The 288,358-nt window shown below is 40.4% G+C and overlaps 2 protein-coding genes, 1 long non-coding RNA gene and 1 pseudogene across 4 annotated transcripts; 3 read left to right on the top strand and 1 right to left on the bottom strand.

Moving 5' to 3' along the window:
* Positions 1-73,274: 73,274 nt before the first annotated feature.
* Positions 73,275-168,353, bottom strand: EIF3H (eukaryotic translation initiation factor 3 subunit H). The gene is made up of 8 exons (XM_043879323.1): positions 168,199-168,353; positions 136,553-136,709; positions 88,504-88,671; positions 86,850-86,949; positions 85,456-85,605; positions 77,270-77,390; positions 75,142-75,274; positions 73,275-73,505 (listed from the first exon to the last, which is right to left on the bottom strand). Exons 1-8 carry the CDS (start codon positions 168,328-168,330, stop codon positions 73,408-73,410), a joined length of 1,059 nt encoding a protein of 352 aa, XP_043735258.1. The 5' UTR covers positions 168,331-168,353; the 3' UTR covers positions 73,275-73,407.
* LOC122679064 lies at positions 147,960-154,767 on the top strand. Its single transcript, XR_006336327.1, has 3 exons — positions 147,960-148,088; positions 148,912-148,915; positions 154,727-154,767. It is a non-coding gene; the product is annotated as an uncharacterized LOC122679064 (long non-coding RNA).
* Positions 155,347-156,289, top strand: LOC122679063 (annotated as a pseudogene). Its single transcript, XR_006336326.1, has one exon. The product of XR_006336326.1 is annotated as a ferritin heavy chain-like (transcript).
* Positions 168,354-184,438: 16,085 nt separating the features above from the next.
* On the top strand, positions 184,439-189,683 carry UTP23 (UTP23 small subunit processome component). Its single transcript, XM_043880295.1, has 3 exons — positions 184,439-184,727; positions 188,165-188,339; positions 189,247-189,683. Exons 1-3 carry the CDS (start codon positions 184,540-184,542, stop codon positions 189,628-189,630), a joined length of 747 nt encoding a protein of 248 aa, XP_043736230.1. The 5' UTR covers positions 184,439-184,539; the 3' UTR covers positions 189,631-189,683.
* The last annotated feature ends 98,675 nt before the right edge of the window (positions 189,684-288,358 follow it).

The raw sequence follows: 288,358 nt of genomic DNA, 5'->3' as shown, positions 1-288,358 counted from the left end.
CACAGTTCCTACCAGGTGCCTGGGGAGAAGACAATTGGAGTCAAACCCTCTTCTCTTCCCTTGGTGTTGAAAGTTACTGACTCAATCCTTCTTCTCCACCCTCCCTGGGGGTGGACGAACATGGCTCCCCAGAAACCCTATTTCCCCATTTCCAAGCACAGCAACTCCAAGCCAGGTTCTTTCAGATGCAAGTAGCAAAACTCAGATTCAAACCAGCTTTTGCAGAAGAAGGGATTTTGTAGGAAGGATGCTGAGGAGCCTCTAGAATGCCAAGGAGCCCTCAGACCAGAAGCTTGGGAAGGCGGGGACAGGAGCAGTTCTGGGGGCTTCCAGGCCTCAATCTGAAATGGATTTTCTTTTTTTCTGTTTTGTTTTGGGGTTTGGGTTTTTGGGGGGGATTTTTTTTCTGGCCACATGATATGTAAAATCTTATTAATTCTCCTTTGAGCAGGGGTAGAACCAGCGCCCTCTGCATTGAACCTCAGAGTTTTGACCACTGGACCACCAGGCAAGTCTCTAAAATGGATTTTCTTCATTCACTTTCTGTTTCTGCTTCTCCCTGCCACGGCTTTGTCCCTTCAGTCTGGTTTCCTCAGGAGGGAGAAACCAGGGTCACCAGCAAGCAGCTCCTGGCTCACTTCTCCCTGTTTTGTCATGAGAGAGAAAAGCCTTCTTAATCTCTTAGTTTCAAGCTGCAAAAGTCCCAGAGGATGACTCTGGGCTTGGATCACGTGGCCAGCCTTCTGCTACTCCCCGTGGCAGGAAGTGAGGCCAAGACACTGTGTTTGGGCCAGCTGTCTTGCCTAGGACAATTTCTGTGGTCAAGTACGTGGAGTCCAGTAAGAACATGCCAGCTGTCATCACAGGCAGATGTGCTAGCATTGGGAGAGGTGGAAACTGTTCCCCAAAACAGTGAAGTGCTGTTATGCAGGGACAAAGTGGTGCCAAGAGCACAGACATCGTCAACATTATAGAACGGTGCTGGGGAGATAGTATTTTTATAGATAAGATTCACAGGACTGAGTAAACTATGTCATTTTCTGCTTTCATGGAATCTTCATCGCTCATCCTTCATGATATACATCAGTCCCGTCTTATACACACTGCTGTATTTAAAATGGGGCTTCCCTGGTGCCTCAGACAGTAAAGATCTGCCTGCAATGCAGGAGACCCGGGTTCAATCCCTGGGTTAGGAAGATACCCTGGAGAAGGGAATGGCAAACCACTCCAGTATTCTTGCCTGGAGAATTCCACGGACAGAGGAGCCTGGTTAAAATAGATAACCAAAGAACTTCCCTGGCCATCCAGTGGTTAAGACTCTGAGCTTCCACTGCAGGGTGTGTGGTTTGATCTCTGGTTGGGGAACTAAGATCTTGCAAGCTGCCTGGATCTTTATTTTGGTGCAGCCAAAATAAACAAATAAATATACACATACATACATAAAATAGATAAGCAACAAGGACCTACTGTATAGCACAAGGAACCCTACTCAGTATTCTGTAATAACCTAAATGGGAAAAGAATTGGAAAAACAATGGATATATGTATAAGTGTAACTGAATCACTTTGCCGTACACCTGAAACTAATACAACATTGTAAGTCAACTATGCTCCAATGTAAAACAAAAATTTTTATTAAAGTCAATCAATCCCTTCTTTCTATTTGATAAAGGCAAAATGCCTCTGTGCAAGGACACCACATCACGCAGTTCTAAAGACCTCCAATCACCTCACATTCTGGAAGGCAGAACACAGAGGCAGCACACCCCTTGTCCGTGTCTCCGTCTCCGTGCCTTGCACACCGTGCCTTCTCAATAAAGGCTTGCTGCTTGAACTCACGAGTGAATGATCACAAGGTAATTTTCTTTTTCAAATGCAACAGTGACATTACAAAACACATCAGTTGTATGCCTAGGTTAAAATACAAGTTCTTTATTTAAATTTATTTATTTTTAATTGAAGGATAATTGCTTTGCAATATTGTGTTGGTTTCTGCCATATATCAACACGAATCAGCCATAGATTTATGTATGTCCCCTCGCTCCTCAGTCTCCCTCTTTTTTTTTTTTTTATTTATATTTTTTTCTTTTTCAGTCTCCCTCTTTAAAATACAAGTTCTTTAGCTTTCACTGACGACAAGCTATGTTATCAATGTAAACCCCAAATTATGCCATTTTTAAGATACAAAAATAATAATACCTCTCTCAGAGACTGTCATAAGTGTTAAACAAGATAACAAACATGACAGTGAATACATGTTTCTCAGAACACTCATTTCCTACTTTCCTTATAACTTTGTTCTTTTTGTTTTTTCTTTCACTACTACCTCAGCCCCTTGAGGGAAAAAGGGAGCATCTTATTACTTAAAGAGGAATTTAAAATAATTTAGTTCAGTGTTCTCATATGCAAAACATTGACTGTTCATAAGCTGAAGAATGTATTTCTAGGGGCCTTTGAGAACTATGAAAAAAATCAATTTTATTTGCTTTCCTTTCAAGAATTATGTTAAAATTAATATAAGCATATTCTGGGTAAATTCAATGACCATCTTAAAAGCAAGCACTGCCACCAAACTCATGCTAACACTTAGGATTTTATTGATGATAAATAACTGTCTGAAGAGGCTAAACAAATTTTTATTCAAATCTCATTTATAGATGGATACATAGAGAGACATAGATTTGGACAAACATATATACCAAAGTAGACACTACATTTGTATTCTGCCCTCTGCCAGGGACTTCACCCACACACACTAACCCAGTTCACCCTCTCCACAGCATTCAGATAGCTTTACTACCCAGATTTAGATTTAGGAGACTGAGATTGCTGAGGATCAGCAATTTAAGCAATTTGCCCAGGGTTTCAAAGCCAGAGAGAGGTGGGAATCAGGAAAAGTCTCATCATAGCTATTGTCAGAAAGCCCTCCTTCATTGAACAGAATCAACTCTGTGTCCCTTCCAAAGCCTCTCCAGCTATTTCTCTTATCTAAAATTCTTTTCTCAGCCTTTCAAAATCGTATCTAACACAAGGAAATAACTTCCAGTAAAGAAAATAGAGAAAAAGAGCTCTGTGTGTGTGTGTGTGTGTGTCCCTACTAGATGGATGGATAGATGAACAGAATGGTCAACAAAGTGTTCTCTGGCAGCCTCTAATTCTTTTTTTTCCTGAATTTTTTTTATGAAGTATAGTTGATTTACAGTGTTGTTAATTCCTGTTATACAGAAAAGTAATTTGGTTACACCTATATATACATTCTTTTTTTAATATTCTTTTCCATAATAGTTTATCATAGGGTTTTTTTAATTGGAGGATAATTGCTTTACAATGCTGTCTTAGTTTCTGATGTACAATGATGTGAATCAGCTATATCATTTAGGTGATTTTCTACTTTTCTCTCCAGGACACGTAATCCAACAACAAATTGGATTACTAGAGTTAACTATTTGACTTAGAATTACTTACAAAAAGGAAGAGACTTCTAAGAATTAGTAACTTCTTAGCAGCCAAGCACTTTTTTAAAATGCTTTAGAAGGTTGGCAATTACTACCACCCTTAAACAGAACAACAAATTTCCAAAAAGACTAGCACTTCCTAACCCATCTCACAGTTTAGGGTGAGGGCACTAAATCTGTTCATACGTGAGGGCACTAAATCTGTTCATTCTGTGTTTCATCCTCACATCAAAGCATGAAAAACAGATATTAGTAGTCCCAGGTATTCTTACTCCTTATTTTCAAACAAGGAAACCCAGACTCAGAATAAATCACCTGCTCTAGGTTGTATATCTGCTTGACGTGCATGCTCAGTCGCTTCAGTTTGTCCAATGCTTTGCAACCCTATGCCCACCAGGCTCTTCTATCCATGGAATTCTCCAGGCAAGAATAGTGGAGTGGGTAGCTATTCCCTTCTCCAGAGGATCTTCCCAACCCACGGAGTGAACCCAGGTCTTCTGCATTGCAGGCAGATTCTTCACCGTCTGAGCCATCAGAGAAACCCTTATCTTAGCAATTATGAATAATGCTGCAACCAACACGAGAGTACAGACATCTCTTTGAGATCCTGATTTTAATTCTTTTGGACATATACCCAAGAGTGGGATTGCTCAAATCATATGTTGTTTCTATTTTTAATTTTTTGAGGAACTTTCATATTGCTTTCCATAATGGCTGTATCACTTTAAAATCCCACCGACAGCACACATTCTATTTTAACACCAAATTTGCCTTTTGTCTGCGTCGCCACTGTTTGTCTATGGAATTTATATACAGTTCAGTTCTCTCACAAAGAAAGTTAAAGATTATCCTGCATCCACAAGACCAGTAAATTGGATGATAAATCACAAGACAGCACACACTATAGGCGAAGTTCCAACTCTCAGGGGAAGTTTTATCCTGGAAAAAGATGAACAAATTGATTTTTAAATAAATTTTTATAGCACAATATAGGAAAAAGAGAGGGAGTCATATCAGCTTACAGAGGTTAAATTCCTGCTTTAGAGGAAGAACAATTTGAAAACTACTGGCTAAACTACTTATTGAAGCAAAAGGGCTTTCATGTTTCAACTTCTCCCTTCCTCCCAAGCTCCATCTTTTGATATTCTTCAACCTGTACTCAATGTTCCAACCACTATTTTTATTCCCCCAAACACTACATGCTGATCTATGATTCTGTGCCTTTCTTTATTCTGTTAACTCTGCCTGGAACAAGTTTACCACACATCATACAACCTATATTTCTTGCCTACCTGGAAAACTTCCAGAGAACCCACAGAGATGAGTCTGTGGAAATTTCCAGACCCTCCACCTCCCCTATCACAGGGTCATGCCTTTCTCTGTATTACCTCTAAGCCTTGAACCTCTTATGTAGAGCTAATTATGATGTCCTGTAATAATGTGGACATACTTACCCGCTCTGCTGGACTGTGGGTACTTTGAGGACATATACAGGGTTTTATATTTACTGATATTCCCCCATAGTATAGTGGTCTGACTTTAAGCTTTATGATTGCTGAGGCATCCAGTTCAAAGATACCCATCTCAAAGAAGCACCCTGCCAGCCATAGGACCCATCTACTAGCAAACCAACTAGATAAAGAACCACGCCACCCCCACCATGAAGCTCCCTTTTTAAAGGCCCTTAGTAACCCAGATAATTGACCACCTGAATGATCCCACTTCTCCCTTCTCACTCCCTAATTTCCACTCATATTTTGGACATACACACATGCTAAGTCGCTTCAGTTGTGTCCAACTCTTTGTGACCCTATGGACTACAGCCTGCCAGGCTCCTCTGTCCATGGAATTTTCCAGGCAGGAATACTGAACAGGATGCCATGCCCTCCTCCAGGGGATCTTTCCGATCCAGGGATCAAACCCACGTCTCTTATGTCTCCTGCACTGCAGTCAAGTTCTTAACCATGACCCAAACTGGGAAGCCCCTCTTATATTTGAAATTCCCAATAAAGAGGGAACCTGCTAAACCCTAGACACCCCACACTCAGACACTAATAAAAACACAGCTCCAAATCAGCACACTGTCTCTGGACCCATGACTTCATGTGTGACCCCTGGGTGTGCCATGTACCCTCCAGGACCTGCGAGTAATAAATTCTGTTCTTCGGAATCCCCTGATGGTTGTTGCTGAGGTGCGTGCCACTGTTGTAATAAGAACCACAGGGTTGGTCCAGCCACAACACTGGCTCTGGTCGGGGGATGTCCACCGGGGGGCTCAAAGTAGTACAGACTCTGGTGAGTGCTTTGGGCATTCCTAGCTGACAGCATCACTATTAACAGGCTGACTCCACACAGTGAAGACCACTCAGTTCAGTTCAGTTCGTGTCTGACTCTGTGACCCCATGGACTGCAGCACGCCAGGCCTCCCTGTCCATCACCAACTCCCAGAGTTTACTCAAACTCATGTCCATTGAGTCAGTGATGCCATCCAAACATCTCATCCTTGGCCCCTTCTCCTCCTGCCTTCAATCAATCCCACTAATGATGTTTAACACGTGACAGATTAAATCAAACTGAGTTGATTGAAAAACAACTGAAAAGGTGTAAAATTGATGTTTTCACAACTTCACCTCCTTCTCATTTCTTTTGTTCTATGTTTGTCTCCTACACACACCTATTTATATCCTGGAGAGCTTGCCTCTGGGTAAGTTGTGTGTGCTAGTAGTCCTTCCTTCTCCCTTCTATTCCTTCATTCAGCAAGCATTAATTCATACTGTGTCCAGACACTGTTATGAGCTAGGGATAGAAAGATGAGTGAGCCAAGATGCATGCTTCAAAGAATCTTAAAACAAAACTGAGGGACTATTACCATGTAAGAAGTACAACAAAGTGTTGAGGGGTCAGAGAAGAGAGAAAACATCCAAAGTGAAGAGTCAGGAAACACCATCCTTGGTTTTTTTTTCCTTTTCCATTACCTTTTACTAATAAAAGAATCACAATATATGTCATAAATGAACAGGCAAATTATGAATTACATGATTTGAGGTTCAGGATGAAAACTTATAAAAATGAGTTTGACATACAGCAAAGTGGGCTTTCCAGGTGGTGCAGTGGTAAAGAATCTGCCTACAAGTGGAGAAGATGAGGGTTCAGTCCCCAGGTGGGGAAGATCCCCTGGAGGAGGAAATGGCAACCCACTCCAGTGTTCTTGCCTGGAAATTCCATGGACAGAGGAGCCTGGTGGGCTACAGTCTATGAGATTGCAAACAGCTGGACAGAGCACACATACAGCAAAGTCTCCTGGATACATGGTCTCCCGGATATCAGTATGCCTTTATTAGGATCTGTATTAGCCCTTCATTTCATTAAAATTGTTTTTCCTCCTCCTCTTGAAAAATAAGTTCCAAAATATAGTTTGTTGTGTTCGCTTGTTCCTTTTTCACTATGGGCAGTTCACACAAGGCCTTGGGTTTTGAAATCACACGCTGCTGTGCTGTGCTTCGTCGCTCAGTCGTGTCCGATTCTTCGCAAACCCATGGACTGTATTCTGCAAGGCTCCTCTGTCCTTGGGGATTCTCTAGATAAGAATACTGGAGTGGGTTGCCATACCTTCCTCCAGGGGATCTTCCTAACCCAGGGATTGAACCCAGGTTTCCCACATTGGAGGCGGATTTTTTACCATCTAAGCCACCAGATGGTAAGTCTGGTGGCTTTTAAGTCACATATATGTTCTCTAAATTCCCCTCAAAACAAGATTTTTCCAGCCATTTTTTACAACTAAAGTGCCCTGACCTTGGGAGATTTTTAACCAAAGCATTGCCAAGTTCACTTCCCATGTTTTCAAAGTTTATCTTGAAATCCCAGAGACATTTTCTGCCAACTCTGGCAGATCCAGAACTTCTCCATGTTAATAAACTGTTAGGACACTGGGAGCATTGAAATGCCACTATTATGCTGCTATTGTTGTTGTGATTAATAATCCTATAATAATACTACCATAGAACATAGTCTGAGTGAACTACACCTAGAAGTATTTAAGAAAACAAAAAGGGTTTTTTCATCTCATTCAAGTAAGACAGAGAAACCACAGAGGTTCAGCCATGCTGAATGAGAAAGTGTCAGCAGATGATATTCTCATAGCACCTAAAACATATCACATAAAACTCTGTGGTTACTGTTTCTGCTGTATGTTTGCTATTTAAAAAATGGAAGAGACTGTTAACAAAGCAGGTCACTAATATAAGTGATTCAAGTCTCCATTCCCCCAATGAGTTTTCTGAGGAAATAAGAGAACCCCTAAGGCAATGCTGTTGGGGATTTCTGGGGGGAAATGGGAATGGAGTCAAAAACATTTGGTTAACATCAGATTCCTCAGCTTAGGCAAAATTGTGTCCACCAAGCATGATTCAGATCTACTTTGGTGTATCTGGTGAGGTCGACCCATCAGAAAAGTGTACTGGCATGAGAGTCTTCTAGAAGAGAACTCATTGTAAGGGAAAAAGGAGTCAGGATGACAAGTGTGGCCCCATCAAAATGCTTTGATTTCCAGAGGGAATGAACAATTGCCAGGTGTGAACCCATCACTTGACTTGTCGAGAAATGGGCAACCTCACATATTCATTGGAGTGTGTCACGTGCTACTACCAACTTGGGATCTCTCCTCCCTTTGAAAGAAGGAGCAGAATCCAGGAAAAAGTAGGACTGAAAGATGGTTCTGTGTTTTTGCTTTTGTAAATTCATTTTCTGAGCTCAAACTGCATGCCAACCAAAAAACACAGATTAGAACTCTGAATGCTGAAGGGAATTAAGAATTGCTGGTTGTCCCAGCTTCTAAAAATTGCAAAGGATGGCAGAAAAATTCTAGTGGAATTAATCTATTTCTTATATTTGTTCCAGATGTGTTTAATTTATTTTTCATTATTTTCCCCTCCTGATAGAAGAATGCTCTAGCTCTCCATTTGTAATTTCTCTCAAAACCCCAGCCCTGAGCAGAGATTCTGCTAATGATTTTAGCCTGCTGAGTTGAGAGACTGGAGCAACTGGGCTACAGAAGTTGTTTTGCTCTTCTTGGGAAACGAGGGCCATTTGGAAGTCTGTTCTCCCTCCTTCCCTTGCCCTAGACAGAGCAAAAACTCAGTCACGCTCAACAGCTCTAAGTGAGGCTGATGTTTGTCAGATACACCTCAATGTTATGTCTGTTGTGTTTCTTAAACCCAATACTTCACGGTGAATGCAATGAGAAGGTGCGAGCATTTGAGCTTTGCCTATGGGGTTAGACTTAATGACCTTTGGGATTTTTTCCAGCCCTGCACTTTGTTGATCTTGAGAGTTGTATAACCTCCGATGAGATATAGAGTCATCACAGAATGATTCAGAACCATTTACAAATCTGTGTTGAATGTGGTAGGTCAAAGAATTGTAGGCATTCTTATCGGCAAGTCATGTGTGAACAAATGATCAAATTTTGAGTTTTTTTAGAATGAATCAAAAGTTTTAAAAGCATAACTACCCTTTGACACAGCACCACCACTTCTAGACCGGAAGGCTATCCCCTACTTCAGATGCCAGTCAAAAATCCAGGTTATTACCAGTGCTTCTGACTCACTGCCTATAAATCAAACGGTCCCACAACCTCCTCCTCAGATTCAATTAATTTGCTAGAAAGGCTCATACAATTCCAAAAAAAAAAAAAAACAACTGTTTGCTTACTAGATTACCAGCTTTTAATCTAGTAACAATATTATTATCCTTAAAAATATTACAAAGGATATTATTAAGCCTATTAATAAACAGCCAGATGAAAAGAATGTACCTAGGGTGAGATCCAGAAGGGTCCAGAACACAAGAGCATCTATCCCTGTGGAACTAGGGTATGTCACCCTCCTGACATGGGAATGCTGTTCACTAATCCAGGTGTTCATCAAATCTCACTGTTCAAGAGTTTTCATAGAGCTAATCACAGTCCTTCCTGCCCTTTCCCTTTTCAGGGGTCAGTGGGTGGGGCTGAAAGTTCCAACCTCCTAATCACTTGGTCTTTCTGGTAACCAGCTCCATTCTGAAACTAGGCAGGGTCCCCATCCTAACTCACCTTATCAGCATAAAGTCTGGTGTGCTTTAAAGAGCCACCTTATGAATAAAGATGCTCCTGTCACTCAGTAAATGCCAAGGGTTTTAGGAGTCCTGGGCCAGGAGCCAGAGGCAAAGACCAAATACACTTCTTTTATACCACAAAGAATTTCAAAGAATTTAACACTAAAATGTTCATCTGGTATTTTTAAAAATTATGTATAAAAGCCAGAAAATATTTAAATGCCCAGCAAGAGGAGATAGATTCAGTAAAACACGGTGCATGTGTGCACTAGAATACTGTGCAGTCATCAAAAATGAGGCAGTAAATATGGATTTATCAAAGTGAAAGATGAGGTTATAAAAACAGCATCACAGTGTGATTCCAGGTTTGCAGCAAAAGCATCCACATATACACTGAAAAAAACAAATCCTAAAGGAACTACAACCAAAAATGAACAATTATACATAATTACCACTGGTGATGGAATAAAAAGTGATTTCTATTGCCATCTCTTTATATTCTTTTTCTAAATTTCTACAATAAGTAATATTTTTGTTATGCAAAAAGTGTTTAAAAGACCTGTGTGTTAATACATGTTATCAGTTTTGTGTGCAATAGTTATTTATTGAATGTCCATTATCCAACGGGCCTGTGGATATGCAAATTACCCCGTAAAATCTTCATTAACTATTCAACATTGCTTTCCGAGGGATGTAGAAGCAAAAGAAGTGGTTAAAATCAACAAAAAGATGGGAAAACATTTAAAATCACATTAACGAATGCAAAACACTAGCCAGGACTTGCAACCTCAAATTCTTAAAACCGAACTCAAAAAAAATAGATGCTGTTCACCTATTAGTTCTAATTCCTATTCATTGTCTTGATGTGGTAGCTTGGAGAAAATTTTGGCCACACTACTCTGCAGCTGTGCCCATAGAGAAGTTTCATCTATTTCCCTGCCCTCCAATATGGGAGGCAATATGGCATGCCTCCATCATACCAGTTCTGAGCCTAGGTCTCCAGAGACCTTGCAGTTTCCACTTTTTTTTATAGAAATTTTGACCACCACGTGAATCAGCTTGGGCTAGGCTGCTGGAGGATGAGCAAGCTCAAGAAGAAAGGCTCCAGTCATTCCATGGTCCAGACGTGGCCATCATAAGCCAGCTGGCCCCAGCTGCCCCCCCAGCTGACCGCAGACACATGAGCAAGCCCAGCTGAGGTCAGCAAAGCCCAGACCCAACCCGCAAAATCACCCAGAGGAGGCCAATCCTAAATGCCAACCCACAGAACTGCGAGTTAAATAAATGTTAGCTGTTTGAAGCCACCACGTTTCAGGGTGGTTTGTCACGCAGCAAAAGCTAACCGATACACCCCCCATCTCATCCACTCCTCCTCATTTCTCAAAGGAGGAAACCAGTGAGGAGAAGAGAGGACCACTGAGTCACATGGTAACTCAGAAACCAGGAGAAGGCTTTATCCTCCTGGCCACAGAATCCTCCAGCAAGGACAAGGTCAGCAGATTTCACATGCAAGGACAGAGTGAATACCTTGGCCAAACAAGCGTAGGGAATGGGCTTCAGGTCACTGTGAGCTCCACGTCTTCCTGCCAACTCAGTAGTTTGGCTGCAGGAGAAAGGCAAAAAGACCACATTCTCTTCCACCCTGGCCTCATCCCAGTCAATTCCAGTATTTCCCAAGCTCAGAGACCACCTGGGAACTGGGCCCTCAGAGACCTAAGAAGTGTTTGCTCTCTTCTCTTTACTTCTCTTCTCTCCCTCCTCCTCCTCCTTTCCCTCTTTTTTCTTCTTTAATCCCTTTCTCTCTCTCAAAAAAAAAAAAAAAAAAACAGAGACCCAGGTCTCTTGACCATCCCGCCCCACATCTTTCCCTGACCTCTCCCACCTCCTACACACCCAGAAGAGGTCACACGGACAGAAAAACGAGTCACAAATCACACCCTAAACCAGCCTCAGGTTTGCCCTACAACCACTCATAAGATACTCCACTTCGAAGTGCTTGGCCCCAAACGCTAGCCAATTAATCCTCACAGCCACCCTGTGTGTTAATTAGACCTCATTATTCACAAGTTATAGGTGAGGAAAACAAAACCCAGAAAACCAGGGAGCATGGCTGCCATCCCCAAGGCCCACGAGGCAGGATGAGACACCCCCCACCCCAGCCCTCCTGGCACGGGGGCTGAAGCCACAGCGGCTCCCCCCACACCCCCCACCCCCCGGGGAGGCTCAGGCTCCGAGGCCGCTGCCAAGGGCGGCTCAAACTTTTCCTTTTCCATTAGCCACAGGTGTGTTTTACCACAGCCTAACTAGCAGCTACTATTTATTCTCTGGGATTTTCTAAAAATGTGCTTTTGCAGACCTTCAAGCCAAAGCCATTCCCAGCATCACTCTTTATTAAATCGAACCGCAGAAATGTATTGAAAAATCACGAGCATTTTGAAACATACTGAGTCCTTTATGGCTGAAATAATCTAATAGACAAGCTGTTGTTAATTTACAACCTTAATTTTCAGACACACTTCTTGAGTCAAAAGTACTTCCTGCTCTGTAATTCCTGTAGGGATACAGGTGGTCTCGGACTAAGTACACATCTACTGTACATTAAAATGTATTTCTTACTTAACTTAAACATTTCTGAAATCTCAAGTTTATGTCTAGACTATTTTAATCAGCTAAATGTCATAATAAGCCATATGTTGGTCTTGATCGGTTACATACACCAGCCCTACTCATAAAGTATCAAAAGGTGTTTTTAAAGAGAAGTCTGTGTTTGTTTTACCAAGAAAATGGTGCTTTCAGACTATCATATCAGACGTGCTGGCAGGCAGAAAACGACCTTACGTAACTAGTGGGGAAAAAATGGGGGTTTCTCCCTCTTTCCCCACCCCAGGTACCATTCCATCAATGCCACTTTTAAATTTCAGAGTTTTGAAGCCATAAGCTTATATTGGTCCTAACTGTCCCTTGACCACTATTCACAAACATCACACCGGGAACAAGGCAGCGCTGAGCAGGTACTTCTGCTGCTGCTGCTCTCCTTTCACTGGGGTTCTCTGCTGTCTCTTCATGCCCATCTGAGTTCGCCTGCAGGTCTCAACTCCCCTCCAAAAACAGCCATCGGGTCACCCAAACCTAAGGATGGTGGCAAAGAAAGCACGCTTCTGACTACATGGGTATCCAAACCATACCTGAGCACCTGCCACATTTTAGGTGTGGTGCTCGGATCTCTAGCCACAGAAACAAACATGCGATCCTGGGGCCTGCGTTCCCGGAGCTGACAGTTTTATTGGGAGAAAGCCGTTGAACAAATAACTCCGCAAATAATCACAGAAATACATTTTCATTACAGCTCTGAAGAGAAAGTACTTGACACTGTAGAAGTTTATTCCAGGGACGCGAACTGGCGTGAAGAGACAAGAAAATGATGTGAGGCGCTGACCTTAGGAAGAAACAAGAGCTGGTCTGTGCAACGTGGATTTGGAGCTGGTAAATGGTGACTGTGTAAGAGATAGGGAGGGATGGAGGGGTGGAGGGAGAGAGTGAGGAGGGGAGGTGCATGAAGCCAGGAGAGGGAAGGAGATGAGGGGAGAAAAAAAGAGGAAGGGAAGCATACCTGGTGGTCCAGCAGCTAAGACTCCTCACTCCCCATGCATGGGACCAGGAATCGATCCCTGGTCAGGGAGCTAGATCCCATGTGCTGCAACCAAGTGTTCACATTTTAAAAAAAAAAAGGTGTTTTGTTTTTTTTTTAATTTAAAAAGTCCTACAGGCCACAATGAAGATCAGAGATCCCCAGTAACACTAAGGCCCAGCACTGCCAGATAAGTAAATATTAAAGAGAGAGAGAGAGAGGAGGAGGAGGAAGAAAAGGGAAGAGGATGGATTCAAATCCATTTTCTTCTTACTTTTGGGGCTTCCCTGATAGCTCAGACAGTGCAGAACCTGCCTACAATACAGGAGACCTGGGTTTGATCTCTGGGTCGGAAAGATCCCTTGGAGAAGGGGTGGCAACCCACTCCAAAATTCTTGCCTAGAGAATTCCATGGACAGAAGAGACTGGTGTATAATTAAAAACAAACAAACAAAAATCAAAAAAAGAGGAGGAAGAAAAGGGAAAAGAATGGATTCAAGTCCATTTACTTTTTACTTTTATGACAAGCCAGGAAGCATCAGAAACTGTCTAAAATAACATAGTTTCCAATTCTAAAGAAACAAGACTGAAAAAGCACTTGTTAATCAAATTGGGGGAGGCGTGGCCAAACCCTCGGGGCACTCTCTGTGGCCCCGGCACCTGGCTGCCTAATCGGATGGAATCATCTGACTCAATGACATGAGTTTGAACAAGCTCTGGGAGACGATGAAGGACAGGGAAGCCTGGTGTGCTACAGTCCATGGGGTCGCAAAGAGTCAGACACGACTGAGGGACTGAACTACAGCAATCAAATTGAAAATGAAAGCTTTCTTATCAAACTAAAGAGGGTTCTTCGTTCAAACCTTGTAAAGAGAAAAAAAAAGCCGCAAATGATACTTAAAGGGAAGCAGGTAAATTGGTTTTAATGGTGGCTTTGATAAAGTTTTATGAACTGTGGATTGTGAATAAAAGATCTTGCCTATGGACATTTTCAGAAATGAAAATGGGCTGAAATCTTGTGTGTCCCAAGCCTGGACAGAAACACGAGGGGAGTTTGCTTCCCATGATAACACACAACCACATAATTGCTCTTGGTTTGCATAATCAGTTGACTGGGAGATCCTTTTTATGATAGTATTTTTAAATGATGGTGTTTTTTCTGGACATCTTCTCAGTGAATTTGCTGCATTTCCCCACTGGAATGAGTGATCCCTGAGGGGAAGAGAATGTGGTAGCTCCACTTGTGTCTGCAACAGAAACAATGTCTTTTGTGTTTGTCACCATCCCAGTGCTGAATCAGAATCCATGCTCCAATGAATCCTGTCCAGGCAGTGGGGGAGTTTGGGTCCTATGTATCAACTATTTCTGGTTCTTCTCCCTCCAAAAAAGATGGCTTCATTACACTTTCCACCCCCTTGATAGGAGGCTGGCCATATGGCTTGCTTTGTCCAGTGAAATGTCAACCAGAGTGGTGTAAGTCACTTCCAAGTGAACAAGTGCTGGTCCAAAATTCACCTCTTCGTTTCTTCCTATTGCCCATTATCTGGCAAGTGCTTATCAAGGTGGAGCTCTGTCATTAGAAGCCCTGAGTGGTTACAGTGCCCCCTGCTGGCTGCACTGCACATGTCTCATGAGAAATAGAACACTGTTCCATTAAGCTACGGAGACCAAGAAGGTGTTTGTAATTGTGCTGTAACCTAATCCATTCTAGGTCCACAGGGATCAATGTTAGGATCCTTTTTTTTTTTTTTTTCCTCATTTCTGCCTTGGCTCTCTCCCCTTGTGCCACCCTCTCACACCAAATTATCACTTGGAAATGAGTTGACATCCTGGCTGTCATTTCCTTGCTATGTGATCTTGAGAAAATTAATTTGCCATTCAAAACCTGTTTCTCTACCTGGAAAATGGGGCTAATAACATTACCTACCTCAGAGGGTTGTTATGATAATGGCTTTAAAGCACTTAGTGCAGTGACTGGCCTGGAGAAATCACTCAATAACCATTCATTAAAAAGGAAGCGTGGGTGGGTGAAGAATTTCCAAAAGGGCTCCAGTGAGGAATGAGAATATTCCTCAGAGGATGGAAGGATTTTATCTGAATGTCACCTCCTGGGACTAGGGAAGGAATTCAGTAAGCTGTGAGAAGTAGGGAAAATAGGCTGGGAAGCTCATGAGTTTGGGGACACATAAACAGACCTGTCTGGGTAGATTGGAGGATATGATTAGGGAGACATGGAAAGAGCGATTATAACAGTAAATTGAACTTGGACACTCGATCCAGACCCAGAAGCCAGACCAAGAAGTTTGGGTTTTGTCTCACATTCTACTTATTCAGTAAAATTGGGCACCTTGTCTTTAGTTCTTATGAAAAATGTTTTAACTCAAAGTACATTTTCCTAATAAACCCAGATACAATCATGAAAAAAACATCTGTTTTTCCCTTCATATTGTTCAGGAGCAAATCCCAGTTTGATTTTCTATTCAGAAGCTTGTTCAGTCCTAATGTAAAAAATACATAATGGGGCTCAAGTGGTACATAAAACTATTTCAAAGGAATTTTAATTTAAAAAATGGTTAAGGAAGCCCCTTATGAACCCCAAAGACACCAAAGGTAAGTGAATTCTTAGGCTTTTCTTCCATTTTCCTTCCAAGATAACAGCTTTTCTAAAAGAGTAAGTTGGAATGTGAGGCTTATTTTAATCTAATGGGCAGAGATAGTGAAGGACAGGGAAGCCTGGTGTGCTGCAGTCTATGGGGTCGCAAAGAGTCGGACACGACTGAGCAACTAGGCAACAGAAGTCATTTAGAGTTAGTGAAACTTCTGAGCTTTCCAGTATTTTTAAAGTTATCTTAATAATTTCTAGAATAATATATTAAATCATAGATTGACAAGGTGTTTTCCAGGTAGACATCTTAATGAACTGGTAATGCATCTTAGCGATTCGATGTAAATGTATTCTGTTACAATGACTTAAAGAATGATTGGAAAAGTTCTTTCTCCCTTTAAATGCAATCATACATACAATTAGTCAGTAACAGTAACAGTAACTGGTAATGCATCTTAGCGATTCGATGTAAATGTATTCTGTTACAATGACTTAAAGAATGATTGGAAAAGTTCTTTCTCCCTTTAAATGCAATCATACATACAATTAGTCAGTAACAGGCACAAAACTGAATGAGATGGACTCCCCGTTCTCCAGGAGATCATAGTCTAGTGTAAGAAAATGACAATATGCGCCAAGACACTACAATAGAAGTAAAACCAGAGTCTTATCAGCAGAATACCTAAGAAACTATCTCCTTGGTTCTCACATATGGTTACTTTGTGTAACACGTTTCACTTGAGAACAGGAGAAGCTCCTAAGACTTAATTTCACTCTCATTGATTCCAAATTAGCAGATTCCAAACACATTAAAATCTCAATGCGTGCAATATATTACACCCATCTTCTTCCAAAATCTTCCCAAAAGAAAGTACCTTTTGCTCCAAACCTACCTCTCTGCCCTTTGCTTACTTGAAACCCTGATGCTGAAACCTTTGGAGGAAAGTAAGCATCTGCTTACGTGTCACTAGGCTGAGAGCATCTTGGTGATAAGGATTGGAGATTTAGTTGGTTTTTTTTTTTTGCTTAACTCCCTAGGCCTTAAGACATACTAATAAAAAGTGAGAAAGAAAATGACTGAGTGAATGAGTGAATGAGTACATGAGTGAAAGGATATTTTAAGAAAAAAGAGCTTTGTCCAGAGAACAGTCATTCTGTTGAGGAAATTTCATCTAAGAACATACTGTAATCATAATAGATAACAATTACTGAATGCTCACCATGTGCTACATTTTGTTCTGAGCACTTTGTATTTGTTCATTTAATCTTCATTGTACAAGGGATTGTCTTTATTTATTAAATAAGATAAATGGACTCAGGTTACATAATGTAGGGAGCTGGAACATGTTTAAATGTTCTTCACTTGGGTACATGGTCTCATAGGGGCTTTCAGGAATCTGCACCTAAATTCACATGCTAATTTATATATATGTGTGTGTGTGTGTGTGTGTGTGTATTTTAGGCAAGATGGGTCATATTTGATTCAGATACCCAAAGTGGACATACCCTCTCCTCCAAAGTTAAAATATTTTATATTTTTAAGTCTCAACTTAGATATTAATCTTTAAGGAATGAAGGAGTCACACTAAATTGACTATAAATCTAGCAGTAATATTTTAAAATAAGGGTTTTCCACGCTCCAACTCAATTTCCTCCAGGTTCTCTCTTAAAAATAAATGAACACGCAAAAAGACCTTTAGAGCAACTAATTCCACCAAACTTCCTAAATGTCCATCAGACATTTCCATAAAAAAGAAAGAATTAATAATAAAACCAGGAAAGCTCGACAGTGACCACATGTTTGCCATCTCACAGCATTTTCTGGAGTCTCCTTTATCTTGGGGTTGGTACTAGATACACTCCTGGAAATCGAACCCCTCCTTCTCCTTCTGACTCTACTCCTGTCTCCCATTCTTTCTGTCTCCTTTGTTGACTTCTCCTCGACTGGTGGGTAACCCCCAAATCTCGTTCCTCAAGGCTCTGCTGTTCCTTCTTCTCACACTTTGTCAAAGTTCTCATTCTGTCTCATCACTTCAACATGAACCTCTAACCAAGTAACTCCCCAGTCTTTGTAATTCATGACCTTCCTCCAAAGGACGAGTTGCACTTTCAATTGCACCTTGGACATTTCCAATGGATGTCTTGTTGTCCTCCCAAATTCAATGCATCTGAAAGTTAACTTGGCATCTTCTCCATCAGCTCCATCAGACTGACTCTATCAACTGTCCTCTAGTTCCATCAGTGATACCACCGTGACTAAGAGGGTCTGTGTTTAAAATCAATACACCACTTGGTGTGACTTTTTCTCTCACTACCCTGTAGCCAAGATCTACGTTTCACAATATTTGTTTCCTCTGTCCCTTCCTTTTAATTCCTTCTGCACACATCTTAACCTAGAACTTCCTCATAACTTCCTCCTCCCAAACACGACTAGTCTCTTGGATGTGTAGGTATCTTTCTCTCTGCACTTATTTCCTATGCATCGTTTGGGAGTTAACTCAAGTCCCATCTCTTCCACAAAGCCTTCTCTAGGAACTCTGCAATGACATCTTTGTTCACCAAGTGAACAAACTACTTATTTGACGCTCACCATAAAGACTCAACAGAGTTTAGGAAAGGATGGGATAACCTTGTATGACCCCCTATTTGAGAGAAACTGAAGTCAGAAAATGTTCTGTGACCTGCCCAAGGTCACACCACTAATCTGTGACAGAGAAATTCTGGAAACAAGGACTCCTTTTTCCTAGATAGGGCAGGTTACAGTCTCAGGTACAAGGCTCTCACTCTTTGGAAGATGAAAGCATGCCTTTTATTTCTTTGCAGGCTCCTTAATGTCCAGCACAGTATTGAAAGTAAAGTGTTAGTTGTTCAGTCACGTCTGACTCTTTGCAACCCCATGGACTGTAGCCTGCCAGGCTCCTCTATCCATGGAATTCTCCAGGCGAGAATACTAGAGTGGGTTACCATTCCCTTCTCCAGGGGATCTTCCTGATCTAGAGATCGAACCCAGGTCTCCCGCATTGTAGGCAGATTCTTCATCATCAGGGCCACAAGGGAAGACCCAGCACAGTATTAGGTGCATAGCAAACGCTCAACAAATGGAAGTAAGATGGAAGGAGAAAGAGATAAAAAGTGGGAAAGAGGAAGGGAGAGAACAAAGACTGTCCGGCTAAACTGGGAAAGCTAAGACATCCACATGATCTTGGGCTGGCTGGGCAGCCAGGACCCACCACCACGCCAGCCCTCTCCTGAGAAGAGGAGAGAGAGCCAGCGCCTGGATCCTACCTGGAGAACCACAGGGACGCCCCGTCCCGGCCTCCGAGTGGCCGCCCGCCTCCACCCGCGCTGAGGGACTTTCCCCAGCCTCCAGCTCCCTGTGTGGCTGGTGAGTCAAAACGACTCCTGTTGTCCAAGGTATCGTGTGTGAAGTGCTTTCTTGGAAGAGAAAATGTTTGGGGCAGCAGGGAGGGGAGCGCCTTGTGCTGGAGCCACAAGGAGGCCTGTTGTGTGTGGTGTGAGAACACAGGCTGCTTACTGGCCTCTCTTCCCCTCGCCTGTGTTTATTTAAAGCTCCCACCGCCACTGGAGGGGGTGTGGGGTGTGTGTGTGTGCACGCGGGCCCAGGACGTCAGGCAGGAGGGTCAGGGCGCAGGCCGGTCACTGCCTGCGGGGCCGCCGTCGTCACGAGCACAGGCCTCGGGGCCCGGGAACCAGGGAGTCCGGCCAGGACAGTGGGAGGCATTGGGAAAGAGCTGTCATTGTGTCTTTGGCAACCCTGTAATTACTGTGCTTGCTGCTGTGATTTCTGTCTCTATTGCCATTGCTCACGGTAAATCTGTTCCCACTTGTGTCTTCTACAGAGAGACCTTTTTTCAAAACATGTATTAGATAGCCAGGCTGCCTGGTTGACTCTGCAAAGAAACTTGGGGGTCCGGAGGGGCTGGTCTCCCTGGGGTAGCTCAGGAGATGGTTGAAGAGAAGACAAACACCCCCAGGGGAGACTTGCATTCCTCAGCAAGGCCAGGACTTCCCTGCTGCCCTCCCCACCCACTGTCCTTTTGCTCAACCAGCACCTCCCAGTGGATTTATTGTCACAGACATCCTGTAGGCAGAGAGTGTCCCAGTGCACTCAGAACCCTCCCCATTGCCCTCTGCATGTTACCTTCTGCTCCATCAAGAGGTGAGAAGGAGGAGGGAAGGGGGACCAGAGTCTCTATGCTCCCAGCAGAGGGGCGCAAGCATCCCACCTCACACATCTTAGGGCAAAGGGTAAATCCACAGAGATGTCTGTGACTTACAGGAAGCAGCCAGACTGTTCTCTCGCTGTTGGAGTCTTCTGCACACACACAAATCATGGCCCAGATTGATCTAATCCTCACCTGGGTTCCTTCCCAGGGCATCTCTGTTTGCCAGGGGCAAACATGAGTGAGGCTGGGCTTCACTTCCATCTCATTTTTCTTTTCTGTTCCCCCAGGAGAATCTCCAAAGGCAAGCAGGATTGAGGCTTTTTAGAGTTAGGAAAATTGTCTTAATAATGACCATAGTGTGTTTTCCAGACCAGGGAGAGAAAAAGAATCTTATGCTTAGATCTACAAAGGCGATATGATTTCACAGTGGTGAGCAGATATTCCATTACAGCCATGCTCCGCCTCAGCTTTTTCTCATCAATTGAAAGCCAAATTCTGTTTTTCAGCTCTTATTCTACCAGGGGCTTGTGAGACACTGGTATTTATAAAAAGAGGAGCACTCTCATTAAAATAACTATTAGGTATTTGTAAACTTAGCACCAACTTTTTCCCCATTAAGAATAACAATACAATGAATATATTCTTATATATAGCTTTTTTTTTTTTTTGAGCTGAATTATTTCTTGGAATAAAGTCCTAGTGTCAGCGTTACTGGGTCAAAGAGTAGGAACATTTTTATGGCTCCTGATAAATATATATAATAAACATATATCTCCTCACACTGCTTTTTGAAAGACTTGTATGAGATAACAATGCTACCAGCAGAGAATGAACTTATTCACTTTTCTAGAAGGTCACCAGCACCGGTCATTACTAGCTGGTATCTCAGCTGCAATGTGTTATTTTCTATCCTTTCTACTATCTAGTGGAAACAGATTTCTACTTTAACTGTTCTTCCTGCCCCAAGTTGTCTTTGGTTATATGCTCCATTATTTTCCCAAATGAATTCTGGGGAAAATTCCCAGGGCAAGAATCCTAGGTTATTTTGATTGGAATTGTGTTATCTGTCCATTAAAATTGTTGTTATTGTTGTTTAGTCACTAAGTCATGTCTGATTCTTGTGATCTGTAACCTGCCAGGCTCCTCTGACCATGGGATTTCCCAAGCAAGAATACTGGAGTGGGTTGCCATTTCCTTTTCCAGGGGATCTTCCCAACCCAGGGATCAAACCCCCATCTCCTGCATTGCAGGCGGATTCTTTACCACTGAGCCACCTGGGAAGCCCTTATGTTAAAATTATAAATCCACAAAGTAACTTTAAAAATAATAGACATATAGAAACATTGTGTTCCCTTTCAAAAACAGTGTCCATTCATTCTGTTGATTTTTTTCCTACCCTTATTGTGTCTACAGCCACATTGGCAGTTGTCAAGTATGATGAGAAAGCCCAGTGCTCTCCAAGACACACTCTCTTTTCTGGACTCTCCCAGGAAGACTACATGTCCCAGTGTCCCTGCAGCCATGAGTGGTCATGTGGCAGAACTCTGGGACACTAGAATATGGAGACAGTGTGTATCTTGCCTCGAACATCACTGGTGAGGACCTCCACGCCCACTGCCTCCCCTCCCAGCCAGATGCAAGGGATCCAGGCAGTACCCAGGACCCCTGAAAGATGGTAGGGCCACTGGGGAGAAGCCTGGTTCCCTAATCACCACAGAGACGGCCAACCCGCCAACACTCTGTTGGATCATGCTATGTGGGAAATAAAGTTTTAACTGAGTCCAGCCCACTGAGATTTGGGAATTGTTTGTTTACAACAGTGAAACTTCCTACCTTCCAAGCTGAAGCTCAATTTAATTTAAAGACTTGTATTAGTCAAGGTTCTCCATATAAACAAAACCAATAGAACAGTGAGAGAGAGATTTTTTTAAATTGCCTCACACGATTGTGGGAGCTGGCAAATGCCAAATCCATAGGGCAGGCTGACAAGCTGGAAATTCAGGTAAGAGTTGACATTGCAGAGTTGGGTCTGAAACCCACAAAGCAAGAAACTGGAAACTCAAGCCGCTTACCATGGTGCAGTCGTCTTTAAAAAAATAATTTCATTTATTTATTTATTTTGGCTGTGCTGGATTTCACTGCTATGAAGGCTTTTCTCTAGCTGCAGTGAGAAGGGGTTTTCTCTACTTGCAAGGAGAGGGAGATTATCTCGAGTTGCAGTGCGCGGGCTTCTCATTGCAGTGGCTTCTCTTGTTGCAGAGCACGGGCTCTAGGGAGCACGGGCTTCAGTAGTTGTGGTGCATGAGTTTAGTTGTTCTGATTCCTGGGCTCTAGAGCAGAGGCCCAATAGTTGTGGCTCACAGGCTTAGTTGATCCACAGCATGTGGGATCGTCCCAGGCCAGGGATAGGACCCATGTGTCCTGCATTGGCAGGCAGATTCTTTACCACTGAGCCCCCAGGGAAGCCCCATGCTGCAGACTTGAGGCAGGATTTCTCTTTCTTAGAGAAACCTCAATCTTTGCTCTAAAGCCTTCATCTGATTGAACGAGGCTCACCCAATAAAGAGAGGGTAATCTGTTTCACTCAAAATCCCCTGATTGCAATGTTAATCACATCTAACAGATACCTTCACAGCAACTCTGAGACTCGTGTTTGACTACATAACTGGGCACTGTACCCTAGCCAAGTTGACACATAAAATCAGCATCATAGGGTCCAAAGCAATAACATTTAAAAAAAAGAAGAAGAAGAAATTGGAGGCATCATGGTGTAATAAAAAAGCAATTGGAGTTTGCATACAGGCAGAACTATTTAAGTCCCAAGTTCTTATCACCGCCATGCCCTCGACTTTCTCGTTTGTAAAATAAAGGTAGTATGACATGTCAGGCAAGTCTGTAGTGAAAACGAAAGAAGACCATGTACGTCAAGCTGAACCCACAAGGCTTGTCCCATGAGAGCCATGATCCTCCTCCCCTCCCGCTCAGACAGGAGGGGTGCCCTCTTTTGCAGCGGCAGCCTTAGAAGGAGAGCCCTGGCGTCAGCCCTCCACAGCCCATTCCTCAGAGCTGATTCACTGGACTTTCCAACCACTTAGTACACGTAGTCCACTTAGGCTACAAAAGCTACTTCATTATAACATGGGGAATCACAACAATTCAAGGACAGGAAATCTATTTACAGGTGGGTAAATTATAGGGACAGTAAAATTCATGAGCTCTTTCACTTGACCAGCTTACCAAAAATGTATGTAACTCATTTCCAAAGTCCACCCTGTTTTGCCCACTTTCCACCTGAATTAGATTCCTAGGGTTGCCATAACAAAGCACCACAGACTGGGTGACTTAAACAGCAGAGACTTATTTTCCCATCATTCTGGAGGCTAGAAATCTGAGGTCAAGCTGTTGACAGGGCTTGTTTCTTCTGAGGCCCTTCCTCTTCACTTGTAGATGAACTGTCTTCTCACTGTGTCTTCCCTGGTCTTCCTTCTGGGTGTGTCTGTGTCCTGATCGCTATTTTTAAGGACATCAGTCATAGTCTCCTAATTTTAATTTAATTGCCTCTTTTTAAATTTATTTTTAATTGGAGGGTAATTCTTTACAATGTTGTTTGGGTCTCTGCCGTGCAACACCATGAATCAGCTCTAAGTATACATATATCCCCTTCTTTGGAGCCTCCTTCCCACCATCTCACCCAAGACCACTATCTCCAAATACAGTCACGTTCTGAGTTACTGGGCGTAGGACTTCAACATGTGAATTTGGTGAGGGGGTGGGCATAATTTAGCCCATAACTTACCCACTACCTCCATCCCAAGCACCCTCCCATGGTAATATACCCAAACCTGTCAGTCTTTGTCCTTACCCCCTGGCTTAAAGGGACAGAATATGACCTGGCTTGCTACCTAGTGAGACCATAAGAAGTGATGAAAGATTAGAAGGGACACACACACATACTTTGTGATCAGTGTTCCACACTGCAAAGTCAGAGCACAACTTTGATCATGGAACTGAGTCCTCTAGGAATTGAATTTGTGACCTTGTCCACAGGATTAGCTAACTACCCACAAATGAAAAGGGAGCCTATTGCAAAATAGTCACAACAGGTCAGGGTATTCCTCTTAACCTCTTTATCTAGAGACACCAACCATATTGACTTTTACTAGAAATAACTAATATCTAAATTAAATGATTCTGAAGTGCATGAACTATATCAGTAAAGAACATGTATATTTCAGATGAAAGAAGCATAAGCACTTAATTATCATCAATTTAAAAAAGCAAAGGAAAAAGCATCTCAAGGCTCTGCTAACAAAGAGGCAGGCACCGCTCCACATTTTGAACAGGTTTCTAAATCAAAAAGGGCAGTAAATCATGTTACTTATCATTTAAAAATAACTAGGTTTTAAGAAATGAAATTAGACAAGTGATTAATGTGTCAACTTCAGCCAGAGTTCCTTTGATAGTTGGAAGAAAATAAAAGCCAGCCAAGAAATAAACATTTCAGATTCAGGTGCTTCACAATCTGTGCTCCAAATGTTTCCCCTGGGCTCGTGAAGAGGTGGCTTGCTCCGCATACACAGCAGCCAGACTGCCGGCACCAGGAAACCATCTTCAGAATAAGAGCATCGGCACAAAAGAGGAGAAGCCACAGAGCACGTGGTCAGAAGTCCATTTGAGATCCTCCATTGATAGTCAAGGGGCTGGAGGGGTGGGATGCCACTGCCTAAAGGGGAGGGGCGGCCAAGGAGCTGTTGAGAGAGGTTTCGGGTTTTTTCCTTGCTATTTCCATTTATATTGGGAATTCAATATGGGGTAGTGGCTTTTCCATATTGAAACTGAAATATGCTTATGATAGAGTAAGAAATAAACGTAGGTGACAGGACAGTGTGTGCAGAGACAGAGAGAGAGAGGTGCATGGTAGGTTAGAGCAAGCCCCCTAGGAGTCCCACCGAGAGTGAAAGTGTTACTCACTCAGTTGTGTCCAACTCTGCGCGACCGCATGGACTGTAGACTGCCAGGCCCCTCTGTCCATGGGATTCTCCTGGAGCGGGTTGCCATTCTGTTCTCCAGGGGAATCTTCCTGACCCAGGGATTGAACCAGGGTCTCTGGCGTTGCAGGCAGATTCTTTACTGTCTGAGCCACCAGAGAAGCCTCAGGAGCCCCACCAGTTGAGTCCAAATCCACACGCAGGCACTTATGGGCTATGTGGCTTTGAGCACTTTAACTCTGGATGCCTCAGTTTTTCCATCTGCAAAATGGACATGATATAAACAAAACCTGCACCACTGGACTATTATGAGGATTAACACACGTTAAGCACAAAGATTCTACAGAATTATATAGTAGGTGCTATATAGATGTGTAAACTCATTATAGTTTGGTTGTTTTATTTTGTAAAACAAGCCCCCCCAAAACACTTTTTAATAATAATGTGTGTATTCAAGGGCCAGGGCTGGGCAGGAGAACAGTAGAATTCACTTCAGATACAAAATTTAAGGGGTGCCAAAAAGTCCAGTGATCAAGATAAATAATATTTCAATGTAATGTTTTAGAAACCAAAGTAATGCCAAAAAAATCCAAGAACAGAATATCAAAATGTTAAACAAAGTCAAGATGAATATCATTGATTTTTTTTTTTTTTTTGCCTCAGGCTTCAGTATGGAGTCTATTCATATCATAGTAAGCTATCTGGAAGGTTACACACCAAACTTTTATTTCTAGAGTGTGAAATTATATCGAATTTCACTTTGCTTTTCATTTCTGTATATTTTAAACTTTTTACCATGATAAAATATATAATAAAATAAATGAGCCTTTTAAGTTTCATTTCTTAATGAAAACTGGAGAGAAAAACATGGGATGATGCAAAAGTAGATCTAGGCAATCGACAGATTAAAAGCCAATGAGGCCACGTACCCCACAGAGAACCCACTGGCAAACCATTCCCCTGCACTGCAGAGCTCATTTGGTAAAACTACAAAAAGAGAAAAGAAAGAAGAAATTGGGGATATAAGAAATAAGAGTAAAATTCACTTAAGCCTGCTGGGCTTCAAGCTTAAGCTTGGGCCCAGGCTGGGGCTCAGGCTTCCTTTTGTAAAAGGAAGCGGTTGGGGAAAGACCCCTAGCAGCAACAGCGGAGGGTCTCACCAGCATCTCCCTTGGGTTGAGTGAGGATTCTCCCTTGTCTTGTGTCCAAGGAAAGGGCAGGCCTGGCCTTGTTGCCCTGCTCCATCTCACCATGCCCCAAAGCCTGGTAGCTCAAAGGCCCTGCAGAACTGGGTTGTGAACACTGGCAGCAGCTGGGATGAACACATGCCTCTGAATCCACAGGCCTAGTAATGCAACCCGGATGCACCCATACCATGCCTGTTAGACTTTGACATTGTCCCTTAACCTCTCTGATTCTGTTTTCTCATCTGTAAATGGGAAATAGTAACACTCACTTCATTGAGTGGCTGTGTAGGTGATGTGAAAAATCTGTCAAGCAATGGTGCATGGTCATCCCTCAATACATGTCACTTCCTCCTCTTCTCCTTTCCTTCTGGGGCAAAACTGAAACTATTCCCATTCAAAGTCCTCTTCACTCCTCAAGGGAAGTAGTAGCATGTCAATACCCAGCAGTACACGGTGGAAAAATGGTGGAGATTTTACTTTAGAGGAAGGTGTGGCTTCTCCTTGGGGGTAGGTGTCCCTCCTCATTACATGACTTTTGAACAAATGTCTAAACTCTTTGATGTTTAATGAACAGGCTGATGATCTAAGGTGACTGAAGAAAGTGCTGGTAACAGAAAGGGGGCTGTGATTAATAATAGGCTATGTCTAAATCCCTAAAGCAGATAAATAGAATGTAGATACGAGTTGATAGTAACCTCTTTTTTTTTTTCTTTTCAGTCTATTTGTAGTAAAGAGAAGGTACAACATTTCCCTAAAATAGGTAACCTTTAAGAAAACTTTACAAAGCAAAACAATACCAGAAAAGTGGGGAAGGGACCATGTGTTACAAAACTTTATAGAAGTTTCTTTTTTTTCCCTAAGATCATTAATAGATAACAACACACTGAAAACAATGAAAGTTCAACATAAACCACTAAATCTTTCCACACACATGCTGCCCATTATCCTTTGTTTTTTTGTTGTTATTTTTTTAGAATATTTTTTAAATTTCAATAATATTTATGAAGATTTTCATTGAAAAAAATGTAAAGCCCAAAGTTACAGTGATGTGTAATCCTACTATCTGGGTAGCCTTGCTGGCATTTGAATAAGAAAATAAGAAGCAATGCTCAAAAAGGAGGGGATATATGTGTAACTGATTAACTTTACTGTACAGCAGAAACTAATACAACATGCTAAAGCAACTATCCTCCAATGAAATATTTTTAATAAACAAATAAAATAAACATAACCCATTGAAGCTTCACCAAGGTAGTAAGAAATGTAAGTTTTACCAAAGTATTTCTTATAATTTTATTTTTGTCAATTCCATTAGTTTTCTTATAGAGCAACTTTTTCCCCTTCAAATTAAAACAAATTTAAAACTTTTTAAAAAAGCAATGCTTCTGCATGATTAGAATATTAAATACAGAAAAGTATAAAAGTAAATTAGGAGTTTACCCTCAACCACACTTCAAGTTCATCCAATTTTTCACCAGAAAAGAAAGTATAAAATTCTTTGGAGAGCTTTACAGATAGATTTTTAATGCATATATCTTAAATTACACATTAAAGATTACACTAATCACAAAGTAACACATCTTTCTTTCTCACCCAGGTTATGGTATGAATTGTGCTCCCTCCAAATTCCTATGTTGAAGCCCCAATTCCAAATACCTCAGAATGTGACTATATTTGGAGACGAGGCCTTTAAAGAAGTAATTAAAACAACATTGTAAAGTAATTTTCCACCAATTAAAAAATAATAAAAAAAAGAAGTAACTAAGGTAAAATGAGGACCCTAGAATGGACCCTGATCCAATCTGACTGGTGTCCAAAGAGGAAACTAAGACCCACAAAGAGGCCCCAGGGTTCACATGCACAGAGGAACAATGTGTGAAGAGGCAGCGAGAAGGTGACCGTCTGCAAGCGAGGAGAGAGGCCTCAGAGGAGACCAACCCTGCCAGCACCTTGACCTTGGACTTGCAGTTCCCACAACTATGAGGAAACACATTTCTGTTGTTTAAGCCACCTGGTCTGGGGTATTTTGTTATGGTGGGCCTAACAAACTAGGGTAAGTGAAGTGAAGTGAAAAGGGAAGTCGCTCAGTCGTGTCCGACTCTTTGAGACCCCATGGACTGTAGCCTACCAGGATCCTCAGTCCATGGGATTTTCCAGGCAAGAATACTGGAGCGGGTTGCCATTTCCTTCTCCAACAAACTCGGGTAACATATCGGTAAATGTTTGTGATATTTCTGTATCAGTGCTCACAGATTCACATTTCATAAAATCATCACAGTTTCTTTAAACTCTGCCCTATTGATTGGCACTGACATTGACTTTGGGTTTTTGACTCATTCAAATAGTGTTGCAGTGAATATTCCTGCACTGGTATCTTGGCAGAATTTTGTAAGGAAGTGAATTTCCAGAAGTGGAATTGTTGGCTCAAAGTATAAACGCACACATACTTAATTTCAATAGATATTGTCCAACTGCCCTTCAAAAGTTTCCACTTCCACCAGAGGTGTGTAAAAATGACATTTTCCCCACATTCTCAATATCCCTAGTTTTTTCATTGTTATCAATCCAATAGCTAAAAATTGGTGTACTGTTCCACTTTCTACCTGTGGACAAGTCTGAACATCTTAGAGGGCTGTCGAGAGTACAGGCTTAGGGGGTTGAATTCTGGAGCTGCCTTTTCCCAGCTGTGGGACGCTGACTAAGTTGCCTAACTTCTCTGTGTATCAGGCTCCTCTTCTGTCAAATGAAGCAGTGGAAACTCCCTGGTCACAGACTTCCTATAAGAACTTCATGAGTGAAGAGGTATCAGGTGCTTAGAACAATGCTTGGAATATAGCCATCTCCAAATTAATGTTAGCTATTATTATTTCTACTTAAAAAATAATACATGTTTACTATTTGTATTACTCTTAATGTGCTCTGTGTTATGGACTGAATATTTACATCCCTCCAAATCTCATATGTTGAAGCACTAACCTCCAGTGTGGCTGAATTTGAGATGAGGCCTCGAGAACACCACTTACACATGCCTCCTTAAATCTAAACTGTTTAGCCCCCAAATTTTACCTCAAATGCTGCCTGATTCACGTTTTCAGTCTTTTCCTGGTGGGAAGACCCTAGTAGATATCAACCAATCATGGTCCTTTGGTCAGCACGTCTGTCCTTACAAATCAAATTAAGGTAGTATGGATGAGAGAAACTCGTACAAACCAATAAGCAAAAAACTAACTGGACAGAAATATGAGTAAAAGATGTGAACAGGGAGTATCGGTCTGCTTGGGCCGCCATAACAAAATATCAGGTTTGGTGTTTTAAAAAATGGAAATTTATTTCTCGTATTTCAGGAGACTGCCAAGTCCAGGATCAAGGTTCTGGCAAGGTAAGGTTTAATTCTGAGGCCTCTTCCCTTGGCTTGTAGGTGGCCACCATCTCATAGTGCGCTCAGATGATCTCTTAATTTGATTTGTAAGGACAGATGTGCTGACCAAAGGACCGTGATTGGGTGATATCTACTAGGGTCTTCCCACCAGGAAAAGACTGAAAACATGAATCAGGCAGCATTTGAGGTAAAATTTGGGGGCTAAACAGTGTAGATTTAAGGGGGCATGTGTAAATGGTGTTCTCGACACCAGCACAAGTGTGGCATTCCATAATCTCCTCCAAAGACCTAAGTACCAGGGCACCTTCACTTGACTTTGATTTTTTTAAAACACATCTCCCTCCCTTAAAGAAAAATACAGAGGGTATCAGTTACTTCTTACTGTTGTTCATTTCCACATTAAAGTCTTGGGACTGAAATGCACTTTTTAAAATTTAAATCCAAAATTGTAATTTAATGCAGAGCAATTACAAGTAACAGATGCTGGAAGGTTAGCACTTTTTGCTTCCACAAGAAAGATACACATTGGATCCAAATTTGGGGATATGATATCCAAACTAACTTAGGAGCTGGCAGTGAGAGATCACTAAATGTAAGCTCAAGCATATAAGCATTAGAGCTGGAAAGTATGGGGCAATTGGGAAACCAGACCCATAAAAACGGCACTGTGTTTGACAGACAGCCCCCTCCACTTGATTGGCACATCAGACTCCAAAGGTAAGGTGATAGAATGTCACAGTAGAAGCATAAACCTCAGAATGGAAGTGTGGTGGATTCAAAACCCAGACCTACCATTTAACTAGCTATGTGATCTTGACCAGGGTAATTTAACCTCTAGGATTCAGTTTCCCCTGCTATAAAAGAAGAATGATGTTGCCTACCTTACTGAGTTGTAAAGATTCTATAAGTTAATGACTAGAAAGTACTCGGTCCCTCGCCTGATAAATGCTAAAAGTCCTGCAAATGACTAAATGTCTCTACAACTCTCTCAGTACCTGAACCCTTTTATTTTCTGAGTTTTTGTGATCCGTCCAACCCAATTCTGTATTCACCAATTGACTGTTAAGTGATTATGGAGTTCTAAGTGCCCGATACCACCCGTACAAGGAATAAAAGAGTAAGACCCTCGAGAAACTTGCAGCCTCATTAAGGAAGCCAAATGGGTACCTATGAAACAATTCGTGAACCAAACAAGGCTGGAAAAATCAAGTACATCAGACCATAAATGGCCCTGGAACTTGAGCCTGGAGGTGTTTGGGTGGAGCAGGAGGAAAAGTGGTTTCAAGCTGTCAGGGTGGAAATCGGTGCCCAGGTCGGCACTGCTAACGAGCCGTGGCCAGCCGCTCCATTGACTACAATGCTCCATCCCCACCGACCACTAAGCAGCACTTGTTCCTCACAAAGAGCATCCCAGGCACAGAGTGGCCGTGTGGACTCAGGCCAGTTAGGTTCCCCTGAGTTTTCTTTTCCCTGTGGCCTGGGAGAAGAAAGTGGATGTTTCCTTTCCTCTGAAATACTTCCTAGATGACTATCATGAGGCATCCCCATGCGCTTCATTCCCTCTCCTTATTGCACAGGTTCCCTGGCCAGTGGCAAGGCTCACAGAGCCAGGGGAGGTGCCTTCCCTTCTTCGACTCCCCACAGCCAGGAGTCCTGGGCTCCCAGTGACTATCACATCCAGGTAAACACCTAAACAAACACACGAATGAATGCAGTTCATACATTCCCACGTGTCTTGTATCAGAGTGTGGGACAGGTAGAAACAGGACAAAATGGGAAATAAGGAAATACAGCCCCCAAACTTGCTTCTGAGAGACTTGGACACCACTTCCCAGTAGTCTATCCCAACAAGATTTGGTCATAGCCATTCTTTGTTACTTCCATGGCTTGGATTCCTGGTAATAAAGCTGCAGAAGCAAAAGAACATTCCATTTGAAACAGAGTTTTGTTTTCAGAGGAAGTGGCAGGAGATGGGGAGGGTATTTTAATTGTCATGGCAGCAAAATAAGCCCACCTAAAACTTGGTGGTTTAAAATGACAGCATCAGCTATGGTACATATACACAATGGAATATTACTCAGCCATTAAAAAGAATTCATTTGAATCAGTTCTAATGAGATGGATGAAACTAGAGCCCATTATACAGAGTGAAGTAAGCCAGAAAGATAAAGACCAATACAGTATACTAATGCATATATATGGAATTTAAAAAGATGGTAACAATAACCCAATATGCAAAACAGAAAAAGAGACACAAATGTACGGAACAGACTTTTAGACTCTGTGGGAGAAGGCGAGAGTGGGATGTTCTGAGAGAATAGCATTGAAACTATACTATCAAGGGTGAAACAGATCACCAGCCCAGGTTGGATGCATGAGACAAGTGCTCAGGGCTGCTGCGCTGGGAAGACCCAGAGGGATGGGATGGGGAGGGAGCCCGGGAGGAAGGATCGGGATGGGGAACACATGTAAATCCATGGCTGATTCATGTCAATGTATGGCAAAAACCACTACAATACTGTAAAGTAATTAGCCTCCAACTAATAAAAATAAATGAAAAAATAAAAAAAATAAAATGACACAGCGTCTTCTGTCTCACGATCCTGTGGGCTGACCAGCTGCAGCTGGGCGGATCCGCCACGGGGACCCTTGTGCGGGTGCAGCCTGAGGACCACTGGGGCTGCAGCCATCCGAAGACTTGACTAGGCTGTGTTTGAAGACGGCGTCTCCACGCAGGTGCCTGCCTCTCCCTCCTGTATCCCATGGCCTCTCTCCTAGCCCTGCTTTCACGTGGCATCTCCTCCTCCAGGGCATCCGCACGTGGCCTGGGTGTGTCTCACATCTTGGTGGTCACACAGGAGTCTCATTCTCCATGGCAGCCGTCCTCCAAGAGGCTGAAAGTGGAGGCTGCCAAGCCAGGCAAGGAAGGGCCATCCTAGGAGTGTCCACATTACGCCCACCATATTCTACTGGTCGGAGCACTAGGAGGACTGCAGGGAGGGGGAAATGGACTCCATTTTCCGATAAGGGAGTGAAAAATCCACATTTAGAGGTGCAGGCAGGACAAAAATGCTGCCGCAGCCAGACTTAAAAACCACAGTCTGCCACTGTTTGCTGTTTTCACTGTCACCGTGGATGCTGGAAGAATCCCTGCTTAGCCCAGAAAAGGCAGAGAACACCTCAAGCCCAAGTCCCACTGCTGTCCTGTTTGATAGCTGAAAGGCAGTAACACAAAGATGCTGCTTGCAACCAAGATTCTTCTCTGGGCCCCCAGGGCTCCTAACCAGTACCCCCCACCAGCCAATGAAGCCTCTCTGTACACAGATGAGACAAAGGCACCCCTTCCTCCAGGTAGGTCACGGCGTGGGAGGGAGGCGCCTCCCCAGGGCACAGCTGCACAGGCCACAGCCCTCCTGCTGGCGTGAGGCTCCCAGTGAAGCAGAAAGGCCTACAGCGAACAGGGGATAATGACCGAAAGAAGGAGCAGGATATAGCCATGCCTTCCTCCCAACAAAGGGCCCACAGAGTAGGGAGGGGAGGGGGGCTGGGTAGCCGGATCAGAAAAGAGACTTCCCCTCCCGTGCCCAGCCCCTCAGCTCCCATGCAGGCACCTGAGAGCCACACCCCACAGCATCCCTCAAGGTGACGAGAATCACGGTACATTTATAACAGGACAGAATACAGTTACATTACAGCCAGGAACCGAAGCTAATGGCAGCTGGCTAATCTAGGAAAATAAAAGTAAGAAGGACTGTGTTATTTATAACCTTAGTGAGGTGACAGGGCCAAAACAATAGTGTCTAAAGTATTACCAAGGAACATAATTTTTCAGATGCGTAGTTCCTCTTTCAGAAACATATAATTCACTAGGGTGATTTAAAAACACTGCCCTTTGCAGCTGTAAATTACCATTTGTGGGTGTTTGACTTCTCTGTCGGCTTATTAAGTCAGACCTTCGTTTTCCCCTTTCCAAGCTACAGCTATCAGTGTATGACTAAACTTTGGCAGGGTGTTTGCTCTGTCTTCGAGACGGCTCAGAAAACTATACCAGCTGCAAGGAGAAATTTCTAGAAGTTGCATTCCTTCAAAATTCCTTAACATATAAACAGGAAAAGTAACCATTTATATGTATACAAAGAGAGACTGAGACTTCCCTGGTGGCTCAGACGATAAAGAATCTGTCTGCAGTGCAGGGGACCTGGGTTTGATCCCTGGGTCGGGAAGATCCCCTGGAGATGGGAATGGCAACCCAAGTACTCTTGCCTGGAAAATCCCACGGACAGAGGAGCCTGGCAGAGGCTATTATGTGTATCTACATATCAATTCTCCCTCTGCTTCTATGATCAAAAGCTTGAGGGACTGTTCACTCAAAATGCCACAGGAGCCTCTATTCAAGCTCCCCCAGAGCCAGTGATATCTCCTGCACCACCAGCCCCCAGCTAAAAATAGGCAGTAAAATGCGCTTTCCATGGAATCTATGTAGTATCAGTTTGCATTAGGTAAAGCAAAACCAGAATCCCCAAAGCCTCGTGGGTTTGGAAACCTACCAAATCACTTTGCTCTACCCACCCAGTACTGCTAGGTATGTAAAAATGTAAATATTTTATTTTATAGTTTATATGGGGTGTTTTATAGAGCAGAGAAATCAGAACATGCTTAAGGTGACACCATAAACCCACCAGGCTCTCATATCACCCAGCTCTGTTCCTCTCTTTCCTGCCCTTATCAGGGATGGGGGCAGCTCTTGCACCCATTGAAGGAGTCTGACATTCCTCACAGAAGTTCCTGAACAAAACTGGGTCATTAGAGAGAGTGTGTGGAAGGGAGAAGCAAGTCCTGCCTCTCCTGGACTTGTAAACGTCACCGCAAGAAGCTCTCTTGGAGCTGAACGCGGCGTCTCACGTGTTAAGCTGAGCCAGGGCTGTAAGAACAGCAGCTGAGACTCAGCACGTGCCCGGCAAGCACGCTCTCTGCTTCATTCTCACGTGGTCTATGGGGAGGGCACTGACGGCAATCGGGGCTTCCCTGGTGGCTCAGACGGTAAAGAATCAGCCTGCAATGCAGGAGACCTGGGTTTGATCCCCGGGCTGGGAAGATTCCGCTAGAGGAGGGCATGGCAACCCACTCTGATATTCTTGCCTGGAGAATCCCCATGGACAAAGGAGCCTGGCGGGCTACAGTCCATGTGGTCTCAAAGGGTCAGACACGACTGAGTGACTAAGCACAACAGCAATAAAATCCACAGTAACAGCAAATACCCCTGAGGTGCTCACGCTGCATCAGGCACCATGCTTCTTGTGTATCAACCTGTGTCATCTTTACAACAGCCTGGTGATGTCAGCAGGCTTTATTCTGGTCATCACTGGATGAGGAAACAGGTGCAGGAACCCGCTCAAACTTACAGAGATAGTAAGTGACAGAGTCTGATGCTGAAGTCAGTGCTCTTAACTATGATTCTACCCATTTCACAGATGAGGATATTGAGGCACAGAGAGGCAATGAGACCTATGCTCACAAACCTAGTGAGGGATCAGATGGGGTTCCACACCAAGTATGCCTGGCTCCAGAACAAACGGACACAGAGGGCAACCCCACTTCCTCTTCGTTGAAGAGTGATTCCTTGGACTGTGCTTCCCGGCACGGTTGCTGCTGTTGGCCTTGGCTCTGCCAGCCCCAACAGTGCCAAGCATAGTTTGAAGAAACAGCTTTAAGCGTGGGTGAGAGGGAGCACTGCCTAAGTTATGTGATTCAAACAGTAAAGCATCTGCCTGCAATGCAGGAGACATGGGTTCAATCCCTTGGTCGGGAAGATCTCCTGGAGAAGGAAATGGCAACCCACTCCAGTATTCTTGCCTGAGAAATCCCAAGGACAAAGGAGCCTAGTGGGCTACAGTCCATGGGGTTGCAAAGAGTCGGACACAACAGCACACACATACACATGCCTATGTAACATGAGTTCAAGAGCATCTAAAAATATGCTCCTTCCTATACATAACACATCATTCCCTTGACTTTCGGGTCTGTCTCTTGCAGATGTAAAACATTATGCTACATCAATAATCTGTGTCTGAAGTGCTTTCCCCGGACTTTTCCTCAGAGAGGGAAGAAAAAAAAAAGACTTTGGGGGGTTGAGGTAGGAAACAAAAGCAGACTCGGACCTACTAGGCATCCCAGACGGAGCCTATTCAGCCTTCACCGCTGGGATTCAAATACATCTAAACAGACTTAATGAGCTAGTAGGGCCAGGCTGCCAGCAGGGCATTTGCATAAAGGAGTAAGAGGCCTTCTGGGAAAGCTTTCACCCCAGTTGTGAAGAGGGTTAGCAGACAGGCTTGGCCCAGTGACAAGGCCCTAGCCACAGGGAAGCAGATTCAGTTCTGGGCAGAGCACCGGGTTCTATCACTCAGCAGTCAGTATCTGAGCGTAAGGTGGCTGTGGGAGAGATGAGGAAGTACCCCGCTTGAGTGGAAGCCTGACAATCTGAGGTGAGAGAGTGCTGACTCGCTACCCACTGGAACGGAGCATGGCCTAAAGTGGGGAGGGGAGTGCTCCCCCAGGTGACAGTTTGGATCCTTGAAGACCCCAGTCCACCAGTCCTGTGATTGGGCGAAAGAGACAGGCACACAGTATTCTCTGAGGTGGCAGCCCTGTCCCGGGGAAGCCAGCACCCAGCCCAGGGTCCTGGGATGAAGATGAGTAACGAGAACCCCAAAACTCATTCAAAGAAAAGCACTGCAGGAAACACTCTCATACCCTGTCACAGCCCAGCTTTTCTCTGAGGACCAGGACTGAAGTCAACCTTCCAATTACACATTCATTCACTCAACAAGTATTTCCAGAGGATACAGCTGTTTCTCCAGACACACCCTTTGCTCCCCACCCTTCAGCCATATTAGCTTTCCTTCAGCTCCTTTCACTCAGGCTCCACACCCCCCAACTCCCTCGACTTGCGACACTTTACCCCACCTCCCCATGGCTGACTTCTCTTTGTCTTTGGTCTCAAAGTAGAAGTCACCTCCTTGCAAAGGCCTTCGTGGCCCACCTATCACATGGGTCTTCTGTTATTCCCTCTCACACCATATATCACCAATTGTAGGGGGAACAGATGTGTGTGTTTCCCTGTCTGTTCCTTTTCTAGATCAAAAGCTCTGCTCCATCCTCAGCACCGGTTCAGTGCCTGGCACACAGCAGGAACTCCATAAATATTTCTTGAATAAGTGTTATTGCCTGAACCCCACTTAATAAATGATTCAAATGCAGACCCAATGGCATCGGATTCAAGCTTATCACGCCGCCTCAAGGACCTCACAGTTCAGTTGTGAAAGAGACACATAAGCACTAAGCAGAGTCATGTGACTCATGTCATCCTAAAGCTCTGTCCAAAGGGCTGTGAAAACACGGAAGACAGCCTGATGAATCTGGCTAGAGAATAATGAAAAGCTTCTAGAGAGATGATACCTGGGCAAGCCTTAAAGGAAGAGGAAGCCTGGGGGTGCAGAGGTGCAGTGAGAGCCTGTCCTTTTCGATGCAGGTGGACATGGCATGATGGTGTTCTCCCCCCTCTTCCTCATCAGTAAGGGTTGCTTATTCTGGGCAGCTGCACAAAGATTCTTCCCTCATCCATGCAGTAAGAGTGAGTGGAACTTAGCAAAACACACACAGTCCCTGCCCTCTGAAGGCCAAGGGGCAAAGAGACACGGTTGGCCCACGGCGTTCATGGACAAAGTATTGGGAAGGTTATCAGAGGTCATATCACAGAGGATCATGCTGTGGAAAATCCAGGTGATCCTGCTGACAGCCTGTCAAGCCCTAGACACGTGAGTGATGTTGTTGCAGATCACCCAGCCTCCAGGCTGCCTGCCTGAGGTCCACAGGGAAAAAGTGGGGGGTTAAAGAGGCTTGATGTAAAGGTTAGCCATTATTCCAGAAGCAGAAACCTCAGGAAGGCTAAATGACTTATCCAGGGTCATCAGTTAGCAAGAGAGAAAAGGCTAGAGCATGGGTCTTCTACTCATGAGTCCAGAATTTATTGGGAAAAAGGAAAATGGAAACTATACATAATTCAGCTAATCCATGACGTAAACTATAGACCACATATATCTTCCTGTTAAAATGGTTAAATGTACACAAATATAAATATATAAGAAAAGAACGGGTAGGAGAGGGGAACTCCAGTATTTACTACCACCAGCTCTCCACCTACAGGTAGCATGTCCGTGTGTGCTAAGTCCCTTCAGTCTGTCCAACTCTTCACGACTCTATGGACTGTACCCCACCAGGTTCCTCTGTTCATGGGGATTTTCCAGGCAAGAATACTGGAGTGGGTTACCATGCCCTCCTCCAGGGGATCATCCCAACCCAAGGATCAAACCTGAGTCTCTTGTGTTCCCTGCCTTGGCAAGCAGGTTCTTTACCAAGGTAAAGGGGTCCGGTAGCGGGTTTAGCAATACCTGGGAAGTCCCACCCACATGTAGGTACATTCTTAACAGAGACAGAATCTGAGTGTCAATGTCCATTCTCTAACCTCTCACTGATGTCAGCACTTGACAGGTCTGGCTGTTTTCAAGGGATTTCACCTGTATTTCACTTGCTGGGGTCATCACTATGCAGGTCTCCTTCCAGGACACATTGTCAACTTCACTTCTAATCTGTATCCCCTTAGGTCTCAAGATGATCTGCTTCATGATTTCTGATCTATGCAATTAGCTTGAGGGCAATGTTATATATTTATATCCATAGGCATCATCTTGATTTGGAAGTAGAAAGTGGAGGTAAGATAAGGAAAGAAAGACCAAAAAAAAACCTTCTTTTTGATCTGTCACACTCTACTGTAGTGACCCATTCTCTCTATACTGCTGTAAGGTCAATGACTAAATTAGACAAAAATTTAGAACGAGGCAGCCTGCTCCTAATATTTCCAGCAGCAGTAATGCTCTTGGCTTTCCTTTCTTCATGGGTTTGTTGCCAAGCATTTCTATCAGATGAGGTGAGGAGGCTTCCTCTTAGTCAAATGCTTCCCTCTCTCCCCCAGCTGCCAGTCTTGTTTCTTTCTTCTCACAGTAAGTTCCAGGAAGCAGCCCTCTTGTGTGAAAACTCAGTCATAAAAGGGCCATCCTTTATTTGATACAGCCAACAGTTTAGAAATGCTTGGGCAGCGCAGACTAGATTATCCAATTATGGTCAGATTTGAGAAGCAAAGCAGAGAGGTGACTGTTGGTCTTACTGTAGGACAAATGGAGACTTAAGTGGTTGAATAAAATGATGCCTGCCAAGCATTATCACGTTGCCTGGCATGTTCTCAGTATGCCTGTCTGAACTTCAAACGTTAGCACACCCAGCTCTCTCACAGCCTTGACTCTTGGTCTACACTACCTCTTCAAGGGTGATCTCCTGCAGGCCTGAGGCTCTCAATGTCCCAATGTCTTCACAACTCCCAAATTTACCATCTAGTCCTGACCTCTCCTATTGGCTAGTCATATATGCAGTTGCCTGACACTTCAAATTGTATCCCCTGCAGACAACCCCAAATTCAGCATTTCCCAACAAAAGCTCATGATTTTTGGCTCTGCTTTCACAATCTGCCCCTCCCCCATCTCAGTAAAAGGAACCATCATGTATTCAAAAACGTAAGAGTCACCCTCAGTCACCCCCTTTTTTCATCACCCCGCCCTTTCCACACACCCATCCAATTTGTCACCTGGATCCAGAGGCACATTCTCCAAAAGATGTCATGAGTTGGATAACTTATGTTCACCTCTCCAGTTACCCTCCTAATCCAGACCACCATTCTCTTTTCCCTGGACAACTATAAACCTGCATAATGGGTCTCTCTGCTCCCATCCTTGCCTTCCCATGATCCACTCTCCACAGAACATCCAGGGCAAACCTCTATAATAAAACTCAGATCATCTCACTCCCCTGTGTGACAAATGCCCACAGCTTCCCCCTGAACTTCAAATAAAACCTAAACTCCTTGTTCTGCCCCTGGTGATGGAAGGCCCTACACTGACTGGCCACCTGTTTCTCTCTCTCAATCACTCTCCTGCTTGCTAACTACCTCCAGCCACGTTCCCAGCCCATTCTTAACTGGTGAACTTCTGCTTTTCCTTTAAGACTCAGACACTGCTTCTTCCAGAAAGACTCTCCTGAGACCCGTAGCCTGAGTTGGATGCTCTTCCTCTGATGTCTGGTGACTTATTCTCTCTCTTGCTTTCTCTCACATACATATTCTGCTCATGCTGCTCACATCACACTGGATTTTCTTCTCTGTTTAGGAATGATCAACCCACCACGTCGTGAGCTACCTGAGGATGAAAATCATGTTTTGTTCATCTCTGTGTCCCCGCAGAAGTGCTGTGCTATCAATGCTTATTGAATGGAAATTCACTCCTCCGCCTGGCAATGTGAGCACCAGCACATAACAGAAAAGAGGGAGTTAGGTGGGTAGCACCGGTTGTTGCAAACGTTACTTCTTTCCGTCTGGGCCAGTCCCCATCAGAGACCCTTTCTTCCTATGACATGCAGGCTGAGCCCAAAGGATTTCTGGGTCTGGAGAATCCTGGGTAGCCACTGAGCAGGTGACACGCGTGTGGCCCCTACAAGACTTGAGTCTCCATGAGTCCTGCCAGGTGGTCTGAAGATCACATGTGAGCGTCAGACTTCACAGTACACAACACGTTCCCGTTCCCATCCGCCCTGACTCAAAGGAGCAAGCAGAGAAACATATGGAAATCCAACGATAAAGAATGAGCCACCTGCCTCTAGTTGCAATTTGCATAAGGTCTCACTTACTGCAACTTTCTCGAAAATGTCAGTGAGCTTAGCCAGTCATCCTGTTGACTTGCCCCCAAACAAATGGGAAAAAGACAGGTGATACGATTGCTTTGATCCCATGGTTTACCTTTAGGGCTACATCTATCAGGTTCAAAGACTGTACAGCTCTCCATCAAAGGGCACCTCTATTGCTTCAACTCAAAACCCACTTTGAAGTCATCAGAAATGGAAGACTCAGAGTCATCTCAGTTCCCAAACAAAAATATATCTATCTGCCTGTTGTTATTGTTGTTTAGGTGCTAAGTCATGTCTGACTCTTTGTGACCCCATGGACTATGGCCCTCTAGGCTCCTCTGTCAATGGGAGTTCCCAGGCAAGAATAAATAGAGTGGGTTGCCATTTCCTTCTCCAGGGGATCTTCCCAACCCAGAGATGGAACCTGTGTCTCCTGCTTGGCAGGCAGATTTTTTACCACTGAGCCACCTAGCTGGATGCACACAAGTATAAACGGTATTTAGGATAAAATGGGTTGATGGAGGATGAGTGCCAGGTGTGGCAGCTGTGAGACCCTATCTTGTAGATCTCTAACTACAGGAAGCATCATTCACTAAGGGAAGCAGCTCTGAAATCCACTGCTGCTGACACCATAGTTGTGCTGAGATCACAGTTCCCATGAGCTGCTCAAGCATTGGGGATATCAAGGTGAACAGAATTCTGGGAAACACAGGAAACTCCTATGCTGGCTAACTGTGGTTCAGAGACGTCCTAGCAGCCTTGTCAAGGGCTCCTTAGGCTAGACAGTGGGCTCGGACATTTCCATCCAAACTTCCTCCCTCTTTTCTTCACTTGGAGTCAGATGAAACAAATAAGAGCATGCCTTATGTTGCACCATATATGGAGCTAATTCAAGTCCCATATTATTTGATGTTGTTATGATTCAGACATATTTTTATAGTGCTTTCTCTCAGAGTTAAGATGTAAAGTCACAACACGAGTGGAACAGATCTGTGATATCAGAAGCGGGCAAGCTGTTCTCTGCACACCCCCTACCATCCCCACCCCTCCCACCAAGACTGAGATGCTCTTATGACTTAGATTCCCTGGTCCTCATGTTCTCCACCTGCAAGATAAAGAGAGTAATGCCAGGATGGGCTAGCACGAGGATTAACAGTAATGTTTGAAGAGCATCTATTGCAGGTCTGGCCCATGGCTTTGTGCTTGATAAAGGCTTTTCTATTTCTATATTGTTATTTCTGGTCTCCACTTCTAGGTAGAGGTTTCCAGAGAGGAAGAAGCTGACTTTTTTGTATCTCCTCCTTTTTTGCTTTATTGAATTATAACATTGCAAAAAAAAAGTATTTTTTCTATTTAAAAAACCTAGTAGTGTCCCATTTGACATTTTTAAGGCTACATGCACTAAGAAACTATTTTTAACAAAACGCAAACAGGCTTGGAAGGGAACTGTTGGGATAGCTACTTGCTTGTTCATTTATTCAATGTTTATTTGAGAACCAAGCATTGCAGACACAAAAATGAAAATGACACAGCTCTCCTTTCACGATGATTAATGTAAGAGGAGGCACAGACAGAAGAAATCATGAGATGCAATAATCACTACAAAGAAATGTAAATAGTGCTATGGAGCACGGTGCGGGGGGCAGTGATGCATGCCCAGGAGAGTCAGAGCTTCCCCAAAAAAGGTACAATTTGAACTGGTGTTTTGAAGGAGAAATAGGAGTTTACCAGATGGAAGAAGAGGGATTAATAACTAATCTTAAGTATTTGACCTAGAAATCATGAATAATCAGGAGGGAAAGTTTAGTTAATACATTGAATCACCAGATAAGCAGAAAGATATCTAGTTAAAATAGTATGGAAATGGGGATTGTGGCTGTTGTTATTACCATCATCATCATCATTTTCTCTCTCTCTCTCTCTCTCTCTCTCTCTCTCTCTCACTTCATGGTTCACAAGCCAAGTTGGTGGCACCCAAGGAAAACAGCCCCTCACTAAGAAACAACTTCCCTGGTGGCTCAGCTGGTAAAGAATCTGCCTGCATGTGGGAGACCTGGGTTCAATCCCTGGATTGTGAAGATTCCTTGAAGAAGGGAATGGCTCCTCACTCCAGTATTCTGGCCTGAAGAATCCCATGGACTACACAGTCCATGCGGTCACAAAGAATCGGACGTGACTGAGTGATTTTCACTTTTCAGGAAACAGCACAAGAGCTGAGTTATTATTTGCATGGTCTTAGTGCTTACTGGCAGAATGAGAAGACAAGACTCTTGAAAAGGACTTTCAAGACCATGCCATGAAAAGACTCACAGTTAAAACATCTTCCCAGTATAGGAGTTCGTATAAAAGCCCCATCCTACCAACCACCTGGCAGCAAGAAAAAAAGAGTCCTCAGCGGTGAGAGCTGGCCTCCGCCACCATGTGCGGAGTTCATTTCACTGGGTTCAGAAATGCGCTCACACTTCCATAATCCCCACAGTTCAGAACACTGCGAACCTTTGGAGGACACCAGTGTGGAAACTATGATATACTCTTTGAGAAGAAAGGCAAGCCAACTAGTTAACACACATTCAGTAATTTCCCCTATCAAACTATTCTAACAACTTGTGAAAGTAGAGGAGGTTTTCTGGAACAAGGAGCCAAGACTGTGTCATTTACAGAATCTAGGGCTCTGCGATGTAGAAAAACCTGTCCCGGAAAGCCCCTATGCAGTGAACACATCACACTGGGGCCAGAAACCACTCTTACCATAGTAGAGAGTTTATCAACTCGAGACTACAATCATTTAGGAAATCTAAAAGTCAGTTAACCCAACCAGCTTTTCTACAATGATGAAATAGAATGGAATGGAGCAGAATGAAACATGATGGATGGAATGAAATAGAATAGCACATAATTGAATAGAGTTGCATCAGGTTGAGTAGAGTTGAGTAGAACAGAATAATAGACTCTATAATAAAGTACATAACATGTAAAGCTAATATTGCTTTGTAAAATGTTGTGAACCCAAGGGTACATGTGTGCACACAGGCATGCATGTACACACACACACACACACACATACACACAATCTGAGTATTAAAATGTATTTTTAACTTTGGTTTCCAGGCAAAAGAAATTCTATACCCACTCTCTTAGTGTGCCTTCTCAAACTGCAGAGACTGAAAAACTAAAAATGGTATTTCCCATAATCTCTTGTAGCTAAAGACTTTCCTGGTGGCTCAGCTGGTAAACAATCCACCTGCAATGTGGGAGACCTGAGTTAGATCCCTGGGTTGGGAAGATTCCCTGGAGAAGGGAAAGGCTACCCACTCCAGTATTCTGGCCTGGAGAATTCCATGGACTATACAGTCCATGGGGTCACAGAGAGTCAGACATGACTGAGTGACTTTCACTTCACTTGCAGCTAAAATTTGAACATGATTTAGGTTGGCCAACCATATAAACTGCCTGACATTTGTTAAGTGTTGTTGTTCAATCATCAAGTTGTGTCCAATTCTTTGTGATCCCAGGCTTCTCTGTCCTTCACTGTCTTCCAGAGTTTGCTCAGACTCATGTCCATTTAGTCAGTGGTGCCATCCAATCATCTCATCTTCTGTTGTTCCTTTCTCCTCTTGCCCTCAATCTTTCCCAGCATCAGGGTTTTACTCCAATGAGTCAGCTCTTCGCATCAGGTAGCCAAAGTACTGGAGCTTCAGTTTCAGCATCAGTCCTTCCTGAATATTTAGGGTTGATTTCCTTTAGTGATGAAGGTCAAAGTCTTACTTCAGGTCCTTCTGATGTTGCTGCTGATCAGCTTCATGGGGACACTGGGTTGCCTGCAGTAGCAATGCAAGAAGGTCCAGTGTCCAGCTGCTGACCTCACAGAGGTAAGAAAGAGAGTTCTGGGGTTCTTGTTTTGCAGAGGTGGATCTGGAAGCTATAGCGTCATTCTGAAGGCAGTGATTGCCTTGATTACAAGCCAGACAGTGGGTCCCTGGACCCATCATTGCTGTGTCTGACTCCTCGTCCTCTAGCTTCATGACTGTGGCTGAGGTGGCAGCCTCCCCAACAGGATCATTCTGGAGTCACTCCTGAAGTCTCAGGCCACTCTTTCAGACATTCACAGATTTTATGAGCACCTAATTCCCTTTCTGATTAAAAATAGCTAGGTTGGCTCGTGTTAGCTGCCACAAAATGCTGTCTGATCATAGAAAACATTCATAGGCATTAAATAATTCACCCGAAGTCTCATCTCTGAGTTGAATTCATGGCAAGGCTGGTACTAGAACCAAGTTCTTTCAACACTAAGTTCCCTCTCAGTATTCACTCAACTACACATTGTAGGAATGGAAAGAAGGAATGAAATTAGCCTAAGGGAAGGGCTTAGGTTTGGGGTGAGGTTTGGTACCCAAATCTTACTCCCCTCTGGAGCTGTTGGCTAAGAAAGCATTCACACAGCAACAAATAACAAAACACTATTGTTTTAAAAACATTAAAAAAGATCAAGCCTCTGAGATTTCCATTAAGTGGCTTCTTAGGTAAATTGAGGCTTTATAGTACACAATCTGCCTGCAGTGCGGGAGACCTGGGCTCGATCCCTGGGTTGGGAAGATCTCCTGGAGAAGGGAATGGCAACCCACTCCAGTTTTATTGCTTGGAGAACTCCATGGACAGGGGAGCCTGGCAGGAAGAGTCAGACACAACTGAAGGACTAAGACTTGGGTAAACTGGAGAGGCACAGGAAGTTTAGGCTTCTTCCCATTCCAACAGAGATGGTAAGATCTGTGACCAGACTCCAAGTGTCTGACCTCAGCAACCAAATAGATGAGGATGAACCTATCACAGGGGTGCTTGGGTGTGGTTACCACCTGGGAGCAGGACCCACAGGGGAGTTTACCATACACATGGGCATCAGGCAGAGAGAGAATGAACCATGAGCCCCATCAATTCCTCAGGCTCTGACCATTCAGTTGCAATTCTTTCTGCAGTGAGAAAAAGGAAGCTAGAAAATGGGTGGAATGACGAATGGAAGAGCAGGCAGTTCTGTGCCGCTATTGGGAAGAGGTGAGAAGATCTTGAGCATCATCTCCTCTCCCTACAGAAAGGAGGACTGATGGGGAACTCCAGGTCCTAGGTTCTAGGGTACCCAGACAACCAGGGGAAACCTGAGGGTACCATGTTCTGGAAGAACTGGGAAAATATGTTTGAGGAGAGAAAGGTTAACAAAGAAATGCAGGGCATTGCAGAGATCACTTGCCCTGTTTCACCATCACACTCAAGAATCTTTCAGAATTTATAGCTGTCACATCCCATGGCTGTAACAACACCTAAATGTGGAAACGAGCATCTTCTCTGGATTGGTGTTGAGGAATGCAAACCTCTTACACCTCTTGCTGGCCCAGTTTAGCTCCATTCCCTTCTAAGTGACGTTTGCTAATGGGCTGGCATTCATCTTACTCTGGTGAGTTTATTTTATCACAGACGCACTGAGGAGGGAAAAAATTGCAACTTACCACAATAAAGTAAATATCACAAGATAAATGACATTGTTGGAATGGAAACCACTTAGGGACTCAGAATGGTCAGATGCAAACAGTTTTTAGACTATTAGCTGTTAAAGGTTATGCCTTACGTCACCCAAAAGGGTTTTTCCCTAGATTTATAGCGTGATCTCCAGGAAGATTTATTGCCTTCTTAATTTTTTCCCCCCATTTTAACTTTATGAACCGTCAGCCTGGAATTCCTTCTAAGTCATTTAGGAATGAGGAGTTGCTGGTTTTTAAAAAATGTTGGTGGTACATGTTCTGCAAAGTTAATATTCTTATCATGAACCTGATTATGATGCCCCAGAGTAAGAACTGAATCATCTTCCACTTGCTACTCTAGATTTACTTTCTAATGTTTTCCATCCCACTGTCCTCCCCAGGAAACTGGCCAGCAAAGATACAGAATAAGTGTCACTGCCTTTGGTTTCCAGTTGGGTACAGACACAGGAAGGGCCGGCCAGAGATGGCAGGGAGGAAGGCGTTTATCCGCCCCACCTCCCTCCTCTCTGCTCTCTGGCTGACTGCTCCCTGGCTGCAAAGTCACAGGTCCTGTCAGGCAGCTGTCTCCTCATAGTTCTCTCTCTCCCTCCCTCTCCAGGTTCCAGTAATCATTCCCTCCCTGAGATCAATTGTACCATTTGTTCACAAATTTTTGTTTTCACTCTCAAAAGTGTAAACTTCTGCTGACGCTTTTGGACTTAGCCACTTGCTTTAGTCGATGGGAGGTGTGCAGTTATGACATTCATCTCATCGGAACAGAAGCATTCTAGGTACTCCTGCATGGATTGGCTCTGCCCCTCTTACTCCGCCCTCGACCCTGAGAACCGTCTCACTGAAAGACTACTCTCAGCCTGGGTTCTCAAGTGAGAAGACATATGGAGGTCACCTGAGCCTAGCTAAGCCCTATTGAGCCCAACTGAACCCAGCTGAGGCCAGCAGAGTCAAGCAGAAGCACCACCAGCCTACACCCTTCAGGGAACATGCATAACACGTGGACGCTGGTTGTCATAAGCTACCGAAATACTGAGGCTGTCTGTTATCACAGCACAAATCAACTCATACTCTACCCTCATTGTTCCTTCAGATCTAGGGGTTTAACCCAGTACCTACTGTTACTAGGCTCAGAGATTTGCCATTCACCTTGCGGTTGCCCTACACCCTGCCCAAGACTTTGTAGCTTATTTGTTTAAAAATGCCTCAATCTGCCTGATATGATTTACATGATGTTTCTTGCTGAGACCCTGACTAGTACATGTCACATCTAGAGCTGAGAATATTAAAAAAAAAAAAATCACAAAGAAGCCTGGTATGGAGTAATATTTACCATACTCTAAGAATAAACAATAAGGAGAAAAAGAAAGGTGAGAGGGAAGAAGAGGAGGGGAAGAACACAAAAAGTAGGAGGAAAAAGTGAGGAAGGAGGAGGAAGGAGAGGAGGGGAAGGAGAAGGAGGAGGAAAACAGGAGAAAGACAGTGGCAGGGGAGGAGGAAAGCAAAGGGGAAAAAATAGAGGAGAAAGGAGAGGTGGAGAGAGGGAGGGGAAGAGAAAGGGCAAGAGAAGAAAGCAATTACTGAGGTTTTACTACGTGCCAGACACTGCACTGAAAACTTGAAGATAATCTCATTCTGCAGGGAAGCCCACAACAATTCTAGGTACTATCAATTATGCCCTTTTACAATTAAAAAAAATAGATGAGAAGAGAGAAAGCAGCTTTTTCAAGGTCACCCTCAGAAAAGGCCAGATAAATTCATCCACAGCTTCAACACAAAAAGCAGAACACATATACTAATGGGTGATGGGAAGGCCTCCTGATGAGAGCATCTTGAAGGATGCTGGAGTGATGCAGGTTATCCAAAACTCTTGACCAAGGGAAATACATTGACAAGTATAGTTTGCAAAATACCAACAATAAGCAAGCCAGTTCCTGTCTTTATAAAATGTAAGTCTCAGAGTAGAGAGACTCATGTGGATTCTGAGGATTTTGTGAAAGAAGTTCCATGAAACTGCCAAATACATACACAGGTGAACCCTTTGTGGTACTGGGGTCATCTACAGGATCATCCACTGCAAAGCTAAAGAAAGTGAATCACAGGGCTCTCCTCTGAGTGAGGGATTAACATACAAGCTCCAATTGTCTCTTAGGGCTTTATTTCTGCCTCCAGTGTGTTCTCACAGAGGTGACAGCTTGAAAGAGGCTTCCAAGGAATATTACTCAGCCATTCAAAAGAATTCATTTGAATCAGTTCTAATGAGATGGACGAAACTGGAGCCCATTATACAGAATGAAGTAAGCCAGAAAGATAAAGACCAATACAGTATACTAACACATATATATGGAATTTAGAAAGATGGTAACGATAACCCAATATGCAAAACAGAAAAAGAGACACAGATGTACAGAACAGACTTGGACTCTGTGGGAGAAGGAGAGGGTGGGATGTTTCGAGAGAACAGCATCAAAACATGTATATTATCTAGGGTGAAACAGATCACCAGCCCAGGTTGGATGCATGAGACAATGCTCAGGCCTGGTGCACTGGGAAGACCCAGAGGAATCGGGTGGAGAGGGAGGTGGGAGGGGGGATCGGGATGGGGAATACATGTAAATCCATGGCTGATTCATGTCAATGTACGACAAAAACCACTACAATATTGTAAAGTAATTAACCTCCAACTAATAAAAATAAATGGAAAAGAAAAAAAAGAAAGAAAGAGGCTTCCATTCTGCATGGAAGTCTGGTGGTTCAGACGGTAAAGAATTTCTACCTGCAATGCGGGAGATCTGGGTTCAATCCCTGGTTGGCAAGATCCCCTGGAGAAGGGCATGGCAACCCACTCCAGTATTCTTGCCTGGAGAATCTCCATGGACAGAGGAGCCTGGCGGGCTATGGTCCATGGGGTTGCAAAGAACCGGATGTGACTGAGCACAGTACAGCACAGCCGCCTCTAGAAATGCAGGCAGATCATTCAATTCTAATTCATCATTCAATTCTGATAAGCCTTTTGGAGGAAGCCAGGCACAACTAGCTCGGCAGCAACACCAATAACCACTTATGAACCATCAACATGTTATCTACCTGTGGATTCCACTGTTCGACCCTTTAATCTTCCATTCCTATCAGTTTTGTCTCCTTGCCTGTACAAGGGCTTTCAGCTATCTGTACCTCTGCCAAACTCCTTCACCTTCAAAAATGAAAACTCCTCCCTTGTTTAGTCTTTGCTAAGTTGGGATGAATGGCTGGTTGAGAAACACAACATTTCTTAACTGATACATGCAGCCCTGTATCTACAGTCTCCCTTAATCCTCAGCAACACTGAGAACAAGATATTATTACTCCCACTTTACTAGTGAAGAAGCAGGATCAAGGGGTTAAGTAACCCCTTGGTAATACAGTTCTTCATCTTAAGAGAGTCTGGCTCTCTTCCCATCTAATGTTTCTGTCCTGGTATAGACCACCTGGAACCAGGTATGTGCCAGCCATGCCAAGGCTAGAAGTGCCTCAGGGAATGATGAAGCCTCACGGATACCTGCTGCCTGTGTTCAAATATAATGATATATTCAAAAGCATCCAATCCCCTCCCTGAGGGAAGATTTACTTCCCTGCTCTGTTGGCAGCAGCCTTGGCAGGACCACTTGATCTTGCCGGAGCAAAATGATGAGCAAAGGAGATGTGTTCCCATCTCCAAGCAGAGACTTGAAGAGCCAGCTGAGAGTTTGCCATATTCTGTTTTTCTTTCACTACAAGTAACACAACTTTCAAGGTAGAGGTTGCTCCCACAGTCTGAGTCACAGACCGAAGCCCCTCACGATAGACACACAGCGTGAGTGCAAGATAAACCGCTGGTTCATAGGTCACAGAGATGGCGTCACATGTCACTGCAGCATGACCAACACGCCTACTCAGAGCTCTGAAACTCCAAGGGGCAGATCCACTGCCCAATGGTTGTTAGCTTTTTAAATGTAGGACAAATACTCGAGTGGCCAGGGGTCTACAGTCAGAAGGAGTCAGGATTGAATTCTGACTTTGTCATTTACAACCTTGCCATGTAACTTGGCGATTTGCTTAACTTTTCTGAGCACTCATTTCCTTCCCAGGTGGCGCTAATGGTAAAGAACCCGACTGCCAAAGCAGGAGATGTAAGAGACATGGGTTTGATCCCTGGGTCAGGAAAATTCCCTGGAGGATATGGCAACCCACTCCAGTACTCTTACCTGGAGAATCCCCTGGACAGAGGAGCCCAGCAGGCTATAGTCCATGGAGTCACAAAGAGTTGGACATGACTGAAGCGACTTGGCGTGCAAAACTGAGAATAATGAGGACTTCCCTGGAGGTCCAGTGGTTAAGACTCTGAGCTTCTTCTCAATTCAGCCCACCTTCTCCTTCCCCCACTTTATCCACAAGTCTATTCTCTACATCTGCATCTCCATTCTTGCTCTACAAGTAGGTTCATCAGTATCATTTTTCTAGATTCCATATATATGCATTAATATACAATATTTTTCTCTTTCTGACTTACTTAGCTCTGTATGGCAGACCCTAGGTTCATCCACATTATTACAAATGACCCAATTCCATTCCTTTTTATGGCTGAGTAATATTTCATTGTAATAGATAGCTAGTGGGAAGCTTCTATATAGAACAGGGAGCTCAGCTCAGTACTCTGTGATGACCTAGAGGAGTGGGATAGGGGGTGGGAGGAAAACTCAAGAGGGAGGGGATATGTTCGGTTTGGTTTAGCCACTCAGTCCTGTCCAACTCTCGTGACCCCATGGGCTATAACCCACCAGGCTCTTCTGCCTATGGCATTTCCCAGGCAAGAATACTGGAGTGAGTTGCCATTTCCTTCTCCAGGGGATCTTTCTTACCCAGGGATTGAACCCAGGTCTCCTGTATTACAGGAAGATTCTTTAACAACTGAGCCACCAGGGAAGAGGGAGGAGATATATGTATACATATAGTTGATCCCCACTGTTGTACAGTAGAAACTAACGCAATATCATATAGCAATTATACTCTAATTGAAAAAAAAAAAAAAAGATTTCATGTTTCCACTGCTGGGAGCATGCATTCCGCCCCAGATTGGGGAACTAAGATCCCACATGCTGCGAGGCATGGACAAAAAAAATTGAGAAGAATGCCTACCACATACACATTTGGAGTGAAATCTAAAAGAGATAACAAATGTCGAGACCCTCACTCTCTTTCTGGTAAAATCCATAAACATCCCTCCAGCCAATCGCCATCCTGAAGCTCAACCTGGACACACAAACAGGTGTGTACACATGCACCCAGCACACCTTCTCCAAGTCCTCATCGCATTTCCCCACCCCCTGCGAGCCTTTTCTCCCTTTCCTGTCCTCATCCTGTTATGACCAGTGTTTAGACCATCCTGTCTTCCCCTAAACATCTAGACTTTCTCTCCTTTTCCCCCTTCCCTCTCTCCAGCACCCCACCATCTCCTGTACCCACATCTAGACACTCATCTTCCTTCTGAAACATTCCCCGCCTCCTCCAGTAACAACAGCCTTATTCAAGAGCCTCAACCTCCTTCCCTGCATCTGTAATCATCACTGAAATGCTGAGCACAGCTGGATTTTCAAAGCCAACGGTTAATTGCAGGGAGCTGAGGGTAACCCAATGGCGGTTTCAAGTATTTGGAGTGTAAAATAATGAGGGTACTAGTGAGCAGACAGCTGAAAATCATCGTACAAACCCCTGAACAGCTTCCAAGGGTTCTGATGAAAGTGCCTCTCCCCAGCTAGTGAGGTTTGTGCTTGAGCTCGGAGGCAGACAAGAGCCAAAGACCACCCCAGGGAGATGCACAGTGGGGAGAGTGTATCCTCAGACCTACAGGAGGATGTTGGTAACTTCCCCAGTTACCATGGCAGCTGGGCTCAGAAAGGATTACACAGGAAGTAAGCAGCAAAGTCTTTAATGAGGGGATGACCTTGAGGGGCTAAGTCTCTTCTCACCAGACACAGCAGTCCCCTCCACCCCATCCCCGTTAATGAATGACCCCCACTAACACCCCTCACACAAAGCATAGGCCTAGCCTCCCATGGATGAAGAGGGAAGCTGATCAAATATGCCATAGCCCAGCTGAGCGGTCTGAGAAGAGTCATTCTGTGCCCCCATCATGCCATTTATTTAGTTACCGATTTGGGGCTGTGCTGGGCCTTTGTTGGTGTGCACAGGCTTTCTCTAGTTGTGACAAGCAGGGGCTACCCTGCAGTTGTTGTGCACAAGCTTCTTGTTGTGGTGGCTTCTCTTGTTGTGGCGCATGGGCTCCATCCAGCACGACCTTAGCTGCCTCGCATCATATGAAATCTTTCAGACCGGGGATCGGACCTGTGTCCTCTGCATTGGCAGGTGGATTCTTAACCACTGGACCACCAGGGAAATCCCCTATTATACCATTCGTTGCCTAATCTGCAAATTTTCAGACCACGATGGACAGATAATATCCAAGCATTAATATATTACTCTACCAGCCCTCATGTAGTATATAGATTTATCTACATGGAGGGAAGTTTCCTGAGGAGTCTTCAACTTGTAAAATGCAGTTTTTAAAGTATTTACTCTTTGTCAGCCCTGGGGACAAAGCAATGAAAAATTCAAAGCCCCTGCACTCAAGGAGTTTATGGTCCAAGGAGGAGAAACTGAAACAAGCAATTTTAACAGTGAGGAAGGACCAGCAAGAGTAGGGAGTGGGGAAGTGAGGAGAAGTGCTTGTCTTGTGACAAGTGCTCAAAAAAAGATTTAATGTAAATGCATTTTTTAACTGTGGAAATAATCAACACCTGGAACAAAGCACCAGGTACCTCCCTAGGACAGAGCATTTGTACCTTCTGTTCCTCTGCTGGGAATACTCTCCCCCCAGCGACTAGTGTATGAGCGTCCTGTTGCTGCAGTAACAAATTTCTATAGACTTAGCAGCTTAACACAACATAAACACATTCTATTGCCGTTCTGGAGGCTGGAAATCCAACATCAAGGGATCAGGGACTTCTTAACCACTGGTCCAGTGGTTAAGAATCTGCCTGTCAATGCAGGGAACACAGATTCTATCCCTGGTCTGGGAAGATCCCACATGCTGTGGGGCAACTAAACTTGCATGCCACAACTACTGACCCCACGCTCTAGAGTCTGTGCTCCACAATGAGAGAACCCACTGCAACGAGAAGCCCACGAACCACAACAAAGACACAACACAGCCTAAAAAAATAAAAAAATTTGTTTAAAAGCAAATATTTTTTTAAAAAAATACATAAAATCAAGGAACCCTCAAGGTTGCGTTCCTTCTGGAAGCTTCACAAGAGAACTTGCCTCTTTACCTTTATCTGCATTCCTGGCCCCTCTGCACATCTTTCCAGCATCTTACTTTGGTCATCATATCTCCTACAGCTGACTCTGACCTTTTTGCTTCCCTTTATAAAAATCCTTGTGATGATCTTGAATCCACTGAAAAAAAAAACTCAAAAATAACAGCCTCAAGATAATCTCCCCACCCCAAATCTTTAACCAAGTTTGCAGAGTCTGTTCCACCAGCTAAGGCAGCATAGTCCCAGGTTCTGGGGAACTGGGTGTGGACATAATTGTGAGGCCAGTATTCAGTCTTTTGCGACCCTCATGACTCCTGTCCTTAAATTCTCTGTTTAGACACTACTTACTTCTGAGGGTTTCCTGGCCAATCTAGCATTAAATAGACATACTACCTGTACTTATGGCACTCCCTATCTTCTTTACCCTAATTGATTTCCCCCCTTTATTTATCCCCATCTGAAATACTATGTCTTTACTCATTTATTATTTATTGCCCCCCATCCCCACCATCACCACTAAAATATAAGCTGCTTGAAGGCAGGAACCTTGTTGACTCCAATGTTACCAGAGCCTAGAACAGTGCCTGGTACTCAATATGTCAAATAAATGAAAGACAGTAACCTGTAGAAGAGATAACATTGATAATGAGAAGTCAGCCAGACAAAGGGGCAGTAAAGAGAAATCGGGAGTAAGAGGAAACATGAACAAGCAAGACACTCAGTTAAGTCCAGAAACATCATTCTGAAGTGGACACTGCTGGGCTCACTCAGTCAGTCTGACTCCGCCACCCCATGGACAGTAGCCCATCAGATGCCTCTGTCCGTGGAATTTTCCAGGCAAGAATACTGGAGTGGGTTGCCATTTCATACTCCAGGGGATCTTCCTGACCCAGGGATAGAACCTGTGTCTCTTGCATGTCCTGCATCGGCAGGCAGATTCTTTACAACTAGCACCATCTGGGAAGCTGGACACTGATGGTTGCCCATCTAATAATCCATTCTTCCATTTCCCTTCAAATGGAACCCCAGTTTTGAGCATAACCCACTACTCAGGTACACACACCCCATACACACTGACCTGATGCTTTGTTCTTTGTCACACAGCCCCTGGCCCCAGGAAGCTGTATTTCCCAGGTTCCACATCAGCCATTGACTGCCCCATGGAGGTGCTGGTAGGAGATAGGAAGTGTAACGGATTAAATTATGTTCCCTCAAAGTTCGTATGTTAAAGCCCTTACTCCCAGAGTGGCTGTATTTAGAGGTGGGGCCTTTCAGGAGGTAATTACAGTGAACTGAGATCAAAAGGGTAGGGGCCCTAATTTGATAGGACTGGGGTCCTTATAAGAAAGAAAGAGACATTGGCAAGCCAGAAAGAGAGGCCTCACTAGAAACTAATCTTGACAGCACCTTGATCTTGGACTTTTAGCCTCCAGGACCATGAAAAGAAATGTCTGTGGTGTAAGCCACCCAGGCTGTGGCATTTCCATTATGGCAGCCTGAGCTGACTAAGACAGGAGGGAAAGAGGAAGAGAAAGCCAGGGCATTTCTCTCCCTTCTTCCCTGACCCAGGCAGCTTTGTCTCATCAGTGGTTCCAGCTGGCCAGGCCCACGTGGCCCCTGCTTCTGCCAGGTGACCGAGGTCCCATCTGTGGCCTTTGTCCCCACACCTATGACTCTCTGCTAACCTCTGGGTGGCCACATCATCGGTGTTGACTCCTCAGCTCTTCTTTACCTGTCTGATCAGTTCCCTGCGTGAGTCCCCTCTGTTTAAGAATGTACAGGGTTTCCTATCTCCCTGGTGGGACCCTCCTTGACATCTCTTATGCCATGGAAGGAAGCAGCTCAGAGGATGTTAGAGGAATGTGGGGGCTGGTTCACCCCTTGACCATCAAATTGCAGGGGGCAGTGTCAGAGCTCAAGGTAGGGCGTATCCAGGGAGCAGCGGGAGCCAAAACAGAATCATTTGCAGGAAGGGGAGGGCCATTTTCAGGGCTCCATTTTAGAAAGATCATGTTACAAAAGGCATCTACTCCAGCACCTGGAGAATTATTCTCTGGGGCTTACATGTTCCACATGGTTTCTCTAACACTGCATAGACACTACCTAAGATTTCTCTTCCAAAAGGAATGACAGTGAGAGAGAAAAGAGACAACATATTGTTCAGAAGGCGAGAGCTGGCCCTCCCACCGGCTCTGGACTAGGCATCTGACTCGTAAATTGTGTCTATCTCCTAAATCTTGCCTGAACCACAGCTGACACAGTAGGGCATGCTGTGGAAACTCTAGTGTCCCCATATACACACTTCTTTGCTTTGCAAACCCCAAATTCTTGTGCTTAAAAGCCAAGAACAGTAGGGGCTGAGACATGCAAGTCAGAAACTCCCCAGTCAGCACTTTGAATACAGGATTTATCGATTCCAAGTAAGGGTGTCATATGGGTGATACAGCAGATACCAGCTGGTAGCTGTAACTCTCTTGATCTGTACAATCAATCATAGGAAGCAAGCAGAGGCCTACTTATTCTCTATCATCCTTCAGCAAAAGTTCTCCAGCTTTTCTCCCTCTCTTCCCTCAACTCTTCCTTACACTTTTTGTTTGTTTGTTTGCTTTTGAATATTCTTGGAAACACTTCTCTGCCAATCACTGTCAGCGGCTACTCAGGCCTGGGGAAAGCAACAGCAGATGCACAATGAGATGTACTGACTTGGAGATGAGCCACGGAGAATGCGTGGGAGGGAGTCCTCCTTGGAAGAAAGAGCAGATAAAACACTAGATGCTAATCCAGCCCAAAACACATTCTAATCTAGTAAGACTCATTCTTTAGGTGCGCAGAAGGGCAGACAACGGAACTGAACGCTTCATCAGGCAGAACTGATTTCTTGTAATATTAGAAACATTATTTTCCTCCAAGAGGAAGCTGCTGAGATTGCTATGCATTGCTAATATATTTGAGGCAGAAGAGGACAAGACAACAGCCTCCAACAGGGGCATGGGAACTAAATGGGGACAGACAGTGTCGGAGCTCAAGGTGGGGCCTTCTGTCCCCAGAGGCCAGGAATCATCCGAGAAGCTCTAATGACAGATGTCCTTGATTATCAAGGTCAGAGGGTCCAGCTGGGGTGAATAGGTGAAGGGAAACAGGTTTTAAAGACAGGTTCTAAAGGCCTATTTTAGAAATCAGCTAAGCTTTGTAGAGTTTAAGAAAAGCCATGGATTTCAGAAACAGGTTCAAAGGAAATTTGGAAAATCTCCTGGTCCCTCTCACTCCACACTGATCTGCACAAATCTGTTTGTCAGAGCACAAGAGGCATCCTACACTGTCTACACAGGGTCACTCGCATACCAAGGCTCAGCAGGGCCCGTGGCTGGGAGGCAGCAGGCTTGGATGGATAAGACATCATTGGTCTAATACTGGGACTCCTGCTGTCAGTTTCCAAATATTAGAGTGTCATAGAGTATCCATGAGACACACTCACAGGACTAACTTCATAACCTGTTTTGGTATTTCATCATTTTTAATACAGGAGAGGTAACTGGGACCTCTCCCAATACTGAGAGGCCCTTGATATCAAGGACTTGATAAAATTTCATCAATAGGACCTGCAAGTCCCAATGCCGCCCCCCAAGGAGGAGATAGACCCAGACTTCTTTGATACTTTATATATTGGTTTGGGCTTCCCTGGTGGCTCAGCTGGTAAAGAATCCACCCGCAATGCGGGAGACTTGGGTTAGATCCCTGGGTTGGGAAGATCCCCTGGAGAAGGGAAAGGCTACCCACTCCAGTATTCTGGCCTGAAGAATTCCATGGACTACAGTCCATGCAGTTGCAAAAAGTCAGACACGACTGAGCGACTTTCACTTCATTTCATATTGGGTTGGCCAAGTGTTCATTCAGGTTTTTCTATACTATCTATGGAAAACTTGAATTATTTAGCCAATTCAATACAAGGTCTCAGTTGGGTCTCCTTAGAATGTATGCTTGGGGTAGGAGTGGGGGTGTTTTTCCTGGAAAAAAGGATAGAAACATTCATTCCCAAAGGACAAAGCATGAGGAATGAACAGGAATAATTCTTTTTTAAACCCCTAGAATTTCTATGACTTTGTCAGACACTTCCACCACCCCTCTCCTCCTCTCTCTCTGGAAGGTCCATAGCCCCAGATTCTCACTCTCTCTCTCTCAAATATTCTTCCACCCCCTCTTTCCCTGGCAACTACTGCTTGTCTTTCCAACCTGAACCCCAGGAAATCCCTTCCTCCAGTAAGTCTTCCTGACCTTCACAACAACAAAACTCTTGTAATGTCACCCTGTGGCCCACTATACTTCTCCTCCATGGCTCTCATCATAACTGCAAGTCACCGATCGCTTTTGTGATTATGTTTAACACCTGTCTGCCCCTCCAGACTGTCAACCCCAGGAAGGCAGTGACAGCCGTCAGGTCTCCTGCTGCGGGAAAGTGAGTGAAGTGGCAGCCCCTCCGGTCTTCTGCTGCGGGAAAGGTGAGTGACCACAGGCCCCAGCAGCCACGCTCATCTGCATCCACCATGGCGTTAGGACAAGGCCTCCTTCCTTCCCGTGGGCTGTTTCCAACCGGTGACCAAGGTCAGCTCGGAATGCAGGCCATTCCTGCCAGACGTGGGGCTCCTCCGACAGGCGACTTCAAGGGTTCCCTGTTCACTTGGCCAAAACTTTCTCAGAAACAGGCTGCAGTCTGAGACTCTTGCTACCCAGACTCCTTCCTTCCCTCTCTCCTTCTTAAGTTCATCGGAAGGCTCTCCCCACCCTTTTTTCTCTCTTTTTCTCCCCTTCTCTTTCCTCTCTCTTCCTAAGGACCCAGAGGACTCGCTCTGACACCGGCAGTAATTTCTGCTTTTCCCCTAAGGCCTGGAACAAGGTCTGGTGTACAACAGGCACTCAATTAATATGTGTAAAATGAACACGTGCTCTCAGAAAGGGGAAGACCAGTCAAAAGAGTGTGGATGAATCAGCGTGGATTGAACTCATTCTCTGGGAGAATGACACCAGGAATATGCCCCAAAGAATTAATACTAGCGCCCCATTATTCCTCAGAGCCGTTCATCACGAGCCATGCAAGCTCCAATCATCACGTTCTCCTCAGAGACTTTGTATTGAGAATGACTGTATTGATGGCTAGAGAAAAAAAGCTGTTCTCAACACTGCATCAGCGCTAACATAACTACATTTTACTGAGCGCTTCACGTGTGTTAGGCATTGACCACACAATGTACAAGCACAGATTTACTGAATTCTCACAATAGTGGTACAACGTTACTCTTACTCCCATTTTACAGATGAGAAAACTGAGGCCTAGTAAATCAGGATATGGTTTAAAAAGAAATGTCAAAAACTATTTTTGGCTTAAAATTATTGTATGTAAATACAAGTTCTACTCCTGACCTTCCACGCCTCCTCCTAGCTTTCAAAGGAACTGATGAGCCTTTTGAGCAGTGACAGGTGCGGAGTCTGACTTCTGCATCTGAGTTCCTACTTGGCCTGGACCTCGCATCAACCAGGAACACCCATGACTTACCTGATGGAGTCGGGCTTCAGGGACACGAGGTCATAGCAACAGACACACTCCTACAGACAATCCAGTTCTTACCAGTTCCAGGAAAACCAACTCAGCTGTCTTTCCTGTAGTACAGTACAAGGCCCACTTGCTAACCTTTCTTGTCCCTGATGAAAGCTGGCATCAGCACTTTCTAAGGTGAGGCATTTTATTATTTTTAGTCTTCACATTATCTCTGTGACTGCGTTCAGAATCCCCTTACTCTGAGCTTATTGGTTTAGCCAGGCAACTAGGAAAGAGTCTATTCTTATTTCAGCCTTCTTTTTCTTTTTAAACTAATAAACATGAAAATCTCTCTATCTCCCAACAATTTTTAGACTGACTAGTTACCACAAGTGGCCAAGAAAATTTGGTTGAGCTTCTCTTTCAGCAAATATCAAGATGGGCAAGTTACAAAACCAACAGATTCCCTTTTTAAAAAAAAATTTTTAATTTCCCCCAATACAAAACTAAACGATAATATTAAAAAGTGTATTCAAACAAAATCTAACACTTCCACTCCTCAAACCCCACTGTGGATACTCCTGGAAATCCCACTGTGCCCGCCCCATTGGTTCCTACTCCTTAGTAAAACTGCCAGTAACAAGTGATATCACAGCCTCCAGGCGGGAATTCCCAGGTGACATTAGTGGTAAAGAACCTGCCTGCCAATGTAGGAGACAAGAGATGTGGGTTCCATCCCTGGGTTGGGAAGATCCCTCAGAGTAGGAAATGGCAACCTACTCCAGTCTTCTTGCCTGGAAAATCCCATGGACAGAGGAGCCTGGCAGGCCACAGTCCATGGGGGTGCAAAGAGCCTGACATGACTGAAGAGACTTAGCACCCACACACACTAGTGGGAATCCATTTGGTTCCAGGCTTATTTTGCCCCTGCGAGACCACCTCAATATGAGCCACTCAAGAGATGGAAACCAGCTCACGAAAGAAAGAAAAGAGACCCTGTTCCCACATTGTCCCGCTCGTCTTTGACAGACTGCAGCCTTCCAACTCAGAGCTCTGAGGCTGCCAGACTTCTTTCGCCCTGAAGCCACATCTGGTTTCCTGATTCAAGTCTCTCCTTTGTCAGAACAGGTTTCTCTCCCAGCAGGGTCTCGGGTCCTTCTAATGCTTCTTAAGCCTAATTGGAGTCGGGGGTCTGAGACGTCTCAGCCGCGGTGGAGAATCAGGTAGTCCCAGGGAGGGAGACCTTGGTCCCATTCCTAGGATTCGCCAGTTGTGTTGGCCAGGATCCTATGACCAGTGAGGTGAGCCAATCCCATAACCAGTTTCAGTACCTCAGTTTCCCCACTCATAAAATGTAGCTCTGGGACTTGGGAGTCTTAATGAGCATTGGCCCTTCCTGGATAAATTAACCAGGTGCCGGAAACATCTGTGGCTGAAAGCGGAGTCTGCTGTATAAACAGAATATAGTATTCTTATACACAGAACTGGAGCTAAAGCTCAAATACCAACTAAGCCTGACTTCATCCTTAGTCCTATTTAGTGAGCCTCCTGGGAAAAGTCAATCTCTTCTCCTCTGGACTAGGTTATATTTGAAGAACTCACCTTCTCATTTAGCTCACTCTCTTAGACTCAGGACAAAGGGTTTTCTGTAAAAAATAGAGGAACCAGTCATACTTACTGCACCACTTTCCATTTAAATCATATAACGATACTCCAGAAATAAATACCCCCAGGAGAATGTGTATTCCATAAGGACATGGACAATATCTGTCTTATTCACCATGAAATCTGCAGAGCATTGATTCATAGAGGATACAAAAAAGGACTATTTGAGCAAATAAATGCATAGATAATAGGCCTAGAAAACAAATACTATATATGTTTGCATAGGAATTAGACTGGGCTTCCCAGGTGGTGCTAGTGGTAAAGAACTCACCTGACAATGCAGGAGACATGAGACGCGGGTTCAGATTCCTGTGTTGGGAAGATCCTGGAAAGGGAAATGGCAACCCACTTCAGTATTCTTGCCTGAAGAATTCCATGGACAGAGGAACCTGATGGGCTACAGTCCATGGGGTCACAAAGAGTTGGACAAGACTGAGCGACTAACATTTTCACTTTTATAGCATCTCCTTCCATGCTGTCTTCAGTTTATGACTTGTTAGGGCAGAAAATACTTGATAAACCAGAGAAGGCTCAACAAAGTCAACTAGACACAGCCAGTGGCAGATCAGGTCTCCAAACACCCAATTCAGTCTTCTTGCCTTTACAAACTCATTGCTTTCCTTTGTCTAAAGAAATGGTCAGAAAACTATAGCCCTGGAGCCAAATCCAGGGCATTGCCTGATTTTTCGTGAATAAAGTTTTATTGGAGCACAGCCACACTCATTCCTTTACATATGGTCTAAGGCTGTTGTCCCACTACAGAGACCACATGGCCCACAAATCTTAAAGTATCTGCTATCTAGCCCTTTACAGACAAAAGCTTGCTGATCTCTGCTCTCTAATGACCTTTGCCTGGAATTCCATCTGTCCTCGAGCTGCTGGTAGACAGCTGCTGCTAGACAGCATATTAAAAAGCAGAGACATCACTTTGCCAACAAAAATCTGGATAGTCAAAGCTACGGTTTTTCCAGTAGTCATGTACAGATGTGAGAGCTGGACTATAAAGAAGGCTTAGTGCCGAAGAACTGATGCTTTCAAACTGTGGTGCTGGAGGAGATTCTTGAGAATCCCTTGGAAAGCAAGATTAAACCAGTCAATCCCGAAGGAAATCAACCCTGAATATCCAGTGGAAGGACTGATGCTGAAACTGAAGTTCCAATACTTTGGTCACCTGATGCAAAGAACTGACTCACTGGAAAAGACCCTGATGCTGGGAAAAATTGAAGGCAGAAGAAGAAGGCAACAGAGGATGAGATGGTTGGATGGCATCACCAATTCAATGGACATGAGTTTGAGCAAACTCCAGGAGATGGTGAAGAACAGGGAAGCTTGGCGTGCTGCAGTCCATGGGGTTGCAAAGAGTTGGACACAAGTGAGCGGCTGATCAACAACATTACTGGCAGAGACAAGGCCTCTGGGGTCACATGATTCCAGGCACACAGCCCACACAGTCAACCCACCCTTCAGGAATGCTTGCTCCTGGGAGTGCAAGAAAATTTACCCACATTGATTTACAACAAACAGACGACCAGTTATTTGTCCAGCAAAAAAAGGTTTATTTGAGATCAACATAGAAAGCTGTACGCAAGTCTCCACAGAGCAAGAAGAACCCTCTTTTACAGAGGGGGAAAGGAAGTTGGAACGGCTGTAGTGAACAGAACCACTGGAGCAAGTTAAAGTTCAAAGTATAGCGGCTTTTCACTGGCTGAGCTTTGAGTCTTATTAGCTAACTCTTGCCAGGCAAGAAGAGGAAGTCCTTCTTCTTCCTGTTGCTCTCCTATGAGAAGGCTTGACCATGATCCTAGGATGTGACAGCCCCTCTTCTGACCTCCTGACTCTGAGGGTTCTATTTATTTTATTTTTACACATTATCTTATTTAATTCTCCCAACTACTATAAGGTATGCATGCGTGCGTTTTAAGTCACTTCAGTCATGTCCAACTCTGTGTGACCCTGTGGACTGTATGTAGCCCACCAGGCTCCTCTGTCCATGGGATTCTCCAGGCAAGAATAGTGGGGTGGGTTGTCAGGACCTCTTCCAGGGGATCTTCCCAACCCTGGGATTGAACTTGTGTCCCTTCTGTCTCCTGCATTGGCAGGCGGGTTCTTTACCACTGGCGCCATATGCATAGTCATATAAAGACATATGATGCTAAGACCACTGCACTGAGCAAAATGAAACTACTAGTTTTTTGTAGGTCAAATGTTGGCAATTTCATATAGGTCAATCAAGCTAATACTCTCTATTTTAAAAATGAGAACACAGGCACAGTTGGCCCATTGGCACTCAGGTAAGTGTTCAGATACTAACCGGCTCTTTGGCTAGGGCAGCCACTGGCTATACTGCTTCTTAAAACTACACTTTGTGTACCAAAGGTTGTGCTAATACTGAAGTAAAGAATTAGTCTAAGGCTGTTTAAGCAAAGCTTTTTCAAATTTATTTGACCAGAAAAGCTCTGGGATCTTACCCCTTTCCCCCTGCCACCAAGTAGTGCCTATAAACATCCCACAAGACTAGTCTTTCTTGGCAAAACACATTTTAGGAAACACCTCCACTCCCTTCATCCTCATCAAGAGCCTGCCACACTTCACACCACACCTCACAGGCATTGCCCTCCTCAGTCCTCGGCTGTAGCTACCTCCTGCCTCTCCAGAATGCCCACACAACTGCTCTGGGCATGTCCAATTTAAGACACGCTGTACCTTGCTCCACAGGCAAATGGAACTTCATTTTCACTAAAATAATCTGAATAGTTCTTGCTGTTGCTGCTAATTCCATTTGCAGGAACAGTGAAGCTCCATCCTTGGGTGACTTTGGATGTTCATTTAATACACTTTCATCATCCCATACCTCCTATTTGTAATGCAAATAAACTGCATCTTCCATTAAAACTGCTTGCTCTCCCTCTAAATCCAAATTCTTTATAGGATTTATGTGCCGAATCAGTTGCAGGCTTTTTTCCAAAGGCAGAATCCAAAATCTGAGACTGCCTTTTAGTCCAGGTCAATCAAACAACGTGGTATTATGTATGTGCTCAGTGGAGTTTTTCTTTCTGCTTTTTAAAAGAAAATAATGGATAGTATAAAGTTTACAGTCAGGGCTTCATTTATCACAAATTTTCTTCAGGAATGATATAAGTCCGTAATTATGACATGCATTCCGCCCCTGCCCCCTCTGAAAATATTAATTTGGTGAGGAGGTTAGAAATCTATCATAACCAATGACAGGCATCAGGGCACAAAAATAGCAAGGCTCAAATATAATATTTTATTGCCATATTTTGAAACAACTGGTTAGGCAGATGCTACTGTTATCTTCCAGTTACTTCTCATTTTTCCAGAGTTTTTTTTTTTTTTTTTTTTTTTAAATATCGAACTTTATTATTTACTTTTGGCGATGCTGGGTCTTCATTGCTGCGCGGCCTTTGCTTTAGTTGCTGTGAGTGGGAGCGACTCCGGTTGCGGTGTGCAGGCCTCTCACAGCAGTAGCTCGTCTTGCTCTAGAGCATGGGCTCTAGGCACACGGGCTCAGTGGCCGTGGTACACAGGCTGAGCTGCTCTGCAGCGTGTGGGATCTTCCCGGACCAGGGATCGAACCTCTGTCCCCTGCATTGGCAGGCAGATTCTTAACCACTGGACCACCAAGGAAGTACCTTTTCCAGAGTTTTAAATGCAAGCTGTGACAAATTAAATTTCTATATGCTTTTCTTTAAAAAAAAAAAAAAAAAAGACAATTTCAGAAAACACTGCAAAAAAATAAAAAGTTGAAATAGAGAGTTAGAAAGGGATATTGGCAGCAAGCCAGATGAGAGGTCTACTTTCAATGTCTCCAGTGAGTTGCTTCGATGGCCCCAAGGCGTGTAGATACGCCTTCCCCACGCTGACCACGCAGTCTCCATCCAGAAAAGATTCTTTGCACCCTACAATTTGCAGTTGCTAAAAATGCACTCTGCTGGCTAATTTTATGTAGGTGCTGAAGAAGAAATCCCATCACCAAACGCTTAACCTTTCTCATACTCTGGTGTAGCACTTAAATATGACCCATTATTTCATTTGAGAGTTTTCTCAAAAGATATAATGGGTCTTATTTCAGAGCTATTAGCTCAAACGAATTGTGCATGATTCCAACTGACCATGGAGAGTGTATACAAGGTGGTTATTTTTTCCCCAACATCAATATGCTTTTCATCATCAACGATGGGGTCACTGTACAGCAATTACATTTTTGCTAGAAAAATATATTTGAATCACATTTTTAAAAAAAATCTGACTCCTTGACCCTAATTAGGGGGAGTTGGGGATGAAGGTAGAAGACACATTATCACGATTCTTTTCCTTCCTGCTGTTGGGATTCAATACAGAATTCACTGGGTTCCAGGATGTTAGGTGGCACATGCTTGTTAATACCACTGCCTCTAGGTGGCCGCTGCCATCGGGAGTCAGGTAAACAAAGCCCTGCCATTGCTCCCTGTAGATCTCACCTGCCTGTTTTCTCCATCCCCCTTCCTCCTTGTCCCCCACCACTTCCTTCCCCTTCTCTCCCACCTTCCCCTCTGCTGGTTCTGGCCAAGCATGCCTGCAGGCTTGGCTTCTCTCTGCTATGTCCAGAATCCTTCTCCAGGACCTGACACGACTATTACTCTTAACCTCTAAAAAAAGGTGGCCACTCTAAATTTATTGCATTACTTCTTCCCAAAATCATCGTAAAAAAAAGTTCTCCAGGCCTATTTCAGACCTGAATTTAAATTCCCCAGGCGATAATGACACAGCCAGATTCAGCCGCCACTGTTCCAGAGCAATCTTTCACAAGACTCTGAAGCCCCTGGATGCTTGTTAAAACACCAGTTCAGCTCCACCCTCAGAACTCCTGATTCCTAAATCTGGCGGGAGGCCTGCAAATTTGCATTTCTGACAACCTCACAGGTGATGCTCCTCTAGGGACTACACTTTAGGGAACTGTTGCCCATGGCTAAGTCCCTTAGGGTCAGGACTGCCTGCAATTCCAGCCCCAGGGTCGAGCACCAAGTGCTACACCTCTGTCTGCTGAATGACCACCAGAAAGTGCTGCAACGTTAAGATGTACAGTACAGAGGAAAACACGCAGCAGTCACCATGTGCAAAGTGCAAGTTTGTGATTCTACTTTCATCCCACAGCGATGCTCCATTGATAACGCTAAAACCTACTTGCCTGTGGTGCTGGAAAAGACTCTTGAGAGTCCCTTGGACTGCAAGGAGATCAAACCAGTCAATCTTAAAGGAAATCAACCCTGAATGTTTATTGGAAGGACTGATGCTGAAGCTAAACCTCCAATACTTTGGCCACCTGATGTGAAGAGCCAACTCATTGGAAAAGACCCTGATGCTGGGAAAGACTGAAGGCAGAAGGGGATGACAGATGATGAGATGGCTGGGTGGCATCACTGACTCAATGGACATGAGTTTGAGCAAACTCCAGGAGATGGTTAAGGACAGGGAAGCCTGGCGTTCTGCAGACATGACTGAGCAACTGAACAAAAAAGTTAGACACAAAGAGAGACGCAGAAGAGCTGAACTGACGGAGTAAGCAGCAGTCAATTCTTTTAAAGGAAAACGCCACTCTGAATTGGTTGGCTGGTTGACTTTTCTTCCAAAAGCTAACGAAGCAGGCATCCAGGACGTAAGAGCATCAGGAGAAAAATAATCATCATTTTGTCCGAGTGTGCTTAAATTGGGAGCAGTGATTTACTGCTCACGCTAAATATATTTGGAAGCTATGGAGGATTTGCATGGCCAGCCTCTGATTCTTTTCAGCAGAGCAGCCCATAGTTGCCGCAGTCAGTGCACGCAAGATGGGACATTGTCATCTGAGATGTGTCACATCAGGGCTTCGTCAAAATGCAAGATCAACACCTTCCCTTTCTCCTTCCCTTACCCCAGATGATTTCTGAATTTCTGTACATTTGTGAATTCACAGAAGCAGCAGCAGAATGACATGAACATCACAAATGCAAATGTCTTTGTTTCCAACAAATTGCTCCAGTTCCCTGCTCTCCCTTAAGTATGGGAGGAAGAGGGAGTGGTCTCCACAGGCCATTTCACCCTAAGATCTGAAGGCAAAAGCAAAGGTAAGTTGTGGCATTCCAACATGTCTGTGTGTTTAAAACACACACACACACGCCCCGTCAAGTATGCTTTTCTATTGCTGATTTGTACTTTTAATAAGACTGACATCTGCATCTCTAAAGAAATATTTCACTGTCAAAAGAATCTAACTTAATTTTGTTTGCTTGAAGTGTTTTCATTTCAGACCAAATTTAGGATCCCCGGCCACCTGTTTCCACCGCTCATCTCCAGCAGAGAGGCAAAACCTCACCTCTGCCATCCTCTTCCGAGCTGGAACAGTCAGGGTAGCGGAAAGATAGTTATCAAAGGTTTTGAATTAGCCCCTAACATCTTGCTCTTTCTCGAAATGTGTGGTCATAGTGCTCCAAATGCTTCAGAGGACACACCTCAACTCCACCAGGCATCAGAGAGCATCTCAAAAACAGAAAGGTGGGAACCTGAAGGGACAATACTTAACACTCAAGCTCTTTTAAAAATGCTGAGACACAGAATAATACAAGAGAAGAGTGAATGATCTAGGCTATTTTGGAAACAATATTTAAAGCTCTTGCAGCCTGTTTCCTCATCGGTAAATATGAGTGTGTGAGGTGGCCAACAGCTCAGGCTGGGTTCCCTCCTGTTCTAGAATATCATTAATGTATCTGCAAAGGAACTTTGATTCCTCTCTTACCTCGCAAGGCATTCTCAAACCCACTAAGGCCTAATAGCAAATAAGCCTTGGTATATACACGAGTTGGATTAGGTATTTTGAGGTTAAAAGCAACAGAAACCAACTCAAATTTGAAGGGGGGAAAAAAGGCAGTGTTATTAAGAAGATTCAAAAGTGTTTTTCTAAGACCCAAGGGCAGGAATACAAACAGGCTTCAGAAAAGGACTGGAAATAGAAAATCCAAGTGTTAGGAACTTGGAAGCTCTCCCCACCTCTGTACCTTTCTGCTTCTTCCCCCTAAGCTCCTCTCTGCTACTCACCATTTTGTAACCTATGCTACAAAATGTTTAACAAGAGGTTAGATAGTCCCTTGTGAAGAAATGAGCCCAAATGGACATTAGAATCCCTTAATCTCAATTACTATTTACCAGAAAAGAATCACTAATTGGGTGATGTGTCCACCCTATAAGGATGTTGGGGGTTCACCACTGGGATCCTACGAATTTAGGGGATGGGCTAAATTAGGGGGAAACAGTTCCCCAAAATTGGTGGAAGAAGGGGAGAGAAGGCTTACCACAGCAGAAGTGAAGATATCATACAAGCGGGAAGTTGTGTGAGTTGAGAACGATTTTCCTAGTGTTGTGCTGAGCAAAGAGGTTATGCCAAGTACTCACGAGAGAACTTAAGACCTGAGCTCCAGTGCTGGTCCTGCCACCTAGGAGTATGTGAGCTTTAACGAATCCCACCTTTTTCAAGCTTGATTTCAACATCCCTGAGCAAAAACTACCATGTACCAGATACACTTGGCTTCATAACACATTTGTACACCATTCCTATCCCAAACTAGAAAACATAAGAACAAGTACTTTGCAAACTGTAAAGCAATGTATTAACATAAGAAATGGTTTTAAAAGCTGTTTCAAATGCGATGTCATTCATCTATTCACTTCTTTTTCTACGTGTCTGGGGCTTTCACTTCCAGACAGGCAGGCATGGAATATCAGAGGGACTGGAAGCCAAAACACCACCACCCAACGACTAAGACCAGACTAGGTATCTTGTGTAGGCAGCACATGCATTTTTGTATTTCTTAAGCCCACTGCCTCCTGAGAGTGCATTTGTGTTATAGTACAGTGGGCAAGAAGTGGGAATCATCAGCTGTAATTCCTCTCTGTATCTCATTAGAGGCCTAGTTTCCCCTTAATGCACATGAAGACCTTTCATTAGCAGTAATGGTGGCTGCACGCATCAACGAGAAAAATAGACGCTCACCATTTTGATCCAGGAGATGAGGTTACTGGGACACTTGCCTGACTGGAGAATTATGACATTCAGAGATGCATGATTCCATTGGGGGAAAAAAAATTAAAATCTTTAAGAATGAAGTGTAATTTAAAAGCCTCAAAACAGAGAACAGCAAAAATCAAAACCAAAGCATCAGAAGCAGATTGAGTCTAGGAATGGGTTAAGAAAGTGAAAGCCAAATGACAAGATAAACAAAGGTGGGGAAAGATTACCCAGGGGATCTGACAAAATAAGAACAGTTTCCAATACATACAAAGTAAAACGTTGGCAAGAGGACGACTCCGGCCCAAGAAGAAAAGGCAAGGACCATTTACCGTCAGGAGCAGTAAACACTGCTGAAAGTTAAACAAATCCTTTGCCTTCAGGTTTACAAAGGAAGATGGAAGATGCCAGAAATGGCTGTGCCCTGGAAAAGGGTCAACGAAAAAAAATATTACTGAAGGAAATAAAAGTGACATCTGGGTTTATGCCTTGAGGTTGACACAAATGCTAGAAGCAATAAGAATATTTTCCTACTGCAATCAACTGTAAAGAAGGCCACTTGGAAATCGGACACCCTGCATTGTTAAGGGTCTGATGAAGTGGTCCTTTACTTTTGTCCAAATGCGAAAACAGCAATTTTTGGATTAAAACAGGAGAAAAATCATTTTAATGTTTCTTCACAGTACAGCATCCGGGTATTACATATTCTTTAGAATTAAGAATTAGAGGGGTTGGTAGGGGAGAAGGCACATGGAAAGAAACTTTATCTGTTCATAGGCTGCATTTAGTCCAACAAGTCCACAGGTTCACAAACCGTTGGACACGACTGAGCGACTGAACTGAGTACAGGTCTTACAGTAAGCATGGATTCAGCATCCCACTGCCATCCCCTTAACTCACAAAGGCTCCTTGCAATACTTACGTTAGTGAGGTTCTGAGGCTGCACCCAGTCTTTGGTAGTCTGCTGGCCATTGATTTAATGAAGATTGAAAATGGGCTGCCTACCTCATAGTTGTAAAAAAAAAAAAAATGCAGTTTTCCTCAAAATCAAGTGCACCAAATCAAACGGCAATTCTATTAAACTGATCACCTGAGTTCATGTGACAGCTTAACAGCCTCTGAGAACAAGAAGGACGTAGGTATTTAAAGAGTTATCTGGGACAGACCAAATCCTCATAGAAAGGGCCAGACTCTGCAAGTTGGGGGTGAGGCTCTTTGAAACCGTTCCACATACAGGGACGGTATTCCTAAAATCATGACTGAGGTTTCAGCACAGCCATCGCGGGTTGCACTGCAGAGCCAAGCAGGCTTAAGATGCGTCTGGGGACTTCCCAGGTGGCACTAGCGGTAAAGAACTCACCTGCTAATGCAGGAGACTTAAGAGACCTGGGTTTGATCCCCGGGTTGGGAGGATCCCCTGGAGGAGGGCATGGCAATCCACTCCCCGTATTCTTGCCTGGAGAATCCCAGGGACAGAGGAGCCTGGCGGACAACAGTCCATATGGGCACAAAGAGTCAGACACAACTGAAGGGACTCAGCGTGCACACACATAGGGAGTGTGCATCTATGTAGTAAGGAAGCTCAAGGCAACAGGTGTTAGGCCACAGCTGTTTGCTTCCACAATCAGTAATCTCCCAACAGTTCTGGCCCCCCAGGCCCCCTTTTCTACCCCAATGAGTCACATCAATCTCTGTCCCAATCGGTCCAGAGGCTCACACTCCACTCTGGGAGTCACTGCCAGATAAGCAGGTTCGAACTTCTCCACAGCACATTCTCAGGCTACAGGAAGCAGAAATCATTCATTGCTCCTCCTGTCTTTGTTAACACCGATAGACTCAGATCTTCAGCCTCCCCTTCATTAAATACCTATTGACCACCCCTTCCATACATGCCAAATAAAGAAGGAATCCTCTGCTGGCAATGACGACTCGGTCATGCTCTCTACAGATGGACACTTAAGTTGTTTACTAAAATAAGCCCTAATAAGCATTTGAAAAGTTAAAAGTCACACAGTCATGTCCGACTCTGCGACCCCATGGATTTAGTCCACGAAATTCTCCAGGCCTGAATACTGGAACGGGTAGCCTTTCCCTTCTCCAGGGCATCTTCTTAACCCAGGGATCAAACCCAAGTCTCCCACACTGCAGGTGGATTCTTTACCAGCCAAGCCACCAGGGAAGCCTCATCTTGATCCAATTTGAGTATTATCAGCCCCATCTCTGATAGAATGATAGTAGAGAAAGATGCCTAATGAGAAAATTGATGAATGGTATATTACATATTTAATTTGAATGAGAAATGTTTACTGTAAGATGGAATTTACAGCTTAAGTAAAAAATTATTTCATGACATTCTCATATCCACACCAGACTTTAATGCCAGCATGGTCTGAAAGTAAAGTTGACATAGGTTTTCCAAAGAAAGTTATAAAAACATACTGTGAACAGTGTAGCAACATTTTAGAAGACACTAAAATTTAAATATTTAGATGGTGTACATGAGAAATTACTGTACATGAGCTCTTTAATGAGGTTAACATTAGATAACCACATCTCCATCTCCATTTCCAAGCTTCAAAAAAGGAAGAAAGTTCTTTTAGTTTTACCCCCATTTTAAAAGGACAAGGTATTTTGGGCAGGCTAAAAGATTTTATTGGGCATTTTTTAAGAAAAATGCTACTTTTTCTAGAGACTTATAAAACATTATCTGTGATTATGGGGTTAATATCAAACAGCTTTTGCTTTTCTTAGCTTATAACATTTAATTTTCCATTGATTAACATGTTAGCTTTTTCTGTTCTTTTTGTTCTTGGGTAAGTGAATGATTTATTAGACCTGGTACTCAGTTTATGAGCTTTTTTCATTTCAACTTGAAGAAACTGCAAATATTTATAGAAGATGAACCACATGTATTTGTTCCTGAAAAATGTCAGAATATAGCACTCAAATCAAATGCCGAACAGAAGCTACTCCCTAACACTACATACTGCAGAGATTTAATTTCCATTGACATGTTTTCCTAAACAGTTTTTCCCACTACAGTAATTCCTAACTCAAAAACTACTGAAATCTTCTGTTAAGTATATGCTCACATATTACTGAGTTATGGGCACCTAAATAGTCATACAGAATTTCAGAAAGATTCCCATCTTTAGAAAATACAATAATGAATGAATGAATCCTGTTAACCATATGCCACGAGGGAAACATGACATAAGACTATGTTGGAACCAAATTTCCTTCTTTTTAGTTTGCTCTCTGATACTTCAAGGCCGCTTTGTTTTTATTCACAAGGAAATTCTAAATCTAGACAACAAGAATTCGGGAAAAGAACCAACAGTCTACCACCCACAAAGGCAGGGACTGGCTCTATCAATAATCCCCTCTGCCTAACAGTCAAACTCAAATACATGCTCACTCAAATAAGGAATCACCATGGAAGGACTGCAAAGCAGTATAATGCTCCTGAAGGTAACATGGCAATAAAAAGCCTCCAAATTGTATATACCCTTTGACCAGTAAGTCTGCTTCTAGGAATGGATCCTAGGAAAACAAATTACATGTGAGGAAAAACCCAATATCCTCAATGGAGAGCCCCGGAGCACACCCTTGGTCACAGCTCACACTGACGCTGCTCCACACCTACCACGGCTCCCCACAAATCCACAAGTGCTCACACCACTCTGCAAGTAACACACCTGTCTCCTTCTCTCATCTCCTCTGGACAAGGAGAGTCAGGCGCAACCTGTCTATGCTGTTGTTCAGTCGCTAAGCAGTGTCCAACTCTTCGCAACCCCATGGACTGCAGGCTTCCCTGTCCTTCACCACCTCCCAGAGTTTGTTCAGACTTGTGTCGGTGATGCCATCCAACCGTCTCATCCTCTGCCACTGTCTTCTCCTTTTGCCTTCAGTCTTTCCCAGCATCAGGGCCTTTTCCAATGAGTCACCTCTTCATATCAAGTGGCCAATCTGCCTAAGGGCACACTAAAGGGAAAAGAGCCAGGGTGGAACCCAGCTGATCCCAGGGTCCCAGTGTTGCCAAAAAAAAAAAGGGGGGGGGGGGGAGGGGAGATTTCTCTTCTTATCTGTTACCCATTCCTTTTGACTTTCTTTCTAGGGGCCATGTCTTCAAAGGGAAAATCACAGCAAGAGTCTCATAGGCATACCTCCACCACCTTGGTGACCCTCACTGACTTTGGTGTTATACAAATGACAGGATTTTTAAAAATTTTCTTTCAAACAAAAAATTATCATAACAGTCCTTTCCCTCCCAATGTAGTACTTATTTCTCAATTCCTCTTGCTCGACTCATAAAACTTGCTATTAGCAGAATTATTAATACATTTTATGGTATAAAAAAATAAACATGAAGTCCTCAATTCAAACACACACACACACACACACACACACAGAATGAATTTCATTTTCATACAAAACATGGTCCTTTAGCAAAACGATTTTTTTTTTAAAATTCTTGTGCCCAGTGAATGGCCTATGAGCATGGGGGTCTGGCCAACCATCATCTGAGGAAATGAAAAGCCAGCCACAGGAAGTACACCCAGCGATCCCAGGCCTGAGAATGAGGGGTGCCAGGGCAGGAGCAGGAAGCCTGGGCTCCAGGCGCGCTCACTGGGGAGCAAAGTCCTAGAATTCACAGTAGGTGCCAGGGCCTCGAGGTCAGGGCGGGACAAGCAGCACTGGGCTGGGTGGTTGAAATGTGGCACCGAAAAGGTAACAAATGTGACGGAGCCTGTAGGTGTGAACTGGTGAAACTTCTGGTCGAGCCTGCTTTATCTTTGGAAATACATAGGTACAAGCAAAACAAAAATAAGAAGCTAAATATTATATATATATATAGTCTAAAACCAAATGAGCAAGCAGTCAAGATTGGTTTATTTTTATTTTATTAATTGCTAGAAAGACTTTCCAATATTCAAATGTTCTTCTTCTGAGAGTTGCCCCAGTGTGATCTCAAGAGTCTATGTTAACGTCCTTTTCTGGAAACGTCCTCCTCTTAGTTGTTGTATTCTTGAAGAGCCTGGGCCATGAAGAGTTTGCCTAAGTTCTGGGCAGTGAACTCCTTGATGTTCTGGCAGTAAGTGTTAATCTGGCCTGTGCATTCGGGAAAGTGAGAAAGAGTCATAATGTTGCACACATTGCAAAATGACCTAGAATACCAGTCACATGATAAACTCAGCATAATACAGAATCATCAGAATTTTATTATGTTTTGAATCAATAACAAAAAAGAAGACGACTCAAAGATACAGAGAACACACTAGGGGTTATCAGTGGAGAGAGGGAAGAGGGGAGGGGTAATACAGAGGTAGGGGAATAAGAGGTACAAACTATTAGGTATAAAATAACCTATAAGGCTATACAACACAGGGATATAGCCAATATTTTATAATAACTATAAATGGAGTATAAACTTACAAAACTGAATCACTAGATTGCACACCTGTTACTTACATACTATTGTACAGCAACTATATACATCAATAAAAATGGTTTTAAGAGTTAAGAATTCCATTCATTCATAAGGGATAATAAACAATGTCAGTTATTTTGAAGATAAGCTATCTTCCACTCTTGGTTACACAGAGAATGAAGAAAAACAACAACTTTTTAAAAGATAATCAGCAGTTACTAGCATATGTTAGTTGTCAATCAAAACGTACTGACAGTGCAGATCAGACCAACACTGGAACTGAGAGAAGTGAGAAAACACCTCTAGCTCTGCTCAGTCAGGTGGAAAGGAGACACTAACCAAAGAACAGCAAACTAACCAGACCCCCCTGCCCCAGATGTTAACAACTACAGGAGTTTTCAGCCCATACTCTGGAAATATTAACAGCCTCCTACTGCACCCCTAGAGCCAAGACAGAGCCAGAGTGGGGCGTCCACGTGAGGTGAGGGCTCCATTACTGCCCGAGTCCTCAAACGAGTGATCTGATCTGATGCGACAGTTACACATTTCTTTAAGCTTTAAGGAAAAGCTTTAAGGAATTTAGAATTTTCTCATGTTCTAAAAATATGTCAACAGAAATGAGAAACTGTAGAGGATCAGCTTTCCTTTGAGTTGGATTTTCACACTAACAAACCTCTTGGACAACTGGGTGGCTGAAACAAACAGTATTCAACCACATTTACACATAAATAAGCTATTACAGCTGAGTATGAGCATGAATGTTATATACTCAACATCAGGCCCTAGCACAGGACACACGGCCTCCACTCCCTTAAGGCAGCGTTAAACGTTGGGCATCCCCTGAGAAACTCCATCCAGGGTCACACTCATGTTGCTACAAGACGAGTCAAAGTAAAGGAGATGCTTCTTCGAGTCAAAAACTACAATTCATATCAGACACCCACATTCTGGCCAGGCTCAATCAGGCTAGAGCACCAAAAGAAAGGGGTTCCAGCTAAATGATCTTTTCCATTATGAGATGATAAACACTTTTTCTTGGTTTCCATGTTACATGATCCACAGTAAAAACCTTCTCATTTTAGAAAGTTTATACAATCCCACCTCAGAAGTGTTAAGATGAACACCAAGTGGAGCACTGCAAGGACCTAAGAAATAGTAAAGACTGACAAATCCTTAAATTTCAGAAATTACAGGAACCAGATTCAAGTTCATCATTCAACCATTTGAAACACACTATCTTACTGTTAGTGAGCCTCCCACTGTCTGCTTCCTAAAGAATAAAGAAAACCAGCCATGCTCTGCACGGGCCAGCAGTACCTGCAATGAGCAGAGAATCCATCCTGGCAGGGGGCTGGTGTGGTTTGAAGAGTTTGGACAGATCCTCCTCAGGGAGTGGGGGTTCTCCTCGGCTCTGGCGCTGCATGTTCTCCTGCTGGCGACGCTGCTGGTACTAAAATTCAGATGGGGGATGGCTGGGTTACTATTCTCTACCCAAGGAGAAAAATAAGACCTCCTTCACTTATGTGATCAGCAAAAATCCCACTGCTTTGAATTCCAACCTCGGTTTTATAAACGCAACCCTTCCTAATCCTTGCCTCTAAGAGGCTAAATATGGTGACGGTCACGATGGTCAAAGAAAACTTTGTTATAAACTCTAGTGTTTTTCTGAGTTCTAAGAGTCCAATATAACTAATGATTTGGAAAAGCAAAACTGGTTATGTGAGGGGGCTTCAAAGGCAAAGCTCAAGATGAGTGAGAAAAAAGGAAGGAACTTGATCATTTATGACAACAGGGTAATAACAGTGTGACAAGTACGATTCATCCCAACTTATACTAAGTAATGAAATAACCACAGTGCAGAATTTTTTCAACTTTATCTCTACTGACCAAAAGAACAATAATATTGATGATGTTACTATTATAACATCACTGTAATAACATACTATTATTATAATAGTAAATACTATTATTATTCTTAACAGCAGATAATCATCTGTGCTTTAGCACCACAGCTGAGAATGAATATTAGCTCAGATAATGCTTCAAAAACTTTCAAACTCTGGATTCTATGATTCAACGCAGAAAACGTGGGAGTGTATCTAAAGATATAGACCAACTATAAACTTACAGTTCTAATTACAGTCAAGATGCTAATAGCTGTGAACTGCCTAAAACAGCAAAGGGAGTAATAGCCCATGCACAGCCTTAAAGGTCAGGAAATGGGAAACCAGGGTAGGCGAGTAAAAATTTTAAGTTCTTAGATTCCTAAAGAAGGGAAGTAACTTGCCTTGCGAAGATTTCTATTTACTATGAGGCATGAGAATAGAAGTTAGACAAATCTAAAAAGGGTTATGAATGGTGCTAAGAACAAATGTCAAGTGTAAAAATTTATGACATATTAGAATTCAAAAAAAAACTCTCTTAAAATTGGTTCCCAGAATCAACTGTCTCACTGGTGACAGAGTCTCAACTTGATCTTCCAGCTGAGTCTAAACTATAGGAAGGGCCAGTAGGAGAAAGGATCAAGACGGTTTTACTCTCCCCAGAGACATTCACCATTACCATCTTCATCACCATCTTTTCAGTTAAAAATAAATGGTATTTTATAGACATATATGTGCTTTTTAATATTTTATGTATGCTCAAACAATATATTTTAAATTTCAGTAAATATATGAACACTGAAATTAATTTTTAAATAAAATACTCTCAGAACCACTTAGTTGTGCTTAGAATTCTATAGTTACCAACACCTAAAGTACAGTGTAATGAACAGACTAGTCAAACACTCACATGGATGTACATTCTGGAATCAACCATCCATGAACCAAATGCTAAGAATATTCTGGGGCAGTATAGTCCAAAACAGTATTCCACGAACTGTGAGAATCAATCATGTGGCCTTCAGGCAACATTGACAAAGAAAAATATGATTGGCCAGAGCAGTATGGATGTGTGTATTACATCCAGGTAATCCCAGGGCTCCTTCTGTATTATACTATTTATTTCACAGCAGTTGGTCTATTATTTCCTATCAAAATTGCTTGCTCTTAATCACAATTGCTCAGTTTTTTAAATGAACTGAAGATTGCTAACTGTACTGCAATAAGCCACTAGTAGACCAATTATAGTTAGTAAAGAAATGAGCTGTGACCCTCCAGAATCTCTCTGCCTGATTTTCTCAATAAATGTAGCCCTTATTTGCATAACCTTGGCACTACCATCTGAGCTTAAAATACTAGCTCTCTTCAAGACAGCTATTTTTAAGTACAACTTACAAATAATCTATTAGGAACATACTATATAAAGAATAATCTTTTAAAATATGATACAGAGTTCTGTACAGATACCATGATTTGTTAATTTAGATCATTTTGAAGATGACTCTTGAAGCATCACACTTAGAAATGAATTCTATGTTAGCTGAATTTTCCCAAATACCAACCTGATGTTTCTGCTGCTGCTGTTTACTTGTGTTCCTCATGTATGTGTTATATTTAACTATATCTTGGCTCATCTCATCCACTCTGTCCATCAGCAACTGGAGTGTCTTCCCCAAGTGATTGCTGAAATATAAAGTACAGATACTGACATGTCAAACTTTTAAAGTTAAAGCTCTGCCACTGCTCTAAGCAGTTTAGAGATGTTAAGTTGATCTGCCATTTGCTTAAAAAAAAAAGCACACAAATACCAGAAAGCAATGGTGGAGGAAAGAATGTGCATCAGCATGTCACTGAACTTTCTGTATCAAACCCACAACTGTAACTACAACGGTGTTTGAAATAGTGCAGTTTCTTCCTGTCAGAGCATACACACACATGTCAGAGCAGTAAACAGTTAAACGTATCTAGCAGGGTTATCTAAAATGTGTACTTCTGGAACAACCAAGCTTAACCTAAGCTCAGTACTCCTGAGTGCACTTCCTTATCCCCACCACGGCCCTCCCAAAACGTGCTCCAGACATTCAGATCAGAAGTCACAGAAAGGAAGAACCAGGCAGAGAGACTTGAGACTTCTGGCACATGCTCTCTCTACCCAGCAGGTTCTGAGAGAGTACCAGCAGCATTTATTCTGCAAGGCCAGACGAAGAGGGCTCCTTTCCCTCTGCCCTTCCTAGAATCTGGAACACAGTCATTTTTCATCTTTTCCTCTCCAGGAATTTCTGCTGTAGCTTACTTACCAAAATCTTCTTATAAAGTGATGTTAACGGTTTGTACAATGCCCATCGTATTCACTGATTTCCTCCTGCAACCATCTCCTACCAAGGTAAGGCTCACTACACATAGATGTAATCTAAAAATAACTAGCTGACAAACAGGATTCATTCATTCATTCATTCATTCCAAAAGGCTATCTACTAAATGACTATTATGTTCCAGCCTCAGTGTTATTAGCAAATAAGGAGACAACAGTGAATGAGACGTTCCTAGTCTTGGTCTTCACTAGCTTACAGGTGACAGGAAGAAGGGAGGAGATGAGATTGACACTTAGATAGTATGGTCAGAATATTTCTTTTAAAAGATAACAGGTTGAAAGCAAAGGATTAGAAGGCATCAGCCATGGAAAAAGTATTCTGGGTGGAAGAAAGCACAAGTGCTGAAGGCCTGAGATGGGCAACAACTAGGCTGATTTTAAACTATGGAGGCCTGGCATGGGAGGAGCACAGAGACAGGTTAAGGACGTCAGGCAAGCACGAATGAGGTACTGTTGGCTGTCCATGCAACACTCCAAAAACATAGTTAGTGAGAATGAGACCCTGTGACTCTAACATGAACGGTACCCTGGTGACATGTTCTGCCTTAAATTTTAAAATGACCACCCTGGCTGCTGTGCAGAGAATACACTGGAGAGTAGAAACCAGAAGATGGCAAAGAGTCAGAAAACTAAGATCACGGCATCTGGTCCCATCAGTTCAGTCCAGTCGCTCAGTCGTGTCCGACTCTTTGCGACCCCATGAATCGCAGCATGCCAGGCCTCCCAGTCCATCACCAACTCCCGGAGTTTACTCAAACTCATGTCCATCGAGTTGGTGATGCCATCCAGCCATCTCATCCTCTGCCGTCCCCTTCTCCTCCTGCCCCCATCACTTCATGGCAAATAGATCGGAAACAAAGGAAAGTGTCAGACTTTATTTTTCTGGGCTCCAAAACCACTGCAGATGGTGACTGCAGCCATGAAATTAAAAGACGCTTACTCCTTGGAAGAAAAGTTATGACCAACCTAGACAGCATATTAAAAAGCAGAGACATTATTTTGCCAACAAAGGTCCATCTAGTCAAAGCTCTGGTTTTTCTAGTAGTCATGTATGGATGTGAGAGTTGGACTATAAATAAAGTTGAGCGCCGAAGAATTGATCTTCTGAACTATGGTGTTGGAGAAGACTCTTGAGAGTCCCTTGGACTGCAAGGAGATCTAACCAGTCCATCCTAAAGGAAATCAGTCCTGAATATTCATTGGAAGGAATGATGCTGAAGCTAAAAGTCCAATGTTGTCCACCTGATGCAAAGAACTGACTCATTGGAAAAGACCCCGATGCTGGGAAAGACTGAAGGTGGGAGGAGAAGGGGACAACAGAGGATGAGATGGTTGGACAGCATCACCGACTCAATGGACTTGAGTTTGAGTAAACTCTGGGAGTTGGTGATGGACAGGGAGGCCTGGTGGGCTGTAGTCCATGCGGTCGCAAAGAGTCGGACATGACTAAGAGACTGAACTGAACTGATGGAAGTGCTAGAAAGAATGAAGAAAAATTAGAATGTTCATACATTTGTTGTGAGAATGTAAAACGGTGCTGCCACTGTGGAAATAAGTTTGGTGGTACCTCGAAGAGTTAAACACAAAGTTGTCACATGACCCAGCAATTCTACTCCTGGGTGTGTGTGTGTGTGTGTGTGTGTGTGTACACACACTCAAAAGAACTGAAAAATCATGTTCGTACAAAACCTTGTATGTGTATGTTAATACCTGCATTATTCAAAACAGCCACAAAGTGGGAACAAAAAAAGAAAAGGATAAATAAATTGTGATACATCCATATGATGGAATACTACTGCATCATAAAGAGAATGAAGTATTTATCCATGAATGAAACTTAAAGGCATTGCACTAAGTGAAAGAAACCAGACACAAAAGGCCACCTATAATATGGTTCTATTTGTATGAAATGTCCAGAAGAGGCAAATCCACGGAGACAGAAAGTAACAAGTGACTGCAAGGGGATGGAGGATGAGAATTGGTATTGACTGCACAATACTGCAAATATATTAAAATGTATTTTTTAAAAATGGTTAAAATGGTGCCTTCATTTTCTGTGAATTTTATCTCTACTTTTAAAACTGCGTACACACACACAGAATCTACTGTGGTTAGACAGCAGCAGTAGTGGCATGGACTAGCCCAGTGGCAGTTAGCATGGAGGAAAATGGGCAGAACTGAGAGAGGAATCAAGGGTGACTCCCAGTTTCCTGGCCTGAGCAGCTGAGTGGTTGGTTACAGCACTTAGAGGGAAAAGAGACTGAGGAAGAAACAGAATGGGAATCCTGGGAATGAGTAAAACTAAAGCCAGCTAAAACATGAATTCTATATGGATTCCATCTGTAACCTAAAAAAAAAAGAAAAGAAAGCTTTGACTCATCTTAAATAGTAGAAAGAGCATAGATCTGGTCTCTGTGGGTCTGTGTAAATTAATAATCTTTTAATTCTAGGTCTGGCACTACCTACCTTAACTCGATATAGTAGCTTGGCCTAATGACTTAACCTAAAAATCAAGTGTTTTTGCAAATTAAATCTTATTTCATATTTATCTTCTTATAATTTTGTGAATCAGCGCTAACTTTCAGACATTTCTTCTTTGTAAATCAGATTAAGTATTCACTCTTTTTTTCCAATTTCTTAATAGGCTGATTTTAATTCATCTGTAATTTGAGCTGATTAGTGCAAGTTGAGGAATAAAAATATTTTTTCCCCAATATCTCATCAAATGTCCAGATTGACTGATTATTGACACTGCTTTCCAAATAACTTCTGAAATTTAACAATACTGTGTCCTCTCACATGCATTCTTTCAACATACATTACTGAGTATATACTTACTTTCCCAGTCACACTCAAAACATTCTACTTAGAAGAAAGGAACAACACAGTGGTGGTAGACTATAATAGAAGAGAAGCATAAGATATAGTTTGGTAGGATCAGGTGAAGACTCTCCAGATTATATGAAGCTGAATTTTGAGTTTTTGAAGGAGTTGGAGATGGGAGTTGAAGACAAGGAATATGGGGAGGGACACTTCAGATACCGTGTGTGGGAAGCCTGTTCAGAGGCACTGCATAAGTCTGACACATCTGCAGAACCACAAGTAACTCAGTACATCAGAAGCTCGGGAAAAGGGCAAGATGGGGAAAAAAGAGAGCAGTGAACCTGAAGAGGCCAACAGTCACGCAGCAAAGACTCCTGGAAGCTAGGGCCAGAAGTCTGGATTCTATTCTAAGGACAAAGGGGACTCTGCCAAAAATTCTAAGCAAAGGAGTAATGTGATCATACATTTTAGTTTTAGCAAGATAACTGCAATGAAAGAGGAAAAGGTCAGAAGCAGGAAATTAAGAGACTGTGAAAGTAATCAGGAAAAGAAATAATGAGGCCCTGACCAAAGGTAGCCAAGGACAAGGATGTAGATGAGATCACCCCAGGAATCACATACAAGAAGACAGACCCCAAGGAACACATATTTAGGGATAAGCAGAGGAAGGCTGACTGTGGAAAATGACAAGTAACTCAGTAGTAGAATCCTAGACTCAAAATATTTCAGGAAGAAGCTATTATCAACACATTAAATGCTTAAGAGTCTACCATATCCAGCAATATCGTGATAATGTGTGGCTTGAGCAAAAACTCTTGTCACGGAATATATGGAACACTGAGTGCTTAGGATAAGTGGGAAATGAGTAAATACAGACAGCGACATGCAGAAAATCCTATTAAAAAGAAAAAAAGGAAAAGATGGAGTAAATGGTGAAAGGAAATGGATAAACTGATACAAGGTCAAAAGATGTTCTTTCTGGAACTTAAGTTTAAACGTCCTTACTTATTCTTAGGAGATGCACATTCAAGTATTTACAGGTTAAGTATCAGGTCTGTAATTTACTTTCAAATGGTTCAGGGAAGAAACCCATTTATGTCTACAAAGAGAGTGGGTGCAAAGGTAAAGGTGCAAAGTAAAGGTTTATGCATATTTATTGTATGATTTATCATTCTTTCAATTTTTCTCAACAGTCGAGTATTAAAAAAAAAAAACTTTTTTTTTTTTTTTTTTAAATGGGGAAAGCCAGTCAACAAATGTAATAGAAAAGAACCAGTACAGAAAGGAACAGGAGATAACTCAGGAAAAAGGGTGCAGAAAAAGAGAGACTGGATGAGACCTCATGGAGACCCTGAACTCTCACGTTCACCAGTGAAAGAATTGAGGCCCAAAAACTGTATGAAATACTGTAATTCACTACAGGATTATTTGCTAAATAAGTCATTTATATCCTGAAGTGCAAAGAAATTCAGAGAAGGGAAAGGTCAGCCCCAATCCTTGGCTGGGTGATGGAGGAGAACAGAGACACAGGAAAAAGCCACTGAGGAGAATAACTGCCACTGCAGAGAAAGACCTAGTATTTGTTTCCAGATCTTGTATCCGGGGGTCTGACTGCACTGACTTCAGCAACAAGAAAGGTACTACCAGAATAGGGCTCCCCTCACCACCAAAAACTTTCATGTAAAGTACTAAGGTCACGTGTTATATAGGCGTGTGTTATAGTGGAAGAGAACAAGCACAGGTACGTTGACTGTCAACATTTCATAACATTCTATTACCATAATGCTCTTCAGAAATCTAACCAGCAAGAAATACTTGAAAATCTGCACAGTTCAGGTCTTGAAGGGCAAAAGGAACTAACAATAATACAGAACTGTTTCACAGATAACGTTCACAGGGAATCAGGTACATTACCAAGAGCAACTTTATGGGGATCTTTTCAGTACCAGTGCAACCAGAATACTGAAACAGAGTTACTGTTCAGAGTTTCAATAATATAGTCTTTTCTTTTATTGCCCAGGAAACAAAGAACTGGAAACAGATAACTTAAACAGATGTGAACCAAGACGCACAGTGATAAGCTTGCTCTGGCTGCAGTGTCCATTTGTCCTTATTATCCTTCAGGTATGATGCCCACACTTAGTTTATTTTTTTAAAGAGGAAATAAAAATAGATTTTTTTTCCATGTGTGAAAAACTGAAGGCTTGTGTAACACATTTTTAAAAATTAATCAAGGCTGTTATGAAATAACCATACCAAAACTTCCATCTAATAAAGTTAAGAATCAGAATTTTTCAAATGAAAGGGAATGTAGTATATGTTTTATTCATAGCATAGAGCAAATTTATCAGGTAAATCAAAAAACTGATACACACATATGGGTTGTGAAAAGCAAGACCAAGCAAAATGTTTAAGGAGCTACTTCAGAATGATTTCTGAGGCAGTTTCCTAGAAAAAAAATTGTATGGCAAATGATGATTAACATCATCGTGCTACTAATGTTAGAAATTAAAATTTGAGAGGCATGAAGGTTACATTTATTTCAGTGTTTTAAATTAGTATTATCAATTCGGGTCAATGTAGCAGTCCATTAATATAAGCACAGCTTCAAGGTTGCTTCTTTTTTTCTCCCCAAAGGAACACCAATTTACCCTTTAAAACAGTTTCACATGGAAAGCAAAGGCCTTTTCCTATTTCACATAAAATACAGAAGATAAAAACTAGAATAAAATAAATATTTGTCCTGATCTTAGTTGCTATGGCGAACTAGGAACAGTTTCTTGGCTATTATAAATGCTGCTTTGGATAGACAGACATTGCAGACCAGCTCACCGGTAATGGGAAAGCAGAGAAGGGCTGTATTTGTATGTATGATCAATAAAGGAAGCTTGGGAAAAGGTGAAGACATAAATTATATAAGCAAAAGCTTTCACATAGTAAATTTAAAATTATTATATAACTATATACTTAATACATAAAATTGTAACCTTGCATGTTGAAAAAGGTTCTTAGCTCAGTGCTTTAAATACAGGTGTGCCGAGTGTGTTTGTGAAAGCAATGAAGAAAAATATGACCTTCTAAAAGAGACAAATTAAAGGACTATTATGAATGTATGTTTGCAGTCAAACAGTACACTCTTTAGTGCCAAATGAGCCTTGCAACCTGGCTGTATTACCTAGCACTCCGTTTACCATCCAGTTTCCATCTCCCTCCCCTGTAAAGACTTTCTAATGGTCTCTGTGATGAGTTCATGCAATGGAAGGTGGTTCTTGAACCACAGCCCCACCCGTCCTGGTGCATGGACAAGAGCACTGGGTACACTGGTCCTTCCGGGTTTATCCCCACTTGTCTTACAATGAAGAAGCACAAAGCCTGTACATTCTTTTGTAAAGCTTCTATGTGGTGTAACTAAAAATCTGATGAATACCTGAGCTTCTGTTCCAAGCTGGTTGCTTCAAGAAAACACATCTTGTTTTTCTCAGCCATTCAGCAACTGCATATTCATAGTTTACTACACCTACCTGCTGTTAGCTTCTTCCCACCACAAAGAACAATCACTAGCAACAAGCTTAAAGAGCATTTAGGAGGAGATATATATATATATATATATACATACACACTTGACTCTGTACATATTTCTGTTAAAAGCAATAAATGAGGGGAAATGAAACATTAATTCCGTAAAGGAAATACCCTGTTTAGGCACACCTCAGTCAGCATTTTACCAATATAATAAATAGTATCTTAGCAACTAGATAGCTAAGGCAGTCAGGATGGGGCAAATTATGTCACTACTGTCTAAGAGAGCAAAAGCCAGTGTCAGGTTCAGAAAATTCTAATTCTGGTTGAAAATTCAAGTGGAAAGTTTACTGCTAAACAGTCTACATCTGAACAATGGCGAGTGCCACAGTAAAACAAACAAGCATTTCTGGTTTTCTCCTAAGCATTATTAAGTATCCAGACATTAATACCATAGCCTCTAATGTCAGTGTACAATAAATAAGGCTGAGCCACATCAAAAACCCCTCCTCCATGGGCATTTACCATCTCAAAGCAAAAATGACACAGCAAGGCAGCTGAGGTTCCTATAATGACAAGAGGTAATTAGTATTCAAGCCTCATCTCACTTTATCAATAACCATGGTGCTCTTCTGGGCTTCCTTCGTGGCTCAAACAGTAAAGAGTATGCCTGCAATGCCAGAGACCTGGGTTCAATCCCTGAGTCGGGAAGATTCCCTGGAGGAAGGCATGGCAACCCACTCCAGTATTCTTGCCTGGAGAATCCCATGGACTGAGGAGCCTGGAGGCTACAGTCCATGGGGTCGCCAAGAGTCCGACACAATTAAGAGACTAACACTTTCACTTGCATGGTGTTCTTCCTGGGATTTGAGCAGAGCTGCACAAGACTACGTGCTGTTACTATGTCTTAAGAACCTCCCAACATGTTTAAGTCATTTCCCCCTCCTTGTTTCACAGGTAAAGTCTAAGTTAAAAATCTTTTGCATAAAGTGATTTTTTTAAAAAAGGGACTTTTCATGAGACAGAGTTGCTTACCTGCTAGCAAGACTGAGCAATTCATGTTTGTCTGCTACAGCTGACTTCTTCTCCAGCTCCCACATTAGAACGTTGATCAGATGTGAATTTTTAATTACAATCGGCACTTCTTCAAACATGTGCTCAAAGGTGATATTTCCCTTTTTCAATCTGCAAAGCATGTTAAAAATACTTTATAGTCTGGTGGTCAGAAGTAAGTGTTAAAGTGACTATTTCATACATTTTACATTTTTCCTAATTACAGGTCCTCTTCAGAGTTTTTGTTTGTTTCATTAGCAATCTTTAAAAGAGGGAGAGAAACTAGAGATTTACAGAATCAAGCACAAGTTGAGTAATTTGAACAATTCGGAAAATGATCTGAGTTGGAGCTATAAGACCAGAAAATAAGACTCTTAGCCAAAGAGACAATTCTTTCTTCATAATCAGGTATCTTTGAAATTTCACATACTAAAAAATGCAAATGTCATAAGAAATTATGCTATATAATCTATATCTAAAATATTTAAAATAAACAGCTAGAAAAGAGAAATACTCTCATTCTCAGAAAGTTCACTTTAAAAACCAACTGAACTCAAGAGATTAACAACGAGCAGGACACTCACAGGCTATTCCACACACAATGGTTGAAAACACAGCAAGAATGCAACTTCTCACAGTTTAATTATAATTACCATACCCAGGAGATGTTCATGAGTTAGCTTTTCTTTTAAAATTCTTTGTATCTTAATTTCTTTAGGAGCCAAATGGGAAATTAGTCATGAACTGTCTGTCCCAAATGAAGTCAAAGCCACTAAGTTTAATTTATTAAGAAATACATATTCCTATAATTAACAGAAAATGAAAGAATTCTGAATTTTAAAAAATTTTAATGTAAATATCCCAGTGCCATTATGCAGGATCGCAAAACAGCTTTAATAATTAGTTCTCTGCATTCCTGTCACCCATAAAATTTCCCAAAAGCCACACTCCTTACTAAACCCTTAAGACATTGTATCTTTTCACACCCCGTCCCCCACAAAGAAACAGTAGGTCAGAAAATGAGACAAACGGCTCACAACTGTTCTGACACAGAGCTTACAACCTGACAGCCACTGAACACTCATCCCATCTCCTTTTATTTAATCATGTATTTCTTCAAATCCAGTAGCTAATTAATTCTCACTCTAGCTGCATTCACCCATGGTGAGAACAACAGATGAGACATTCCATAAAGAACAGTTTAAAATGGAAAGGGAGAGATCAAGGGGCACTCAGCCATGCAGACACTTCCACCGTCCACACGGCAGAAGCATCACCGCGCCACCACCGAGGACTCAATGCATGTGGCAAACTAGTATCTTAAAAGAAAAATACCCAGTCCTTAACATATGCCTTACAGGCCCCCAAAAACTTACGCTTCAGGAGAAAAATCCTTTTCTTTACAAACTTCCATCAATTTAGGAGTCAGTCTGTATGCCTTTAGTGAGAGAGACCCTTGGGCAGTTTTTATGGGATCTCAAATAAAGAAAAGAGAAAGAAATTACTAAGAACTTTGTCACTACCCGTGCTCAAATGACACTGGTTCTGAGCACGTTCTGTTAATTATTGTACAATCTTGGCAAAATGAAGATCAAAATAAACATAAATGAAGAATAAAATAAAAATAAATGAAGATCAGAGCACAATGTGAAGCAGAGTCAAAGCAATACAGCAAACGGTAAGTGAAAAGGCAAAAAACTATCACCCTACTTATGCTAGGCAGAATAACTTCCTCCTGAAGTTATAAGATACAAAATACAGTTATTTTCAAATCTACTCAACTGGAACCAGCAATGTTGACAAAAATTAAATACAGCATATGTTCCATACATCTTATATACATCTTGCATAATTAAAAGAAAAATACTAATGAATATTAAATATGAAAACTCACTGGATGCACTTGTGTATTTCCTTTGTCCCTAATTTCAGTGAATGGCCCTGCAAACAATTTACCCATCCTAATAATCATTGTTCACAATTTTTAGTTAAAGCAAATTTTAAAAAGAAAACCACTAAAGTCAAGGTGCAATCACAAGTGTCTTTTTAGTTTTAGAGAAACTAATTTTGTCAAAACTAACTGCTTAAACACTCCAAGAGTAAGGGAGCTTAGCACTTGCTGCATGATAACGGCTCCGGCATGCCAATATTCGCCTAAAACCTGTGTTAACATTCATGTTGCCTGAAACTTAACACAGTGAAACTTTTAGCAATAGGTGATAAAATGAAAACCAAAATAGATTGAAACAAGTGGAAAATTCATCAAGGTCTGATGATGCAATGTTTCCAGCCAATATAAGTACACTTTAACAACTTGTTCTTTACTGTAATCCAATTGTTAACATACTGAAACAATTTGGGGGCAGCTCATAAGATTGATCGTATTCATTAGTATTTTTTCTGACAGATACTCAGGACGTTACATTTACTTCTCAGCTGGAAACTATATGCAAGTCTGCCAGATATGGCAAACTGTGAGTGTTTGGGGAGGGGGAAGGCTATAAAGCTGTTAAATTGCCTACAGTTCTGATACAGCACAGAACATCTGGTCTGGAGAGCTTGAGGAAACACCATTAAATAGGCTGAAAAGAAAAAAATCTTTGTGCTGAGAAACAGTCCAGGTTTTGTACGCTGCTGTCAGAGGTATAAAAAAAAAAACTTGGCACACTATGTTATGATTGGTCAGTCACGTACAGAGCCAGACACTCTAGCAATCGGGGTTTGTTAGACATCTGGTCTAGTTCCACCAGCCCCTTGAAATGAGGGAGGGGAGATGGAGGAATAAAAATGAAGCAGCTACTCCAGCATTCCAAAATGTACACATCAGGGCTCTGATAGCAAGAAAAATAAACAGAAAGAAGGAAACCCTGTCTAGACTTAGCTGCTGCTGAGGCTGCTGCAGAAACAGGGTTGGTATTTACTCGGGTAGGCCTGCCAGGCTGCGCTGAGAGGCAAAAAGACAGAAAGCAAAAATAGTAGTAGCAATAATATTAAGGGAAGAAAAGAATAATAAAGGAAACTCCTACTAACCGTAAATGAGAACGACAGACTCTTCAATGGCATGCTGGTAACTGAACTGAGAATCCAGAAGGGCCCGGGTGACGAATGAGCCGTAGTACGTGGACTGGTACCAGCCCACGTGGAGGTGGTCGATGTTCACATGGCGCAGGCTCCGCATCATCTCCATCTGATACTGGACTAGATGATGGGCACAAGGGGACAAAAGAACAACTGTCTAATAACATCACCTATATGAAAAAACAAGCCTTTTGGAAACAAATTTCTATACAGCTATTTCTTATCTAAAGGGAACATTTTTCCAGATTTTTAAATTAATTCACTTTACACATAAAGCAAACAAACTAAGCTTTCAAATCATTAGGGCATTTCTTTTCTCTTAACCAAAAAACATTTTGCAGAAACAGTATTAAAAATGATAATAATATTAATAGTAATAATAGTATAGTATATCAGTAACAATATATTATTACAGTATAACAGTAATAACAGTAATAATAATATTAAAAATAATAATAATAAGCTTTATTGCAAACAAGTAATTATTTATTAAATGTGGTCTCTTTTAAGGAGAAATCGATAAATTATTAAATTGGTTGGCTGTAAGAAGTTTTGTTTGAATGAATAAGTTGAGAGTAGTTATCAGTGTCTTCAACAAAGCTTTTAGAACTGAGAAGTTAAAACCATCAAGAAAACTAAAACGGGGAAACCTTTAACTACCACATGATTTAACTATGAATAGGACACAAGCTGCAGCTGATTAAAAATATAAGAATTCATTTTTGCCTTCGTCTGGTGCCCCCTGCTGCATGTGCTAAATTTTAAAAAGAATTTTTTTCTTGTCTGGGAGTTCCTTTACGTTAAGTAATCAATATTATTTATTAGATAAATTATATGCTAATCACCATGTATGGAACTGAACAGTTGGATTAACTTTTATTGATAATGACTATAACATACATTATTAACTCAAAGCCATATTACCAGGAAAATCGGTGCAAATTGACAGTACAATAAATAATATATTTTAAAAAGCAATATAGCTCAATAATGAGTAGCAAATATGTAAAACAGGAGAAAATTTTATAGTTAGTGTAATATTCAAGCTATTTCTGTATAATAAATGCACTTAAACATACTTGTTTAACTCAAAATCCAACCATTTCATTTTTAATCAGGTTTTAGCAAAAGTGGGTTAAATGTCATTTCCTTGGCCACAGAGCTATGATTTTACACACCAAACAAAATTCAGGATCAAAGAGTATAAAAGAACCTTCCTCAAATGGACACAGTCTTTTCAACACCTGTTACTAGGTAAAGAAATTATAAATCTGCTTATCCCAAAGAAAGTTATATTTTTCATGATAAAAGATGGCAGCCAACTCATCAACTACTCAGAATTAAGTGCTTTTTGAGTTTTTCTTTTTATATACAACATGATGGTCTCAAAAAGAAGCAGTATAAAATTAATACGGTGATCCTGTATCAATTATCTCTTCTCTTAAATTTTTTCACTCTCAAGCTTATAAGAGATCCCCTTCCTAGCCAGTTAAGAGATTTCTATCAACCACATAAAACTGGGATAGAACCACTACTATGATCTCTGTTTTAAAATTTCACAACTCTCCTAAAATGAAATCACTGATTTTGCTAGTAAAATTTAATCAAATGTAATTTATGAACGAAAAACTCTAATATCACCAGTAAAACAGGAGCCAGAACTAAATTTAGTATTTCTTTTAAAGGGATAGGAAAGTGGAGATAGGGAGCAATTACAAGCAACTGACAGTGCAAACACGATTGTATAGGGTGAGCTTTTAAAAACGGGTCCTTCTTAGACATCTGTCAGTGTACAATTTAGTTATAAAACAAGCACAAGTCAGATTCCACCAACTTGAAATAGTAGTAAAAAAAAGACTTGGAATCTAGCAATCTAGGTTCTCATGTAGGCGCTGGGATTTCTCTCATGGGGCATCTTGCTGTCCTTCTCCGATGCTGTTTTCCCATCTCCAAAAAGATCTGAGAGCTCATCCCGGTCAAAATGCTGTGACTCCACACTGCTCACTGGATATGCTACTTATAAATAATGATTTTTCTATAAACTAAAGCCGGGTCTCTAGCAGGCATTAATAATTAAAATAAAAATGCATATCTCTAAGAAATATTCTTTAATCTTACTAATAAGTCAAATAGCCTGAATACAACAGATTTTATAATAGCATTTTCAGGAAGCATGAAGTAAAACATTTTACAATTGGTAGCAAACATCCAGATTCCTTCTTCATACAGAGTCTTACCTACCTCAAAGCCCCCTGAATAAGGATAAGAAGGAAAATGAAGTATTTCAGCTAGAAAAGGGACTAAGAGATATGAGTGAAGCCTGTTGCCTTATGGATTTACCATTATAATAAAACTTTATTTTTAAGGTCACAAGAGCTTTCATATGATGAAAATACAAATTTAAGGGTTAAGAGCAATGACAGGGGAGAGTTAATAAAACTGGTCTTAAAAAATCTACAATGAATTGAAATTTCACTATTACACAACATATGAAGTTACAGGTCATTCTTCATCCTGGTTTAGACTTTAAACCACTCTTTTTTTAAATTAAAAAACACTTAAAAAAATGAATGTCTTCTTGGAGGTATCACAGGGAAAGAAAGGATCTAAAAAGGATCTAAAATTATTAATTTTAATATCCAGTGATCCCTGAAAAGGTGAGGCTAGGGGTGCCAGAGCTCCAAAGTGACCCTGGGGTGCACTGAGGCCCAGTCCTCGCTGGAACTACACACATGAGGCTCCGATAAATGCACAGTTTAAAGAAGTGGTGGTCAGTCACTCAGTCGTGTCTGACTCTTTGCCACCCCATGGACTGTAGCCTGCCAGGGTCCTCTGTCCATGGGATTTCCCAGGCAAGAATACTGGAGTGGGTTGCCATTCCTTTTCCAGGGGTCTTCCTAACCCAAGGATCAAACCTAGGGTTTGAGCAAACCAATGGGTCTCCTGCACTGGCAGATACATTCTTCATCACTGAGGTAGCAGGGAAGCAAAGCTTAAAGAAGTTACTTTGATTTAATTTAAAATTTTTTTAAAGAAGTCATATTTATCCTACTATATGCAAGCAAGAGACAACTTAAAAACAGCCAAGTGAATTTTTATCTCTGCAGTCTTTAGGTCTGTGTTCTTGTTCTAACATCCACACAAGACATGACCACTGGCTCCTTCCTGGTTTTCCCCTCCTCCTCCAACCCAGGTTCTCAAAAAGTACAAAATCAAACCCTACAAAAGCTAAACTGTCTCAAAACTGTGCTCCCAACACCCCCGCCAATCAACAGAGCCGGGCTGCCCCACCAGCTGACGCCCACTTATCCCTCTGACAGAAGGGAGAGAGTTGACACAGCAGACTTCACAGGGGAAATAAGGAATGGTCATTCCAGATTCTAATCTCCCAGGCAAATGCCACTGCGTTAGTGGCTTTGCTGATGCCTCTCGGGAGTTATGCTGGAGGTGAAGGGGAGAGACACTGGAGGTGGGTAGGCGAGGTGTGAACAAGAAGCCAAGTTTAGCTAGGACACTGGGTGAACTGGGATGAGAGGGGCTCATGTTACTGGAAGGGACTGTGAGGACGGGTGTCCCAGCCCACAGGCTTTGGCGAGGGGGAACTGCTGCTATTTCCTTCTCGTTCCCAGCCATCCTCACTTAAAACCCCCTAACCCCCTACTGGCGTTTTAAAAGAGGGGTAGAAAAGATGTGACTACACAGGGAGATAGGTTCCCTCCTACCCAGGGACTGCCTCACACCTCCGAAGGAAGAGAATCAGCAAAAAGAAATACAGCAGAAGGAAAAGAAAACCAAAAGTTCCTTGATATAAAGTGCCACAGCTCCCTACTGTGGAGTTAATGCAGATTAATGAAATAATAAACAAGCCTTTACTGGCAACTTTGCCGAGTTGGTTCAGGGTTACAGACACTTTCATTTTTGTTCTCAAGTTCTCGGATTTAACAGAAACCCAGGCAACAACTTCAACCAATGACACTCACTTCTGAGTTAATGGCTAAATATTTCTGGAGAACTTCCCAAAGATGAATAGCAAGGAAAAACCTTTTGGAAGAGGGAAATACTTCAAAATTTATGATAATACTCAACAGAAAGGCTCAGAATTGTGTAGTGAGAAGTTTATGAAAGAATGTTTTAAACATTGTTCATTTAAAAAGCAAACACACCCTCCCAACTGAGGAGAAACAGTGCATAGCAAATGAATTTCAAAGACAAACTGGAATTACTGCTAAGCCAACGCAAGTTACTAATACAAAAACTACACTTAGACGCAACTGAGGTGGTGCTACAAAACTTGGAAGGTTATAAAAATGAGGTGAAGTTTTATAAATCTCTTCAACCTCTACAATCGTCTTAATTGGTTAAGCCTCTCCCAAGCAAAGGACAGCATGGTTTACAATACTGGTAGCTGTTCAGTTCGGCACCAGTGTATTCACAGTCACTTTTTCCAGATATCTTCTTTGCAAAACAGGCAATTTTAAATTGCCTAGAGCTAAAACTGTCTTAACTGAGGCAGGCTGCCCAATAGTTAACTATTCCTTTCAAAAATCCACCACATTTGTAGGGCTTTCCCTCATTTTTGTCTCCAAATATGAAAACACTGAAAATAATATGCAGTCTTCTATTTAAATGCTATGTGGGATTCACACTGGCAAACAACCAAATAAGACTTTGAGTTCTCCTTAAGACCACTGGGAAGGATGGTGGCTTAGCTTTTCAGTTCAGCAGAACAATCAATCAGTATTTTTTTCACCTCCAATTTCTCACCTTCATTTTAAAAACCATCTTTATTTTATTATCTTAAGTGAGCCCTCATGAATGTAACTGATCACCAAAAAAACAGGAACAAGGAATTACCACTGTTGGCCAGATGGGGATGAGCTGAAAGAAGAAAACTGAAGCTGAGACATACTCTGAAACGATCTGTCTGGCAGATTTTGGGGCGGGGGGTGGGAGGGTCGGGGGGAGGCGGAGTGGGGAGAGCTTACAGATGTCTTATTAGAGAACAATTAAGGAACCAAGGAATAATCTAATTTAAATTTTAAAACTTAAAAAGAATTTAATGGACCGGTCATTTGACTACTTAATATTGTAGCAAATTAATCTAAATCATTAAAAAAAAATACAATAAAACCATACTTTAAAATGTGCATATGCACTGACACAGTGTGGAAAAAAGGGAGAGAGCCAAGCACCAGGAAAGAAGTAGCACTCAGGGAGCACTTACTAAGTCGGACTTCCTGTTAAGAGGTTTACACATGGTATTTGACTTTATTCCTCAGGATGACTCTAATGAGACAAGCATGATTATTGACATCTTTTTAGAAAAGTTGTGTATCACAGGTTGTGAAGGGGCAGGACTCAACTGGACCTCAGACTTTCTGACTCTGAAGCCAGGCAACCACCCATTTACAGGATCTCATTTCTTCTTATTAGTAAAGTGGAGAGAATTATTTCTGAGTCAATAAAGCATAACAGAGATAGAGCAGAAACACACAATTTCTAAGTTTTCAGAAACCACACCGTGTGCATGTTTGATCACTAAATTAACCAATAATTTAGCACTACCAGTAAGATTTTTAAGTGATAAAACTACTCTCAAGGATTTTTAAATGTCGAAGTTGAGAATTATCACAAATATATAATCAAACTCCTAAAACACTGCATTCTATTTTAGTATTTGAAACTTCTGCCAAGATTACTTTGTAACCAAGCACTGGCTCAGATCAAAGATGCACAAACACATCAAGAAAAGGAACAAAGAGAGACCAGATGTAGTATACATGCTCTTTGCAGCAAGGAAACAAACTAAGCTCAGCCAAGAGATGCAAACAGCTTTAAAGGCAAACAAACAAACAAAACCCCACAACTCTGAAGCAAATCGGTGATTACCACAAGCGTCACAGGGACATGGAATACATTAAAATTTCCTATCTGTCCTGCCATTAGGGCTGTCCTAAGGAGGGCTTGTAAGAAAATTATCACAAGCCCCCCTCCCAGCAGCACCACAGGTCACAGCAAGCGCGGACAGGTTATCAACTGTGAAGGCTCTACCCCAACTTCTCTGTGCTTTCCCCTTCATATCAGATTTTCTGCCAAGCCACACATACGTTTCAGGCAATGTTCAAAGCTAGGAGCAGATGTAGATTTAAGCAAACAGAATGTGCATTTGAAAAAAAGAATTAAATAAGAGTCTACTTTGGGTGGAGTACACGTTTTTTAAAACTTCCATACTCTCTTCACCAAGTCTGCATTTATGTATTCATCTGTTTCCCCCTCAGTCATTACACCTGTTATTAAGGTCACTCTGGGATTGCTTAAGAATTATGGTAAAAGCTCAGGTTCTCACAATAAAGTGTCCAATATAAATTCTACTCTACTCAGACATGAACCTATTCTATTTAAAACGAAATAACAAAAATACTTTCTTAATCTTACCAGAAATATCCTTTAAATTGTTCATTTGTCCTGGGTGGTTTAATTTCTTCTTTAAAGTATTTATGAATTCTGATAAGTAATTTCTTCTGTATGCCAATCTGGGAATGGGGGGAAGGGGACGTGTGTGCTACTCTACCTTTTAAAACCAGACAAGAGCTTAGAAAACTATTGGAAGCCAGAGGGCTTTTTTAAGAGGTTTTAATGTAACTCAAGAAGTATCCTATGAAACAAACTGGATTCTTCACAGAAAATACTGTGTATATGCTGCAACAAATTCATATAGTTATGAATTTGTCCATAGGGATTCTTCAGGCAAGAATAGTATAGAGTGGGTGGCCATGCCCTCCTCCAGGGGATCTTCCCAACCCAGGGATCAAACCTGCATCTCTTATGCCTCCTGCACTAGCTGGCAGGTTCTTTATCCCTAGCACCACCTGGGAAGAAGTCGCCTATGAAATAAACAGGATTCTTCACAGAAAATACTATGTATATACACAACACATTCATACTCTTATGAACATGACCTGTTACAATGAAGAGCACAGAATGTTAGAAGACCAAATGAGAATCTCTGGATTTAGAAAAATAAATATTTCATGCTATTTTCATGAGGACAAATAACACTCCAACATATTTACAGGTATATATACCATGTACTTATTTAATGTTGGCACAAAGTGAGGTGCTAACAGAAATATTTCAAAATTGTGATTGTTGTTAATGTACTAGGGAATGGTCACAATCATTAAGAAATTATACACATATAGGCAGATGTTTCTATTTACTTACTAAGTCGTGTCTGAGTCTTCTGTGACCCCATGGACTGCAACCTGCCAGGCTCCTCTGTCCATGGGATTTTCCAGGCAAGAATACAGGAATGGGTTGTCATTTCCTTCTCTAGGGGATCTTCCTGACCCACAGATCAAACCTGAGTCTGCTGCACTGGCAAGCGGATTCTTTACCACTGAGCTACCAGGGAAGCCCCAGATAGGTACACAGATAAAAATCGATGTATCTCCATCTTAGCATGTTCATAAAGCACAGGAAGTAGCTTGCATTAAAATGTAATCAGTGAAATCATATCTAAGGAAAGTAAAATTAAAGAAGGTAGAAATTAAAGGTGAGGCAGAGACCTGAACAAAGTGAAGCAAGCCAGAGATATTTTGGTTAAAATAGACACATTGAGCTCTGAGCACTGGCAATCAACGGAGAAGGAAATGGCAATCTGCTTCAGTATTTTTGCCTCAGAAATCCCATAGACAGAGAAGCCTTGCCGACTACAGTTCATGGGGGTGGCAAAGAGTCAGACACGACTTAGTGACTAGACAAACAACTGGCAATCAAAGCAAAACGGAAAACATGGTGATTTATATTATCCAAAGCGGGGAGAAAACGAAGATCTCAAGGTAGATTCTCTCTAGTTCTTAACCCTAAAATAAAATTTTCGTGTGGGGTTTTAAAGAAAAACTATTATGCAGCTTTTTAAGATGCAAAAACATTTTTCTAATAAAACAATTACAACTGATTTACCTTTAAAAAAATAAATCTAGGTTTTTAAAATAAAACAAGGAGAGACTGTCTCATGATTATTTTTCATAAAACAGAAAACAGTTTGTACAACTTAGCAACAGAAGAACAAGCAGCAGAAGAGGAAGAAAAGAAGAAAGCGCTATGGACATGAATTAACAGTTCCATCAAATCAATAGTTTCATCCTGTAAGAAAACTACCTAACAAACTACTAGTAGTAGTTCAACCCACCTACTGAACTACTGTTCAAAAAACAGACTGGGATGCATCAGGAGTGAGCACTAAATACTTTAAATAAAGAACAAACGACCCTTTTTGGAAGTATTGTTTGCCGTGCAGGAGCAAAACTGTTCATTCTGAAACCATTCACTGAGCATCACCTGTGCCGGGAACTTGATGAAGCTATGGTGACACGATCTTTAAAGACAGTCCCTCCTTCAGTATGAGCTGTTGGTTAAATAACGCATTTATCTCTCTGCACCTTCCTTTCCTCACCTAGAAAACAGTGGTTTCAACTTCCAACCATCTGATGATGGCAGTTTTAAAAACATACCTCCAGTCTGGACAACTGTTTGCTTGTAACGAGCATTTTCAAGGCGGAGTTCCATAGGTAATGCACTGACTTTTATCAATCACACGCCTACTAATTCTGTTTTCTCGCTCCCTGAGAGGTCCTGAGTCACCAATCTTGACGACCTTCTCCCATACTCAGCTCATATAATACTCTACCTTCTTAGTAGCTCTCAATCTGTTTTCTCCAAGGCAAAACTCACTTAGAAGTTTTCTAGAATTTTAACTGGGAAACTGCTCATGAGAGGCCAAGAGGAAAAAATACAAAAAAGGACATGTGAAAGTTGTTCCCTCCTCCTAAAGAGAAATACTAGAACGAAATATGCTGAAATGGTAAAGAAATACACTGAAATGGTAATGGCAACAGTTCTCCAGGGTGTGGGATCATAGATGATTTCTGTTCTCTTATTTATTCTTACCTTTATTTTCCTTGGTTTTTAGCAAAAGAAGTGTAAAATACATATGTTAAAGGAGTCGCTGCTGCTGTTTAGTCACTCAGTCGTGTCTGACTCTCTGCAGCCCCATGGACTGTACCCCAGCAGGCTCCTCTGTCCATGGGATTTCCCAGGCAAGAATACTGGAGTGGGTTGCCATTTCCTTCCCCAGGGCATCTTCCTGACCCAGGGGTCAAACCCACGTTTCCTGCTTGGCAGGCGGATTCTTTACCACTATGTCACCTGGGCCGTATTAAAGGAGTACATACACATGTATCAATAGAGTTTTCTTTTGCTGGCCAATTTATTACATGTAACAGAGTCACCAAATAATCTGGATACCAAAGCTGCTAAACTGTGGAGGCAGAGAATTCGGCACAAGGTTATTCAGAATCTGAAGTAGCCAACCTGGTCTGAATATTGTCTGCTATGGACTGAACTATGGCCACCCCAAATTTGTAGGTTAAAGGCCTACAAAAATTTATAGGTTAAAGGCTGCAGTGTGATGGTATGTGGGGACAGGGCCTTTGGGAAGGAACTGGTTTTAGCTGAGGTCATCAGAGTGAAGGCTTCACAATAAGGGAGTAAGTGCCCTTATTAGAAGAGATACCTTAGAGCTTCTTTCCTTCCTCTCCATCCATGGGCAGTACTGAGTAATGAGGCTCTGTGAAGACACAGTGAGAAGCTGGCTACAACCCAAGGAGACAGTGTTCACTAGACACCAACCCTGATAGCATCTTGATTTTGGACTTTCAAAGCTGAAACTGAAAAATAAATTCCTGTCGTTCAAACCATTCAGTCTACGGTATTCTGTCATGGCAGCCCAAGCCCAATAAGACACTGTCTAAATTTAACACACATTAGTTGTGTGACCTATGACAAATTATCTCAGCCGAGGTGTCTGCTCTTGCAAAATGAGAGTAAATCAGTATCAACCTTGTGAAGTCGTAAAGAGGATTAAATGAAAACCTTCGCAACAAAAGCAAAGGCCTTCTGAGGATTACTGAATATCCTCAAGAGTTCAGCAGGTTTGCACTGTCACCTATTATTCAGAAATGCTATTTATAATCTAGAATCTATGGAACTTATCTGAGTCGAAAGTTTTTGAGAATTGGGCTTGGTTAACTTGGTCCCCAAGTATTGAGTAAATTCCCCATTTTCATCTGCATTTTGGGAGGACAGAGAAATCAGGAAACTAGAGAATCAGAGGTAGTATATGTGACAAGAAAGTCCATGAATTTGTAACATCAACTTAATGAAAAATAACTCACATGTACAAATATGAATATGATCAAAAAACAACCTACCATGAAAAAGGATTACAAAAGGAAAAAAAATACTTCTTAGATACTAAAACTATAAGCTAATTATATTCAGTACAATAAAGAACAGATTCAATAAAGAAAGAGACAAGCTACAGAAATTAGATTTCGAGAAAAGGTAATCTTGGGTGTTCTATTATTACTGTGTATATAACAATATAATTGCATTGTACTATATAAGTTTCTATCTCCTGATTCCATTTGTAACTCTTCAGAAGGAAGGAAATAAGCTTCCTCCCCCACTCCACAAAAGGTGACTCTACAAGCTACACTGAGAACCGGAGTGGAAAAGGGAAGGAGACTGGGCAGCAGTGTGCCCCCTACACAAAACACGGACTGGGCACACTGCCCGCCCACGTGATGGAGCTAAACTCAATGTCAATACAGCAAACACCTCTAACGTGCCATCTACTGCTTACTGGGGTGATCCACTCCTCTACCTTCAAGTGTCAGGACAAGTGGATTAGAAAACCCGTATTAAAGATGTTCTAAGAAGAAAGGGGCTTCCCTGGTGGCTCCAACGGCAAACAATAGCAACACAAGAGACCTGGGTTTGATCCCTGGGTCGGGAAGATTCCCTGGAGGAAGGCATGGCAACCCACTCCAGTATTCCTGCCTGGAGAATTCCAGGGACAGAAAAGCCTGGTGGGCTACAGTTCATGGGGTCTAAAGCTTGAATGATACAATCTTTTAATTAAGGGTAACCTTAACCACAACCCAAAGAAGGGAAAGCTGGCAAGAATGGCAAGTGACAGGAGTTACAAAAAAGGAAAGGTTAGGAAGAGGAAATAATTTTCTACAGATTAGTTACATCAACAAAACAGAAGCACTTATAACCATACCCTCTATCCAACACTTTCTTGCCCCCATCTCTTTGCCTACATGCTCAGTTCAGTTCAGTTCAGGCACTTAGTTGTGTCCAACTCTTTGCGACCCCATGGACTGCAGCACACCAGGCTTCCCTGTCCATCACCAACTCCCTATATGCTCAGCTTCATCGAAACTTATTTTTACATGGTAAGGGATAATGAGGTATATGCTGAGAACATGACCAAGCAGAAACCCTCATAGCCACCACAATAAATCTGAGGTTTGATTCTTGTGGCTTGTTTTCAATGAGGCCATGTTACTTCCCTGTTACAATCTCCTTTTCCCAAAACCATGTGAATATATGCTTTTGTGGAAAGAGGGTGTAAAGCTTTCACTACATTCTCAAAGGGGCTGAGATCCAACAAAGAGTAACAAGCACTGAGACAGAGTGGAGAAGGAGCCAAACTCGATCCTGCTCTCAGAGAGCTTCCACCCCTCCAAGTGTGCAGTGGAGGGGATGCGGGGGCGGGGGCGGGGAGAGACGAGATGAGAAGCAGTAATCAGTTCCGGTTCAGGGGCAGTCAAACAGATCACCAAAGACACACCACCAGATAAAGGAGAAATGACAGGCCCAAGTTCCCGAGAAAACACCAGCTTTCAGCAGGATGCGCAACAGATGGTCACTCTTACCCCTGTCCTACCAAGACCGGCAAGTCCATCATGGGAAAAGCAGGACAGAGGCTTCATCCAAACTACTCTGCAATTTAGATTAGTAATTCCCAGGGTGGACAAGAGAAAATACTTGCGTTTACCTACCAGGTGTTACATTCTAAAAATAAACTTAGCACAAACTGTATTCTACTATGTTACAAAGATACCTTGGAATACAGTTCTAGAGTCACACACACTAAAAACCTTCCTCAAGTAGCCCAGTGATCCTGTTGTCTTTGGCAGCTTTCACAAGGAAACCTCTAGAAGCCATTACTGAGGCTGCTCTAATCATATGTCACTATGTAATCCAAGGCTCCTGAAGATGGTTTTCTATGGTGGGCCTCTCAGATTAGAGAGAAGATGAAATAGAGAGTACAGGTGGGAAATAAAAATCATTGAGAGGCAAAAAAAAAAAATTATTACAGAAAGATGCTGGAAGGCTACAAAACAGACCAAATAATTCTCTTTCACAATTGGCAGGCAGGATCCTGCCAGATGTTTGAAATAGAATTAACCTCTATGGGCTACACTGATAGAAATAAACTGCACAACTATAAATAAATAAATATCTAGGGAAGCATAAATAACTATCTAGGGAAAGGCTATCTTTGTTTTACTTTCCCTGAACTTGATTGTTCACCCCTCACTCAAACCACCAAAAAAAGAAAACAAAACAAAAAACTGTCCCTCACTGCAGTATCCAGATACAGAGCCAGCAGCTTGTGCCGAGGCTTTAGAAAATGTGCCAAAGGCAGATCAAACAATACCTACTTACAAAGCTAATAAGTTTAATCAGAGTATTTGCAATGTTTCAAAGCATTTTCAAACCAGGTAACATCACCTTAACAACAAAAGCCCTCTTTTATCCCCAAAGGATATGTATCTATTCCTTGCAGAAAAGACTATGATAGTCAGATAAAGGCAATACAAACAGCTTACAGATGCTGCCTTCTTCTATTTCGGGGAAGAAAAATCTTGAACAGCAAATTCGTCCCTTCATATATTCACACTGCAAGTGTATGTATCAATCTATAATGTGCTTGTCCAGAAACAGGGTGAAATAGACAGAAAAGGTCCCCGCAGCTGACATTCTAGTAGAGAGGAGCGGATATGACACAGGGGACAGCTAGCATTCCTGGGTCTACTCAAATGCTCAATGTTCCCTAAAGAGAGTAACTGGGTAATCCCATATAGTTCTCTGGGCCTTTAAAATGAACAAACTAGCTCTGTTAATAACCACCAGGAAATCAAGCTTGGGAATCAAAGGCCTGGCTACTTACCTTGCAAAATAATACAGTGCGAAAGAATAGTTGCAGCCTGAGAAAACAGCAGACCTGAATGGCTCTGCCATTATATACAAGAAAATGAGGCAGAAGAAAACCTCCAAATAACCAAACTGCCCTTAAAATTACAGTTTAAAAATCATCTAATTTTTAATTTACCTCAAATGAAAAAAATGATTTTGATTAATGCATATCACATGGTAACAATGATCACAGTAAACAGTGGTAAAATGGCAATGATTACCCTTGTGAGAAATCTGACATTTTAAGAGTTAAGGCATGGACCAGCTAAAAATCCTCCATTAATAAAATTTCATGTGTTCCTTTTCCAGGTTTTTAAAGTGGAATCAATTATCTCTAATGTACCTTTGGGTGCTAATATTCCAGAGGTAAATGGGAGAGGGGTTAGTTTCACTAAAAATATAATCAAGAAACCCTAACAACAAGAATGGTCAGAAGAAGGGGAGAAGTAACAAGAATCACAGTTTAAGACGTGACAAGAGTGCTAGACTACGGAGCATATGTGGGTTGCTCACAAAGAAAACAGGCCTCAGGCTGATCTCTGAAGGAAGGAGGAGAGGGTCAAAAAACACTAGATTTTCCTCCCAACACAATTTCAGTTCGTACTAAGAAGCACTGAAACAATCTCACACTTGAAATCATTTGTAGAACATTTAAATGGACATTGGCATTCACAAAAACCACCGATTTTGAGTTTTTAAAACGTTATCCTAATTTTAATTACATAAATAAAAGTTTTAATAAAATTAAAAACAAAACTGCTGTATATCAGCGACAGAGATGATTTGCATTTACCTCCAGGGCTTAAATATACAGCCTGGAGATGGATGACTTGGAGTACAGGTTATATATCTAAGAAATTTCTTTTCTCATTCTGTTTCTACTAAATTAGTAGCTTCTTAATCAGACTTGTAGGTCATCAGGAAAAGCAGCCAGCATTTTTGCTGTCAGATGATCCTACATTTATGAATGAATATAACAGACTAAATTCTAATCCTTGATTTCACCAAGTTCCAGAGCTATAGATGTAGTTGTTAAAATAGGCCTAGCTATCTCTTCAATTTCTTCCTCTAATAAAATAGAACTATCAAGGCTCAGTAAAGTAGGAACACTTTACTCATCCCAGTATCATAATCTCAATGTTTAAAAGTGTGATATTTTTACTCAAAATTAATACTGTAAAGCTTCTCATGATATTGTATGTTTAGCTAAAACATGCCACTTAGCAAATTATTTGAAGAAGAAATGGAAATAGTTTTTATTGGCACTTAAAACAGTTATAGAGAAGGCATCTATGCAAAGACTCCAGCAGGCATCTTTCTCCTTAGAGGCAAGTTAGAAAGCAGGGTCAGAGTTAATCTCCTGCCCCACATTTTTCATTGAACATAAAGATAAATATTGAAAGACTAAAATTTTATTATTTTCATTATTTCCTTCCATACTAAATTAAGGCTGGAAAGCTTAATAGCATTATTTTATCAAGTCTAAAACTAAGCATAAGAAAGAGAGCTGGCAATTTTAATTACAAGACACCATGGATTAAAAGACACCCAATTTCATAGAAGTTCAGATGCAAAGCCAATGAACCTGTTACCTGTAAATAAAGCAGTGTGGGCAGGCATTGTGGCAGCAATGCTCTTTTCTTGTCAAAAATACAACTGTATTCTATCAGTACCCTAATATACTTTTCCTGGCCTATATAACTCACAAAATAGTTAAGTAAAAACTCTCTTCTCTTTAATCATGAATTTCCCATGATAAACAATAAAATCACCTGGCACTTTTCCTTCATACAAGAGTAACATATATACTAAGACTGAATGCTTTTGTGCACATCAACGGTGAAGCTGAGTATCTAGTAACATGCACATATAACAGGAAGTCCTTCTGCATATTCTATACAATTGAAAGTACACAATATTAACTGGCAGTCGTCCTTCTAGAGAAGGATATAGGTACTCCACCTTCTCTCCAAACACAGCGTTTGTCATTAACTTTGCAGTCACTTTTACAAGGTTCTCTGCAATAGTGCGACTTCTGCTTGTGTCACTTAAAAAAAAAAAAAAAGAAGTGCTACTTTGAATGCTGCTCTCATAGATGGGACTCTCGTCCATCGTTAGCAACAAGATTCATTATATTTGGAAATAATTCTTTGGAAAGCAATACAGCTTAAACAACAATGGGGAAAATCATTCAATAATACAATAATTTATATTATATTACATATGAATAACATTCATATTATATTACATATGAAAGATAAAAAGGGCTTTCCTGGTAGCTCAGCTGGTAAAGAATCCACCTGCAATGCAGGAGACCCGGTTTGATTCCTCCGTTGGGAAGACCCCCTGGAGAAGGGATAGGCTACCCACTCAGTATTCATGGGCTTCCCTGGTGGCCCAGACAGTAAAGAATCCGCCTGCAATGCAGGAGACCTGAGTTCAATCCCTGGGTTGGGAATTTAATGTAATATAATATGAAAGATGAAAAAGGTAAAAACACTCTGAAATTAAAAATGTTAAACACATTTTAAAACCTTAGGAGGAAATACACCAAATTATTAACCATCACTGTGTTAAAGATATAAGATGGATAATTTTTCCCCTTTTCCAAATTCTCTGAAATACTGTTCTATTAATTTTTTTATAATTCAAAGAGTGTACTTAAAACAAGAAAAACTTAGCAAGGGCTGAAAGTTCAAATAGAGTACATTCTGTTCTCTAATTCATAACAAAATTTGCATGCTCACAAAAGTGATAGTTAAGTTTAAAGACATAGATAAGATAGGAAGAGAAAAGGCAAAAAAGAGATGCAAGATTTTGAGTTCAGTAACAGAAGCATTTCAAGAAGTAAACCAGATGTTCCTACTATGGAACTGCAGCAGAGGGTCCACGAGACAAATTCATAATGTCAAAGGCTATATTCAGATCAAAGAACATAAAAGTAGGGTCCATTTGCTACAGAATTGTCCATGACACTGAAGGGATCAAGTCACACTAAGCTCTCAGCAAAACTCAAAATCAGCTGAAGGCTGTTGAGTAGGAAAGCAATGGAAAGATGAGAAGACTGCTTCCTCAAGCACATCACTGGGAAAAGGAAGCTCCACAATGGGGTCAAAGCACAGCGGTCAGAAGTGTCTCATTTGAGGCCATAAAAAAACTTAGTTACCAAAAAAGTATTTACCAAACATTCATTTTATTTGCTTCTACTGCCACAAAAGCAGTAAAAGCTTTACTTTACTTCTTTCTCCCTAAGTATCTCTCTTCTACTTTACTGTTCTATAGATCAAGTAATATTACAGTCCTTTCTCCAGGACTTCTCAAAACCAAATGAAAAAACTCTTTTAAAAAAGACATCCCTAAAAAAAAAAAAAAAAAAAAGACATCCCTGTCTTCAGAAGCACCATGGATCAAATGCCCTCACAAAACACTTTACAGATCACATTTAAGAGGGCAGATGATGCATACTCTGGCTAAATTACTTGCAATAAGTAAATAGCAAACATTATTCTAAGTGCTTGGTCTATACCTAATAAATTTACCTTCCCTACAAAATTAAAATGGAATTTGATTAAAGACCTGCAGGGTGGCATGAAGCCACTTGAGCAGGAAATGTTTGATTTCTTGGAGATAAGTCTTAGCGTCCAATTGCCAGTTACTTCGATTCAACAACCTAATCAAGAGAATATATAAAAACGAAATGTTGACATGCTGTTTGCTATGGTTGTGATGCACAAACTTTTCCCAGGACCTCTGCTTAGATGATAATCAACTGACACTGAATTATGACTAGTACACTAACTGCCTGTTCAGAGAAAATCAACTACACTCACATGATTGTTTAAGGTCAAAAACATCTCAGAACACCTACCATCCACAAACAGTAACATCTTACAGATGGTGTCATAAAACAAAAATTTCAATACACATCTGCTCTCCTATCAGGAGTAAGAACAGACAGGGCCATACTCCAGACATTGTCACAATGCCCTAAATACTGAATTTATCTCTAGTATCAAAGATCAGCCTACTTTCTTACATAACTTCTCCAATTGTGAGTGTCCCTTGTATAGTAGTCTGCTCAGGCTGCCATAACAAAATACCACAGAAGTTTACTTCTTCACGGTTCTGAAAGCGGGGGGATCCAAGATCAAAGTGTTGGCTCATTCAATTCCTGGTGAGGGCTCTCCTCCTGGCTTGCCAGCCTTCTCCCTGGGCCTTCACATGGTAAAGAGAGAAGGAGAGCAAGCGCCTAGAAGGACTCTAATCCCATCAGACCAGAGCCTCACCCTCATGGTTTCATCTAACCCATTACCTCCCAAGGCCCCATCTCTAAGTACCATCACAATGCGGGTTAGGGTTTCAACATATGGACTCTGGAGGCACAGAGACATTAAGTCCATAACAAGGTCTATTTAAATTTCTCAATTTGGAAATGGTGTGTGTGGATAGGGATGTATGACAAAAGCAAAAATGTTTATTTAAATCATAAAAATCTTTTATTAAAAAAGGTTGACATTAATATTCACAAAAAGAACTGTAAGGAAACAATACCAAAATTGGGCAGAAGCAAAAAATAAAATCTCTGGTTATCATAAAGATGCTGTTCTGTAAATGCTCTGGTCAAAACAGTGCTCAATGATTATACAACCCAAGCAGGTTACATACATTGAATTGTTTTAACTTTGGCCATCTTTACTTTTCCGAAGCCACAAGATGAATAATAATAGTCTACATTTATTAGTAGCCTACACAACTCACATGTATTTATGATAATAATCTCAACAGTTCTTTGGTGTAGGTATTATTATCCCCATTTTACAGACAAGGAAAGTTTAAGAACCATCCATTACGGTAGCACAACTTTAGAATGTAGTTTTAAAGAAGAAAATAAGATCTGTCTCTAATAATTCTCTATCTGGAAAAAGGACTATTCACAAGTCTGTAGCCTTTCACTTAACTATTAATAAAAAGAGCCTGTCTTTGTTCTGTGTTTTAATCTCAAAGAGAAGCTATTATGCTACAACCACTGGAGAGAGCCAAGATGAAACTGGGCAGAAAGGATCAAGTTCTCACCAGATGGAAGTCCTGCAGACATGAGGGCTTTTTCCAAAATATTTGATTTAAAGTCGGAAGAAACAGAGTGTATCTTCTTAAATGCACTATAAAACTGTCCCTGCTGGATCCCCCACTAAAGTGAAGATGTAGAATGGACACGAATAAAGCAACGTTTCCAAAAGAGAAGATGCCAGATTCATCTCTTTCTTCAATTAATACTCATTTTTAATTACCTTGCAGCTATTATATTCATATTATTCCAAAGAAACAAGATGATGCATTCCTCAACACGACCACTATTTTTACAAAGCTAACACTCCTAACATTAACATAAAACTGCTAAACCATTATGGATGGGAAGGAAAAACACAGAAATTTGGAATATCATGAAATCTTTTCCAGACTCAGAATTATGACCAGTGCTAAAATTCAAAGATTGAAGGAAATAGATAAGAAAATAATTCTTTTGAACTGTAAGCATACACTACAGGAAGTATGCATAGCATGAAAACATTTTATAGTGTTTATAAATCAACATCCTGCAGATGTTATGATTAAGAATATCCACAATTTGTTCAATTATAAAATGTTTTAAATTGTCAAATTAGCAAGAAACTCGTATCTGCTTCAAATACTTTTTGGGAAGGAATATGTAAATCATAAATAGTTGTTGCACAACCAACAAAGAACACTACTTCACTGTTTATTTCATAAGAAATATATCCTTGAAATATGTATTTCCCAAACCTTTTCATGCAGAGTATACACACACAGTATCAATGACAAAAGTATAAAATGTGGCTGTAGGACAATTTATTTGATATTATGCAAATCACCCAGTCTTACAGGTTATAAATGCCTGTGCCTCTTCTCTTATTTATAAACAGCCACAGTCTGCATAAAATGAACTTCAGATTCTGATTTCTTAAAGAGTGATTGATATAAGAAACTAACCAGAAGTTTGCCCTAAAGAGAAATGGAACATCTGGTGAAATGTGTACATGCTTCAGGATCTCATCTGCTGCTAAGGTTAGTATTCCAATGTGATGGCTGTCATCTCCACACTAAGTGGTAAAAGCCTCACGTACTGAAGAGGCATCTTCTTCAACCACAGAGTGCGTTCTTTTTCTCAGCAATGTGCTAACAACTGGGCCTCACAGAGTACTCGGAGAACTATTTCTGTAATAAGTACACCCTTCAGTTCAAAACACGGACCATTCAATAGACTGCTTTCACCACGGCGTTGCTGACTGCATCCCTCTCCCACATATTTTAACCTCAGTATTAATCAAGTCAAAATGTGTGCTACTTCTTGTCTGTGATCCATCAATCTGTTCTGCTTCTATTTTTCAATTCACCAATAAGAAAATCCGGAGAAGAAATGGGAGAGGAAAACTGAGAGAAAGTCCAGGTGACCAGGAGAGGTTGGCATTATTAATTCGAAAAAGAGCTGCTTTCAGGAGCACACCATGCTCAGTAGCCTTCCTCCTCCAAACTTTCCATTTTCTGCCATAAACAGCAACAACAAAATTCTACGCTTACTGCAGTATAAATTGCCTTACATTTGTGACACTTTTAAAAGCCCCTACTGTGCCATCAAAAGTTCCCAAACAAGGAAAGATCTGCACAGCAGGAGAGGAACCCACTTACATTTTCTAACAGCTGTGAAGGATCAGTCCCCTCGAGTAACAGAAATCAAATGCAAACTGAAAAGTGTTTAGAAATAAAATGTTTCCATCACCTCACACTATCAGCTACTTCCATTAGTATCCAGGAAAGGGCCATGGATTTTACTCAGCATTTTAATACAATAAACTTTACTGACAGTAGAAAAGAGAACACAATTACAGACTAATCCTACTATTAAACACAGGAAGTCATCAATGAAGAAAATGAATACTAAACTTCCCATTTCAGCCGCTTCTCTACTGGACTAAACAACGAATCACAAAAGCCCTAGGGAAGAGTTTACAAGTGTTATTTATGAAGCTTATTTGGGGTTCTGTATTCTGAATTAAAAACATATTACTTAAAATATAAAACATTTAGCATCACATCAGGAATTGATTTTACACCTAGTTCAAAGACGATGATAAAGTCCTATGGAGGGATTTCATATTATTGTGATGGTTCTGTAAATATCTTGACTACCTACAAATCATAAAGGATAACACAGTCTACAGATCCTGGAACATAAAAGATGAGTGACCAAATGGGCTCAAATCATCCATAATACACTAAAAATAGAAGGATGTGAAAAGATTTTCAAACATCATTACAGAGTGAATCCCAACTCTCCGGTTCCAGATGACTTCCGCCTGTTATTTCCTGAGCACCTATCTCAATTTCCAGGCACAAAGGTAAAAGTTGACAGCTGGCTTTAAATCAGGACATAGTCCTTGCCTTCAAGCAGCTCAGAGTAGGTAAGAAAGCCACATTAGCAATGTGTGTGTTAGTCGCTCAGTCGTGTCCGACTCACTGGGACCCCATGGACTGCAGCCCGCCAGGCTCCTCTGTCCACGGAATTCTCCAGGCAAGAATACTGAAGTGGGTTGCCAAGCCTTTTCCAGGGGATCTTCCAGACCCAGGGACTGAACCCAGATCTCCTGTATTGCAGGTGGGATTCTTTACCCCTAGCGCCACCTGGGAATCCCATTAGCAATACCACGGGATAAACTGAAGGTGCGTGGGTTGCAGAGCTAACACAAAGGGGACTACCGGGACGGGCAAAGAAAAGGCTTCACAGAGGTTCAAAGCCTGTGCTGTTTTGAAGGATGGCTAAGAGCTTGCCAGGCAGAAAAAGTTAAGAGCTATAGCTGAGCCTAAGGAAACCACCATGCAAGGTATAGAGTGTAAAAGACTCCAAATTTTTAAGGAGCTCTATAAATAATCTCATACTGTACAATATGCACAGGAAAAGGAAGAAGAAATAAGGTGGAAACCACACACCTGAGCCAAATTTCAAAGTGTCACAGGACAGGCAGACACGGGCTTTACTCTGCGGGTACAGAGGTGCCAGACAAGGGTTTTAAAGTAGGAAAGTGACACTCTGAGACTTCAAGTTTTGTTTTTTTTTAAAGGTATCACTTTGGAGGGAAGAATGGACTAAAAAGGAAAGACTTGGGCAAGAAACCTGTTAAAAGGCTACCACAATTCCAGCAAGAGATGGTAATGAAAGCCTGAAGTTAGGTAGTAATGTAGACAGAGTAGTTAATATGAAAAACGGAATATGCTCAACAATTTTACATGTTAACTTTAAAAGGCGCTTGTGCAAAAAGTTTAAATGAGCCACCAAGAAAACATCAAAATTCCAAAAGGCATTTTAGGCTGTGTACTGCATTAAAGTAATACTGCAAAACAACTTAATTAGTAAGAATCAAAGTTTACACATTCAAGAAAAGGACTAGAAATACACATCGTGCCTTTTCCAACCCTGGCATTCCAGTAAAAGACACAAATTACCACGTGTTATCACAAAATACATTAATCAACAGTGTAGCCTAAAATATTTCAAATAAATAAGGGCTATAATTTATAATTACATTATTTGTTACTATACTATACTACCTAGAGAAAAATAGATGTAGAAATTCAAGAGAAACTGTTTCAGTCATTTGATGGGTTTTACAAAGTATTTTCTACTTCGCTCAATTTTTTTTTTTTTTCCTTTTAAGTGAGAAGGGCCAGGAGAACTTTGTTTAATCTGGGGAATTTTTACAGGGTTTTAAAACAGCATCATTTCCAAACTGCTTTTCCCATGACTGCTTTCTTTTCTGGAATGATTTTCAAATATATTGAAAATCACCTAAATTTACAAAAATCTCTAACAATGAGGGCTGCAAAGTTATTTATGTACTTTATGATTCCTTTTAAAGATAGTTGTAATAAACACTTGGTCACAAAAGCAATCAATCATTCATTCAAGTAAGAAACCTAAAATGCCCAAGACACTAATCTAGCATGAATCAGGTCTGACTACTGCCTACATATACTTATACTACAGGTTCTCTCTCTCTCTTTTGTCGCAAAGTTGTGTCCGACTCTTGCGACCCAATGGATTGTAGCCTGCCAGGCTCCTCTGTCTGTGGGATTCTCCAGGTGAGAATACTGGAGTGGGCTCCCATTTCCTTCTCCAGGGGATAAGACCTTCCCAACCCAAGGAATGAACCCAGGTCTCCGGCACTGCAGACAGATCCTTTACAACTGAGCTATGAGGATAACACAAGTTAAGGTTAGTTAAAAATGTAGTGCTTTAGAAAGTCAAGAGACACCTTCTGACCACAGCTTAAATGTAACACAAGAAAATGTTACTGTCAATGCAAAGCAATAAATAAATAAATAAACACTATATTCAGTCAGCCCAATTTAACCCATAATTTTCCTCACTTTTATCTGTATGATAGTCACATAACTTGGAAAAACTAAAGAAACATCTGAATATTAAGGGAAAAGTTTCAAAAATTCTGAAAGAAGCAACATCAAACTCACCATAAATATATTAGAGTAGGGAAATGCCTTTCTCTGAGTAAGCTCAAGTACTAGCTCTAAACACAGAATGGTACCTAATCTCTATGGTATTCATATCTTAAGGAAAGGTCCTATATGGCCAACTTCAGGATACAAAACATTTTGACATATACAGTGCTTTTAAAAACCAAGACATTAAACATAAAAACTGGAAACAATTCAATAGCCCACTGGGGATAGAATGAGTAAATAAAATGTGATATTCACACAATAGGATACAGCAATTAAAAAATGAATGAGCTACACAGGATGAACCTCAGAAATATAATGCTGACTAAAAGAAGCAAAACAAAGAAAACGTAACTGTCATTACATTTATAAAGTTCAAAGATAGATAAAATCAAATTAATAATGCATAAAAACACAGCTGGTAAAACTATACAAGATAAAGCTTCATGAAAAGTCAGAATACTAGGTATTTCTAGGGGGAATGCGAGGGAGTTGTGATCAGGAAGATCTGAGGGGTTGTGTTATATTTCTTAACCAAAGTAGTAGTTCCGTGGATGTTTGCTCTATAATTGTTCATCAAATTGTGTTTGTTTTATGTACTTCTCCTGCAAATAGATGTAGGAATTCAAGAGAAATTGACCCAGCCATTTGACGAGTTTTATGAAGTATTTTCTACTTGGCTCTTAATTGTGTTTTTGTTTTTTTTAAGTTAGAAGGGCCAGGAGACATTTCTTTAATCTACGGCTTTTTTATGGGCTTTTAAAACTGTACATATTCTTAAAAACTCAAATACAGTCAGAGGCCCTATCACATTAAAAAATAAGATTCTCTGTATTTTAATTAAAACTATTACAGGTAAAATGAATCACACCAGTAGGAAAGTATACATAACATGAACATATCCCAGAAAATCCAGGGGGGTCTGACATCTTAATGCTGAGTCTACTCCTCCCACATATGATAATATATTTCTACCCAAAATAATCACTATCACTTTAATAACTGTTGAAAAGCATTTCTATTTTCACAATTACTACTAAAAGTCAGTCTTACTAGTTCTTAGAAAATACTAAGTCCAGGACCTTATTCTTACTGGCCCCTACTCCTTTTTGTTGTCTTTTCCTAGAAGCAAAAAGGCGGCCTAGAAACTTGCAGCTGACAATTTGCTGACACATCATTAACTACTGAAGTCGGTTGTCTATTTTCTGAATATACAGCAACCTGAAACAACCAGATGGAGGGCAATATAACTAAAAAGAAAAATAGCTCATCTCTTTCTTTATCCCTCAACTCCACCACAACAGCACTTTAAAATACAAAATGGTTGGTGGGGACCAGAAATTTGAAAAGTTCTAACTGAGCAAAGGCAACTTACTTTGCTTGCTAAGTACTGCAGACACTGAACTAAGACTGCAGACACTGAAGCCCAGGAAAGGGTGTACTGAAATTATTAACTCTTCTGACTGCTGTTAACATTACTTTTGATCCTGACTACCATTTCTAGGTTAACTCACATTAGGGTCTAATTATAACCTACTTTTCTTATCATTCTCAGTGTGTAAAAGAAAAATGTCTTAACATAATAGATACAGCAAATATTCAAAGATTAGTTCTGCTCCGTGTGGTCACGTTAGAGAAAATTTAAAATACAGGTAGAAAATGCTTTAAGTGTATTTGCTAAATTAAGCAAGTGACTAAGAAAAAAGCCACTATTCTCAACATATTAATGGCTCTGACAAATGTGAGAATGATATGAACAAGTATAATAGCTAATACAAAGAATTTACACCAAAATTAGTGACAGTATTGTGTCTTTGAGAATACACTCAACCCCAATGCTCACTGTTCAGGTAAACACTGTTTCCTAGTATTCATAGACCTAGTTCAGTTCAGTTGCTCAGCTGTGACCGACTCTTCGGGACCCCATGAACTGCAGCAAGCCAGGCCTCCCTGTCCATCACTAACTCCCGGAGTTTACTCAAACTCATGTCCCTTGAGTTGGTGATGCCAGCCAACCATCTCATCCTCTGTTGTCCCCTTCTCCTCCTGCCCTCAATCTTTCCCAGCATCAGGGTCTTTTGAAATGAGTCAGTTCTTCGCATCAGGTGGCCAAAGTATTGAAGTCTCAACTTCAACATCAGTCCTTCCAATGAATATTCAGGACTGATCTCCTTTAGGATGGACTGGTTGGATCTCCTTGCAGTCCAAGGGACTCTCAAGAGTCTTCTCCAACACCACAGTTCAAAAGCATCAATTCTTTGACGCTCAGATTTCTTTATAGTCCAACTCTCACATCCATACATGACTACTGGAAAAACCATAGCCTTGACTAAATGGACCTTTGTTGGGAAAGTAATGCCCAAGAGGCATTTAATAAACAATCTTAGTGCAAGCATGACTTCTTACATAATAAGTTTCATGGCAGCTCCTAATGAGAGCAAACATTTAAATTAGGAGATATAAGAAAAACTTTCATTTTCTATTTTAAACAACAACTGCATCCACGATACATATACATACCACACTTTAAAGGAAATGCTGCTAACAGTGCGCAGAGCAGACTCCAGTTCAAAACCAAATGCCACCTTTTGGTTTTGACCATCACTCCCCCTCCACTCCCTACAAACCTAGCAGGGGCAGGCGGGGGGCGGAGGGGGGGTGGGGGGTGCTGGGGGGAGAGAAGGGAGGAGACACGTGCTTAAAAAGCCCCAAGGCCATTCCAAATAATGTATTCAAGTGTTCTTTCTTTTGGTTGCTTAACACGTACTAAATAATCTTGCATTTCTTGCCTGACACACTCTATGCACTTTGCAGTTATTTAAATTTTAATTTTGCTTCAGAACACTGCTACCAGGAACTTTTATTAAAAAGAAACAAACTTCTTAAAGGCTACAAAAGAAATGCCCTTCTATTAAAAATAAAAAATGAGGAGGGGGATGTACACGTTTCTATTTTCAATTTCAAGGTTTGGGAGATTAGACACAATTACTTTTTACATAATTCCTCTTGGAACAGAGGTTTCTCACAGCTAGGAAATCACCAAGAGAAAATTCCCTCTTCCCAGTGCTCACTCTTTAACACTGGCAGATAAGGTCCTGTTTTCTAAATTATCAACCTGCTAAGAAATCCTCCTAGCATCCCACCCTTCTTACTTATTGGACTGAACTAAATCTAAAGGACTAGAGGGATAAAAGCACAGAAAGATAAACACGTAATTTTGCAAGCACTTTGAAAGGCTCTCAAAATCCAATAAAAGTTTACAATGATGTCAATAATATGAAATAAACTAATAGAAACTGGAGAAAAGAACCATTCCCTTCATAAAACTTACCCAAGATTCCTCTTAATGGCAAATTCTCAGTGCATTCGAAACGACTATTAGATGTGCAAACATACAAACTATGTACTTTTAAAGGACCTCGATTATATATAAGGCATCAATGCAGTAAGGACCAATTAAATTTCTGATTTACAGAAAAGACCACCTCACTTATTATCTTGTACTAAAAGTAAATATTGCTTTAAAATCTAACCTAAGTGGAACTTAGGCAAAACATTTAGAGAATGTATTGGCATAATAAATGACTAAGAATCAAGTCAGGATTCCACACCACAATTAAGGGAGACTCAGGAAAAGTATTATTTGTTTTTCAAAAAGTCCTTTACCTGATACCTACACTGAATATACATCTTATACAGTAGCTCTGAGACCTTAATGAGCACCTCTCACTCCTATGACCTCTGACATCACCACTCTTCCTGGTTTTTGAAAATGAAAGTCGCTCAGCAGTGTCCAACTCTTTATGACCCCATGAACTATACAGTCCGTGGAATTCTCCACAGAATTTCATATTCATATATTGAATATCATATACATGTCGTATATGCATATGGAATTCTCTAGGCCAGGAATACTGGAGTGGGTAGCCTTTCCCTTCTCCGGGGGATCTCTCAACCCAGAGATCAAACCCAGGCCCCCCTCACTGCAGGCGGATTCTTTACCAGCTGAGCCACAAGGCAAGCCTAAGAATACTGGTGTGGGTATCCTATTCCTTCTCCAGCGGATCTTTCCAACCCAGGAGTCAACCAGGGTTTCCTGCACTGCAGACGGATTCTTTACCAACTGAGCTATCAGGGAAGCCCAATAAGCAATAGTCATGAATAATAATAATAAAGACTTGATATAATAAGTAATAATTAAGACTTGATAACAGATCAGCATATTTCATGACTACATCAAGGAGATCCCAAAGCACTATACAAATTGTTTCTGAAATAATTTATTATTTCTGCCTGAAATACAGGGTTCAATGACGAGGGTTTCAGAATACTTACAATGAAGAGGGCTGGGGTGATAACTGGCATGATATCAAATTTCTACTACATATCATGTTTAATCCTTGTATCTTGCTTAGTCTTCTTGAAAAAAAAAATCTATATAATTTAAGAGTAAAATTAATGAAGTATAAATCTGACTATAAAATATGTGAGGCAGAACACCCTTGCTCCAAAAACAGAATGAAACACACACACACACACAAAAAACCTTTTTAAAGAAAACAAAGCAAATGAAATAAAACAGAAACAGTTAAGGCAGCATATGCAGTCAAACAAAAAAGGCTAGGACACCAAGCCTGCCTGTATTACAATAAGGGCACAGACACAGTAGTCTCACTATGGCTTTTCCAAGGAGTTCCAGATCACCCCTAGGGAAATACTTCACCTGGATGAAAACTTTTTTATAAGAAAGAATAAAAAAGGATAGAATTTTAAGATTTTAGAAAAGCATTAAAAAAATGCATGCCTATTTATATACATCTGGATGTGTATGTTAGTCACTCAGTCATGTCCCACTTTTAGTGACCTCATGGCCTGTAGCTCACCAGGCTCCTTTGTCCATGGAATTCTCCAGGCAAGAATATTGGAGTGAGTTGCCATTTCCTTCTCCAGGGGATTTTTCTGACCCAGGAATTGAACCCGGGTCTCCCACATTGCAGGCAGACTCTTTACTGACTGAGTCACCAGGGAAGCTCTGGTGGATTCTGAATACTGAAGACATCTGGATACTGAAGCTCTATTGCTGCCTTCACCAACCCAAAGGCTGGCAAATATGCTCACTTTCCTCCTTTGTTCTACTACCAATAAATACCTTGCTACAGACTGGGAACAATATGGGGTTTCACTCTACCAGTGAGCTCTATGAATTAAACTGGAATTAGGATGGTTCCTAGCTGACGCAGTGGTAAAGAATCCACCTGCTAATGCAGGAGACGCAAGAGACATGGGTTGGATCCCTGGGGCTGGGAAGATCCCCTGGAGAAGGAAATGGCAATCTACTCCAGTATTCTTGCCTGGAAATTCCACAGAGAGAGGAGCCTGGCAGGCTACAGTCCATGGGGTCACAAGGTCGGACATGACTAAGCACACAGCCCAGGCAGGTACGCAGAATGACCACAGCCCTCCACTGTCTATACACAAGTCACTCAGTTCCTTACAGCACCACTTAAAGAGGTGGGGCTCCTTCTGCATTAGGTTACAAACAGTTTTTTACCCCCTTTATTAGGAACCTCTTTCTGAGCCTATCCTCCTCACACTGAATTAGTATTAATGGTTTATGTTTCTTCCCTCAGGGCCTAAATCTTTATTTGTTCCTATTAAATATCACACTGTTTAAAAATCTCCTAAATTTCAACTTGCCCTGATTAGTCTGAATTATACAATGCAAATTAGACCTCTCAACAAGGCTTGATCCTGAAATGCAATAAACATAATCACAACTGATTAAGTTAAATTATGCTACCACAGAAGATAGACTCTACATATTTCATATGCTTCCAAGCTATAATGAACTAAAAACTGTACCCCAAATGTACCCAGAATTATGCTTTTGTGAAAAATACAGTATCTACCACTCATTAAGTATTTACTATGAATCAGGTACTGTCTTAATGTTTTACATGCATTCTTACTTAATCCCCAGAACAACCCTAAAGGTAGATGGTATCATCACAGTCAAGAGCAGATCACATTCGACTGTAGCAACATCCTATCCCTGAACCACCATACTAGAGAGGTATGATCATGGCTATTAGGTATCTATGGTTTCACATGCAAAATAATTCTAAGAGCAGTTATTTTTACCATAGCTTTAACATGTTGAGCGATATGATATAAAATAAATCTGACATGGTTGATTATTTAAAAAAGTAAACCTGTACATTTCCTACACATTTAATTCAAAATTGAGTTTAAGGTGCAATTTTCTAGATCATCATGTAAGTCTAGTCTGCAAGTCTAGACTTAGCTGTCACTCACTAATGCAAATTACCCCTTTACTCAGAAGACATCAAATTTCTCATCTCTATCCCTTTGGTCATTCCCACCACCAATGCTCAAACTGGTCTTCTTGCAGTTTAATGTTTTTTCTTAAACCAGATCTGAACATTGTTAAAATACAAAAAGTTTATCCAGTTGCCCACCGTCAGTGGTACAAAGGTCAAACTCTTCAACAAAATGATCAAAACTAATATATCCTATGTTGTAGGTATCAATTGTCTCTATTTTACAGAGGCGGAAACTAAAGCTGAAGGACTAATTTTTTTCCACACTCCACATCCATCTATCAGTACATTGGTCATGCAACAGCCTCTATTTCAAAACCTCTTCCCACAATCATCCTCCTCCCTCATTTTGATAAATTCTAATCTCTCATGTGAACTCCAATTCTTTAATGTTGCCAATCCCTAAGTTTCATTATGATTTTTTTCTACCAAGAGATGCAAGACACTGTTAATATCTGTGGCTCATCTTAGCAAAGGACAGCAGTGGGGCTGTTAAGAATTTACACATATTTTACACACAGATACACATACATTTATTTGGGTGAGTATGTCTAAAGTCACTGAGCTATACATTCCATTTTACTAATTAAAATTGATTTGGTAAAAAAATAAATAAAATAAAATTGATTTGGTAACATTTGTTTATATTTCCATCCATTTCATAATTTTACTTCCCAGCAATTTTTGTCATCAGTAAAACACTTGACATTTGACTCCTCTAAGTTCAACAAACTTTTCCCTTATATTTCACCAAAATGGTTAATTTAAATGAGCACATATGTGCTATCATTATTTTCTTCTAAGAGCAAGGGCCAGTAAGATCAATGGCAAATGACAATGTAGTTTGTTTTTTTAATGAAAATAATTAAAGAGAAGACAGCATTTTAACAGTCTCAAGTAGACAATGATTATCTGGCATTGGTGCAAGACCGCTTAACTGTCTAGAGTGGTAGAGTGAAGTCGCTCAGTCGTGTCCAACCCTTTGCGACCCCATGGACTGTAGCCTACCAGGCTCCTCCGTCCATATAATTTTCCAGGCAAGAGTACTGGCGTGGGTTGCCATTTCCTTCTCCAGGGGATCTTCCCTAGCCAGGGATCGAACCTGGGTCTCCCACATTGCGGGCAGACACTACCATCTGAGCCACCTGGGAAGCCCCAGAAGGTAACAAAACTCATCCTGAATAGGAGCATGGCAACAGCAGCTGAAACAAAAGACTAAAACCAACTATCAATTTCCTTAAGCCTTCAACTTCTTAAAGAAAACTCCTCTTCACTTTTTAGTCACTATTTAGCAAAAACATCAATGACCAAAAGCAAGTATTGTTCCTGTTTTTAGTGAATCAACCAACATTCTTAAAAAAAAAAAAAAAAAAAAGATTTATATAGTCTGAAAGGAAGCCAGAGCATCCATAAGTAAAACTGGAATCCAATATGGAAGTTAAATTTAGCATGCTTGGAGTTCAGAGAGTCCATTTATAAGGTAAAAGTTAGGAAAAGTCAGGTTAAACATAACACTGGTACTTTTAAACACCTTTTTTGAGAAATGCGATGGGATTTTTCTATCACTGCTAATTTACTTAGAAATTACATGCTTTCCCAAGTTAAATCCACCCTTCTAAATACAGAGTATGCTCAAAACATTCAACCAGCTACCTTTAATCATATAATAAGACTTCTGGTCTAAATTTATTTTGTTAAATTTCTTATTCTAATCAGTTGTCCTTCAAAACTAAGAAGAAAAAATACTTTTTCTAAATATGTTCAAATCAGGGAATAATATATTCTTTAATCACAAACAAAATTAAAACTAAGGAAACTAAAACACTAAAAATTTTTGTTACATTATTCAAACACTGTTAATACTATTCCACTACCTAAAGGATCAACTTAAACTAATTTAGCTTTGTGTGTAATTTACAATCTCCCTTTTTTGGTTCTGGCCATTCAACAAACATTTTATTGTGCATTTACCCTATGTCACTGTTCTACATATAAAGGAAACAATACATCTTAGCTCCTGAGCTCAATAAACATCCAGTCCAATAAAAGTGAATAAGAGAAAAAGGTAATTAAGATTAAATCTGACAGTCCTCATAATATTTACTAGTTACCGAAGCGTTTTCATTTATCTCTAAAAATTCTTTGCTACTTTTCCCACCAGGAGGTGCAACTTAACTCTCCTCTTAAGCAGTGATTTACTTCTAGGGACAGACAGTAACTGTTCAGTGGAGAAACCTGGCCATCATCCCCTAAACTGAGTGGCCAAGGTTAGTATCATCAGTACTAAGACATGTTGAGATGATGTCCTTCCCAATATGATGTGATTATAGAGAGGCATATCTCCTGTATTCTCCCCCAAATTCCATAACCTCAATCTAATCATGAGAAAGCAACACACAAACCAAACTAATAGACAGTGGACAAAAGACCTGACAGTACTTCCAAAATGCCAGTCAGGAAAAACAAGGAAAAGCTAGATTGTGGGAGACTAAAGAAACGTGACAGCTAACTGCAACAGGCATCCTGAACTGCCCTCTGAACAGAAAAAGAAGGTAAGTCGGAAAACTAGAGAAATACAGATGAAACCTGTAGTTTACTTAACGGCGTTGTGCCAATTCTTAGTTTGACAAAGGCACTGTGGTTATAAAAGGTGTTAATAATAAGGGAAACTAGGTGAAGGTTATACAGGAACTCTTTGCAATTTCTATAAATCTAAAATTATTTCAAATTAAGAGAACAGAATAATCCACTATCCAGGAACAAGGCAGATTTTGGTTTGGGAAGAAAACAAGTGGTTCAGTACAGCTGTCATGGGGGGGGTGCGGGGGGCGGCAGGAACTGAGGGTAATGTCATAAGAGAGAAAAGCAGGAACCACGTATCCTTAAGATTTAGCTCAAATTCCACTAGTTCCAACCTAGTGCTTAAGTGACTTCCTCTTCTGAAATCACTTCCTATACAACCAATTGTACATAACCAAGTACCACCTGGGAATAGTACAGAACTTAACTTCATAAAGTAGCCATGGGGATTATATCTAATGCATGCCAAGTGCTCAACACAGTAAGTGCTCAATAAATGTTAACCATTACGACTGAGGTTGTAATGTTATCATCACCAATACAACAATAATGACAATGACGATGATAATGACAATACTCAAAGATTACTGCCTCCCCATGGCTAGTTTTCAAGACTTTTACTTTTTAGTGATCTTTCCCAGTTAAGAAGAGAAAAACGAAAATTTCTTCTTGCTATGTTCTTACTAATAGCTAGGAAAAATACCTATTTTACTAATAATAGCAAAATCTTGATGTACAATTGCTTTTTTCCCCATACAAAGAGCCATAATAAGGTTAGTCAACATATATGAAAAGATACTTGGAGTCAACAATGAAATAGAAGTTTAAGGACTGCAGAATGGGGAAATCAAAGGGATGTCCCTGAAACTTCAATATAACCAAACTTCCAAATCTCCCATGTTTCACATATGATCAACTGCAGATTGACAGCATTCAAGGAAGGGAAAACAAAACTTCCAGCAAGTTTCAAAATAAGAATATAAAAGATAAGGAACATGAGCATCTGTGGATTCTGGTCTTCACTGACTGCAGGGACCCTAGCACCAATCCTCCTTGGGTACCAAGGGACAGCCGTACATTCTTTCTTATTTTCTTAACTGGGATGTTTAATATCTGAAATGTTTCAAATATCCCAAAGAAAAAAACATGCAACTTAAGGCTGGTTTTCAATTATTTCAGGCATTTTTTTCTTCATCTCTTAATTTCACCAATTCTATGTCCATGTGAAGCTCTCACAGTGGTAGTATACACTATGCTGGTGGTCAAAGTTGTGTTGAGACCAAATGTGAAAGTTTAAAGAGGTCCTTTGTACACAAGGTATTTTGCAGTGTATACAAACTATTGCCAATAATACTGTGTAGGACCACACATGGGAAATGTTAATTCCTGCATCAAATATTCCTGATATTGAAGTTCTGGTGGGCTATAATGAATGTTCTCCAACATCCAATTCATATTCTGTAAGAGACGAATCTGAATCAGCCGGAATGAATTTAGATACTCAACAGTATGTCTGAGATGGCATAGCGTAAAAGTAAAAAAGAAAAGCTCATCTAACTTATGTGAAAAGTTACAGCACATAATATACAACTCTGCCCATGTTGTTTAGATATTAAACTATTAGGAGCAGACAGTAAAGTTGCAAAGTTATTTGAGTTGTTTCTTCCAAGAGAGAAACTCTTTTTCAACTGAAACATCAATGTTCTAATGTTTCTGTAAATTACAGAGATTTCCAAGATAGAGTGATAATTCAAAAAGGATATCAGATACCACCTTACCCAAGTGACCAAAGTTAACATCACCAGTGACGTCCTGTGGATAACATTCTACCATCCAACAGGACGTAGTAAAAAGAGCACTCACCGTTGTGGGTTTTCTCCTCAAAACTCTAATCATGAAAAAATATCTGACAGACCTAAACTGAGGGACATTTTACAAAACACTTAATTGGTACTCCTTAAAACTACCCAGATGAAGGAAAACAAGGAAAGACTGAGGAATGGCAAGACCAGAGAGGATTATGGGAGACACGATGACTAAGAGTAATGTGGAATCCTGGACTGCATCCCAGAAAAGCCAAGGACATTAATGGAAAAACTGGTAAAATCTGGATAAAGTCAGAAGTTTAGTTAATAGTAATGTACCAATGTTGGTTTCTTAGACTTATGTACCACAGGAATGTTAAGATGATAACATGAGAGGAAGCCTGGCTGAGGACTATAGAAAACTCTCTAAACTATCTCTGCAAGTTTTCAGTACACCCAATGTTATTCCAAAATAAAACATGTAATAAAAAAAAATAAATAAAAACTCCAGAAAAACTTGTTTATAAAAGTTATCTAGGAACAAACTTATGGCTGCCAGGGGTATGGGGGGCTGGGGGGAAGGGACAGTTAAGGAGTTGCGGATGGACATGTCCACACTGCTATATTTAAAATGGATAACCAACAAGGACCTAGTGTATAGCATATGGAACTCTGCTCAGCGTTACGTGGCAGCCTGGATAGGAGAGGAGTTTGACGGAGAACAGATACATGTATGTATGGCTGAGCCCCTTCCCTGTTCACCTGTGACTATCACAACATTGTTAATTGGCTATACTCCTGTACAAAACAAAAAGTTTTTAAAAAAAAAAGTTATCCAGAAGCCACAGATAAACTTTATTGGAATAAACACTATCACTAATGCATTCAATCACCAAGCTAAGTTTCATAAATATTTCAAATACACCACCAAGAAGAAAAATCTGGGGAAAAAAAAGAAAAGAAAGAAAAATCTGAGATTAAGTCACAGTATTATAAAGAACATGACAGTCATTAAGTCAACCACTTTAACTTAAGACTCTTCAGTTCAGTCACTTCTTGCTACTTACGGAACAAAACCCCAACTCCTACAAGGCTCTAAATGACACAGCCCCTTGTTTCTCACTGAGCAGGATTTATTCAGATAGCCAAGCTTTCCGAGAGTTGCTAAACAACGGCAGGCTCATTCCCACCTTAGAGATGGCCTTTGCACTTGGCTTTCTTCTACTCCTGGCTCTCAAACAGCTGAATACACCTCAGTACCAGGGACTCTGAAGGGACCCATTTAAGGTGGGTTACCACCTGCTAAAGTATGTTTATTTCTTCCACACTACTTAACACAATTTATAATTATTTCACCTGGTTAACTATCTTATGTTTCTCTCCTCTAGGTGTTCACTAGGTTGTCTCTCAATATCTGGCAAAGTTCCTGAAATAGCTGGACTCAGTAAACATCTTTTGAATGAATGAATGAATGAATCTACCAACTTGTAAAAACTATTCTCAAGACAAGACATGACTGTCTAAAGAATTCCATCCCATGAATGGACAGTTCTATCAGAATAGTGAAGTAAATCTTCTTTACTCTTTATTTCTATTTTTAGTAGATCTTAGTTCTGTCCTTTGGAACTTTAATCCTCCCTCCTTAAGACAGCCCTAAAAATATCAATCCACAGCTACATCACACTGACTCTTCCAAACAACACATGTACTTTTCTTTTTTTTTTTTTCCACATGTACTTTTCAAAATGCCCCCCAAAGCTCCCTGAATTGAAAAATATTTAATATTTTAGTAAAGCCTGTATGTGCCCTGCTGGTTATCAACAGCTCACATTTACCTTACCCACCTGCTCTGTCATACGCACCAGTATCTCAGAACAGGTGCTTTTCACAAATTATGCAAGAGGAAAAGGGATGACAAACAGGATTTAACTCTTCTAGAATACGTCAGATACTAAAGCTGTTTGATCCATGAGGTCAAGCCCTCAAAATGTGTGTATAAACCTGAACTCAACCTTTTGACGTTTCTTCTAACTCTCTAGTATCACCCTTTCACCTTATTGCTACTGCCCACATTTCATTCAAACCTCCATTATCCATTCTGTTTTTCCTGCTTCTAGACCAAGACAGACAGATAGATTTTATACCTTCATACCTCTGCTGGGGAACCTAGAATGACACACAACTGCTTCAAGTTTAAGCCTCTTTTTTTCAAGCATTCGGTCTTCCATAATCTGACTCTATTATTATTTCAGACCATTCCCCCAAACTAAGTCTTTGTTCTAAGTGACAGGACTCATTTTTCTCTGCCTGTGTCACCTGCTTGTTCCTAAATCTACGCCTCTGCATTTTATGAGTTCACCTTTCCTCAACCAATGAGTCACAAACCTCTAAAACTTAAAAGCACTACCCTACTTTCTAAAATAAAAATGTTATAAAGCTCTTGGTCAGCAATTTTTCCAATGATCAAATATTTTCCTATTTTTAATAGTTTTTCCGTTGTCTTATCATGGAAAACAAAAAGGCTGTTGATTGATTAACACTTCCACATGCTTCTTTCAATACCAAGGGCAAATCAGGTGTATTAAAAGAAGACCATTATAATTCTTAAGTGCCCTTAACCAGGCTTAAAAGTTACACTGGGACATGGAAACTTCAAGCCAAGCTAACAACAGCTGTAAGAGTACTCAAGACAGTGAAAATTAACGAGCACATCAATAAATGTACAAAGCAATTTACATGTAAATTTTCAAAACAGCACTTTTTATATGCTAAGGACAATAATACCTTAAACTATTAAAACTTCCCTGTCCTCTCTTTACTAATCAAAATGAATATATATGTCCCTAGGCCAAAACATTTGCTTAACTACCATACTTAACAAAGATACTATTAGGTACTTGTGAAAGACTATTTCTAAAATTAGTAGAAGAAATATCTGTTGCTTTTAATGACTAAAAATTTTATTCATCTATATCAACAGGCTAACTAAAGTTTAACATTTCAAGTTCAAAGACAAAAAGCAAGGCAATTTATCAGATTCTGTGATTAGTATAATTTATTCATCATGGGTGAAGTAGTTAAAAAACTTTCCATAAATTCTCAAAGATGCTCATCAAAACCACTTAATACCAGCTGAAGGGAAACCAATAGCAGCACCACATTCTCAAAACATGAAATATATATTTTAAATGCATATATTTATATCAAACAATAATTAATTGAATTATGCCAAACAGCATTATAGTGCCCCATTACTATATGATAAACAAAAGTGTAATTATGATCCAAGCAAAAATCTAAAGAGAAGCAAAGTCAGATGAACTTGATACTCAACTGCTGTACTTTCAAGCTTTTAATTTTGTTTAAAAGCTTTTCTCGTTCTAAGGATTGCTGAGCTGTTGAACTTGCACCTCCCCAGAATTTCAGCTTGGCCAGGGCCTTTCTTTTCAAAAATCTCTCTGCAGTGAAAGAAATTATGGTCTAAATCACAAAGATGACAAGAACCCTTAGCAATTTAAATAGACAAGCCTTGAAATAATATTGTGATCAAAGTATCAAGCAGCCTAATAAAACCCAGGTGGCTCATGCTTATCATATATGGTACTCATTACCACAATTGCACTATTTAATCCACTTCCTGGTGTCAACAAAAACTTTCTGTTATTAATTCCCTCCAGTTATGGATCTGCTTAAGTTACTGAAGTTTTCTGATAAGACAGCTCTTTGTCCAAAAAAAATTTTTAAAAGAGGGAGCAGGTCTCGTTTTAAATGTTTCAGAACTAGAGGCATGGCTGGTAAAAGTCACAGAAAGCACAGTGGCTTTGTATTATTAGTCATCTCTATAAGGTTACGTTCATTCCTAAGGAGGTACCAGATGACTCACGATTAACACAGTTTTATAAGGGCTCCTATGTTTATATCAAAAAGGTAACCATATGCATACACAAAGAAAAGCTTTACAAGTTATAAGCCTCAGATTCAAACAAGAGATTTACCTACTGACAAAGCTATAGAGGTTAGATTCTGCCAGTCAATTCCTTTTACCCATACACAACTTCTCCATCATTCACATGGTTACAACTTGTAAGATTTTGAAGCAATTTTCCCATTTATAGGTCTTACTGACCTTTTTAAAAAGTATTTAAATGTTTCTCAGGAAACTTGTTTTATAGTATAATTTCTTTCCAAAAAGATTCCATTTAGGCAAAGTAAAAATGTTAGCATTATTACATCTATCTCAACAACGGTGTCAAACACTAAAGCAGCATAAAGATTCTATCCCCCCCCCCAAAAAAAAACTGAGAAAAATAATAACAGGGTGGCAAGATCATGGTTACTGTCTTTGGATTTTCTACTTGGTCTCAAGCACAGGTACCACGATATCCAAAAGGTGAAGCTGAGAGCTGAATGTGTTTCAAGCCTCCAGTTCACAGACAGCTGGCTGCACTGGGTACAAAGAAAAACCACTCACTGCTCAGCGTTTCGTGAGTGGCACCCAGTGTTCACACAGATTCCTTACAACTAACACATCGCCTTCCTTTCCACACTCTTCTCTTTCCCTCTGCTCGCGCAGATGGCGGGCACAGCAGCGTGGAAGCACTGCACCACACGCCACCTGAGCATACTGCGTACTCAGCCAGGAAGGAGTTCACACGACAGGCTTCATCAGTGCTGTCTAAGTCATCTGCAGAGCAACGTATTCTAGAAAGTCTTCCTGTGTCATCAGTCACAGACTGATCTCCAAAGTTAAATTAAACCATCTATTCAACCTATTGTTTGTAACTGCATTCGACAGCATTTAATAAGAACGTATTTTTCCTCCCTTAACCTAACCAGATCAATTTATACTTTCAATTAGGTCCTTTTAGCACTGAAACAGGCTTAAGAGTGCCTGAGCTGACTGTATATATTCAACTATCACCAATTTTCTGTTGATCTGAAAGGTTAGAATTGCCCTTCATTTTGATTTAATACCTCGTATACAGGCACAGACTTAAGAAACTTTCTGAATCTAGTGTTAAATTCAACAACCCAGCTGTGCTGCTAGTAATGATAACACCAAAAAGTCGCCTTTAAGTAAATACATCACGCTTACATGTCACAACTATATGTATCTATATCCCTCACTCACAACGATTTCAACAAAACACTGGGAATATGGAAAACCCTCCTAAACTACGCTGAATTAACATAATAGATGAGCAGGTTGGAATTTCTAGTTCTGGATTAGCCACTCATTTTAGACTTGAGCCTCTCTAGGCTTCAGCTTCCCATGTGTACAACAATCACAGAAGTTCCTCTTGTGATCCACTCTGCAAATGTGAAAACTGAGACCAGAGGCCCAGGATTACAATCAGTAATAAACCATAACTTCACCAGAACTCCATCTAAATTTCAGTACGTTTGCAAGATCTGTATATAAATGATTCAAAAATTCTTCTCAACCAAGAGCTGTAACGGTAAATGTGTACACACACCATTTCCACACATGTGGAACTGGCTGCAACTTATTTTTTATCTAGCTGCCTGTAGGATGAGGAGACAAGAAACAAACACAAATCTGGATCCTAGCAAAACATCAGTCTCACGGTTAATCATGTCAAACATCTCCTCAAGGAGCAGGGAAGCAACCCAGACACGCTTACAGTGATTTTAACATTTCACAGTATGTCTAATACCATCCCATTCCTCACTCATACACCAGAAAAAATGGCTAATACCCATAAAGGTGTTACGTCACCACTCTTCATATAACCCTTCACTCTCTTCTAATAATGAATCTTTGCAATGTTTCATTTTATCTGTGTTTCAAAGTAGGAATGGTGGTAAGAGTGGTATGAGGAGGGAAAGAAGAAATTTCTAAGTTAAGGAGAAATAATTCACCTTAGCAAAAGTCTTGCTCACACACTTTTAAAACTGAGTATATTTGTTTACAGATTAAATTATTAACAGGAAGTTTTACCTAGATTTGGGAACCCCACCCAAGGATATCCAAAATAAATATAAAATATTTCTAATACAAAAATGAAAAACATGATAATTTACAAATCTTGAGGAACCACGTTATTTTACAAAATAATGGAATTACCCTGAATCGCAAATCCATAGATATGCAGATTTACAGACACGTATTTATAATCCTAAATCATTCTTCAACTACACAAAAACTTTCCAGAGATTTGCAGCTGAACAGCAACATAATCTTCACTTAGTATACTAACAAGTGTGCTAACATAATTTCACAATTTCTGATTTCATAATTTCTGATTTCACTAACATAACAGGCTAACAAATCTCCCCACGCTTCAAGTCACAAACACTGCTCAAAACAGCTATGTTCTTGAAATAATGAGCACCTCAGAAAATATCCTTAGCAGGGGTAGACACGAAATGGCCACTGGAAATGCCTGGCACATAGTTCCCCCTGAAACAATGACTTGATGAATGTATAACAAAGGGATAAAGAAAGAAAAGAAAAGGAGAAGGTAAAGTGAGAACAGAGCTACCTGGAAGCTACAGTAGCCTGAGGACAAATGCTATTTGTGGGGGGACTGCCGCGGCCGCCTTTCCTGCTTGCTGGGGTCACTGACATGTGCCCCAGGCCCAAAGCCCCCACTAGGACCCCGCTGCTGGACTCTTAAAACCACTAGTGCTGCTTGTGGGACTAGCAGCCTGCCACCCAAAACTATGTCCTCGAGGTCCTCACCCATCCAATTCTACAAAACAGAAACAAGACAGATACATTTCTGCAAAGACCATGGAAATAGCTGTAATCCTCTCACCATTCAAAGAGGAAAGAAAGATTGTCTGTATATTAAAATGTCTGCAGGTTAAATATGAGAGAAAACAAAGGGTGAATATGTAGAGGGTGAAAAGAGGGGGGATGCAGGGTTGCATTATAAACTCAGGCCATTATATTGTTACTTAAGTCAAAATAAATATTGCCTTTGTTTTCAGAAATATTAGAAAGCATCTAAAATGTACTGAGTAAAAATTACTGATTAAAAAAAAAAAGGCAGCAAATAATTCTCATGTTGAAACGGAATAAAGGTATGAATAGATCAGTCTAAAACTGATAATAGGTAAGTCTTGGAGAGTAATCTCAAACAGATAAAGTTTCAAGAGCTATGAAAATTTCACCTAGAGAGACAGTACAAAACAAACAGAACACTTCACTCTATATTAAAAGGGCAACTTGCAAAACACAGTATTAGCACCAAAACATCAAACCTAACTATAATTAATCTATCAATCTATAAAACTTGCAGGTAAGATAGCGTGTTGAATTGGGGAGTGAAGCCAGGTAACACTTCTCCTGGGTAAGATAGAAAGCTAGCTTTAACTGTGATGATTAGGACAATTTTCAATCAAACAGAAATAGCAAGGATCTTTTGTTACACACTAGCTTTGACTTTTTGACATTTTAATTAGTGCCCAAACAGTTCATTTTTAATGGTTATTATCTTAAAGTTTAGTAACAAATTCAAATATCTATACCTAATGTCACTGTGGTTCAAAAGTGAGGCTATTTTTATTTAATTAAAATTTAAACCACTGGGAATAGTAATTTAAGGATTACATTTTTAGACTTGGGAAACAGGAATTTTAAATACTATTTAAGTATTGTATCCACCTGTAATTTTCAAATCTTAAAGTATTACTTTAAGTCTGCACAAAATTTGAACAGGTTTTACTTGGCTTCTTTCCAAACCATAGCACTTACGCTTCAGGGACCAAGGGAGGGTACAGTGTAAAGCGCTTTAATTTCTTAAAGCAGAAAAATCTTTTACCTTGACCACATTTTCAATAGTATATCCTTCCATGCACAGAAGCTTCTCAATTCACTTAAAAAGCGAGGGGAAAATCCTAAATTTTAAAACATGAAGTAAACACAAAAAATATTTTTCGAGCTTTTAAAAAGAAGCAGACTTTGCTCCTACTCTTGTATTTTAAAATCTTGAGACACCCAAACTGGAAGGACGAAAAAGGCATACAAATATCAGGATTGAGGCTTTATATCTGGATTTTACTTCTCATATTCTAATCACCTTAATAAGCCAAAAAACTAAACATATAAAATATGGTTAAGGTTATTAAGTTAGTTTCAAATCACAAACCATAGCTTTATGAGTGATTAAAATAATTTAAGAAGGCAATAATCTAAAGTTCATTACCCTGAATATTCAGCAATAAATCATTCAGTGTGAAGGATGTAACATTTTCAAAACACTACCGTGAATAACCACCAAGGATCAGTACCCTGGCGACTGTGGCATAATTCAGAGCACAGATTCTCTCTGGTTACCTGACTATACAGTATGTCATTGAAAATGAAACATATATGAAATAGTTTATTAAATACTTAAGATTTATCAAGCATCCTATTTAAAAACCTATTAAATATTTTAAATAGAGCTAAATGAAGCAAGGGTCCTGAGTCTCTATAAACAAAGCACTCAATTACCATCAGGCATCTTTTTATGTATCAGAAGAGCCTAGATGTCAAAGACAACTTCACTACCTGACAGAAAATCAGCAACAAAATTTGAAAAATACTATCAAGGGACATAATCAGCTCTGAATTATAAAGATGACAAATTGAATATATATTAAATAGTTTGTTCTTTATTTATAGAGATGCTTGTGTTATTTATGAGGGCCCAAAAATGTGAATAACTTAAACAAACTCACAAGACATAACTTCCTTAAAAATTACTTAAAATGTAACTGATAATTATCTGCAAACTCAAACTTTACCTCCCGCGTAACTGTAAAGTCATCTCCCAAAAGGAATGAGTAGCTCATATCTGAGTGTTGCCATCATTTTTTCCTTTCCTCATTCTAAACTTACATCAATTCTATTTCACAATTCTTTACACACTTGTCTCTCCCACCTAAAATCTTTCAAAGCAGTAACTAGATTTCGTATCTGTATCTTTTTCACCACCCACTCAATGTAATTTGCTGGATAAAAGCTGAAAAGAAATTTTTTCTAAGATATCTGAAACATTTTTATCATACCTCCCCCACTTAATGATTTGAGATCACAAAGTAAACTTGCTCCTACTTCTCCAATAAGCTTGAAAACACACTCCAATACGGTCTACGTAAATTTTCAATATTTCTACCAAGAAAAGTTCTTTGGGAGAAAAAATAAAGCAATAAAAGAAATGGATTTTTTTAAAAAAACTAAATTTGTCAAACATATCACAGTGATCACTGACTGTTCATACAGATAGGAGATAATACAAAATAATAAGTAAACATCATGTCTTTTCACAAAATGTCCCCATCGGTCTGAGAAAGTATGAAAAGCTTTCTCTATTCTGACTCAGTGCTTTCCTGAACTCAAAAGCAATACACAGCTGAAACAGTAACCACTGGCTAGGTTTAAAGCAATTTTGCCCTCACCGTGTGGGCTGCAAGCAAAGGAGAAGGTGAGACTTCAGGAAGCAAGTAATTAAGCAGAGACTTTCTCCAATGTAAACTGCGGCTTAGCAAGGTAGAAAGTGTGGAAAATAACGTAACTATACAAACCCACTCTCTGTGAATCCAGTGATACCAAAATAAAACCTATGCCATGAAAAATTACTGTGATTACATTTTATTTTAATTACATTTTTGCCAATCTATACTTTAGACTTTAAAAAGTCTGTTGAAGGCTACACTACTGCCTTTCTTTCAGAAGCTTAATGATAAAGTGATAGCGTATGGCAGTGTTAAGTAGTGTTTCTTGCTCTAACACTAAACTTGAGTAATAAAAAAGAAAATAATTTTCAAGTACCTGAAAATAAACAGAAAGGTTAAGAGCTATGTGTGTGTGCGTATTGCTTCGCTGTGTGAAATTACTTCAGTAATTACAGTCAGTACAGTCTCAGGCATCAGCTCATTCCCCTGACTCCATTTTAGTAGCACAATAGTCTTCATGCTTCATTTCTCTAAGAAACTTTTTTGAAGGCCAAGGATCACCCTTTGTGACTGACTTAATAAGAGCAAAATTTTCAAAATTGTCTATTCTAAATATGAAAATTATGGATTTGGCTCTGATTCGGAACAAAGTAAGCCTCTTATATCACCTGCAATATTATATTGATTTAGTTGACTGAAAAACAAGACAGTGAGTTATTGGATCTGTGTTTAATTCACTGCACTTTATAACATATTTAAGGAATCTGATTGTATAAAACAGTATCTGAATCTTATCAGATGAAAATATTTTTCCCTTTTAGCAAGCCTCGGGTTGCGTGTCTGAGAAAACAAATTAGTCTCTAGTTCTCCTAAGCTTGATAATAGTGCCCCCTAATGGGAATTTTAGTATGAGTTTTTCTACTTAATTTTTAAAAAATCATATATTCTCTAATAGAGCACATTATCTCTCTAGAAAGTAAATTCTGTAACATAAAAGTGTATCAAGATTTAAACCACTCAATGAGTTATCACATATGCAAAAAAAGAAAAGTGAAACTTCATGCCAACAGTTTCTTATTTTCTGAATCACCTTACTGGAACATAAATCCACTGTAGCACTAACCAAAATGTTAACCTCATAAGGAAATTCTCCTTCAGCTATGTTCCGAGTATTCAGTAAGTGAGCAATTAATACGTGCTTGATCAGTTAGATAAAAACTGGTTCAGAAGTGAGTTATTCAGAGTTACACAGATCCTAACTGTAAAGCCGAGACTTCCACCTGAGTTTTCTGGCCTCATACCACTGTCTTTCCACAACACCTGGTCACAAATCTACAACCATAATCAAAAGCCTTCCTTTCCTACTATCTACAGATGCGTGTTGTGAGCTCAGTCAACTCAGTTGTGCCTGATTCTTTGCAACCCCACGGACTGTAACCCGCCAGCCTCCTCTGTCCATGGGATTTTTTAGGCAAGAACACTGAAGTGGGTTGCCACTTCCTCCCCCAGGGGATCGTCTCTATGCGGGGATCAAAACAGCGTTTCCTGTGTCTCCTGCATTGCAGGCAAATTCTTTACCATTGAGCCATCAGGGAAGTCCATTATCTACAAACAGTTCTCCCAAATATCAGTAATTCAGTATGTGGGGGTTTTTTTTTTTAAAGGAAAAATGCAGTAAAATTAAAGCAAAAACTACCATTCTGATATTTCCAGGTGCACCAGTGAAATAAACACCCAATAATACCAGCATTTTCATTATTGTGCACACAAACAGTCTAGACAGAGAGTCAGCATCAAGGGCAACATCTAAAAGAAACAAACAAAAAGCCATCAATTCATGATGAAAAGAACTATCTAACTTTATGAGTGGGAAAATAATAAGAAAAAGTGATATATAAAAAAGAAAAGGTCAGTTTTTCTTAAAGAACCAGACCGTAAAAAAAAAAATTTCAGGCCAGGTATCCATATGATCTCTGTCACAACTACTCAACCAAGCCATTGTGGCAGGAACACAGTCACAGAAAATACATAGTGCATGGGCATGACAGTGTTCCAACGGAGCGTTCCAGCCTGGATGGGAGGGGAGTTTGGGGGAGAATGGATACATGTATACGTATGGCTGAGTCCCTTTACTGTCCCCCGAAACTATTACAACATTGTTAATCGGCTATAGTCTAATACAAAATAAAAAGTTCAAAAACAAATTCATATGCAAAAGCAGGCCCACAGATCACAGAATCTCTAGTTTACACTGGGCACAATAACAAACCAAAAAAAAAAAACACACACACAACATGATTCAAAATACATAATCACTAAAATTATTAAATGTTTGGTGTGTTTTACTTCCTTAGGGTGAAAGGCAGAGCAAAAGATCCTTCCCTGAACAAATATTAGTTTTAGCAAGCATAAAACAACAGAAAAGCAGTAAGCAAAACAATAGGCCTTTAGCATTATTTAAAATAATAAACATGCAGAACTATAATGGAAAAAATTAGCTTTTATCAAGTTTGATAAAAATCTAATGGTGACTGCATACTAATGTCCATTAAGATAAATAAACAGATTAAGTGAGAGAATCTAAAACTCAAGAAGAAATACTGGGGACTGTCTTAGATTTTTCACATACATAAGAAAAATGGCAAGTCCTACTAGTTTCCAAATTAGCTTTCCTCGTCTGGAAAATGGAATGGATAAAACCTTCAACTATGCAGAGTAAATGATTATAGAAAATGCACATTTAATACACAGCAAACAATGCCCTGTAATATTTTTATTATTTAATGCTAAATTGAAGTCTGTTGTTACTTCAGTGTTATTTTTAAATGAGCTTCTTAAAGCATATGTTAATGAAAAGACACACGGGCCAATTATCCCAAGTCCATAAGAGAAGTTAGCATCCAATGATCAAATCTTTGCTTGGTTCATCTACCGTAATTGCACTAAACATTATTTCTTGCTCATATTTCAAATTAAGAATTTTAGGACTTCCCTAGTGGTCCAGGGGTTAAGAATCCGCCTGCCAACGCAGGGAACACAGGTTTGATCCCTGGTCTGGTAAGATTCCACATGCCGTGGGGTCACAACTACAGAGCCTGTGCTCTAGAACCCATGCTCTGCAGCAAGAGAAGCCTCCACAATGAGCAGCCTGTGCCATGCAACCAGAGTCCCCCACTCTGTGTAACTAGAGAAAGCTCACACACAGCAATGAAGACCCAGTGCAGCCAAAAAGAACTCATTAACAAATAAACTGAGGATTTTATAAAACAAAATTAACTACTTGAGAAAACCATGAGACAATGTGAACTATTCAGGAATGGACCCTGCTCCCAACTGTGCCACTAACAGGGAAACTGAGTAAGTCACTTCAAATGAACTCTTAGGCTCACTTATAAATCAAAGAAAGTATGCTAGCAAGCCATGGTCTTCCAAATCTAAAATAGTTATTACTGAATTATAATTGTGCATCTCCAGATATGGTGGTGAATATGGGAATAGAGATATCTAAATACTGCCAGAATAGACTGAAGAGAAATTTCAACCATAATCTTGTGTTTTACACACATTTAATAGGAATATTACAGCCATTCAAATGAAACAGGGAGATTCTGGCTGGCTTAAGATAAAAAATTTAAAAACTTAAAAACATTTTTAAAGAATTCAAATACTTAAATGCCTAGAATAAAACAGCCTTGGTTAGTTTCTAAAAGTACTACTTCAATTAAAATAAGATGTGTAGACCAAACTGCAATATCAAGGTATCAACCTCTGTAAGAATATACTTTGTGTTACTATACGTTCAATGTACTATGAGGACATGAAGTCAAATGAGCTAACATTTTATCAAAGTTAAAAGTGATCAATAAAATGAATGAAAGGAACTTAAAAAACATTTACCATAGCATCAAAAAGAATAATATACTTAGGAACAAACTTAACCAATGCAGCAAAACACTTGTAAGCTGGAAATTACAAAACACTGCTGAAAGACAAAACCAAAGGAAAAGACATCCATCTTGTATTCATGAACTGGAAGATTTAATACTGTTACACTGTCCATAATACCCGACGTGATCTACAGATTCAGTACAATCCCTATCAAAATACCAATGGCATTTTTTTTTTCTTGCAAAAATAGGGAAAAAAAACTATCTAAAATTTGTATGGAATCTCAAAGGACCCTAAATAGCCAAAATAATGTTGAGAAAGAAAAACAAAGTTGGAGACCTCACACTTCTTGATTCCAAAACATATTACAAAGCAACAATAATCAAGAGTACAGCACTAGCATATAAATCTTAGAAGAAAATACACGGAAGAACCTTCGTAATACTGGTCTTCGCGATGATTTCTTGGAGATTACACCATAAGTATAGCAAACAAAAGCAAAAATACACAAGCTGAATTATATTAAAGCTTCTGTGCAACAAAGAAACACCAAAAGTGTGAAAGAAAGATAATACCACAAAAAGGAGTAAATACGCAGAATATATAAAGAACTCCTTCAACAAAACCCTAAGAAATTAGCAAAGGACTTGAAAAGACATTTCACCTTCTAAAGAAGACATAAAAGCAGCCAACAAGCATATGAAGAGGTGCTCAACATCACTAATATTAAGAAAATGTAAATCAAAACCACAATGAGAGACTGACTCACACCTGTCGGAATGGCCATCATCAAGACAACAAATAAGTGCTGACAGAATGTGAGAATTCGGACAACCTAATTTTCAACTAGATCTTTTAAAAAATCCTTTAGGATGCTGACCTTGGCCTTTGGTAAGATCTTTTTAACTACTATTGGCCTTTGCTAACAAAGCAATTATACCTGCAGCACAAAGATTCTGAAATGCTTAAGGAGTATGTTCTTTCTGAAGTAGACAACTCATCTCTTCTTAAACAGTAAGTCAAAAAACTACAGAAGGAAATGGGTGTGGGACATAGCGACGATTTCTGTCCTTCACACTGTAATTGGTAAGCTGCTTTCACAATGAGAAAGTTAACATCAGCACAGCTCCTATCCAAATTATCAGAATCACAAATCCCAAACAACTAAAGGCCAAACCAATCAAGTTTTTGATAATATAACTTCATTTCAGAGAATCTGTAGAATATTTTTCAAGAGACTGAGAACTAGGTTATTCTGATGAGCTCCCGGTAACAATTATCAAAGGTTATGGTGAACACTGGATCAATAACCATTTGTGTGAGTATCCTTACCTTCATCAAAGTCAGCATCATCTTCAGTGTGCTGAGGGAAAGGAAAGCAGTTGGTAATCTCAAGTCGATCTTCTACAACAAGGCCCAAAAGCACTCCTTGAACCACTTCAGTTCCTTGTCCTTCTTCCTGGTAATGTTTGATAATCTTTAATACCACCTAAAAGAAAAAACAGAAGCTTAAATATCACTCTTATAGTTTACACTTCCTTTATTTCAAAGAAAAAACAAAACTATACTGATGAACCCACAGTTCTGACAGAACTGACCTAATTTTTTACAAACCATTTCCTTTACCCTTACCTAAAAAAAAAATCTTACATAGTCTAAACACACACCTGAAACTCTTGGAATTTGAAGATGTGTCAAACATGTCCATGTGGGCTTCCCTGGCGGTTCGGTGGTAAAGAATCTGCCTGCCAATGTAGGAGACCTGGGTTCGATCCCTGATCCAGAAAGATCCCACATGTCATGGAGCAACTAAGCTGGAGAGCCACAACTACTGAAGCCTGCGTGCCTTAAAGCCTGTACTCTGCAACAAAAGCCACTGCGATGAGAAGCTCCCATACCACAACTAGAGAGTAACCCCCACTCACCACAACTAGAGAAAAGTCCGTGCAGCAAAAAGACCCAGCACAGCCAAGAGTAAATTAAAATAAATAAAATGATATTCCAAAAACTGTACATGTAGAACACTTACAACCTTTAGGTCAAAGATGCTTAAAGTTCTGGCATCCAAAAATTCCTTCAGTTGAATCTAACATTACCACTTCTAGCTGAGACTATTACAGAGAAAGTGACCCCGTTAACCTTTGTTAATAGCAATATCCTGCCACAAAAGATAAAAATATCAGTAAGGCACAGAGAAAAAGGCATCAATTATCTGAACATCTAAAAACAGAACCCTCTGACAAACTCTCAACACCTCAAGACGGTTCCTGGACAGAGCATCTCATTAATCAGAGGAAGCAACAACAGGAACATGTATCCAAGAACTTGCTTGGTAACAGAGAACATAAAGATAGCCCAGTCACAGCACTACTTCATTTTTCTCAACAATAAGGATATACCAAATAATCTCTAATGGAATAGCCAGCTCTTCTATTTACTCTCTCCTTTAATATTTCCATTAAAATGAAGAGGTACACTGCATAACTGAATAGGCAATTAATTTAAAAGTTCACAGTAACAGTCATGATTAATAATAATTCCTACAACATGAGATTGTTAATATATTAATGGGCTTTGAACAGTGCTTGGCACATAGTATTATTAACAGCAGTAGACTATTATTCAGTACAAGGACATGGCCTGAAGACTAAAGGGCAATACAGTCTAAAATACAATGGAAAGCTATCAGAGGGAAAAATAAATCTAAGAACAAAATAGAGTTTTACTGATTAGTGTTTAATTTAAAACATGTATATTATTGATAGAAATAAATCATCAGTAAACAGTTACTAATACAGGTTACAATTATCGAACATCATGTGCCAAGCAGTATTCTAATTATTATACCTGTATTATAAATCATGTAATCCTCACAACTACCATAGGAAAAAGCATTATATTATACTCATTTTACAAATAAGAAAGCTGAAACAAAAAAGTTGAGTAAATGGCTGAAGATCACATGTCCAGGAAATGGCAGAACCAAGATTTAAACTCCAAAGCTTATGGGCATATTTTAACAAGAAGATGATTCTCCTATCAGCAGCTTAATTATTAAAACCATGAGTTAGGAACAGACATGAAGCAAAGACTCTGTGATGAATGGACTCAGAAAGACTACAACAGTTTAAGATCCAGACCTTCTAAGTACAGCAAGCAGTCAGCAAGAAAGAGTTTAATGCAGAAGGACACCAACTAGACTGGCAGACCTTCAACACTGTGAAGTGAGAACGTGCGTAAGCCTTACACATCTCTGTATAAAAGACCTCTCCACTTCTTGAAAGGCACAAAAACAGGCTTCAGGGGTCATGCAGGAAGAGGATGAATGGTTTCCAGCTCTAGCATTTGTTAGCTATGACCTTCGGAAAGCTATTTAATCTTCCCAAGTCCTAGATTTCTGACTTGCAAAATGGAACCGTTTCACAGCATTACTTAAAGACTATTAAAAATGAGAAAAATGTACAGTAAATATTTCACACAGGATCTGCCCTGAAATAATTCTCAATGATCAATATTACTGAGTTTATCAATAAAAAGAAAACAGAACTGTTTAATTCCCATTCAACTTAACTCTGCCAACAATGATCATTTTCACAATTAAAAAATAAACATCGGTACCGAAGAAGGGATAAACAAAACTGATAAAGAATTATTACAAACACACCTATCAGCTTGCCCAGGTTACCTAGTTTCCTGGATACTGAACCTGGATAATGAACCACAGCTGATATCAAAGTACATGACAGATGCTAGAAGGTATGTGGGCTTAGTGTATATCTTTGCACCAACTGATTCCTAACAGCTGATTCCTACATGCGGGAAACGGAGTATTGATGACTAGAGCCCAGCATAGTTTCACAAAAAGCCAGACCAAAATAACCTTATTTCCCTTTATAAAGAAAACAGAAGTGAGAAAAAAACAATTATTATCTTTAAAAATGAATTAGCATAGTTCAAAAATAGCTTATACTGAAACACTGTCTTACTTTAAACAAAGTAAACTGTGAAGGGGCTGGGAGCAACGTAACCGAACAGCATGGCAGCCTGATATGCCTGCCCCAAGAATCAATGCAATTTATACAGTATCCACAGAAGTACAGTCCTCCAAGTAAGAGAAATTATTATCTCGCTCTTTTCTGCATCACTGACCTGCTACAGCCAGTTCTCTACAATGACCAAGAGAAAAGTTACCAGTAACAGTATTCAACTGAGTAATGGAAAAAGCACAGTGGTTTAACGTCACTGGCTAAAGACAATCAACAAGAGTATGTGTGCCCCCTGAAGGGCTAATTATAAGAGAGAAAGTTTTAAAACCCTGTGATGAGAACCAGTTCCATGAATTAAAATCTCTCTACAGGCTAGGGACAACCACAAAGAGCAGTGTCCAAACAGTGCGGCAGCAGAGGACGCGGCTCACCTTGAAAAGCAAAGCAAGGACCACAGGTGATGGTTCCAGGAAAGAGGGTATCCATTTTAAGGATGAATTCTCTCTAGCATTTCTGGCTGACCAAAACAGAAAGCCTTAGGAAAGGCTTGGTGATCACTGAAATAATTTCCAACTCTAATATTTATGATCTTGCCAATTTAATAAAATCAGATATAATAAAGCATTCAGAAAACAAAAAACTTTTAACAAAACTAAGCAAACTCATTCTTCATTTTGACATTTTCCTATTTCCTGTATACACACTAACATCTCAATTCTTTAGTTCAAAAAAAATGTAGTGGAATTGCATTACAAACTGCAGAGGACATTCAGATGTCAGAAGGAAATTCCTGAGCAGAAGCAACCCACTGACACATAGGCTTCTGCTATTCTATACAAATAATCAAGAACTTACTATATCTAGAAAAACATTCCATAGATTATTGGGTTTTATGAGTAAGACAGAATCCATGTACTGCTCATGGTCTAGATACTCAAAATGTATTTGCTAAAGGAATGAATGGTAAATACCAGTCAATCATTTTTGTCAAAAGCACTCCACTAAGCGCCTCAAATGCAGTTACTCATTAAATCCTCACAATCACTCTATAAAATCAGTAATATTATTTTCCCGTTTTACAGAGGAGGAAACAGATAATCTGACATAGATTTATTACAGCAGGGAGGTGAGATCTGACTTCGGACATGTGGGAAGGTTACTTCACAATAACTGAGTAACTTGAGGTTCCAAATAGGTTTTTTGTAACAAGGCTGCAACAGAATGTGGTGGCAACAGCTCCAGAAGAAGTCTCCATAACAAAGTTGTAGAAACAGGGTTACTACATGGAGTAAAAAAAGTTCAGAGAAGGGTTTACAGGGACAGGCAGCAAAAAGACTGAGGGAATGGTGCTGGTGGGGACATGCTTTGTGCCCCAATCATGCGAAGTCTAATAGCATGAACAACTGCCACTAGTTGGGTAAATTCTTACATAACTAAGATGAAGAGGTTCAGCTCTTTATCTTTAGCAGCACTGTCCTCACTAAGCCACAAGATGGGAATGTTCTACCACACAAGTCCTGTTCTAGTCCTGCTTACTGGCCTTTCATTTTCTCTCCCTCCAACCACTCATATGCTCTGTCCATAAAACAGTGCTGACTGACTTGTAATTAACCCTGCTTATTGATGTCATGCTCCCTATTCTTACTCTTAAAAACAAGATACATGGGGAGCATACCAGCTCTCCAAACAAAAGCACACTCCTCTATTACATTTTGTTTGTAAGCGTCACAAACGATCCCACATGCTCAGGAGCTCTATATCATTTGTTCCTAGCTTATCAAAATGACCAGGGGAGTTTTTTTTAATAAAAGAAGAGAGGTCTTTACTCTGGCGACATATTACAGTCATCAGTGTTTTAAAAATACAGATGTCTGAAACCCAATCTTTGAAAATCAGAGGTAATTAAACTGGGCTGGGGTTCCTATCCTGTATTTTAGGGTTTGGGGGGATGTGGGATTTCTTCTTTTTTTTGGGGGGGGGGGGTTCTATTTTCATTTTCAGATTCTCCAGGTGATTCTAACATCCTACTTCATTCTAATTTTAATAAGGTAGCATGGACCAGCCTGTCTGTTCTAACACCTCAGGTGATTGCAATTAACTCAACTGATTAAAGCACAAGTCTCCTTCCTTATTTAAGACTCCTTGTGTTGCTAAAAACTGAGTACACTGAGAAATACAGATCCAAGAATGAACCTTTTATTTACAAAAGTATGAAGAGAAACTTAAGCCCTAATTGGAAGGATCTCCATAGTAAAGAAATAAGAGGAAAGGTAAAGTGAGCAGTCCAACTGAGAAGCATTCAAGTGCCCTATCAGAGTTAAGACTTATTCTTTATATCTTGACCCCCTAATTTAAAACTACTTATGACCCTGTGCCGGCCAGGTTACTTTATCCTATATATCAGCGGGTAACCGAAGAGTCTTCTATAAATTACACCCTAAGGGACAGAAACAAACTGACCAGCAGAATCTGAAATTACCAAATTCTTCTATACCTCCCTAACACTGTCATATTCTGGGTTTAAATGCTTATTAAATAACTTCCTTGATGTGACCTACACAACCAGTATTGTTCTTGGAATAAGTCAGCAGTCTCTAGAACCATCTCCTAGCTTTCTGAAGTTTGCATCTTCTCAGGATGGGCAAACCTTAGCAAAGAATCCCAACTTGCAGGACAGTAAACAGATGTCCTATCTGCTGAAAATACCTGAGAGGAATAAATTTTTTTTCCTTACTACCATTTATTATTCAGTGTGGGCAATCTGAAAAAGCAAAACAGACTATCTGTAATCTACAAAGAACAAAATACTGTTTCTTTAAGTGTCTGGCATTTAAAAAAAAAATGAAAACCTAACTTTGTCCAGAGGCTAAGAGCAACAAAGAACGGAACTTCCATGACAGAAAATATATTTTATTATTTATTTATTTATTATTTATTTATTATAAAATACAGAAAGTATTTTATAAGATAAAATATAAATAACAATCTAAAATATACAAATAAATTATACTAGAAGTCAATCAACTTAAACTTTTAGTTAGTTAATAACAAGCATGATCAGTAAAATCTTCCATCCTTCCTAGAAAGGAACATTTAACAGAATCTCTAATCAAAATCACATCAAAAACTTTCAGTTCCACATCAGGGAACAATTAAACCTGGCCAAAATAAAGATTATGCTTTCTGATGAATTGGGGTAATTTTCTATCAAATATGATGTCTACAAAAACTGGTTACTATAGAAAAACTTGAAAGCCCTGCAGAGAATCACAAGAATTCTACAATTGTCATTTTCTTTCATTCACTCATAATTGGTTCACCCAGATACTTCAGTGATTTCCACAGGCCAGTTATACCTCTGCCAGGCCCTATGAATATGAAACCAAATCAAATACATAAGGTCTTTACTTTCATGGGACTTTTAAGAACACCAGTTCTCAAATTTTTTAGTCAAAGGGCCCTTTTAACACTCAAAAATTATTGTGGAACTCAAAGAACTTTTACATTGATATTTCATACTGAAATTCAAACCAAAAAAATGTTCAAAATACCTTATTCACTTTAAAAAATGCATCCCACACTAACTTAAATTACCACATTTTTCACACTTCCATAAAACATTTACCTTTTCAAAAAGAAATTTTAATCAGGATAGAAGAATGACACTGTTCATAGTTTTGTAAATTCTATTAATGTCTACTTTAATAAAAGACAACTGGATTCTCATATCTGCTTCTGCATTCAATGTTTTATACAACACATAACGGAGGATCTGAAAACCTCCATTAGACATTCATGAAAGAATGAGAGTAAAAAAGATGAAAAATGTTTACTTATTATTACAAAAATAGTTTAAACCTCAGAGAGTGCTGGGGGTTCACACTTTAAGAACCACTATTTAAAAAAAAAAAAAAAAAAGAACCACTATTTTAAAATGAAAATTAAGAAAGTTAACGTGCTTATAGATTGTTTAAAGCACTATGAAAATAACAGAGAAATGTGCTGTTAAGCTGGGGTGATCTGGTAAAGGCCTCTCTCAGATGACACCTCAGTCGAGGGCTGATGAACAAGCACTCAGTCCTGTGAAGACCTGAGTGAAGAGAGTATGCACCAATTATGATGTTAAATACTAGTTTCAAAGAATACTAAGATTTGCTTCTCATAAAATATACAAGTTGTATTTTAAGAGTAAAAAAGGGCCTAAAGATGGATGAACAGCAAGGCAGCAGGAATACACTCCCAGGCTTCTGCTAAAAGCACTGATATGTCAGTAAGAAACCCAATCTGCCGGCAGACACAGATACTACTACATAAGTCAAGACTAACAATTTCACATCGTTTTTGTTGATGAATTATTAAACAATATATTAATAAAATCCTTTCAGAAAAGGTTTGCCATGACTTTTATAATCAGCAATATTTCTAATGACAGTGTCAAGGTTATTTTACTTGGTAAACATATGTCTATGAAGTTACCACCCAAGATTCCTCTAATGAAAGTGGCAATTTGAAGTTCAGAGTTAAGAAGTAATTTAAGAACTGTCTCTGGAACTTTCAGGCCTATGAAGTACCTCAACCTTCTCTATCCTGTGTGCAGGTAGAAATGTTAAATAAACTGTGTTTCTGAAATGCTTAACTAGCCAGCCAAGCTAGAAGAGAGAACTTACAAACCAGAGCATTAACTCTCTGAGTTAATAGAGCAATATCTATAGGTACATCACACTTAGCCACAATCCCCAAGAGCAAGGAGCTAGGCTGCAGCCCAGTCTCAGTCCTGGGTCAGCAAATGGGGTGTTGGCCTTGTTTGACTCAGAAAAGTAAAAACTGAGATCTTTCCAAAAAGCTAGAGCTCCCTGAAAATTGTTGGTGGAAAGAGAGAAAACAGTAACTGCGGTATCTAAGCTGAAACTCCAATACTTTGGCCACCCGATATGAAGAGCTGACTCATTTGAAAAGACCCTGATGCTGGGAAAGATTGAGGGCAGGAGGAGAAGGGGATGACAGAGGATGAGATGGTTGGATGGCATCACCGACTCAATGGACATGGGTTTGGGTGAACTCCAGGAGTTGGTGATGGACAGGGAGGCCTGGCGTGCTGCAGTTCATGGGGTCACAAAGAGTTGGACACGACTGAGTGACTGAACTGAACATTAAATATAAACTTACTACATGACCCAAATTCTGACTGCTCAGAATTCACCCAAGAAGAACAAAAAATATTCACACAAAGACACACATGCTCACGAATGTTCCAGCAGCACTATTCATAATAGCCAAAACCTGAAGGCAACCCAAAGGTCTACTAAACACAGATGGATAAACAACTACAGTTAGCATATCCATTCTGTGGAATACTACTCAGCAATACAAAGGAACAAAGGATCAATACAACAACAGGTGATCTCAAAAAACATTACATGAGTGTTAAGAAGTCAACAAAACATTACTACTGGGTTGGCCCTAAAGTTCATTAACATCTCACAGAAAAACTCAAATGAATTTTTGGCCAACCCAATACTATATGACTTCCTTTATATGGAACTCTAGAAAAGGTAAAACCACAGCTGATAAGTGGTTGCCTTGGGGCCAAGGTGAGTGGGAAGATACTGAGAGCAAAGGGGCATGAATAATTGTATAACTGTGGTGCCCACAATACAATCTATTTACAACTATTAATACTAAAGTTCATCAAACTTTACATTTAAAAGAGTGGGTTTGGACTTCCCTGGTGACACAGTGAACAGGAATCTGACTGCCAATGCAGGGGACACGGGTTCAATCCCTGGTCCAGGAGGATTTCACATGCCGGGGAGCAACTAAGCCCATGGACCACAACTAATGAGCCCACGTGCCACAACCAGTGCTGTCTGCTCACCCAGAGCCTGTGCTCCACAACGAGAGAAGCCACCACAATGAGAAGCCCGCACGCTGCAAGCAAGAGCAGCCCCTGTTCACCACGTCTAGAGAAGGCCTGCACACAGCAACAAAGACCCAGCAAAGCCACAAATAAATACATAAACAGTAATTTAAAATGAGTGAGTCTGATCAAGTAAAATAACACCTTAACTTTAAAAAACTGGACATACTTTTACAAAGTCTATTTGATGAAGAAACAATTTGTATGTATCCACTCCAAATTTTATTCTTAATTTCAGAGTTCAAAGATCCCAAGGAAGGTCCAAGAAATTAGATTAAGAACCACTGCTACATTCTGACTTATATATACACATATAAAATATATGTTCAAGTTTATAATAAGTCTAAATAATCAAAATAAATCTGTATTATTTTAGAAGCCAAGTATAATATTTAGACATTTTCCTTTAAAGTATTTTAGAATTTAATAAGATTAATTAGGTAATTAATATGTAATTTCAGTTACCCAGAAAAATCTGTTTAGGAAAAACTAACTCACCAGAAATTGGATGCTTAAATGTTTACAAATATGCACACACATCTCATCAAAAAAAAAGACATCTAAAATCCACACTATCCAAAATTCTACATTAACAAGTATACTTCTCCAAGTGCATAAACCCTAAAAGCAAACATTCAAACCTGAAGGTTGCAAATAACTAAAAGAGATCTAAGAAGTTCTTAAAATCATATGCAATATTTTGTGTGTATGTACTTAAGGGCATGTTCTTGGAAAAAAGATCTATGGCATTTGCCAGATTCCCAAAGGCCCAAGACACACCAAAAGTTAGAAAGAGTATTAAAAATTAGGTAGTACTAAAAATGTATTATATATATGCAGTTATGCATTTATGTTTATACAAACAAGAACAGTGTGGAAGGACATACCTTTTATGAACCTTTGTATTATTTATTTAGTTCTAATTACTTACTTAGTACTAAGTATGTATTTGTTTTTAATTCAGAAAACACCAAATAAAGAAAAAATTAAGGGAAAAGATTTTAATCTATAGTAATCATTGCAATTTACTGCATGGAGTTGCACAAAGAACAAACTAATTTAATTTCCTTTTTTGACAGTGCTACTGAGTTGATGGAATGATATGGACATAAGATATGTCTTGATTTTAATATGTTCTTTAGGGTACATTAAAAAATATATGAACTGAATGACGCATGGTTAAGTGGCTTTGAAAAAAGGAAAAATCCACACACTATAAGCCTGAGCACCTGCTGACTTTAAATTCTAATCTCTTGCTAATACAGTTACTCTTCAACTCAATTCACAGATGTCGCTGCACATACATATACAAATTACCAGAAAATACCCATATGTACATACTATCAAGGTGAAAGAGGTAACTTCTAGATATATAGACCAGCTTTCAACAAGCAGAGAGATCTGTTTAAGAGAAGTCTGACCTAAGCCAATTATAAATCAGCAAAATATCAATTCAAACTTTGCACAAATTTATTGCAATAAATCTTCCCTAGGAAAACCAGTAGGTTTCCCACTGTCTTTGTAATACACATAAAAAGGACCTGCTGAAAGCCCAGTTTAAATGATTTGGGACCAAACTAGTTTCAAATTGTTAGAACTACACCATCGATCGTTTTTAACCTTCCTTTACAAAACTGAGTTCATAAAGAAAGCTCACAGGTTGCAACCCGTGTTGTGCACCTAGAGTAAACAGTGAATCTACTTGTTCATCCTGTTAAAACAGTTCACAGACCAAGAAACGCTGACATTAAAATGGTTTACCATGAAACCTAATTATAAAAAGTAAATCTAGTGATATTTAGCGATTACAGTATTATTGAGATGCTGGTTATAGGAAGATGCTATTATATAAAATAGGTATAAAGGCAGCAAATTTATAACCGTGCTTCTCAAACTACAAGTAGCGAAGAATTCATTTTCCTCCAGTCCACCACAGACCAAAATTTCAGTCAAAGAATAAAAATTACTTACTAGAAAGCGAAAAAAAAAAAAAATTAACAGACATAAGAGAATGTAAGCCCAGGGATCAGAAGCCTGGCTACATAGCGATATTAAACTGCTGTCAAAGTTTCTAAAGACCGAGTCTCAATCCCATGCTTATCTCAGGGAGACCAGGCACAGACAGGTCAGGGACCACACCTCACACTTCCAACAGCACTGGTTTACAGACCCTGTAATATTAGGCAGGTACAGTTCTCTTCCAACTTCAGGAGTGGAACATTCAGAGTTTATAACCAAACACTTCTTAATTTATGTCACTGACAATGAAGTCCCTCAAAATATACCAGCACCTCAACAGATGTGAGCTCTAAACTGTGTAGCTATCAAATCCATAGCTTTCCCCAACCCTTGCTTGCTACCGAAGCAGACAGGCAGCCGCTGGGTTCTGACCACTACTCTTAGTTTTGATTCTACTCCGAACACTGTATTTTTTAAGAAAGGTAAAAAACAAAAAAAACTCATTTCAGCAGCAGCAGAAGCCCACTTTGAATCACATGCTCTGTAAAGACAGAGTTAAGACAGTGAATTATTACTAAGTAAGCCCAGCTGAAGCCCCAACATGCAAACCTTGATCTTCTGTCTTCCACTTATTGTAACTCTAGAACTAATCTTTATTTTTGTGGGGAAAAAAATAATGCTCAAGTGAGAGAGAAAACTTAAGTAAAAGCTTAAAACTTAATTCTTGTATGTACACACAAATGTGAGTTCTGGTCTGTCCAAAATGAAAATCACACAGCACAGCTGAATCTGAGCACCAGAATTCAAAATTAAGTCTGAGTGCCAGGTCTGGAGCCACAGGCAGGCTGTCTTATCACTTGTCTTATTACCTGGGCTCCCCTGATAGCTCAGATGGTAAAGAATCCACCTGCAATGCAGGAGACCCTGGTTGATTCCTGGGTCGGGAAGATCCCCTGGAGAAGGGAAAGGCTACCCACTCCAGTATTTCGGCCTAGAGAATTACATGGTATGGAGTCAAAAAAGTCAGACATGACTGAGCGACTTTCACTTTCATTTATCACCTATCTCCTGTGAAGATAAATGAGTCATTCAGTACCTATCTCACAGCATCCTTTGTCCAGCTGCTAAGTTGTGTCTGACTCTGAGACCCCATGAACTGCATGCAGCAAGCCAGGCTTCCCTGTCCTTCACTATCTCCCGGAGTTTGTTCAAACTCATGTCCATTAAGTTGGTGATGCTGTCCAACCATTTCATCCTCTGTTGCCCCCTTCTCCTCCCACACTCAAATCTTTCCCAGCATCAGGGTCTTTTCCAATGAGTCGGCTCTTTGCATCAGGCGACCAAAGTACTGGAGCTTCAGCTCCAGCATCAGTCCTTCCAGTGAATGTTCAATGTTGATTTCCTTTAGGATTGACTGGTTTGATCTCTCTGCATCTTTATGAGGACCAAAAAATCATTCAGCCAAAATACCTAGCACACTGTGTCTACTAAAGCTCAATAAATGCTAGCTACTGTTACAACCACTATTATTACAATAAATATTTCAACCAATCTCATTCATTCATCCATTCATCTATCCCACAAATATTTAGTGAGTGACTAGAATATGACAAATATCCCCATGGTGCTTATACCTGTCTCCTCAGAATGTTTGGTCTATTTCCTAGAGATCTTTTTCAGCCTTATAAGAAACAAATATGACTTATGAAAAATCAGCCACCCGACACCAAACTTCCATTTTGTGTTAAGACTTATAATGCACTTGTACCTAGAGCTTTATTTTTTGTTGTTTGTTATTCAGTCATATCCAACTCTTGTGTGATCCCAAGGACTGTCGCCTGACAAGCTCCTTTGTCCAAGGATACCTGGAACCATCTCTTATAATAATCAATACCACAGGGTTTCAGGACAAGATGATTTTTTTTAATCTGCATTAAAAAGTCAATGGTCTGATTAAACTGATTTATTCAAAATACTGCGTGTATGTGTATGTGTACGGACAGATGTTAAGTTTCTTTAAAAACATCATTATCCCTGCTAAAAATACATACTAGATCCACTACTAGAGTTTCTTAAAAGTTTGAAACAAAAAGGCAAAATCCAAACTGTTCCAGTTGCTGGCCAGACAGAAGAGGTCAGACAGGATGCATGATTCTTAGCTGGCTTTATTCCAGTTGTGTAGATTCTGGGAGGTAAGGTCCACAGCCTGAATTTCTCACATCAATCACCGTCAAAGAACAACTATCACAGTAAAAGAATTTAAGTCTCAGAGAAACTGTAATGCCACAGAATCTCCCCTTAGCATATTCGGTAAAGTCAATATCTAGACTTTCATTTAATTCTGGCTTCTCTCACTGACTGATCTGTGAACTTGGCAGTTTTCTTATTTGGTTAAGCCTGGATCATTTTTTTCTAGCACTGAACAAAGAAGGTAGTTACTGCCAAAATGTAAATTCAAAAAGCAGAAAGCAGCATTAGTCTTAAATTTAACACATTTTATGGCTCAAGTGGGATGGGGTTCTATTTCATAAAGGGCTGAGTCAAATAATAAATAGGATTTAAATCACTGCTGTTAAGTTTTGATGTGAAATTCAAGTAACTTCAGTAAGGAAAAAAAAAAGATATTTTGCTCCTGACACATATGGGATTCATTACAATACACTTAATCAATATCATTTCTATAATACTGCAGTTGAAAAAACACATTTTGTAATTATTCTCTTGTATCAACGTTCACTGATGGCCCACAGTTTTAAAGTTAAATCAACTAATAACTGTTGGGCAAAGGGGAAGGACAATGCACCCTCAGGAAAGTCAACGGAACAGCTCTGCTATCATAAAACCAGTCACGAGAAAGTACAATGATGCAACTGAACATACAAATGTATAATTTCAATTAAACGTCAACTGATAAGGAAGTTTAACTTACAACATTAAGTTTTTACTCTACTAACTCAATACATATAACCAATCAGCAAATTTCCCCACATACAGCTAGAAGATAATTTTCCTTTTACTTTAAAGGCTTAGATGGAACAAAATTTACTCTCATAGAAAACAAAAAAAAATTTCCAAGTTCTTATAAGCTGTCTGCTTCCTAATATAGTTTAATTTTATTATATTCAGAAGCATGAACCACTGCTTAATCAGCAAGCCTTAAGGTGATTTTTAGGTGTTTCTATTACAGTTTATTTCTGCTTCCTTAAAAGGATGCAATATTTGCTAAAATAGGTCTAGAAAGAAACATTAAAAAAGAATAAATAGGATTTCCCTTAGGAAGAGGGCGGTTGAAGACAGAGATGAAAGTGACCATTTCTTTTCACTACCTATTCTTTTTTGCCTTTTGATTTGTGAACCATGCATACCCAGCAAAATGGTTGTTTAATGAAATAGATTTAATATATTAAAAACACTTCAATTTTCCAGCATAAGAAGTATACCACAATAACCCCAGGAGGTGATTATTCATGCTTTTTATCCTCAAGAGGTCCTTCAGAACAAAACTGAAGATGATGCATTTCTGTACAAAATGTAAAAGGGATTTTCTTCTATCCCAAAGAAAAAGATGCTAGTCTTGTTTTAAAGGTTACCCTTAAACCAAACTTGAAAGCAGTATACCTACACGTCCTCGTTTGAAGGCTGTAAACAAAAGATAAAGAGTACCTTCAAAGTCAAGCTGTAAAGTTTTGCTTTTATTTTGTGTAATGAGTCTTTTCCAAAGGTCTTTTGCTACTAAGTAAGTGATCTTAAGAGAATCCAAGAGAAACTCTACAGGACAAAGATGACACCAGAAGACTGGGTGACCTGGGCAAACATGTGAGTGTTATCACTATCAGACAGGAAATATTTACTGAAATGATGAATCACACTGTAACAAGCATACTAACAGGCATATTTAATTTTAAAAAGAAAGATTAAGAAATCATAACTTTCCATTGGCAATGGTGCCAAGCAACAGCACTTGATACCCTGTAAGTGGGAAGGCACCTGAACTACACAATTCTAGAGAGCAGTTTGGCAACATGCTTAATATGCTTAAAAATATGCACAACCTTCTTTAACTCGTTAACTTCAATGATAGGTATTTATTAAATATCTATTTATTTTTATAGGTATTTTATTTTATCCAATTTATTAAAGCATTGGAAAAATAGACAAATGTTAAATTACAGACTCTCAATGGTGTAACAACCCTCAAGTTATGAGCTTATAAACTAATTACCTTTGTGTTTTTTATATTTCTCCAGATTTTTATAATGAATGTATGTGTTTTTTGTTTTCTAAAACATCTAATTTTAGGAATTATTGCTATCCCATATATACAACAAACATCTGCTACTTATATCAAATGAAAACTAGTTGAGACAAGGATAGAAGGTAACGATATTGAGGAAAAAAAGTTTCATATTAATCATCAGGATACAATGAATGCCTACAGCATTTAGGTACTTGAGAGAAAAATAAACCTTAAAATTTTATGTCAAAATACAGTTAATATTCAGACTCAAAGAGTGAAAAAGCTTTAAACTTTTATTAAGTTAATACTCAGTTACCACTATTTTGCTGAGTTCTTTTTTTTTTCCTTGTATGCTTGGGCTTGGTACCAAAATCAATAAACTCCAGAATATGACGCTGGCATATACCAGTACCACTTTAGCCCTTTCAGTTTTGATGAAACAAGTAGTTTTCATCAAATAGGTGGCTTTGTAAATTATACTATACTTTGCTATCAAGTCTAATCTTTACAGGAGATAACCATTTTATAGAATGATCTTGTACAAACAGTAGTTTGCTGAGGAAAAAAATAAAGCTATTCTCAATTAAAAAAAAAAAAAAAAAAAAAAAAATAAAGCTATTCTCTCTTTATTTTCCCATGTCGAGCCAAATGAAATAATATTCAAGTACCACAATTTATTTTTTCTCTTTTATTTTCACTTTACACAATTTAATTCACTGATTTTAATTGGAGTATAATTACAAAAATATTGTGATGGATTTTGTCATACATCAATATGAATCAGCCACAAGTATACTTGATAAGTGAAAGTAAAGTCGCTCAGTCGTGTCCGACTCTTTGCGACCCCATGGATTGTAGCCTAAGACGTTCCTCCATCCACAGAATTTTCCAAGCAAGAATATTGGAGTGGGTTGCCATTTCCTTCTCCAGGGGATCTTCTCGATCCAGGGATTGAACCTGGGTCTCCCGCATTGCAAGCAGATGCTTTTACCGTCTGAGCCAATATGATATTTTACAACAAAATTATTAATTACCCAGAGAAAAGCAAATGCAACCAAGTTTTCATGTAAGTGCCAAAATCAGAAACTTTTATCTAAAAGACTATCTAAAGTCAGCTTGGTAAGGTAAGAGAATCTGACCACAAAAAATAAGAACCGACAAACACCCTCTTCAAAGCCTAATGCTTTATAGAGGCTTCTCTTCCCAACGTTGGAGCTAAAGGCCCAAAAAAGTGTTGCCAAGGCTGAAAATAGCTGGATAAACTTGTGAAATCCTGTACGTTAAGATGGGAACTTCTAATTGTAACAGAGTTGGTTGAAGCCAAAGGTGACAAGAGAACAAAAGATAAGAAACCAGTAGTCCACAACAAATGCTAAAGGATCTTCTCTAGGTGGGAAACACGCACACACATACAAAAAGACCTACACAAACAAACCCAAAACGATTAATAAAATCATAATAGGAATATGCAGCTGCTGCTGCTGCTGCTTAGGCGCTTCAGTCGTGTCCAACTCTGTGCAACCCCACAGACGACAGCCCACCAGGCTCCTCTGTCCCTGGGATTCTCCAGGCAAGAATACTGGAGTGGGTTGCCATTTCCTTCTCCAGTGCATGCATGCCTGCTAAGTCGCTTCAGTCATGTCCAACTCTGTGCGACCCTGTGGACAGCAGCCCACCAGGCTCCTCTGTCCACAGGATTCTCCAGGAAGGAGTACAGGAGTGGGTTGCTATTTCCTTCTCCAATAGCAGGAATATACATTATGATAACTACCTTAAGTGTAAATGGGTTAAACTATTCCAACCAAAAGGCACAGACTGAATGAATGGATACAAAAACAAGACTCATATACATGCTGTTTACAAGAGACCCACTTCAGGCCTAGGGACACATACAGACTCAAAGTAGGGGGATGGAAAAAGATAATTCACGCAAATGGAAATCAAAAGAAAGCTGGAATAGCATTACTCATGTCAGACAAAACAGACTTTAAAACAAAGACTATTACAAGAGACAAGGAAAGACACTACATGATGATTAAAAGATCAATCCAAGAAGATAAAACAACTATAAATATTGATGTACCCAACACAGGAGCACCTCAATACAAAAGGCAAAAGCTAGTAACAGCCATAAAAGGGTAAATCAACAGTAACACCTTAACACTGGGAGATTTTAACACTCCACTCATACCAAAGGATACAACTGCACTCATCTCACACACTAGCAAAGTAATGATCAAAATCTTCCAAGCCAGGCTTCAACAGTACATGAACTGTGAACTTCCAGATATTCAAGCTAGATTTAGAAAAGGCAGAGGAACCAGAGATCAAATTCCCAACATCTGTTGGATCTTTGAAAAAGCAAGAGAGTTCCAGAAAAACATCTACTACTGCTTTACTGACTACGCCAAAGCCTTTAACTGTGTGGATCACAACAAACTGGGGAAATTCTTAAAGAGACAGGAATACCAGATCACCTGACCTGTCCCCTGAGAAATCTGTATGCAAGTCAAGAAGCAACAGCTAGAACTGGACATGGAACAACAGACTGGTTCCAAATTAGGAAAGAAGTATGTCAAGGCTGTATACTGTCACCCTGCTTATTTAGGTTATATGAAGAGTACATCATGAGAAATGCTGGGCTAGATGAAGCACAAGCTGGGATCAAGATTGCGGGGAGAAATATCAATAACCTCAGATATGCAGATGACACCACCCTTGTAGCAGAAAGTGAAGAAGAACTAAAGAGCCTCTTGATGAAAGAGGAGAGTGAAAAAGTTGGCTTAAAGTTCAACATTCAGAAAACGAAGATCATGGCATCCAATCCCATCACTTCATGGAAAATAGATGGGAAAACAGTGGAAACAGTGACAGACTATTTTCTTGGGCTCCAAAATCACTGCAGATGGTGACTGCAGCCATGAGATTAAAAGATGCTTGCTTCTTGGAAGGAGAGTTATGACCAACCTAGACAGCATATTAAAAAGCAGAGACATTACTTTGCCAACAAAGGTCAGTCTAGTCAAAGCTATGGTTTTTCCAGTAGTCACATTTGGATGTGAGAGTTGGATTATAAAGAAAGCTGAGCATTGAAGAATTGATGCTTTTGAACTGTGGTGTTGGAGAAGACTCTTGAGAGTCCCTTGGACTGCAAGGAGATCCAACCAGTCAATCCTAAAGGAAATTAGCCCTGAATATTCATTGGAAGGACTGATGCTGAAGCTAAAACTTCAATACTTTGGCCATCTGATGCGAAGAACTGACTCACTAGAAAAGACCCTGATGCTGGGAAAGATTGAAGGCGGAAGAAGAGGACGAGAGAGGATGAGATGGTTGGATGGCATCATCGACTCAATGGACATGAGTTTGAATAAGCTCCAGGAGTCAGTGATGGACCGGGAAGCCAGGCATGCTGCAGTCCATGGGGTCACAAAGAGTTGGACATGACTGAGTGACTGAACTGAACTGATACCAATGGATAGATTATTCAGGAAGAAATAATAGGGAAACACAAGCTTTAAAAGACACATTAGACTTACACTTAAGACTTACAATAGACTTACAATTAAGATACACTTAATTGATGTTTAAAGGACATTCCATCTGAAAGCAGCAAAATACACTTTCTTCTCAAGGGCACATGGAACATTCTCCAGGACAGATCCCATCTTGGGTCACAAATCAAGTAAATTTAAGAAATTTAAGAAATTTAAGAAATTTGAGAAAATTTAAGTAAATTTAAGAATTTAAATTTAAGAAAATTGAAATCATATTGGGAATCTTTTTTGACCACCCTGCTATGAGATTAGAAACCAATTACAGGGAAAAACAAACATAAAAATCACAAACACATGGAGGTTAAATGATATGCTACTAAATCCACTCCAGGATTCTTGTCTGGAGAATCCCATGGACAGAAGAGCCTGGCAGGCTACAGTCCACGGGGTCGCAAAGAGTCAGACACGACTAAGCGACTAACACACACACACACACAACCCCGAGATCACTGAAGAAATCAAAAGAGGAAATGTAAAAAAGCCTGGAAACACAGTCTTCGCGGAGAGTCGCCACGGTTTCCTGCTTCAACAGTGCTTGAACGGAACCCGGCTGCTCGTCCCCCCCCCCAGCCCCGGCAGGCTACTCAGAGCCAGCCCTCGTCCCCACTTGACAACACCCTCCGACCGGCCCAAGGTCCCCGCCGCCGCTCCAGCGCAGCGCAGCCGTCGCCGCCGCCGCCACCGCCCCGTCTCGTCCGCCCGCCATGACGAGCGCATCCCCCTCGCAGGAGCGCCAGAACCACCACCAGGCCTCGGAGGCCGCCATCAACCGCCAGATCAACCTGGAGCTCTACGCTTCCTATGTGTACCTGTCCATGTCCTGCTATTTTGATCGCGATGATGTGGCTTTGAAGAACTTTGCCAAGTACTTTCTTCACCAATCTCATGAGGAGAGGGAACATGCTGAGAGACTAATGAAGCTGCAGAACCAGCGAGGAGGCCGAATCTTCCTTCAGGATATCAAGAAACCAGACCGTGATGACTGGGAGAATGGGCTGAATGCAATGGAATGTGCGCTGTGCTTGGAAAGAAGTGTGAATCAATCACTACTGGAACTGCACAAACTGGCCACTGAAAAAAATGATCCCCATCTGTGTGATTTCATTGAGACTCATTACCTGAATGAGCAGGGGGAAGCCATCAAAGAACTGGGTGACCACGTAACCAACCTGCGCAAGATGGGGGCCCCCCTGGATCTGGCATGGCAGAGTACCTCTTTGACAAGCACACCCTGGGACACAGTGAGAGCTAAGCCTCAGGCTGGCTTCCCACAGCCACAGGGGTGACTCCTCTGGTCACCAAGGCGGTGCATGCATATTTGGGTTACCTTCACCTTTTCTATAAGTTGTAACAAAACATCTACTTAAGTTCTTTCTTTAGTACCATTCCTTCAAATAAAGTAATTTGGTACCCTCCCCCCCCCCCAAAAAAAAAGCCTGGAAACAAATGACCAAAAAGACACAACGAACCAAAACCTACGGGATGCAGCTAAAGCAGTTCCAAAAAGAAAGTTTATGTAATAGCAATACAAGAAACAAGAAAAGTCTCAAATAAACAATCCAACCTTACACCTAAAGCAACTAGAGAAAGAACAAATAAAACTTAAAGTTAGAGGAATGAGAGAAACCATAAAGATCGGAGCAGAAATAAATGAAATAGAAACAAAGAAGACAATAGCAAAGATCAGTGAAACTAAAAGCTGGTTCTTTGAGAAGATGACCAAAATTGATAAACCTTTAGTCAGACTCATCAAGAAAAAAAGGGAGATGACTGAAATCAGTAAAATTAGAAGTGAAAAAGGAAAAGTTACGACTGAAATACAAAGGATCCTAAGAGACTAATCCATGTGAACAACCTAGAAAATATGGACCAATTCTTAGAAAGGTACAATCTTCCAAGACCGAACCAGGAAGAAATATAAAATCTGAGCAGATCAATCACAAGTAATAAAACTAAAACTGATTAAAATTTTCCAACGAACAAATGTCCAGGACCAGAAGACTTCACAGGCAAAGTCTATCAAATATTTAGAGAAGAGCTAACACCCACCTTTCTCAAACTCTTCCAAAAAACTGCAGAGGGGGAGAAACATTCCCAAGCTCATTCTAGGAGGCCACCATCACCCTGATACCAAAACCAGACAAAGACATCACAAAAAAAGAAAATTATAGGCCAATATTACTGATAAACATAGACACAAAAATCCTCAACAAAATACTAGAAAACAGAATCCAACAACACATTAAAAGGATCATACACCATGATCAAGTGGAATTTACCCCAGGGTTGTGAGGATTCTTCAATATATACAAATCAATCAATGTGATTCACAGTATTAACAAACTGAAGAACAAAATCCATATGTTCATTTCAGCTGATGCATAAAAAGCTTTCAACAAAATTCAACACCCATTTAATGATTAAAAAAAAAAAACTCTCCACAAGGTAGGCATAGAGAGAACCTACCTCAACATAAATAAAGGCCATATATTATATTACAAACCCAGAGCAAACATCATCCTCAATGGTGAAAAACAAAGCATTTCCTCTAAGAGCAGGAACAAGACAAGGGTGCCACATTCGCTACTATTCAACAGTTTTGGAAGTATTAACCACAGCAATCAAAGAAGAAAAAGAAATCAAAGGAATCCAAATTGGAAAAGAAGTAAAACTGTCACCATTTGCAGATGACAAGATAGTATACACGGAAAATCCTAAAAATGCTACCACAAAACTACTACAGCTAATGAATGAATTCAGCAAAGTTGCAGGATACAAAATTAATAAGCAGAAATCTCTTGCACTCCTATACACTAACAATGAAAGACTGGAAACAGAAATTAAGGAAACAATTCCACTTATCATTGCAACAAAAAGAACAAAATACCTAAGAATAAACCTATTTAAAGAGGCAAAATACCTCTATGCAGAAAACTATTAAGATACTTAGGAAAGACATCAAAGATGACACAGACAAAGATATACCATCTTCTTGGACTGGAAGAACCCATATTCTGAAAACAATTATACTACCCAAAGCAATCTATAGATTCAATGCAATCCCTATCAAACGACCAATGGTATTTTCCACAGAACTGGAACAAAAAATTTTACAAATTTTATGAAAACACAAAAGACTCCAAACAGCAAAATCATCTTGAGAAAGAAATGGAGCTGGAGGGATCAGGCTCTCTATACTACAAAGCTACAGTCATCATGACAGCATGGTACTGGCACAAAAAAAGAGAAAGATCAGTGGAGCAGGATAGGAAGCTCAGCCATAAACCCGCACACCTATGGTCACTTAATCTATAACAAAGGAGGTAAGAATAGAAGAACGAAGAAAAGACAATCTCAGTAAGTGGGGGTTGGAAAACTGGACAGCTACATGTAAAAGAATGAAATGAGAACTTCCTAAACCATACACAAAAATAAACTCATAATAGATTAAAGATCTAAATGTAAAGCCAGACACTATAAAAGTCTTTAAGGATGAAATAGGCAGAACACTCTTTGACATAAAGCACAGCAAGATCTTTTTTTGACCCACCTTCTAGTTATGAAAATAAAAACAAAAATACACAAATGGGACCTAATTAAACTTAAAAGTTTTTGCACTTAAAAGCAAAGGAAACCATAAACAAGACAAAAATAAACCCCTCAAAATGGGAAAAAAAACATTTGCAAACAAAGGATTAATCTCCAAAATACACAAACAGCTCATGCAGCTCAATACAAAAAAAAAAAAAAAAAAAACCAAACAACCCAATCAAATGTTTAGAAGATCTGAAGAGAGATTTCACCAAAGACACACAGATGGCCAGCAAACACATGAAAAGGTGCTCAATATCACTCATCATTGGTGAAATGCAAATCAAAAATACAACAAGGTTATCACCTCACTCCAATCAGAATAGCCATAATCAAAAACTCCATAAACAATAAATGCCATGGAGGGTGTGGAGGAAAGTGAACCTTCTTACACTGTTGGTGACAATGTAAACTGATACAGCCACTATGGAGAACAATATGCAGGTTCCTTAAAAAACTAAAAACAGAACTATCACATAAGCCAGCAATCCCACTACTGGGCACATCATATCCAGAGAAAACCATAATTCAAAAAGGCATTTAAAAAGAAGACACATAAACCCCAAAGTTCACTGCTTCCGACAGCCAGGACAGAAGCAGCACAGATGTCCACTGACGGATGGATAAAGACGCTGCGGTAGATATATACAATGAAATATTACTCAGCCATAAAAAAGGATGGATGTGAGTCAGCTGAACTGAGGTGGGTGAACCTAAAGCCTGTTACACAGAATGCTTTATGTTACAATATGTAAAACAAATAACTACTGGAAAAACTGCTGTATAATGCAGGAAGTTCAGCCTGACGCTCTGTGACAACCTAGGCAGTCAGGTGGCTGGGGGCGGGCGGGTGCTGGGAGGGAGGGTCAAGAGGGAGAGGACATGTGTACACTTGTGGCTGACTCACAGGGCTATATGGCAAAAACCAACACAACACGTAAAGCAATTATCCTCCAAGTATAACTAATTTTTTAAAAATTATTCGGATTGCAGTCAGGACACAGACACAACAGTCAGGACACAGAAGCAACCTAAATATCCATCAGCAGAGGAATGGATAAAGAAGATGTGGTACATAAATGCAATGCAATGTTATTCAGTGACAAAAAGAAATGAAATTGGGACATTTGTAAAGTGTAAATCTATGGCTGATTCATATCAATGTATGACAAAACCCACTGAAATGTTGTGAAGTAATTAGCCTCCAACTAATAAAAAAATTAAAAAAAAAAAAAAAAAAGAAATTAAAAAAAAAAAAAAGAAGTAGATGAACCTAGAGACTGTCATATAAGCCGAGTCAGAAAGAAAAAAAACAAATATTATATATTAACACATATATGTGGAACCTAGAAAAGTAGTATAGATGATCTTAGGTGCAAGGCAGAAACAGACACACAGATGTAGAGAAAAAACTCATTAATACAAAGGAGAAGGGGGGGTGGGATGAATTGGGAGGTCGGGATTGACGTATATACACTTGTTCTTTGTGTTTAGTCCCTCAGTTATGTCCAGCTCTTTACAATCCCATGGGCTACAGCCCACCAGGTTCCTCTGCACCAAGGAATTTTCCAGGCAAGAATACTGGAGTGGCATGCCATTTCCTATTCCAGGGGATCTTCCCAACCCAGAGATCGAGGTGGGATTCTTAACCACTAGCACCACCTGAGAAGCCCATATATACACTAGTATATATAAAATTGGAGAAGGCAATGGCACCCCACTCCAGTACTCTTGCCTGGAAAATCCCATGGACGGAGGAGCCTGGTAGGCTGCAGTGCATGTGGCTGCACAGGGTTGGACACGACTGAAGTGACTTAGCAGCAGTAGCATATATAAAACAGACAGCCAATGAGAATCCACTGAATAGCGCAGGGAGCTCTGCTAGGGCTCCATGACGACCTAAATGGAAAAGAAATCTAAAAGAGAGGGGACACATGTATGTATACATATGGCTGATTCTATGCAATATAGGAGAAACTGACACAGTGGTGTAAAGCAACTATACTCCAAAAAAAAAAAAATCCACTGCAGCGCTACTGACAACAGCCAAGACAGAAAAGCAACCTTTTAAAAAGGCAATGGATTTCAACAAGCTCTCTGACCTTAAGGGCAAGAAACTATGCCCAGGATGTCTGCAGGGTCATCCAAGTCTTGAAAGAAACTTGAGATGAAAAAGTCAGATGGACTTAGGTTTGCCTACATGAGGCAGGTAAGTTCACTTAGGGATACCTACTAGTACTGAAAGATGAACTCCCCAGGTCGGTAGGTGCCCAACATGCTACTGGAGATCAGTGGAGAAATAACTCCAGAAAGAATAAAGAGACAGAACCAAAGCAAAATCAACACCCAGTTGTGGATGTGACTGGTGATGGAAGTAAAGTCGGATGCTATAAAGAGCAATATCGCATAGGAACCTGGAATGTTAGGTCCATGAATCAAGGCAAATTGGAAGTGGTCAAACAGGAGATGGCAAGAGTGAACGTTGACATTTTAGGAATCAGTGAACTAAAATGGACTGGAATGGGTGAATTTAACTCAGATGACCATTATATCTACTACTGTGGGCAAGAATCCCTTAGAAGAAATGGAGTAGCCATCACAGTCAAAAGGAGAGTCCAAAATGCAGTACTTGGATGCAACCTCAAAAACAACAGAATGATCTCTGTTCATTTCCAATGCAACCATTCAATATCACAGTAATCCAAGTCTACGCCCCAACCAGAAGTGCTGAAGAAGCTGAAGTTGAATGGTTCTATGAAGACCTACAAGACCTTTTAGAATTAACACCCAAAAAAGATGTCCTTTTCACTATAGGGGACTGGAATGCAAAAGTAGGAAGTCAAGAGATACCTGGAGTACAGGCAAATTTGGCCTTGGAGTACAAAATGAAGCTGGGCAAAGGTTAACAGAGTTTTGCCAAGAGAATGCACTGGTCATTGCAAACACCCTCTTCCAACAACACAAGAGAAGACTCTACACATGGACATCACCAGATGGTGGATACCAAAAACAAGACTGATTATATTCTTTGCAGTCAGAGGGAGAAGCTCTATACGGTCAGCAAAAACAAGACCGGGAGCTGACTGTGGCTGAGATCATGAACTCCTTATTGCCAAATTCAGACTTAAATTGAAGAAAGTAGGGAAAACCACTAGACCATTTAGATACGACCTACAATAAATCCCTTACCATTATACAGTGGAAATGACAAATAGATTCAAGGGATTAGATCTGATAGAGTCATGAAGAACTATGGATGGAGGTTCATAACACTGTACAGGAGGAAGGGATCAAGACCATCTCCAAGAAAAAGAAATGCAAAAAGGCAAAATGGTTGTCTGACAAGGTCTTACAAATAGCTGAGAAAAGAAGAGAAGCTAAAGGCAAAGGAAAAAAGGAAAGATAAACCCATTTGAATGCAGAGTTCCAAAGAAGAGCAAAAAGAAAGAAGAAAGCCTTCCTCAGTGATCAGTGCAAGGAAATAGAGGAAAACAATAGAATGTGAAAAACTGGAGATCTCTTCAAGAAAATTAGACTTACCAAGGGAACATGTCATGGAAAGATGAGCACAATAAAGGACAGAAGTGGTATGGACCTAACAGAAACAGAAGATATTAAGAGGAGGAGGAAAGAATACACAGAAGAACGATACAGATCGAACCCAGGCACCCTGCATTGGGAGCATAGAGTCTTAGCCACTGGGCCACCAGGGAAATCCCCCAGAACTTGGTTTTTAACCTTGATCTGTCTGATTCCAAGGTCTGTCTCACCCCCTCTCTATACTCAGGAGTAGGTCTGGGCACCAAGAGACTTTGGTGGCTGATATTTCCCTCCCCAAGGAGTACTGTAACTGAAGGTGGAGTCTGACTGCTCACTGCTCAAAAGCCAATAGAGAGGCAAGATTTGTAGAAAGGAAACTCTGCTTTATTTTGAGTGCTGGCCACCAGGGGTTTGTGGTGGCAGACTGCTGTCCAAATGCTGATGTCCGCCACTGACAATCAGTGGGTTGGAGCTTTTATAGGCGGAGGGAGGGGGCCACATATAGAGACTGCACAGTCAGCTCTGATAGTCATCTTGAAATTGGTCATCGGTGGTCTGAAAAGTGTCACCTTGATTGTCCTAAGTACAGTTAGCTTTTAGTTCCAAGGTCAGTTTTTAATTAAATTAAATATTTTTTAAACAGCCTTGGAAAACATTTTTTTTTTTTTAAAATTCAATGGTTTGATCAACAGATTATGTTTAAACCAGACGGGAGACTTAGTTGATCTGACATGATAAATGGGGTGAGGGAAGACATCAATAAGATCAGAACATACACAGACACATGGAAATAATATGGGTCTTTTGCAAACATGATTGTAATAAATGTAAGATATGATGCCTGTAGACACCATTTAAAACAAAATACAAAACCAAAACACTCAAAAAACAACAACAAAAAAAAAGAACGATACAAAAAAAGATCTTCACGACCCAGATAAACACAATGGTGTGATCACTTACCTAGAGCCAGACATCCTGGAATGTGAAGTCAAGTGGGCCTTAGGAAGCATCACTACAAACTAAGCTAGTGGAGGTGATGGAATTCCAGTTGAGCTATTTCAAATCCTAAAAGATGATCTTGTGAAAGTGCTGCACTCAATATGCCAGCAAATGTGGAAAACTCAGCAGTGGCCACAGGACTGGAAAAGGTCAGTTTTCATTCCAATCCCAAAGAAAGGCAATGCCAAAGAAAGTTCAAACGACCACACAATTGCACTCATCTCATATGCTAGCAAAGTAATGCTCAAAATTCTCCAAGCCAGGCTTCAATAGTACACGAACCAAGAACTCCCAGATGTTCAAGCTGGATTTAGAAAAGGCAAAGGAACCAGAGACGAAATTGCCAACATCCATTGGATCATCGGAAAAGCAAGAGAGTTCCAGAAAAATATCTGCTTTATTGACTATGTCAAAGCCTTTGACTGTGTGGATCACAACAAACTGTGGGAAATTCTTAAAGAGATGAGAATACCAGATCACCTGATCTGTCTCCTGAGAAATCTGTATGCAGGTCAACAAGCAACATGTAACAACATGGAACAACAGACTAGTTCCAAATTGGGAAAGGAGAAAATCAAGGCTCCATATTGTCACCCTGCTTATTTAACTTATATGCAGGTACATCACATGACATGCTGGGCAGGATGAAGCACAAGCTGGAATCAAGACTGCCGGGAGAAATATCAACAACCTCAGTATGCAGATGACACCACCCTTATGGCAGAAAGTGAAGAAGAACTAAAGAGCCTCTTGATGAAAGTGAAAGAGGAGAGTGAAAAGTTGGCTTAAAACTCAACATTCAGAAAATGAAGATCATGGCATCCAATCCCATCACTTCATGGCAAATAGATGGGGAAAGTGGAAACAGTGACAGACTTTATTTTGGGGGGCTCCAAAATGGTGACTGCAGCCATGAAATTAAAAGACGCTTGCTGCTTGGAAGAAAAGCTATGACCAACCTAGACAGCATATTAAAAAGCAGAGACGTTACTTTGCCAACAAAGGTCAGTCTAGTCAAAGCTATGGTTTTTCCAGTAGTCATGTATGAATGCAAGCACTGAATTATAAAGAAAGCTGAGCACTGAAGAATTGATGCTTTTGAACTATGGTGTTGGAGAAGACTCTTGAGAGTCTCTTGGACTGCAAGGAGATCCAACCAGTCCACCCTAAAGGAAATTAGCCCTGAATATTCATTGCAAGGACTGAGCTGAAATTGCAATTCTTTGGCCATTGCAAGGACTGAAGCTGAAATTGCAATTCTTTGGCCACTGCAAGGACTGAAGCTGAAATTGCAATTCTTTGGCCACCTGATGCAAAGAACTGACTCACTAGAAAAGACCCTGATCCTGGGAAAGACTGATGGCAGGAGGAAAAGGGGATAACAGAGGTAATACAGTTGGATGGCATCACCGACTCAATGGACATGGGTCTGGGTGGACTCCGGGAGTTGGTGATGGACAGGGAATCCTGGCGCGCTGCATGCAGTCCATGGGGTCGCAAAGAGTCGGACACAACTGAAGTGAACTAGTACTCTTCCTGACTCTCCTTAATACACGTAGACCATTCATTGACAGCATATGATTACATGCCAAGATGAGTAACACAAGTTGTCACCATAAAAATAAAAAGTTCAGAGAAAAGAGGAGATTGATGTGGCCCAGAGCAGCACTGCTCAAACATCATGTTATAAATGTTATAAATCACCTGAAACAATAGATCAGGAGAAATTCTGAGATACTGTGTTTCTGTCTTTCTAACAAGCTACCAGGCAAGGCCAATTCTGCTTGTCTTGCTGGTCCTTGGACCGGACCTGGAGTATCAAAAATGTAATGCACGTAAGAAAGGTTAAGATTCAAACTGGTTTAAGGTTTCACATGAAAATAGGGTTTTAGATGAAATAGGGTTTTACATGAAAGGTCCAACAGGAAGAATTAGCTTGATCTTACCTAGGAATAAAGAGATCACCTGAGTACAATGACAATTCATTCGTCCATTCTATAAGGATAAACTGAGTACTGACTGCACAACGTACATAAAAAACAGGCCTACAAGTCTATTGGAATGGACAGTTAACATTACTGAGAGATACCATTTCACACAAGGAAAGCAAGTCATCTAACTGTCCAATAACATGTAGAAGAGGAAAATTTTGTTCTACTCATGCAATGAAATGCTAAGTAGTAAGGACAATGAATGAATTAGAGCTCCTCACTCAAGAACAGAACGATCTCAAGATCATGGTGTGAGATACATATATGATTCAAGACACAGGTGAACATGCACTATGATTTAACTAACACTTCATTCTTTTTATTAATACAAACAGGCCAAAGTAAACAAATCATTTGGGAATACTCTGTGTGGTACAGCTATAAAGAAAACCAAGAAATCACTGAAACAAAGCTCACAAGAGTGATTACAGGTACAAAAAAGGGATGGGAGAAAAGGATGAAATGGAAAGGACTTCAAAGAGACTAAAAATTCTACTTCTCAAGTTAAAAGGCAGGTAAATGGATATTTATTCTGTGATTACTTAAATTATGTATTAAAGACATTATTTTACATGTATATCCTGTTGTTTTACAGTTCTTTGCTAATGTTATCAATGATCTTTTTAAAAACTAAGTCAAGAAACTGGTGATGGCAGATTCTAGTAGCACTGAGTTGAAGAAAGAATGGAAGACCACAAATACAAATGAATTATTTAACCACCGACATCAAACAAAAGAAGTGGGGACTAAGAATGAACACAAGTGAAAGTGAAAGTCGCTCAGTCGGTCCAACTCTTTGCAATCTGATGGACTATGTAGTCCATGGCATTCTCCAGGCCAGAATACTGGAGTGGGCATACTTTCCCTTCTCCAGCGGACCTTCCCAACCCAGGGATCGAACCCAGGTCTTCCACATTGCAGGCGGATTCTTTACCCGCTAAGCCACAAGGGAAGCTCAAAAATACTGGAGTGGGCAGCCTATCCCTTCTCCAGCGGATCTTCCCGACCCAGGAATTGAACCAGGGTCTCCTGCATTGCAGGCGGATTCTCTACCAACTGAGCTATCAGGGAAGCCCAAGAATGAACACAAAGTGCTAAGTAAAAAGAGACAGGGTTGGACATTTTAATATGGAAAAGTCTGACAATCACCATGTGTTAAGGTAAAATTAAAGATTGATGAAAACTGATAGAAACAAAACTAAAGGTTCGAAAAGAAAGACTCAAGAAGAAAAGGAAATCTGCCCCTGGCTATCACCAAGGTGCCAGAAACAAATGTGATTAAACATCAGAATAAGCAAATTAGTTCTGTGTGGCTGGAATGAGTCATCCCTACAAAGCATGGGAATAGTGGCAAGTTAACCTGAACACAAAAGCCAAAGACATCTTGATCAGCCTTGAACTCACTGCAAACGCACTAAAAACATTGCAAGAGGGAAGTTAACTATGTCTGAACTTTCACATTCAAGTGCATGTTTTAATAAAAGTATGAAGGATGGACTGAAGCAGGCTAAGAGAACAATTCAAGATGCTATGAAAACAATCTATAGAAAAAGATATCAGAACAGGAAATGGAAGTACTACAAAAAGAAACTAAAATACTTCATTCATCAATTTATCTTATCTATCTCAATTAACTGATTCAGTTTTGGAATGTAACAGATGAAAAGTCATAATACCTGTCTGCCCTCAGTAGCTTACATTCTACTGGGGGAGCAAAACAAGAAAACAAACAAGACAATAACAAGTAATGGAAAATGCTACGAAGGAAATAAAGGTGATGTAATTGAGAGTAATGGGAATGAAGCTATTTTTTTACACGATAGTTAGGCAAGGCCTCTCTTGAGATGCTGACACTTAAGCCAATACCTTAAAGGCTCAAAAAAAGCCACGGAGTAGGAAGAAGTATTTCAGATAGTATTTCAGGCTGAGAAAATAAAACAATGAAAGCTGACTGTGACTGAAGCCTAGAAGAAAGTATGAGGTGAGTCTGAAGAAAGAGACAACAGCAGCAGGGCCTTGAAGACTGAGTAAGAATTCTACATTTTATTTAAAGTGGATATGGCTGGTGGAATCTAGAAGAAAAGCAAATGAAATCCGATATATTTTGGACGTAGAACCAACAGAATTTGCTGAGGGACTGGACACCAAAGGTAAAATAAGAACAAGCATACATGAATGCTCAGGTTTTGACTTTTCAAACAGGTAGACAGCAGTTCCATTTACTAAGATAGGAGAGAGTGAGGTAAGATCGATGAGTGGGAGAGCAGCAGGGCAAGGGTCAAAAATTTTTATTTTGGACACATTACGTTTGAAGTTCCTATGAGATATCCTAACAGTGACAGCAAAATGCCTAAGAGTGGCATTCAAGAACCAAGTCTGACAAGAAACATAAACCTACGAAGTCTCAGAATACAAATAATATTTAAAGTCTTGAAGAGCCTTAGAGAAAGTCTACTACTATAACTTCTGCAAATGTAACAGCAGCAGCTAAAAGTACATGTTAACACCTTTTACCATTTAACTTACCAAGCACAAAGAGATTAATAATATGCCCAATGTCATACAGCTAATTTTAGCGCTGGATTTCAAGCCCAGCCGTCTGACTCCAGAGTTGCGCTTTCATCAGCTTTGTCAAGCAGAGACCAGGGGGAAAGACGCCTAAACCCGAATCCCAAGGCACTCCAACATTCACAGAGACGGAAAGAAGTCAACATAAGGTATTTAGTCCAATAACGCGGTTTCACGTAACCGCTGAACCACAGGCTCAAAAGTGGCTACAAACTAATCTCCACTTGGAGAGTTACAGATATCAGATCCCAGCAGGGAAACAATAAACTTTACTCTCCCCTTCCAAAAGCCCTATATTCTTCTCGACACCTCCGTCACCTACTTGCCTCCCAGAAAAGTCATTCTCCAAATACCCTATTTCCAAGCATCTCAAAACAAGCCCCCAAGAATCTGTCATACATACACCCGAGCCTAGGTCCACTTTCTGAGTCCTCAATTCCCTGATGAGACGGCAGAGAAGGTGGCCGCGTCTTCCGAACAGAAAGTGAAGATAAAGAAAGAAAGTTTTAGGAAAAACCTTGGCCCAGCTTCAGCAAGCCCAGAGGGGAGGCTGCCGGAAAGCACGCCTGGCAAGACCGGGCTGGGAACTGAGCTCCCCACGTGGGCCGGGAGAAACGGAACCCCACTCACCAAGCCATCTATCTGCACTTGCTTCACGGCTGAATCTCCGGATCCTCCTTTGCCTTTGCCTTTGCCTGCAGCGCCGGTGGTAGAGCTGGAAGAGGTGGCGGATGAGCCGGTGCCTTCTTTGCGGGACGCCATCTTTCCAGCCGGACAGGAAAAGAGAAACGTGAGTTGCCGGAAGCGGAAGTAAAGTTTCACTTGACGTCAGGCGCAGTCTGGCGTTCGAGGGGCGGAGCTGTTAGGAAAGGCCCGCGGGGGAGGCCCCGCCTCCCTTCTCTTTTCCAGCCTTTCTTCGGCAATGGAACGCCTTGCGCATGTGCATTGTGCTTTAGGGGGGCTGCTTTCGCATAGAAAGCTTTAAGGCAAAAAGAAATTTTGGGAAGTGTTTTCCCCTTTATGTTTAATCGGTATGCACTAGGTAGTGAATCATAATTGGTTTAAAGCTAGCATTTATGTAGCATGTCATTCGTATAAACTGCTTTCACTTTAATTTTTTTAATTAATCGGTAGTCCCAATGTTACAAACTATGAACAGCTGTACTTACTTCAATAGCATATTTGGCAATTGAGACATGATTTGTCAAACGTCATTCTGTTCATTAATGACGAGCTTATATTGAAGTTTTTTTTTTTTTTTAATTTCTTTGCAATTTTTGTCCTTGGCAATATCTCACTAAGATTTTCCGGTCATGTATGTTAATCACACTACATGTGAAACTGATTGGTGTCATTTCAGGGGGGCTCTGAAGAGCTCCAGTACTATAATCCTTTATGTCTCAGTGTACAGAGAATTCAACAAGAGCAAAGTGGTAGATAAAAAGTGATTTGTTAGAATAGAACACTTGTGAGGCTTACAGGCAGGTGGGCAAGAAATGCCATGCCCCAAGAACTAGTTGGCTACAGCTTTATAATCAAAGGAAAAGGGGGAAAGAGGAGAAGACCTCCTTTGTCTTTCTTGAGTAGACATCACGTTTTCATCATTAGCTCCTCCAAGCTAAGCATGGGAGTTTTCTTGTCCCTGTGTGGTCAAGCTAGGTCCACAAATTACTGTTTTTTATGTGTGGAGAGAGCATTTCGGAGGGATCACTGGGCAGGATGTGGGTCTCCTGCCATCATTGTTTTATTGTTTGTGGCGTGTCCCATGCTTCTGTTGCATGGCTTTGTTGCTAAGCAAGCCTGCTTGGTTTTGTGCTGAGGCAAACCTGCTTTCTCAAGTAATCATTAACTTACAGGGGTCTCCCATATTTTTCTACTTATAGAAAATCCCTAGTGGGATTAACTATTTAATCACCTATTTTGTCCTGTCATTCTGTCCCTACCACTGGGTTCTTGTAATCTAACCCTAACTAGAAAGGGCCTAAAAGTGATAGGGACAGAATGCATGCATGTGTTCTAAATTGCTTTAGTCCTGTCGAACTCTGCAACTCTGTGGGCTGTAGCCCTCAGGCTCTGCTGTCCATAAGATTCTCCAGGTAGCAATACTGGAGTGGGTTGCCATGCCCTCCTCCAGGGGATCTTCCTGACCCAGGGATCCAACCCACATCTCTTACATCTCCTGCATTGGCATGCGGGTTCTTTACAGCAGCACCACATGGGAAGCTCAGGGACAGAATGTGAAAGTGAAAGTCGCTCAGCCATGTCCAACTGTTTGTGACCCCATGGACTAGATAGTTCATGGAATTCTCCAGGCCAGGATACTGGAGTGAGTAGCCTTTCCCTTCTCCAGGGGATCTTCCCAACCCAGGGATCGAACCCAGGTCTTCCACACTGCAGGGGGATTCTCTAACAGCTAAGTCACCAGGGAAGCCCAAGAATACTGGAGTGGGTAGCCTACCTCTTCTCCAGCAGATCTTCCCGACCCAGGAACCAAACCAGGGTCTCCTGCATTGCACGTGGATTCTTTACCAGCTGACCTACCAGGGAAGCCCAATAAGATGATCAAATAGTTAGCATAGAAACCCCATTAGGGAATTGTAGATAAAGAGGGAACTTTAGGGAGATTTGGGAGACCACAGTAAGACTAATGATCACTCAAGAAAGTAATGGGAAACTTCTGAAACAATGTAGCAAAAACAAGTGGCTTAGCATCAAAGTCAGATTGGCTTGCTTAATGATAAAATCAAGCTAACCTGCTGGCAACAAAGCCATGCAACAGAAACAGGAGACTTGCCCCAAAACAATAAAACAATGGTGGCATGAGACCTGCATCCTGCCCAGTAAGCTAAGGGAATTAATAACCCCTGAAACATGTTCTTTGGCCCCTAAGACATGTTCTTCATACCATGCCCCCCAAATAATAAAACAGTTGTAGAAAATAACTACAATCTGCCCAGGGCTATTAAGTTAATGACTTCCAAAACAGGATCTGCACACACACACACACACACACACAATCATTTATGGGAAGATGACTTCTCAAAATGAAAGCCACCATTGCACTGCAACCTGAAAATATTTTTCCAAAGTGCTATGACAGTCCTGGCTTGACCATATAGGGAGGGACAAATAAACTTCCCTGCCCTACCTGGGGGAGGAACTGATGTTGAAACATGAAGCCTACTCAAGAAAAACAAAGACCTTCTCCCCCTCCTCTTTCTTCCTCTGATTATAAAAATGTAACCCACTGAGCACTCAGGGCAGTGCAACATTTGCCTGCCTGCTTGTGAACCTTACAAGCATCCTATTCAAAGAAATCACTCATGTATCCCATTGCTGCTGCTGCTGCTGCTAAGTCACTTCAGTCATGTCCGACTCTATGCGACCCCATAGACGGCAGCCTACCAGGCTCCTCCATCCCTGGTATTCTCCAGGCAAGAACACTGGAGTGGGTTGCCATTTCCTTCTCCAAAGCATGAAAGTGAAAAGTGAAAGTGAAGTCGCTCAGTCGTGTCCAACTGTTGGCGACCCCATGGACTGCAGCCTAGCAGGCTCCTGCGCCCATGGGATCTTCCAGGCAAGAGTACTGCAGAAGGTTGCCATTTATCACATTGCCTCTCAACAAATTCCTTTCTGCGTTGAGACATAAAGGACTGTGAGACCAGAGCTCTTCTGGAGCCCTGACACCTAACAGTTTCAGCAGGAATGACATGTCCTTCACTTGAATGCCTAATTTTAATTAAATTATTTTAATTTAAGAACAGCAGTGTGTTCAGTCCTTGTACATCTTCATCCCCTTATCTTTACTCTGTATCTCAATACTCCTCCTGCAATGCCGATCATTCCTGAATTTATATTTACCCAGACCTCTCCACTGAACTCCACAATGGCATGTCTATTTATTCAACATCTCCACTTAAATGTCCCACAAGCACCTGCTCCAACTTAACCTTTCAAAAATTGAGCTCCAAATACCTTCTCCTCTTGAAAAAAATGTTCTTCCCCAGTCTTCTCCAGTCATTAGATGACAGTTCTATTCTTCTAGTTGATAAGAACTAAGCTTCTGGGGCATCTTTGACTCCTCTGTATCCTTGACACTCGACCGGTGATTCATTGGAAGCTTGTGTAAACTCCATGTTAAAAATGTATGCAAGGGCTTCCCTGGTGGTCCAGTGGTTAAGAATCTGCCTTGCAATGCAAGGGATGCTGGTTCCATCCCTGATCCGGGAAGACCCCACATGCTGCAACTACTGAAGCCCGGGTGCCCGAGAGCCCGTGCTCGGTGAGAAGAGAACCCACTGCAATGAGAAGCCCTCAAAGGGCAACTGGAGAGCAGCCTCTGCTCGGTGCAACTGGAGAAAGCCCAGGCAGTAGTGAAGACTCAGCACAACCAAAAATTAATAAAATTATTCTTTAAAAATGACATAGTACTCTTAAGCCTAAACATATGCAATAGTTAGATTAATATAGATGCTCTATATTAAAACACAACTATTGGAAGAATGGATAAAAAACACTGATAGAATGGGACTTCCCTGGTGGCGCAGTGGATGGGAGTCCACCTACCAGTGTGGGAGCCACAGGTTCGATCCCTGGTCCAGGAAGATCCCAGAGTGCCTCAGAGCAACTAAGCCTATGTGCCACAACTGCTGAAGCCAGTGGGCCCTAGAGCTCATGCTCCCCAACAAACTGCAATGAGAAGCCCATGCACCACAATGAAGAGTAGCCCCTGATCGCCACAACTAGAGAAAGCCCTCACAAAGCAATAAAGATCCAGAGCAGCCAAATATAAATAAGAAAAATTTTTGTTTTTAAAAAATTGGTAGAATGGATAAAAACAACCTAATAGGCTGTCTAAAAGAAACTCATATAATGATATAAGCACATTGACAGTAAAATGATGGAAAAATATATCATTCAGCAAAAGAAAGCAGAACTGGCTGTATTAATATCAGATAAACAGAATTCTGAGCTAAGATAATCAGCAAAGATGGAGGAAAATGTTATATAATGATAAAATGGTCAATCATCAAAAACACAGCAATTCTAAATGTGTATGTTCTAGCAACAAAGCTGAACTTACTATGTTGAGAAAAAACTCATAGGGCTCAAAGAACAGACACATTCACAGTCATAGTTAGAGATGTCAACTCTCCTTTCTTAACAATTGATATAACAACTACAGAGGAAATCAGCAAGGATATAAAGGAATTCAGCAACATCATCAATCAAAGGATCTAATAAACATTTATAAAACATTCCACCCAACAGCAACAGGATACACATTCTTGTCAGAACACCATGAAAAAAAAAAAAAAAAAGAACCCCATGGAACACAGAGATCATATCCTGAGTGAGGAACCAACCTCAACAAATTTAAAAAAATTTAAATTATTCAAAAAATCATTCAGAGCATGTTCATGAAGCAGAATGGATTCAAACTAGAAGTCAAAATATAAAGGTAACTGAAAAATTTCCAAATACTTGAAAACTATACAAAATGCTTCATTTTTTTTCCATTTGTTTTTATTAGTTGGAGGCTAATTACTTTACAATATTGTAGTGGTTTTTGCCATACATTGACATGAATCAGTCATGGATTTACATGTGTTCCCCATCCTTATCCCCCCTCCCACCTCCCTCTCCATCCCATCCCTCTGGGTCTTCCCAGTGCACCAGCCCTGAGCACTTGTCTCATGCATCCAACCTGGGCTGGTGATCTGTTTCACCCTTGATAGTATACTTGTTTTAATGATGTTCTCTCAGAACATCCCACCCTCGCCTTCTCCCACAGCAAAATGCTTCTTTTAAAATTTCTTTTTAGTTGAAGGATAACTGCTTTATAATATTGTAAACAACATGCTTTTAATAACCCATGGATCAAAGAGGAAGTCTTAAGGGAACTTTTAAGACACACTGAATTTATTCAGAGGAAACTCAATAAATATGAAAATATTAATATAAAATGTCAAAATTCATGGCACGCAGTTACAACAGTACTGAGAGGAAAGTTTATAGCTAAATGTATACATTATAAAAGATGATATATCTCAAATCAATAACCTAATCTTCCTCTTCGAGATCCTAAAAAAATAAGAGCAAAACAAGCCTGCAACATGCAGAAGAAATTAAACAACACTAAGCATATTTGATCATCCAAAGAAAGTTGCTTACAACCATTCAGTTGTACTTTAGCATCCCTCCAAAAAGGCAGTTTTGATGTTGTGGTTATTAATTTCACTATGGATATTCATATACTGGAAAAGACAAATTTACCCTATATCCCCAACAGTATGTTCTTCATTCTCTCTATCCAAGGAACTAAAGTTTTCAGCAAAGTTCTATATTTGCTGGAAATATTTCAGATTTAGTCAGAGGCACAGAGAGAGGATGGCAAGGCCCTTCCAAAGCAAGCTGTGGGCCCTGTCCACGGTTGGATACCACCTGGGGACAGGAAGCAAAGAAGAGCCTGCCATACCTGAGTGAAAAAATGAAAAAATAAACAGTCTGACCGGGTCTGCTTTTGTGGCATGGTAACTCAACCCATGAATGTCAGACTGTGACCAGTCCATGCCTTGGACCCACCATTAGGGCTGTTTCTAATACCCACAGTATTAGAGCTGTTTCCTCTCAATTGGCTAAGACTCACCTAAATACCCTTCAATGCAATAAAATAGACACCAAAAATGAGCCAAAGAATTTCTTAAATTGTTACTTTATTCCTACTCAGTATTAGGATGAGCCAAAGGGTTTTGGGGGTTTTTTTGTTTGTTTGTTTGTTTTCTTTTTTTTAATGTCAGTTTATTCCTGTTCAGTTGTTGGCTTTTCCCAGCCCTCTACAGAAGGCAAGTTTCCTTTGGACATCTTGACAGTCTGAGTTGAGCTCAGGGCTTTTAGGCAACCTCTATAGGGCCAACTTAGCATCAGTTCCAGCCTTGGTATGAAGGAAGAGGGTAGAAAGTCCTCTGACCTTTCTATTTACTGTCCCTCTGAGAAGTAACTGTACACTCATGACATACAAGTGAAGGATGGTTCTTCTTTGGTAACCATTAGGAACAAAGAAACCACCATTTTTAATAAAATTTTCAGTGGAAGCCTGTAAGGGTGTATGCTTTTATCTCATCTGCGTAGATTATTTTCTAGAAAAGGAACACAAAAATCTTTTCCCCTTGAAAAGGAAATACTGTTACGGGATGGTTACAAGTTCTCCACAAATATCAAATTAGTCACTCCATTGTTAGGGTGTCATAAGTAAGAGGGTATAGAGAGAAACAAGAAGTCTACTTTAACACTACTCAGTTATAAGGAAGGGATCAGAAACATGCTACTCTGGAAATGATAGGAAAGGGCAAGAGTTGTCTCATCTCCTCCCCTCTAAAAGAACATATAGTGCCATCACAATTGAACAAGGCCTGGGGAACAAAAATCAAACATAAGCAAAGCCAGAAGAAACAACACATAAATGGGGCAAAACTGAAGTTGTGAATTAAATTCACATACTCTTTAGATGTTCACAAATATTTGCTTGACCGAAGAAAATCATTTGGCTTAAAACACTATAAACACTTTGCTTAATATTTAACTAGACTGGAAAAGATGCCTTTGGGAGATACTTGAAAGCAGCTAATAGCAACACTTCTGCATTCCAGTCTCTTCACAATGGTGTCTGGGATTAAACAAGGACATATACGGAACATCCTAAATGTCCTTAAGGTAAAACATTTTACAGGTAATATTATTTTTCCTTTAAAAATACATTTTGTTGCCTAGATTTAACAAACTGTCCATTGGTTAGGATAGCCCATTGGTTTGGGCTATGAGCAACCAAAAATAGATAAGTAAACAAAAAACAGTTTAAATTATTTTAAACAAGGACATATGTATCCCTATGGCTGGTTCATCTGATGTTTGACAGAAAACAACAAAATTCTGTAAAGCAATTATCCTTCAATTAAAAAATAAACTAATTTTAAAAAAAGAAGGAAATGTATTGTCACACAATTAAATGTCTAGAGGTATGTACAAATGAAGCAGCCTAAAGACTCCAGTTCTGCATTTTTATGAATCTCTTGTCTGTCTTCTGTCATGTTTGGTACTAGCAGCTTTGTGACTCTTTGCGACCCCATGGACTGTAGCACGCCAGGCTTCTCTGTCCTCTACTATCTCCTGGAGTTTGCCCAAACTCATGTCCATTGAGTTGGTGATGCCATCCAAACATCTTATGCTCTGTCATCCCCTTCTCCTCTTGCCTTCAATCTTTTTTAGCATCAGGGTCTTTTCTTATGAGTTGGCTCTTCCCATCAGGTGGCCAGAGTATTGGTGCTTCAGTCAGACACAACTTGGTGACTGAACAACAACACAAATTGGCTAGCTACCCCTATAATCTCCAAATAGCTGCTAGTACCAAAGAACATAATACACTTCATTTTTATAATTCTCGTAAGAAAAAGAAAACCTATTCTCCAACTATGGGGAAAAAAGTCTTTCTCTTTAATCTGAGATCGATTTAAATCATATGCCTTCTTCTGTATACTTATGTGGAGTGAGACTAAGGGAGGTTATACTTTGAAGAACCAAATGTTTTGTTCAATGAAAAGTCACAATAGAGGGTATGGAGAGAACCAATGGAAAGAAAATAATACTATGAATTATATTACCTATGAATCAGCATGTAGGTATTTTCTATGTGTTTGTTAAAATAATAATAGTTTTTAAAATGATATTTGATCTTCTCATCCCAGTATTTTGATGTATGACCTACCAACTAATATTAAAAGAAAACGAGTCCCATTGAAAACATTAGCACAGATTCTAAGAGTGACTTTTATTTGGTATAATATCATGTAACTAATACCTTGTATTGGTGTAATTCAGTTATAAATACAAGACTTTGAAATAATATTCTACTGAAAAATTGAAAGCCTGTTTAATTTCTTGCCACCAGAAATTCAGTTTCTGCCCTGAAGTCCCCCTGCTGCTTAAAAATATATACTAAACCATGAGTGAAAGGGTTGTCTTCAAAATTTTGTTTAATATAAATAAATAACGTTTTTAGAAAATCCTTTAGTGCCATATCTGACATAATTCTCAATTTTTAAACTCCTTTAGGTAATAGTAATAATATTTGCTTACCTAGAGTAATTTTATAAGGATTCATTAATCTTCTAAAAATGCTTTGATAGGTTAAAAAATGAATGACCCCATATAGCATGAATTTCTCTGGCAGTTTCAGTTATGATTTCATTAAATTTCAAATGATGGTTTATTTATTATACACGTATCAAAGTAAAACATTTTGCACACTGCTACCACTTTTCAACTTTTTGCTTTTCTCCCCCATTGTATGTTTTTACTACTTTAATTAATACCACTGAACACTTTGTTAGTGAAACTCCAGTGGCGAGCACTATTCAGATCTATTATGAGAAGCTTAATTCCTTTTAACTTACCTCACATGGCAGTATTTTTTCTCTGTATAATCTCATTCAAATAAACTATTTAGCAAGCAAATTTGCTAGTCTAATTTTACAGCCACCTGACAACAGCCATCTGATAACCAATGGTGAATTATTTGTTGATCACTGTCTGGTTTAGAAATATCCTTGACAAAGAGCAATCCCTTGTGATTTTTTTTCTAAGACCCAGTTTCTCCTTCATCATTTCAGGAAGAGTCCATGGTACCAGCTAGGCCAACAGACAGAAATTTTGCTTGCTTCCTTTAATTGACAGCTGGGTGACACAAACAGTTCCTTGATGTTTCTTGCCCAAGCAGTGAAGCTTCTTCAATATTTAGCTAACTTTTCCAAGCAGGAGATACATTCCACTGACACTCTTAGTTCAAATTAAATTGTTTATACTTTCAAAATAAACAAATAGTAAGATAGCTTCTATAGAATGTAAAAAGATTTAGTTTATTTGAAAAAGTATTTTACATTTATATCTACTTCTGCTTTATTGACTACGCCGAAGTCTTTGACTGTGTGGATCACAACAAACTGTAGAAAATTCTTCAAGAGATGGGAATAGCAGACCACCTTATCTGCCTCCTGAGAAATCTGTATCCAGGTCAAGAAGCAACAGTTAGAACTGGACATGGAACAACAGACTGGTTCCAAATTGGAAAAGGAGTACGTCCAGGCTATATACTGTCACCCTGCTTATTAACTTATATGCAGAGTACATCATGCGAAATGCCAGGCTGGATGAAGCACAAGCTGGAATCAAGACTGCTGGGAGAAATATCAATAACCTCAGATATGTAGATGACACCACCCTTATGGCAGAAAGTGAAGAGAAACTAAAGAGCTTCTCAATGAAAGTGAAAGAGAAGAGTGAAAAAGATGGCTTAAAGCTCAACATTCAGAAAACTAAGATCATGGCATCCGGTCCCATCACTTCATGGCAAATAGATGGAGAAACAGTGGAAACAGTGGCAGACTTTATTTTCTTGGGCTCCAAAATCACTGCAGATGGTGACTGGAGCCATGAAATTAAAAGACGCTTGCTCCTGGAAAGAAAAGTTATGACCAACCTAGACAGCTTATTAAAAAGCAGAGACATTATTTTGCCAACAAAGTCCCATCTAGTCAGAGCTACGGTTTTTCCAGTAGTCATGTACAGATGTGAAAGTTGGACCATAAAGAAAGCTGAGTGTCAAAGAGCTGATGCTTTTGAACTGTGGTGTTGGAGAAGACTCCTGAGAGTCCCTTGGACTGCAAGGAGATCCAACCAGTCCATCCTAAAGGAGATCAGTCCTGAATATTCACTGGAAGGACTGACGCTGAAGCTGAAACTTCAATACTTTGGCACCTGATTCGAAGAACTGACTCACTCCTGATGCTGGGAAAGATTGAAGGCGGGAGAAGGGGACGACAGAGGATGAGATGGTTGGGTGGCATCACCAACTCGATGGACAGGAGTTCGAGCTAGCTCCAGGAATTGGTGATGGACAGGGAAGCCTGGCGTGCTGCAGTCCATTGGATCACAAAGTCGGATGTGACTGATCAACTGGACTGAACTGATTTTACGTTTCAAAAAAAAAAAAAAACTTATAAACTAGGATTTTGAAACTGTTCAAAGAAAGGGTAATTATATTGGCAAAAACTAACCAACATCGAAGTTTTATCAAAGACATCTGCCAAGATAAAATTCTCTAATTCTGGCAAGTAGTTTTAATTTGGGCTTCCGTGATGGCTCAGCAGTAAAAGAACCAGCCTGTGATGCAGGAGACAGGAGTTCGATCCCTGAGTCAGCAAGATCCCCAGAAAAAGGAAATGGCAACCCACTCCAGTATTCTTGCCTAGGAAATCTCATGGACAGAGGAGCCTGGCAGGCTACAGTCCACGGAATCGCAAGAGTCGAACACAACTTAGTGAGTAAACAACAACTACAACAAACAACAGCATACTTGCATGCCCTGACGACAATCCCCTGTGCTAATGCCTAGCTGATTGACGTTTACTAGCAGAGTTGAGATAAGCCTGAGCTAGAGAGTTCAACAGGTAAAGGAAACAGGAACTCAGGGTTACAGTATTTTATTTCCCACTGGCATATGGGATAAAAGTTTTAAGTGAATTATAGGTAAAGTTAAGGTACGATGTGGGGCTGCCCAGGTGGCTTAATGGTGAAGAATCTGCCTGCCAAATAGGAGATGCTGGTTCATTTCCTGGGTTTGGCAAGATCCTCTGGAGAAGGAAATTGCAATCCACTCCAGTATTCTTTCCTGGAGGATCCCATGGACAGAGGAGCCTGGTGGGCTACAGTCTATGGGGTGGCAAAGAGTCCCTTAGGACTGAGGGAGTGAGTACATACACACACAGTTTTAACTTAGTCTATCAATTAAGTTTGGGTACGGCTGTATATAAAAGAAACAATGTATTGATGTAGGGTCCTTCTTGGGTGAAAAAAATGTACCATTCTGGAGAGCGGTATTGATACTGGGGGAGGCTCTGCATGTGTGGAGGCAAGGGCTACATGGGGAATCTCTGCATCTTCCTTTAAATTTTGCTATAAACTTAATACTGCTCTAAAAAAAATAGTTTCGAAAATGAAAAGAAATCAAAAATTATATTTTTAAACTACAATAGAAGTTTATTTTTCTTCTCATGTAAAACAAGCTCAGAGGTTAAAAGGCTAGATTTGGAAAGGTAGTTTCATAGTCACCGATGGCCCAGGCTCTTTCTCTTTTCCACTTTGCTAGCTTAGCACATGGCCTCCATCCTCACATTTACCTCTTGCTCTAAAATAGGCTACTAGATTCCCCTTTATCACATCCAAATCCTAGGAGTCGTTAGAAAGATGATGGGAAAAAAACAGAAGTGCCCACCACCAAATGAAACCAATTTCCTTTTAGCAGCTTTCCCAGAAGTTCCTTGTAACACTTAGACTTAACCTATCTTTGGCTAAAACTTAATCCTATGACTATACTTAACCGCACAGAGTCTGGGACATGGATCCTCTTTTCTGGGCACACTACTGTCCAGGATGAAATTAGGATCCTACCTACTAAAGAGAAGAGAAGAGATATTGAGTGTCAATTCACAGTTTGTGTCACATCCATTATGTTACACGTGGGATTTTGTGGGAAATTTCATACAGTCATTAAAAATAATGAAAAAGTACTATGCCAATTAACTTGGAATATGCGTCGGGATTTTCACAAAGATCATTGGGTGAGAAAACTAAAATGGACAGAAGTGATAAAATATGATTTCATTTTTGAATAACAAAGTGACAAAAATCTCTAAATATGTATGCAGATATACATGCAAATGAGTATGTGAATATGAAACAAATCATAGAAGGGTACCCAGTAGATTATTTTGTATTATTTTGGCAAAGAAGAGGATATGCCTGTCTTGTGTTGTTCTATTGTTCCTCTTGTTATAGTAGGCCTGTGTTTTATAGTAGTTTTATAATTTGAAAACCATAAAATGTTTTTTAAAAATATGGCAGCAGAATCAACCTTTGTAACACCTTCCCTAATATATAAAAATTCACAGTAAGCAAGTCCCAGATGGAGTTTAGGGGATCTTAGTGAAGTACTAATAGGCTCTCAATGCAAACCAGTTTACCTAAGTTGTTTTAAATTATTTATTTTAGGAAATTACTTATTTAAGGAATATGTTAGCTGGGTAACAGTAGGGGAACATTGCATTCCTTTGGAGCTAATGGATGTTAACAAATGTTTATAAATATTTAAATATGAATATAAGGAAGAATAATATCATGACAGATAACTTTGCTGAATTATTGGAATATGAGCGTTTATGAAATTAAACAAAATAAGCTTTATGAACTGCATTTAATATTTACCTATTTAATTCCATTTAGGACATGAATCTTTCATGAAAAGTCTTGTTTGGGAATTAGTCATACCTTGCAAGAATAAATCATATTCATGTCAACTTGGATGCATCAAAATTTCATGAGGAAAGAGCTTCAAAATTGTGTACAACAACATATAAATTATATTTGATCCAGGTGTAATAAAAAATATGAAGTCTATGAAAAAATAAAGAAAAATAAATTAATCCCCTACTGCAACTGAATGTCTATTTGGCCTGGAAAATATCCAGTGTAGTGAGTGACCTGAGGGGGAAAAAAAACCAGCAGCTAGCAATGCTGAGACATTACTGTTCCTGCACTCTAAGGTCAAGAGAATTTTCAATGATTATTTTTAAAAGCTAATAATATTATAATAATTTGCAAAGTAAAATTTCAGATTCAAACTTATATCCAAATAGTTCATCCAATAATGGCAATATTTGGTTCCTGCCTTTGTTGTGGCCAAATGTTGATTTTTCAATACTAGGTCATTTGGCATCAGGCAAAGATATACTCAGTAGACCACTTAATGAAAACGTCCCATTGGGTAAACAGTGACGCTTTACTGAAGACAGTCCTTCTGGATCACTAATATGCATAATAAATGACTTGCAGGAGATTGTAATAAATGTCACCTCCTCTCTGAATAGTATCCTTCTCCCTCAATACTTGTTCTCAATCAAATGGGCATATTAAACCAGCATACTCACAGCCTTTCTGCATGTCCCAGGATCATGTTTTGAGAAACACTGATGTAACAGAAAATTCTGTTTTAAACTTGATAATCACTGGTATCTACTGTCTTCTTGCTTGTGAAATAAGGGATGGTTGTGCAAATAGCACTGTCACATACATAGACCTTGAAAAAAATTGCTACAGTTTAGTAAATTGAAAAAAAAAAATATGACTCAATCCTAGGCCCGAACCACATATTTCTTACTAGTGAAATGTGGCCAACAGGGTGGAGCTGGTAGATAAATCTGTGAGTCTGTTTTTAAAACTGTTTTAACTGTTTTGCAGGACTGGGATAGTATATTTTCTCTGTCCGTGGTGGGATTATAGTCAGAGTGGCGTGTTGGCACACAGGGATAAAGAGAGTATTCAGATTGAAAGGTCATGAGGAATTATACTCAAGAACCATGATTCCAGTCCTACAGTAACTCTTCATGGCTTCCAACTCCTAGATTTATTTTCGGTTAAAAGATGCAGCCATTTAAGTGATGTTGTACTGGGAATCAAGACAGGGTTTACATTATAGAAGATTTCAATTCCAGTTTCATAAACCTGTGTCTTCAAATAAAACCCCAAATGCAAATAATACAGCTCTATCATTTTGTAAGTTATTTTTCTGCATTGGTTCTTTCAATCTTCAGCCAGACTAGATCTGGGACAGATCCAGGTCAAAAGAAAAAAAGCAAAATCCCATACTCCCACTCTCTAATTATTTTGCCTAGAATTGAAGTAGATATGTAGCAATTAGTCATCCGGGAACTCAAAATTTTTAGATTCACCCTCTTCATTAATCAAGTTGACCAAGTATTTCTAAACTTTTGGTCTGCTTTGTATCTCCCTGTTAGTAAGTAGCCCAGTAGGTAATCTTCCTACCCTGGAGACTACAGACATAAAAGAGGTTCTTAAAAGTCATCTAGTCCTGTACCACAGCTTCCTTATCCATTTGTCTGCTGATGGGCATCTAGGTTGCTTCCATGTCCTGGCTATTATAAACAGTGTTGTGATGAACATTGGGGTGCACGTGTCTCTTTCAGATCTGGTTTCCTCAGTGTGTATGCCCAGAAGTGGGATTGCTGGGTCATATGGCAGTTCTAATTACAGTTTTTAAAAAAATCTCCACACTGTTCTCCACAGCGGCTGTACTAGTTTGTATTCCCACCAACAGTGTAAGAGGGTTCCCTTTTCTCCACACCCTCTCCAGCATTTATTGCTTGTAGACTTTTGGATAGCAGCCATCCTGACTGGCATGTAATGGTACCTCATTGTGGTTTTGATTTGCATTTCTCTGATAATGAGTGATGTTGAGCATCTTTTCATGTGTTTGTTAGCCATCTGTATGTCTTCTTTGGAGAACCATGGAATATTACTCAGCCATTAAAAAGAATTCATTTGAATCAGTTCTAATGAGATGGATGAAACTGGAGCCCATTATACAGAGTGAAGTAAGCCAGAAAGATAAAGACCAATACAGTATACTAACACATATATATGGAATTTAGAAAGATGGTAACGATAACCCTATATGCAAAACAGAAAAAGAGACACAGATGTACAGAACAGAATTTTGGACTCTGTGGGAGAAGGCAAGGGTGGAATGTTTCGAGAGAACAGCATCGAAACATGTATATTATCTAGGGTGAAACAGATCACCAGCCCAGGCTGGATGCATGAGACAAGTGCCCGGGCCTGGTGCACTGGGAAGACCCAGAGGAATCGGGTGGAGAGGGAGGTAGAAGCGGGGATCAGGATGGGGAATACATGTAAATCCATGGCTGATTCATGTCAATGTATGGCAAAGACCACTACAATATTGTAAAGTAATTAGCCTCCAACAAATAAAAATAAATGAAAAATAAATAAAAATCTGCTATAGGAAAAAAAAAGTCATCTAGTCCTGCCGATCTATTTGACAGTGAGGAAGTTGAACCAGCTTTTTTGGGGAGTTGCTCAAGGTCAAATGACTTGGGTCAGGGACAGAATGAGAACTCTAGTTTAGGGACACTGACTTTTGGAAAAGGAAGCTCTTGAGAAGTCCTCCTGAAACGCTCCCTGTGCGTCATTTAGGACAGTCTCCAGAAGAAATGCAAAATGGTAGTACTTTTTACCCTGACATTTGGCGCATAGGACCACTCATACACAGTGGTCCTAAGGGGGAGATGTGGTGGGGTGCCAGAACAATTGAACTTCAGGCAGGAGACCTGGGTTCTACTGGTAGTTCTGACACTAAAGAACCAGGTGCCCTTAGTACTCAGGCTCAACTTCTTTATAGGAAGGCAACCGTTACAAACCGGCCCAATCGCAGTCATCCAGTATACTTTGGTCCCTTTCTTCCCGCATTTGAGAATTATCAACATTAAAGGAGGAAATATAAGGTAACTTCTCTAGAACATTGACAGTGCCTAGGACATATTAAGGCTCAATCTTTTCACTGATTATCATAACGCCAATTTTTCAGCTGCTGTGCCAGGCAACACGCAAGAGGGGGTGTGTGGGTGTGTGTGTGTGTGTGTGTGTGTGTGTGTGTGTGTGTGTTTGAACCCACGTCCCTTAACATCCACCTACATTGGCAGATGGGTTCTTTACCACTAGATGGGTTCTTTACCACTAGCGCCACCAGCGTGTAGCCTTTTTAGTCTGACACCTGACTGCGCATGCACGCACCTAACCACACATCTAGTTGTTTTCCCGCTTAAGCGCAAGCTCCGCCTCCGAGGGCATGCCCCTTAGAGCGCCGGCACCACCGTGAAGCGCGCGCTTGTCTGGGTGTGACGTAAATCGGGGCGACAGATGGGGGCGTTTGCTTCCGGGGCCAAGGGTGTTTGTTTCCGGGTAAGCAGACTTTGCCGGTCGTGGGATAGTTTATTGGTTCGAAGCTGCGTCCTGGTCGGGTAGCCTGGGCCCGGGAAGCCAGGCATGAAGATCACCAGGCAGAAACACGCCAAGAAGCATCTTGGCTTCTTCCGCAATAATTTTGGAGTCCGCGAACCATACCAGATACTGCTGGACGGCACTTTCTGTCAGGCGGCGCTACGGGGCCGCATCCAGCTGCGAGAGCAGTTGCCCCGCTACCTCATGGCGGAGACTCAGCTGTGCACCACCAGGTGGGCCTGGCCGGTCCGGATGGAGGCGCGGGGAACCCGCGAGTGCGGTAGCAGCCGGGCCGCTGCTCGCAGGCATCCATTGCGATCCCTGGAGGGGCAAAGCGCCCCGCCCAGTAGGAGCTGACAGTTCGGCGGCGCCGCGGAGGAGGGTGGGCGAGTATCTACCGTGTAGAGGGACAGTAGTATCGTGGGGTATTTGCTTGTCGTTAGTCTGGAGGACAAGCACATGTCCTTTGCATTCCAACCTGGCTTCCGACCCCAGTGCTACCAGTTTTGTGATTTCCGGCAAGTTATTTAATCTCTGAGCCTAGAATTACTCATCTGATTAAAAAAAAAAAAAGATTGCAACTACTTATAATTTTGCTATAAAAGTCTAACGAGGTATAGTATATGAGGATTGTTTATTGGTATCTCAAAACCTGTCTCCTCGAAGTGGTTGCTAGTTGTTTGCAAAGCTTTTCCCAGTTTAAGAATTTTTCAAGCTTCACAACTGCCTCATGGTGTAACACCTTCTATTCCCAGAAAGATAAGGCCAGACTCGATGTTAAAAACTTTGTGCAAGGTCCTCTGTTTATTCAGCTGCCTTTTTTGAACGCCAGGCACTGCTCTAGCCAGAGGATAACTGGGTGAACAGCACTGCTCTAGCCAGAGGATAACTGGGTGAACAGGATGATCTCCCAAACCGAATGGCCAGCAAAGTGCATAAAGTGTTAGTCGTTCAGTCGTGTCCGACTCTGTGCAACGCTATGGACTGTATCCTCCCAGGCTCCTCTGTCCGTGAAATTCTTCAGGCAAGAATACTAGAGTGGGTTGCATAAATCAACCGCTATTTGTTATGTTTGACTCCAAGTGTAGTTTCCCCATTTCCTCAAAGTGTGGGAACATGTAAGATGAAACCATGTGGGGTTGTTTGGAGAGAGGATGAAGTCAAGGAAGGTTTCATAGATGAAGTGACTTGAGCTCAGTCCCAGTTCAGTTCTGAAGGGAAGGACATTTTCTGAGTGAAAGATCCCTTGTAGAACTCTTGAACGAAGGAGTGGAGTTGTGAAATGCAAGGGAAAGAGGTTAGAGCACAGTGTACACTCGGGAAAGGAGCTGGGAAGAAGATAAATAGAGGCTGCATAACAAAGAACTACTATTCATAAACTTAGTAGTTTTTTTTTTTTCTTTGTAGAATATTTCCTTTAAAAAGTGAAAAAAGAAAATTTAAGTGACCATAAGACCACACCAATGACTTACTACTGTCATTCATCCAATTCTTTGTACACACACACATAAGAATGGGCTCTTACTCTGCATATGATATTAATGGCCTGTCTTTCTCACCTAATAGTACTCCATAAACAGCTTTCTGTATTCAGAACTTCATACAGATTTCATCCAGGCAGAGCTTCAGATGGGACATAGATACCCTTAGTTTTTGATCCCCTTTGCCTTCAGGACTGCCAGATCCTGATGACCTGTGCTCCAGAGTTGATTTCTTCTGTCTACAAGCCTTGTCCATTTAGCTCTGTCTGTCATAAATATTAACATTTTTAATACAGTCTGTAATATCCATATGTTTGAGAAGTAGTGGATGAAATTATATTTTGCTGCATTTTCCCTCCTAAGGAATTTAGCTTCTGAACTTCTGGAATATTTCATGCACAAAAATAGAATAGCATCACAAAATATCTATCACCCAGCTTTTGCAGTTATTGACATGACTATCTTACTCATTTATTTCCCCCACCCCCCTTAATCTTACTGATAGGTTATTTTTTGTTTGTTTGTTTAAAAAAATTTCAAAACTGTATTATTGAATATATTACAAATTAGCAGATTGTCTCAGCAAGAGAACGCCCTCTAATTATTTTAATATTTTGCTTTAATGCAATGAATAATCAAATATCTTCAATTGCTTAGCCTAAGATATCTGATAGGTTATTTTAAAACATATTGTTCTGTTAATTCTTGGTGTGTGTTAGGAGGTAAATGCTATCACACATGATAAGTATCTTCTAGAAAAGATAACTGCAGCTATGTAAGGGGTGAGTTGGAGAAGCAAGAGAATGAAGACAGGTAAACCCATTTTTTGGTTAATTCTAGTCAAGAAATAATGGGAGAGAGGAAAGGCAGGAACCCCAGGGTTTTACAAGGAGATGTCACAGAAGTAAATACCAAGCTGAGATAGAACTACCCACCTTTGGGGCAGGGTAGAGGTGGGAGTGAGAAAGCAAAGATCAAATAGGATTTCGGATTTCTATACAAGGTATCTGAGAAGATAATAAGTCCAAAGCATTAGCAAGCCCTGGAGAAGTTTGGAAACAGGAAAGTAGTTTGATTTTAGACATAGTGAATTTGATGAAGAGCTGACGGCAGACCATCCATTGGAAATATTCAGTAAATGTTTGGCAATTTAGTCCTGAAATTCAAAATAACATTCAAAATGGGTAACTGTAGAAAGCAAAATCTCTTCAAACAAATAAACTAATGGGATAAAGGGGATGAGGCAAGGTAGAGACAGGCAAGGGTTGGCTCAGGTTGAAGAACCTTTTGATTCACTATTTCTCATAATTTTTAAGTGGGATAGAGGAAGTACCTGGGGATCTTATTAAAATACTAATATTTGACTCCTCCATAAGAGGTTCAGATTTGTGGATGAGAAATTAGGCTTCCCAGGTGGTAAAGTTGTAAAGAATCCGTCTGCCAATGCAGGAGATGCAGGTTCAATCCCTGGGTCAGGAAGATCCTCTGAAGTAGGAAATGGCAACCCACTCCAGTATTTTTGCCTGGAAAATTCTATGGACACAGGAGCCTGGTGAGCTATAGTCCGTGGGGTTTCAAAGAGTTGGACACGACTGAGCAACTGAGCACACACACATTGGTAACACTTTGAAAAACAGTAGCTTAATATGAAAATGCAAAGTGAGGAAAGTTGTGATTGCTTTTAAACAAGCTGGTGAGTTGAGAATCTTTACTTTTCTGAGCTGAAAATACTTTAAAGATGTATCGATTTGTACTTGAAACAGAAGCCTATAGCACTCTGGCTGGGGCATCTGTTGTCAAACTACTTAGATTCACATTTCACTCTACCACTTTTAGTTGTTTGACTTTGGGCATGTTACTTGAAATCTCCCAGAATAAGCTGTTCTAAAATAAGGATAATTTTAAAGTAAGCTGCCTAACTTTGTAGGGCTGTTTTGAGATAAGGGAGAATTTATGTCAAGAGCAGTTAGCATGCTGCCTGCACATGATAAATGCTCAGTACATTTCAGCTATTCATTAAGTTCCTTCTACTTGATGTATGCATTTTTCCAGGTCTTTTGAGGGTGAAATGGTTACTGTATGGCTTGTAGTTTTTGAAAAAGACCTGAGATTGTTTTTTAATACTTTATGTGAATAACTGATAGGCATCTGTTATAACTGTGAGCTGCTAATAACACTTTATTTTCCAGATGTGTGTTAAAAGAGTTGGAAACATTGGGAAAGGACTTATACGGGGCAAAGCTGATTGCCCAAAAATGCCAGGTTCGAAATTGTCCCCATTTCAAGAATGCAGTGAGTGGATCAGAATGTCTGCTTTCCATGGTGGAAGATGGAAATCCTCACCATTATTTCCTGGCAACACAGGTGACACCAGGTTTTAAAACCAGAGTCAATTTTAGTCATCTCTGTTTATACGTTATGTGGAGCTATTTGTCATTAGAAAAAATTAGATGGTTAGGCGTAATGGTTTACTTCTTCATTACTGCAATTTCCTTTTTTTAAATAAAAAATTATTGACATAGAGATGTGATGATATGTTTTAGGGCTCTTACAAGGAAAGTAAGTGGAGCAAAGATTTTACGTTTTATGTTTATACATGTTTTTCATGTTTCTATATTTCATACTATTTATGTGTATATATGTATTCATATATTCATGTGTGTTCATATTTACACATGAAAGTTGTATTTCATATTATTTGCGACCGTACCACCAGTATGGAGCTCTTTCAGGCTTCTGAAGACTGGGATGCAGGGGAGGAGAGACTCTGGGTGGATGTTAATAAGTTCACATCCGTACAGACTTTATTAAAGATGCTTGTGGAATTATAAAATTACACAGTTAGAAGCAGATATGAGTGTAGAATCTGAGTCAGCTCGTTCCTGCTTTATTTCTATTCTTTCGATCTCTGTGAGCATTCTTGACCCTTTCTGAAACATGTATCAGAGTAGGAATGATGGATATCACCTAGCATATTTACCTTTGCATTTGTTTGCATTTTGAAGTCCTAGAAAATTAGTGGTCTTAGAATATTGATCAGTATAGAACATTGATAATTCGAGTTCATATTGTTGACGCTTAACTGTGCTCAGTTTTTATGTTTTTCTTCCTTTGTCATAAAATATACTACTGTTAGTGAGACATACTGATTTGAGAAGTAAAACTGGTGATCTTTTATTTTTAGTATAGTCCTCTTTACCTTCTTAGAAATTTATTTAAGGTATCTAATTATTCTATTTGAACTAAATAATTCTGTGTTTCTTTTTAATAGGATCAGAATTTGTCTATGAAAGTAAAGAAGAAGCCTGGAATTCCCCTCATGTTTATTATTCAGAACACTATAGTCTTGGACAAACCTTCTCCCAAAGCGATTGCGTTTGTTAAAGCAGTAGAGTCCGGTCAGCTTGTCTCAGTGCATGAGAAACAGAGTATCAAGCAACTCAAAGAGGAGCAGGGTTTAGTCAAAGACCCAGAACAGAGAAGAAGAAGAAAGCGCAAGAAAGTAAGTGGCCCCAATCCTCTTAGCTGTTTGAAGAAAAAGAAAAAAACACAGGATACGAACTCATCTGCCTCGGAAAAGAAAAGGAAAAGAAAAAGAATCCGAAACAGATCTACCTCAAAAGTACTTTCTGAAAAGCAGAATGCAGAAGGGTAATAAGTCTAAAGACTTTCAAATATGAAAATAAATTTCTTTTAGAAACTGTGAAAGTACTTATTTTTATAAATGAATTTTGACCCACAAGCCTTTATAAAATTATTTTTTAAAAACCAGTGGATGTATTTAGGTGTAATCATGTTCACTTTTCTTACAGAACTTAGGGTTGTTTTTTTTTTAATGTAAAACTGTTAATCTCTTTCTGTCTTAGTGCTGTCCCCCACCCTCCAACATTATGTGGAGATGGTTTAAAAATATCTTCTAGTACCAAAATGCTTGTGACTAAAAAAGAGGTAATTATTCTCATCCTTCTTTCATGTTCACAGAGGAAACTTACTTTTGCAACTTATACAGTGGTTGTAGAATTTGCCTTTATGTTTCCAAATAATATGAATATGTTGCTACCTTTTGAGCTGCTGATTATTTATTAACTTTGTACTGGAAAGAGTGAAAATTTTGCTTACTTATTTTACTTCACCATTTTTCTAGTATATTAATATTTCAGTATTTTTACATCTCAGATTCAGTATTTTCATTATGAAGGCTATCAACTTTATTTACTACTGAGCCAAGTAGCGTGCTGTGGTTGACTTTATTTCTTATATTACTTTTTTTGTTATTTCAGAAGTTAATAATGGGCTCATTTTCTTCTAGCATCTGACTTGATCTTGCCATATTCAGTAATTCTAAAAAGGATCTCATAATTTTCTATATGATTGTTATTGTTCAGTTGCTAAGTCACATCCGACTCTTTGCAACCCCATGAGTGCAGTACACCAGGCTCTTCTGCCCTTCACTATCTCCTGGAATTTGCTCAACTTGGTGTCCATTGAGTCCGTGATGCTATCTGATCATCTCACCCTCTGCCTCCCCCTTCTTTTGCCTTCGATCTTTCCCAGCATCAGGATCTTTTCCAGTGAATTGGCTCTTCTCATCAGGTGGCCAAAATATTGGAGCTTCAACTTCAGCATCAGTCCTTCCAATGAATATTCAGAGTTGATTTCCTTTAGGATTGACTGGTTTGATCTCCTTGCAGTCCAAGGGACTCTGAAGAGTCTTTTCCAGCACCATGATTAGAAAGTTTCAGTTCTTTGGTGCTCAGCCTTCTTTATGGTCCAACTCTCATGTGTATAAACCATACTGGAAAAACCATAACATCAAGTAATTTCTTTCTCCTGGTGATACTTCTGGAGCCAGCTCTCTGACCTCCAATGTGGAAACGTTTTCTGCCAGGTATATTGCTCAGCTATCACCTAGGCATTTCCTGTCCTTATCCAGAGAATCTATTCTGTAGCCTAGATTCTTCCTTCTACTCTTTCTTGGTGGTAGCACATAGAGTGTGTAGGAGGTACATTTTTCGAGGCTCAACCAGTGTGTCTAAACTTAAATTTATTGTGCCAATAATCTAGAAGATAAAGAATGCTTTATTCTTAATTGTTTATAAGACCCTAGGGGGGAAAAAATCCCTTTACTTATTTTGAGTTCCATTTGTCCAGTGGAGAGGGTGATTTTCTTTCGGGTATACATGTTAACTTCAATGGCAAGAATTCTTTTCCATTCTTGGAATAATATTCTCTCAGATTGGCTTTAAATATTGTTTTTAAAATGTCTAAATAGTTCAATTAGGAGTTGAATAATCTAACTTTTCTTTTTTAGGCCCCTCCCAAATTGTTTCAATCATCAATCAGGCCAAAATTAAAATGTTTTTACACTGTAAGATTGAAGTATAAAGTTCTTAGATTGATCAGTAGTTCCTGACTTTGAGAGTCTGCGATACCTTCAAATAGTGGTTCTTAATGTTTCCTTATAATATCATGATTATGTATGAAATACTTCATGAATAAGTTCTTATTTATAGCTAAAATAAATGACTTTTTAAAAATATGAGACAATTCAAATTTATTCCTATAGAAATAGTCTCAGTTGAACTCAGAGATGCTTTTTTGATGGAAAGTGGAATTTTAGCTTTACACCAGGAGCACCACATAGGCTGTATTACCTCTCAAGCCAGGTGAGTGTTTTCTGTTGTCATTTCATGATTCTGTTTTAAATTGTTTATGTAGGAACATTTTTTAAAAAGAAAAGCGAAAATAGAAAAAAGTGAATATAGTTCTATAGTTTTGTGAGGAGAAAACATTTGTCAGTAATGACAAGAGTTGAGATTACTAAATGTAGGCAAAGTGATAAAGCAAGTGAAATGTACACTGATGATATTCGTTTCAACACTCAAGTGCATAAATTTTAGGTATTTTTCTTTTTAACAAGGTTTATATTTATTCAGTGCCATCTTATTGCCTATTAATAGAACTGGTGAGCTGGGAAAGTCAAGTCATTTTTATAAAATAGTAATTTTTAAAATATAAAAAGTACAATGCATTATAAAACATTTAATATCTTAAAACTTTGATTAGTCATATGTATCTTTTCTTGGCAAAATTTACTCTAAATATAACACAAGGATCTCATATCTTTGTACTAGTTCTTCAATGAATATTACCCACTGCCACCACCTGAAAATTGCTAGTGCTACTTGCTTTATTTCTCTGTACAAATTAGAGAAAGAAGTGGTGGGCCCTAGGAGCACGCACGTATAATCCATTTTGTGGTTTGGAAAAGAAAATGTTAAGAACCTCTTTAAAGGATGGCAGCTCGCATTGTTGGGGATAAAATACACGTGCTTTTGCATTCTCTGAAGTTTGCTAGACTTCAGATTCTGTATTCCCTATATTTTCAAAGCACTAGAGCCATTTCTGAAAGGAACCAGTCACAGCTACCTGGTGGCAGGTTGATTACATTGGATCCTTTCCATCATGGACAGAATAGAAATTTATCCTTAATGGAATAGAGCCTATTCTGTATATGAATCTTTTCTTTCCCATTATGCTTATGTCAGTATCACTTAACAAAATGCCTTATTTGCCAATGTGGTACTCTACCAACACTGCTTCTGATCAAGGAATTTGTGGTGTTAAATGGTCTTGCTCTAATATGTCGTTATGTAAGTAATGCTATTTTGGAGACAACACGTTGAAAGGATGGATATTCTCTTAGAAGAATATCTTACAAGACACAGTATAAGATTTGAACCAGAGGTCAATACATGGTGTGTCACTTCCATACCTAGAATACATGGGTCCAGAAATTAAAGGATGGAAGTCGGAGTACTTCCTCTTACTATTATGTTGTATAACCCACTCAGAATTTTTACTTGCCCTCACAACTTTGAGCTTTGCTGGCTTGGCGGGGCGGGGGGTGGGGGGGGGGGTGGTGTCTAGTTCCCAAAGGAGAAATGCTTCTACCAAGGGAACAACAATAATTCCATTAATTTGGAAGGTGAGACTGCCACTGGCTCATTTGGAGGCTTCTTTTTTTAAACACTTACTTTTATCTTGGCTGCACTGGGTTTTCCCTGTTGCACGCGGCCTCCTTGCAGTGGCTTCTCTCGTTACTGAGCCAGGCACTGGAGCACGCAGGCCCAGTGGTGTGGCGCGCGTGGGCTTAGTTGCTTCACGGCATGTGGAGTCTTCCCAGCTCAGGGACCGAACCCGTGTCTCCCTTATTGGCAGGCAGATTCTTTAACACTGAGCTGTCAGGGAAGCCCTCAGCTAACATCTTGGCTGCTTTCATGTCAGGCAGGACCACTCAGTTAAGTCACTCATGAATTCTTGACCCATGGAAACTATGTGAGGTATATGTTTGCTGTTGTAAGCAAGTAAATTTTGCAATAGTTTGTTATGTAGCAAAATAACGAATATAATAATGGAAGTTTGAAATACCAAATATGACCTTGTGACCAGTTACATAAATTGTGCCTCTAACAGCAATGAATCTTTTCTTTCTTGTTATGTGTATATGTATCTATAGCTACATGTGCTTGGTTGTTCAGTCGTGTCTGACTCTGTAGCCAGCCTGCCAGGCTCCTCTGTCCATGGGGATTCTCCAGGCAAGAATACTGGAGTGGGTTGCTATGCCTTCTTCCAGGGGATCTTCCCAACCCAGGATCGAACCCAGATCTACATTGCAGGCAGATTCTTTACCATCTGAACCACCAGGGAAGCCCGATAACTATATGTGTATATGTATATATAATATGCATACACACATACGTTATATAAATGTTATACACATATAAATATATGCATAAATATACAATATATATTATGTATAGAAGAATCATACAGTCACACATATATTCTATCTTCTCCTTTTCCTAAATATTTTTTACATGTTTTTTAAGTGTATTTTTTATTGAAGTACAGGTGATTTACAATGTCGTATTAATTTCTCCTGTATAGCAGTGACTCAGTTATATATACATTCTTTTAAAATATTCTTTTCCATTAAGGTTCATCCCAAGATATTGAATGTAGTTCCCTCTGCTATACATTAGGTCCTTGTTGCTTATCCTTTCTATATGTAATTCAATTCAGTTCAGTTCATTTCAGTAGCTCAGTCGCGTCCGACTGTTTGTGACCCCATGAATCGCAGCACACCAGGCCTCCCTGTCCATCACAAACTCCCGGAGTTTACTCAAACTCATGTCCATCGAGTCGGTGATGCCATCCAGCCATCTCATCCTCTGTCGCCCCCTTCTCCTCCTGCCCCCAATCCCTCCCAGCATCAGGGTCTTTTCCAATGAGTCAACTCTTCACATGAGGTGGCCAAAGTATTGGAGCTTCAGCTTCAGCATCAGTCCTTCCAATGAACACCCAGGATTGATCTTCAGGATGGATTGGTTGGATCTCCTTGCAGTCCAAGAGACTCTGAAGAGTCTTCTCCAACTCCACAATTCAAAAGCATCAATTCTTTGGTGCTCAGCTTTCTTCACAGTCCAACTCTCACATCCATACATGACCACTGGAAAAACCATAGCCTTGACTTGGGATAGCTTCCATCTATTAACCCCAAACTCCCAGTCCATCTCTCTCCCACCCACTACAAGTTTTTCTTATTTGAGATTAACTTTATTGTTTAATCTTTTGGTAACAGAATTTCAGCTGGGACTGAGATTGAAATTAAGGGGTAATTAGCATAGCCTATGTAGCTACAATGACCAATAGTATTTTGCATCTTCTGATTTTGTGAAGTGTGAGAATACCTTCTTTTGTATGAAGGACAGTTGCATCATACAACTGGGAGTTGTTGAATTATTACATGAAAATTTAAAGTGTAAAGAAGGGTGCACATGGATGCTGAGTAGCCAAAGGTGTGTCAGTTGCAAGTCCACCTATCTGTGCTCTACGTTGTGGCGCTGGAGCTGGAACTCTGCAAACCACAATCCTCTGGTGACAGTTTTCTCTTAGATTCTGCCAGTGAGGGGCACTAAGGCAGGACCTGGAAGGAGGATGGAAGAAGAAAGGGTGTGCTTTTTCCTGTGAACTTACTATAGACTCCTTGAGTGCCTGGGGTTCTTCTTCACTCTAGCTGCTGCAGTTTCTTACCAGCAGTCCCTAATCCAATTATAACACTTGTAGAACAGGTTTATTGCCTGTACCCCTTATCCCCCACCAGAAAGCCTGCACTAGCTGGCTGGAGCCCATTCTTCTGGGGCCCATCCTCTGAGCTGAGAGACACTGGAGTTTGCCTTCTCAGATATTTCAGCACCAGGGGCTCCTTCTCCACGTTCTGTTTTAATAATCTTTAAAAATTTTTTTGAATTATTTTTGGTTGTGCTGGGTCTTCGCTGCTTTTGCGTGGGCCTTCTCCAGTTGTGGCAAGCGGGGGACTTGTTGAGGCGTGTGGGCTTCTCATTGTGGAGCATGGGCTCTGGGAGCGCGAGCTCCGGGAGTTGCAGCACGCGTGCTCTAGACTGCTAGAGCTTTAGTAGTTGTGATGGACAGGCTTAGTTGCTCCGAGGCATGTGGAATCTTCCCAGATGGGATTTACCCATGTCCCCAGGCTGCATTGGCAGGTGGATTCTTATCCACTGGGCCACCAGGGAGGTCCTGTTTTAATAATTCTAACCTCTTTCCTCTACCCCTTTGCTTTAAGGGCAGAAGTTGCTTCCTGCAGTTGCTACCTCCATAATTTTTAGGGTTCTCTTTCTACCTGTTTAGTGTCATGGTTAACAACTTGATACCTGATTAATATGTGTTTGTATTAAATTATCTCTTTCACATGACTGGTGTGGTTTTTCTTTCCCAACTAGTCCCGGATCTAAGGGTTCCAATTAGCCAGGCCTGATTCAAGTGTTCATTCTGGAGCTAGAGGGGAAGGGGTCAGCTCTAATCAAATTATATAGACTGAGATTGGATAAGATTTAGTCCTCCTCAAAGAAAAAGTGGGATACTACTATAGAGGTGAGGAGGGATCAGGCAAAAAAATCACATCTGAGTATGAGGATAATCTTTAAAGATAATGAGAGAAGTTTTCACAACCTTTTTCTCCCATATAAAAATAGCCCAAATAAAATTATTGTGGAAGTGAAAAGACAAATGGAAATTAGATGCCATTTCACATTCACTAGGATGAGTTATAATTACATAGACACGAAATAACAAGTGTTGTTAAGGATGTGGAGAAATTGGAGCCCACATTCATTGCTGGTGAGAGTGTAAAATGGTACAGCTGCTTTGGCAGTCCCTCAAATGCTTGAACATAGCATTATCATATTATCCAGCAATTCTTTCCCAGGTATATACCCAAGAAAAATGAGAGCATATGCCCACACAAAACTTGAACATAAAAATTCATAGTAGGTTTATTCATAATACCAAAAAGTGGAGCTAACCCAAATGTCCATTAACTGATGAATGGATAAATAAAATGTGGTATATATATATATAAATATCCATATAATTTATTTGGCAATAAAAAGAAATACCTATGCATACTACAACATGGATGAATCTTGGAAATATGCTAAGTGAAAGAAACCAGTAACAAAGGATCATATAGTGTATGATTCCATTTACATGAAATGTTAAAAATGGGCAAATCTATAGAGGCAAAGTGGATACCTAGAGGCTAGAAAAGATGGGAGGTTGGAGGCAAAGGGTACAGGATTTCAGAGTAATGAAATATTCTACTATTGATTATAGTGATTAGATGTACAACCGTGTGGGCATATTAAATCCTTGAATTTGTATGCTTTAAATGGGTGAATTGTGTTATGTGGATTATATCTCAGTAAAACTGTTAAAAAGTATTGCACAGTAGGTATACAATGGACTTCCCAGTGCTACATACAGTGGTACATTCTTTACCATACAATGACTCGGGTAAAGAATCCACCTGCCAATGCAGGAGACTCAAGTTCAATCCCCAGTTCAGGGAGATCCCCTGGAGTAGGAAATGGCAACACACTACAGTATTCTTGCCTGGGAAAGCCCATGGACAGAGGAGCCTGGTGGGCTGTAGTCCATGGGGTTGTAAAAGCGTTGACGACAGCTTAGCGACTCAACAACAGGTGTACAATACATCCTTATTGTTCATGAGTTAGTTACACAACCAAGTGGATTGAACAAAATACATTTCTGTGCTCTGGATATTTTTAAGGAGCAGCTGAAGAAGAACAAAATGTATGAATTGTTTCCAGTTTCTTTAAAGGAAAAAAAATTACCTGACAAGCTCTTTGGGTGGTAATGTTTCATTTCTTCTCCTAGAAATTAACCCCAAGTGGCTGTCTGCCAGTTTGCTCATGCTCATTATCCACTCCCTGATGCAGTCAGAAAAATACCATCTGTTCCTTTCAATTGTCAAAAAGTTACAAATTATCTAAACCTTTCCACAGGTAGTAAATCCTGAAAAGGTACATCTTCCAAATGATCATTTTCTACAACTATTGTACAATGATATTTTGTTTAACTTGATGTGAAAATGATAATCCCTAGGTAATGAAGTATTTAATCTCCAAAACTGAATTAGCAATTGTCAAGATTTTACATGGTGAGCAATATGAGCATGGTGCTGTTTAGCTGTATGATATAACAATGTCCATACTGGCACTTAGAGAGTTTTCTATATTCAGAAAGAGTAGGGCATGAAAGGAAATTATCTGGGAATCACATGGATGTTTAGAAGAGCCATATTTGTTAGCATAGGTTCTCTGTGTTTGTACCTCTTAGAATGATGGCGAGCCCAGACATCTGGGCAGGTAGGTATCATCCCTGATTAGAATAATTCAGTGTTGTTGTTTTTTTTAATAAGTTAATTTTGGGTTGCACTGGGTCTTTGTTTCTGCATGCAGGCTTTCTCTAGTTGTTGTGACTGGGGGGCTACCCTCTGTTGGAGTGCACAGGCTTCTCACTGCAGTGGTTTCTCTTGCTATAGAGCCCAGACCCTAGGCACGCAGGCTGCAGTAGTTGCAGCACGTGGGCTCAGGAGTTGCAGCGTGAGGGCTCTAGAGAGCAGGCTCAGTATTTGTGGCACACAAGCTTTACTGGCCGTTGACATGTGGAATCTTCCCGGACCAGGGGTTGTACCCACATCTCCTGCGTTGACAGGTGGATTCTTATCCACTGCCCCACCAGGGAGGTACTAGGGTTTGTATGTCTCATCGTTTCCTCAAACAGTACCTTTACACACTTGGGGTTATCACTAGGCTTTTCTTTGATTAAAGTTCAAAGACAACAGTTTTATTTTACCCTTGTTTTCCAGTAGTGCTTGATGTCATTTCTGGCACCTAGGTCCTTACTAAATGTTGAATGAGTGAGTGAGTGAGTGAATGAATGAATCAAACTGGAGGAATGAAGTCTATTATTATCACCCTTATTCCAGGGTCTCTAGCCTTCCTACCTCATGACTGTCAGTATCATACTGTTTCTTTTTTGTGTGACAAAATAGAGACCATTTAAATTTGCTTGCCAGTGCTCACTTCGGCAGCACATATACTAAAATAAATTTGCTTGCCAGTGTAGCACATACATGAGGAGGGCATGGCAACCCACTCCAGCATTCTTGCCTGGAGAATCCCCATGGACAGAGGAGCCTGGCAGGCTAGTCCATAGGGTTGCAAGAGTTGGATATGACTGAGGGACTCAGCACAGCACAGCACATAGCACATACATAGCTCCAAACTTCATTCCTTGAGCACTTTGCTATTTGGAAATAACCAGTAGTTAGAAAAAAGAATCTTATGTTTTGGTGAAAGGGAAGAAATACTTAGAAATATGTTTGATTGGCAAAATATCATGTATCCTAACTGAAAAGTTGTTTATTTCATATGCTTCTAAAATCATTGACTACTTCTCACTGTGTTATGAATTATTCTGATTGTGGTAAAATGACAATGTGTACATATTGGGGGTACTGAGAGTGTGCACTTGGTTGCACATAAGACACATTCTTTGTTAGAACAAGTGTGGTTGTAGTGCATGGCTACCTATGGGGCCCCTTCATCAATTCTGGAGCTCCGTTTTTCAGAGGGCATCAGTATTTCCCAGAGGACAGGGATACACTGTCTTTCCTTTCCATCTCTGTCAACCAAAAGAAAAGCCTATTACAAGGAAACATTCATCTAACCACATTCAACAGTGCTGTCTGGTTCAGTGTCCTTCCAACTGTGTCATTATCCTCTGCGCTGATACATACTCGGCTCTGACATACTGAAAAGACAGTTTCATACCTTTCCTCATTATTTCTGTCTGCAGTGAGAAAGCGTTTTAGTCTCTCTGGACGTAATGTCCTGTCATCATGTACCTGGTCCCTACCGTGCTCCGGCTAAACACACTCCAGACCATCTGAAATTTTGGGGGTGACTTTGGAGAAGTAACAAAACGAGAAGAAAGTGACTCTGCAAAACTGAAAAAAGGGAATTCAGAAATAAGTATATACGATTGTGTCTCTTATTTCTGCTTTGCAAGTAAGATCACCTTTAGTATTTTTCTAGACATAGAGAACAAATATATGGATACCAAGGGGAAAAGGAGGGTGGTGATATGGAGTTCTGCACCAAGGCCACAGACATGGAGCCAAGAACCAACCAGAGGGCTCCAGAGGAGCCCACCTCTGGAACTGAGTGAACCCCTTTGTAACTGTTGCTCAAAGCACTCCCCCCCCCACCCCGATCCTTACCAGCCAGCTTGCTGGCCCCAAATTTGACAAGAATTCCCACCCTGGTACTCACCCTATTACCATAAGGAATCACATAATGCCAACCTGCCAGCAGGAATTTTCTTTGATTTGAGACTATAAAAATTGGTTACGAATCCAGGAAAAACATCGACTCTCCCTGGTCTGTCAGGAGGTGTCAGCCCACTGCACTAGCAGTGCCCACATTATTTCTGCTCTTTGTTCTTAATAAACTCTCTCCTTCCTGCAATACTCTGTCTGGAAATTCTTTTCCAACCCCTGTTTGGCAGTCCTAACTGCCACACAGGTGGGAGGAATTGGGAGATTGGGATTGACACATAAAGAGCACTGAGACTATGTTAAGTACTATACTACGTAAAATTTATATAGTTATACTACATAAAATAGATAACTAATGAGAACCTATTGTATAGCACAGGGACCTCTGCTTAATGCATTGTTGTGACCTGAATAGAAAAGTCCAAAAGGGAGGGGATATATGTAAATATATGGCTGACTCACTTGCTGTACAGTGGAAGCTAATACAACATTATAAAGCAACTATACTCCAATAAATATTAATTTTAAAAAGAAATAGGTATATATGAGAAACAGAATGCTGTGAGACAGTGGCTCTTAGTCTTACCATGCATCAGAATCATGGGAAATAGTAAAAACAATGAATAAACGCCTAAACACACCCGAGAGACTTAGATTCCTTTAGTCTGACGAGATTTATGTAAATTAAATGTTCCTTATGTGTTTCTAATGTGCCATCAGATTGAGAACCTGGCATAGAAAAGAACTTGGGTTTGGGAGTCAGGCAGTTTCAGGTCCAATTGAATGGGGCAACTCTCAGCCTCAGTGGTTTGTTTTCTTTTATGAGTGTATGTGTTAGTCACTCAGTCGTGTCCACTCTGTGCGACCCCATGGACTGTGGCCCACCAAGTTCCTGTGTCCATGAAATTCTCCAGGCAAGAATACGGGAGTGGGTTGCCATTTGGGTAAATGTGGATTGTAAATAAGATAATGTCTGGTCCTTAGTATATGGTTAACAAGCTCTCAGTTCCTAAGGCCACAGCAGCTGCCGCAGCTGGGAGCTTGTTAGAAATGCAAATTGAGAGCCAGAACTACCAATCAGAATCTTTGGGGGCGGGGTCTAGGAACTTGGGTTTAACAAGTCTTCCAAGAGATCCCTATGCTAGCTAAACTAGGAACCACGCCTTAGTTGAGAACGCCAAACCTGGACAGAAAGCACCAGCAGGAGTCTGGAACCGCCACCAAAATTTCAAATATCTGACCGAGGAATCAGAGTCCAAGGCTAGAGCCAGAGACACCCCAAGGAGTAAGTATCAGGGAGAAGTGGGTCTTCAAGGAAACTGGTGGTGTTTCCAAACTAAGAGGAATGAACGTTAGTTAAAAACATAGCTCTTCCCTACAAATATGGAGGGGGTGTGGGATTATGGCGTTTGTTTTTGAGGATGAAACAAAAATGATGCTGGCAGAAGTTTTTTTCGGTCAGTGTCTGACCCGTAATACATATTTAGTGAGTTATATGAATTATTTTTATTAAAGTAGTAAGTACACTGGGGACTAATTAGGAACTATAATCTTTGTGCTTTATGTTTCTGGCGTTAAATGATTAAAGAAAATGTTTTAGGTGATACAAACAAATTTTAACACCTCACAAAGTCTCCTTTGGAGAACTGCAAAATGGGGTGGAAAGCAAAAACTCTTATAGGGGAAAAAGTAAGAAATGAGGTAGAGAAAAATAGATATCTGATTGGCTGGGACCATAGTCACCCTTGTTAATATCCAAAATGTATAAACAGCTCACACCATTCTATAAAAAAAAAAAGAAAACAACTTGATTTTAAAATGGACAGAAGATCTGAATAAGCATTTTTTCCAAAGAAGACATATAAATGGCCAACAGACACATGAAAAGTTACTCAACATCACTAATCATCAGTGTAACACAAAGATTATATAATTTGTAAGTTATATTATCATTTGTAAATATTTTCTCCCATTGAGTAGGCTGTCTTTTCATTTTGTTGATGGATTTTGCTGTGCAAAAGCTTTCAAGTGTAACTAGGTCTCATTTGTTTATTTTTGCTTTTGTTTCCTTTGCCTTAGAAGATAAATAAAAAAATACTGCTACAGTTTATTTCAAAAAGTGTTCTGCCTATGTTTCATTCTGGGAGGGTTTTCTTTTTTTTTTTTTATGGTTTCAGGTCTTACATTTAGGTTTTTAATGCATTTTGAGTCTATTTTTTGTATAAGGTGTCAGGGAATGTTCTAATTTCATATTTTTTAGTTAGCTGTCCAGTTCTCCTAGCACCACTTATTGAAGAGATGGTATTTTCACCAGGGTATATTCTTGCCTCCTTTGTTGTAGATTAGTTGACTATAAGTGCATGGGCTTATTTCTGGGTTCTCTATTCTGTTCCATTGATCGTGTCTGCTTTTGTGCCACAAAACCATAGCTTTGTACTGTAGTCTGAAGTCAGGAAGTGTGATATGTCCAGTTCTGTTCTTTCTCAAGATTGCTTTGGCAATTTGGAGTCTTTTGTGTTTCCATACAGACCGCAAATTATTTGTTCTAGTTCTGTGAAAACTGCCATTGGTATTTTGATAGAGATTGCCTAGTTTCTTTTTTGGTTGCACACTCCTGAAAGACTTAGGACTTGATGTTATACTCCTTTTTATCTAAATTAATTAGGATTTGGTTTGGCTCTGAATAATAGGTAAAAATGACAGTATCTTGAATGAGTGTATCAGCTGTTATTGTTTAGTTGCCAAGTTGTGTCTGACTCTTTTGTGACCCCATGGACTGGAGCCCACTAGGCTCCTCTGTCCAGGGGGTTTCCCAGGCAAGAATACTGGTGTGGGGTGCTGTTTCCTTCTCCAGAGAATCTTCCTGACCCAGGGGTCGAACCGAGTCTCCTTGGCAGGCAGATTCTTTATCACTGAGCCACATAGGAAGCCCAGGTGTATCAATCAGGTAGGTATTCCTAAATAACAAGCCATGCCAAACTCACTGGCTTAAATCAGTAATCCTCTACAGTTGTTGGCTGTGTTTTGACTGACCTAGGTTGAAACTGATGGGACTGTTCGCAGGTGTGGCAGCTGAGGCAACTCTGCCGCTCGCTGAGGTCTGTGGTTTGATGGGGATGGCCTGCTTCCTCCTTGGGTTGGGGTGGGTGCCAAGCTAACCAGGGTTGTTCTTCTGGTAAAATAAGAGACACAAAGCAGCAAGCAGGCCCCATAAGGCCTGGTCTCAGAACCAGCCCCTGTTGTTTCTACTCCCAAAGAAGTCACATGGTTGAGCCTGCAGTCAAAGGGTAAATACACATTGCCCGTGACAAGGCCATGAAAAGGATGTGGATATAGGGAGGAGCAAAGAATTAGGGGCAGTTGTTCATTCTGCCACAACAAGATAGAATTTCTTTCATCTAAAAGTCCAAAAGTTGGAAAAATTCTCAGGAACTCAGGCTGCTTCTCTTTTTTTTAGGCTGTGTGGCGTGTGAGAATATTAATTCTCCCACCAGGGATCGAACCTGGCCCCGGGAAGTATAAGTGTGGAGTCCTAATCACTGGACTGCCAGGGAATTCCCTGCTTCTATCTTGTTGGTCCTTGGTGCATGGCCTAATTGTCAGGGTTAACTCATGGATTAAGGTGGCTTTTTTAGCTCTGTATCTGGTAGGAGGAGGGAACAAAACAAAAGGGACAAAGAGCACAGGCCAACTGTTATTTAAGGGAGGTTCCAAGTAGTTGTCACATGACACTTCTACATCATGTGGCCACTGTTGGTTGCAAGGGAGACCAAAAGTATAACCTTTATTCTACTTAGCCATATACCCAGGTAGATCAGGGCATCTGTTACTAAGGAGGAAGAGAAGAATGGATACTGGGGACAAGACAATTAATGATTTGTGCGTATAGCCTTATTCAGAGTACGGGTGCAATAAATATTTGTTACTTTTGTTGTACATTTTTTACATGCTGTGAAACAGTGGTTATTCTTTATGGGAAAAGAGCATAGCTATTCTTAATAATAAGAATCAAATATGTTTTTTAAAATTCAGTGGCGCACATGTTTGGCACTGTAAGTTCTTTGTGGTCCCACAGCCACAGCTGACTGAGAAACAATTTTTGAATGAAAAGCAGTATTCTCTCTCAATCGCTAGACTTGACTCAATGACTGTAACAGTATTCAAATCAAGGGATTGAAACTAATTAAATTCAAAACCACAACATGGTATCACTATGCGCCTATTAAAATGATGAAATTGAAGAAACAGACAAATGGTGGCGAGGATATAGAACAGTGGGAACTCTGGTAGACTGCTGGTCGAAATGCAGAATGGTCCAGCAATGTTGGAAAACAGTTGGCTCTTGCTTGTAAACAGTCACTTACTGTGAGACCCAGTAATTCCCCTCTTAAGTACTTACCAAGGAGAAATTGAGGCATATGTCTACACGAAAACCTGTGTTTTGTGAAAATACAGCATCTTTATTCACAGTCGCTAAAATGTACTGAAAACAAAGTGTCTGTCTATAGCAGAATGGATGAAAAAATTCAGTTACAGCCATACAATGGAATACTACTCAACAACAAAAAGAAATGAATTACTGAACATGCAGTAAGATGAATACATCTCAGAAAACTTATGCCGAGTTAAAAAGAAAATAAAAAGGCTACAAACTATGTGATTTCATTTATGTGACATTCTGTAAAAGACAGAATTATAGGGACAGAAACTGATTACTGGTTGATAGGGGCTGAGAGTGAGAGAAGAATGATGATAAAGGGCATAAAGGAACATTATGCAATAAGGGAGATATTTGCTTGATTCTTAAGAATTGTATTTGTTGTCATCTTTCATAGAACTGTACACCTGAATATGATACATTTTACAGTATATAAATTAATCTCAGAAAACGTGACCAAAAAATTCTTCTTTACATCTTTTTTTTTTTTAATTGAAGCATAGTTGATTTACAATATCATGTTAGTTTCAGGTATATCGCACAGAGACTCAGTTACATAGGTTATTTTTCAGAATCTTTTCCTTATAGATTATTATGAAGTATTAAAATAGTTCTCTGTGCTATACAGTTGGTCCTTGTTGTTTATTTTATATATAGTGGTATCTATCAGTTCATCTCAAATTTCCATTTTATCCCCCACCGCACTACTCCCTTTAGTAAGCATAAGTTTGTTTTCTGTGTCTGTGAAAAATTCTGTTTCTTCTATCAAAAAAATAAACAATGCAAATTTGATGAACTCGGGAGGAAAAATGGATTGATTTTCAAGTGGTGTTTGAAGCTATTTTTCACTGAGAAAATAGTGGGAATTCACTGGCGGTTGAGTGGTTAGAACTCTGCCCTTTCACTGCCGGGTTGAATCCCTGATTGGGGAACTGAGATCCCACAAGCCAGGCACGACCAAAAAGAAAAAAAAAAAGCAAAGCCAATTATTTTTATAATAAAAGATTCGTTTATTACCTAGAATTAATTCTAGCTTCAAATAATTAATTACTTTTACATGTTTTATTTTAGCCTCATATCTGTAATTGCTCCCCATGAAACAGATAAACCCATTTGGGAAAGTGCGTCTCTCTCAGCATTGTTTAACAGTGACTCGGGTTATAGTCCACTGGGTATTGAAGGGCCAAAAGGAATTGTTTTCATAACGGAAAATGGCATATCCTGGAGCTGTGCAAATGGTATGAGAAAATTCTGTAAGACTAATTGTTCTGTTCTGGTAAAAGGAGAGATTAATACTAGCTCTCTCACAGATTCAAGATAATAGTGCTTTGCTTTCATGATAACCTAGCCTTAACTAAACAGGAGAACCAAAAATTTCCCTGAGGAAGAGCTGGGGGACCCCATGGTGTGAAGAAATACATCCCCCTGAGTGGAGATAAGAGGTGTGAGGGTGGGCTGAGGGGTTGAAGGGGGCATAGCAAGAAAGTTAGTCTCAGGGAGAGACTTACCCTCAAAAGGTTTAGGTCTAACCCTAGAGAAAGACACACACCAACAAGTAAGGCAATAAGGTGTGACAAGTGGACAGACATGTTAAATCCACCTCAGGGGCCTTGGAGGTCACGTGGTTTACATGAAGGGGTAATTCTACATCTGAGACAATAGAGAGGAGTGAGTGTTCTATGTAGCTGTGTAGCATGTAAGTATGAAGGCTCCAGAGTGGGCAGTTGTGTGGACTTGGGGTATGGAGAACAAACGGGGTGTGATTACAGAAGAGGCTGGTACGTTTGAGGAGACAGGCAGGAGGCAGCTCTGAGTCCCTGTAGAGTTTCACCTCCATGCTCCTTCAGGCATGGAGAGCCAGTGTGGAGAGTGGTATATACAGATGACCCCCAACTTATGATGCTTCAACCTAATACACTTTGTTGTTGTTTGGTCGCTCAGTCGTGTCTGACTCTCTTGAGGCCCCATGGAGACCGCCAGGCTCCTCTGTCCATGGGATTCTCCAGGCAAGAATACAGGAGTGGGTTGTCATTTCCTTCTCCAGGGGATCTTTGCAACCCAGGGATGGAACCCCCATCTCCCGTATTGGCAGGCAGATTCTTTATCACAGAGCCACCTGGGAAGCAATTCATATTCCATGGAGACCATACTTTGAATTTTGACCTTTTCCAAGGCAAGCAGTATGCATTATGATAGGCTTCCTTTGTGGCTCAGCCGGTAAAGAATCCCTCTGCCATGCGGGAGACCTGGGTTCAATCCATGGGTTGGGAAGATCCCCTGGAGGAGGGTATGGCAACCCACTCCTATATGCTTGCTTGGAGAATCCCAGTGGACAGTGGAGCCTGGTGGGCTACAGTCCATGGGATTGCAAAGAGTTGGACACAGCTGAGTGACTAAGTACATACATTCCCTTATGACGCTGGGCAGTGGTGTTGAGCAGAAGCCCCCAGCCATCTATGTGATCACAGGGGTAAACAACCTACACACTTACAACCACTCTGTATCCATGTAATCATTCTGGACCCATATGACCATTCTGTTTTTCACTTTCAATAAAATACTCAGTAAGTTATAGGAGATATTAAACGTTTTATTATAAAATAGGCTTTGTTAGATGATTTTCTCCAACTGTAGGCTAATGTAAGTGTTCTGAGCACATTTAAGGTCAACTAGGCTAAACTATGATGTTTAGAAGGTTTAGATGTTGTTGTGTTAGTCGCTCAGTTGTGTCCAACTCTTTACGACCGCATGGATAGTCTGCCAGTCTTCACTGTCAATGGGTTCTCCAGGCAAGAATGTTGGAGTGGGTTGCCATTTTCTCCAAGGGATCTTCCTGACCCAGGGATTGAACCCATGTCTCTTATGTCTCCTGCATTGGCAGGCAGGTTCTTTACCACTAGCAACACCTTGGTAAGCCTGACTCAGTTACATACATATACATATTCCTTTTCAGATTTTTTTCCCTTATAAGTTATCACAAAATGTTGAGTATGGTTCTCTAGTAAGTGCATTTTGTACTTAAAGATATTTTCAATTTACTATGCATTTATTGGGATGTAGCTCCATTGTAAGTCAAGGAAGAACTGTATCTGAATTTTGAATAAATCACGTTGGTAACTCTGAGGAGTGTAGGGTAAGAGGTAGTGGGGTGGAAAGTGGTGATGGATAAACCATTTAGGAGATTATTGCAAAAGTCCAGCTGAGAGATGATGGGGGTCTATAATGAGAGGCAGCAGCCGTAGAAATGAGTGGGTCAATTCTGAGAGCTATGTAGTACCTTCTCCAGAATAAAGTTGTGAGAAAAATGTAGAACCTTGCATAAGGTTCATTTTTGGAAAAAAATAAAGATTAAAAGCTGTATCATCATCTGCTCCAGCCTTACTTCTGTAGTACATCCATCACCACTGGCTTACTATTTTGTGCCCTGGCATCCTGTCTCATATCTCTTTATTGACTTCATTCTGAGGCAGGGTCTCCAGACAAGGCCAGAAAAATGGTCCAGCACTTTTAGGCTTATGGAGAAAAGACCTAGAGCTGGGGATGCTGTCAAGTACTGCTTCTGGGGCTGGGTCACCATGGGTGTGTGTGGATGTATTTCACATAGAGAAGAGAGGAGTTAGTATCAGGAGAAGGATAAAAGACAGCAGATGGCATCCATCATATGTTCCAGCTTTCCACAGTAGATGGGGTTTTGGGTTGGTATAAAATATAGTACATGTTGCTGCAAAGTTAGAGAGACAACTAGGCTAACTGGCTTGGGTGTTCCAGGGGTGCTGTTTCATCTGGCACCACTCGATGGCCTATGTCTGCTCTGTCTTAATATTTCTCAGGACCATTATTCATTATCTAAGCTGACTGACTTTTATCTCATACAAATGCTGAACCAGACCAATACTGGGGTGACAGGTGTAAACCAGGAGAGTCCCCAGCAAGCTGGAGCACAGGGTCACTCTCATTCTGGGTCTCTGCATTCAGCTCAGTTTCCAGAAGTCTCCTGGTTAGTTGATACTTGCTTCCTTTGATCTGATTCTAAAATATGGTGCCAGAGTCATGATCCATCTTCTGCCTCCTTGCCGCGTGCATTGGGGTGGTTCTACTTCCTGGTCTTCCCTACTTTTTCTTCTCCTCCATTCCTCTGTCAGCACCAGAAGCTATGAATGTTAGCCTGACCCCTTTCAGGAGATGAACCAAAGGCAGGATCCAATGACCATTTGCATTATATCAAAATTGTCATCCCTAGGCTTGTGTTCTACTATATTGTTTTTTTCTTTTTTTGAAAAAGGAAAAAATTGCAGATGACAGCAAGAATGAATCATTTTGATTATTTGTGTGTATATCTATATCTTCAAGTATCTTAGCATTATCTGTATTTTTCTCTCCACTAGACTGTGGGCACCTTGAGGACCAGAGACATGTTTTATTAGCCTTAGTGTCATCATTTCTTATCACAGTGCTTGAGGCTTGTCAAACATTTCAACTAAACTAAAATCTAATATCAAGTTAATGGTTGTGCTATTAAATTCTGCAATAGTGTTAAACTGAGGAATTATTCAAATGGAGAACCTACACACTTTTATTTGTGTCCTCAATATAGATTCAGCAGTAGATCTCATACATGGTTAGAGTGTGATCATGTTTAATCCACTGCTCTTCTTGGTAGTGATAACAGATACACACCATCACACCAGCCCTGACAAGAGTGTGGTGTTTGTGTTCAGTGGTATTTAGCGTCTGAGGAGCAGAGCAGGCCAGATGAGATAAGTTCTGATTTATCAGTTCTCACAGCTGTTGCTGCTGCTAAGTCGCTTCAGTCGTGTCCGACTCTTCGTGACGCCATGGACTGCAGCCTACCAGGCTCCTCCGGCCATGGGATTTTCCAGGCAACAGTACTGGAGTGGGCTGCCATTGCCTTCTCCAATTCTCACAGCTAAAACTTAGCAATTCTCATAATATTTTTCACAATGTTAGGCCAAGGTGGTGTGCTGGTAATTGTTTACCATCCAGCTCTCCTGAGGATGAAAAAAAAAAGTCCTGATTTGTAAACCTTGCCAGTTTCTATAGTGTAAATACTCACTCCATCACTGATTCCCAGCTACCAACATGGAGGAGCCGGGAAGAGGTGCCAACTGGTATGAGACGGCTCCAGCATACCCTGAGTACATTAGTGCAGGACTGTCCCAAGCCTGAAGTGGATATCTCCTTATTTTTAAAACATAGAATTTTATTTTACTTATTTAAAATTTTTTTTAACTTTTGGATGTTCTGGGTCTTTGTTGCTGTGCATGGGTTTTCTCTAGTTGCAGTGAGCGGGGGCTACTCTCTAGTTGTGGTGAGCTGGCTTCTTCTTGTGGTGGCTTCTCTTGTGGAGCACAGGCTCTACAGCGCTCGGGCTTTAGCAGTCGTGGTACATGGCTTAGTTGCCCTGAGGCATGTGGAATCTCCCTTGACCAGGGATCAAACTCATGTCCTCTGCATTGGCAAGTGGATTCTCAATTACTGGACCACCAGGAAAGTCCTGGTGTCTCCTTTTGATATTCATTCATCCAACAGACAGCTATTCATTGACCCCTTCCTGTACTGGTGCTTGGGAAACACTGCAGAAAAAAAGCAAAGATTTCTAAGCTTATGGGATTTAAATTCTTTTGAGGAGGGTGGAGACAGAAGATGAACAATAAACATATTTAACAAATGAGTTATATAACATAGTAGAAGTTGCTAGAAAGTGAAAGTCACTCAGTCATGTCTGACTCTGTGAGTCAGAAACTATACACTCCATGGAATTCTCCATGAATTCCAGAATACTGGACTCCAGAATACCGGAGTGGGTGGCCTTTCCCTTCTCCAAGAAGTTGATAAGTGCTACAAAAAACTAGGTGGGTTGAGAATGTAGGAGAGGTTGTAATTTTAAATAGGATGGTTGGACTGCTCTGAGATGACATTTAAGCAGAAATTTGAAGGAGGTGAAAGAAGCAAGACTTCTGGATATCTAAGGCAGGGGTGATCTAGACAGGGGGGCAGCTGGTGCAAAGACTCTGAGGTGTGAGACTGTGTGGTAAGTTCAGGTGGGGAAAATGGAGTGGGAGGGGAGAAGGAGGGAGAGACACTGATTGACTGTAGGCGGAAGGAAAGGTCGTGAGAGAGTGTTGATATGACAAGGGAAGACAGACCTCATAGAATATTGGGAACATTCTGGATTTTATTCAGAGGAACTAGAGAGCCACTGTAGGCAAAGCAGGAAGTAACAACCCGGAGAGTACCTCTGCTCATAAGAAAAACCATATTATCTATTCTGAAAATAGTTACTCAGCCTCCTGAATAAAAATTTTTAAATTATTTAAATTAATTGGAAGTTCTAAATATTACATTTCACTTGTGTCAGAAACTTTTTTTTTTTTTGTAAATTCACCTTTATTATGCAGATAGTTTAGCTACTAGGGAGGAAAAAAATCTCTGAAAATCTATAAAAAGCTTTTTGAAGTCTTTAGAAAGGCAGAGGTGATGAATCTAAGGAAACATTTACCTCATTATGTAAATTAGATGTAGGCACCCGAGCCATTATAATATTTCATTTGAAGCTTACTAAATGTTCCTGGCTTTGAGACAGTGTCATTTGCATCATTCTTTGCACACCTTGGCAAATTATATTGTTTTAGGGATTTGATTGTACAGATTCTTTGCGACCCCATGGACTATAGCCCACCAGGCTCCTCTGTCCATGGAATTCTCTAGGCAAGAATACTGGAGTGGGTAGCCATTCCCTTCTCCAGAGCTTCCAAACTCAGGGATTGAACCTGGATCTCCCGCATTGCAGGCAGATTCTTTACTGTCTGAGCCAAAAGGAAGCCCCCTGTACAAACCAAAACTAGTCCAAAATGATGAAAACAAGGGTGGATTCATTGGAGGAGACAGTAATATATCCCCATACCTAGGGAAGAGTGTGAAGCTCAGCTTCATGAAGACCAGAAACTAGGAATTGGAATCAGAAATATAGATCCAATGTAGCTACTCCCTCCAGCTCTGTGTCTTTCTCTCTAGGGTTTCGAGGGCTCTTGGCTCTGGATTTTATCTGTACATTTGCTTTGCTTTTTTCACTTCCCACATGACCACTTGCCTCTTCCTTGCTTGCCTTTCTCCTCCTTCATTCACTGATGTCCTTAACCTCAGAGTTTATATCACATTATAAAGCCAGGACAAACTCATAAATCTATATTCAGCACTGACATATATTTAACTACCATATGTAAAATATACAACTAGTGGGAAGCTGCTGTATAGCACAGGGAACTCAGCTCAGTTCTCTGTGATGACCTAGAGGAGTGGGGTGGGTGGGGGTAGGAGGGAGGCTCAAGAGGGAGGGGATGTATGTTTACATATAGCGGATTCATGTTGTACAGCAGAAACTGGCATAGCATGGTAAAGCAGTTATACTCCATTAAAAAAAATTTCCATATTCTCCAGAACCTGAATTGAGTTTCTGCAGGAGGGAATCTGATTGGCCCCAGGGTCTGAAATAATTCACTCTTGATCCAATCAGCTGAGTAGAAGGGAAATGTTCACATGCACTCATTAAACAAATGTTGATTGAGAGTATCATGTACTACTTGCTCTTATAGGTTTTATGCTTGCTGTAGGGACCATACTCTCCAGTCTTTATGAAGCTTAAATGCCCTGGTGCTTGCATTCCATCCTGTGTAGATGTGCATGAAATAGGATGGTGTTAGAGAAGGATGAACAGGCATCCTAAAAGAGTATCCTGTTTGGGGATCTGCCAAAAATAGAGATGTTACATCTCTCTGCACTAGGTCATACTTTGATTCCTTTGACTGCAATTGCAAGTTAAGGGATTCGCCTTCCCTTTATTCCATACCAATCTAAGCAATCACCTCTTTGCCAGAAGGTCAGACATTACAATATCTTTTATCCTGTCCTGTCCCAGCTAATAAATTTCTTTATGATGAAAATAGGTACAGGGCAGGGGCTATTTCACTCTATAGTGAAACCTCAGTTCAGCAGACCAAGCGGTTGTTCCAACAAATAATTGTTAACAGTATCAGTTGGTTTTTTGATGATGTGCAATGTTGCTTTGCAGTGGCTTAAGTACTTTATGTCTGTTATCTTGTTTAATCCTTACCAGTCTGAGAAGGTCCTCATTTTTACACATGAGAAAACTTAGCAGAGAGGTTGAATGAGTGGCTCTAGGTCTCTCAGCTGGCAAGTGGTGAGCCAGGATTTGAACGTAGAGTCTGTGGAACAATCACTAAATCACACACTCTAAGGCACTCCTGGTGATGGTGATTTTGGGGTGTTTGAACTACTTTTAGTGCCTTTTCTGTTACATAAACGATAGGTCCATGGAGATTGCCAGTCTCAACTTTCATCAGCCTATCTGTATGTAAGATGTCAGGCACTCTGATTCATGGAAATATGTGTTTCAAATTAATAAGGAAGAAAGATTTTTTAACCAAAAGACCTCAAGCAGAGGATTGGTGGGAATTACAAGTTCTCCCTCCAGATATACAGCTTATCCTTTAAAAAGAGTATGTCAACCGTCAGAGTTAGATACTTCGCTTCAGTGTCTTTCCCAGGTTCTTTGAGCTAGCAAGTGATGAAACTCGGATCAGAACCTAGGACCTGTGGTCTTAACCACTAACTTTCATTGTCTGAAAGGTACTTGTAGTGATGGCGATGGTAGGGAATTACGAGAGATGACACAAGTTGTGGTCTCCCAATCACATCTACTTGCCAGTAGAAGGAAAAATTTTGATGTTTGTTGTATTGAGGGAGTGATGGTGGTGGTGGTGATGATAAGGAGGTGTCCCAGGTCCATTACAGTGAATTTTCCTAAGGGTCTCTTCTAAAATCCTTCAAGACCAACCCTTAAAAAGACTTCTATGAGCACCCGTCCCCTTTAACAGAATTGATTGTTCCTTTCTATATCCAACTGTGTTCATTGGATGTATTTCCACTAAAGCATGCAATCTCACTATAATACTTTTTTTTTTTGAATTTACGGTCTGTGAACTCTAAAGTCAAGAGATTTTCTCTCTTCTGTTCACTACTGAATCCTTACTGCCTAAGCACTTGTCCTATTGTGTGTAGTGGACACACAATGTTGTCAACAACAACAAAAAAAGGGCAGACATAGTAGTGCTTTACTGATAACCATCTTCTGTGGCTCCTTTGGAAACTTTTTCTCAATCATTAGTTCGCCTATTTCTAGCATCAAAATTCTCCAAAATGTCCAAGGCTCTTTGAAGTCATTAAAGAACTAAGCTGATGTCTTTGTGGTATTACTTTATGACCCTGTACTAAGTCCAAATCCAACTACTATTGAGCATTCTTGTTCATATTGCAGTTTTTTCTCTTTTCCTTAGCATCCATAATAACCATCAGTTGCAAGTTTATGCATCTTGTCATGTTATATCTACCACCTATTTAGAGGTCACAGTGAATTTCAGTTCAGCAGAGTCAGCCATTTGGTTTGCCTATAAAACACCTAATTAGCAGAAGTGAAGTTTATTCATTTAATCATGAATTTACTAATGGAATTTACTTTAAAGTATATTAATCTTATGAAAAATGAAGCCACATGGGTGAACTAAGGGGGATAGGAAGCCCTTAGGAATTTTAGGATAGAATAATAAAATGATTTGGGCTTCCCCGGTGGCTCATTGGTAAAGAATCTGCCTGCAATGCAGGAGACACAGGAGTTCAATCCTGGGTAGAGAAGATCACTTGGAGGAAGGCATGGCAACCCACTCCAGTATTCTTGCCTAGGGAATCGCATGAACAGAGGGCGTGGCTGGCTGCAGTCCACAGGGTCACAGAGTCAGACATGACTGAAGAAACTGAGCACGTGTGTAATAAAATGATGTGACTGTACATTAAAAGGTTCTCTCTGGAAATGGTGTGAAAAACAGCCCTAGCAATACAAAATGGAAGATGGGAGAGCATTTGAGAAGATATTGGAAGATACTGAGAAGATATAGGTTGCAGTAAGTTAGAGGTGATAAGATTTTGGACATATTTTGAAGAAGAGCTAACAATTTGCTGAAGGGCTGATATAAGGTGAGAGAAAGAGGGAAGGCAAGGACATCCCCAGATCTTTTAATCTGAACGATTAAAAGAATTGTACTGTCAGTGACTGAGTTAGGACAACCTGAATGAATCTCAGACTGATGAAATCCCATGATGGTATAAATACATTCCCATGGAGGGTGGGAAATGAAGCCATGAGCTTTTGGAGCATACCATTATCTTAGTCATATTGTGTGTTTCAGTCAAAAAAGAATAAACTAGGTGAGTGGTCCTGGAAGAGGAGCTGTCCACAGACTTTGTTGTTCAGTTGCTAAGTCATGTCCGACTCCTCGGGACCCCCTGGACTGCAGCCCTCCAGGCTTCCCTGTCCTCCACTATCTCCTGGAGTTTGTTTAACTTCATGTCCATTGAGTTGGTGAGGCTATCTAACCATCTTATCCTCTACTACCCCCTTCTAATCCACAGACTTAGAATTGGTGAAAAATGGAAGTTACAGTAGGCAGGCTACTTATGGTTACAAGTAACAGAAAACTGCCGTTTAAAAGACAGTTTATCAGGTCACACAACTAAAAGTTCAAGGGTACGTTTAGCTTGTCTCATCTGGCTCCAGGTACTTGATTTTATTCAGACCACTCTCCGTTCCATCTTTCACTTATGCTTTTGTTTGTTTTGGTTTTACTCTCAGGTAAGTGGTCTATACTTGGTGGCTTCCAGAATCTGTAGTTTCTAGATGGAGCAGAGAAGAAATCACCTCTGAGCACTGATATCGGTACATTAGAATTTATTAAATCGTCACTTGGATTATTTAATTCTTTAATTCTCATCAAAGTTTGTATAAAAATATAGTATAACTTACCATCAACAGTATGATCATTTGAGTCTTATATTATTATAATCATGTGAAGATCATACTCAACATTGAAATTAAGAACTTTGGAAGTTATGTTCACTCACTGCTGTTCATTCTTATTTCCTTCATCTGGCTTCAGTCCCTCGGTAAAATTGCAGGATGTGTATAATTTGGAGGGTGTGGTATAATGATGAATGCATTTGCTTTTCTGTAGGATTGCATTCTAGAAAAGAGGCTTAAATTCACTTTCTTCCCAGTTCTTTTTAGAAACTCTATTGCAAAGAATTTTAAACATGTAGGTATTTTTTAAAAACCCCAAAATAAGGACCTGTAGTGTGGTCTTAATATTGGAAATGATTATGTAATATGGGAAATTTTAGTTATATAATACATTATTATTATCTATAATCACAATGCTCTGCATTAACTCTCTAGAACTTACCTTCTAACTGGAAGTTTGTATCTATTGACCAACATCTCCCAGTTCCCACATCTCCAACCCCTGGTAATACCATCCTACTCTCTGCCTATATTAATTTGGTTTTTTTAGGTTCCACATATAAGTGATATCATATTGTATTTGTCTACTCTCTGATTTATTTCCCTTAGTATAATGCTTTCAGGGTCTGTCCATGTTGTCACAAATGGAACTTCCTCTTTCTTGTGGCTGAATAATATTCTGTGCATAGCGGACCCTTGAACAAGATGGGATTGCACTACATGGGCCCACTGATACAAGGATTTTCTTCAATAAATATATACTACAGTACTACACAATCTGTAATTGGTTGAATTTGTAGATGCAGAATTGTGGCCGTGGAGGGATGACTGTCAAGTTATGCACAGATTTTGACTGAGGAGGTAGTGCATCAATGCCTCTAAACCCTCACATTGTTTAAAAGTCAGCTGTGTATGTACGTCTGTATATAGAATATTAATATGTGCTGCTTCTCTCCCTCAACCATTCATCTATTGACTTATACTTAGTTTGTTTGTGTATTTTGGCAATTATGAATAGTTCTGCCCTGAACATGGGATTGCAGATAACTGTTTGATACCCTGTTCTCATTTTCTCTGAGTATATATCCATAAGTGAAATTTCTGGATCATATGGTAGTTCTAATTTTAATTTTTTGAGGAACCTCCATGATGTTTTCCACTGTGACTGAACCAATTTGCATTTTCATCAAAGGTACACAAGGGTTCCCCTTTCTCCACACCCTTCCTCAACATGTTCTTTATCTTTTGTCTTTGTGATGGTAACTATTCTAACAGGTGTGAAGTGACGTCTCATTGTGGTTTTCATTTGCATTTCTTTGATTATTAGTGATGTTGAGCACGTTTTTGTGTACCTCACGGCCCTTTGGATATTGTCTTTGGGAAAATGTCTGTTTCCTTTGCCAATTTTAAAGTCAGATTATTTTTGCTAAGTTGTATGAATTATTTATATATTTTGGATCTTAACCTCTGCTGTGATATGATTGGCAAATATTTTCTTCCATTTTGTGCATTGCTTTTTCATTTTTTGGTGGTTTGTCCTACTGTGCAGAAGTCTTTTAGTTTGATATACACACTTACTAATTTATGCATGTGTTGCTTTTGCTTTCATGTTATATCTTAAAAAGGTCACTGCCAAGACCAATGTCAAGGAGCTTCTTTCCTATGTTTTCTTCCACATGTTTTACAGTATCAGGTCTTTGTGTCTTTAATCCATTTTGAGTGAATTTTCTGAGTTGGGGGCCAGATTTCATTCTTTTGCATGTGCTTATCCAGTTTTTTCAACAGCTACTGAAGAGACTATCCTTTCCCCATTCTTAGCTTCCTTGTCAACTATTAGTTGAGTGTAAAGGGGTTTATTTCTGTGTTCTTGACTCTGTTACATTAATCTATGTGTCTGTTTATTAGCCAGTGTCGTACTTTTTTTATTACTGTAGCTTAGTATCGTGATAATATAGTTTGAAATCAGGAAATGTGAACCTCCAGCTTTGTTTTTCAGTTAATTGAAGTTGAAAAACACTGGGTCTTCGTTGCTGTGCATGGGCCCTCTCTAGCTGTGCTGAGTGCCAGGCGCACGGCCTTCAGTAGTCTCAGTGAATGGTATCAGTGGTTTTGGCTCACAGGCTCAGTTGCTCCATGATGTGTGGAATCTTCCTGCACCAGGGATCAAACCCCTACCCCTTGCCCTGGTAGGTGGGTTCTTATCTGTACCATCAGGGAAGTCCTTGTTTTTCTTTTTCATGATTGAGTTGGCTATTTGGGGTCTTCTGTGTTTCCATATATATTTTAGGATTGTTTTTTCTGTATCTGTGAAAAATGCTATTGGAATTTTGACACAGATTGCACAGAATCTGTAGATGACTTTGGCTTGTATGGACATTTGAACAATATTCATTCCTCTGACTCATGATCATTGGTTATTTGTATCTTCTATTTCTTTCATCAAAATCTTAGTTTTGGGACTTCCCTGGTAGTCCAGTGCTTAAGAATGCACCTGCCAATGCAGGGGACACAGGTTTGAATCCTGGTCCAGGAAGATCCCACATGCGGCGGAGCAACTCAGCTCTCAAGCCACAACTACTGAAGCCTGTGTGTCTAGAGCCCTTCTGCAACCAAAGAAGCCACTGCAATGAGAAGCCTGCACACTGCATTGAAGAGTAGTCCCCGCTCACTGCAACTAGAGGAAACCCTCTAGGTGCACAGCAACGAAGACCTAGAGCAGCCAAAAAAAAAAAAAGCTTCATTTCCATTGTACAAAACTTTCACTTCTTTGGTTAAAGTTATTCCTAAGGATTTTATTGTTTTCCATGCAGTTGTGAATGGAAAGTTTTATTTCTTTTTTCAGATGTTTCATTATTAGTGTTTAGCAACGCAACTGATTTCTGAATGTTGAGTTTATATCCTGCAAGTTTACTGAATTTATTAACTTCAACAGCTTTTTGGGTTGGGTTTTTAGGGTTTTCTATATAAGCTTATATCACCTGCAAATAACAATATTATTTCTTTCTTTCTGATTTGGATGCCTTTTCTGTCTTTATCTTGTCTAATTGCTCCAGCTATGACTTCAAGTACTATGTTGAATAAGAGTGGTGAGAGTGGGCACCTTTGCTGTCTTTCTGATCTTAGAGGAAAGATTTTCTACCTTTCACTGTTGAGTGTAATGTGATCTGTGGGCTTGTCATATGTGACCTTCATGATGTTGTGCTGTGTGCCTTATGTGTCTAATTTGTTGAGTGTTTTTAATCATAAAAGGATGTTGTATTTTGTCAAATGCTTTTTATACATATTTTGAGATGCTCATTTAGTTTTCATCTTTCATTCTATTAATGTGTGTATCACATTTATTGATTTGTGTATGTTGACTCATTTTCATCCCATGGACAAATCCTACTTGGTCATGATGTATAATCTTTTTAATGTGGTGTTGGATTCAGTTTGATAATATTTTGTTGAGAATTATTGTATCTATTGTAAAATAAAATTTATATTTTATGGCAAGATAAGAAAAATTTAAACTTAAAATTTCTCTGCCCATTGGTCTCCTCTCTCCCTTCCATTGTGCACTGAGTATCTGCATCATGTATCAACCAAACCTCCCCATCAGCAGAAATACCTGCTCAACCTTAAAGAGCAACATTTTCTTAGCATCACCAAGGCAACTCCTTAAAAGATAAGTCCTTTCTGATCTCCTAAGGGGTCACATGACCCACTACTTTGTACTTACGAAAACTGTCAGTAGTAGCATTTAATGTGCAGCCTACTGAAAAAACATACCTGACTGTGCTTGGACTTTTAATGTATAGAAGGCTTCTCAGAACTTTCTGAGAGGCTATTCCTGGATTATAATCCTCAATTCGACTAGAAAATTTTTGTCATCTCTTTCAAGGTTAACTGATTAATTTTTCTTTGACAGTATATTCATCAGAGATTTTAGCCTATAGTTTTCTTTTCCTGTGATGTCGTTATCTCACTTTGATAGTGCTGACCTTCTAAAATGAGTGTGGAGTGCTCCCTTCTCTCTTGGTTTGTTTTTTGAAAGAGATTGTGAATGATTGTCATTAATTCACCAGAAAACCCTCTGGTCCTGGGGTTTTCTGTATTGGGAGATTTTGATTACAGATTTAATCTCCTTACTGGTTATTATCTCTTCAGATTTTCTATTTCTTCATGATTTAGTCTTTGTAAATTGTTTGTTTCTAGAAATTTATTCATTTCACTAGGGCTTTAGTTGTCCACAGTAGTCCATGATGATCCTTTGTGTTTGTGTAGTATCGGTTGTAATGTCTCCTCTTTCATTTCTGATTTTGAATCTTAGAGTAGGTAAAATTTTGTCCATTTTTCTTATTTTTTGGGGGGAAAAACCCAGCTGTTTTTGTTGATTCTTTAAAAAAAATTTTCTTCTGTATTCTATTTCATTTATTTCTGCTCAGATATTATTTTCTTCCTTTGGCTTACTTTGGACTTAGTTCTTTTTTTTTTTCCTTTTTCTGGTTTATGGTGTAAAATTAGATTGTTTGAGATTTCTATTTTCTTAATATATACATTTACTGCTATAAACATCCAGAACATTTTTGCAACATCCTGTAAGTTTTGGGATATTCTGTTTCCACTTTTGTTTTGAGATAGTTTTTGATTTTTCCTTTGATTCTTTTTGACCTATTGGTTGTTCAACAGCATATTGTTTAATTTCCACATTTTTGTAGATTTTTCAGGTTTGTTACTTACTTCTATTTTTATACTGTTGTGGTCAGAAAAGATACTTGGTATGATTTCAGTCTTAACTTTGCTATGACTTGTTTTGTGGCCCTTTATATCATATCCTGGGGCTTTTTCCATGTACACTAGAGAATAATGCATATTCTGCTTCCATGAGATGGAATTTCCATAAATGTCTGGTTGGCCCATTTAGTCTAATGTATGGTTCAAATTCAACATTTCCTTGTTTATTTTCTGTCAGCATGATCTGTTCATTGTTGAGAGTGAGGTATTGAAGTTCCCCACTATTACTGTCTATTTTCCCCCTGAGATCTGTTAGTGTTTGCCTAACCTATTGTGGTGCTTCAAAGCTGGGTATCTGTAATTGCTCTGTCTTCTTGATTAACTGGCCCCTTTATCATTATGTATTGACCTTCTCTGTCTCTTACTATTTTTTGGCTCACAGTCTATGTTTTCTGACTTAAATACAGCTACCCCTGCTTTCTTTTGGTTTCCACTTGCATGGAATCTATTCGTACATCCCTTTACTCTGAGACTCTGAACTGAAGTGAATCTCTTGTGTGAAACATATATGTGCATGCTCAGTCATGTCCAACTCTTTGTGACACCATGGATTTTAGTCTGGCAGGTTTCTCTGTCCATGGGATTATCCCAGCAAAAATGCTGAAGTGGGTTGCCATATCCTCCTCCGGGGATCTTCCTGATCCAGGGATCAAACCCGTGTCTCCTGCATTGGCAGGCATATTCTGTATCACTAAGCCACCTGGGAAACCCCGTGAAGCATACAGTTGAGTTTGAAAAAAAATCCATCCACCCAGTTGGTGCTTTTTGATTGGTAAATTCAGCCTGTTTCTGTTTGAAGTTGTTACTGACATGTAAGGACTTGCTAACGCCTCTGGTTGTTTCGTGGTTGTTTTGTATTTCCATTCTCCCTTCTGTGTTTCTACATAGCTTTGGCTTTTTTTTTTTTTTCTCTCAATCTTTTATTTCTTCGAAAAGCTTTATCATTTGTGCTGAGCTATATGTTAGAAATTGAACCCTGGAAATATCTTAATAGTTTGATTCTTGGAAACCTTTTGGAAAACGCAAAGAAATTATCAAGAAGATTATGTCTGCAATGTGTGTGTGGAGTTTAATGAAAGCATTCACAATTTAGGCTTGATTAATGGAAACCTCCACTTACAAAGCTGAATACCTTTGTTAACTGGTGATTTTCCATGGCGATGTGCTGTTTTCTCTTTTGTGCATCAACTCTAGGATTATTCCATGTAGTTACTGTGAGGCTTACATAAGACATCTCATAGATAAAAGTCTATTTTAAGCTGATAGCAACTTAACTTTGCTTACAGAAGTTTCAAACTTTTACTCCTTCATTTTATTTTTTTATGTCAATTTTGGTATTATAATGATACCTCTTTTAATATTGGTATTAGTTGTAATTATAGTAGCTATAATTATTTTTTAATATTCCTTTCCTTTGACTTTTATAGTGTAGCTAAGTGGTTAACATACCATGCAATTACAGAATTAGTTTTCTAAGTTTGACTTTATATTTACCTTTACCAGTGTATTGTATACTTTTGTATGTTTTTATGTCATTTCATTTCAACTTGAGCTCCTTTCAACATTTCTTACAGATCTGGTGGTGATTAACTCCCTCAGCTTTCGTTTGCCTAGGGAACTTTGTACTTCTCCATATATGTAGGATAACTTTGCCAGATAGAGTGTTCTTGGCTGGCAGGTTTTTTTCTTAGAACATTAAGAATGTATCATTCCACACTCTCCTGGATGTCTCCTTCTCTCCCCAGGTGTGGGAAGTTCTTTGCCGCTGTTTCTTTAAATCTGTACCCTTCTTCCTCTCTTCTCTGTCTGGACCTTGATTATTCTATTTATTTCTGGCTGCACTGTGGTCTTCGCTGCTGCATGGGCTTTTCTCTAGTTGTAGAGAGGAGGGGCTACTGTCTAGCTGCGGTGTGTGGGTTTCTCATTGGGTGGCATCTCTCGTCGTGAAACACAGGCTCCAGAGGCATGAGCTTCAGTAGTTGCAGCACATGGGTTCGGTAGTAGTGACACATGGGCTTAGTTGCTCTGCAGCATGTAGAATCTTCCTGGACTAGGGATTGAACCCATGTCCCCCGCATTGGCAGGCAGATTCTTATCCACTGTACCACCAGGGAAGTCCCTGGACTCTGATTATTCTAATATTTGTTCTTCAGTGTTGTCCCATAGATCATGAATGCCTTCTTCTCTTTTTTCCATTCTTTTTCTTTATTCCCTATAACTGGGTTGTTCTTTATTTCCTATAACTGGGTTATTTCAAAATTCCTATCCTCTGCCTCACTTGTTCTGTCTTCCAGGTGCTCTGCTCCACTGCAGATGTTCTCTGTTGCATTTTCCCTTTCATTTATTAACTTCTTCAGCTCTAGAATTTCTGTTTGGTTCTTTTTTATGTTTTCTATTTCTGGTAAATATCTCATTTTGAACCTGTGTTTTTGTGCATAAATGTGTGTGATTTCATTGAATTGTCTTTCTGAGTTGGGTTTTTTTTCTTTTGGAAGCTCATTGACTTTCTTCAGAACAGTTATTTTGAATTCTTTATCAATCACACTACAAAATTTCATGTGTTGAGCTCTGTTTTAGAGGATTATATTTATCTTTTGGTGATAACATATTTGTTTGAAACTTTGTGTTGCATTTGAAGAAGCAGACACCTCTTTAAATCTGTGCTAGTTGCCTTCGGATAGGTATTCAGTTCCCCAGTGCTAGTATTTTCTGGGGTTTTTGCTGCCTTTGTGTGGGTACTCCTGTTCTATTCATCTTGCTCCCTCTTGTGGTGGAATTCTTAAACTCTTATTTCTTCTCTGGTTCTTAACTATGCTGGCTCCTGGAAACCTCTCTCGTTTTCTAAAAGCTCAAGCTATAATTTCCCCCTTGCCCACAACCCCTTACCTGTTTTCTAAGCATATTCACCATCTGCAGAGCTTCCTCTTGGACGTGTGCAAGGAGCCGGCTGCAGAGTGGAGGGAGGTGGCGGGGCGTGGGTTTAGCCCTCTAGGTGTTGGGGGGTGCCTGTGGACTTGGCTTCCCGGATGGTGCTAGTGGTAAAGAGCGCATCTGCTAATGCAGCAGACATAAGAAACGTGGGTTCGATTCCTGTGTGGGGAAGATCCCCTGGAGGAGCCAACCCACTCCAGTGTTCTTGTCTGGAGAATCCCCACGGACAGAGGACTTGGTAGGGAGCTCTTTGGCTGTGAGAGTCCCAGAGGCTTGTGGGTGGGTTTCCTGCTGACTGTGTTCCCTTTAATGCCCCTTGACAGTCTTACTTGGCCCTTTGCTGATCTCCTCTCTCCTCCGAGACATCGAGGTACCACCTCAGTCCTCTTGGTGCTGCTGGAGAGAAACAGTATTCTTTAGCTGCGTCTTGCACCCCTGGGATAGCTGCGTTCTCGCTCACACTCTCCTTTCTTCCTGCAGGGGGTTCACTTCTTTCTGATAGGTAACCCCCACGTGGTGTTTGGGGTGGGGACACTGGTGCTGGTCAAGTTCTTATTGTCTTGGCTGCATTCAGACCCTTTTCCTCCTCTGATGAGGTACTGGAATCTTTCCTCAGGTAGGCTGCACTAATATGTCTGTCTTTTTTTAAGTTAAATTTATTTATTTATTTTTAAATGAAACAAAGATGAATATTTTTAATGGTAAAAGGTACAATTCACAAAGAAGATTAGACATCATAAACCATTAGATACCTAACAACAAAGAAACAGCAATACGTAAAGCAAATATCAGAAGAAATATAAGGGAAAAGAGAAAAAATATATAATATTTTTATTATATTAAAAATTTTACATTTCTCTGAGATGTATTAATATTTCTCTGAGATTAGTCTATCAAGTGCAGAAAAAAGAATAAGAGCATCTTGAATGATGTCATTAACAATTTAAATATCACACATTTCTATTTATATTAATAAAATATTAATTTTATTTTACTACCCACAGTCTCTCTTGACTGTGGGTATCTGCCCTGTTCAGACCTCTCCCGGCTTTTTCCTGACTGCAAGACAGGGCTTGAGGCAGATTTGCTGCTCAGCTGTTCCACCCTGTAATGAGGTCTGTCTGCTTGTTCCCAGATATAGCAACCCACTCCAGTATTCTTGCCTGAAGAATCCCATGGACAGAGGAGCCTGCTGGGCCGTGATCCATAGGCTTGCCAAGAGTCTGACAGGCCTGAAGCGACTCAGCATAGCATAGCTGAGTGAGACCCCTCCAGGTCCCCTTGGCAGATGCTGCTGGATCTCAGAGCTGTCTTCTAGGCACTGTGGTTCATGGACGGATGCCCAATTCCTTGTTGAAAAGGGGGGACTGAAGGAGGAATGCCTTATGCTACCACAGTGTTATCACCCTGTCTACAGTGTGATGTCTTTATATCCTATGCTCTTGAGATATTTACCACAATCGAGCTTATTAACATATCCATTACCTTATGTAGTTAACAGTTTTTGTATGTGACAACAACTAAGATCTACTTTTTTTGGAAATTTCAAGTATACAATACAGTACTATTGAGTTGATAATATCACCATGCTGTACCTTAGTCAATCCTAAAGGAAATCAACTGTGAATATGCACTGGAAGGACCAATGCTGAGGCCAATACTTTGGCCACCTGATGTGAAGAGCTGATTCATTGGAAAAGACCCTGATGCTGGAAAAGATTGCGAGCAAGAGAAGAAGGGGGTGACAGCGGATGAGATGGTTGGATGGCATTATGGACTCAATGGACATGAGTTTGAGCAAACTCTGGGAAATAATGAAGGAAAGGGAAGCCTGGCATGCGGCAGTCCATGGGGTTGCAAAGATTTGGACACAACTGAAAAACTGAACAACAACAATTTATTTACCCTATGTAACTAAAACTTTGTACCTTGTGGCTGATAACCTCCTCATTTCCCCCTGCCCCTCTCTGCTTCTATGAATTTGACTGTCTTTTAAAATTGTTACTTATTTATTTTTATTTTTTGGCCGCGCTGGGTCTTCCTTGCACACAGGTTTTTCTCTAGTTGCAGCAAGCGGATAGTACACTCGAGTTGCAGTGCATGGCTTCCTCATGTGGGGGCTTCTCTTGTGGGGCGCGGGCTCTAGGTGCAGGGGCTCGGTAGTTGCAGCCTGTGGGCTCCAGGGCTCGGGCTCAGCAGGTGTGGCGCTCTGGCTTTCCTGCTCTGAGGCCTGTGGGATCTTCCCAGACCATGGGTGAAACCCATGTCCCCTGCACTGGCAGGTGAATTCTTAACCCCTGGACCGCCAGGGAAGTCCTGAATTTGACTATCTTAGATTCTGTTTGTAAGTGATACTTGATAGCACTTGTCTTGAAGTGTGGGGCTTATTTTACTTAGCATAACGTCCTCCAGGTTCATTTCTGTTGTCACAAATAACAGAATTTCTTTTTTTGTTTTTTTGGAGGCTGAATGATAAATGATATTTCTTTGTTATATACACATCATATTTTCTTTTTCCACTCATCTGTCAATGAATGCTTTGGTTGTTCCATATCTTGGCTATTGTGAATAATGCTGCCCTGAACATGGGAGTTCAGGTATCACTTTGAGGTACTGATTTCATTTCCTCTGGATATATATCCTGAAGTGGGATTGCTGTATCATGGGGTAATTGTGTTTTTAATTTTCCATGACCTTTTGTACTGTTTTCCATAACGCTTTACCAGTTTGCATTCCCACCAACAGTGTACAAGGGTTCCTTTTTCTACACACCTCCACATCCTCAACTTCATCCAAATACCCTGTACTTTACATAGAACCTGGTGTATAAAAGATACTTTATTTTCTGGATGACTGTTTGTTAAAGGAGCGTTGTTAAATCTGCTACTCTGTTGTTTTGGTGATGTTGCTGTGTTTTAAAACATCAGCTGTTTTTTCTTCAAGAAATTTGCCTGCAGTGTGAGTGGTGCCTTTTTGAGAATACTTTTTAAAAAAAAATTTTCATTCAAGTATGGCTGATTTACAATATTGTGTTAATTTCTGGTGTACAGAAAAGTGGCTCATATATATATATATATGCATATACTTTTCCGTTATGGTTTATCACAGGATATTGAATATATTTCTTTGTGCTGTGCATAAGTAGGACATTGTTTATCCATTTTGTATATAATAGTTTCTGTCTACTAACCCCAAACTCTCAATCCTTCCTTCCCAAGCCCTCCTCTCCCTTGGCAACCCCAAGTCTATTCTCTGTGAGGCTGTTTCTGTTTCATAGATATGTTCATTTGTAGAACCTAATCATTTTATTCTGCAGGTGGGAAAGTGCCCCCAGCTCTGCTGACAGCACAGGAAGCTCTTTTTTCTTGCTATCTGCATACGTGCACAGCAGCACCCGTGCACATACACACACAGGCAATGATGTCAGCCAGGGGTGCAATGATCAATGCAGGCAGCTGAGGTCAGGACCAGCCAAACCTGCACAGAGGAGGTAGGTACAGAGTCAACAGAAAGAGAGAGAAAGGCAATCCAGGTCCAGGGAATGGCAGCAATGGAGGCTGTTTGTTTAGTTACTAAGTCGTGTCTGACTCTTTTGCAACCCTCTGGACTGTGGCTCATCAGGCTCCTCTGTCCATGGGATTTCCCAGGCAGGATTACTGGAGTGGGTTGCCATTTCCTTCTCCAGAGAATACTTCTTTTGGCCCCTAGAGGGAGCTCCAGCCTCCTCTAGAGGTCCCCTCATCAATAATCTCCTCCATGATTTTGTTATTCCATTCCTAGAGAGGTGCTTCCTTGGTGGCTCAGCAGTTAAACCTCATTGGCTGCCTGCCAGCATAGCAGCTGCAGGAGAGACAGGTCTGATCCCTGGGTCTGGAAGAAACCGTGGAGGAGGAAATGGCAACCCACTCCAGTATTCTTGCCTGGAAAATGCCATGGAAAGAGAAGCCTGGCTGGCTACAATCCATAGGGTCAAAGAGTGTAATGCAACTGAGCACACATACAAAAATAAAATTGTTCCCTCAGTACCCAGCTGGATGTGACCATCTTCTTGGGCTTCCCAGGTGGCATTAGTGGTAAAGAACCTGCTTGCCAGTTAGGAGACATAAGAGACATGGGTTCAATCCCTGGATCAGAAAGATTCCCTTTGAGGAGGGCCTGGCAACCCACTCCAGCATTCATGCCAGGAGAATCCCATGGACAGGGGAGCCTGGCAGGCTATGGTCCACAGCATCACAAAGAGGCAGACACCACTGAAGTGACTTAGCATGCACGCATGCATGCCTAAAGGAAAGAACTGAAAATCTACCAATGACAAAAGCATCTACTGGACATGTTTTTCAAGGTGTGAATTTCTCTCATGATCTTACAGCCGTAGAAAGACTGGTTCATGGCTATTGATCTCTGGAGCTGCCTCCCTTAGGAAGACCTTGAGTTGTTGGATTTATTTACTTATTTAATATATATTACCTGGATGCTTGTCAGTTGCCAGGCACAGATCTAAGTCTTGAAATTCAGCAATAAACAAGTGATAGGAGATCGCTGTTTCCTGGTCATGTATGGAAGTGAGAGTTGGACTATAAAGAAAGCTGAGCACCAAAGAATTGATACTTTTGAACTGTACTGTTGGAGAAGACTCTTGAGAGTCCCTTGGACTGCAAGGAGATCCAACCAGTCCATCCTAAAGGAGATCAGTCCTGGGTGTTCATTGAAAGGACTGATGAAGGTGAAACTCCAATACTTTGGCCACCTGATGCGAAGAGTTGACTCATTGGAAAAGATCCTGATGCTGGGAAAGATTGAGGGCAGGAGGAGAAGGGGGACGACAGAGGATGAGATGGTTGGATGGTATCACCGACTCAATGGACATGGGTTTGGGTGAACTCCGGCAGTTGGTGATGGACAGGGAGGCCTGGCGTGCTGCGGTTCATGGGGTCTCAAAGAGTCGGACACGACTGAGCGACTGAATGGAACTGAATGAGGACACCCTGGTATATGGTTCCTTTTCTGCTCTAGTCTTTATAAAGAAACTCAATACAGGTCCAACCTCAGCAAGCATGCCAGGTCCATAGCCTCTTTGTAATCCTAGAGAGTCTTGCCTCTACCACTCCAAAGGTGGTTCTTAAATACAAATACAAATTGATACTGTGTTAATTTAAGGTTCCTCCTGTGTCTCCCTCCCCCAGTTTTTCGTGAACAAAGCTGAATAGGCCAAGGGTGGGAATATGATCAAACAAACCAATTTATAGGTCAGTTGATAGAATAAACTTTTCTGATAATTTTTCCCAACAAGGACCAGTCGTTAATTTGGACCCTTTAGATTCTCTCCCCTTGAAATTTGACTGAGATGCAGAAAGAATTGGTTCTTTGCTGGGTGGGGGAATATTACCCCAAGGGACATCAGTGCGAGGAAGCAAGAACTTTGAGTATGCAGGAAATAATCATATCAATAGTACCTATATCTTATTGAGGTTAAAGGATTAAATCAAATATATATACAGTATTTATTGGATTTTACTTTCACCATCAGACACTTCCACAACTGGTCCTCATTTCTGCTTTGGCTCAGCCTCTTTATTCTTTCTGGAGCTATTTCTCTGCTCTTCCTCAGTAGTATATTGGACACCTACAGCCCTGGGCGGCTCATCTTCCAGTTTCACATCTCTGTCTTTTCATACTGTCCATGGGGTTCTCACGACAAGAATACTGAAATGATTTGTGACTGAACAACAACAAGAACATATGCACTATTTAGCACAGTTCTGAAATATATGGCTTTTATTTTCCCTGTTCTACAGATAAAGAAAATGAGTATACTAGAGTTCTCCAGAGAAACAGAACCAACAGGTAATTAGAGAGAGAGAGAAAGAAGAAAAAAATTACTTATAAGGAGTTGGTTCACATAATTATGGAGGCTGAGAAGTCCCTTGACTTGCTCTCTGCAAGCTGGAGTCAAGGAAATCCAGTTATGTAGTTTCAGTCCAAGGCAGGAGGTGGCCTGTATCTCAGCTAGAAAATAGTCAACATGATTTCTCCCTCACTCCGTGTTGTCGTCATTCAGTCGCTAACTCATGTCCCAGTCTTTGTAACCACGTGGACTGCAGCACGCCAGGCTTCCCTGTCCTTCACCATCTCATCCTCACCCCCTTCTCCATGTTGGGGTGGGCAGTCTGCTTTACTTAATCTCCTAATTCAATTGTTGATCTCATCAGAAATACTCTCACAGACACACCCAGAATAATGTTTAACCAGCTATCCCACTTCCAAGGGCAATGGAGAAGCCCCAGCAAGACAGTAGAAGGGGTGAAATCTCATTTAGAATCAAACTCTCTACCCGCCAGAGACACTCAGAGAGCTCAAACATACCTTGTGTGCACCAGGACCAAGAGACCCCACAGAGACTAAGACAGAATTGTGTTTGGATGTCTCCTGAGGCGGTATGGGTCAGCAGTAGACTGCTGTGGGGGCAGGGGCTCTGGGTCCAGTAGACCTGGGTATGGCATAAGCCCTCTTGGAGGAGGTCACCATCAACCCCACCATGGAGCCACCAGAACTTACACAGGACTGGGGAAACAGACTCTTGGGAGGCACAAACAGAACCTTGTGTGCATCAGGACCCAGGAGAAAGGAGCAGTGACCCCACAAGAGACTGACCCAGACTTGCCTGTGAGTGTCCCGGAGTCTCTGGCAGAGGTGGGGGTCAGCAGTGGCCTGCTGCAGGGCTGGGGGCACTGAGTGCAGCAGTGTATGCATGGGACCTTTTGAAGGAGGTCACCATTATCTTCATTACCTCCACCATAGTTTGGCCTCAGGTCAAATAACACTGGAGGGAACACAGCCCCGCCCTTCAACAGAAAATTGGATTAAAGACTTATTGAGCATGGCCCCACCCAACAGAATAAGACCCAGTTTCCCTTTCAGTCAGTCTCTCCCATCAGGAAGCTTCATAAGCCTCTTATCCTTCTCCATCAGAGGGCAGACAGACTGAAAACCACCATCACAGAAAGCTAACCAATCTGATCACATGGACCACAGCCTTGTCTAACTCAATGAAACTATGAGCCATGCCATGTAGGGCCACCCAAGACGGATGGGTCATGGTGGAGAGTTCTGACAAAACGTGGTCCACTGGAGAAGGGAATGGCAAACCACTTCAGTATTCTTGCCTTGAGAATCCCATGAACAGTATGCAAAGGCAAAAAGATAGGACTCTGAAAGATGAACGCCCCAGGTCAGTAGGTGCCCAATATGCTACTAGAGATCAGTGGAGAAATAACTCCAGAAAGATTGAAGAGATGGAGCCAAAGCAGAACCGACACCCAGTTGTGGATGTTGCTGGTGATGGAAGTAAAGTCCGATGCTGTTAAGAGCAATACTGCATAGGAACCTGGAGTGTTAAGTTCATGAATCAAGGCAAATTGGAAGTGGTAAAAGGGGATGGCAAGGGTAAACATTTTAGGAATCAGTGAACTAAAATGTACTGGAATGGGTGAATTTAACTTAGATGACCATTATATCTACCAATGTGGGCAAGAATCCCTTAGAAGAAATGGAGTAACCATTATAGTCAACAAGAGTCCAAAATGCAGTGCTTGGATGCAATCTCAAAAACAACAGAATGATCTCTGTTCATTTCCAAGGGAAACCATTCAATATCACAGTAATCCAAATCCATGCCCTGACCAGAAGTGCTGAAGAAGCTGAAGTTGAATGGTTCTATGAAGACCTACAAGACCTTCTAGAACTAACACCTAGAAAAGATGTCCATTTCATTATAGGGGACTGGAATGCAAAAGTAGGAAGTCAAGAGATACCTGGAGTAACTTGCAAATTTGGCCTTGGAGTACAGAATGAAGCAGGGCAAAGGCTAACTGAGTTTTGCCAAGAGAATGCACTGGTCATTGCAAACACCCTCTTCCAACAACACAAGAGAAGACTCTACACATAGGCATCACCAGATGGTCGACACCAAAATCAGATTGATTATAATTCTTTGCAGCCAAAGATGGAGAAGCTCTATACAGTCAGCAAAAACAAGACCAGGAGCTGACTGTGGCTCAGATCATGAACTCCTTATTGCCAAATTCAGACTTAAGTTGAAGAAAGTAGGGAAAGCCACTAGACCATTCAGATATGACCTAAATCAAATACCTTACAATTATACAGTGGAAGTGACAAATAGATTCAAGGGATTAGATCTGATAGAGTGCCTAAAGAACTATGGACAGAGGTTCGTGACATTGTACAGCATTCATGTGGAGGTGCTCCTATGTATGTACGTGTATTCATTTACTCAGTACCTTATGTGCTAGGATTCAGTGAGAGAGATATAGCCTTCTTTTCTGAAGTTTGTGATCTGTCTGAGGGAACAGATACATAAAGAGTAAATTTTATTACATTGAGACTAGTGTTATAGTAAAATTCCTTTCAGCCATAAAATTCTTTGACTATATAATATGTAATATCAATCTGAATTTTTTTCAGGCGGCACAAGTTAAGGTATACCTATAAATAAGAAAATAGATTTATAAATTTTAAAGATTCATTCAACCTGAGGGCTTTCAGAAAGGCTTGACAGGGAAAGCAATATTTGAAGACTGAGTAGCACTGACATATGTACACTATCATTTGTAAAATTGGACTTTCCTGGTAGCTCAGTTGGTAAAGAATCTGCCTCCAATGCATGAGACCCCAGTTCAATTCCTGGGTCAGCAAGATCTGCTGGAGAAGGGATAGGCTACCCACTCCAGTTTCTTGGGCTTCCCAAGAATCTGCCTGAGATGTTGGAGACCTGGGCTTGATCCCTGGGTTGCGAAGATTCCCCTGGAGAAGGATAACAGCTACCCACTCTAGTATTCTGGCCTGGAGAATTCCATGGACTGTATGTATAGTCCATGGGGTCTCAAAGATTCGGACACAAGTGGGTGACTTTCAGTTTCATGTGTAAAATAGCTATCTAGTGAGAAGATGTTGTATAGCACAGAGAATTCAGCTTAGTGCTCTAGAGAGTGGGATGTGGGTGGGGAGAGAGGTTTAAGAGAGAGGGGATATATGTATACATATAGCTCATTCACTTTGTTTTACAGCATAAACCAACACAACGTTGTAAAGTAATTATCCTCCAATTAAAAAAAAAGTGAGAAGACAGATACATGCCAGAGACAAAGAGGTATTCAATAAATGTTTCTTAAATCAGTGACGTAAGGAAGTACCAGTCTTTCTTGATGCTGGTATGTATAGTGTTGAGCCTTTGTAAAAGATGACTGCCCTATTTAAATTATGTGTACTCTGGTAGAAAAAGTCTTTTTGACGCTTCATTCTAAAGTAGGCACAGTTGGCTAACTGAAAGAATAAATGAATGTATTAATAGCATAAACTACTACATGTAGGCCAAATGGATTTATGTTGCTCACACTAGAGCCTTGACAGTTATGATCAGGGTTCAGTATCCTTGGTTTCATGCCCCCAGCCTTTCATTAAATCATCTCTAAGGACTTCCTAGAATTAAGCCAAGATCTAAAGGACTTAACACTTTCCTAGCTTACATACTCAGTATTTGCTCAAGATTAACTGCCCTTTAGTGCTAATTTTCTGAGTATTTTCAGGCCCTTCCCCATGAAGTCACAGGACGGGATCATAACAAGAGCTGGGCCACTCTTTTCTTCATTCGCACTTCATTAAGCTTGAGCATCACCATTACAGCAGAATAACTCCTGTTCTGACTTAACTCCAATGGGATCAATGTGTGTTTCTCCACTGGGGTTCATGGACCAGCAGCAAAGCATCACCTGCTTAGCATGCAGATTCCCGGCCCCACTCAGACCAACCGAGTAAAAGCCATTTTTTTTGTGTGAGGCCTAGAAAGTATGATTTTTTAATAAGCAGCCTAGGTGACTGTGATTATATAGGTCAAATCTAAGGTACATTTAGAAAGAGAAAAGAAATATGTACACTTTCCTTCTGTAGTTTCTGACTTTCTTAGTAGTTGGGCAGCCATACCAAAGCCCCTGTCCTAGGAGGCCACCCTTTACCTCATCCCTGTTCTCACCTGATAACTCTGTGATGTGTTATTAACCTTTTTTTGTAAATGACACAGGCTTCTCTAGTGACTCAACAGGTAAAGAATCTGCCTGCAATGCAGGAGACACAAGAGATGTGGGTTCTATCTTTGAGTCTGGAAGATCCCCTGGAGGAGGAAAATGGCAGACCACTCCAGTATTCTTGCCTGGAGAATTCCATGGACAGAAGAGCCAGGTGGGCTACAGTCCATGGGGATGCAAAGAGTCGGACATGACTGAGCCACTATGCATGCACATGTAAATGACAAGATTGGTTGTAACAGGTTGAATGCTCTTAAAATTCATGTGTACCTCAAGGCCTTTAGAACCAGAGGGGCTGTCTGATTTGAGGGATGTTAAGTGATTGTTCTAAATAACTTACTTGTGGAGGACGGGCATATAGGTGGACATGACTGAAATCCCTGGGGTGCCAATCAGTGGCATCTCCAGTACTTAAGGAAGACTAGACTGTCAGCTCTTGAGAGAGGTTTTTTTCTTTTTCTTTTTTTTTAAACATAAGCATTATACATTTATAGGGGAAATTAAAGTATTTTAGAAATAGGAGTTAGAAAATGAAAGTTGCAACTGTCAGGACATTACTGTAGTATCATTCCATATCTGTTTAAAAAACAGCTGCATGTATATATATACACATATATATGTAAGCTATATAAATGAATAGAAATAGGAAGGGAAAGGTGTTCAACGACTGACAATGGAATGAAAATGAGAAAGATAACGTGAGATTTTCTTGTTTGCTTTTGTTTGCTTTTCTTTCTTTCTTTCTTTTTTTTTTTTTTTTTAATAAGCTCTATTTTTCCCCCTACCATGTAGCTTGGCAGTTTGTGGGATCTTAGTTTCCTGACCAGGGATTAAACCCCAGGCCACGGCAGTGGAGATATCAAGCCCTAACCACTGGACAGCCAGTGAATTCCCAATAAACTTTATTTTTTAGAAGAGTTTTATGTTCACAGTGAAATGGAAGGTACAGAGACTTCTCATGTATTCTGTGTCCCCACACATGCATAGGCTCCTCTTATTATTAATGTCCCTCACCAGAGTGAGGTGGTATATTTGTTACAACTCCTGAAGCTACATTGATACATCCTTATCAATGAGTCCAAAGTCTACACTAGGGTTTGCTCTTGGTGTTGTACATTCTGTGGGTTTGGATAAATGGAGCATGAGATGTGTCCCCACGATAGTTATCATACAGAGTAGTTTCACTGCCTTCCTCTCTATTTATGTCTTTTAAAAAACTTATTTTTCTATGGAGATGTCTTCTAAAACCAATTATATAATTTTTTAAGATCTTATAATTTTTCCTTGAGTAAAAGTTTCTATGAGTGAGGTTTTTATAAATTCCATATAGAAGTAATATCATTTAGTATTCATCTTTGTTTTAAATTGGAGTATAGTTGCTTTACTATAGTATAGTGTTGTGTTAGTTTCTGCTGTAACATGAAGTGAATCAGCAATACATACACATATATCCCCTCCCGTTTATGCCTCCTTAGCATCCTCCCATTCCAACCCTCTGAGTCGTCACAGAGCACCATGCTGAGCTCCCTGCGCTATCCAACAACTTCCCACTAGCTAGCTATTTTATAGATGGTAGTATATTTATGTCAATCCTACTCTCTCAATTCATCCCACCATCCCCCGACATGTCCACCTGTCCATTCTCTACGCCTGCATGTTGTCTGACTTACTTCCCTTCCATAAGCCCTTGAGGTCCATCCATATTGCAAATCACAGAATTTCCATCTTTCTCATAGCTGAATAGCATTCTCCTGTCTATCACATCTCCCTAATCTGTTCATCTGTTGATGGACACTCAGGCTGTTTCCGTATGTTGGCTATTGTGAATCATGCTGCAGTGGACATTTGAAGGGAGATAACCTCATCGATATCCTGTTTTAGTTTTTGGATTTATAAGTAGAATTGCTGGGTTATATATTATCGTCGTTCTATTTTTAAGTTTTTGAGGAACCTCTCTGCTGTTTTCCATACTGGCTATAGCTATATTCATTTCCACAAACAGCGTAGTCAGTCAGTACAGTCGCTCAGTCGTGTCCGACTCTTTGTGACCCCATGGACTGCAGCACGCCAGGCCTCCCTGTCCATCACCAACTCCCAGAGCTTGCTCAAACTCATGTCCATCATGTCAGTGATGCCATCCAACCATCTCATTCTCTGTCATCCTCTTCTTCAGCAGAGGATGAGATTCCCCTTACTAGGATTCCCTATTTCTCTACACCCTTCCCAACACTTGTCTCTTGTCTTTTTAGTGATCGCTCTTCTGACACTTGTGAGGTGCTCTTTCATTGTGGTTTTGATTTGCATTTCCTTAATGTTTAGTGATGTTGAGTACTTCGTGTACCTCTTGGTCATTTAGATGTCTTCTTTGGAAAATGTCTGTTCAGTTTCTCTTTCCATTTTAGATCTAATCATTCATTTTTGTTATTAAGTTATATATGAGTTCTTTATATATTTTGTCTATTAATCCATTATGAGGTATATGGTTTGCTAATATTGTCTCCCATTCTGCGGGTTGCCTTTTTTTTTTTTTTTGATATGCAGAAACTTTTTAACTTGATATAATGCCACTGAGTTACTTATGCTTTTGTTGCTTGAACTTTTGGTATCCTATCCAAAAAGCCATTCACAAGACCGATGTGAAGAAGCTTCTTTCCTATGTTTTCTTTTACAAGTTATATGATTTCCAGTCTTATGCTTATATCTTTAATCCATTTCAAATTCATTTGTATGAGTGGTATAAGATAAGAGTTGAATTTCGTTTTTCTGCATGTGGTTATCCAGTTTTCTCAGCACTGTTTACTGATAAGAGTGTCTTTTCCCTGTTGAGGACTATTTGCTCCCTTGTCTAATAGTATTTGATTATATATATGGGGGTTTATTTCTAGGCTCTTAATTCTGTTCTCTTGGTCTATATGTCTGTTTTTATGCTAGTACCATACTATGTTGACTACTGTAACTTTGTATTATTGTTTGAAATTAGGACGTGTGATGCCTTCAGCTTTGTGGAATCTAAAAATTTGAATGCACAATTTCTCACTAGCATGCAGTGCTGTGTAATAGCATTTTGCCCACAGTGGAACTTCTTTCAAAATTGGAATCAGTCCTCTCAAACCCCACCACTGCTTTATCAACTAAGATTACATAATATTCTAAATCCTTTTGTCATCATTTCAACATTCTTCTACTTTGACAGGAGTAGAATCTATCTTAAGAAGCCACTTTTTTGCTCACTCTCAAGAAGCAACTCCTCATCCATTAAAGTTTTATCATAAGATTGCAACAGTTCAGTAACTATCATGAAATTCCAGCAATTTAGTCACATCTTCAGGCTCCACTTCTAATTCTAGTTGTCTTGTTAGTTCTACCACATCTGTAAGTACTTCTTCCACTGAATTCTTGAGCCCTCAAAGTCATCCATGAAGGCTGGAATCAACGTCTCCCAAATTCTTATTAATGTCGATGTTTTGACCTCTTCCCATGAATCACAAATGTTCTTAATGGCATCTAGAGTGGTGAATCCTTTCCAGAAAGTTTTCAATTTACTGTTCCTAGATCCATCAGAGGACTCATTGTCTATGATAGTAGTAGCTTTACAAACTGTATCTCTTAAATAATAAGACTTGAAAGTCTTAATTACTCCTTGATCTATGGGAAGCAGAAAGGCTGTTTATTAGCAGGCATGAAAACAACATTAATCTCATTATTCATCTCCCTCAGGGCTCTTGGGTGACCAGAAATGCTGTCAATGAGCAGTAATATTTTGAAAGAAATTTTTTTTTTTTCCTTCTGAGCAGTAGGTCTCAGCAGTGGGCTTAAAATATGCAGTAAACCATATTGTAAAGAGATGTACTGTCATCCAGGGTTTGTTCCATTTATAACACAGGCAGAGCAGACAGAACATTCTTAAGGACCCTAAGAATTTTACCATTCTTAAGGACCCTAAGAATTTTGCCATTTTGGAATGGTAAATGAGCATTGACTTCAACTTAAGGTCACCGGCTACAGTAGCCCCTCAGTAGAGAGTCAGCTTATCCTTTGGAGGTTTAGAAGACACTGACTTTTCTCTAGGTCTGAAACCCCTGGCTGGGATTTTTTCCAATGTAAGGCTGTTTTATCGACATTTAAAATCTGTTGTTTAGTGTGCTGTGCTCATGGTCAGTCACACAGTCATGTCCGACTCTTTGTGACTCCTTGGACTGTAGCCCACTGGTCTCCTCTGTCCATAAAATTTCCCAGGCAAGAATACTGGAGTGGGTTGCCATTTTCTACTCCAGAGGATCTTCCCAGCCCAGAGATCGAGCCCATGTCTCCTGCATCGGCAGACAGATTATTTACCATTGCCCCACCTGGGAAGCCTGCTGTCTAATGTAACCACCTTCATTACTGATCTTCACTGGATCTTCTGAATAACTTGTTGCAGCTTCTATATGAGCACTTGTTTCCTCGCCTTGCACTTTTATGTTATGGAAATGACTTCTTTCCTTATGAACCTCTGCTAGCTTCAAACTTTTCTTCTGCAGCTTCCTTACCATTCGGAGCCTTCATAGCCTTGAAGAAAGTCAGGGCTTTGCTCTGGATTAGGCTTTGGTTAAAGGGAATGTTGTGGGGCTGGTTTGATTTTTCCAGACCACTAAAACTTTCTCCCTATCAGCAATAAGGCTATTTCACTTTCTTACAGTTGGTGTGTTCACTGGAGTAGCACTTTTAATCCTCTTCAAGAACTTTTCCTTTTGTATTCATAACTTCAGAACTGGGCTCACTGTGCAGAAGACCTAGCTTTTGGCCTGTCTCAGCTTTTGACATGCCTTCCTCACTAAGCATAATCATTTCTACTTTTTGACTTAAAGTAAGAGACATGTGACTCTTCCTTTCCATGAACACTTAGAGGGTATTGTAGGATTTTTAATTGCCCTAATTTCAATATTGTTATTTCTTCAGGAATAGGGAAACCTGAGGACAGGGAGAGAAACAGGATTGACCGGTGGGTGGAGGAGTCAGAACTTGCACATTTATCCATTAAATTTGTGGTCTTATATGGGGTGATTTGTGGCACTCCAAAGCAATTACAATAGTAATATCAAAGATCACCATAACGAATATAATGAAAAAGCTTGAAATATTTCAAGAATTACCAAAACGTGACATGAGACAAGTGATGAAATTCTTTAGGAAAAATTGGTGCCAATAGACTTAAACACAAGGCTGCCAGAAACCTTCAGTTTGTTAAAAAAAAAAAAAACAACACATTTGTGAAGCACAAAAAGTGAAGTGCAATAAAATAAGATATGCCTGTATAGATGTTAGATGCTATAAATTTGTAAGTTCTTTTTTGATTGTATGCCATAAGTTTTGACATGGTGTTTTTCATTTTCTGTTATCTCAAAACACTTTGTAATTTCCCACTTGGTTGAGTTAGAATGTATTATTTGCTTTCCAAATTTTTTCATTTCTAAATATTTGGAGATTTTCTTGATATCATTTTTAATGGATTTCAAATTTAATTCTGTTGTGTTTAGAGAGCATACTTTGCGTATTTTGAAAGTTTTTAAATTTATTGAGACTTGTTATATGGAACAGAATGTGATCTGTTTCTGTAACTACTCCATGAGCATTTGAAAAGATGTTTTCAGCTGTTGTTAGGTCGTGAGCTCTATAAATATCAGTTGGGTCAAGTTGGTTGATAGTCTTGTTCAAGTCTTCTATATCCATAATATATTAGTCTGGGTTCTCTAGAGAAACAGAACCAATAAAATACATATAAGAAGAGATTTATTAAAGGAATTGACTACTGTAGTTATGGATGCAAAAAGTCCCACCATCTGCCTCTGTGAGCTAGGGAACCAGGAAAGCTGGTGGTATAGTTCAGTCTTGTCCAAAAGCCTAAGAACCTGGAGGCTGCTGGTTGAAGTCTTAGAGTCTGAAGGCCTGAGAACTAGGAGTTTCAGTGTCTGAGGGCAAGAGAAGATAGATATTTCAATTCAAGAAGAGAGAGGGAATTCACCCTTCCTTCACATTTTTGTTCTATTCGGGCGCTGAAGGAATTAAGAGATGCCCATCCCCTGGTGGCTCAGACGGTGAAGAATCTACCTGCAATGCAGGAGACCCAGGCTCGATCCCTGGGTTGGGAAGATCCACAGGAGAAGGGAATGGCAACCCACTCCAGTATTCTTGCCTGGAGAATTCATGGACAGAGGAGCCTGGTGGGCTACAGTCCATGGGGTCGCAAAGAATCGGACACGACTGACTAACACACACACATCCCCATAGAAAGGCATCATTGGAAGGATTTCATTGGAATGGCTGATGCTGAAGGGGAAGCTCCAATACTTTGGCCACCTGATGCAAAGAGCCAACTCATTGGAAAAGACTGATGCTGGGAAAGATTGAAGGCAAGAGGAGAAGTGGGTGACAGAGGATGAGATGTATGGATGGCATTGCAAATTCAATCGACATGAGTTTGAGCAAACTCCGGGAGATAGTGAAGGACAGGGAAGCCTGGCATGCTGTCATTCTTGGGGTCGCAAAGAGCTGGACATGACTCAGTGACTGAACAGCAACAACGGTGCCACTGGTGAAATCTCCTTTCCTCAGTCTACTGGCTAAAATGCTAATCTTTTCTGAAAATACTCTACAGACACATCCAGAAATAATGTGTGTGAAGTGCTATGAAGTGAAGTGCAATAAAACTAGGTAAGCCTAAACTATCATATAGAGCATTTTCACTGCCCTAAAAGTCCTCTGTGCTCTGCCTATTCATCTCCTTGTACCCACTGCAACCCCTGATCTTATTATTGTCTCCATAGTTTTGCCTTTAACAGAATATCATATAGTTGGAATCATCCAGGATGTAGCTTTTCCAGATTGGCTGCTTTCACTTAGCGGTAGGCACTTAAGATTCCTCCATGTCTTTTCCTAGCTTAGTAGTTTATTTATTTTTTAAAATATTTATTTTTTTGGCTGCACCAGGTCTTAGTTGGGGCACACAGGATCTTTGATCTTTGCGGTGGCATGCAGGATATCTCTAGCTGTGGTATGTGAACTTGTAGTTGAGACATGTGAGCTCTTATTTCCCTGACCAGGGATCCAACCCTGGCCCCCTGCATTGGGACCACAGAGTTTTAGCCACTGGACCATCAGGGAAGTCCCACTTTGCTTATTTTTAGCACTGACTTTATTTTTTGGGGCTCCAAAATCACTGCAGATGGTGACTGCAGCCAGGAAATTAAAAGACGCTTACTCCTTGGAAGGAGAGTTATGACCAACCTAGACAGCACATTAAAAAGCAGAGACATTACTTTGTCCACAAAGGTCCGTCTAGTCGAGGCTATGGTTTTTCCAGTAGTCATGTATGGATGTGAGAGTTGGACTATAAAGAAAGCTGAGTGCCAAAGAAATTTGAACTGTGGTGTTGGGGAAGACTCTTGAGAGTCTCTTGGACTGCAAGGAGATCCAACCAGTCCATCCTAAAGGAGATCAGTCCTGGGTGTTCATTGGAAGGACTGATGCTGAAGCAGAAACTCCAATACTTTGGCCACCTGATGGGAAGAGCTGACTCATTGGAAAAGACCCTGATGCTGGGAAAGATTGAGGGCAGGAGGAGAAGGGGACAACAGAAGATGAGATGGTTGGATGGCATCACTGACTCAATGACATGGGTTTGGGTAGACTCCGGGAGTTTGTGATGGACAGGGAGGCTTGGCGTGCTGCGATTCATGGTGTCGCAAAGAGTCGGACGTGACTGAGCAACTGAACTGAGCTGAACTGAATAGGTGTATAGTGGTACCTCACTGTTATTTTCATCTGTGTCTCCCTGATGCTATATGACGATAAGCATCATTTCATGTGCTTATTTGCCATCTGTTTATCTTCTTCAGTGAGATGTTTGTCAGGATTTTGGCCCATTTTTAAACTGGGTTGCTTATTTTCTTACCATTGATTTTTTTTTCATTTTTTCCCTTTATTTTTATTAGTTGGAGGCTAATTTACAATATTGTAGTATGAAGTAAGCCAGAAAGAAAAACACCAATCCAGTATACTTACCATTGATTTTTAAGAGTTCTTTGTATATTTAGTTTAGCAGTCTTTTGTTAGATATGTTTTTTGGGAAGATTTTCTCCCAATTTGTGGCTTGTCTCTTAATTCTCTTCAAGTCACATTTTTTTTCCCTCTGAGATCTAAAATATTTTGATCTATATTCTCCTGGCTTTGCCTTGTTTTCAGCATGTGATCTTCTGTCTTCTTTTCTGTTTATCTGTACTTAATGCTTTTTTAATTTTTGGCTACACCACACAACATGGGGGATCTCATGGGATCTTATAGGATCTTAGTTTCCCAACCAGGGATCGAACCAGTGTCCCCTGCAGTGGAAGCATAGAGTCCTAACCACGAGACCACCAGAGAATCCCCTAATTTATTTCCTGAATCCCATTCAGTTGCTTGTCTGATTTTTCATTTCAGACATTATAGTTTACACTTCTAGATGTTTCATTGGGGTCTTTAAAATTCTTTTCCCTATCTCTACTAAATGTGTTTCATCTTCCCTCCAGCTCTTAAAATAATGGGATATATTCTATTAAATGTTTTAATGCCCCTCTCTACTAATTCTATATCTGTGTTCTTTTGGGCCTGTTTCCATTGATTTCTTTTTCTTCTTGTCATGGGTTATATTTCCTGCTTCTTTGCAGGCTTAGAATTTTTTTTAATTGGATTCCATACACTTACTGTTAGGCCTTGTTGAATGACTAGATATTTTTGTATTGCTAAAAATATTTTAAAAATACAGTTGAGTTCCTTGGAAGAAATTTAATCCTTTTAAGTATGTATTTTTTAAGCACTGTTAGGTAAGACCAGAGCAATATTTAGTCTAGGGCAAATTCTGTCCCACTATTGAGACAGATGTGTTTTGAGTATGAGCACAGTCCCCTGTAAATTAATATATTCTCTGTTCTGGCTGGTAGGAACTATATTTTAGCCCTGTTTGAATTCCGAGTGTTGTTCCCTGTAATGCTTTCAGATGGTTCTTTTCCTGCCCTTGGTAGTTTATTTACATACATGTGCTGATCGTTACTCAGTTGAAGACTCAAGGAATGTCCTCTGCAGATCTCTGGTTCTCTGTCCTCTGAATTCTAGCCTCTGGACTCCCTAATTCATCTCCTCCTTCCAGAAGTTTTGCTGAGTTCTTCCTAGGTCCCTTTTTCATACCCTGGAGCCAAGAAAGTATCTCCAGACAGAAAGCCATGGCAGTTATAGGAATTTTTTTCTTCCAGCTCTCAGGGAACATAGTCCTTTGTTGCCGATGTACAGTGACCTGAAATCAATTGTTTCATATATATTGTCCTGTTTTTCAGTTATTTCAGGTGAAAGAGTACTAGTTGCTATTATTCTATCTTGGTGAGAAATGTAAGTTACTTAATTTTTTTTAAATTTTATTTTTATGCATACATTCTTTTTATGTTCTTTTCCATTATGGTTTATCCCAGGAGATTGGTATAGTTCCCGGTGCCATACAGTAGGACATTGTTTATTCATTCTAAATGTAATAGTTTGCATCTACCAACTCCAGCTCCCAGTCCATACCTCTCCCTTTCCCCTTCTCCACAGCAACCACAAGTTACTTCTGTATGTCTGTGAGTCTGTTGCTATCTTGTAGGTAGGTTCATTTGTGTCATATTTTAGATCCCACATATAAGTGCTATATCATATGCTATTTGTCTTTCTCTTTCTAACTTATTTCAGTTCACATGATAAAGTCTAGTTGCATCCATGTGGCCATAGATGGCATTATTTCATTCTTTTTTATGGCTGAGTAGAGAAATAAAAGTTTCTCAAGTATAGTGCTTTTGAGATGTCATTCCTAAAATGTTAGTAAACTTCAGGAAGGAAGAGCTAGAGGAAAGAGGTCAATCATGGTCTAGTTTCCAAAGAAGGGGAGGAAATGCATGGATATGTGTAAGGTGAATCCAAATGTGAATATTAGAATTATTGGACTATTAGGAATGAGTCTTCTCTTTTTGATGGTGGACATTCTATGGACCAAGATGAAATCTTTTTTACTTGAGGTCTCACCATGACATGGGGCTATGTGGGAGAAAAAAACACCTGGGGAGATGGGTCTTTCAAATTTGGGGGCAGTTCTCTGTATTCAAGGGGCTCAGACAGTAAAGAATCCACCTGCAGTGCAGGAGACTTGGGTTTGATCCCTGGATCGGAAAGATCCTCTGGAGAATTCAAAATGGATACCCAACAATGCCCTACTGTATAGCACAGGGAACTCTGCTCAATGTTATGTGGCAGCCTAGATGGAAGGGGAATTGGGGAAGAATGGATACATATGCTTGTATGGCTGAGTTGCTTTGCGGTGCACTTGAAACTATCACTATCTATCACATTAACTATCATTGTTAATTGGCTATACTTTAATCTTCAATATAAAATAAAGTTAAAAATACATAAATAAAATAGATAAAAGCAAGGTCATACTGTAGCACAGGGAACTATATTCAAAATCCTATAATATACTATAATGGAAAAACATGAAAAAGGATATATACATATACAGACACATATATATGTATCTAAATTGCTTTGCTGTATACCAGAAACTAACACAACATTGTAAATTAACTGTACTTCAATGTAAGAAAAATAAGAAAAAAAAATGTAGAAGAAGTAATAAACCTCTACGTACCCTTCAAAAAAATTAGGGGCTGTTGGGTATGTGTTGGATCAGGCCTTACTCTCTCTGGAGCCTCTTGTGTGGGATAGTAGTTATTATTGTGACAATAGCAACTATTACTTCTTGAGTACTTGCTGTGTGCAGGAATTCCTGAGATGGTTGGATGGCATCACCAACGTGATGAACATGAGTTTGAGTAGACTCCGGGAGTTGATGATGGACAGGGAGGCTTGGCGTGCTGCAGTCCATGGGGTCACAAAGAGTCAGACACTACTGAGTGACTGAACTGAACTGACACAATTTATGTAAATACACAACAGTCTTTGTGGATAGGTATTTTATCATCATTTTCTAAATGAGGGAATCAAAGTTCAGATAAATAAAATGACCCATGTCTCTTGGATATTGAAAGATATAGTTAGGATTTAAACCCAAATCAGTATTATCTGAAAGCCAAAATGCTTATGTACCATGGCATGCTGAAGGAACTCTAGCTGGCTACTTTAGTTTCCTCTGGAGAAGATGCAAAGGGATGAAGAATTTGGGATGTTTTTTGGTACCCAAATTCTGCAAAGCATCTTGAGGAGGAAGTTGTCATGTAACCAGTATTGGCCTGGCTTGAATCAGTCCTGGAGAAGACAAACTAAGGGACTTGATGGAGCTCTAATTCATCATTAATTCATTTGGACATCCAGGGCACTGTCTGGATTTTACCCTTTGAAATCTAAACTCACCTTAGACAGATTGTCAGGTTTCCTCTAGAAAGCATCTCATGTTTATCCAAGGCCTGGTGGAGAGTTGGTCAGGATGTCATGTAGTTCCATTTTAGCAAGTTCTTTCTATTATATGTTAATAGAATCAAGAAAATTGAATTCTTATTATCTTGGGTAAGAGTTCAGAGGCTCAGTTGTTAAGGCTAGGATTTAATTTAATTTAATTTAATTCAATAGACATTATTGCTATTCAATGTTAATTTAGTGCTGTATCTACACCAGGCACTTAGGTTGGGAAATCAAAGAGGTGTTAGATGTAGACCACACCCTAGAGGAAATCGAAGTCCAACTGGGGAGATGGATGCGTAAACAGATAATTATGATAGCATAGATTAAGTACAACAGAACAAATATGCACAGAGGACTGTGAGGATTCAAAAGAGGGGCCAATGATCCTGGCCTGCGGTTGGGAATGTTAGACCAGGACTCTTCAGCTGGTTTCAGGAGCTGCATTCAGAGTTTCAAGACCTTTAATTTATTATTGACTGGGGTATTTTTGCAGAAATTAATGCCTATGGCTGGAGATTTTTATTTTGGTTAGCCCCAAATTAATTGTTATTTCACTAACACTTTGTGGGTTATTATATTCAATAGTTACACCTGACACACCTGTAAAGTCTTCTAATTTTTTGTGAAACGTTGTCTTCAATCCACTCATCTCTAGAAGCAGAGGAGCACTCTCCAGCACTCTGAGTTTCATTTTCATTTTCCCTAACAGAATCAATCACTAAGGTTTTTTTGTTGGTCTGATATTCACTTCGTCTGAATCAGAACTATATTCTGAAGAACTATCATCTTCTGAGACACTAGTATATGTGACTCACGCAATCAGAAAGTATCTGCGTGAAATTCACTGAAAAATTCTTCCACACTCAAAATTTTGCGATGTGTCATTTTTGAAAATTTTGCATGTATCATGATATACACAGGGTTGGAACAAAAACCTAGTGGAGCAAAATGTGAATGATAACAAATATCATAAGTTGTATGATGAACCCTTGATCAAGTTTAAGCTCTAATGACTTTGCATGGTGCTGTTAATTATATCACTCTCTAAAAATGTATTGATATGTCTTCGGTCAATTATACTAGGTGCTCCCAGGTATGTAGCAGTCGTGTCCCATTGGTGGTGGTGGTGGTGATCCCATATGTGTCCCCAGACTCACTGAGAGGAGACTGGAGAATTCCACATGGTATTATGAGTTTGCCTTTGATGTGCTTTGTGATTTGAATATGTCAGTGGGCCTTTTGGGTTTTATCAGATGTCAGTCTTGTGAGTGCATTTTTAAAAAAAGATTTATTTATTTATTGACTGCTCTGGATATTCATTGCTGCAAATGGGCTTACTCTACTTACCGCAAGCCAGGGCTGCTCTTCATTATGGCGCAAGGGCTTCTCATTGCAGTCACTTCTCTTGTTGTGAAGCGTGGTTCCTAAAGCACAGACTTAGTAGCTGTGGCATGGACTTAGCTGCTTTGTGGCATGTGGGATCTTCCTGGACCAGGGATTGAACCCACGTTCCCTTCATTGACAGGCAGATTCTTAAGCACTAGATCACCAGGGAAGCCCCTTGTGAATGCATTTTTAAGTCACTTGTTGGATAGTTAACAGAAGTCAGGAATTCTTCTAGGAGATGATAGGGTCAGGGTTCTGTTAGTGCAGAGAAAATTCTCCTGAAATATATATTGAAATAAGACTTCAATCTGATTACATTCTACAGTCCTAGAAAACAACAGGAACCAAGCTATGTTAAAATGTAAAAATAATGATTAATATCACCTCTTATAGCAAGCTGTACTTAATCCTTCTCTAAAATTAATTTGTGTTTGTTTTTTTTAAAGTAAGATGTTGATCAAAGGAAAGTACAGAGACAGCCACTATATTTGTTTTCTATTGCTGCTGTAACATGATCACATGGATGATGTCTGTAAGCAACATAAATGTATTACCTTACAGGTCTGGAGATCAGACATCTGAAATCACTTTCATTGGGCTTAAGTTAAGGTGTTGGCAGGACTGGTTCCATCTTAGAGGTTCTGAGGGCAACATATTTCCTCGCTTTTCTCCAATTTCTATGACCAAGTTTCCTTGGCTTGTAATTTCCTTCCTCCCTCTTGAAAGTACATCATTCTGATTTTGCTTCTGTCATGTCATCTCCTTTAACCCTGACCCTGACTCGCTCTTACAAGGACCAGTGTAGTTATATTAAGCCAACTCCAACACTCCAGGATAGTCTTTTCCCTTCATGATCTTTAATCACATTGACAAGCCCCCTTTGCCAAATAAGGTAACATTCACTAGTTTTGGAAATTAGGTCATATTCAGGGACCCATTATTCAGTCTACCATAACTGCTGTTTATGTGTTTCAGGACTGACTTTTAATATTCTCCAAAAATTTATACAGTTCAGATTATTATGTATATCTATGTTGGTATTATGCCTTTTTAAAATATGGACCATTTTTTAAAGTTTTTACTGCATTTGTTACACTATTGCTTCTGTTTTTTAATTTTCTGGTTGTTTGGCATGTGGAATCTTAGCTCCCTAACCAGGGATTGAACCTGCACCCCCTGCATTGAAAGGCAAAGTCTTAACCATTGGCCCACCAGGGAGCTCCTCCGGTTGTATGCTTTTTCACTTAATCTTATATTATTTATTCACTTAATATAGTTTTTTGAAAGAATGATTTTTGATAGCATTATTCTTCCATGGGGTTATTTCGTAATTTTTTTTAGCCATTATATTATAATTTTTGTTAGGAACTTTGTAAGTAATAGAAAGTCAACTCTAGTTGGTGAAACAAAGAGAGAAAGTTGGCTCTGGCAGTCTGAAGCATGAAGGGTTGAACAACCTGGTTCTGTGGGTTTCAGCAGAGTTTCAGGAGCCTCTGAAACTAGGGGATTCCATTAGTGTAGGGGACACTTTCCATCTTCCTGTTTGTTTGTTTTTTAATACTCTTTCATTGAAGCCTGTTATTTTCCCCCATGTCATGATTTCATCTGCTAGAGAGGGGCTGGATGATCACAAGCTCTCTGTCTAACCTGGCCAGTGCAAATCCCCTAATAGAAAGCAAACTCCCAGTCTCATTAAAGTCTGAATTTAATCTCAGGGAATTCAACTGCAGGTCCTGGTTGTAGAGGTCCTTGCTATTCAGAAAAGTTCATGGACCAATAGCATCAGTATAGTTTGGGTACTTGTTAGAAATTCAGAACTCAGGCCCCACTCAGGACATAATGAGCATCCTGTGTTTCTAGAAAGGCTGGTTATAGATTATGAGATGGGACCAGCCTTATAATCTGCCTTGTAACAATAGTCCAGGTGGTTTGCATGCCCATGGATATTGGAGAAGCACTGTTATCATAACTTATTTCTATGCTTCTGTTTTGGTGGATGTTGACAAAGCCTGTGTTGACTGACTGGCAATCAAGTTTTGTAGCTGTGAGGATGGACCAGTGAGACAGTGAAAACAAGCAGCTCCACAGGCATTGAGAATCACACTCAGACCAACTGATCATTACCTCTGCACAACAGTTTCTGACATCACGGGGAACTAAACTATAATAGCCAAGATCTGCAGCTGTGGCATCCAAAATTTGTCTAAAGCACCCCAGGAAAATATGGCCTTGTCAAGTAAATCTTGGGTCCCTCTGGTTTGGGCTCTGTCCCTGCCTGGCTTACCCCAGAGCATCAGCTAAGTCATCCTCCTGTATTTTTGTTACTAAAGTAAAAACAATGGGTAGTCAAGGGTGGTGTAGTATCATTTTGTGGATTACCCATGAGTTTTTTCCTATTCTGCACACACCACCTATGAACACCTGCATCTGGGACTGCTGTGATTCTTCCCCTGTTAAGAAGCAGGTTGTTTACAAACTCTTGCTAGTCAGGAAATGTCCAGCTTTGAATAATAACCTAAAAAGAAAACTACATGAATTTGCAGAACGACTTAAAAATGATCCCAAAGTATAACAAATAATTGGTAACATGGGACTTCCCTGGTAGTCCAGTGTTAAAACCCCATGCTCCCAGGGCAGGGATGCAGGAGGTACAGGTTTGATCCCTGGCTGGGAAACTAAGATACCACATGTCCCATGGCAGAGTCACACAAAAAAAGTTGATAACACTTATATGGGTTAGTACAGGGCAATGTGGACTTTGGCATCTGATATAGCTGTATTGTCAGAGCCAAGATACAGAATCTTCTGTGCCTGGGTCCAAAGCCTAGAGAGGATATTAGGATCTATCAGATAAGGTAATAGGACTTCCCAGGTGGCACTAGTGGTAAAGAACTTGCTTGCTAATGCAGGTAGACGTAAGAGATACAGGTTTGACCTCTGGGTTTGGAAGATCCCCTGGAGAAGGGATAGGCTACCCACTCCAGTATTCTTGGGCTTTCCTGGTGGCTCAGCCGGTAAAGAATCCGCCTGCAATGTGGGAGACCTGGGTTCTATCCCTGGGTTGGGGAGATCCCCCTGGAGAAGGGAATGTCTACCCACTCCAGTATTCAGGCCTGGAGAATTCCATGGACTGTATAGTCCGTGGGGTCCCAAAGAGTCGGATGCAACTGGGCAACTTTTGGAGTAACGACAAGATGGCCACTTGTTTCAGACATCAGTTCTTACATTCCACTGGTCCTAATTTCACCACATGTCCATGTTTACAGCAGTAGCAAAGAAAACAGGTCCTCATGATTGGCTTAGACAAATAAAGACATACTGAATGGACTTGAAGATGGGACCAGTCTTTCTAGCAACATAGGGTGCTCAGAGAAGGATGAATGAAACAAAAGTAGAACTCTTAGGAAAGAGGAAATGGCAGGTGCATGGTGTATGTAGGGGAGGCAACCAGTGGTGTCTGTTATGGGGTGTCAGGGTGGCATTTATAGCTACAAAATTTGGGCAATGACCGTGTTCTCTGGCTCTAGAGAAGGATTTAAAAAGAAGGAACAATCCTGCTGACAATATTCCTCATGTTAAAGAAGAGATTTTCCGATAGTTTTTCTTGGAAAATGACCAAATCTTATTATCAGAGATAGAAATAACATCAGAAATAACAACAATATGGTTTAGCTAGTGGATCCCACCCTATTTTCATTCTAATTCTCCCAATGGGAGATGAAGCATGGGGATGTTTTAGATCACAGGTGGGATAAGACCAGAGGTGGGGCAAGAGGAGGAAATTTGGGGCCACATGAGGGATCCTTGTGTGGATGAAAATCGTCTGTATCTTTACTGTTTTAATATCTATCACCTAGTTATGATATTTTCCATAGTTTTGTAAGATGTTACCATTGGAAAAAGCTAGGTAAAGAGTACCAAGAATATTATTTCTTACAATTGCATATCAATCTACAGGGATCTCAAAATCAGAAGTTTAAAAGATTGTATTAAAATAGTAGTTATCTTGAGTTTTTTGAGTTTTTCACATCCCCTTGAATTTTTCTCCCATGGCAAGTGCTTCTCTTGCCTCTCCCACACCAGAGGCACACAAACTAAATGCCACTTTCTAGTAAATAATCTTCAGCAAACAAATAATTGTCCCCTAAGCCTAAGCTTCCTTATCTGCAAAATGGGAATGACCGTAATTGTTACCTCCTAGCATTTTTGTCAACATTAAGCAAGATAATGCATATAAATAACTAGTCCAGGGCCTAGTATATAGCAAATTCTATTTATTTTATTTAAATTTTTTATTGTTGTATAATTACTTTACAATGTGTGTTAGTTTCTACTGTACAACAAAATGAATCAGCTTCATGTATACATATATCCCCTCTTTTTTGGATTTCCTTCCCATTTAGCTCACCACACAGCATAGAGTTCCCTGAGCTATACAGTAGTTGTAAGTTCTATCTAAATGTTAATTATACAACCTATTGTAACATGGTAACCAGCACATCCATGTAAAAAATGTGTACATATGGTAGCAGCAGGGGGTAGATTAGATGGAAGATTCATTTTATTTAATGCCTCAATGTCCAAGTGCCATGAGCATTAAAAATGTAACCCTCCTCCTCAGGGCACGTGACCTGAATGGACAGTTCCCCCAGGGTCCCCTGTTTGGTTTAATGTGCTATGGTCACCATCTTGAAATTCTTATTAGTTTTTTTTTAACAAGGAACCCATTTTTTGCAGTGTCCCCAAAATGTATGTAGCCAAACCTGCCCCCCCTTAATCAAAGCCCATGTCCCCTTGGAGAAGGTAAGATGGACTAGCCTCTGCCTCCTCCCTCGCTTTTCCCCAGTAGCCCTGGGAGGTAGGTTCAACTCAAGTAGAGGGAGTTCTCCTCCCCGACTTGTTCTCCCACAGCCCGTATCTCCTCATTCAGAGATACTTTCCCACCCCACCCCCACAAGTAATGCTGACCCTTAAGTGGAAACCTCCTTGTTTTCATGAGTATGGGTGGGGTCCTTTGTAGAGGGTTTTCCTCCAAATTTGTGGGCTTGGGTACTTGTGCTTGATGAGTTTTTTATTAGGCGGAAGGGTGTTTTGGACAAGACCAGGGCTCTACTTTGCCACAGTTTAAGAAAAGAGAATCTGTGGGTCTTGAAGAAACAGAGGAGATTCAGGAAGAAAAACCCATAAAATCATTAAGCTATCACTTTAGTGGTATTTCCAAGTTGTCAAAACCACTCTGAAGTGTCTCTTGCTAAGGAGAAGCATTCTTGGGGTTTTACAAACCCTGGATTGGGAAGGAATTTCTCAGTGAGAGTGCTGAGGTTGTAGTCAGTAAGATGATCCAGTGGAGAAATATTGCCCTTGGACTTGAAGGGTTTGAGTCCTGTTTGTCCAGGTGCAGCACTTGTGTGCAAATGTATGCACTCAGCCTCTCTGCCACTAGGGTCTGCCAAGACAGCCAGGTGTGCCCTGGGCTGGTGGGCTTAGCCTGGGGGTGGGGGGTGGGTTGCACCTCGCACCTCGCAGGAAGGTGGGGGGACCCCGGGAGGGGCGCCTGTGGTTCCTGGTGGAGAAAGGATGTGCCTGGAATAACAAAGGAAAGAAATCAAAACAAAACAAACCCGCAGCATAGGAGTTCCAACCAAGCTTAGAAGTGATGAAAGTGAAAAGAAAATTTTAGCTGGAGTTCAAACTGTGGCTAGGGTTATGACAGTTAATAAATCAGTGCATCTGGAAAATGTTCAGTCTCAACAATAAAATTAGGAAGCAATACTTTCATTTGACTAGTGTTATTAAAAAATAGTAATTATTAAAACATTTGTATCATCTTTCTGCAGGCATCTTTTATTTATTCATCATGAGGCTTGCCCTCTCCAAGAAATTAAGGTATATTGTGTGTATGGATAAAAATGGATTCTGCCACTTACTAACCATGTGGCTTTGGGAGGATTACTTAAGATCTCTGAACCTCTGTAAATTGAATTTCATAACTGTAATTTTTTATTATTTTAAAACCTTTTTATTTTGTATTGGGGGGTTGCAAAGAGTCAGACATGACTGAAGCAACTAATACACTTTCACATGGCTGATTAGCAATGTTGTGACAGTTACAGGTGAACGGCAAATGGACTCAGCCATACATACACATGGATCCATTCTCCCCAAACTCTCTTCCCATCCAGGCTGCCGCATAACACTGAGCAGAGTTCCGTGTGTTATATAGTAGGTCCTTGATAACTGTCCCTTCAAGTGGTGGTTTTCAAATATTTTGGCAGCAGCTTGGATTAAAAAACAATCTTTATCACAGTGTAATATGTGACATAAACCCATATGTGTATAACCGAAACAAAGCTTCCATATATTTATCTCATTTTTTTTTTATTGTTTTTCATTGTATTTTATTTAAGAAATACTGGTTGAGACCTACTAAACTGATTTCATAGCTTACTGTTTCAGAAATGCTATTATGGGTTCATCTGCCCATGAAATGATATAATCTCACTACACAGAGAAAGCAGTGATTACATTTTGGTGTGTACATTTCCATTCCTGTCATTATGGGTGTGTACATGTCTGTGTTTGTATAGTATATGTGTATATAAGAATATTATACTCACAGATTTGTTACCAAGTTTTACGTTTAATAATATGCTATCAACATACCCTTGTTTTTCTAATTTTTAAAATTTCCTTTCTCCTTAAACACTCCCTCAGGTTTGTCTTTGCCTGTCCAGCAGTCTGTTACCAGGCATTTTTCACGTTCTTTGGTGCAGCATCCATTTCTTTCAGGGCCATTTATGCCCTCCTCGGATTATAGAGATCATACCATGGGCTGGGCGCTGTAGGTGCTTCATGTACACAGCCCGTGCTCAATGAAGTAACAGGAATTGAACAACTCACTTGTCCCCACAATGAGCTCAGATATCAAGGCAGGATGTTCTAAGACCTCTCAGGAAATGAGGTGCCAGCTTAGGTAACTTTTGCATCCAACAACCTGTAACTCTGGAGTTTGGGTGACATAGCTGAATGTATTTGGTCCACTGACACCCTATATATTATAGAACCCAAGCTCTGCTATACCAGGAATTTAATTCTGTAACCTGAAACTCTTAGTCTTCATTCACTCGTCTGCAGTGATGATGATCCTAACACCCACCTCACAGGGAGATGATGTAACAAATGAACTCTCTTGAACGTCTTGAACGTTCTCAAGAGCTGTTGTGAAATGAGTTTTCTATAAACCCTCACCTGAATGGGATTTTTGTCCTTTGTAGACCATGCTTGAAATCACAGTGTTTTCAAGTTCCTTTTGATGAATAAGTACACCTGGGTAGACATCCTAAAGGAGCTATATTTTTTTTCAAGTTAAAATTTAGATTTCACTTATAAACATTTTTATTTATATTCATGACATAGGCAACCAATGTACCTTTTGGTCTCTTGGAGTCTGGTTTGTTTTATGACAGCATCTTCCAACAGGACTTAATTTGTTTCTGGTGAGAACTCCCCCTAAACACTAGTAGATATACTAGAGGAACCTCTAGGCCTCTAGACATACTACTGAACATAATTTTAGGTTATGTTGACAGGAAAGGGGATCCTGGAGGCCTGTGTGGTTTATTCACTTGTTGGCCTGTGCATTGATTTGTTCAATAAACATTAAGTACTCACTTATTTTTGCCAGACACTGATGCTGCCAGAGGTGCTGGAACAGAGGCAGTAAGGATGGCCTTTGACCCTAGGAGCTCACATTTCTGTGGAGGAGGCTGACTCATCAACCAACAACTCTACTATAATATGACAGGGCTGTAATAACACCGTAACTACTTGTTGAGCTCTTCCAACATGCCAGAGACAGTTCTGGAGCTGAGACTATATTGTGTTCACACAGCACTTGCCATCGAGAGTTCATACGCTAGTGTTAGGGGAAGAATTATGTTTTGGCAGTTACAGGCATAAAGGTGATAGCAGCTAACTTTCCTTGGGGAAATCATAGAACACTTCCTAGAGCAGGTGATGTTTAAGCTAAGCCTTAGTGGTTGAGTAGGGCTTCCTGGGTGGCTTGGTGGTAAAGAATCCACCTGCAATGAAGGAGACTCAGGTTTGATCCATGAGTCAGGAAGATCCCCTGGAAAGGAAATGGCAACCCACTCCAGTATTCTTGCCTGGGAAATCCCGTGGACAGAGGAGCCTGGTGGGCTCCAGTCCATCAGATGACTGAGCGACTAAACAGCAATGGTTGAGGAGGGTCTTTGCAAATGAAGGCTATGGAGGTAGAAGCTATGAGGGAGGGTGGGTGGGAGAGAGAGGGCTTTCCAATCAGAGGAAACAGTATCTGCCAATGCATGTGTGGTTACATCTGAGGGGAGTGGGAAGAGATGAAAAGATCAGATCAGAAAGGGATTTATGTACCTTAAAAAGTAGTTTAGACTTCATTCTCTAGATGCAGAGGCTCAACATTGTGAGACTTATATGTTAGAATGATTTTTCAGTAGCAATGAGAAAAATGGATTTCTTTGGGACTGAAGTGGGCAAGAATGTTGTCAGAAAGAAAGGTTAGGTTAGGAGTCTGATCCAGTTAGCCAAAAGGAAATTGCTAAGTGTTTGAATTAAAAACAGTGGGGTTGAGAACAGAGAAGAAGGGATGGATTCAAGAGAAATCTTGGCTATAAAATCTGTAGACCTTAGAATGCTTGCTGGAGACTTTGTTCAGGAATATTAGAAGGAGTGAATTTAGTGAACCCTAGGTGTCTGGTTTCAGTGACTTAAGCTGTGGATACTTGATGGTATCATAAAGAGACCATAGGAAATTACCCAGTATGTGCCTTTGCTAATGTTCAGGTTGTTTGAAGAAGTCATCACTGTCCATGGTGCAGGTAGTTGACTTGTGCAAGTCCTTTTAGGCTAGGAAGATGGTTTTGACAGATAAGACCTGGGTTCGATCCCTGGCTTGGGAATATCCACTGGAGAAGGGAATGGCTCCCCACTCCTGTATTATTGCCAGGAGAATCCCATGGACAAAGGAGCCTGGTGGGCTACAGTCCATGGGTCGCAAAGAGTCAGACACAAACTTTCACTTTTTTTCAAGTATATATCAGTTCAGTTCAGTTCATATGTATATATATGACCTAACCTAATACTGACCCCACTTGTTTAAGTGACCACTGCATGTGTTTATAGATACCACTTTATTTTTTTTCTCATTTTAAAATATTTGTTGTGGTTTTCTAATTTCAAAAGTAATATATCTTCATTATTAACAAAAAACAGGAAATTTCCAAGAAGCACAACAAATAATCAACAGACAGCACCATACTGATAACCACATTTAAGATTTCCAGATTTTTCCATGAAAAATACATACAATGTACAAAATTACAGGTAGGTAAACACTTAGATGTTGCTTCTTAAGATTGAAATTGCAGTACTTCATGGGGCTTCCTACCGTTTAATAATCTGCTTTCACATTTAATATTCTATGTACTCACTTTAAACTATTCCCAAATTTAACTTGGAAACAGATCTAATACAGACACCTGGTCTTTAAACTCCTTCTACACTGAGCTAAAGCCCCTGCCTGGTTCATGCCAGCCACTACTTTCGAAATCCTTTCCTGTGAGATATCATTTTATTTGTTTACCTTTTAAAAATAGCTTTTATTTATTTGCTTATTTTTGGCTATGCTGGATCTTCCTTGCTGCTGGGGCTTCTCTGTAGTTGTGATGCAGAGGCTTCTTATTGCAGTGACTTCTCTTGTTTCAGAGCACTCGCTCTAGGGCATGCACGCTTCAGTAGTTCTGGCATATAGGCTCAGTAGTGATGCAAGGGGTTAGTTGCTCCACAGCATGTGGGATCTTCCCAGATTAGGGATTGAACTTGTGCCTCCTGCATTAGTAGGCAGATTCTTTACCACCAGGGAAGCCGATATCACTTTATTTTCAATGACATGTTACTGCAGCAGTACGGTGTGAAGTTATGTTCCTAGGATCTGGACCCATGCCTCCTGGGCACAAACCCTGTCTCCATGCCTCACTTGCAGGCTGACCTGGGGCAAGAACTAGAACTACTGCATCCCTGAGTCTCCCTGCCTCTATAAAATGATTATCACAACTATAGTTGCTTCATAGGGGTATTGTGAGGATTAAATAAGTGAACCTCTGGTAATTCACTTAGCACATGGCCTGCCTGGTACATTGTAGGTTCTCTATGACTTGCATCTCTTATTATCGTGCCAAGAACACCTCCACGACGCAGCTCCTCCCAGAGTCCCTGATGCTGCTTGAATGGCGTGTGTGCCTGCTGCTGACAGGCAGCGCCCATGCTCTGTACCAGAGCTGTGCGTGTATTCCTTCCAAAGTCATGAGACCCTGGGTTCAGACAGTGTCATGATCCAGTGTATAGGATAAAGACACAGAAGCGAGAGACGGTGAGCGACCTGTCCCATATCCCACAGCTAGTGAGTAGAGGAACCAGGGCTACCTAGCTCGAATGCCCACGGATATAATCCAGGCTGTTGCTTGGGCAGCCAGTGACCAGAGAAGCAAGTCATTTCTAGGAGGACACTGGCTGGAAGGGTCTCATTATTCCAACAGCAAAAGTTGCCTTGGATTTCTGAGAGCCTTAGTCCAGTGCCACATGGGAGGATGCGTGGGGACCTAGCAGGTGTCCTTCCCTCAGTGTGCAGGAGAATGATCCCACTTCTCCCTTTATCTCTTCTCCCAGCCGTCCTGTCCATCACATTGTCTCTCCTCCTCATCCCCTTCTTTCAGGGATTTAGACCTGCTTGCAGAAGCCTCGACACAAAAAATCCAATTTAGCAGGGTGCAAAACATCGTAAGACTATGATCTAGAAAAGGTTTCAAATGGCAATTGCCTCAACCATGTTTAGCTGAAGCGTATAAGCCTCTTAGAGGAGAATATACTTTGAATACACATTGCCTGTGTGTGTTCAGCTTATCCATTTCCACATCATCGCCTTCATGTCCTGCTGGAACTTGGTAAATATCAGGTCTCATTTTTCATCGTGCCTTTCAGTTAAGTTCCGCATATGCTGCTGAGTGTTAAGATGGACATTGCCATCTTTCACGAAGCTTTCTTTGATGCACAAAGATCACAGGCTCTTTGATACAGATCTGAAATATTACTAATCACACTGTCTTTTTCTATTGCAAGCTGGGACTCTTGAAGGAACTTAGGAGTAAGTTATTGATATAGCTTATTTCCAGGGCACTGAAGTCAGAACTTTGTGCCATCCCAGATCATTGTTTATAATCTCAGAGCAGACTTAGGACCTATTCCAGCCCAAAAGTCTGCTATAGACAGCTTTCCTAAGTTTGTGGAGGTTGAGTTTTCTAAGTTTTGCGTCAAGATCCATGTTTTTCTCATGAAGACATACCCAACCTTCAGCAGTCTCTCATGTCATTTTCTCCAGATAAAGAAATCTGGTTTCCACCCAAGTCTCAAATGTGCTGTCTTACTCCTGGATATTTGAAAATCTACACAGAAAAAAAAAAAAAAAACCAGAGACAAAACAGATAAACCAGGTCAATCTAGCAGCAATCCATGGCTTTTCTGAAAGGATTCACTCCAGAGAGTCTTTACATTAAAAGCTTTTCTTGAAGCTTTGAGATGATCTAGAAAACCCAATTTACACAAAATTTTTCAAGAACTTGTATTTTGAGTGTGTGCTAAGTTGCTGCAATTGTCTCCATCTCAATTGGACACAGTTAGTTGGACACAACTGTGCAACCCCATGGACTGTAGTCCGCCAGGCTCCTCTGTTCATGGGATTTTCCAGGCAAGAATACTGGAGTGGGTAGCCGTGCCCTCTTCCAGGGGATCTTCCTGACCCAGGGATTGAACCCATGTCTCTTACATCTCTGCATTGGCAGGCAGGTTCTTGATCACTAGTGTCACTTGGGAAACGTATTTTGAGTAAAATACTATTATTTATGTTAGAAATCATTGGTTAGCATAGTTTAAATGCCAATCTTAAAAAAAAGACCCCCTGTACCCCCTTAAAAATATGGTCTTTTGGTACTCCATATTGCAAGCAGATAAGTCCACAAAATTCTTGGTTTGAGAGGAAGTGAATTCTCATGGACTCACATATAGTTTCTGTATTTCATTTTTGAACACATTGACATATTCATGGTGTCATCCTATGAATTTGAAGGTGACTTGAGGCTTCATACAGGTACAAGCTCACAGAATCAAGAGAGAGAAATGTGTGGTTTTGCCTTGTTTTCTTTTAAAGCTACCATTCTGCTGGGCACTTGTTAAGGACTGAAGGATTTGCAGAGTGCTTCATATACATCTCATTTCATCCTTGCATGAGATTGATGAGGCTAGAACTGATTGTCTTCATCTTGCCCGTGAGAAAACTGAGTCTCTTCTCCGTGAAATAATTTGTCCAAGGTGGCACAGTTAACTTCATAGGTCTTGATTTAAATACAGTCTTGGGCTGAGTAAAAGGTCATACTATGAGCCCGTGCTCTTGCCACTTGACCTCAACCCTATGTCCAGGCTGAGTTGTTATGTTATCTGGTAAAGAGTCAGTGGATACCTATGTGTTTCTGTTCCCTAAGAGGTATAATGAGGGTATCTGTGGTATTGTGGTGAAGGACAGGAGACATCCTGGATGAGAAGAAACTTTCAGAGTACCTTAATATTGTATGAAGAGTGGCGATACGAGCTGATGTCTCCCTCTGAAAGAGTGGAGGGTTTATACCACCTTGTATTATGCTTTTGTGTATGTGCACGTACATTATTTCTTAAGAGATCAGGAATGCATCTCCTTATTTTAATATTCTTCATAGCATCTAGCAGGTTAATGAGTGCTAAGTAAACATTTATCTAATGGATAATAGGGTTAATAGTTAACATTTTTTGAGCCCTTACTGGGAACTCAGGCAGTGTTCTAAATATTCAATATATGGTGAGCTCATTTAGGGGCTTCCCTGGTGGCTCAGGTGGTAAAGAATCTGCCTGCAATGCAGGAGACCCAGGTTTAATCCCTGGGCTGAGAAGATTCCCCGGAGAAGGAAATGCCAACCCACTCCAGTATTCTTGCCTGGAGAAATCCCATGGATTGAGGAGTGTGGTGGGCTATAGTCCATGGGGTCTCAAAGAGTTCGACACGACTGAGCGACTAATACACACACACACACACACACACACACACACACACACACACTTAGTCCTTATAACAGCTCTTTGTGGTAGGTTCTAACGTCCTTCCCATTTCACGGATGAAGAAACTAAGGTACCAAGAGGTTCAATGACTTCACCAAGAACACAGAAAATGGGAGAAGGAGAATACAAGCTTATGTCCTTCGGCTCCAGAATCTTCTCCCCTAACCATTTTTGCCCTAAAGCATCTCTATAAAATCCTGCCTCCCTATTTCTCCCACTTCCATTGCAATGAGTAGGCCCCTCCCTGTTTTATTTTTACCATAGCATTTCTCAATGCTGCCATACTTTATACTTGTTTAATTGTTAGTTTGTTTTCCTTTTTGGTTTATCCTCCTACATTAGAAACATAAGAGGGCAGAGGTTTCTATCTTCTTTATTTACTGCTGTGTCCCTGACACGTTATTTCTGACACATTTATGAATTACTAGTAAATATGGAACAGTGCCTGGCACACGGTAGGCAGCAAACAGCCCTGCGCTGAATGAGAGTGAATCATGGGCATGTCTGTAAGTTCATCGGATCTGGCCACTATTCAGGATCCATCCTGCTATAATTCTGCTTGCAGTGGTGATTTTGAATACAGTATAGCGGAATGGTAGGTATATAAAACAGATTCCTCTAGGCTAAAGAATGCATAAGAAGTCAAGAAGTAACTCAGCTGAGGGGAGGAAAGATACAGAATGGTAGCTGGAAGGGGTATCAGTGGTAGAAGAAGGTATCTGTGGGTGGAAAGATTTACAGACTAGGAGGAAGGAAGATGTGAGTGGAGGTGATTGATGACTCAGCAAAGGGAGACAGGAACTGGTTCAGAGAGCCAGTGGAGGGGCTCAGAGAAGGTGGAAGACTGCCACTGCTTCTGAAACAAGGCAGGGGAGGTGATGGCTGATAATAATGCAGAGAGATTTGAAGTACAGAGAAATTGACAAAGACCCTATTGCAGGCCCTCCCTTGATTTTCCCAGGATAACAGCAGGATGAAGCTCTCTGCAGATCATACTGAAGAAAACTCTGATTTAAAAAATGATGTCAGATAAAATGGTTTGCCACTACTGAAACAGGGAACAGGGGACTGAACTTCACCTTATTTAGCACATTTATTTCTTGTAGGCAGTCAATGACAGATAGTCAAGACTGGGATATAATTAGTGTGAAATTTCTCTCTGTGACACTGTCAGGAAAATGAGGTCTTGTTTGATTAAAGAGCACTGATGTAGGCTGTTTTCATTGACTACTTTTATCAGAACACAGCAATTGCTTCATGCCTTGATGTTCCTTTAGGATCAACCAAAGTTTCGAGACAGTTGGAAAAAAGGACATCTTCCCTCCCAAAGTGATGTATGTAGTCACTGACTTTCTTAGACCAGGAGGTCACTTGTGATTCGTGGTTACTTGTGGCAATCAGATGCTGCACTAACATCATCAACTACATTGTTCTAGTCAATCTAACATCTACTTCTAATTTATTACTCAAAATTTGCTTCTGCCCTCGGAGACACAATTTTTTTTCCTCATTCTTTTCTTATTGGCAATCATTTCTGTTTTCAGGAATTCTCCTACTCAGGAACTCACTCTTTGTATTAGTTATTGCTGAATACCCAAGTTACTCCCAAATTTAGATGCTTAAAACAACAAACATTTATTATCTCATAGTTACTGTGTCAAGAGTTTGGAAACAGATTAGTTGATGGCTTTGGCTTAGGGCTTCTCCCAAGGCTGCAAAGGAGCCCTGGCTTGGGCTGTAGTCTCACCCGAAAGCTCTACTGGGGGAGCATCAACTTCCATATTGACTCCTCCATGGGGCAGCTCACAACCTGGTAGCTGGCTTCCTCAGTGAGAAAGAGAAGGCAAGAAAGGTGGAAGTCAGTCTTTTTGTAACTTAATCTTAGAAGTGACATCTCATCTCTTTTGCCATATTCTATTCATTAGAAGTAAGTCACTAGGTACAGCCCACATTCAAGTAGAGGGAGAAACTTGAATATCAAGAGGTGAGTGGGGCTTCCCGGCGGGTCCAGTGGCTAAGACTTCACACTGTCCACACTGGGGGCCCAGGTTCGAACCCTGATCAGGTAACTAGATCCCACATGCCACAACTAAAGATCCTGCGTGTCTCAACTAAGACCCAGAACAGCAAAATAAATAAATAATAATAAAAAGAGGTGAGGATCTCTGGGGACCATCCTGGGAACTTCCTGCCATAGTCACACTGGTGTCTGCCCCCCAACCCCTTGCAACCAGCAATAGTAAATCAGCTATAGCTGATTGTTGTCATCACTCTGCATAGACAAGTTATACTCTCCCAACGTTCACCCCGCTAAATTTGGTTCAGATGTTGAAACTGAGGTCACTGCACATGCACCAGGAGAATATGAAATGATTTATTGCTCACATAATGATGCTTCCTAGGGAGATCAGGGCCAGTTCCCAAGCTGGTCCAGTAAAAAAAAAAAAAAAAAAAAGACTTGAAAGAGCAGAGAAAAGAGACTGATGTGGAGTTTCATGGTGGTTAGGGGGTGGGTGGGATGAGGGTCCCTGTGTGTGAGTCGAGCTTGTGTGGTTTGAACTGCCTGCTGGCAGCAAAGGAGGCCACATGTGGGCTTTCTTATCAGTTTTCCCAGATGTGCAGCAGAAGGGGAAAAGGAAGTGGTAGGGCTTGAAAACTGTCAGCAGTCAAATATCAAAAACGGAGTCAGACTTTATTACCCTTGAACTTCAGTGGATAACATTGGGTATTAAGATCCTAAGGTCTGATTCTGTGGTGGATCTGATGATTGATTATTTTGTGTTTGTATTCGCCCACTCACAGAAGCACATGCCTAAAAAAGTGAGTAGACTATAAATGGGTCCACATAGTTTAAAAGTTTTCCAATAGTTTTGTCCTCAAAATAGTCTTCTTGGGGAATCTTTTCTCCCCCAAATCACAATGTTATGATTTATCTAAAATATATTGGCATTTTGACAGTTGTCTTCAACAAGTTTATATTTTGATAAAAACAGCTCAGAGTGTTTTTCAACTTTGGCCTTTCAGTCTTAAAATGATTTTTCTTAATAGTTTGCTACATCTCTTCTTTTTTAGAATTAACTTTGTTAAGGTATAATTTACATACAATAAATCAAATTTACAGTACACATTTTGATGAATTATGACAAATATGCACACCTGTGAAACTATTGCCAAAATAAAGATACAGATAATTTCCATCACAACAAAAATTTTCCTGTGGTCCTTTGCAATCTATCCTTTCTTATTCCCCCAGTCAGGTAAGGCAACCACTTTCCTGTTTTTTGTCACTCTAGGTTGTTTATGGAGAAGGCAATGGCACCCCACTCCAGTACTCTTGCCTGGAAAATCCCATGGACGGAGAAGCCTGGTAGGCTGCAGACCATGGGGTCGCAAAGAGTCGAACACGACTGAGCGACTTCACTTTCACTTTTCACTTTCATGCATTGGAGAAGGAAATGGCAACCCACTCCAGTGTTCTTGCCTGGAGAATCCCAGGGACCGGGGAGCCTGGTGGGCTGCCGTCTATGGGGTCGCACAAAGTCGGACACGACTGAAGCGACTTAGCAGCAGCAGCAGCAGTGACTAATTATCTTGAGCAGTTTTTCATGGCATTATTTGTTCTCCAAATCTCTCTTCTCTGGTAGATTACTATTTAAATCTTTTGTCTCTTTTTAACTGAATTTCTTGTCTTACTGTAGAGTTGTGCTTCTTGTATATTCTGTTTACAAATCTATTTCTATGTATGTATATATAACATATCTTCTCCTAGTCTATGATTTGACCTTTCACTTTAACAATTCTTGAAGAGCAAAAGTTTATGGTATTGATGAAGTTGTTTGTTGGTTTTTTTTTTTTTTTTTATAATTCATGCTTTTTGTATTTAAGATGCCTTTGCCAAACCCAAGATCATTACAGTTTTCTCCTGTGTTTTCTTTTTACGGTTTCATAGTTTTAGTTTTATTGAGGTCTAGGATTCATTTCAAGTTAATTTTTGTATATGGTGTTGAGGTTCATTTTTTCCCTCCAAATGGCTTCCCAATTACTCCAACACAATTTATTGAAAAGATTATCAATTCCCCATTGCATTGTCCTTGTACTTTTGTCAAAAATCAATTTACACTATATGTGTTTGTCGGTCTGTTTCTGGACTCTGTTCCATTCTCCTGATTTGTCTAACTGGATCCAGTATAACATTGTAATGATTACTGTAGCTTTGCAATATCTTTGAGGGCTTCTCAGGTAGCACTGGTGGCAAAGAATCTGTCTGCCAATGCAGGAGACACAGGACACAGGGGTTTGATCTCTGGATTGGGACAAGCCCATGGAGAAGGAAAAGGCACCCCATTCCAGTATTCTTGCCTGAAAAATCCCATGGTCTGAGGAGCCTGGCAGGCTATAGTCCATGGGGCTGCAAAGAGTCAGACACGTCTGAGGACTGAGCACACACATTTTTGAAATTAAAAAGTGTATATTCTTTAACATTTTAATTCATTTGCATACTTGTTTCAACTGTACTCAGTTCTTTGTATTTCCATATCCCACTGGTCTTTTGATTGGGACTACATGGAACTTATATATATTTGGGAAAGAATTGATATCTTAACAATTAGAAGTCTTCTGATGCAAGAACACAGTATATTTCTCCATTTGTTATGTCTTCTTTAAATTTATACTCCAATACAAATTTAAAAAAAAGAAAAAATTCTCTTGGCAATGTTTTGTAGTTTTTACCACACAGGTGTTACCTATCTTTTGCCAAATATGTCAGTAATTTTTCATATTTTTAAATGCTATTATCAAAGATATTTAAAAATTTTAATTTTCTGATTATATGTTGTTCACACATAAAAATATAAATAATTTTTGTGTATTTATGTTGTTTCCTGTAACTTTATCAAAGCATTTTAGTACATATTTGGGGGACTTTTTTACACAGAGAGTCATCACCTATGAATATAGCTATAAATTTTTTATACATGCCCTTTATTAGGTGGAGGACATTGTCTTCTGTTCTTGGTTTGCTGAGAATTTTTATCAGGAATAGACTTTGGATTTTTTTAACTAAAAGCCTTTTCAGTAGTTACTGAAATGATGATATGACATTTTGATTTTAGTCTGTTAAAATGGTGAATGACATTGATTTTTCAAATACTGAAACAACCTTGAGTTTCTGAGATGAAACCCCACTTGGTAATTGTGTGCTGTATTTTTTTATATGCTACTAGATTTAATTTGCTGACATTTCATTGAGAATTTTTGCATTACGATTATGAGAGATATTGGTCTATATTTTTTGTTGTTGTTAATGTTTTCTCTATTATTTTTTTGGACTATTTCATGATTTTCTGCTCCTAATTGTTTCCTTTTCTATTTTCACCCATTTCTTCTCCCCGTCAGTAGCCACTGGTTATTTCTCTGTATATGCAAGTCTGTTTCTGTTTTGTTATATTCTTTCCTTTTGTTTTTTTCGATTCCACATATAAGTGATAACATAAAGTATTTGTGTTTCTCTGACTTATTTCATTAAGCATAATATCTTCCAGGTCCATCCATGTTGTTGCAAATGGCAAAATTTTGTTCTTTTTATGGCTGAGTAATATACCATCTGGACTTCCCTAGTGGCTCAGACAGTAAAGAATGTGCCTGCAGTGCAGGAGACCTGGGTTCGATCCCTGGGTCAGGAAGACGCCCTGGAGACGGGGATGGCTGCACTCTCCAGTGTTCCTTGTTGGCTAGAAGAAGATATCCCTCAATGGGGTTCTAATTTGCTTTCTTCTTATTATGTGTGAGATTGAAAATCTTGTATTATATTTAAGGGTCACTTGCCTTTCTGTATGTTCCTGTTCTTTGACTTTTTTTTTTTTTTTTTTTGCCATTGAGGAGTTGGCATTTTTCTGTCTTCATTTCTTTGAGTTTTTTAGATATGGTGATTAGCCCCCTCTTGTTGTAAACCTACTCCAGTATCTTGTTTATATTTTCACTTTGTTTATGGTGTTTTTTTTATCCCAAGAATATGGTTCTCATTTTTATGAGGTAGAATTTACTCATGTTTTCTTTTATTACATTTGGATTTTGAGTCATGTTAGAAAGGACTTCTGGTCCTCATGCATATTTTTAGTATCCTCAGAGTTGAAATTCTTTGCCTACAGAGAATGGATGTCATATTTGCCAATAGCCTAAAATTATTTGGAATAAAATCTGATAAATAAGGTAGGACAGCAAATTGAATAATGACAATTTTGATTAAATCACAATGTTTTTGTGTAGTGAAGAGATTGGCTCTTATATCAAATGCATACATTTTTCTGAAGTTGATCCCAAAGTGGAATTTTAGAAATACGTAGCTGGATAATATTTTTAAATATTAACTTTCTCTTCTACTGTAGTTCCTTCCTTACTTTTTCCCACTTAAGAAGGGAGTCTGGGGACAGTCCTGTGGTTAATACTTCATGCTTCCATTGCAGGGAGCATGGGTTCAATCGCTGGTCAAGGAACTAAGATCGTGCATGTCATGTGGCATGACCAAAAAAAAATGGAGTCTGTTCTATACTTTACAGCCTTAGAGGATATCTGCTGTGACCAACCATGAGAAGGTTGATGGCTCTAGAGAGAAATAGCTATATGATACCTTTTAGCAAGAAAAAGCTTCAGCAGACTTATAAGGGAAAGTTTCTATGTCTCAAGTAACAGAGAACCACTGAGCCTGGAGAAGCCAGCTGAGAGGAACAGTGGATATCATATGGGCAGCTTGTGTGGACAGATGATCAACATAGAGAGCCCCTTCTGAATGATGTGAGACTGAGGAAGAACTTGGAACCACGAAAGATTCCCAAGCTGGTTGCGTAGAAACACCAAGAATGATTGTCATGCGGTTTCTTACCAACTTGGTTGTGTAGAGTCTTGAATTTGAAGTTTAGTTTATAGAAAAATAAATATGGCTTATCCATTTAGATGAGGTGTACTTTTTTTTTTTTTTACAAATATTATGAGCAATGGTTAACATTTGAAGCTTTCCCAAGTGAGGGATTTGAAGAGATACATTCATTTGTTTGTCTGCTAAGAGAGGATGGGTGGCTCAACTGAATTTGTTTCTATCACCTTATCACAGGGCTTTTAATTTAAATGCTTAGATCCCTAAGTGATCCCACAGATCACTTGGAAATTGGAAGGCAAAAAGATTGCATCTTCAATAACTTCTAATTGACATATAGAATTTTTTTTTCTATTGTAAATGTTGGCAACAAACCTTCGAAGTGGTAGCAATACTTATCATTTCATCAGCAATAGACCTCACACAGATTTTCATCTCATAATACAGTTACTGCATGTATATCAAATGCTGTTTGCTACTTGTTGTTGTTTAGTTGCTGAGTTGTATCCAACTCTTTGTGATCCCATGGATTGCAGCACGCCAGGCTTCTCTGTCCATGGGATTTCCCAGGCAAGAATACTGGAGTGGGTTGCCATTTCCTTCTCCAGGAGATCTTCCCAACCCAGGGATCAAAACCTCATTTCCTGCAATGGCAGGTGGATTCTTTACCACTAGCCACCAGGGAAGCCCAAAATTGTGGTAGTTTCTAGATTTATTGCTAGATGTTCTTATTTATTTAACAAGGAAGCACTATTACTATATTACAAATATTTTAAATATTTTTGTAATTTATATTTGAACATAAAATTTGTTTTCTTTGTGTTCATATGTTTTGTCTTGAGCATTTGCAGACTTTATTCTGACAAATGGCCCATAGGCTTCAGTAGATAGTAAAATGTGTTCTTGGCATAAAACAATTTAGGAGTGCCTGTTTGGTTAAATTCCAGGCTGGAGTCACCTCAAAAAGAGACAAGATAGCAATAAGGCAGTTCCTAGCTTTTCTTTTCCAGCTCCTCCTCAGCCAGAAGATTTGAGGATGTAACTTAACTCTGAGAGGATCTGACCTTGTACAGTCATTTCAGGCTCAATAAACTGCAGGAGCCCAGCAGTTTATCTGTCTGACTTGACAGCTTCTACCAGGAGCAGTGTTTACTAGGTCTGAGGGCCCGAAACTGCTCTGCAAGCGTTGGCTGTTGACAAATTTGCATCTCTTCTTAAGTTACGAGCTGGTGCCTAGGTGACTTCTCATATCAGTGAAATATCTTTAAAGCTGACATTCTGGGCTTGGGGCCTTTTCTCATTTCCCCAGCATCCTGTCTTTGAATCCACTGCATTCAGGGCACAAGGCCTCTATCGTCTCACTCGCTTCTGACCTCCCAAAACGCCTTCTTCTCTGTCCACATCCCCTCTAGCTGTGGCAGGTGATGGCGCCAAGGGGCTGGAGGATTCCGGCATCCAAGACTTGCAGGCCCCTGCCAGGACCAGCTATCAGCTTTCACCACCTGAGAAGAAGAGAACGGAATCAAAATCAGGCCAAAAGCAAAGGCTGTGCTGAGCCAAAGTCTCTGATCTTGTCATTTTTTTTTTTTTTAACACAAAACTGTCTGATCCAGAACCCCCTTGTTTTAAAGATCAGCCTGAAAATAAGACTTTCCAGTCTCTGATACCTAAAAACATTTTACTGCACGCAACTCCATCTTCTGTTTTAACTGTAGTAACGAGAACTAACATTTTATAATGTCTGAAGTGCTTTTTTGTAAAAAAAAAAAAAAAAAAAAAAATTATTTATTTATTTTTTGGCTCTGCTGGGTCCTCACTGCTGCATGCAGGCTTTCTCTAGTTGCGGTGGCTTCTCTTGTTGCGGAGCATAGGTTCTAGGTGCGCAGGCTTCAATAGTTGCAACATGCAGGCTCTAGAGAGCAGGCTTCAGTAGTTGTGGCACATGGACTGAGTTGCACCATGGGCTGTGGAACCTTCCAGGACTAGGGATTGATCTTGTGTCCCCTGCACTGGAAGGTAGATTCCTATCCACTGCACCACGAGGGAAATCCCAAAGTGCTTTCTTAATTATGATTTTATTTACCCTCAGAGCAATTGTTCCATCAAGTTTTCTTGCTTCCATTTGACAGAGGAGATGTCTGAGCCCTGATAGGTTTAAGACTATTTCTATAAAAGCACTGGCTGGAAGATGACCTAAGACTTCTGACTCCAGAGGCAATGCTGGTTTCACTGCCCTGTACTTTCTGCTGTCTATGTATGTACATGCTCAGTCGTGTCTGATTCTTTGCGACTCCATGGACTGCAACCCACTGGGCTCCTCTGTTCCTGGGACTTCCCAGGCAAGAATACTTGGAGTGGATTGCCATTTCCTCCTCCAGGGGGTCTTCCTGACCCACGGATCGAATTCACGTCTCCTGCATTGGCAGGCAGATTCTTTACCAGCTGCGCCACCTGGGAAGCTTTCTACTGTAGGAAGAAGTAAATGCTCAAGCTTGTGACTTGTTGGCTGTTTGTCTTCTGCCCTGAGGTTTTGTTTTTTTTCAGACAATGTTTTAAAATAATTCATGTGAATTCCTAACATTTAGAAAATTTTAAATTTCACATCAAAATCCAGGTTCCTGAATTTTTCCCTCTCTGGATGAACTAAAAGGTTTAGATACGTAGGTTATACAATACTGCAAGGCAACAATTAATTAGAGCTGAGTAGTGAGGTTTCTTTTAGATGGTATGTGAATTACCTAGATTGCTGCAGTCCTCACCATTCCCTGTGGAGTCCTGGCATTGAGGCTGAACATCAGTTGTCATTTATTATTCTCTTTGTTCTTTTTTTCTTATAGTAGAATTAGAAGAGAAATGGAAAACAACTCTTAAACTCATATCTCAAAAGTGGGAAAGTGAAATCTAGGCCTAGAGAAATTTGTTTATTTTTAGCCCGAATTGCCTGAGTCATGTAGGAATTTGAGTGTGTGATTCCTTATGGAGACAGTTGTTCCCAAATCTGGATGCCCATTGTAAACATTTTGGAAGATTTTTTAAAATACATGACTCTGGTTTATGCCACAGACAGACCCATTGAGTCAGAATCTTCAGTTGTGGGCCCCAGGATTGGGAAAGATTGAAGGCAGAAGGAGAAGAGGGTGACAGAGCATGAGATGGTTGGATGGCATCGCTGATTCAATGGACATGAACTTGGGCAAACTCCAGAAGATGGTGAGGGACAGGGAAGTCTGGTGTGCTGCAATGCATTGGGTTGACGAAGAGTCAGATACAACTTGGCGAATGAACAACAATGGTCAGTGATTTGTTAATATTTCACTGAATAAAGACCATGGCCTGGTCAGGTCTCCTGAGGCTTGAACCAGCATATAGGGCGGGGTTAATACCAGGAGAGTAGGGTGGAGGGACCTAGCTGCAGCTTCCCGGGGCACCTGCTGGGAACTGCTGTATGGAGGCTTCTGGGAACAAGCTACGCCTAGTAAACAAATAAAAGTAGGGAATATAATGAATAATTATGACATTTCATTTGGAGTTACTTTCCTAGGCAATTTTGTGTATGTGGTTTTATTTCATGCTCAGGTGTATATACTACAGATAGCCTAATTTCAGAGATTCTGTACTTACAGTGGGTCACGGATTGTTAATAGCTGCTGTGTGTTATATTCCCTGTAGACTCTCAAGAACCCCTTCCTCTCTACCAAAATATTGTAAAAAAAAAAATCACTTAATAGGGACTTCTCTGGCAGTCCAGTGGTTAAGACTCCACACTTTGGAGCTTCCCTGGTGGCTCAGGTGTAAAGAAACCATCTGCCAGTGCAGGAGACACGGGTTCGATCCCTGGTCTGGTACGATCCCACGTGCCTTGGAGTAACTAAGGCTGTGTGCTGCAACTACTGAGCCTGTGCCCTAGCGCCCATGTTCCACAAGAGAAGCCACCACAATGAGAAGCCCTTGCACCCGCAACTAGAGAGTAACCCCTGCTCACCACAACTAGAGAAAAGCCCATGCAGCAGTGAAGACCCAGCGCAGCCAAAAATAAATAAAAATTATAAAAAAGGGTTCTTCACTTCTACTGCAGGGGGTGTGGATTCGATCCCTGGTTGGGGAACTGAGATCCTGCATGCCGCATGGAGTGATCAAAAGTATTTAAAAACAAATAAAATTTTAAAAGAGAGGAATCACGGAATAAAAGAAATATTTAAAAAATCAGCTAATAGTATTCATACTGAAGATAAGTTTGGCAGAGTATTGACATTATATGAGCATCATCATAAAAGTGGCTTGGGGTGGGATGAAGGCTGTTGTGCTAAAAGTAAAAAATTGTTCTGAACTTGGTTGGTTGATGAGTGAGAGGCTAGTGAGATTATGGGAAACTTGGTCAAACAAATGTAAACGTTGCAGAGAAAAAAAATTAGGGTTGTGTTAGAAAACAAGATAGGCAGCTTGAAAAGGAATTTAGTTATATGCCAAAGGGAACAGAGGGTTGGAACATAATTGTGCTAGATTATACTTTATAATATGATCCTCTGGGCTGGCTGTATATAATATAACTTCTGTGTAAGGATAAGCCTGTATCATCTTAATGGATTTTTGATAGAATACCAAAATTTTAAAGTAACAAGGCTGTGCTTCTATCAAGAAGTAATTCTCCTCATAACTCATTTTTTATTTTAATGTTCTATACAGTGACTTGCTCATCACTCTTTCTTTTTTTCTTTCTCTTAACGATCCTAAGTATATTTTTCCAAAAAGCAGCCACTGACAACCCTAAAGCCATTGTTCAGAGTTCTGACTCCTATGAGCCTCTCAGGTGATACTGTTCCTAGTATTCAATGTCATCCTTCTTATCCCGTCATTTGCTTTCTTGGCTGCCAAGCGTCTTCCATTTATCTGTCTCCTTTTTCTTGTGTCAGGCCGTTCTGAGTGGTAATTTTTCATCCTGTCTGTTTCCTTATCCCAGTGGTCCATTCATTTCCTTCAGGCTCCCTTTCCTTCCTTCTTTGTGCCCCACTTCCTGACAACACTTTCTCTAGTGAAGTTTTGAAGCATTTCAAGAGTTGACAGCTGAAGATGGTGATGGGGCTGAATGAGAAGATGAGCTTATTGAATAGCAATCCCAGGGTTTCACATTAGAGCTCTTGGTGGCAAATGATGGAAAATCAACTCAGCTTAAGGAAGGAATTCCCAGTAGTAAAGACTTTGTATGCCAGTGCAGGAGACACAAGAGACATGGGTTTGATGCCTGGATTGGCAAGATCCCCTGGAGGAGGGTATGGCAACCTGTTCCAGTATTCTTGCCTGGAAAATTCCATGGACAGGGGAGCCTGATGAGTTACAGTCCACAGGATCGCCAAGAGTCGGACACGACTGAGCATGCATGCATATAGCTTATGAAAAAGGGAATTTATTGGCTCACGTATCAGAGGGGGTAAAGTAGGATAGCAGGGATTACTGTCGGAACCTGGACCTCACAAACTAGAACCAGAATTCAATGAATTTATTAGGTCACTGCCTCCCTTTTCCCCACTTTTTTTTTTTTTTTGATGTTTCATTCTATAGGTGGGTTTCCCTTATGTGCTGGGAAATATGGCAACTGACTTTCAGCTCCAGATTCATATCCTCCAGCAGACAAAGGGCTTTCTGTCTCTTGCCCACCCCCTCCAACTGCAGATCCATATATCATTCCCAAGGAAGGCATTTGATTGGTCATGGGGTTGAGGGGAAGGGACTAGGATATGGCGCTAACAATCTCACCAGAACCATTGACAGGGTGAAGAAAAGAGTGGTTCTTGAAAGGATTCTAGGACAATAAAAGTAGAATATAAGCACTATAGAATTAAAGCAACTTTTAATAAATTTTTTCCTCCAAAATTATACAGGGAAGAAGTCCCTTCCTCTGTAGTAACTCTTATAATTAAAAAATTACTTTGAAGAAAAGATTTATAGTACAGGTGTTCCCAACTACAGGGCTTTTTGTTTTAATCTAACACCATGTTAGATTCTTTTTTAAAAAGTCGAGCATGCGTGCATGCTGTCACTTTTAGTTATGTCTGACTCTGTGCCTTATGCATCAACCTGCCAGGCTTCTCTGTCCATGGGATTCTCCAGGCAAGAATACTGGAGTGGGTTGCTATGCCCTTCTCCAGAGTATCTTCCTGACCCAGGGGTTGAACCCACATCTCTTCACCACTAATGCCACTAATCCATACTGGTTGAATAGTTCCCTCTCGCACTGACTCTGGGCTTGGTGGTTTGATTTGATCTGGCCAGTTGGATGATAATACAAAACAGAAGCTTGAAACATGTGGGCATTGGGGCTTACCTTCACCTACTGCTCTTGAGAACCCTGTTAAGCCTGGTTAATGTGCTAGATTATGAATGGCATGGCCTGGTTATACCCATTGTCTCTACTAACAGTGAACCATTGAGGTCATTGACCATCAGTTGACCATGAAAACAGGAGTGAGCAAAGATGACACCATGTGGAGCAGAAGTGAGCCATCCCTACTGAATCAAGCCTTAATTTCTGAGGATGGTGAGGCAGCAAACCATGTGGTCATCTGAGGGGAAGTCCTTCCAGACCAAGAAAGTTACCAGCATAATATTCCTGGAGTATGATGGACCTGACTTGGTCCAGGCATAACAAGGAAGCCAGAGTGACTGGGGTGCAGTGAACAAGGGGAAAGGAGGTAGGAAATATGATCAGGGAGGTAATGGATGAGAGTGAAGTTACCTGGGACCAATGCCATTACAGTGACTGGCGTTTACTCTGAGTGACATAGGAAGCCTTTGGAAGGTATCGAACAGAGTTGTCATCCATCTGGCAGAGGTTTTAACAGGATCACTCTGGCTTCTGCCTTGAGGACAGTTTGAGGTGGGGGAGTTGGCTAAGGTGAAAGGGAAACCAGTTGGGAGGCTATGGCAATGATCCAGGGAAAGAGATAATGGGAACTTGGATGATAGCCATAAAGGTGGTAAAAGTGGTTGAATTCTGGCTATATTTCGAAAACAAAATAGCAGGATTTGTTGGAGGGTATGATGTAGGATGTATGAGAGAGATTAAGGAGTCAAGGAGGGACCCCAAGGTTGTGGGTTTGAGGAAATGGTAGTTCCATTGATTTTGCTGGTGAAGTTATAGGAAGAAATTGTTTGTAGGTGAAGCTCAGAAGGTCAGCTCTGGACATGTTAAATTTGAGATGTTCGATAGATATCTCAGGGGAGAGGTCAAGCGGGCAGCCAAGAGCTAAAGATTAAAGTCAGCTAGAGGTATAGAGTTCAGCGTCATCAGCATGTGGATGCTATTTAAAGCCATGAGACTGGAAGAAATTACCAAGGGAATGTGCACAAATTAAAAAGACTTTTAAGGACTGAGCCTTGAGATATTCCAATGCTAAGGATAGGGAGATGAGGAGGAATTAACAAAGAAATCTGAGAATGAGCTTCTATTGAAGTGGGAAAAATAAACAGCAAGAGAGTGAATGTGAAATACCCCAGAAGCCAGGTCAGGAATATATTTCAAAGATGAATCAAGTGGTCAAATGAGCAAATGTGCCAACAAAATCATTGTTGTCAGGCCAGCAAAATCATTATTGACCATGTGATAATCATATTGCTGAGTATAAAATGACAAACTGGATTTCTGGTTCAAATCTTCTGTGAGTTGGATACTCCAAGTTGAACCTAGAGCAATGAAACTGCTTTGGGTCTCTTGACCAAATTGGGTAACATGAGGGTCAGACCTTGGACTATAATAAATTCGTGTGACCTTGTGAGGCTATTTGGCAATCCCTCTGTTTGTATCTGCTTTTAATGATATTTTGGCTTTGTCACGTGCAGGGCCTGCCTGGGAATTCAGTCTTCACATGTGCCTCTTCACCGGCCTGCGCTGTCAGAACTAATCTATTAGCTGCTTTATGAGATATCCCATCTGGGCTGGGTCTTTCATAGATAGGTTTTTGGAGTCATTGCCACACACATGGTAAGTGGAGCAGTAGAAACCTTGACCTTTATCACAGTCAGATTGGAATTCATATAGCAGAGACTCACCTGGGAACCAGGAGATTTCGTTTCTAGTGCTAACTCCATCACTTACTTAGATCTGTCATTTAGGGTAAGTTACTAAATTTCTTAGTGTATTATCAGGAGAGGTTAGATTATGCAGCTGTTAATAAATTAGCACTAAAATCTCAGTGGCTTAACACAACAAAGGCTTATCCCTTGCTCCTGGTATATATTTATCCCGAGTTTATGAGCAGCCGTTACTCTCCCTAGTTACTCAGGAACCAGCTTGATGGAGGTTCCACCAGCTAGTAGCTTCTGACGCACTCCCACCCTCCTCCATCCCTTGAGCTCAGGGGAAGAGAGGAACAGGACCGGGAGAAGAAAGTGCAAATGGGTTTTTCACTTCCTCAGTTCTGAAGAACTATGCTTCATTTGTGTGCAAAGCCCATGGGTGAAAGCTAGTTTTGTGACCTCACCTATCATCAAGTCATGAAGTGTAAGGAAACAAACGAAATCTTCACTGACCATTGTAGTCTAGGTCACACTAAGTTTCTATATCTGTTGATACAATTAATAGCAATACTGTTGTTATTATCATGGAGATACAATTATTTGTCTCATAATAATACTATTATTTATCTCAGATGTTAGGATTCAGTGAGATAATGCAGGTGACATGCTTAATGTAGAGCCTGACTGCTAACAAATGTTGGACAAGTTCTAGACATGATATATGTATTATTATTATTAATAGGGCTTTCCTGGTGGTTCAGTTGGTAAAGAAGCCACCTGCAAAGCAGAAGACTGCCTGCAGTGCAGGAGACCTGGGTTTAATCTCTGGGTTGAGAAGATCCCCTGAAGAAGGGAGTGGCAACCCGCTCCAGTATTCTTGCCTAGGAAATCTCATGGACAGAGTAGGCTGGTGGGCTATAGACTTATTTTTATTATTAAGTGGGCAATAAATTGTTCTTTTGTTATTATTATCATCATTTTTGTGATTCTCTTAAGAGCAAAACTGATTTTGCCTAAGCCCTTAACCATTTGTCACTTTTGGGCCATTGTAAAGTCATTCTGCCCTGAAGTTTGGCTTAGGATCAGGACAAGGGCCGTTGACAAAAACATTCCAGGAAAACTGGAATTGAAGACGGCTTCTCTGTACCTTCTTCCTTTGGCCTACCCCTTTTGTGAGTATTCCTAGCCACAAATGCCTCTGTCGGCAACCCAGGAAGAAGTCTGAAGATATTGGAAGCATTTAGCTCTTTCTCCTCCTAAGTGATTTTCCAGGGTCCAGAGCACTTCTTACACATCCAGGCTCTTAAAGTGTGAGACACGGGAGGCTGCAGGGGCAGCTCAGTTTTCCTGGCAGTCAGGTTCCCATGTAAACAATGGAATGAGGTGGACTTATAAAAATGGTCGTACTCAACAAGCAGACTTACTCTTGTCTGGAAATGTTTTTCAACTTTCTCTTTTCTGTCTGGTTTGTCGAGGTATAAAGATCCCACATGACCTCATTAAAAAGCAGAAAGGTCTGTTGAGAGGCCCTATTTGTTGTCACATATAGGGATGTGGAGAAGACTGTACTGAAGGATGGAGAAATGCCAGGTGGTCCTTTGAGCCTAGACTCCCTACAAAGTCCAGCAAGATTGAGTAGCCCGAGAGTTAATCCTGCCCCCTGCCTGCTACCTGGGCTTTGCTTTCTTACATTTGGCTTCGAAATCAACCCTGCTCTTTTTTTTTAACCTCCATGCCCTTCTTCTTTTTTAAAAATTGTATTTATTTTTGGCTGTGCTGGGTCTTTGTTGCTGCCCACAGGCTTCCTCTAGATGCAGCGAGCAGGAGCTACTCTCCAGTGGTGGTGTACAGGCTTCTCATTGCAGTGGCTTCTCTTTTTGGGAAGCATGGGCTCTAGGGCGCGGGCTTCAGTAGTTGTGGTGCATGCACTTCAGTAGCTGTGGTGCACGGACTTAGTTGCCCCACGACGTGTGGAATCTTCCTGGACCAGGGATTGAACCTGTTTTCCCTGTGTTGGCAGACAGATTATTCGTCATTGGACCATCTGGGATGTTCCCCTTCTTTTTAATGCAATTGTGTATTATGTGTTTAAGGTATCTTTTTATCTATCTATCTAGGCCAAGTCTTAGTTATGCCACGTAGGACCTTTAGTCACAGCATGCAAAACTCTTAGTTATGGCATGTGAGGTCTAGTTCCCTGACCAGGGATTGAACCTGGGCCTTCTGCATTGGGAATGTGGAGTCATAACACTGGACCATCAGGGAATTCCCTGCCCTGCCCTTCTATCTATCATCTGTATTCTACCTGCCAAATGAAATCACACTCATTCTTCAAGGTCTGGTTCAAATGCCACTTACTGCCTCCTTGAAATCTTTGAAGATGTCATTGCAAGGATTGTGTTTTTGTGCTATTAACAGTGTCCGGTGTTTAATAAATGTATGTCAAGTTGAAAACCTCCCTCTTCATTAATTTTATCCTTTAGTTTATGTTTTTGGAAGCCATTGACTATGTCAGAGTTTGTGGAAAGTTGTTTTTGCCCCAGAATCTCATCAGGAAAAACATTAAAAATTCCCCCAAACTTTCAAGTTTATAAAACTTGAAATAGTTACTATAAGACATCATCCCTAACTACATGATATTCCCTTACCTTCTGTGAAATTGACTTGTAGATCAAGGTTTAACCATCAGTTCAGTTCAGTTGCTCAGTCGTGTCTGACTCTTTGTGACCCCGGGGACTGCAGCACGCCAGGCCTCCCTGTCCATCACCAACTCCCGGAATCTACCCAGACCCGTGTCCATTGAGCCAGTGATGCCATCCAGCCATCTCATCTTCTGTCGTCCCCTTCTCCTCCTGCCCTCAATCTTTCCCAGCATCAGGGTCTTTTCAAATGAGTCAGCTCTTCGCATCAGGTGGCCAAAGTATTGGAGTTTCATCTTCAGCATCAGTCCTTCCAATGAACACCCAGGACTGATCTCCTTTAGGATGGACTGGTTGAATCTCCTTGCAGTCCAAGAGACTCTCAAGAGGCTTCTCCAGCACCACAGTTCAAAAGTATCAATTCTTTGGCACTCAGCTTTCTTTATAGTCCAACTCTCACATCCATACATGACTACTGGAAAAACCATAGCCTTGACTAGATGGACCTTTGTTGACAAAGTAATGTCTCTGCTTTTTAATATGCTGTCTAGGTTGGTCATAACTCTCCTTCCAAGGAGTAAGCATCTTTTAATTTCATGGCTGCAATAACCATCTGCAAGGATTTTGGAGCTCAAGAAAATAAAGTCAGCCACTGTTACCACTGTTTCCCCATCTATTTGCCATGAAGTGATGGGACCAGAGGCCACGATCTTAGTTTTCTGAATGTTGCACTTTAAGCCAGCTTTTTCACTCTCCTCTTTCACTTTCATCAAGAGGCTCTTTAGTTCTCCTTCACTTTCTGCCATAAGGGTGGTATCATCTGCATATCTGAGGTTATTGATATTTTTCCCAGCAGTCTTGATTCCAGCTTGTGCTTCATCCAGCCCAGCATTTCGCATGATGTACCCTGCATAATAGCTAATAGATAAAGAGCAGTGACCACAGGCCAAGCACTATAAGTGCTTTGCTTGCATTGTATTATTTAATCCTCATAGGATCCTTGCCTAGTTTTTGCAGTAGAGAAGCAACATGTAGAGAAGTGAAGGCAGTCGCATGGTTGGTTTCTAGTTAGAGACAGAACTGTTACTCAATTCACCTTTCTCTTATTCCAGTCTCATGCCCTCAGCTCAGTCAAACTCTCTCAATAAAGAGAAACTATCAATAAAAAAAATGTATTGGAGTGTAGTTGATTTACAATATTGTATTAGTTTCAGGTGTATAGCAGAGTGATTCAGTTATACAGATACATATATTTATTCTTTTTCAGATCTTTTCCTCCTAATAGTTTATTACAGAATATTGCTTTGAGATCCTGTCCTTGTTGGTTATCTATTTTATATATAGTTCAGTTCAGTCGCTCAGTCGTGTCCGACTCTTTGCGACCCCATGAATCGCAGCACGCCAGGCCTCCCTGTCTATCACCAACTCCCGGAGTTTACTCAAACTCATGTCCATCGAGTCAGTGATGCCATCCAGCCGTCTCATCCTCTGTCGTCCCCTTCTCCTCCTGCCCTCAATCTTTCCCAGCATCAGGATCTTTTCCAATGAGTCAGCTCTTCTCATGAGGTGGCCAAAGTATTAGAGTTTCAGCTTCTGCCTCAGTCCTTCCAATGAACACCCAGGACTGATCTCCTTCAGGATGGACTGGTTGGACCTCCTTGCAGTCCAAGGGACTCTCAAGAGTCTTCTCCAACACCACCGTTCAAAAGCATCAATTCTTTGGTGCTCAGCTTTCTTCACAGTCCAACTCTCACATCCATATATGACCACTGGAAAAACCATAGCCTTGACCAGACGGACCTTTGTTGGCAAAATAATGTCTCTGCTTTTTAATATGCTATCTAGGTTGGTCATAACTTTCCTTCCAAGGAGTAAGCGTCTTTTAATTTCATGGCTGCAATCACCATCTGCAGTGATTTTGGAGCCCAAAAAAATAAAGTCTGACACTGTTTCCACTGTTTCCCCATAGTAGTGTATGCTTATTCCAAGCTCCTAATTTATTCCTCCTCCCCCACAGTGTTTCCCCTTTGGTAATCATAAATTTGCTATTGAAATTTGTGAGTCTATTTCTGTTTTGTAAATAAGTTCATTTATATCATTAAATTAGGTGCTTTGTATGAATTATATCATATGACATTTGTCTTTCTCTGACTTTACTTAGTATACCTATCAATGTTTTGATGATTGCTATTGACATGATTATTATCCATCCATGAGTTTGTTCTCTTATTTATTTTCCTACTGTGTAGGAGACTGCCAGCAACTGGGATAATTAGGGTGGGACTTGAGAACCCCTTTGGCCAGATGCCCTGTGGAAATAACACTGTATCAGTCTGCTCAACTTGGACAGCCTCATTCCATCTCTGAATATTGTGGGAATTTCCCACTGCACAGCTGTTGGCCAACTGAGAACTAATTAGTCCTAGAGCATAAATAATAACTGACCATGGGGAGGGCTCTTCCTGCATCCAGTTGGGGCTCCAGATGCTGGCCAAGTGTTTGACATGGCTACTCTAAGGCTGGGGCTAACTGTGGTATCTGAAAATGTCATCTGGGAATTGCCTGCCTCAGAACCACAGGAATGCTTGTTAAAAATGCAGATTCCTGGGCCAAATTTCAAGCCTGTAGGTTCATAATCTCCCACATGCCTCTTGCATTCATAACATCTGAGAACCAGTGCATTGTTGGGCTTTTGGAAATTTGAGAGGGTGAGACTTTTGTCTCTATGTGTAATTTTTTTCTAGCCCTGCTTCTAAGAAGAGGTTTCTATTAGGTTATATGCTTATATAATGGTTATACAGTGGTTATACAAGGTCGTAGAGGCCATGAACTGAAGCATAAAGTCAAGTAAGAATTCTCCTGCTGGGCTTGGAGAATCAAATAAAGGCCCTGGGAGAAACGAAGATAATGTTATTTAAAGAGGAAGCAGCAGCCTGTGGTCTTTGAAGTGGTGACAGAGAACAGTCCTGGAAGCCTTGCTTTAGTGTGCTTTCCTTCCAGCTTTTATACTCCATGCAACAGAAGCCACACAGCTGAGGCTGGATCTCCATGATGTTGGAAGCAATTTTGGATCATATATCACATTTAAAAATCAGTGTTCAAGAAAATCTGGATTCATGGCCTCTCTTGATAACCCCCTAAATGTGGCATCGTTGGGTCCTGTTTTCTGAACCAGCAGTTGATGAGATTTTCACAGACACCACCCACCCCTCCCACTTCTGTTTGTCCATTTCCCCACTATCCACCCCCTGCTCTCTGGCTGCACACCCGACCTTGTCACTCATTTCCATTACCTGCCAGACGTACCTAAGCACATACCCTCCTGACAATGCATGGCTGGGAGAGAAGTGGAAAGAATACTGAACAGGAAGCAGAGGATCCTGGAAGCGTGTTCTTGGAATAAGAGCCCCCCACCATTTTAAATTCCCATGTTGACTCACTAGTTGAAAAAATTGTAAATATTTAGAGGAAACAGCATGAAAGCAAGATGACAAGGCAGGACCAGAAAGTAGTCAAAGTAAGTGGCTCCAGTCACCTCCTAATGCCCAGGGCCCTCAACTCCACTTGGGAGGTCACATTTAGGGGTCTTTTCCCATATTTATGGAGCAAGGCTGTTTGTCTGGGTATGTTCTTTTCCTCCAGGTTTTATAAGCGATAAATTCTTTTTTTTTTTTAAATTGGAATATAGTTCCTTTTTGGGCTTCCCTGGTGGCTCAGTTGGTAAAGAATCTGCCTGCAATGTGGGAGATCCGGGTTCGATCCCTGGGTCAAAAAGATCCCCTGGAGAAGGGAATGGCTCCCCACTCCAATATTCTTGCCTGGAAAATTCCATGGACTGAGGAGCCTGGCGAACTACAGTTCATGGGGTTACAAAGGGTTGGACACGACTGAGTGACTAACACCCACACATAGTTGCTTTACGCACTGTGTCAGTTTCTGCCATATAGTAAAGTGAGGCAGCCATACATACACATTTATTTCCTCTTTTTTGGATTTCCTTCCCATTTGGACCCCACCAAGCGCTGAGTAGAGTTCCCTGTGCTATACAGCAGATTCTTCCTGGTTATCTATTTTATATGTGGGAGTGTATATATGTCAATTTAGTCTCCCAGTTCATCCCCCCACACTTGGTGTCCATGTTTGTTCTCTACATCCGTGTCTCTTTCTGCTTTGGAAATAAGATTATTTATGTCATTTTTTTAGATTCTACATATATGCAGTAATAGACAATATTTGTTTTCCTGAAGTGATAAATTCTTAAGTTACATTTATGAAAGTGAACGTGTTAGTTGCTCAGTTGTGTCCAACTCTGCGACCCCACAAACTGTAGCCCGCCAGGCTCCTCTGTCCAAGGAATTCTCCAGACAAGAATACTGGAGTGGTTGCCATTTCCTTCTCCAGGGGATATTCCAGACCCAGGGATCAAACCTGAGTCTCCCGCATTGCAGGCAGATTGTTTACCACCAGGGAAGCCATAAATTACTTTTATAGAAGGGACTTAGAGACTTGTAGAAATGAATTTTGTGTGTGTGTGTGTGATAATGTGTATATAGTGACAAAGAAATATTTTGACGCAGGTTCTTACATACTTCCTGATACTTTCTAGGTACCAGCTGTTGGTCTGGCTTGATGCTTGTTGTGTTCATAGAATATGTTATTTGATTCTCACACACTCCATGAGGTAGATCTTGCTACCCAACCTTAAAGATGAGGAAATTGAGATTCAGAGAAAAGAAGAGGTTTGCTTAAGGCATATTAGTGGTACGTGACAGTTGTTCAGTCACCAAGCTGTGTCCAGTTCTTCTCGACTCCGTGGACAGCAGCACGACAGGATTCCCTGACCCTTACCATCTCCCGGAGTTTGCTCAAGTTCATGTCCGTTGCATCAGTGATGCCATCCAACCTTCTCATCCTCTGTGGCCCTCTTCTCCTTCTTCCTTCAATCTTTCCCAGCATCAGGGTCTTTTCCAATGAGTTAGTTGGCTCTTTGCATCATGTGACCAAAGTATTGGCAAAGCTTTCAGCATCAGTCCTTCCAAAGAGTATTCAGGGTTGGTTTCCCTCAAGATTGACTGGTGTGATCTCCTTGCTTTCCAAGGGACTCTCAAAAGTCTTCTGTAGCACCATAGTTTGAAAGCTTCAATTCTTCGGCACTCTACTTTCCTTATTGTCCAGCTCTCACATCCGTACATGACTACTGGAAAGACCATAGCCTTAACTGTATGGACCTTTGTCAGCAAAGTGATATCTTTGTTTTTAACACACTGTCTACATTTGTCATAGCTTTCCTGGCAAGAAGCAATCGTCTTCTAATTTCATGGCTGCAGTCACCATCCACAATGATTTTAGAGCCCAAGAAGAAGAAATCTGTCACTGCTTCCACCTTTTCCCCTTCTATCTGCCATGAAGTGATGGGACCGGATGCCATGATCTTAGTTTTTTAATATTGAATTTCAAGCTGGCTTTTTCACTCTCCTCTTTCACCTTCATCAAGAGGCTCTTTAGCTCTTCTTCATTTTCTGCAATCAGAGTGGTATCATCTGCATGTCTGAGGTTATATATATATATATATATATATATCTGGCAGTCTTGGTTCCAGCTTGTAACTCATCCAGTCTGGCACTTCATGTAATGTGCTCTGCATTTAAGTTAAATAAACAGAGTGATAATGAACAGCCTTGGCATACTCCCTTCTCAATCCTGAATGAGTCAGTTATTCCATACATAGTTCTAACTGTTGCTTCTTGACCTGCATACAGGTTTCTCAGGAGACAGGTAAGGTGGTCTGGTATTGCCATCTCTTTAAGAGTTTTCCACAGTTTGTTATGATCCACACAGTCAAAGGCTTTAGCATAGTCAATGAAACAGAGGTAAATGTTCTTCTGGAATTCCCTTGCTTTCTCTGATGCAGTTAGAAATTTGATCTCTGGTTCCTCTGCCTTTTCTAAATCCAGCTTGAATATCTGGAAGTTCTCGGTTCCTGTAGTGCTGAAGCCTAGCTTGGAGCATTTTGAGCATAACCTTACTCACATGGGAGATGAGTGCAATTGCCCTTCTTGGGAACTGGGATGACAATTGACCTTTTCTAGTCTTGTGACTACTGCTGGGTTTTTCAAATTTGCTGACATATTGAGTGCAGCACTTTAATAGCATCAACTTTTAGGAATTTTTAAATAGCTCTGCTGGAATTCCATCACCTACACTAGCTTTATTGGCAGTAGTGCTTCCTAAGGTCCGCTTGACTTCACACTTCAGAATGTCTGGCTGTGAGTGAGAGATTACATCATCTTGATTATCCCAGTTACTGAAATCTTTTTCGTACAGTTCTTCTGTGTAAAAAGGTAGAATGACAGAGCTGGGGTTTTAAATTCAACTGTGTCTGATTGTGAAGTCAGTAGTTTTTCTACCAGGGAGTCTAATGTTATATTTTCTCATTTTTTTTTCATGGTTTCAAAAGACATGTTATAGTTGAAGATATATATAATGGTATTTATTGGATTGTGTTATACTAATCGGTAGGTCATGCCACCTTAGAAATTTAACAGCATTTTTCTAAATGATAGCAATGTTTACTTGCTTTTAGGTTAGGATGATCACAGGTGACTCATTCTAACTTCTAAGAATTTATCATTATTTTTCAATTATTTGGCATTGTATGGTTTAATATTTTTGGAAAAAGATCATTAAAAGAAAGTGTATTAAAATCTGCAATTTCTTTCAAAGAAAGTGGGAAAGTTTTGCCAATTAACTATAATGATCATTCTTTCATTTCATTCATTTTTTTCTCTAAATTTATTGAGATAATATTGATATATAATATTATACAAAGAGCACAGCATGTTGATTGATACACCTATCTATTACAAAATTATTACCAATATGGTGTTCACTAGTTCCTCTATCTCTTCACATAATTACCATTTCTTTTTTGTAGGGAGGATATTTAATATCTATACTCTCAGCAACTTTTAAGGATATAATAAAATATTATTAATGATAATCACCATCATATACATTAGATTCCCAGACTCATCTCATAACTGAAGTTTATTCTCTGATCAACAACTCTCCTTTTCCCCCACCTCTCAGCCTGTGGTCCTACCATTCTACTCTGCTTCTATGAGTTCAGCTTTTCTAGATTCCACATGTCAGTGATATCATACAGTATTTATCTTTCTCTGACTTACTTCACTTAGTATAATGTCCTCAAAGTCCATCTATGTTGTAGTAAATAGCAGGATTTCCTCGTTATGATTGAATAATATTCTATTGTGTGTGCTGTATATTTACATACATTTGTATTTACATTGAATATTTACATACACTTTCTTTCCCCATTTTTTTTTTGTTGTTGAAAAACGCTGAAGTGGTTTCCATCAGTTCAGTTCAGTTCAGTTGCTCAGTTGTGTCCGACTCTTTGCGATCCCATGAACTACAGCACGCCAGGCCTCCCTGTCCATCACCAACTCTCAGAGTTTACCCAAACTCATGTCCATTGAGTCAGTGATGCCATCCAACCATCTCATCCTCTGTCATCCCCTTCTCCTCCTGCCCTCAATCTTTCCCAGCATCAGGGTCTTTTCAAATGAGTCAGCTCTTCGCATCATGTGGCCAAAGTATTGGAGTTTTATCTTCAGCATCAGTCCTTCCAATGAATACCCAGGACTGATCTCCTTTAGGATGGACTGGTTGGACCTCCTTGCAGTCCAAGGGACTCTCAAGAGTCTTCTCCAGTACCACCGTTCAAAGCATCAATTCTTCTGCACTCAGCTTTCTTTATAGTCCAACTCTCACATCCATACATGACTCCTGGAAAAACCATAGCCTTGACTAGATGGACCTTTGTTGACAAAGTAGTGTCTCTGCTTTTTAATATGCTGTCTAGGTTGGTCATAACTTTCCTTCCAAGGAGTAAGCATCTTTTAATTTCATGGCTGCAATCCATATCTGGCTTATTCTTTGGAGATAGCCATTCTAGCTAGTGTGAGGTGATATTTCATTGTGGTTTCTATTTTTTCTTTTTTGCTTTGAAGTTGTATGACTTCTTTGTATAATTTGAATATTAACTTCTTATCAAACAGATGATTTGCAAATATTTTCTCCAATTCTGTAGGTTACCGTTTCACTTTTTTTTGATGGTTTCCTTTGTGCAAAACTTTTTACTTTGTAATCTTACTTATTTTTGCTTTTGTTGACTTTGCTTTTGGAGTCAAATCCAAAAAATTGCTAAGACCAATGTCAAGGACTTTATACCCTATGTTTTTGTCTAGGAGTTTTACTGAGGTCTTAAGTTCAAGTCTTTAATCAATTTTGAGTTAATTTGTCTGTGTGGCATAGGATAGGGGCCCATTTTCATTCTTTTGCAGATTGCTTGGGAAATCTTATGGACAGGAAATCTTATGGGAAATCTTATGTATTCCTGGTGGAATACAGTCAATGGGATTGCAAAGAGTTGGGCATGACTTAGGAACTAAAACAACAACCCAGATATCCTAATGCTATTTATTTGGTGCCTTTGTTGTAAATCAAATGATTTATATATAAGTGAATTTATCTCTGAGCTCTGTATTCTAGTTCTTTGATCTGTTTGTTTTTATTGCCAATACTGTATTATTTTAATGACTATAGCTCTGAAATATAATTTGAAATCAGGAAGTATGATTCCTCCAACTTTGCTCTTCCTCAAAATTTCTTTAGCTATTCGGGGTCTTCAAAGTCAAATTCCCTGGGGGTTCTCAGTTCCTTTGCCAGATCCTCAAGTTGGGAAATCTGTTGTGGGTCCTAGAACTTTCTTAACAGTATGAGAATTTATTTGGTATAACTGCTCTGCAGTTTGTGGGTCATCTGCTCAGTGGCTCTAAGGTAGGCTTAATGGCGACCTCCTCCAAGAGGGCTTATGCCACACCTAGGACTGCTGCACCCAGAGCCCAAGCCCTTGGGGCAGGCCACTGCTGACCTGTACCTCTAGAGGAGACATTCAAATACTCAAAGGCAGGTCTGGCTCAGTCTCTGTGGGGTCTCCTGGTGTGCACAAGGTTTTGTTTGAGCCCTCCAAGTGTCTTTGGTGTGTATCGGGTTTGATTCTAAATGTAATTTCACTCCTCCTACCATCTTGCTGGGGCTTCTCCTTTGCCGTTGGAGGTGGGTTATCTTTTTTGGTGGGATCCAACATTCTTCTGTCGATGGTTGCTCAGCAGCGAGTTGTAATTTTGGAGTGCACAGGAGAAGATGAGCGCATGTCCTTCTGCTCTGCCATTTGTCATTCCATAGAAATTTTTCAGTTCACTTCAGTTCACTCACTCAGTTGTGTCCAACTCTTTGCGGCCCCATGGAGTGCAGCATGCCAGGCTCCCTGGTCCTTCACCATCTCCTGGAGTTTGCTCAAATTCATGCCCACTGAGTCAGTGATGCCATCCAACCATCTCATCTTCTGTTGCCCCCTTCTCCTCCTGCCTTCAATCTTTCCCAGCATCAGGGTCTTTTTCAATGAGTTGGCTCTTTGCCCAGAGTATTGGAGCTTCAGCTCTTCCAATGAATATTCAGGGTTATTTCCTTTAGGATGGACTGGTTGGATCTCCTTGATGTCTAAGGGACTCTCAAGAGTCTTCTCCAGCACCACAGTTTGGAAGCCTCAATTCTTTGGTGCTCAGCCTTCTTTATAGTCCCACTCTCATATCCGTACATGACTACTGGAAAAACCATAGCTTTGACTATATGGACCTTTGTCAGCAAAGTTATATCTCTTTGTTTTAATACACTATCTAGGATTGTCATAGCTTTCCTTCCAAGGAGCAAGCATCTTTTAATTTCATGGCTGCAGTCACCATCTGCACTGATTTTGGAGCTCAAGAAAATAAAATCTGTCACCATTTTTACTTTTTCTCCATCTGTTTGCCATGAAGTGATGGGACCGGATGCCATGATCTTAGTCTTCTGAATGGTGAGTTTTAAGCCAACTTTTTCACTCTCCTCTTTCACTTTCATCAAGAGGCTCTTTAGTTCTTCTTCACTTTCTGCCATTAGGGTGGTATCATCTGCATATCTGAGGTTATTGATATTTCTCCCAGCAGTCTTGACTCCAGCTTGTGCTTCATCCAGTCCAGCATTTCTCCAGCATCTCTCCATATAAATTAAATAAGCAGGGTGACAATATACATCCTTGATGTACTCCTTTTCCTATTTCGGACCAGTCTGTTGTTGCATGTCCAGTTCTAGCTGTTGCTTCTTGACCTGTATACAGATTTCTCAAGAGGCAGGTCAGGTGGTCTAGTATTACCATCTGTTGAAGAATTTTCCACAGTTTGTTGTGATCCACACAGTCAAAGGCTTTGGCATAGTCAACAAAGCAGAAATAGATGTTTTTCTGGAACTCTCTTGCTTTTTTGATGATCCAACAGATGTTGGCAATTTGATCTCTGGTTCCACTGCCTTTTCTAAAGCCAGCTTGAACATCTGGAAATTCAGGTTCACACACTATTGAAGCCTGGCTTAAAGAATTTTGAACATTACTTTGCTAGCATGTGAGATGAGAGCAATTGTGTGGTAGTCTGAGCATTCTTGGGCATTGCCTTTCTTTGGGACTGGAATGAAAACTGACCTTTTCCAGTCCTGTGGCCACTCAGTCCTGTGGCTGAGTTTTCCACATTTGCTGGCATACTGAGTGCAGCACTTTCACAGCATCATCTTTTAGGATATGAAATAGCTTAACTGTAATTCCATCACCTCCACTGGCTTTGTTCATAGTGATGCTTTCTTAGGCTCACTTGACTTCACATTCCAAGATGTTTGGCTCTAGGTGAGTGATCACACCATTGTGATTATCTGGGTCGTGAAGATCTTTTTTGTATAGTTTTTCTGTGTATTCTTACCACCTCTTCTTAATATCTTCTGCTTCTGTTAGGTCCATACCATTTCTGTCCTTTATTGTGCCCATCTTTGCATGAGAAGTTCCCTTGGAATATCTAATTTTCTTGAAAAGATCTCTAGTCTTTCCCTGTCTATTGTTTTCCTCTGATTATTTTATTTCTGTTGGAATTTGATAGGGATTACATTGAATCTGTTTATTGCATTAGGTAGTATGAATATTTAATAATATTCTTCTAATTCATAAGCACAGAGTATCTTTCCATCTATTCATGTCTTCAGTTTCTCTCATCAATATTGTATAGCTTCCAATGTATGCTCTTTCACTTCCTTAATAAAATTTATCCCTAGGTATTGTATCCTTTTTGATATAATTGTAAATCAGATAATTTTCTTAATTTCTCATTCTAATAATTTATTGTTAGTGTGTTGAAATGAAACTGATTTTTGTGTACTGATTTTGTATCCTACAACTTTACTAAACCTGTTTTTTATAACTTTTTTTTGAGGGGGAGAGTCTTTAGGGTTATCTATATATACTATCATGTGTGAGTAGATACAGTTTTACTTTTTATTTTCTGATTTGGATGCCTTTTATTTATTTATTTTGCCTAATTGCTCTGACTAGGACTTCCAGTACTGTTTTTAATAAAAGTTCAAAGAGTTGGCATTCTTGCCTAGCTCTTCATCTTACAGAAAAAGCTTTCAGCCTTTCACCATTTAGTATGATGCTAGCCGTGGGCCTGTCATATATGGATTTTATTATGTTGAGGTACATTGCCTCTATAGCCATTTTGTTGAGAGTTTTGATAATGAATGGTGTTGAATTTTGTCAAATGCTTTCTGTGCCTCTGTTGCTTTTTACCCTTTTGTTACTGAAGTGTATCACATTGACTGATCGGCAGATATGGATCCATCCTTACATCCCTGGAAAAAATCTAACTTGGCTGTGGTGTATGATCCTCTTAATATACTGTTATAATCAGTTTGCTAATATTTTGCTCTTTTTGCATTTATATTCCACAGGTTTATTGGCCTATAGTTTTCTTTTCTTGTAGTGTCTGTGTTTGTTTTTGGTATCAGGGTAATGTTGGCCTGGTAAGATAA

This window comes from Cervus elaphus, chromosome 21 (assembly GCF_910594005.1).
Source record: "Cervus elaphus chromosome 21, mCerEla1.1, whole genome shotgun sequence".
Taxonomy (NCBI): domain Eukaryota; kingdom Metazoa; phylum Chordata; class Mammalia; order Artiodactyla; family Cervidae; genus Cervus; species Cervus elaphus.
The sequence above is the reverse complement of the archived record's forward strand: the minus strand, read 5'-3'. Positions and strand labels throughout refer to the sequence as shown.

Coding starts and splice junctions, on each gene's coding strand:
- EIF3H (XM_043879323.1), bottom strand. CDS start 168,330: ATGGCGTCCCGCAAAGAAGGCACCGGCTCATCCGCCACCTCTTCCAGC. Junction 86,950..88,503: donor GTCTGTCGTTCTCATTTACG/GTTAGTAGGAGT, acceptor TCTTTATTTGAG/ATCCCATAAAAACTGCCCAA. Junction 77,391..85,455: donor TTGCTCAGTCTTGCTAGCAG/GTAAGCAACTCT, acceptor TTTATATTTCAG/CAATCACTTGGGGAAGACAC.
- UTP23 (XM_043880295.1), top strand. CDS start 184,540: ATGAAGATCACCAGGCAGAAACACGCCAAGAAGCATCTTGGCTTCTTC. Junction 184,728..188,164: donor ACTCAGCTGTGCACCACCAG/GTGGGCCTGGCC, acceptor TTTATTTTCCAG/ATGTGTGTTAAAAGAGTTGG. Junction 188,340..189,246: donor ATTATTTCCTGGCAACACAG/GTGACACCAGGT, acceptor TCTTTTTAATAG/GATCAGAATTTGTCTATGAA.